At 46.9% G+C, this 276,898-nt stretch overlaps 17 protein-coding genes and 1 pseudogene across 46 annotated transcripts; 8 read left to right on the forward strand and 10 right to left on the reverse strand.

The window, feature by feature from the left end:
* Window positions 1-4,956: 4,956 nt before the first annotated feature.
* CCDC107 (coiled-coil domain containing 107) lies at window positions 4,957-7,964 on the forward strand. Of its 7 annotated transcripts, none has more exons than XM_057498822.1 (6): window positions 4,957-5,121; window positions 5,203-5,354; window positions 7,181-7,238; window positions 7,328-7,418; window positions 7,512-7,624; window positions 7,706-7,964. In XM_057498822.1, the coding sequence occupies exons 1-6, from the start codon at window positions 5,016-5,018 to the stop codon at window positions 7,942-7,944; spliced, it is 759 nt and encodes a 252-aa protein (XP_057354805.1). In that variant the 5' UTR covers window positions 4,957-5,015; the 3' UTR covers window positions 7,945-7,964. The 7 variants fall into 7 exon arrangements, with proteins under 7 accessions (XP_057354805.1, XP_057354803.1, XP_057354804.1 ...); XM_057498821.1 differs by having other exon boundaries at window positions 4,959-5,121; window positions 7,178-7,238; XM_057498820.1 differs by having other exon boundaries at window positions 4,958-5,354; window positions 7,178-7,238.
* Window positions 7,965-8,203: 239 nt separating this feature from the next.
* ARHGEF39 (Rho guanine nucleotide exchange factor 39) lies at window positions 8,204-11,808 on the reverse strand. Of its 2 annotated transcripts, none has more exons than XM_036888563.2 (9): window positions 11,620-11,808; window positions 11,327-11,421; window positions 10,944-11,064; window positions 10,562-10,680; window positions 9,894-9,964; window positions 9,518-9,646; window positions 9,128-9,357; window positions 8,792-8,880; window positions 8,204-8,593 (listed from the first exon to the last, which is right to left on the reverse strand). In XM_036888563.2, exons 1-9 carry the CDS (start codon window positions 11,755-11,757, stop codon window positions 8,581-8,583), a joined length of 1,005 nt encoding a protein of 334 aa, XP_036744458.1. In that variant the 5' UTR covers window positions 11,758-11,808; the 3' UTR covers window positions 8,204-8,580. The 2 variants fall into 2 exon arrangements, with proteins under 2 accessions (XP_036744458.1, XP_036744457.1); XM_036888562.2 differs by having other exon boundaries at window positions 8,204-8,596.
* An 8,015-nt stretch (window positions 11,809-19,823) lies between these two features.
* Window positions 19,824-25,421, forward strand: CA9 (carbonic anhydrase 9). 5 transcript variants are annotated; one of them, XM_036888490.2, is made up of 11 exons: window positions 19,840-20,196; window positions 21,011-21,040; window positions 21,311-21,481; window positions 21,622-21,764; window positions 21,849-21,941; window positions 23,028-23,094; window positions 23,888-24,045; window positions 24,250-24,394; window positions 24,519-24,545; window positions 24,970-25,051; window positions 25,184-25,421. In XM_036888490.2, the coding sequence occupies exons 1-11, from the start codon at window positions 19,845-19,847 to the stop codon at window positions 25,248-25,250; spliced, it is 1,335 nt and encodes a 444-aa protein (XP_036744385.2). In that variant the 5' UTR covers window positions 19,840-19,844; the 3' UTR covers window positions 25,251-25,421. The 5 variants fall into 5 exon arrangements, with proteins under 5 accessions (XP_057354809.1, XP_057354811.1, XP_057354808.1 ...); XM_057498828.1 differs by having other exon boundaries at window positions 19,828-20,196; window positions 21,627-21,941; XM_057498825.1 differs by having other exon boundaries at window positions 19,829-20,196; window positions 21,622-21,941; window positions 23,888-24,024.
* A 967-nt stretch (window positions 25,422-26,388) lies between these two features.
* Window positions 26,389-33,810, reverse strand: TPM2 (tropomyosin 2). 5 transcript variants are annotated; one of them, XM_036888497.2, is made up of 9 exons: window positions 33,521-33,810; window positions 32,995-33,120; window positions 30,024-30,157; window positions 29,807-29,924; window positions 29,639-29,709; window positions 29,427-29,502; window positions 28,879-28,941; window positions 28,647-28,716; window positions 26,389-26,536 (listed from the first exon to the last, which is right to left on the reverse strand). In XM_036888497.2, exons 1-9 carry the CDS (start codon window positions 33,632-33,634, stop codon window positions 26,454-26,456), a joined length of 855 nt encoding a protein of 284 aa, XP_036744392.1. In that variant the 5' UTR covers window positions 33,635-33,810; the 3' UTR covers window positions 26,389-26,453. The 5 variants fall into 5 exon arrangements, with proteins under 5 accessions (XP_036744392.1, XP_036744395.1, XP_036744391.1 ...); XM_036888500.2 differs by lacking the exon at window positions 29,427-29,502 and adding an exon at window positions 29,122-29,197 and having other exon boundaries at window positions 33,521-33,806; XM_036888496.2 differs by lacking the exon at window positions 26,389-26,536 and adding an exon at window positions 27,303-27,630 and having other exon boundaries at window positions 33,521-33,806.
* A 142-nt stretch (window positions 33,811-33,952) lies between these two features.
* On the forward strand, window positions 33,953-83,471 carry CREB3 (cAMP responsive element binding protein 3). Of its 2 annotated transcripts, XM_057498831.1 has the most exons (11): window positions 33,953-34,331; window positions 68,414-68,536; window positions 79,838-79,972; window positions 80,083-80,230; window positions 80,304-80,371; window positions 80,486-80,581; window positions 81,629-81,735; window positions 81,842-81,910; window positions 82,540-82,624; window positions 82,722-82,806; window positions 82,884-83,471. In XM_057498831.1, exons 3-11 carry the CDS (start codon window positions 79,838-79,840, stop codon window positions 83,198-83,200), a joined length of 1,110 nt encoding a protein of 369 aa, XP_057354814.1. In that variant the 5' UTR covers window positions 33,953-34,331; window positions 68,414-68,536; the 3' UTR covers window positions 83,201-83,471. The 2 variants fall into 2 exon arrangements, with proteins under 2 accessions (XP_057354814.1, XP_036744390.1); XM_036888495.2 differs by lacking the exons at window positions 33,953-34,331; window positions 68,414-68,536 and adding an exon at window positions 79,588-79,738.
* On the reverse strand, window positions 48,565-79,269 carry TLN1 (talin 1). 2 transcript variants are annotated; one of them, XM_036888483.2, is made up of 58 exons: window positions 79,134-79,269; window positions 73,046-73,210; window positions 72,707-72,804; window positions 72,319-72,448; window positions 72,051-72,203; window positions 71,650-71,792; window positions 71,415-71,542; window positions 70,684-70,744; window positions 69,925-70,029; window positions 69,445-69,600; window positions 68,577-68,678; window positions 68,331-68,407; window positions 67,958-68,138; window positions 67,645-67,758; window positions 67,426-67,534; window positions 66,965-67,173; window positions 66,713-66,811; window positions 66,248-66,298; window positions 65,523-65,690; window positions 65,050-65,344; window positions 64,336-64,502; window positions 63,421-63,549; window positions 63,125-63,241; window positions 62,912-63,025; window positions 62,569-62,703; window positions 62,293-62,421; window positions 62,018-62,120; window positions 61,668-61,876; window positions 61,187-61,306; window positions 60,782-60,979; window positions 60,453-60,592; window positions 60,180-60,273; window positions 59,987-60,076; window positions 59,751-59,873; window positions 58,497-58,640; window positions 57,865-58,026; window positions 57,498-57,638; window positions 57,227-57,408; window positions 56,898-57,030; window positions 56,580-56,681; window positions 56,314-56,484; window positions 56,070-56,219; window positions 55,862-55,963; window positions 55,663-55,782; window positions 54,786-54,932; window positions 54,447-54,613; window positions 54,155-54,338; window positions 53,945-54,070; window positions 53,728-53,844; window positions 51,400-51,585; window positions 51,154-51,261; window positions 50,542-50,647; window positions 50,218-50,342; window positions 49,987-50,112; window positions 49,800-49,862; window positions 49,505-49,687; window positions 49,233-49,361; window positions 48,565-49,111 (listed from the first exon to the last, which is right to left on the reverse strand). In XM_036888483.2, exons 2-58 carry the CDS (start codon window positions 73,173-73,175, stop codon window positions 48,986-48,988), a joined length of 7,677 nt encoding a protein of 2,558 aa, XP_036744378.2. In that variant the 5' UTR covers window positions 73,176-73,210; window positions 79,134-79,269; the 3' UTR covers window positions 48,565-48,985. The 2 variants fall into 2 exon arrangements, with proteins under 2 accessions (XP_036744378.2, XP_036744380.2); XM_036888485.2 differs by lacking the exon at window positions 66,248-66,298.
* Window positions 83,334-94,381, reverse strand: GBA2 (glucosylceramidase beta 2). Its single transcript, XM_036888487.2, has 18 exons — window positions 93,531-94,381; window positions 90,460-90,551; window positions 90,061-90,176; window positions 87,868-88,086; window positions 87,320-87,559; window positions 86,994-87,096; window positions 86,682-86,835; window positions 86,465-86,590; window positions 86,102-86,274; window positions 85,764-85,868; window positions 85,452-85,559; window positions 85,218-85,369; window positions 84,989-85,095; window positions 84,710-84,852; window positions 84,517-84,632; window positions 84,222-84,413; window positions 83,652-83,932; window positions 83,334-83,566 (listed from the first exon to the last, which is right to left on the reverse strand). The coding sequence occupies exons 1-18, from the start codon at window positions 93,863-93,865 to the stop codon at window positions 83,497-83,499; spliced, it is 2,832 nt and encodes a 943-aa protein (XP_036744382.1). The 5' UTR covers window positions 93,866-94,381; the 3' UTR covers window positions 83,334-83,496.
* RGP1 (RGP1 homolog, RAB6A GEF complex partner 1) lies at window positions 93,000-100,115 on the forward strand. Of its 3 annotated transcripts, none has more exons than XM_057498829.1 (9): window positions 93,000-93,047; window positions 94,923-95,057; window positions 95,441-95,577; window positions 95,870-95,953; window positions 96,052-96,201; window positions 96,466-96,612; window positions 96,820-96,947; window positions 97,155-97,344; window positions 97,840-100,115. In XM_057498829.1, the coding sequence occupies exons 2-9, from the start codon at window positions 94,942-94,944 to the stop codon at window positions 98,061-98,063; spliced, it is 1,176 nt and encodes a 391-aa protein (XP_057354812.1). In that variant the 5' UTR covers window positions 93,000-93,047; window positions 94,923-94,941; the 3' UTR covers window positions 98,064-100,115. The 3 variants fall into 3 exon arrangements, with proteins under 3 accessions (XP_057354812.1, XP_057354813.1, XP_036744389.2); XM_057498830.1 differs by lacking the exon at window positions 93,000-93,047 and adding an exon at window positions 94,439-94,591 and having other exon boundaries at window positions 97,155-97,379; window positions 97,851-97,984; XM_036888494.2 differs by lacking the exon at window positions 93,000-93,047 and adding an exon at window positions 94,440-94,591.
* Window positions 98,288-135,031, reverse strand: MSMP (microseminoprotein, prostate associated). The gene is made up of 6 exons (XM_036888416.2): window positions 134,911-135,031; window positions 134,203-134,339; window positions 101,800-101,971; window positions 99,150-99,275; window positions 98,835-98,943; window positions 98,288-98,468 (listed from the first exon to the last, which is right to left on the reverse strand). Exons 1-6 carry the CDS (start codon window positions 135,029-135,031, stop codon window positions 98,288-98,290), a joined length of 846 nt encoding a protein of 281 aa, XP_036744311.2.
* NPR2 (natriuretic peptide receptor 2) lies at window positions 134,220-155,331 on the forward strand. 3 transcript variants are annotated; one of them, XM_036888464.2, is made up of 22 exons: window positions 134,220-135,696; window positions 136,525-136,730; window positions 146,202-146,315; window positions 146,610-146,745; window positions 146,956-147,050; window positions 147,280-147,412; window positions 147,615-147,699; window positions 148,186-148,315; window positions 148,468-148,542; window positions 148,753-148,830; window positions 149,060-149,164; window positions 149,280-149,351; window positions 151,079-151,238; window positions 151,418-151,573; window positions 151,652-151,820; window positions 151,978-152,124; window positions 152,592-152,715; window positions 152,892-152,960; window positions 154,182-154,356; window positions 154,427-154,525; window positions 154,776-154,867; window positions 154,990-155,331. In XM_036888464.2, exons 1-22 carry the CDS (start codon window positions 135,030-135,032, stop codon window positions 155,053-155,055), a joined length of 3,153 nt encoding a protein of 1,050 aa, XP_036744359.2. In that variant the 5' UTR covers window positions 134,220-135,029; the 3' UTR covers window positions 155,056-155,331. The 3 variants fall into 3 exon arrangements, with proteins under 3 accessions (XP_036744359.2, XP_036744361.2, XP_036744360.2); XM_036888466.2 differs by having other exon boundaries at window positions 151,472-151,573; XM_036888465.2 differs by having other exon boundaries at window positions 148,195-148,315.
* An 87-nt stretch (window positions 155,332-155,418) lies between these two features.
* Window positions 155,419-158,475, reverse strand: SPAG8 (sperm associated antigen 8). Of its 2 annotated transcripts, XM_036888469.2 has the most exons (7): window positions 157,747-158,475; window positions 156,772-157,645; window positions 156,473-156,647; window positions 156,226-156,271; window positions 156,027-156,141; window positions 155,842-155,904; window positions 155,419-155,730 (listed from the first exon to the last, which is right to left on the reverse strand). In XM_036888469.2, the coding sequence occupies exons 1-7, from the start codon at window positions 157,782-157,784 to the stop codon at window positions 155,548-155,550; spliced, it is 1,494 nt and encodes a 497-aa protein (XP_036744364.2). In that variant the 5' UTR covers window positions 157,785-158,475; the 3' UTR covers window positions 155,419-155,547. The 2 variants fall into 2 exon arrangements, with proteins under 2 accessions (XP_036744364.2, XP_036744363.2); XM_036888468.2 differs by having other exon boundaries at window positions 156,226-156,647.
* A 131-nt stretch (window positions 158,476-158,606) lies between these two features.
* Window positions 158,607-160,826, reverse strand: HINT2 (histidine triad nucleotide binding protein 2). The gene is made up of 5 exons (XM_036888376.2): window positions 160,588-160,826; window positions 159,287-159,427; window positions 159,085-159,189; window positions 158,911-158,983; window positions 158,607-158,790 (listed from the first exon to the last, which is right to left on the reverse strand). Exons 1-5 carry the CDS (start codon window positions 160,666-160,668, stop codon window positions 158,699-158,701), a joined length of 492 nt encoding a protein of 163 aa, XP_036744271.2. The 5' UTR covers window positions 160,669-160,826; the 3' UTR covers window positions 158,607-158,698.
* Window positions 160,827-161,151: 325 nt separating this feature from the next.
* Window positions 161,152-201,862, forward strand: TMEM8B (transmembrane protein 8B). 8 transcript variants are annotated; one of them, XM_036888367.2, is made up of 13 exons: window positions 161,152-161,294; window positions 163,071-163,238; window positions 179,870-180,059; window positions 186,630-186,763; window positions 187,085-187,353; window positions 187,984-188,309; window positions 190,663-190,756; window positions 190,946-191,069; window positions 191,149-191,291; window positions 191,543-191,721; window positions 199,996-200,142; window positions 200,274-200,390; window positions 200,628-201,862. In XM_036888367.2, the coding sequence occupies exons 3-13, from the start codon at window positions 179,988-179,990 to the stop codon at window positions 200,961-200,963; spliced, it is 1,941 nt and encodes a 646-aa protein (XP_036744262.2). In that variant the 5' UTR covers window positions 161,152-161,294; window positions 163,071-163,238; window positions 179,870-179,987; the 3' UTR covers window positions 200,964-201,862. The 8 variants fall into 8 exon arrangements, with proteins under 8 accessions (XP_036744262.2, XP_036744266.2, XP_036744268.1 ...); XM_036888373.2 differs by lacking the exon at window positions 161,152-161,294 and adding an exon at window positions 180,438-180,645 and having other exon boundaries at window positions 163,108-163,238; XM_036888368.2 differs by lacking the exons at window positions 161,152-161,294; window positions 163,071-163,238 and adding exons at window positions 174,100-174,177; window positions 176,610-176,790.
* On the reverse strand, window positions 163,267-173,895 carry FAM221B (family with sequence similarity 221 member B). Its single transcript, XM_057498835.1, is given in 6 exon segments — window positions 163,267-164,307; window positions 164,491-164,688; window positions 164,843-164,953; window positions 171,226-171,360; window positions 171,517-172,042; window positions 173,757-173,895. Coding segments are annotated over 5 exon segments (1,305 nt in total). The 5' UTR covers window positions 173,757-173,895; the 3' UTR covers window positions 163,267-163,972.
* A 2,384-nt stretch (window positions 201,863-204,246) lies between the features above and the next one.
* On the reverse strand, window positions 204,247-209,787 carry LOC118913960 (olfactory receptor 13D1-like; annotated as a pseudogene).
* Window positions 209,788-212,364: 2,577 nt separating this feature from the next.
* LOC118913982 (olfactory receptor 13J1) lies at window positions 212,365-213,714 on the reverse strand. The gene has a single exon (XM_036888418.2). The coding sequence runs from the start codon at window positions 213,349-213,351 to the stop codon at window positions 212,365-212,367; it is 987 nt and encodes a 328-aa protein (XP_036744313.2). The 5' UTR covers window positions 213,352-213,714.
* Window positions 213,715-255,934: 42,220 nt separating this feature from the next.
* Window positions 255,935-256,965, forward strand: HRCT1 (histidine rich carboxyl terminus 1). Its single transcript, XM_057498836.1, has 3 exons — window positions 255,935-256,362; window positions 256,463-256,581; window positions 256,776-256,965. Exons 1-3 carry the CDS (start codon window positions 256,192-256,194, stop codon window positions 256,789-256,791), a joined length of 306 nt encoding a protein of 101 aa, XP_057354819.1. The 5' UTR covers window positions 255,935-256,191; the 3' UTR covers window positions 256,792-256,965.
* Window positions 256,966-257,760: 795 nt separating this feature from the next.
* Window positions 257,761-272,090, forward strand: SPAAR (small regulatory polypeptide of amino acid response). Its single transcript, XM_057498837.1, has 4 exons — window positions 257,761-262,659; window positions 262,901-267,946; window positions 268,951-269,422; window positions 270,023-272,090. The coding sequence occupies exon 1, from the start codon at window positions 261,343-261,345 to the stop codon at window positions 261,589-261,591; it is 249 nt and encodes an 82-aa protein (XP_057354820.1). The 5' UTR covers window positions 257,761-261,342; the 3' UTR covers window positions 261,592-262,659; window positions 262,901-267,946; window positions 268,951-269,422; window positions 270,023-272,090.
* Window positions 272,091-276,898: the final 4,808 nt, after the last annotated feature.

Genomic DNA, 276,898 nt, shown 5'->3' on the forward strand with positions numbered 1-276,898 from the left:
ACAGAATCCACTCCAAAACTACTAGAACTAATATTGGATTTAAGCAAAGTTGCAGGATACAAAATTAATACACAGAAATCTGTTGCATTCCAATACACTAACAATGAACTAGCAGAGAGAGATGAGAAATCAGGAAAACAATTCCATTCAAAATTGCATCAAAAAGAATAAAATACCTAGGGAGAAACCTAACCAAGGAAGTGAAAGACCTTTACCATGAAAACTAAAAGACACTCTAAAGAGAAATTAAAGAGGACACTAATAAATGGAAATTCATCCCATGCTCTTGGCTAGGAAGAATTAATATTGTCAAAATGGCCATCCTGCCTAAAGCAATCTACAGATTCAGTGCAATCCCTATCAAAATACCAACAGCATTCTTCAACGAAGAGGAACAAATAGTTCTAAAATTCATATGGAACCACAAAAGACTCTGAATACCCAAAGCAATCAATCCTGAGAAGGAAGAATAAAGCAGGGGGGATCTCGCTTCCCAACTTCAAGCTCAGCTAAAAAGCCACAGTAATCAAGAAAATCTGACACAATTTGGCACAAGAACAGACCATAGTCCAGTGAAACAGAATAGAGAGTCCAGATATTAACCCAAACTTATATGGTCAATCAATATACAATAGGAGCCATGGATATACAGTGGGGAAATGACAGCCTCTTCAACAGCTGGTGTTGGCAGAACTGGACAGCTACATGTAAGAGAATGAAACTGGATTACTGTCTAACTCCATACACAAAAGTAAACTCAAAATGGATCAAAGACCTGAATGTAAGTCATGAAACCATAAAACTCTTAGAAGAAAACATAGGCAAAACTCTCTTGGACATAAACATGAGCAACTTCTTCATGAACATATCTCCATGGGCAAGGGAAACAAAATCAAAAATGAACAAGTGGGACTATATCAAACTAAAAAGCTTCTGTACAGCAAAGACACCATCAGTAGAACAAAAAGGCATCCGACAGTATGGGGAAATATATTCATAAATGACATATCTGATAAGAGGTTGACATCCAAAATATATAAAGAGCTCACACACCTCAACAAACAAACAGCAAATAATCCAATTAAAAAATGGACAGAGGATCTGAACAAACACTTCTCCAAAGAAGAAATTCAGATGGCCAACAGGCACATGAAAAGATGCTCCACATTGCTAATCATCAGAGAAATGCAAATTAAAACCACAATGAGATATCCAGTAAGGATGGCCACAATCCAAAAGACAAACAACAACAAATGTTGGCGAGGATGTGGAAAAAGGGGAACTGTGGATAAAATGAGAGTTCCTGCGGCCAGGATTCTCACCTGGCCCTGGTTGACTAGCTCAGTGCACACCTGTGGGCAATACATGGCTGTTGACTCTATATAAAGAGCTCCGCCCAGTGTTCTGGGCAACACAGTGGCATGGCTGCAGGAGAGCAGAGCAAAGGCTGGAGTGGTGGCAGCGCTGAGGACAGAGGCCCAGAGGACGGCTGTGCAGGACAACTGTGCAAAGAAGCCCAGAGGATGGCTGTACATTACGGCTGTGCAGGCAGAGAAGCCCAGAGGATGGCTGTGTGGGATGGCTGTGCAGGCAGAGAGGCCCAGAGGATGGCTGTGCAGGCAGAGGGACCCAGAGGCAGAGACCAGCTTGCAGCATGCAGACTCGCTCTGAGTGAAGGAGATTTTTGTGACTGACCTGCCACCTGGAAATAAAGTTGGGTATAACACTTTCACCCCAGGAACGTTTTGCTGTCAATTTTTTTGGTCACATTGACTCCATAGTGAACTGGCCCAGGACAGAAACCCATTGGCAAGACAGGAACCCTCCTACACTGCTGGTGGGAATGTAAATTAGTTCAACCATTGTAGAAAGCAGTATGGAGGTTCCTCAAAAAATTCAAAATAGAAATACCATTTGACCCAGGAATTCCGCTCCTAGGAGTTTACCCTAAGAATGCAGGAGCCCACTTTGAAAAAGACATATGCACCCCTATGTTTATCACAGCACTATTTACAATAGCCAAGAAATGGAAGCAACCTAAGTGTCCATCAGTAGATGAATGGATAAAGAAGAGGTGGTTCACATACACAATGGAATATTATTCAACCATGAGAAGAAAACAAATCCTACCATTTGCAACAACATAGATAGAGCTAGAGGGTATTATGCTCAGTGAAATAAGCCAGGTGGAGAAAGACAAGTATCAAATGATTTCACTCATCTGTGGAGCATAAGAACAAAGAAAAAACTGAAGGAGCAAAACAGCAGCAGACTCACAGAACCCAAGAATGGACTAACAGTTACCAAAGGAAAGGGACTGGGGAGAATGGGTGGGAAGGGAGGGAAGGAGAAAAAGGGGCATTATGATTAGCACACATAATGTAGGGGGGTGGGCACGGGGAAGGCAGTATAGCACAGAGAAGACAAATAGTGATTCTATAGCATTTTACTATGCTGATGGACAATGACTGTAATGGGGTATGTGGTGGGAACTTGATAATGGGGGGAATCTAGTAACCACAATGTTGCTTATGTAATTGTAGATTAACGATACCAAAAAAAAAAAGAAAAGAAAAATCTGAAGACCTGGCAATAGTGGGCTCAAATTCCCTAAAGGCAATAATCAGTTGGGGGCCATTTGTCCTATTATACCTGATCTGAACCACTTATTTACATTGATGATGCCAACTGGTTTAGAGTCAAGGTTTGGACTATACTGCTCTGCTGCCTCTGGTAGTCAGCTAGAGTATGACAATCCCCGTGGGTGCCTGTCTCTCTCTACCTGCATTGCCCTGCCCCTTCCCTTTCTGGAAAGACGAGAAGATACACCCATATTTCATTTATTCATTTAATACACATGTGCCAATTACTTATGTGCCAGCCTCTGGAGATAACAGCTGTGACTGGGATATGGTTTCTTAGTGAGCTTTTGGTCTAATTAGGAAGACTATCCTGTATGTCCCAGATGATTAAAAGACAGAGTGGAACATGGGGAGACTAGCCAAATCTGTCTGGAGAAGTAGTGGAAGGCAAGGAGGGGGATTGCTGGGGGTGGGGTGATGTGAGGCAGAACACAGGGAGACAGAAAAGGGTTGGAATCTGCCTTGCCTCTTACCTAATAAACCTACTTAACCTTCCTGAACCTGGCTTTCCTCATTTTTAAAAGAGCTTCATTGTATTTACCTGTTGAGTCATTCAACAAGGATTCATTGACAGCACCAGGTGCTGTACTAGGCTATAAGAATAAAGTGGTAAAGAAAAAGATATATGGCCCCTGCTCTCGTGGAATTTACAGTCTCGTGGTATTTTATTTTTATAATTACTTTTTAAGTTAATTGGTTTTAGTTGTTTTAATTAATTTAAATGAGCTTTCCAGCTTTATTGAGGTAGTTAACATGTAATAGTGGTTTGAAGAGAATACAGTAGCTGACTAATGAATAAAAGTTAAGGGTTCTGAATGAAGGAAACACACGTAAGCTGAGATCTGAAGGTTGTGTAAACGTTAACTGTGCGAAAAGAAACGGCAGCAGAACGTCCAGGAGAGAGTTAATTTCAAGAGCCTGGTTCATAGTAGCTACTCAAGTTAAAATCACTAACAGCTAGGCATGCATGGTTCTAAGTACTTTATTGCATTTAATCACCTTAACTCTGTGAGGTACATTTGTCCTCATCTCTATTTCTCAGAGTGGAAACAGCCACAGAGAGATTAAGTAAATTGCCCAAAGTCATTTAGCTCCAGGGTAAAGAAAACAAAGATTCTAGTTCCAGGCAATGAGATTCTAGCCCAGATGCTACACAACAAATGGTGGGTGCCTATTACAGGCATGTGGATAAAATAAAAGTTCCTGTGGCCAGGATTCTCACCTGGCCCTGGTTGGCTAGCTCACTACACACGTGTGGGCAATGCATCGTTATTGACTCTAAATAAAGAGCCGTGCCCAGTGCTCTGGGCGACATGGTGGCGCGGCTGCAAGAGAGTAGAGGAGGAGGCTGGAGTGGTGGCAGCGCCGAGGACGGAGGCCCAGAGGCAGAGACCTACGTGCTGCGTTCAGACTCGCTCTGAGTGAACGGGATTTTAGTGATTGACCCGCCACTGTGGAAATAAAGTTGGGCATAACCCTTTCACCCCACGAACGTTCTACTATCATTTCTTTGGTCACACTGAATCCATAGCGAACTTGCCCGGGGCTGAAACCCATTGGCAAGACGAGGCATTTGCCAGTTGGAGAGGGTGAGGAAGAGGAATCCTGTCTCAGGTAAAAAAAACCGCAGAAAGATGACACAGTAATGTGTTTGTTCATGTGAGGAACTGGAAGTGGTTCAGGGGTGCATTAGGCCTTTGTGGTGTTAGTTCCACGTTTGATAGGGCTTCCTAGACCCAGCCAAAAGATATTGTAAACCGTTAGTTTTCTGAAAAAGCACCGCGCTGAGAATGAGCCCCGTGTGGTTGGTGCGCCCAAACGCACTGCCTGCGTAACTAGAAGAACTGACGGATGACTGCCCCACCACAACGCCGCTCAGCTCCCCCACCAGGGGCGGGATCGCTTCTTAGCGGACTTAACTGTGAGAAGCAGGGAAGATCAACGTGCGTGCGCACGCGGCACTCTCTGCCAGAGGTCCGGGGACTTTCCCCTAGGCATAAATGAGGAACTAGTCCCCAGTGCGTAGCCTAGGAGACAGGCCTTCAGCACGAGCCGTTAAGGAATGCCTTGTCTCTCCGCTTTTATAGGTCCATGAAAAATTTATCTTTCAGTTAGGGTGAGAATGTTGGCGCCGTGAAAAATAAAAACTACTTTCTAATATAATCTGAGACGGTAGGCTTTTGGAGGCATTCTGACTAATAGAATACCTAAATAGTAAGAAATGGACTAATTTAGGAAAGCTTGTCCTACAGTCCTATGCAAATAATATCTGGCCCCGCCTTCACGCGGAGAGGGCGTGGCCTCCACGAAGCATGCGCGCTGGGGCACCCAGCCAACGCTGGCACCGCCCGGGCCGTCCCCATTGGACCTGCTATGGCGAGCTCTCCCACGCTCGCGGGCGTGCTGGGGTTGCTACTTGCGTCGACCCTACCCGGGGTCCTCGGAGACGGCCCCAACCCTGACCTCCGGGCACACTCAGGTACCAGAAAGGGCTGCTGGAGGGAGGCTGGGACCGCCCGCGGGTCCCAGGCCCCAGCTTTCCCACCTCTGCTCTCCTCAGGAGACCCGGCACAGATCGCCCCAGGGGCCGTGGAACCCCGGCGGCGGGCGCCACCCAAGGACCAGCGCGAACGAGCCGGGGCCCCGGCGCTGCCTTTGGGAGCGCTATACACCGCGGCTGTCGTGGCTTTTGTGCTGTACAAGTGTTTGCAGGTGTGGGACGACCAGGGGTGGGGACTCCCCGGGCCTGAATCTTCCTTGGGGACGCTATGGTACCAAGACCAAGACACATCTTCCTGTCAGTCTATAAAATGAAGACAGTAGTTCTTTACGGCTTTCCAATATTATGGGGCTATTTTGAGTATGCAGTGAAGTAATAATAGATGTGAAAGGTGCTTGGTAAATTAACAAATTATGACCAATCATATTCGATCCAATAAAGAGAGTAAAGGTCATCCGAGCTAGTAATTGGTGGAGCTGGGATTTCAACTCACAAATTATCGTACTATAAAAGTGCGGTTTCTGGTGAGTTTCCAAGGTTTTGGCACCAGCAGTTGATTGCTGTAGCTGCAGGGTTTTTAGAGTTCAGTGTACCAAGCAGTCTCATGTTCTTGAGGAGGCCCTGAAACGTGAACCAACAGTACATTTTGGTGGATTGAAACTGTTAAAATGGAAAATAGTGCCTCCCAAGACTATCTTCAGCCCTGGTCCTGTCACTCACTTGCATTGGGTAATAGAAGGCTGAAGCAATTTGGAGATATGAAACTAGAGGGGATAGCTAATAGGGATAGCTGATCATAATTCCAAGTAGACTTGACAGGCTAGGGTGAGGGACTGAATTCAATGATGAAATTAAACGAGAACAGATATATTCTATTATTGAACCCAAGTGCTGTCTGAAAGAAACATAACTTAGCAGTTTTTTAGTTGACTAATAAAGTTTAGTTGTGCAATGTGACATTACTAGAGAATTTTATTTTCTTCAGGGTGCCTCTTTAAGGGCACTGTGTGCTCAGCAGAGCAACCAGGTAAAACTGTATCAAATGAGCACGGAGAGAAATTGGCAATATTAAACCAGAGAAGACATGGTGTGGATAAAATAAGAGTTCCTGTGGCCAGAATTCTCACCTGGCCCTGGTTGACTAGCTCACTGCACACCTATGGGTAATACATGGCTGTTGACTCTATAAAAGAGCTCTGCCCAGTGGCATGGCTGCAAGGCTGCAGGAGAGCAGAGCAAAGGCTGGAGTGGTGGCAGCGCCAAGGACAGAGGCCCAGAGGATGGCTGTGTGGGACAACTGTGCAGAGAGGCCCAGATGATGGCTGTGCGGGATGGCTGTGCAGGGAGGGAGGCCTAGAGGAGGGCTGTGTGGGATGGCTGTGCAGGGAGAGAGGCCCAGAGGAGGGCTGTGCGGACAGAGGGGCCCAGAGACAGAGGCCTGCTTGCTGCATGCACTCGCTCTGAGTGAACAGGATTTTAGTGACTGACCTGCCACCTGGAAATAAAGTTGGGTATAACCCTTTCACCCCAGGAACGTTTTGCTGTCAATTTCTTTGGTCACATTGAATCCACAGCAAACTTGCCTGGGGCTGAAACCCATTGGCAAGACACATGGGAAAGGGGATGGAGGGGGAAGAACCATTGTCTTCAAATTCCTGAGGGGCTATCACGTTGGAAAGACATGATTTTAGAAGAAGGTAAATGAAGGACAGTTTTTGGCTTTGTATATAAACTATAACCAGAGCTTTATCAAACTGGAGAGCTGTTCGCTCCTGGAGGTGGTTTCAATAGACTGAATGATCGCATGTGGGGCATACTGACATGCATCACATCCTGGGTGAGGGAGATGGACTAGATGTGATTGTGATTCTCTGAGGTAAAAACCCAGTAGCGTTCTCTACTTCCAATTATCCTCCTACTCTTACTGGCTTTGGAAACTGAGTATCACCCTTTCCTCCTTTCCTTTTTTTATCCTCCTACTCTTACTGGCTTTGGAAACTGAGTATCACCCCTTCCTCCTTTCCTTTATCCACAGCAGGGGAAAGATGAGAGTGCTGTTCTCAAAGAGACAGGCAAGAAGGAATCATTGCAGTCAGGTGGGTTTTGCACAAGTTTGTGCTTGGTGGGGTATTAGGGAACAGAAGATGGTAAGTAACCATTGCTTTCCTTTTTTCTTTACCCTCAGAGCAACAGCTGGCCCTGTTGACAAAACAGCTGGCCCAGACAGAGCAACACCTAAACAATCTGGTGGCCCAGCTGGATCCCCTTTTTGAGCGGTAAGAACAATGCCCCTGTGGCCAGGGGAGTTTGTGGTGGGTGGGAAAAGTGGGAATACAGATTGGGCAGCCCCTGAGTGGACATTTCTATAGTGTGACTACCCTGGCTGGAGCCCAGCAGGAACTTCTGAACATGAAGCTTCAGACCATCCACCAGCTGCTACAAGAAAGCAAACCAAACAAGAGTGTGGAGGTTCAAGAACCAGGTAAAGGATCGGGAGGTGAGAGTCTGCTGGAGGCTGAGACAGTCTCTGGAACAGGAGCATGCCAGAATTTTCCCCTCACAGAAGCCAACATACCCTTCCCCAAGGACTTGTGTCTAGAAGAGGAGGAGGAGGAGGAGGCAGATGACAGTCAGACCTGGGAGGAGCCCCTAAACTGGAGCACAGAGACAAGGAACCTAGCTACTCCCTGCGAAGTGGAGCAGGGGTTAAGGAGAAGATGTAGCAAGGCTGCGGCGAAGGGACCCAGTCACAGCCCCCACTGGGAAGGAGGAACAACGACAGCTGAAGTTTTAGTAAAATAGAGTCTGTTCTTGTGATTGGATATTCCTGTATGCTTTTTGCATTCCAGCTGGTCATACACACACCCATACTAGGTGCCTAAGAACAACTGAGCCTTCTTGAAAAGCTTCCCTTATTAGGCTAAAGAGGCTGCTTTCCACTGTGAGAGCCAAGAAGACAGAGGGAGCTCCAGTTCTTTTCCTTGTATTCCTGAGGGCACCATCATGCCAGCCTTCAAGGCACAAAAAGCCCCTTTTTTATATTGCATAGCTGAGACAGAAAGACCTTTCCAAAAAAAAAACACCTTTATTCAAGTCCAGAGGGAAAATAAATTATAGAAACTACATACAACATAAAAATATCCATGTTTACGAAGTTGCAGCCTTGGTAAAGGACTGGCCATAGACACAGCACCGAGCTTATCAGTCCCAAATCCCCACATCCGTGTTGGAGGGGCTGGTTCAGCAGACGTTCCACTTGGTTTCCTGATTCTTAAAAGATTAAATGACCCAGTGTGACATCATCCCAGGCAAACCCAAAAAGACCCTTCTCAGACTGTGAAGGGTTCTGTGTTTTGTTTAGTATTGAAAATTTCTTTGTACTCCTTGACTCTGACCTATTCCTGAATTATCCTGGGTTCTGGAATTTGTAAGATTTCTCTAGTTCTTCTGGCTGCTGTGGAGAGAAGATTAGTTTAGGCTCTGGCATGAGCACTCTGCTCAGACAAAATCACCCACAGGGTGTGTCCCAGACAGACACACACAGGGGGAGTCCCAGACAGACAGAGGACATGAGATGGGATCGGAACTCCTTATTTTCCAGCTCATGGGCTCCATCTCAGCCCTCTTTCTGAGGCAGGACACATCTTACCTAATGGCCAGAGTCAGATTGTGGCACCAACGCAAAAACTCCTCCTGGTCTGTGGACATAAGCAGTAGCTTCTCATGGGGAAAGGACAGCTAACAAGAGACCACCTCTTAGTGTATGGCTCAGAAAGGTCCAGCCTAAAGCTGAAGGCCTTGCTGTTTCCATGGAGATAATTTAGGGCTGAGGAAAAAACTAGTTAAGAACCCCAAACCCCAGTTATCCTCTCAGTATAGTGCTCAGTTCCTAGGAAAGGGCCCCAGGCCAAGGAGGTAAACAGGTGCATAGGCATTTGAGGTATATTTTGGGCCTCTACTATCTAGGGCTCCCACTGTTACTTACGCTGAGCAGTCCACCACAAGGGCCTCCTGAGTGGCCAAAGACCCTGTGGAGTTCACACTGGGCCATGGGATAAAGGGCCTGGCAAGCAAAGGTGCCACTCTGCAACAGGTGCAGTGGGGGTCGAGGTTTGGTCATGAGGAGCACATCAGAGAAGAGGAAGAACATTCGTGGCCGAGGCACCCCATGGGGAGCCACCACCAACAGCCAGCCCTGGTATAGGAACCAGCGACCTGGGGGATGGGAGAGCTGTTATTCTGGTGCAGCTCCAGGACCATGATCCATGGAAACAGAAGGAAAGGGAGGCTGAGGAAATGGGGGGTATGGGCCAGCAATACAGTGAAAGATGGCTTAAGAAAGGGCAGTTTGAGGACTTGAAAGTAGGATGGCTACCTGAGGTAAGCCCCTTTGCCTGGCGTCCACTGAGCAGAGCCTGGACACGCTGGAGGTGCTGATCATTCTTGTGTTTCTGACCAATGGTGTGGACTCTCTGGGCAGTCTCACTTATCAGCCGGGCAGCCCCTGGAATAACAACCCCCACCCCACTCCCAGCATATCTTCCACTTTGGGTGACTGTTTGTGAAAGACATGCTATTCTGGAGGGGACCAGGGTCAGGATCTGACTTCTTGAAGAGTATGCAAGGCAACAGGGACATTGTGTGCACGTCAAAAGAAGATAGGGGTATACTAGACATTGTTGGAAGTCAGAACCAGAAAGGGATACAGGAGAGGCAGCCTCCTGCCTGAGTTGCAAGGCACAAAAACATACGTGTGAGCTGTTGGTGGTCAGGGCTGTTGGGACCTGTGTTTTCAGCCAAAGCAACGACAAGATTCTCATACCTGGAATCAAGACAGTTGGACATCTATGAGGGGAAGTAGAGCTGGGCAAAATTCGAACACATGTGTAGATCACCCCCTACAAATACTGCAGTTGACAACCAGGAAAGGTTTGCTTCTGTCTCTTGTATCCCCCTCTTTCATCCAGGACTCAAAACCTGCACTCACACCACATGGCCCTCTTCTCTTCTGTCCCACACTGAGTTGGGCAGACTGACCATAGTTCCGGAGGCTATATCCTAAGATGAAAGTTAATCAACCCAAGGAGGATTCTACACACAACTTAACTCATCCCCAGAAACAGAAATTCTAAGTTCGGCCGGCCTCTCATCTCAGCAAGCTTTTAGATACCCTGTTGCTAGCCCTCCTACAGGCTCCCTCACTTCAGTGTAGAATTCCACATTTCCAGCTAAGGTTCTGAGACTGCAGACCCCAGGTACTCCAGTGGGTTCATATTTACTCCTGCAAAAGGATTTTAGGAGCAATCTGTCCCAGGTGAGAGGCATTGGGACAGATCCCATGGAATCCCACATTGCTGAGAGCAGTAGTTGTACAGAATCTGAAAAGTGAAGTTGGCCGAGTCGTGGCATGTTCACTTACTGCTGGAGCCTCTGCAGAGGCAGAGGGAGCAGATCCTGAAGCTGAAGTCCCCCAAACTCAGGGCGGCTTTCCTGAAGCCGCACAAACCTCCGGAAACGTTTGTTTTTCTTTAGTTGCTCCTGGAGTGATGGGAAAGGATTAGTAGCAGGGAGAGAAGCCATTCCTTAAGTTCTATTTATCTGTGTATACACATTCCCAGCCTCACTAAGCTGTGTGCTCCTGAGAGAACCGGTTTCCCAACAGGGAACTTAGCAACAGATTTGGGCACCCAGAGGGCACTATAAATGCAGGAACAGTATGAATGAAGTTTGGGTCTCCAGATGAAAAAAATGAATGGGGCAAAAGAGGAAGACAGGAAGGACTTGAGTTCATCTTCAGTTACCTGCAGGGTGGTTCGGGACCTCTCTGCATTGGCAGCAAATTGGATGTAGAGCTCCAGGTGTGGGCAGAAGCCTTCCAGGCCCTGCCCCCAGTGCCCTCCTTCGAGGTAGGGAAGCAACCAACTGCGTGGGTGAGGACAAAAAAGGAGCAGCCCAACAACTACTCAAGCACCACCACATGTAATTATCATAACCCTGCCCCGGAGCTAGTGATATTATCCCCATTTTACAGATGAAGAATTTGGGCAAGGTATGGCACTGGGCCAAGACCACAGATGAGTAATCGGCAGACTCCAAATATGAACCCAGGACTGTCCGACTCAGCTCTGTGTACTGCCAGAGGCCAGGGCTCTCCATCCTCTCAACCCACGCCCCTCTTACTCACTGACTGGCACCATAAATGAGTTCCCAGGGCCCAAACAGAGCCTGGCGCTCTGGTGGTCGCAGAGTGCCCTTGGCTCTCAGGATCCCCACGAAGTACTGCGGAAAGAGGATAGGGTACATAGTCTGCAGGAAGAGGAGGCTAGGGCCAAGGCGCATCCATTAACTGTGGAAGTCTGAGCTCCCTACACTCGGACGGACAGTCCAAGACCCAGGACATTCGGGGTCACTGACCTCGCGCACACCCTCCCACACCCAAGTATCCCCGCCCATACAGAAGGGCTTGCAGACCCGCACCGTGGCCACAAGCCCCAGCTGTTCTTGGTAGCGCCGCTCGGTCTCCAGCAACTCTCGCGCCGTGCAAACGCGTTTCCGCTCCCATCGGGCACGCTGCAATTGTACCGGGCACGGTGCGCTGAAGCCCGGACCCTCCATGCCGGGCTGACGTGACGGGTGGACACTTCCGGCCACAGCCCGCCTGAGATTCAAATCCTAACCGTTCCGGGGGCGGGGCCTCGGCCTGGGAAGAGAGCGCGCCCTCTGGCGCCGGGAGGCTGCGTACAGGACGGAGCATGCGCGGCGGCCAGCAAAATTGGGTCGGGTCTCTTCCGGAACTGGATGGCTGTCCTCTATAAATGGTCCTAAGTTGCGGCAGCAGCCTGGACTTTGAGTCAGGAGACTCCGGGGTGCAGACATTGGCAGGGCCTCAGTGTCCATCTATAGAATTGAGATGGGGGCAATATTTACAGTACATATTCTGTCCCGTGTCTGTGTCAGACCCTGAGGTTCAGTCATCCCCAGTGCTTTCGCTACTAGGACCCCTCACGGGTCATAAGGTTTGAAACAGTTTGGTCCCGGGACAAAGTTTACAGGTTTTAAGTTTTAAGTTCTCCTTTCATACTGATCCAAAACTTGGCAGCCAATTAACTCCTGCTTAGCAAATGTCAATAACTAACGTGGTGATTCCAAATTTCTGTACTTCTGGCCAAAAGCAAAACCGTGGAGTTGACTGGTCTGTACTACCTAGTTAAAGATAAAAATATACTACCCTAAAGAATCCATTCCAAAACTACTAGAACTAATATCTGAATTCAGCAAAGTTGCAGGATACAAAATTAATACACAGAAATCGGTTGCATTCCTATACACTAACGATGAACTAGCAGAAAGAGGAATCAGGAGAACAGTTCCATTCACAGTTGCATCAAAAAGAATAAAATACCTAGGGATAAACCTAACCAAGGAAGTGAAAGACCTACACACTGAAAACTAAAAGACCCTCTAAAGAGAAATTAAAGAGGACAATAAATGGAAATTCATCCCATGCTCTTGGCTAGGAAGAATTACTATTGTCAAAATGGCCATCCATCCTGCCTAAAGCAATCTACAGATTCAATGCAACCTCTATCAAAATACCAACAGCATTCTTCAACGAAGAGGAACAAATAGTTCTAAAATTCATATGGAACCACAAAAGACTCTGAATACCCAAAGCAATCAATCCTGAGAAGGAAGAATAAAGCAGGGGGGATCTCGCTTCCCAACTTCAAGCTCTACTAAAGTAATCAAAGCCACAATAATCAAGACAATTTGGTACTGGCACAAGAACAGACCCACAGACCAGTGAAACAGAATAGAGAGTCCAGACATTAACCCAAGCATATATGGTCAATTAATATATGATAAAGGAGCCATGGATATACAATGGGGAAATGACAGCCTCTTCAACAGCTGGTGTTGGCAGAACTGGACAGCTATATGTAAGAGAATGAAACTGGATTGCTGTCTAACTCCATACACAAAAGTGAACTTGAAATGGATCAAAGACCTGAATGTAAGTCATGAAACCATAAAACTCTTAGAAGAAAACATAGGCAAAACTCTCTTGAATATAACCATGAACAACTTCTTCATGAACATATCTCCATGGGCAAGGGAAACAAAAGCAAAAATGAACAAGTGGGACTATATCAAACTAAAAAGCTTCTGTACAGCAAAGGACACCATCAGGAGAACAAAAAGGCATCTGACAATATAGGAGAATATATTCATAAATGACACATTCGATAAGGGGTTGACATCCAAAATATACAAGGAGCTCATGCACCTCAACAAACAAAAACAAAAAGCAAATAATCCAATTAAAAAACGGGCAGAGGCAGTTTGAAAAAGACATGCACCCCTATGTTTATCACAGCACTATTTACAATAGCCAAGAAATGGAAGCAACCTAAGTGTCCATCAGTAGATGAATGGATAAAGAGGTGGTGTATATACACAATAGAATATTATTCAATTATAAGAAGAAAACAAATTCTAACCATTTGTAACAACATGGATGGAGCTAGAGGGTATTATGCTCAATGAAATAAGCCAGGCAGGGAAAGACAAGTATGAAATTATTTCACTCATCTGTGGAGTATAAGAACAAAACAAAAACTGAAGGAACAAAACATCAGCAGACTCACAGAACCCAAGAATGGACTAACAGTTACCAAAGGGAAAGGGACTAGGGAGGATGGGTGGAAAGGGAGGGATAATGGGAAAATGGGATATTACAATTAGCACACATAACATGGGGGGGCGCATAGGGAAGACAGTATAGCACAGAGAAGACAAGTAGTGATTCTATAGCATCTTACTGCGCTGATGGACAGTGACTGTAATGAGGTATGTGGTGGGGACTTGATAGTGGGGGGAATCTAGTAACCACAATGTTGCTCATGTAAGTGTATATTAATTATACCAAAAAATAAATAAATAAAAATAAAATATTCTAGATTTTCCTTCCTTCCTTAGGTCTTTTGAAAATTTGGCAGTAGCCCTGGAGGGTAAATTGACAGTGTCATTTTGTCAGAATATGTAAGGAATCTTAAAATGTGACAGCTCTTATGAACTAGCAGTTCCACTTCTAGGAATACATCCTAAAGAAATAGATATGTGGATAAAAATATATGGACCATGATGGCTGGCACAATGTTGTTTATAACAACAGAAAACAACCATCTAAATGACCAGTGGTAGAGAATTGACTAGGAAAGTTATAGTACAGCCATTTGAAGGAATAATATGAAAGCACTAAAAATTATATTAAAAAATCTATCAATATGGGAAAATGCATATAGAATATTGCCAAGAGAAAAAAAGCAGGCCACAAAGTTGTTTGTATAATCCCATTTATGTATAACATATATGTGACTAGAAGGATAAACAAGCAAAAGCTAATTGGCTTTTTTATCTCTGGGTGATGGGATTGCAGATAATTCATTCAGCAAATATTTATTAAGTATCTAATTTGTGCCAGGCACTGAATCACTGTGATTAAAGGGATGAATAAAACAAATAGGGTGATTTTTAAAATTCCCTTATACTTTCTGCCTTACTCAAGTTTTCTGCTTGACCATGTATACATTCCTTTTTAATTAGAAAAAAAATGCTATTAAAAACCAAAATGTTAAATACAAACTTTAGAACTCATTTCTAACACTGAGGACACCTAGGAATCTGGGCTGCAAGCCAAGAAGCAGTGCATTGTCAGGGTTCTGAGGTTCCCTCTACCTCTCCAAAATTCTAAGAATTCTGAGGAAGGAGAAATTCTGGATTGAGATTAGAGAGAAGCAACTTGAAGTGCTTGATGGAGGAAAGAGTGAGTTTGGGTCAGGCTGTACCTTGTACTCTGATTGCAAGAAAGTTGGTGACACCATATAGGTGGAGGACTGTTTACACTGTCTCAAGTGAAGAGGGAGCAGTCCCCAGTAAGAGCTCAAAGGTACAAGGGGACAGATAATCCCATGGTGATCGGTAAGACCATGAGCCTAGGTGATGGAAACAGAACACAACACTGGGGTCACAGCTGGTGACAGGTGTGTTTGGGTGCTGTGTCAGAGTGTGCATAGTGGTGGGTAACAGCCTACTGTGGGGTCAGGTGAGGAATCATCCAACTCTGGAAGAAGAAGAGAGCATAACTGAGATGACACACTGGGGACACTTTTACTGATTCCATGGGGACCAAATCCCACAGAGCAAGTCAGGCACAGCATACGCCACCTGGAAAAGACTCGACCCCCAACTCTGTCCAAAGGAATGAGGGACCAGGGGAAAAGGATCAGCAACAACCTCTCCATCCTTTAATTACCCTCAACCTCTGCTTTTCAATTTACTGGATGCTAGAAAAGCCCTAGGGATGTTTTGAACAACAATCATCAGTCATTCCACAAAAATTAAAGGTTTCTCATGTGCCAGGTCCTGTGCTAGGCATGGAGATGAAGTGATGGTCAAGAGAAATAAGATTCCTGCCCTCTTGATGTTTTAACCCAGTATGGCAAGAAGTCACCATGAAGTGAGATAAATGTTACAAGGGAAGTATAGCCTTCTACACATGCAGGAATGAACTCACTCTAGGCTAGGAATTGGAAAGTTTCTCAGAAGTGACATGTGAACTGATACCTGAAGGATGAGCAAAACAAAACTTGGTTAGGCAGAGCTGGCAGAGGGGGAGATGTGAGAAACAAATAGCGTGGACAAAGGCTTGGAAATAAAACATACGCACACACATTGCATTCAAGAAACTGCGAGAAGTTTAGTAGGACTAGAGCATAGATTGCAAAGAGAATGATGAGAAAGGAGACTGGAGAGCCAGATAGAGGCCAAACCATGGAGGAAATTTTTATCAATAAGACTATATCACAAGTAATAGTAAATTCAGAGTGGCTAACCAGTAAGATAATTTATTGGCTCACAAGACTGAAAAAAAAGTCCAGATGCAAGCAGGCATAGGTTAACTTAATCCAGTAGCTCCATCAACTCACCACCATTCCATTCTGCCTTCCATGGTTTTGCCTCCATCTTAAGGCTGGTTTCCATTGTGGCTACAACAAGGCCGTCCACAGTTCCTGTGGCTGTGTGCTTCCTTATCCATGTGTGGACAAAGCGAAAGTGGGTTCCCTCAGCCATCAAATAGTGCAGACACAGAGCTTCACTTTGATTGGGCCCATGTAGGTGGGAGATAGCCCTGAGGAAACTTGGCTCTCATCAATGTATAGAAGCCATGGAGTGGGTGAAACTGCCCACAAAGGGTATGAAGAGGGACGTGGGGAGAAGGCCTGAGGGTTTCCAACACAAGCCCATTCCTTCTCACCCTGGGCATCCACTTCAGTTCCAAAATGACTGATGGCAAAGCAGACTAAATGGTGGCTCCCATGAAGATATGGCCATGTTCTCACACCTAGAACCTGTAAATGTGACCTTTTGGGAAAAGGGTCTTTGCAGATACAATTAAGTCAAGAATCTTGAAATAAGATCATCCTGGATTACTCTGGTGGGCCCTAAATGCAACGACAAATGTCTCTATAAGAGACATCCAGTAGAAAAACACAAGAACAAGAAGAGAAGGTCATGTGAAGTCAAGGCAGAGACTGGAGTGATGCAGCCTCAAGCCAAGGAGTGTGCCTGGAGCTGCCAGAAGCTAGAGGAGGCCCGGAGCCTTCAGGAGGAGCAGGGCCCTGACAGCACCTCGAGGTCAGACTTCCAGCCTCTCGAACCATGAGAGAGTACATTTCTGTTGTTTTAAGCCACCCAGTTTGTGGTAATTTGTTAGAGCAGTTCTAGGAAAGTAATATAGATGGTGAGGTAGGCCAGAACTTCAGGTCAGCCCCAAGGCCCCAGAAGGGCTTTGCTTCCAATCCATGGCTAGGGAGTAGGGGGCTTTTACTCTTCCGACCCTAACAGGGAATAGCTCCCTCCTCTGCAACCCTGGGAGCAGCAAAGACATAGTGCTCAGCGTTTTTGAAGACACAGATCCTAATGACCAAAAACTTGACTTTGAACAACCATAGAAAGGTTGTGTGCCAGGCAGGGGGTGCCCTAGTCAGTCCTGAGTACACTTTGTCCCAACCTGGTGAGGTTCAGGAAACAAGACTCTGAGAGCTCAAACCTGTTTTAGGGTTTGGCAGACTCCCAGCTGCAAAGGCACAATCCAGGGTCAGAGTCTACATTCCCCACCCAAATCAGAGACAGTCATAGACAGAGACAGACTGCACAAGAAAGAGACAGCACCATGAAGAATGGCATTTGGGAACTTAGGGAGCTGTAACAGAGAGAGATTTGACTTGGACACATCTGGACTCTGAAATACTTAGAAAAAAACAGGAGATGATAGAGACATGTGTGGCCATATAGAGTGCTACAGAAAAGTGTACAAAGAGATCCTGATAGAGACATAAAAAGGAGAAAGATAGAAACACTCAGGGCATTTAGAAAGAAGGAAAATGAAATAAAGCTGGGATTGGTATTGGAAAAAGATCTCTGGACATACAGACTCCAGTTAGCATGGTGCTTCTGAAATGGCAACCTAGATTTTTAAGCAGACTACCTCCTAAGATGACAGCTTGGAGGACAACTGTTGGTCAGCCATACAAATTTGGCAAACAGTATGACAATCACTCTGACAAGGCAGATAACTTGGGGTACCATAAAAATGTGATGTCATGTGCTGGACTAATTGTGGTTTGACACACACAGATCATTGACAGTGAGCTCCCTGAGGGCAGGGAAGGCATCTTAGTCAATTTGGCTTTTCTCAAGCCCTGTCAAGGTGATCTTCAGAGAAAACAATGCTCAGTAATGGTTACTGAATAAAAGACTTAGTCAAATACTGAACCCTGCCCTTATGGAACTCAAGGCTATTAGAGCAGATAAAACATCATAAATCACCTTAATATGAGTTGGATGGTGGGCAAGGTTATTAGTGAGGGCAGACAAAGAACTGCAGTGGTTCAAAGGCACCAGAAATCTCTTTCTGTGATGTAGATTGGTCCAGAAAGACTTCCTGGAGGAGGAGGCCCTTGATCTCAGTTTTGAATAGAAGGGATTCAGACAGGAGAGATAGTAAAATAACTTCTGGCTGTAAAACTGCAAGAGTGAAGCTGGCTGGGGCATTCATGTGGGGTCCTAGGGCCCCTGCTGTGTCAGGCATTACTTCTCTAGATAAGTGATCAGGAGAGTCCCCAGGCAGGAGCAGGGTAGCAGGAGCACCCTGCAGCTGGGAGCTAGTTACCAATAGGATTAGAAGTATCTCAATATATATAATTAACCTATACAGCCATACTGATGCATAACTACTGATGTTAGTCTCAGATATGAACCTTCTGAGATTGCTTTACTCTCTTTTGGTGTGTCAGAGCCATATGGGCCCTATTACAAAGTGAGCCTCTGAACAGTAGAGGTTGTTCTCTAGCTCAGTGCTGCATCCTACTAGGGCCTGCAACACTACCTGGAGGATTAGAGGAGGCTCAATAAATGTACATTCAATGAATAGGCAGACTGGGAACCCCAAGCCCATTCTTGGGGTCCTCTCACTCTTCACCTCCTTGCACCCACTATCCCCTCCAATCCATGCTCCCCACCAGCTCTCAACATGACCTAATAGAACTGGATTCTGTCATCTGCTCAAGATATCTCATGCCTCTCCTTTACCCAGAATACCATCCTCCCCATTGTTTTTACCAATTGAACTGTTACTTATTGACCTGATCAAATTTTGCCTACTTCTGTACTACTATTTGAGGCAGAATTAATCTCTCTCCCCTAGATATTATGATAGTGTTTGCCCTCACTCACTAGACAGCAAGATCCTCAGGACAGGGACTGTCTTACTAATTTCCATACCTCCACTCCATAGCCCAGTGCCTGACATATATAGTAGATGATAAATAAGTATTTGTTGAATATAGAGGTGAACAGCATTCCTTGCAGTGAGAACTAGATGAACAAAGGTGGTCAAAGGTTTGGGGGAAAAATGAATAGTTTGATTTGGCTGGAGTATGAAGGACAGTATTAAGACATAAGATGGCAAAGTCTCTTGGGTAAGGTTTTTGAAGGGATTTGGAAGTTGACTTGAGGGAGAACATGGGCAGATGGAAAATATTTTGGTAGGCAGTGCAAAGCCAATGATGATTTTTAAGTAGAGGTGTAATATGATGAAAAATAAGTTTAAACCCATAAGAGTCCCTCTCATATATATACTCAGTTTTCCATTCATACTCAGATTTGCTTGTCACCAACCTATCTACCCACCTACCCCAAGACTCCCCTAACAGTTTGCCCTACCCTTTTATCTGCTCCCTGGCTGGGCCAGGGATACATACATGGGCTGCTTCCCCTCTCAGTCAGAGGACTTAGGGGCCCTGGCTCCCTGTTTTTCTCCTTCCCTGCCTGGGGTTGGGAAGCCAGCCAGTTAGCAGAGTCTGGCTAGGGAGCAGCCAGGCAGTGCCAGGAAGAGCCTATATAGTGCCAGGTGGTGCCTTGGGTTCCAGGCTGAGCCCAGAGCCCTGATAACCTTCTGCCTTCACACACACCTGTCCCTCACTCCATCCCTCCACCCCTACCCAGGCTTTGGTATCAGGGAGGGGGCACAGGGCCAGAGAGACCTGCAGGACTTTGACTCCATTTCTACAAAAGGGCCCTCTGTGAGTCAGCCTGCTCCCCTCCAGGCTTGCTCCTCCCCAACCCAGCTCCTGTTTCCAATGCACGTACAGCCCGTACACACTGTCCTGGGACACCCCACAGCTAGCCACATGGCTCCCCTGTGCCCCAGCCCCTGGATCCCTGGATTGATCCCGGCCTCGGTCCCAGGCCCTGCTGTGCGATGGCTGCTGTTACTGCTGCTCCTGGTGCCTGGCCGTCCCCAGAGGCAGGGGGCCACCCCGATGGCAGGAGATTCATCTGGGGAAGATGACCGACTGGGTGATGAGGACCTGCCCAGTGAAGAGGACCTACCTGGAGAGGAGGACTCTCTGAAGTTAGAGGACCTACCTACTGCTGAGACTCCCAGGGACACTCAAGGCCCCCAAAATGATGCCCACAGGGACAGCAAAGGTGAGTGACCATCAGCCCTCCAGATCTAGACTCCGGGAGGTTAGTGCCTCACCTTACTAAACTACAGTCTAGGCAGGGATTATTCAGGGAAGGAGGGGAGCCTATTCTGACAGTGGCCTTTCCCACCCACTGGGGCTCCCATGTCACTAGACCCTTGCCCCATTTCAGAGCTAGAATGGGGATGGATGGGAAGACAAAAAAGGGGCACAGATGGAGAGAGGTGAGCAGAAAGAGATGGGAAAGAAGAGAGGGGGAGGTTGGAAAGGAAAAATCTGAGGAATGTGGGAAGAGAGAAAACAGGTGGAGAGAAAAGTATGAAGGAAGACAAAAAGAAAGATGGTGTTCAGAGGAAGAGCAGGGCTTGTAGGGGTCACCTCATCTTCAGTCTCCAGATGAGGAAACCCAGACCAGGAAGAGGTAAATAGCAGGTCCCACAACTTGGTATCTTGACTCACAAGCCAGGAACTTTGGGAAAGGAGTCGGAGACCAGAAAAGGAAAAGGGAGAAAGGAAGGTGGTCTACTGATTTAGGCCTGGAGACTGAACCCTCCACCCACTTTACAGACCCTAAGACCGCGGTTACAAACTGTTCTGTCCAGGGCTGGTAGGATCTTTGTGTGGCCCACCAAGCTGTGGTGTTATATATGGCTGCAGCCTATTGTGCTTTATATTTGTCCTGCTTCAGGTATTCGGTTACCTGCTATGCTCGTTTAGGGCATCTGAGTTTGTGAACCCCTGCTTGTGAGGGGGATTCACCTTCTGACCACTGGGAAGGGACGGGGCTCATAGATCAGCCTCTTCATCTTTTTTTACAGGGGATGATCACAGTCATTGGCGCTATGGAGGTGAGACACCCACTCCCTGCAGACCCAATCCAGTCACCCAGCTTTGCTTATCTGCCCCTCCAACCACCACAGACTCTGGTCCGGGGCGTCACACACACACCCACACACCAGCGTCCACATCTCCCAGTCCCGGATACTGCCAGCTGCCTGTCTCTGTCCATATCCCTGATTTCTATTTCCCGCCCCTAAGAGTCCACCTCCACTTTTTCTGCTTCCCTAAAAGTTTCCGATCTTGTCACCAGACTTCCTGTCCGCACTTTCCCACTCCAGGCAACCCGCCTTGGTCCCAGGTGTCCCCAGCCTGTGCAGGCCGCTTCCAGTCTCCGGTGGATATCCGCCCCGAGCTCACCGCATTTTGCCCCGCCCTGCGGTCCCTGGAACTATTTGGCTTTGAACTCCCGCTCCTCCCCGAACTGCGCCTGCGTAACAATGGCCACACAGGTGAGGGGGTGGTTCAGGACGGAGCCTCGGGGAAGATGACTGGACGCGGTCTAGGCCAGGGGAGCTGCCCGGGCGGTGCTCGGGAGTTAGGCCGGCTCCCGAACGGGGCAGAGCCAGCCCGCCTCCCTGTCCTCCCGCAGTGCAGCTGACTCTGCCTCCCGGGCTGGCGATGACCCTGGGTCCCGGGCGCGAGTACCGGGCCTTGCAGTTGCATCTGCACTGGGGGACTGCGCGTCGCCCGGGCTCGGAGCACACGGTTGGCGGCCACCGTTTCCCTGCTGAGGTGAGAGCGCAGCCTTCCGCGGAGGGACCAAGTGCGGCGCTGGGCCGGGAACCTTGCCCACTCCAATCCTCACGTTGTCTCCAGATCCACGTGGTTCACCTCAGCACTGCATTTGCCAAAGTTGACGAGGCCTTGGCGCGCCCAGGGGGCCTCGCAGTGTTGGCTGCCTTTCTTCAGGTACCAGCCCTGGACATCCCCCACTTCCTGCTTCTTCACGGGCTCAGTATATTTTGTTCCCAAAGACTCCATCCCAGCACACTCACCCTGGCACCTGGCTGTCATCCTCATTCACTCATTAGTTCATTAATTCAGTACCCACAGTGAGCCAGGCACTGCACCACAAAAATAATTAAGATTCACAAAGATTGTGGGTCCTTGTCTCTTAAGGATTCTAGAGCCAGTGGGGGAAGCTGACATGATAGACATATACACAGTACACAGAGGAAAATTGGTGGACAAGGAAGGCTTCACAGAGAAGGTGAAACTTTCAGCCTTACCTAGTGGGAAAGAAGTGGAGATACTCTATGCTGAGCCAACATTATGTGCAAAGACTAAGAATATAGCCCATTCAGGGAATGGCAGATGGAATAGACTGGATATCAAGAAGAGTGATCTCTCTAATACCCCTATTACTTATAACTTCCCCTTTATGAAAAGTGATGAGGTCTAGAGAAACATTTAATGATCTCTTTGGACCTGTAATGATAAGGCTACATACACAATGATTAGAGGATGCTGGTAAAATGGAAGGATGCTAAGACACCTGCTAGGCTTACTCACTCTCGGACGACTAAACACCAGCCTCACAGCACAAAGTTCAGAGATGTGCCTCAGAAATAGTGTGTTCTTGCTCCAAAAGTCAAACGTGAATCATTAAGGTTAATGTAGAAGTGACATGAGTAGAAAGGTTATGGTGGCTTTCTATGGGGGGACCATGGAGTGTGTTTGGAGGCAGTGATGAATGAGACTAGAAAAGATAGTAAGGCCCAGGTCATTGAGGGCCTTGTAGCCTATTAAATAAGGTGGCGCACCTTCCTGCTCCTCCAATTTGCCATTGAAAACCAGTCCACCAGGCTTGTTAGGTTAGTTTGCAAAGTGAGAGTAAATCAACTTTGAGTAGTAATACCTAGGGTTTTGTGTTCCCCCAGCCCTCTCACAGCTGAGGAATGGGGGAGGACTATGGCAACCCCACCTCACCTTCAGGCCTACAGCCATGGCTCTAGGTACATGCACTAGGTACATGTCTTGTACTGTCATCTCCAGGAGGGTCCAGAAGAAAACAGCGCCTATGAGCAGTTGCTGTCACATTTGGAAGAAATTGCTGAAGAAGGTCAGTTTATCGGTCTGGCCACTACGCTCTACTCTCAATCTCCTAATTCATAAGGAATCTCCCTTGGGGGGTCTCAGATGAGGATGGAGATGAGCTCCCTCCCACAGGAAGAGAGATAATGTGTGAACTGACTGCTCTTGATAACTATGAAGCTGAACAGTGGTAAACAAGCAAAGGCAAAATAAACAAAAACCAAGCTAAGACAAAAAATAAATAAGACCAAAAAAAGTGTTTGGAATGTCAGGGGTTGAGTCTGGAGAGCTAAAATTTTCTGAGAACTGTCAGTTTCTCCTTAATAAGCATCAGATATTTTAAATCTGTAAGGACTTTTGTTGGAAATCTTTCCCTTCTCAGTCACTCTGGGTCATTTTAAACTTCACTACTATACTAGACTTTATGTTTTCTAAACTAGCGGGAACTTTTTTGAGTTTTTTGTTTCTATAGTTATAAGTGTTTATATTCACTTTCAAATTATTCAGCTCATTTTCCCTTTAGATTCACTTTGGGCTTAAATCTGTGGCCCAGCATGTTATAGTAGTATGCAGAGTATGAGTGAATATTCAGAGGGAAGTTTTAAGGAGCAAGTCTCTCACTCTGTGAGGCCCCAAACTCTTTACCTTTCTTCTGAGTTATATCTTGTGCTCAGTAATGGGAAGGGATACACTTAGGGAAGAAGTGGTCTCAGGGAGTTCAGTCAGCTTGGCTTCTGGGAGGTGAAACTATCCCTTTACCCCAAAGCTTCGAGGGTTAGGGAGCAGTCTAGGGGGGACTCCAGCACAGGTCCTCTCCACAGACTCAGAGACTTTGGTCCCAGGACTGGACGTGTCTGCACTGCTGCCTTCTGACCTCAGCCGCTACTTCCGATATGAGGGGTCTCTGACCACACCCCCTTGTGCCCAGGGGGTCATCTGGACTGTGTTCAACCAGACAGTGAGGCTGAGTGCTAAGCAGGTGGGGCTGGGGCATGGTGGGGCTATAGGGGATATGAGGGAAAGGGGTATAGGATGAGATGGAGATGTATAAAGAGATGAAGGGGCCATGCGAGGTATAAGTGGCTTATGGAGAGAGGATGCTGAGGTGCTGGCTGTGAGTAGGACTGTGACCCTTTTGTTTCCTTGTCATGGGCCCACCGCTGCTGTCTACTGTCCTCCCCAGCTCCACACTCTCTCTGACGCCCTGTGGGGACCTGACCACTCTCCGCTACAGCTAAACTTTCGAGCAACACAGCCTTTGAATGGCCGAATCATTGAGGCCTCCTTCCCAGCTGGAGTGGACCGCAGCCCTAGAACTGTAGAGCCAGGTGCAGCTTTGTCTAGTGTCCCCCAGCCACAAGTCCCTCAGCCTCTCATGTGCCCTCATTTGTGCTTGTGTCTGTCACTGGTGGTCACAGCCTTCCCACACTAATATATCCTTTTTCTCTGCAGTCCACCTGAATTCCTGCTTTGCTGCTGGTGAGTTTGTGCCCCTCTTCTGGCTCCTGATGCTGTGGGACACCCCTCTCACTGTTTAGCCTCAGGAGCTAGTCAGGACCCCCTTGGCTGTTATTTTATGTAGGAGATCGCCAACCCCAATAGGACACAGCATCAGAGCAGGGGATCCCCTTTTCTCCCTAGGGCAAGAATTGGTTAGAATGAATCTAGCATCTTCCTTCCCAACCGACCTCTTGTACTAAGTTTTCACAGAGGAGCAAAGGTGCCTATCTTACCCCTTCTTGTGTTTCCACCCCCATCCCTTGGCTGGCTTCTAGATTCTGAGGCAGACACTGGGCACAGCTGGAGAACCTGGGGCTGGGATGAGGGGAACACTGCAGCAGGCTCTGGGGGAACCCTACGGACTCCCCTGCACATCCTGAGGCAGCCTCTCCTCTCCCTCCAGGTGACATCCTGGCCCTGGTTTTTGGCCTCCTCTTTGCTGTCACCAGCATTGCCTTCCTTGTGCAAATGATAAGGCAGAAAAGGTAACCCACTGACCCTGTCTCTCAGGGACAGCATCCACTCCATGGGGTCTGGAAGTTCCATGCAAATTGCATGCAAATGAGCTCATTTCAGGGCACCGGCCAATTTCCTGATTAGGCTTTCCTGTTGTGTAGACTCAGAAGTGGGACCAAAGGGAATGTCAGCTACCACCCAGCAGAGGTAACAGAGACTGTTGCCTAGAGGCCTGGAACTTGGAGAATGTGCAGAGACGCCACTGAGGAATCTGAGGGGGAACCGGAGACTTTGTTCTGTCCTACCCAGTACACTACTTCCTTTTTAACCTTCAGATATATATATTTTTAATGTTTCTAATAAAATATGTGAAAGGCAGCTTTGTTCCCCAAATTGGAAGGTTGATATGTTCATTTCCCTTTGCTGCCGTAACAAATTACTACAAACTTAATGGTAATTCAGATTTATTCTCTTGAGTTCTGGAGGTCAGATGTCCAAAATGAATCTTATGCTTTGAAGTCTGGGGTTGGAAGGAGCGGTTCCTTCTGGACACTTTGAGAGAAGAATGTTTCCTGTCCTTTTTAGCTTCTGGAAGCCAAGCATTCCGTACCTTGTGGCCCCTTCCTTACACTCCAGCCTCTTGCTTCTATCGTCACATCTCCTGCAACTGTCTGACCTTCCTGCCTCCCTCCCTCTTACAAGGACCCTTGTGATTACATGGGGCCTGTCCAGATAACCTAGGATAACCTCCCCATCTCAAAATCCTTAGCTTAATTAAAAGTCCCATTTCTCATATTAGGTAACATTTCACATGATTGGGGTGTGGACATCTTTGGTTGGGTGGGCCTCTTTCTGCCTATGACAGATATTATCAGGAAGGGATGAGAAATGACTAAGATCTTTGGAATGGCTGTGTGTATGTGCCCACACCAGTGTGTGTCGGGATAGAGCAGGCTCAGCCACTAGGCTTAAAATCACACTGAGGTTTTTTCCTGCTCCAGTTAAAATCTGTAAAGCTTTGTGCTTTGTCTTCAGGTTGTGTGGTCTGGCCCAGCCGCCTGCTGGAACGGGGCAGCACTGCCAACAGCAGCCCTTTCCCAGTAGGTAGTAAGGCCAGGGTGTCCCCCCAACCCTGCTGGGCCTCTCTGCTTCACACAGCCCTTTCACACCCCTCCCCAATAAGCCCAGCACCCCCACACCTTGGCTCCCACTGAAAATGAAGTCCTGCAGAGCCTGAACCCAGGCCTTGCTCACTTGGGTCCTTCCAGCAGCTCCACTCCCCTCAGGCATCCTCTAAGCTGTCTCCACTTTGGAAAACTACCACCATCATCACCAACACCAAAAAAAGGCTTAAAGAGCCCTGTAATGCAGGTAATGTTAGTTTTATTGGGTTGGGGGCAACTGTAGCCTGGCTGTGTGCAGGGCCAGCCCTCACAGGTTGTTGAGCTCCAGCAGGGTCTGGTCGAGGGTCTGGTGAATCTCCACGTTCTCCTCCTTGGCACTGGCCAAGGTCTCTGTGAGGGGAGGCAGCACGTGAGGAGGGGGAGGGGAGACACAAAGGGAGGCTTGGATGGGGTACATGACAGACAGACATGGAGTGGGTTGGAGGCACAGGAGGACACAAGCATTCAGGGACCTGAGGGCCCCACTGCTGGGGCAAATGGATGGACTGACCAGGACAGGCATGGATGCCTCACTCAAGGCTTCAGAGTCACGGGGGTGGGACAGGAAGTCCTGAGTCATAAACTAATTTACCTTCCTTCTTTAGAGGTTTAAGAGAGTTGGAAACAGAAGGAAAGACAAAGACCAGGAAAGGGTGGGCCAGACAGACAGACTGACTTGAGGCAGAAGACAGAACTGGAGTGAAAACCCCACCTTGCTGGCATCCAGTGTTTTTCCAAACTTCATCCTAGACCTCTCAGTCTTCTTGCCCCTCCCCTGCACCTCACCACCTCATTTCCCTTCCAGTCATTCCTTTATTTCCTGGAACCCCACTCGAGTGCTCCGAAGTTAGTGACAGGCCTAGATCTGCAGAAGGCTGTGTCAGAGGCACCAGAGGGCTCCTGGGGATTGATGGGGTCATACATAATCACATGCAGCAGTGAGTCAGGCAGACAGACCGGGAGTGCCGTGTGGAGGGGGTTTCACTGTGAGCCAGAGTGTTTTGTGGGTGAGCTCAGTGCAGGGGTCACAAGATTGGGGTATCTGTACGAGTCAGGGTCTCAGCAGTAAACCAGTGCTCTGTGATGGAAGTGTTCTCTGGAGGGGAGGAAAACATCATGGAGACCAGGTTGAATTTATTAAGCAGCAGAGAGGTAGAGGCTGGAGGGCAGAGAAGGGGAGTGATGGACAGGATGAAGCAAGTACCAGGGTGGGTGGCAGGTGTGACGGGGACTCTGCTAGGCAGCACCCAGCCTGGCTATGCAATGCTGACACTTTCTGCTCCTCCTGCCTGCCCCCCCCCCCACAGAGAGAATGGAAAAGAGAGGAGAGGAGGGGCTGAGGGGGCCACACTGGTGCGGGGCTCAGAGGGAAGTGATGTCGTTGAGTGCGTTGTCCAGCTCCTCACTGATGGCCTTGTATTTCATCTTCTGTGCGTAGACTTCATCTGGGGATCCAGGGAAGGGGAGCCAGGTGGGAGTATGGGGAGAGGGAATGGAGGGAAAGAGGAAAGGAAGGAGAGAGGGTAATGGAAAGAGAATAAGAATCAGAGACAGGTGAACAAAGATGGAGTGAGAAAGGCCAGAGAACAGGCTGGGCAGGGCTCCCTCCTCCCCTCTGTGTACTCCTGTCTCTTTTGTCCTTCTCTGGGCTCCCCACTGGTTCTTCCCCCTGGAGCCCTACTTCCTCCTACACTTCCCTGAGGGACCTGGAGGCACAGGGCTTTGGATAAGCAGGAGTGCTTCCCTCAAGGGGAGGGTGCTCGAGCCAGAAAGGTCTAAAGTGAAGTCCTGAAGTTGGACATAAAATCGAGGCTTGCCTGAGAAGGCTGGAAGTAAGAGGAGTAGGAACTACAAAAAGGAAAGGATTATTATAGAATAAAAAAGGGAAGACAGTTTTAGGCACAGCATTGCTAATGATAATGCAAAATACTAGCAAAAACAGACAAGCAATACCTGGATGTGTGTTTTCACCCTATCTAGCTTAAAAGAGTATTTTCCATTAACGTCATGAAAACTTAGGTACTAAACCAAACAGCTCTCTATGTAATAAAGAAGTCTTGTGATACAGCTCTACTGTGTTGCACTTAGAGACAGAATTGTCTAGATCAGTGCTACTCAAAGTGTGGTCTGAGGACAGCATTGCTAGGAAGCTTGTCAGACACAGAAATTCTCCAGCCCAAAGTAAGCAAGCACTTCAGAGTTGGACCCAGGAATCTGTGTTTTAAAAACTCCTGGGGGGCTTCTCAAGTTTGAGAAGCACTGCAGTTGGTGCAGTGTAGTAGTTACAACAGGAGGCACAGCCAGCTGGCGTCTGTGGAATCCTAGGTGGTCCAACCCTAACCTATCAGTGGCAAATATAACAGGAAGGGAAGATAAGACACTGCCAGGCATTAGAAGTGTGGACCAACTTTAAAAGGTTTGGGGTTTATGGGAGGCTGGGGGGCGGTTATATGCCTTTTACCTTCCAGGTCATCAATGGTTTTCTCCAACTTTGCCACAGACCTTTCGGCAAACTCTGCTCTGGTCTCAGCCTGGGAGTAAAGGTGAGATGGGGGACATGACAAAAATTAAGCCCTCCTAGACACTACCACTTAAGTTAACCTGTTCCCCCCGTCCCCAAATTCCCTTCCACAGGCAGTTTCTGGCAGGGATTGGAGGGATTGATGGGAAGGTAGGGACTGAAGGACTCTCACCTCCTTTAGCTTCTCCTCCAGCAATTTGATCTCCTCTTCATATTTATCTTCTTTGGTGGAATACTTTCAGGGACAGACACATGCCATGAGTAGTTCGCCTCCATAACTCTTTTATTTCTCCACTGAGCCCCATAGGCTACTCATGATCTTGTCTCCATGGGACACCCAGCCCCTCCCTGCCTGGGCCCACTGCCTCCCTCCGCTGCAGAACCCCATCCTCACTGCCCTTCTACCCTCCTCTACCTTGTCCGCTTGGGCTTCCAGGGATTTCAAGTTGTTGGTAACAATTTTCAGCTCCTCCTCTAGGTCCCCACATTTACTGCAGGGGGTGTGTGGCAGGGTGGGGTGTGAGGGCACAGTGCGGGGAGATGGTGGAGGTGGCACAGCGAGGGAGGGGTGGAGAGAAGAGAAGAGCGAAGTTGTGAGAGTGACAGCAGGCAGAGTCCGGAAGCCCCAGGCCCTTCCCAACCCCTAGCAGGTGAGAGAGCAGCTTGAGATGGAGGAGACGGTGAGCTGAGAGAAGGCACCACTGCCCAAGAGGTCACTACCTCCTCCTCTGAGGCCACCAGGGACTTGAGGGCCTGGTCCATGGTTCGAAGTTCCTCCTCCAGCTGCCTGGCACGGCTGAGGGCAGCAGGTTGGTGTCAGAGGAAAGGGCCTGTCCCTGGCCCAAGCCTGGGAAACTGCTTCCCCACTGCCTAGGGTGCCCTGCAGTCATGGCTCAGGCCAAGTTTCACTTGCCATTCCAGGGTATCCTTACCTCTCAGCCACCTCAGCTCTCTCTTCTGAGCGCTCCAGCTCTCCTTCAAGGATCACCAGCTTTCTAGCCACCTGGGGTTGGGGGAGAGAGCAGGAGCAGATCCATGGTGAATGATGGAGCGAGCGTCAGTGGTTTGGGAAGGAGAAGGAAGTAGGACAGTGCTGTCACCTCTTCATATTTGCGGTCTGAATCCTCAGCGATGTGCTTGGCCTCCTTCAGCTGCATCTCCTGCAGCTCCATCTTTTCCTCATCCTTCATGGCTCGGTTTTCGATGACCTTCATGCCTCTGAGAGGGCAGGAAGAGGAGTGGCAGTGGAGTCAGGACCAGCAGAGACAGGCCCCCAGCCCCCTCCTTGGCCCACCCCTGAGGGATCCCCTTGCCCACCTCTCACTCTCATCAGCTGCCTTCTCAGCCTCCTCCAGCTTCTGCAGGGCTGTAGCCAGACGCTCCTGCGCCCGGTCCAGCTCCTCTTCTACGAGCTGAATACGACGGTTCAGGGAGGCCACATCTGCCTCAGCCTGTGGGTCAAAGGTCATAGGTCAGAAAGGGCTTTGTCTGCCATGATGAGCATCAGACAGGCTCCAGAGGTTGGTAAGATTCTTGTGAAAGAATCTAGGTTTCCTGGCTTCCAGACTTTGAACCTAAAAAAAAATCTTTTCCCCCTAACCAACCATCTTTTGCTCAGACTGCTACAGCACAATACATGCATTCCTTAACAAGCTTCACTTCCTTGCTACAAGGCTTCTTCTGACATTGTTCAGAGTTAGTCTCCCGATAGTTACTTGCACACAGGTCCCTCTGTACCCCTGAGAGCACTCCAAGTGCTGGGACCCAGTCAGAGGCTGCCCTGACTCCTCTGTAGCAGAGCTTGGTCCAGGTGAGGGGGTGGGGAAGAATCAGGTCAACCAGACCTCACTGCTAAAAATAGCCAATCACAGAGTCAAGCTCCACGATGTCACTGGCTGCCAGGGAGACTCCCAGCGAAGGGCTCAGGAGGTAAGCCAGACCTATATGGGACATCCATGGTTGTAACCAGGGGCTTCCTGCCGAGGCCTGGAGGCAACTGAGGGCAGTGCAAGGGCAGTGTGAGACATAAACTCAGCCCCTGATCCTGCAATATAGAGGCAAAAGCATGGAGGTTTTGGAGAAGGTCCATGGAAAATGATACTTTGAGAAAAAAGAGAAGGCAGAGCAAGAGGGGCTCCAATAAAGGAAAATCTGAGAAGCAGTGCTATTTGGTGTTAAGAGCATTGGCTCTAAGACTGCTGTCTTTGAGCCATGATTCAACCACTAAACGCTTGTGTGACCTTGGGCCACTTACTTAGTCTTTCTAAGCCTCAGTTTCCTCGTTTATAAATAGCAGTTCCTCCTTCATAGGCTGTAACGAGATAATGCACTGCTTCCAATAATTAATCAACAGGAGCAGGTGGGAGGCTTATAAAACCAAACAAATTCTCTAGTTCCAAGTTATATCCACTGAACTGAGATCTCCAGAGCTGGACCTTGCATATCCTTTAATCTTTTCTTTTTCTTTCTTTCCTTTTTTTTTTTTTTTAAAGCTTTGCAAGCTTTTGGGAATGCAGAAAGCCTTTAAGCACATTGCGTGCAGAGCACACACTCCATAAATGTTTGGTTGTCCCTGTCTCCCTCTGAGACACACAGACTAGAGACCCTGAGATTTAAGATTGGGAAGGAGGAAGGACCAGTGAAGGGGAAGATGTGAATGAGAGGAAAGAGGTGGGTGGCAGCACTGCTGGCAGAGAAAGTAGCAGACAGGTCCTGGGTGGTACTGTAGGGCAGGGGAAATGCAGCATCATATACACAACTTAGTTGTAGCTTGTCCTCCAGGTGTTAAAGGCAACCTAAGATGACAAGGGCCCATCATGGGCACAGGGCCAGACGACTCAGTGTGGAAGGATTCTGGGGACAGCACTGGGGGTTGGGAAGAATGACGCTGGGGGACATTGTGGGGTCTAGAGAGATGAGACTCTGTAAAAGAAAGCTGTCTTCATGGTTGTGGGGTGGCAAATGACCCAGAAGTCTAGGAAGTCCTGGGGCCCTCATCGCAGGACTGACATTTACCATTTTCTGCTTCTCAAGCTCTTCCCTATTATGGATACTGCTCTCTAACCACAGGATAGGCACTACTGTCCCCACTGGACAAATGTGAAGCAAGAGAGAGGGAGAAACTGAGGCATTGTGTAAGTTAAATACTACATTCAAGGTCACACAGTAAGTTTGGGCAGTGTTGCCCTGCTTCCCCAGTCTGTCCCTGTCCTTCCCTCCAGCCCCCACACAGCTCCTTGGGTTTCCAGTCCTGCCTCCAGTTGCACTGGGCTTTGGTTATTTATAGAACACATCAGATGCCCAGGGTTGTCTTTACTAGCAGCTGCGGGTCAGTTCCCTCCCAAGTGCCAGGGCTGGTGGAGGACCAAAACCAAAGTCTGGAGGTCAGAAAAACCAACTTTGTGGGGGGTTGGGAACATGGATAGCGGTCAAAACAGTCATGTCATCTTGGACCTCAGATGTTCAGACCATGCTTATGCTAATCCTCCCATACTTCCAATGACAGCTTATCTTAGACTTTAAACAGTCCTGGGTGGAAGGCAAGTGGGGAAACAGACCGAGAATGGTGTATTATGTCCAAAGCCGTATGGGCCATTCTCCAGCTTCAAGTTGGCAGTTGGGGATGGCAGGAAGAGGAGAAGTCTGGTTAAGGGTGTGGAGTGGGCAGAGAGGTCTCAGAGTGAACAGGACATGCCAAAATGCCTGCCTTGGCATTTGTGGCCCTGTCCCTGTGCCCTGTGGCCTGGCATGGTCTTGAGGGTGACAGCTTAATGAGGGTAAATGAGGTACCGTTAGAACCTGAGTTGGTCCCTGTGCACATCAGGGCCACTGAAGCCGGAGGTGAAGGTCTAATGGTCCCCCAGGGGTATAACTCAAGTCCAAGCCCATCTTTGGATTCCTGTCCTCTGTCCAACAGCATGTACACCCACACCCCAAACCCCACAAATATAGTTGCAGTCTCCTCTTCATTTGTAGCTTGAGGAGTAATTGAGGTGGATGGTAAATTCTTGTGCCACCCACCCCCACGATGACTCACGGCTTGATCACTGTACATTCTGAGTTGGAACCAAATGGAATTACAAGGCTACGTCGTCTGGGGAAGTGGTGGGTGGTTTGATTTACCCACTGCCTTGGATTATTTGTGCAAGCTTGTCCTGGCCTGGGCTCCTACAGTGAAACCATTTCTATTCTGGTACCAGGGTTGCCTAGGTACCCTTTGCCCTTCATCACCTGTCTGGGACCCCTCCCAGTGCACTAACCCTCTCACAATCCCCAGGTCCACACTCACATCCGTGGCCTTCTTCTCAGCCTGCTCCAGTTTCTCCTGGGCATCCTTCACCGACTCAGAATACTTTTCCACCTCATCTTCTGTCCCTTTCAGCTTCTTCTGGAGTGCCTGCTGCTCCTCCTCCAGCTGGGGGAGAGAGGCCCAGGTTAGTTCAGCCCAGGAAGGAGGCAGGTGTATGTGTGAAGGGGTACCAAGAAATATTTCAAAGCTATCAGGGAGGAAGAGGGAAAGCAGAGGAGGTACAGTGCAGCCAGGAGTGTTACTGGGACCTGGTGGGGTAAAGAGAAAGCTTCCAGCCCCAACGAACTGGACCCATCACTGCTCTGCAAGGGCAGGAGTAGAAATTGGGGACTAGGGTTCCCCAGGCCATTGGTGGGTTAGATTAAGTGTGGCTCTGACTACTATGAAGGCCCAGCCCCTACAGGGAACGGGAGGGCACCTTGGATGGAGCCCAGAGGCTAGAGCACACAGGGCAGGGCCTACCCCACTTTCATTCCGGGGGGTTTGCTCTGGCCAGGGTCCCCACCTGCTTGCAGCGGTCCTCGGCTTGCTTTTTGTCGGCCTCGGCCTGTTCAGCGCGGTCAATGGCATTCTCCTTGTCCAGCTTTAACATCTGCATCTTCTTCTTGATGGCATCCATGACTGCGGTGGGGGACCGGCCGGCTGGCGGGAGGTGCGGTCCGAGTTAACTGGGCTGACTGCGCGAACTGGGCGCACCGGCGGCGGGAGAGGAGCACCAAGCTGGACTGGGACGTCCCAGCCCCGCGGGCGCCTAAAAGGATGGGTGGGACCGGGCGGAGCTGGGGGCCGGGACCCTCCCCCACAGCGGCCCAAACCTTGTAGGGGCAGAAGCAAGCCCCGCCGGGGAGGGGCGCGGCCGCCCCCTGCACCCACCCCTCGGAACCGCCCCCTCGGGGCCCCGCCCCTTCCCTCTCCACCCGCCCCCCGCCGTCGGAAGGGAAAGTAGCTCGGAAGGTGCTGGGAATACCCTAGCCCTGCTGAGGTGTGGGGAGCATTCGGGCTGGGGGCTCGGCGCTTTCTCTGAGTGACAGCCCGGCCCACTGACAGCTGCAGCTGGGGCCCCTGGGGCTATTTCGGGGCGTGAGCTCACGGCAGCTGCGCTGGCGCAGGGGCCGGCGTGCCCCCCTCAGCTGTAGCAGCCGCTGCCCTTAATTTAGAAGGTTCCTGTAAATCCTCCTGGATTAAATGTCTCTTGAGAGGCGGGGCTCTTCCGCGGCTTGAGTGCCTCAGTTTACCCTGAGTCCCAGACTCTGGGTTTGCGTCACCGAGGTGGTGGTGATAGCGGAGAGTCTCACCGAGGACTTGAGGAAACTGAGGTAGGAGTGCAGCCCAGAGCCCCATAGCAGTGCGGAGCGCGGCCCCCGAGGGCGGACCTGACCTCTCTTGCCCTCGTTCCCCTTCCAGCCCCTGCCCCTCCTCTGCGCTCGCCGGGCGGCTGGTACTCAGCTCGGCGTCCCGCCTGCCCCGCCCCCCACGTGCCCCGCATATTTTCCACGCGCTACAGTCCCGCTGGCCTTCGCGGGCTCTCCGCTCCCGCCCCCACCCCAACCCGGGAAGCGGCCCTTTTCAGTCCGCCCCTCGCCCTGCTCCAGGCCGTACTGGCCCGCCGCCCCTCCACTCACCCCTCCCCGCCCACGCCCACCCCTCTCCCTGGTTGCCCCTCGCGCCCTCCCTTCTCCAACCCTACCCCCCCCGGACTCGCCTCTCTTCCCTTGGGGACCAGCTTTACGCCGAAATTTCTTTTCTGCCCTTTTTTGGGATGTTTTCCCGTGGGGAGGCGGGGCCGGTCGGGGCGGAGGAGGCAGGGGCGAGGGGATGAGTTACTGAGCCGCGGGGCGTCGGGAGCGGGCGTGCGATACCTCCTCCAACTGAGGCCGCGAGAAGGACCTCCCGGGGCCGGGCCCTAGGGTCGTGGGGTGTCAGGCGCCGGGCGCGAGGCCGTTTGTTTAAAATTTTCCTTGGAGGGGGCTGTGGGGAGAGGAAGTGGAGAGCGTGCTGGGAGGAGGGAGAAGGGGAGAGCGGGCGGAGGAAACCTGGAGGAAGCGGTTCGCCTCGCTCCCCAGCGGCAGACGGGTGGGTGGCTGCATTTTGATGGTGGGAGTGGAACCGTGGGAACTGCTGGACCCGGCGCTGAAGGAGGCGGGGCGCGGAAATGTATTTAGATTTGCTTAGCTGCCTGCTTGCTACACTGGGAACAAACTTGACCTCGCAGTGTTCACACCAGCCCATCGCCCTGTTTTCCCCAAACTCAAGTTAAGACACTCCGTACACTCTGTAGCCAGTGCTAAGACCTTTGGGGGTTATCGGAGCTCTCCTGTCCCTCACTTCCCATATCCACTTCCACTTAATCCCGTAAATTCTGTTTCCTACGAACGAGGTTTCCCCTTGACGTCTCTGGGGTTCTTGGACAGCTCCTTGTATTTCCTCCTGCCTGGGTCTGTTGGGGTCTTACTCCTGCTTTTCTAACTCATTCATTCATTCAACCATTCCTTGACATTGTTACCAAAGATCTTTTTAAAAAAGTTGATGTGAGTTCCTAAATGCTCCAAAAACCCCTCCTTATTCCCCACCTCTTTTGAGGATAAAAAGCCACATTTCTTCATATGGTATATAAGGCCCTTTGTTTTGGCTCCTGTCATCTCTCTGCCTCATGTTTCATTCTCAACCCCCACCCCCAGTATCCAGACTTGTACTTCAAGCTGCATTCACACTGAACTACTGCAGGAGCTGGAAATAGCCGAGCTTTTCTTAAAGCTTCCACCTTTTATTACTCTGTACCCTATCCCTAAAATGCTGTTCCCTTAGCTGATTGATTGCTGGTGGCTTAAAAGACTCAGATCAAACGTCAGCTCTTCTGGGAAAACTTTCCCTGGCCACTTCCCCTTCCACCCGCTCCACCCAAGAGGTGCATGCGCTTGGTACAGGCGCCTGTCATTCTCATAGTCCCTGTTACAACTGTTCTTATACCTGTTTGTCTCCTCCACTGGTCTGTGAGTCCCCCAGAAGAGGGATTTTTTTTCAATTTTGAATCCCCAATGCCTAGTGTAGCATTAGGCATAAAGTTGGTTCTTGATAAAACGTTTGCCAGGTGAATTTTTTATGCACTCTTAAAAATTAAGAGCAGGATTTGAAGATTCAAAAAGCTTTTGTTGAAGTGGGTTATATCTATCAATACCATGTTAAAATGGAAACTGAGAATAATTTTGAATATTGATTCATTAAAAATAACAAAAATAAAACTATTTTTATAGTTTTATAAAAATAGTTTTATACAATTTTTATAGGTCATGGACACATTGACCATGTTAACATAAATGTTTTTAATGACAACTATATTCACCTCCCCAAATTAGTGAGAGGATGGCAGTTATTTTACATTTTTGAAAATCTCTAATATTTGGTTTAACAGAGGACAGCTGAATTCTCAAAATCTACTTGTGCTTTCTATCTGTTGCTATATATTGGTTTGTTTGAAGTAGTATATATGAACAAAGTCTAACAGACACATAATTTGAAGAGAGTAGTGTATTTATAGTATTTTCAAGTAATTGTGCATATTCTTTGATACTACACCAACACTTAACAAATGGTAGTTTCATTTCTTGATTTTATTTTTTATATTGAGGTTCATATGCTAAAATGCACAAGTCTTAGTGTACAGCTTGGTGAATTTTGACAATCACAAAGATCAAGGTATCAAACATTCTCATTAATTTTTCCCCCTTCATGTTTCACCCATCCCCACCTTCCTCTCCTGTGGCAGCCACCAGGCTGTTCTTTGTATCTATAAGTCTACTTCTGTTTTGTTTGTTCATGTGTTTTGTTTTTTAGATTCCACACAGAAGTCATGTGGTACTCCTCTTTCTCTGTCTTATTTCACTTAGCATGATACCTTCTAGGCCCATCCATGTTGTAACAAATGGCAAGATTTCATTCTTTTTTATGGCTGAGTAAATACTCCATTGTATCTGTGTACATCTTTTTACCCATTCATCTATTGATGGATATTTAGGTTGCTTCCATACTATGGCTATTGTACATAATGCAGCAATAAACACAGGAGAATGAGTATCTTTTCGGATTAGTGATTTTTTGGGGTGGTGGTATATATAAATTCCTAGAATTGCTGGGTTGTATGGTATTTCTATTTCTAATTTTTTAGAAACCTCCATCTGCTTTCCTGTACAGTGGCTGCACCAGTTAACAATCCCACCAGATATGTACAAGGCTTCCTCTTCTCCACATCCTCCCCAACAATGATTTGCATTTCCCTGATGATTAGTGATGCTGAAAATCTTTTCATGTGTCTTTTGGCCATCTGTATGTCTTCTTCGGAAAAATCTCTATTCAGGTCCTTTGCCCATATTTTAATTAGATTATTTGTAGTTTTTTTTGGTGTTGAGCTATATGAGTTCTTTACATATTTGGGTATTAACCCCTTATCAAATATATCATTTATAAATATATTCTCCCATTTAGTAGGTTGTATTTCAGTTTGTTGATGGTTTCCTTTGCTGTGCAGAAGCGTTTCAGTTTGATGTAGTCACACTTGTTTTTACTTTTGATTCCCTTGCCTCTGGGGACATCCAGAAACAGATTACTAACGCTAATGTTCAAGAGTTCACTGCGTGTGTTTTCTTCTAGGAGATTGTGGACTTGGTTTTTTTTTTTTTAATTTTGGTATCACTAATCTACAATTACATGAGGAACATTATGTTTACCAGACTCCCCCCATCATCATGTTCCCCCCACATACCCCATTACAGTCACTGTCCATCAGCATACTAAGATGGAATAGAATCACTACTTGTCTTCTCTGTGTTGTACAGCCCTCCCCGTGCCCCCCGCTACATTATGTCTGCTAATAGTAACACTCCCTTTTTTTTCCCCCTTATCGCTCCCTTCCCACCCATCCTCCCCAGTCCCTTTCCCTTTAGTAACTGTTAGTCCATTCTTGGGTTCTGTGAGTCTGCTGCTGTTTTGTTCCTTCAGTTTTTAAAAAATTTTATTTTGTTATCATTAATCTACAATTACATGAGGAACATTATGTTTACTAGACTCCCCCCATCACCAAGTCCCCCACACATGCCCCATCAGAGTCATTGTCCATCAGCGTAGTAAGATGCTGTAGAATCACTACTTGTCTTCTCTGTGTTGTACAGCCCTCCCTGAGCCCCACCTCCATTATACATGCTAATCATAATGCCCCCTTTCTTCTGCACCTCCTTATCCCTCCCTTCCCACTGATCCTCCCCAGTCCTTCCCTTTGGTAACTGTTAGTCCATTCTTGGGTTCTGTGAGTCTGCTGCTGTTTTGCTCCTTCAGTTTTTTTCTTTGTTCTTATACTCCAAAGATGAGTGAAATCATTTGATACTGGTCTTTCTCTGCCTGGCTTATTTCACTGAGCATAATACACTCTAGCTCCATCCATGTTGTTGCAAATGGTAGGATTTGTTTTCTTCTTATGGCTGACATATGTCTTTTTCAAACTGGGCTCCTACTTTCTTAGGGTAAATTCCTAGGAGTGGAATTTCTGGGTCAAATGGTACTTCTATTTTGAGTATTTTGAGGAACCTCCATACTGCTTTCCACAATGGTTGAACTAATTTATATTCCCACCAGCAGTGTAGGAGGATTCCCCATTCTCCACAACTTCTCCAACATTTGTTGTTGTTTGTCTTTTGGATGATAGTGATCCTTACTGATGTGAGGTGATATCTCACTGTGGTTTTGATTTGCATTTCTCTGATGATTAGCAATGTGGAGCATCTTTTCATGTGTCCATTGGCCATCTGAATTTCTTCTTTGGAGAAGTGTCTGTTCAGATCCTGTGCCTATTTTTTAATTGGATTATTTGCTTTTTGTTTGTTGAGGTGCGTGAGCTCTTTATATATTTTGGATGTCAACCCTTTATCGGGTATGTCATTTATGAATATATTCTCCCATACTGTAGGATGCCTTTTTGTTCTATTGATGGTATCCTTTGCTGTACCGAAGCTTTTAAGTTTGATATAGTCCCACTTGTTCATTTTGGCTTTTGTTTCCCTTGCCCGGAGAGATATGTTCATGAAGAAGTTGCTCATGTTTATAGCCAAGAGATTTTTGCCTATGTTTTTCTCTAAGAGCTTTATGGTTTCATGACTTACATTCAGGTCTTTGATCCATTTCAAATTTACTTTTGTGTATGGGGTTAGACAGTGATCCAGTTTCATTCTCTTACATGTAGCTGCCCAGTTTTGCCAACACCAGCTGTTGAAGAGGCTGTTATTCCCCATTGTATATCCATGGCTACTTTGTCATATATTAATTGACCATATATGTTTGGATTACTATCTGGACTCTATTCTGTTCCACTGGTCTGTGGGTTTGTTCTTGTGCCAGTACCAAATTGTCTTCATTACTGTGGCTTTGTAGTAGAGCTTGAAGTTGGGAAGCGAGATCCCCCCTGCTTTATTCTTCCTTCTCAGGATTGCTTTGGTTATTTGGGGTCTTTTGTGGTTCCATATGAATTTTAGAACTATGTTCCTGTTCATTGAAGAATGCTGTTGGTATTTTGATAGGGATTGCATTGAATCTGTAGATTGCTTTAGGCAGGATGGCCATTTTGACAATATTAATTCTTCCTAGCCAAGAGCATGGGATGAATTTCCATTTATTAGTGTCCTCTTTAATTTCTCTTAAGAGTGTCTTGTAGTTTTCAGGGTATAGATCTTTCACTTCCTTGGTTAGGTTTATTCCTAGGTATTTTATTCTTTTTGATGCTATTGTGAATGGAATTGTTTTCCTGATTTTTCTTTCTGCTAGCTCATTGTTAGTGTATAGGAAAGCCACAGATTTCTGTGTATTAATTTTGTATCCTGCAACTTTGCTTAAATCCAATATTAGTTCTAGTAGTTTTGGAGTGGATTCTGTAGGGTTTTTTATGTACAATATCATGTCATCTGCAAATAGTGACAGTTTGACTTCTTCTTTACAATCTGGATGCCTTGTATTTCTTTGTTTTGTCTGATTGCCATGGCTGGGACCTCCAGTACTATGTTGAATAACATTGGGGAGAGTGGGCATCCCTGTCTTGTTCCTGATCTTAGAGGAAAAGCTTTCAGCTTCTCACTGTTAAGTATGATGTTGGCTGTGGGTTTGTCATATATGGCATTTATTATGTTGAGGTACTTGCCCTCTATACCCATTTTGTTGAGAGTTTTTATCATGACTGGATGTTGAATTTTGTCAAATGCTTTTTCAGCATCTAGGGAGATGATCATGTGGTTTTATCCTTTTTGTTGATGTGGTGGATGATGCTGATGGACTTTCGAATGTTGTACCATCCTTGCATCCCTGAGATGAATCCCACTTGATCATGGTGTATGATCCTTGTGATGTATTTTTGAATTTGGTTTGCTAATATTTTGTTGAATATTTTTGCATCTATGTTCATCTGGGATATTGGTCTGTAATTTTCTTTTTTGGTGGGGTCTTTGCCTGGTTTTGGTATTAGAGTGATGCTGGCTTCATATTATGAGTTTGGAGGTATTCCCTCATCTTCTATTTTTTGGAAAACTTTAAGGAGAATGGGTATTATGTTTTCCCTATATGTCTGATAAAATTCAGTAGTGTGTCCATCTGGCCTGAGGGTTTTGTTCTTGGGTAGTTTTTTGATTACCAATTCAATTTCGTTGCTGGTAATTGGTCTGTTTAGATTTTGTGTTTCTTCCTTGGTCAGTCTTGGTAGGTTGTATTTTTCTAGGAAGTTGTCCATTTCTTCTAGGTTTTCCAGCTTGTTAGCATATAGATTTTCATAGTATTCTCTAATAATTCTTTGTATTTTGTGGGGTCTCTCATGATTTTTCCTTTCTCATTTCTGATTCTGTTTATGTGTGTAGACTCTCTTTTTCTCTTAGTAAGTCTGGCTAGGGGTTTATCTATTTTGTTTATTTTCTCAAAGAACCAGCTCTTGGTTTCATTGATTTTTTCTATTGTTTTTTTCTTCTCAATTTTATTTATTCCTTCTCTGATCTATATAAAGTCCCTCCTTCTGGTGCCTTTAGGCCTCATTTGTTCTTCTTTTTCCACTTTCAATAATTGTGACTTTAGACTATTCATTTGGGATTGTTCTTCCTTCTTTAAATAGGCCTGGATTGCTGTATACTTTCTTCTTAGAATTGCCTTCACTGAGTCCCACAGAAGTTGGGGCTTTGTGCTGTTGTTGTCATTTGTCTCCATATATTGCTTGATCTCTGTTTTAATTTGGTCATTGCTCCATTGATTATTTAGGAGCATGTTGTTAAGCCTCCATGTGTTTGTAAGCCGTTTTGCTTTCTTTGTACAATTTATGTCTCATTTTATACCTTTGTGGTCTGAGAAGTTGGTTGGTAGAATTTCAATCTTTTTTAATTTATTGAGGCTATTTTTGTGGCCTAGTATGTGGTCTATTCTGGAGAATGTTCCATGTGTACTTAAGAAGAATGTGTACCCTGCTGCTTTTGGTTGTAGAGTTCTGTAGATGTCTGTTAGGTCCATCTGTTCTAGTGTGTTGTTCAGTGCCTCTGTGTCCTTACATATTTTGTGTCTGGTGGATCTGTCCTTTGTAGTGAGTGGTGTGTTGAAGTCTCCTAGAATGAATGCATTACAATTACTTGAACAACATTATGGTTACTAGACTCCCCCTATTATCAAGTCCCCCCCACATACCCCATTACAGTCACTGTTCATCAGCGTAGTAAGATGCCCGAGAATCATTACTTGTCTTCTCTGTATATACTGCCTTTCCCTTGTCCCCCTCCCCACTACATTATGTGTGCTAATTGTAATACCCTGTTTTCCCCCTTATCCCTCCCTTCCTACCCATCCTCCCCAGTCCCTTTCCCTTTGGTAACTGTTTTTCCATTCTTGGGATCTGTGATTCTGCTGCTGTTTTGTTCCTTCAGTTTTTTCTTGTTGTTATACTCCACATATGAGTGAAATCATTTGGTACTTGTCTTTTTCCGCCTGGCTTATTTCACTGAGCATAATATCTTCTAGCCCCATCCATGTTGTTGCAAATGGTAGGATTTGTTTTCTTCTTATGGCTGAATAATATTCCATTGTGTATATGTACCACACCTTCTTTATCCATTCATCTACTGATGGACACTTAGGTTGCTTCCATTTCTTGGCTATTGTAAATAGTGCTGCGATAAACATAGGGGTGCATATGTTTTTTTCAAAGTGGGTTCCTGCTTTCTTAGGGTAAATTCCTAGGAGTGGAATTCCTGGGTCAAATGGTATTTCTATTTTGAGTTTTTTGAGGAACCTCCATACTGCTTTCCACAATGGTTGAACTAGTTTACATTGCAACCGGGAGTGTAGGGAGGTTCCCCTTTCTCCACATCTTTGCCAACATTTGTCGTTGTTTGTCTTTTGTCCATCCCTTCACTTTTAATCTGTGCATGTCTTTGGGTTTGAGGTGAGTGTCTTGTAAGGAGCATATAGATGGGTCTTGCTTTTTTATCCATTGTATTACTCTGTGTCTTTTGATTGGTGCATTCAGTCCATTTACATTTAGGGTGGTTATCGAAAGATATGTACTTATTGCCATTGCAGGCTTTGGATTCATGATTACTAAAGGTTCCAGGGTAGCTTCTTTAGTATCTAACTGTCTAATTTAAGTCTCTTATTAAGCTATTATAAACACAGCATGATGATTCTTTATTTCTCTCCCTTCTTATTCTTCCTCTTCCATTCTTTGTATGTTAGGTGTTTTATTCTGTACTCTTTTGTGTTTCCTTTGACTGCTTTTGTAAATAGTTGATTTTATTTTTTGCCTTTAGTTAGTATTTGGTTGGTCTGCTTTCTTTGCTGTGATTTTGTTTTCTCTGGTGATATTTAGTTAGCCTTAGGAGTGCTTCCATCTAAAGCAGTCCCTTAAAAATATCCTGTAGAGGTGGTTTGTGGGAGGCAAATTCCCTCAACTTTTGCTTGTCTGGGAATTATTTAATTCCTCCTTCATATTTAAATGATAATTGTGCTGGATACACTATTCTTGGTTCAAGGCCCTTCTGTTTCATTACATTAAATATATCATGCCATTCTCTTCTGGCCTGTAAGGTTTCTGTTGAGAAGTCTGATGATAGCCTGATGGGTTTTTCTTTGTAAGTGATCTTTTTTCTCTCTGTGGCTTCCTTTAGTACTCTGTCCTTGTCTTTGATCTTTGCCATTTTAATTATTATGTGTCTTGGTGTTGTCCTCCTTGGGTCGCTTGTGTTGGGAGATCTGTGGGCTTCCATGGTCTGAGAGAGTATTTCCTCCCCCAGTTTGGGGAAATTTTCACCAATTATTTCTTCAAAGACACTTTCTATGCCTTTCTCTCTTTTTTTTCTGGTACCCCTATAATGCACATATTGTTCCATTTCGATTGGTCACACAGTTCTCTTAATATTCTTTCCTTCATGGAGATCCTTTTATCTCTCTCTGCCTTAGCTTCTCTGTATTCCTGATTTCTATTCCATTAACAGTGTCTTGCACCTCATCGAGTCTGCTCTTAAGACCTTCTATTGATTGTTTCATTTCTGTAATCTCCCTCCTGACTTCATCCCTTACCTCTTGCATATTTCTCTGCAGGTCCATCAGGATGGTTATGACCTTTATTTTGAATTCTTTTTCTGGAAGATTGGTTATATCTATCTCCCCAGGCCCTCTCTCTGGGGTTGTCTGGGTGATGATTCTTGACTGGACCAGATTCTTCTGCCTTTTCATGGCGATAGAGGTGGACGTAGGCAGGTCGCGCATGTTTCAGCTGGGAGAACCAAGTCCCTTCCTGCTTGCTGGTTGCCTTGCCCTTCTGTGCTGCCTGTGTTGGTTATGTACACACCAGGAGCAGCCTCCGGATAATTCCCTGAGCTGCTGTGGGTGGGGCAGCCCTCGGGGTAGCCCAGAGCCCTGAGGGGAGTGGCAGGTGCACTGGATGTGGTCTCTGTGAGAACGGTGTCCCTTCGCGCCTTGCCCCGGCTTCCTCTATCTGTGCAGGGCAGCGCGGGTGGCAGCCTTTGGGTCTGGCCTGGGTTGCTGCACCCTGGGAGGAGACTCTGGGCAGCTGCTGTGGGTGGGGCCGCTCTCCAGTTGCTCCACTGCTGTGGTGGGGCAGCGCCGGCCGGGGGGAATGAATGGCAGGCTGCTTATCACCCTTAAGCCTCTGTAACTTTGAGACTTTCAAAAAGCACCTGCTTTTCTTTTGTCCCAGGGGAGCCGGCTGTGGGGACCCACTCACAGTCTCTGTCTAGGATTTTACTTTTCTGTTCCTCTAATATCCAGTACACCATGCAATGTGTGTCTGTGCTCCCAGGGCAGATTACTACGGCTGGTTATTTAGCAGTCGTGTGCTTCCACTCCCTCCCCATTCTGACTCCTTTCCTCCTGCCTGTGAGCTGGGGTGGGGGGAGTGCTCAGGTCCCACTGGGTCATGGCTTCGTATCTTACCCCCTTCGTGAGATGCTGAGTTCTCGCAGTTGTAGATGTATTCTGGCTGTTGTACTGTATCTTCTGGTCTTTCTGTTAGGCACAGTTGTATTTGTTGTATTTTCAAAAATATATATGGTTTTGGGAGGAGATTTCCACCACCCTACACACATCAGCATCTTGAGCCTCCTCAGATTGGCTGGATTCGGCTTTTATACTTAGGTATTCAATCCATTTTGAGTTTATTTTTGTGTATGGTGTAAGACAGTGGTCCAGGTTCATTCTTTTATAGCAGTCCAGGTTTCCTAACACCCATTTATTGAAGAGATGGTCTTTTCCCCATTGTATATTCTTGCTTCTTTTTGTCATACATTAATAGACCATACAGGTGTGGGTTTATTTCTGGGCTGTCTATTCTGTTCCATTGGTCTATGTGATCTATTCCTCTGCCAGTACCATACTGTTTTGATTACTGTAGTTTGCTGTATAGTTTGAAATAGAGTGTGATACCCCCAGCCTTGTTTTTCTTTCTCAAGATTGCCTTGGTTATGTGGGGTCTTTTGTGGTTCCATACAAATTTTAGGATTATTTGCTCTAGTTTCATGAAATATTCCATTAATATTTTGATAGGGATTGCATTGAATATGTATGCAAATGACTGGGCAGGATGGCCATTTTAACGATATTAATTCTTCCTATCCAAGAGCATAGAATAGCTTTCCATTTATTTGTGTCTTCTTCATTTTCTTTCATCAATGTCTTATAGTCTTCAGTATACAGATCTTTTCCCCTTTTGTTTAAATTTATTCCTAGGTACTTTATTCCTTTTGATGTAATTCTAAGTTAGATTGATTTCTTAATTTCTCTTTCTGTTCATTATTTGTATGTAGAAACACAACATATTTCTGTATACTGATTTTGTATCCTGTGACTTTACTGAATTCACTTATTAATTCTAATACTTTTTGGTGGAGTATTTGGGATTTTCTATATATATAGCATCATGTCATCTGTAAATAGTAACAATTTTACTTCTTCCAATTTGGATGCCTTTTATTTCTTTTTCTTGTCTGATTTCTGTGGCTAGGACTTCCAGTATTATGTTAAACAGAAGTGGTGACAGTGGGGACCCTTGCTTTGTTCCTCATCTTAGAGGAAAAACTTTCAGCTTTTCACCACTTAGTTGATGTTAGCTGTGGGTTTGTCATATATACAGCCTTTATTATGTTGAGATATGTTCTCTTTATACCCATTTTGTTGAGTTTTTATCATGAATGGATGCTCAATTTTGTCAAATGCTTCTTCAGCATCTATTGAAATGACCAAATGATAGTTTAAGGGCTAGTTGCAGTGTGGAAACTGAAACCATATTAATAACTTTCTCATACTATGTTACATTAAAATCCATTGGCCTGTGTTGCACTTTGGTTGGATCTTTTACTCAAGGATAATTTTGTAACATCATGCACTGGTCATCTGCAAAATATTAGTTCACTGAGCTTTGCAGGTCTTCCAAATGGTGACACATTTCATTATGCTTTATTTAAAAAATCACATTCCTTAATATCATGATTGGTTTCAACAGAAAAGTCTAAGTTTTAAGTTTTGTGAGGCTGTAAAGCTCATGGTGGCAGATTCAAGCTTTCCAAAATTCCAGATACAGGCTTTCAAAAATTGAAAGCTTGAATTTTTTCATGAGCATCACAAGTTCTGTCAGGATTTTCCCTGAAGTAATAGACTCACATTATTCCTTTTCTGAGAAAACGTCCACCAGATGCCCAAGTCTGATAACCATGTTTGTCTGTCAGTTGTTCGTTCAGGTATACGCAGTGTTCCATGAAAAGAGCAGCTAGTTCAGTTCAGCTCACAACTGAAAGAATTGTCTAAGTACTTTCCTTGAGACACCATCATACTTTGGTGTGCAGAAGTACTCTCTGTTCATCACATAGAATACTGAAAAGACGTCCTCAAAGATTAAGATTTAATAAAATTAGAAATTTTTTGTTGCCACTTCATCAAGGATATTCTTAAGTGAAGCTAGCATGTTTTTCTTAAGTTGCTAGTGCATGATGGTGAAGAATATGACTCAGTACAGTTTGGGTCACTGACTTGACTTGCACTAAGGCAGTTTTACCCACCAATGCTTTTGCACTATCAGTGCAGATACTGACGTGGAAAAAGACTGTCTGAACTAAGTTGGGCCTGTTAGCCCATGCGCATTGGAAAACCAATTATCAAGGAGCCACTTTTGCAGAAACAAAGTTTTATTGTCATGTGGCTGAACAAGGTGACAAGAGGCAGGCTAAAATCTGTCTCCCCAACCTCAAATGGGGTACACAATTATACAGGAGGCTTATGCATATTTAGCAGGGACTGGTGAAATGAATAGAGTTGGGAAGGACTATTCTGCTCCTGCTTAGCATGTTAACATGTTACATACATTGTGTGTTCAAAAATGGTGGCTAAGCCTGGCCTACAGGCAGATACTTTAATATGGTTATGAAGAAGAGGTAACTTTAGGTCATCTGGAACTATTTCTGTGCAAGTTTAGGTGAGTGTCAATGGGCTCGGTGAGCTTGGATTGGTCTGCTCTGAGTGAAGCAGGCTCCAAAGTCCTGCAAAGCAACTTCTGACATTTTAGAAGGGACAGCACAGAAAGAGGTAATGAACTTTAACAATGAGGAGAGTAATCAGAAGGAAGTGACTTTTGGCTTTTTAATTAAAAGGCTATGATTTCATTAGTATTATAATAAAATAATCTTGACCTTATGATCCCCTGAAAGGGTCTTGAGAACCCTTAGCAGTCTAAGGACCAGTTTTAAGAACTACTGGTCTAATGGGTATTCCAGCCTCTCCCTAAAAGGCTTCCCAGGGCAGCACTACTGAGAGGCATGTGATTGGTCTCTGTTCTGAGGACATGGCAAGGAAGTGGTAGCAGGAGTAAGCTGCTGTCCTGGGTTCATAGCTGGAGGAATTCAGTGTGGACCACTACCTGTTGGGGAGGTTATAGAAGGGATTTGATTTCTAAGGTCTTCCTTGACTCATGGTGCTAGGACATTGAATCTGGGCTGGGGGACATAGCGGTTATGTACTGAAGTTGCCAGTTCATTGTGTCAGAGGTGGTAATACATTTGTTTTCCAGTGCTTATAGGCATGGCTTAGCAAATATTGAATGAATTAATCACAGGTAACAGGAGTGATGGTAGGAAGTTGACACCTTCCCTAATGGGCTGCCCTGGGGAGGATGAAGCAATTCTGTCTACTTTAAACTTACTCTGTGGGGTGGAAAGTAGATTTCATGACTTCAAGGGGGTGAAAGGTGCCCAGAGTAGCAGCGAATGGGTGGTAGTATGTTCTGCTTGGAGGGTGAAACAAGGAAATAACATACTGGGCCACAGGGTTAAAGAATCATGCATGAACACTGGCAGACCTGAGCACATGAAGTGTGGGTGAACGTGGAAGGAAGTGGGAACACAGCACCCATCCCACTCACTGCACAACCAGATTAGCAGGGCATCTGCCTGGCCACTAGGGGCACTCTGCCCCCCTAACTAACTACAGTCTCAAACGGGGTCAAGCTTTTTCAGTGCCAGAGCTGTTTCAGGCAGGAGCAGTGACAAGGTGCTCCCACCCAGTCACCAGTAGAATCTACCCAAGGCAGCCTCCCACTGGAATTTTGGGTTCAGCTTCCTCAACCAAATCAGTGGCCATAGTTCTCTTAGGTTCAGGAACTTGTAGAAGTTTATTACTTTTAGCAAAACTGTTTTTGAAGATTTGAGTTTGGCCAGGGACTAGATTTGTTCACTTCCTCTGAGCAGTTAAGAACAGGTTATCCCTGGTAGCCACAAAGAGCAGTGGTCGCTGCTGTCCCAGCAACAGAAAAATGACACTTGGGGAGGCGTAGGTGCTGGCTGTGAGCGGGAACATCAGGAGTATGACAGCATTCCAGTTTTAGGGATCTGCAGTGGGGCCTAGGGAGGACACAGGGGCCTCGGGGTAGACTAGTAGTCAGCTCCCTTTGCCAGTTCTCAGCCAGGTGAAGCTGCTGACAACTCTGTCCCCTTCTCTCAGCGCTGCCCCGGGGGAGTCTCCCATCTCCTTAAGAAGCCAGGCAGAGGCTGGAGGCAGAATCACCTTTATTGGAGCTTGACCTGGTTGGGGCTTACAACCCATGGCTCCCTGCCCGCTCCCCCACCAGACAGGTGGGGGTTGGGGGTAGATAGTATCAAAAACGTTGTAGAGCTGAGGCTGTGGGACTGGCTGGAAGCTGCTGGCAGAGTGGAGTGGGCTGGGGCCCTGGCAGGTTCAAACTGAGGTACAGTAGCGTTAATAATACTCTTGGAGCGTTATACTCTAGGGAGGGGCAGGCACTTGGGGGCCCTAGGGCATGAAGGCACTTGGAGTCAGGGAGAGGCAGATGTGCGGGCGGGACTGGGCAGGCCAGGCCCGTTTGGCAGGCACTTCACTTAGGGGAGTCAGGGGTTGGGTGGGGCTTTGGTAGAGGCTCAGTCCCCGCTGGGTCTGTGCCAGAAGCATTGCCCTAGGGCTCGTCTCGGAGCTCTGAAGGCAGGAACTTGTACTGCTGCTGCCGGATCTGGGCCAGCTTCTTTCGGGCCTCTTCCAGCTCCCGCTCCTTCCGAAGCATCTCTTCCTGTGCGGCGATGATCTGAGGAGGGGAGATCGGGCCTCAGCCTGGTGCTTCTGTGCACTGGCATTTAGGGTAGGTGGGGCTGGCACAGGCTACCTGACTGCCCTACTGGTGTGTCCCTCAGAGCGCCAGAGCTCACCTGGGCAATGCCCCCAACCATCTTCTCCTTTACCACCACCGTTTCGTTCTCTTGGTCTTCAAAGGCGGCAGCCTTCTGTGCAGCTTTCACCAGGTTATCTGAGGCTCGCTTCACTGCATTGCCCGCAGCCTGGGCAGAGGGAAGGAAGGTATAGCAGGAAGTTGGGAACTCAGGTGGGGTCCCGCGTGAGATAATGCTCAACTCTCTCACACAGGGTGACAGTTTAAAGCAGTGCAGCCCAAAGTACGATGGGATGGGTCAGGGTTCCTCACCTGAAGCCGCTTCATTGCCTCAGAGTCCTGGTCAGCCTTGACCTTGCAGGCCACAAGGAGCTGGGCTGTGGAAGCCGCTACCTGCTTGGCTGATGAGATGAGCTTCTCCTGGCTGGCATGGCCTTGTACGGCTGCGTTGGCCGCCTCACACAGGTTGTTGGTGGCTGCAGCCACCATCCGGGCCTGAAGTGGAGGGAGGTTCGATTAAAATACGCCTTTTGCCATAGTCCTTCCCCTCTACAGCCTTTTCCCACTTTTTCGGCTCAGAGGGACCTAGTAAGTGTTGTATACTCACAGCCGAGATAAGGCCCTGGGACCACTGCCCATCATCCAGTGCATTGGCTGGAATGGCGCCCACCTGTGGAGGAGGGCAGAGGGCCTGCTCAGACCTGTCTTCTTCCTACCCACAGCCTCCATGTGCAGTGTGGGCATGGACAGCAAAGCTGTGCTGTCCCTGTACCTCTGGGCATCTAAGTACTTACCTTCCCTTGGGCCACCAGTTCCCTCTGGGCAGCAGATGCAGCCTTTACCAGGGCACTGGTGGCTGCTGCAATGGACTTGGCAGCTTCCAGTATCTGCTCCTCAAAGTTGAGGGACTCGTCTGCCTCCTGCAATGAAGAGACCAAGGTTGCAGAGAGAGGTGCCCAGAAAGGGGGCTGAAGGCGGGGACCTGCTACCATTAGGAGGGTAAAGAGGGAGGAAGCAGGACTGACCTTGGGTTTAGCCCGGGGCTTCAGCTGCTCCAGCTTTTTGGCTGCGGCCTCAATGGCAGCTGCAGCTCCCAGGAGCTCATTCTCAGCAATGACGGTGGGGTCCTCTGGGTCCACCCATTCTGTTCCTGGTGGGATGAGGTGGGAAGGAAAGGGCTAAGGCAGAGCACTGAGGAGGTGAGATCAGGAGCATGGGCAACATGGTTAGGACTACCAGGCCGCTGCCCTGGGGGAACGATGGACAGGGGCTAGCTCAGCACAGTCCACCCAGGAAGCGGATGGAGCTCTCCCCTTACAAAGGTTTCCCTTCCTTCCCTGCCACCTCACCCTTCATGGCCTCAGCGGCCTGGATGAGCTCAGTGACTGAACCAGCCACACGCTTTGAGTGTCCCGTCAGTTGCTGCTTCAATTCTGGACTTGGCTTCTGAAGGGTCTGGGGAAAAGGGGGGCATGGAGCAGCGAGCATCAGACCTTATCTTCCCTGGCCCAAGAAACAGGGCAGAACACGCCCCCGGGTCCCCTCCCGAGCCCACTCTACCCCACCACCCTCAACACTCAACACTGCACCACCCTCCAAGTGCACTCAGGCCTCATGTGGCACACATGTGAAGACAGTGGGCTGTACGTCACTCACCGGCTGACATGGAGCATGGAGAATGGTGGAAGGAGAATAAAGACATGATGAAGGTAGAGAAGAGGGAGTCAGGTGGGAAGAGAGGAGATAAAAAGATGAAGAGAAGAGGTGAGTAGAAGAACCAAAGATGCTGAGAATGGCGGGGCCCCAGTGGAAGGGAGGCTTGGAAACAAGAATACATTTGGGAAATAGATGGTGGGCTGGGAGACCTGAACGAAATATTTGTGAGCTGGCTTTGAGGCATGCGGGAAGAGGACCATGTATCTAGGGATGCCGGTGTGAGCAGCAGACAACTCCGGCCTTACCAGTAGCACATGGTCCAGCAGTTCCAGGTAGCCATTGGCACATTCGCGGCCATAGTGCAGCGCTCGGAGCCGCACATCAGGGGCCACCTCTGGGTGGTAGGCTGCTTCCTATCCCACAGAGTACTGTTAGTGTTCGGATCCCAAAGAGCTCAGGCCCCCCAAGCCCCTGCACTTTCTCCCCTACCCTGTTTTGCCCTAAAGCTGCCTCACTGCCTCAAACCTCTGCCTCATAACTGGGATTTCTACCTTGCAAGCCCGAAGCATATCTGCAATAGCACGGCGACTCAGATTAGCTGTGGCGATGACGTCCTCCTGGCGACAGGAGTTTCCAGCAGCGACAGCCTTGGCTGTTGCCATGGTGATGCCCTTGGTCATTCGAATGAAATCTTCTGGGGTAGAGGTCTTGGCAGGTGGCTCTGGAGAACAGAAGACCTGTTGGGGTAGAAGAAGAAGAAAAGTTTTACAGTGGGTGAGATTGTAAGCCAATGTAGCTCTCATAGGATTTGGCTCATTCACCCACGTGTTCACCAACAAGCATTCAGTGAGTGCTTATTGTGGTCAAGTCCTTGGGGGAAGTTCCCACATTCACAGCTCATAAAAGGCAGCTGGTTATCATTTCTGACTGAAGTGGTAGGGAGAGTACACTTGAAATTAAGGAAGTACCTTTGAGCTGGGTTTTCATTCCTAAACTATAGAGAAGCCTTGAGGGGTGAGTGGCAGAGGTGGGTCCTAAGAAATACAGCTAATAGGAGGGCATTTTAGGTAAATGGTAGAGCATGAATAACCAGAATGTCAAGTGGGAGAGTATCAAGAAATATTCTAGAATATAGATATGGTGAAGAAAAGACTGTTGGGGCTTTGAATATCAGACCAAGAAACTTAGAATTTTACAGAATAGGTAAAAGTTATAAACATATTTTGATGTATGTGCTCATCCAAAGTTATGAAACATCAGCTAGGTGGTAGATTCTGTGGGAGGTGCTAGGGATGCAGAGCAATAAGGTAGACAAAATCCTTGTTCTCATGAGCTTACATTCTAGTTTGGGTACAGACAAATAAGTAAACAAGTAGAAAAATTAGACTGTGATCTGGGCTGTGAAGGAAATAAAGAGCGTGCTGTGATGAGAAATAAAAACAAGGTCCTTTTTCAGACAGGTGGTCAGGGAAAGCTTCTCTGGGGAGACGACCGAAGCCTGAAGGATTGGAGGGAGCCAAAGGTTAAAAAAGCTGGAGCAAAATAAGTGCAAGGGCCAGCAGCAGGCAAGGACTGATGGTGTGGGGTGGGATGGGGCAGAGAGAAAAAGCAGGCTAAGATGAGAAGGGAAGCTGGCAGAGGCCACGGGGCCTGGAAGGTGACGGTGAGGACTGGAGGTTTTACCACAGATGCCAGGGCAGTCACAAAAAGGTTTTAAGCCGTGAAGTGGCATAGTCTAATTTATATTTTTAAAGATTATTCTGGCTACTGTGTAGAGAGAGTGGATTGGAGGGAGTGAATGTGGAAGAAGCAGGGAGATCACTTAGAGGCTGTTGCATATATACAGCTAAGGACTGATGATGGTTTGGATGAGGTCATGGTGGCAAAGAACATGAGATCTAGCTGGCCGGACCACTAACAAGGCTTGCTGACGGGCTTAGATGTGGGGAATGAGAGAAAGATGTTAAACCTGAGTTTCTGGCTTTAGAAACTAAGTCACTAAAAGACGCCATTTCCTGAGATGGGAAAGATACGGGAATAATCAGGTTTGGGAGACAGAAAGTTAAAGAGTTTCAGTTTGGACATCTCTAAGGAGAGGTGAAAACAGAGTATCAGAAAGGTGAATTTAGGAATTCGAAAGAGGAGGTGACAGATTATGGCAGGGAGATCAGGCAGAAAGCTAGCACAGCTGAGTCACAGTGAGGGGCGAAGGGAGAGGATGAGGAGGGCAGTTGGAAGGACCTAGCCACAGCCAGGATGTGGTTTCCATCATGAATGGGAAGGAGCTTATCAGGAAGAACAGCTGGTGGGAGGCACTGCACCTCGGTGGCAATGCCAGACAGGCAGTGGAAAATAACTAGACTCAGAACTGGAAGTCAACTTGTTAGAGACCAGTAACAAAAGTATTTCAACTTGCTGAAGAGAAGAACAGAGGAAAGGCAATTTGTACCACTCTGGGAAGACCCTTACATTTACGAGGTTGAAGGTGATTCAGTGAGAACTACAGAAAAGATGTTGAGAAGTGAGAGAAAAGCCAGGGTCAGGAAGGCCAAAGGAAGAAAGAATTTCAAAGAGAGTCTTGTTCGGAAGGGTCAAATGACTTGGAAATGTTTGAAAAAGATGAAAGCCAAGAAGCGGCCACTGACTGTGGTGACTGAAAGGCCACTGATGACCGCAGGAGAGGGTGACAGAAAGTAGTTGCCAAGTGCTAAGGAGTAAACCAGGGAGGAAGGGAGGGACACCAGTGTAGCTCACCTGAGAAGTCTGGCAATGAGCAAGAATGGGTGTGACTGTGCCATTTCTGTGAATCTATCTGAGGTACAGGTTCACCACCTCTCATGAGCTCTGTGACCAAGTCCCCGATGCCAACTCATGCTTACCGCCAGTTCCTGCCGTATGTGTTCTGTGGTTGCCTCCAGGGCCCGTGTGCCTTTGGTGGCCTCGTCTTCCACAGCTTTCACAGTCTTGAGTAATGATGTCACATTGGTCACCATCACCTGGGAACATCAGAGGAGTTAGGGAGGGGATCACTTTAAGGGACAGGAGGAAAGGCAGTGGTCTGCTCCCTCTCCTGATGTTGTTCTCATTTCCTCCAACCTTGGCAGAGTTCTTGAGCTGCCACACAGCAGGGTCATCCCCAACTTTGCCAGCTGCAGCCTTTGTTGCACTGATGAGGTCTCCCAAGGCCTTGGCCACATCTTTCACTGCATTGATCAGCACCACCTGTGTGGGAGAGCAGAGGCTCTGATCTGTGGGAGGAAAAGGGGGAACCAGTTCTGGCCAGAACTAGGGGTGCCAGGTGGATACCTGGGTCTCAGGGTCTTCGGCTCCCAGGCTGGCTGCCCCCAGCTTGACCACATCAGCGAGGCGGGTGATGGTTGCCACAGAGGACTGGGCAGCATGGGCCAGCTTCTCCTGGCTCCCAGCTGCATTCTGCACCAGGACCTTGGTGTCCTCCACCAGCACCTTTGCAGTTTTCAGAATGCCCTCCCTGGGGGTGCCCAGTCTGGTTAGCTCCCCACAGGCTTCCCCCAACTCCTCCAGACTGCTTTTTTGGTCCCAGCCCACCCTACCTCTGTGAGGCCCATTCCCTCCTCACCGGTGGTCAGCGAAAGTGTCAGCACCCTCGCGATTGAGCGTGCCGGCAGTAGCGAACATGATGGTGGTGTCAAGGTCAGCAATGATGCCAGACACGGCACTGGCTGCTGTGATGCAGGCCTGCGTGCCACGATTCCCTGCCTGCAGTGCAGCCAGCACGTGGGAGACCTGGGGGAGGAGGGTCACCTGGTGACTGTGGTAGGTGCCTCGTGAAAAGGAGAGGCCCCCACTGCCTGGGAGGAGGGACAGAGGACAGGGCTGGGAAGGTAGGAGGAGGTGGGGAAAGGCTGCAGGGCTGGGGGAGGCCAGTGCCCCAGTCCGCAGGGATAAGCACAGTCACCTTCTCAGATACTCTCCGGGCACACTCAAGGAGCTCCTTCTTGGTGTAGGCATCGCTGGGGCTGCACTGCAGGGCACCTGCTTTGGTGACCAGAGCAGCACAGCCATGGCCCAGCTCCTGTACCCGGTGCTTGATGTGGGCACCTATCTGTGAGCAAGTGGAAGAGGGAGATGGGTTTCACAAGAGGCACTCAGGGTTCCGCCACTATGCTTGGAGGAGTCATTAAGGACCTAAAAAAACATGTACCACAGACTAGAGGGGTTGTGAGAAAAATGCCCAGTGGGTAGACTTTTCTGTTCTCTTCTTCAGGCAGGAGGTCAAGGTCACCTCCTACACATGGAAAATAGTAGCACGTAGGCATCAACTGGTGATGATTCTGTTCAGCATAGTGAGGGAGGCGGGCAGCACTCTATGCTGGGGCATGGGAACCAGAAGGCCACGGAGTACCACTTGGCCTGTATGTAGCAGTACAGGGGTTTGGGATTAATATGCCCAAGATCCAGTATTTGCTTTCTTGGAAAACCAGGAGCTTAGGGAAGGCGAACTTCATGGGTCTGTGACCAGGAGAAAGTAAGAAGGGAATACAGACTTGCAGGATAGCAGACAAGCAGCCACAGGCCCGGCGGAGGACGGGTGGCAGAGCCGACAGTGACAGATGGGAAATCCTGGGCTGTCTCCTTCAGCCCTGTGACTGGAGGCTTTGATCCCGTCTCCACAGAACCCTGAGCACTCTTCAATGGAGTGGCCCTGAGGGTGTTTCCCTTCCCATGAGAGACTGTCGGGTGGAGCAGCCCAGAGGCTGACACAGTGGGGACTAGAGACAGAGCACGGACTATCTGCGAGGGGCAGGGGAGACCACAGCTGCCTCTGAGCTTACCTCTTCATTCTCAGCAGCCACAGCTGCAGGCTTGGCCTGCAAGGCCAGACGGCCATACTCACTGGTCAGCTGGTTAGCGAGAGGGCCCAGCTCCTCAGGGCTGGTGTTTGACTTGGTTACCTGGTGACAATGGAAGAAGTAAAGTTATATCCAAACTCAGCACTCCAAGGGCAGTCCTGTTACACTTTCCCAAACTCACCATCTCCTGAACAGTGACAGCAATGGCCTTGGCTGTCCGCACCATAGTTGTCTGGTAATCCACAAAAGAACCTTCTGGCTCACCCATTGGCCCTTCATCTAACTGAGGGGAGAAGATGGGAGCATGGAAAGAGCGTCAAGGTCTGACACTGTGCTCAGGGACCCCAGTCCAGGGTGGCGTCTGTCCACAGGCACCCCCCAACTCTGACCTGGTTGATGGCCTGGGTGATGGAGTCCACCATGCCACCAACGACCCCAGCAGCACTGGCTGCCTCATTGAGGGTTGTTGTTAGGTCCTCTACAGCCTCTGTCATCATTTGCATGGCCTCCTCCAGGGCTTCCTGGGTGTGAGCTGCTTGCTGTGGGGCAAGAATGAGTGAGTGGAGGAGGTCCTATCATTCTGGCTTCTCCAACCCTCTTATGAGTAGCAGCCCCTCAGCTGTGCCCTCATGCCTTGGGGTTACCACCAGCCTCCTTGGCTGTGTATAGCAATTGCAGGGCTGACTCTGCCAAGGTTTTCGTCTGGTCCAGGAGCGCCATCTGCTGAGGGTGGCTCAGGGTCTTAGAGGCAGCACCCACTGCAGCCAGGGTGAGTGGCTCAAAGTACTGGGCCATCTGGGATACCTAAGGCAGGGGGTTGGAATGGGGGTCAGATGGGCCAGGTGCTCTTGTGCACCCTACCCTGGGACCCCACCCTCCCCACTTGTTTCTCCAGTGACCTTATGTCCCAGTTGGGAGGCTTCAGCTCGGGCAGCACTGGCCAGTGGCTCAATGAGATGAGAGATCTCTTGCACTGCGGTGAGCATCTGAGTATGCAAAGCCTGGGGAGGAAGTGCATTTTAGCCCTGACTGTGAACTGGAATAGCACTTTTGCCTACACAGGACCCCACTCTAAGCTTCCACATGGACCTAACAAGCCCCCTTGGCATGTTCCATACCCCCGATTCTGTGAAGATCCCTCCCAGATCCTCCATCTTCCTCAGTTTGCCATCTCTTTTCTCAAACACAAACTTCCACATAACCTTCTTCCCCCTTACCTCTTGAGAGATTCCCTCACGGGGAGCAAGTTGCTGGCTGACTGCAGCAAGGGAGGCCTGGTCTAGGTCCCGCAGACAGCTGTTCAGAGCTGCAATGGCTGCCTCACACTCCAGCTGCCCAGGAGCCTTATCCCTGCAGACACATCACAGGCTCCAACACAAGAACGTCGCTTTAAAACAAGGCCAGCACATCTTTCCTCACATCCCCCAAATCTTGGACAGCATCCGTCCTCCAACACTATTCCATTTAATTGTGCCTTAGAGCCCAGTCCTCCATTCTGCTCCAGTGGGTGTCCCCCAGTCATACTGGTTCTCCACCCCCTCAATACCTCATGCTTGTAATAAGCTTCTTGATGGAATCCGAGACAGTCCGTGAGTGGCCAGCCAGCACTGACCAGCGTGGGGGGTCCCGGGGATTGACAGCCAGGGCCCGTGCGGTCTGGATTAGTCCTCCAGCGCTCTCCAACATTGTCTTGGCAGAGATGACAATGGGCTCCATGGTAGCCCGGCCCTGGGAGAGGGGAGGCAGAGAGGTGAGTCTCAAGAATCCTGAGAAGATGAGGCAGCTGGCCCATCAGGTGTCCGTTCACTTTGCCTCACCTCAGGGCTTATCTGGGCAGGAACACTGGAGAACTCAGGGTTGGATGCAAAGGCACTTAGATTGTCCACAGCCTCTAGCAGAGGGGCCGTTGCGGCTCGGCACTGGGCACGGTTCTCCTCCGTGAAGGCCCCATCTAGCGCCTGCAAGTGGGAGTAACACAGAGGCCATCAGGATGGTCTGTAGGCAAAGGAGGTAAAGCTCCAGTCCCCCTCCTGGGCTGAGAGGGCATGGGGAGAGGCTGGTGTTGGCCATTATGTTAAGTAAAGGACTCTGGCAGATTTGATTTGGCAGGAGGCCTCAGGGACTGATGAGGCTGGGGAGAGAAGATTGGACAGGTCAAAGAGGTTGGGGTTCAAACACTGGAACCTTTATGGTCTTGACAAGGTTGGCTGTGCTGTTGGCCACTTCCTTGGCTGACTGTACAAACTGGCGTTTGGCAGTAGGATTGGCGGTCCGAGCAGAAGCCAGGCGGCAGCTGTTACACAGGGCAGAGGTGTGTTTGGCCACAATGGTGGCTGCAGAGAGCACCTGAGGGGACGGACACATGGCAGAGCCATGATGAGGACAGGATGGAAGTGTACACACCCAGGGAGAAGGAGCCCTGTAGACTGGGGGATGGAGGATGATACCTTTGAGGTCTAATTAGGAAATAGTCACCTGAAAAGTCAGTATTCGGCCAAAAGAGATAAGCCAGAGATGAACAGGGTGGGAAGTGGGAGATGAAAGACAGACCCACGACTGGAGAAATCATAATGGGGGGCACTGGAGAATAAGCTTAAGTATCTATAGAAAAGTTGTGAACTTAACAGAAAATCAAAGGGTGAGAAATGTGGCAGGAGCAGACAGTTACCCAAAGAGAAGCTGTGTGTGGAGGGTCAGAGATGGGTCCCTGCCCTGTCCTTCCCACATCCTGCCTCTCCCCTTCCCCACTGGGCCAGGCCATCCTGGCTCAGTGTCCTTTCCCAGACTTGCCCCTGGTACCTGTTTCCTTGAGTTACCTGGGCCTGGGTACAGCCAGGTTCCCCCAAGCTCTGACAGGCCATCTGAATTGCCTGATTTGCACGGGCAAACTGTGTGGGCTCCACCAGCCCTTGCTGTCCAGCTTGGCTGTTGGGATCAGAGACGCCCACCAGATATGCAGCCTGGAGAGAGAGGAGGTGGGGAGGGTGAGGAATAAAGAATATTCCTCAGGTGGGTCTTGACAGTGACAGTGGGGAAAAAGGGTAATAGGGGTTAAGTTTCAGGTGAGCATCCTATGTGAGTGGAGGTATATTAAACTATAGTCACACTAAAAAAAAGAAAAAACCTCTGTTTTGTTAAATGTGTTCAAACATTTCAGAAGATTAAAAAAGTAAAACAAGGAAAACCACAGAGTAAGGGTTTCATCAACCTCTATCTGTGTATGTGTATGCTGAGTCTTAAGGTAAAAAGTATTGCTCACTGTAAGTAGCAATAAAAAAACATTTAAAAGATACACGTGCATGTGCACACACGCACACACAAGCCTCTTTTAAATCATAGTTTTAAAACTATGGAGGTTGTTAGGCTAATTCACATTGACAAGAACCTCTAAGCTCATTTGGAAAGTGGGAAGGGATGGGCATAATGGTTGCTAAAATTTTTTTTTATATTAGGAAAGAGCATAACGTCTGACTCTTACTTCAGTCAACACATGGTGGCTTTGTTTTTTCTTCTTTATGCTTTTCCAGAATGTCAAGTCAAGCCATATAGTAGAGCAGGCATCAGAACAGGGCAAAAGTAGGGGAGATTGAGGGAGCAGGATGGTAGGCTTTCAGGGAAATAGTCTGAGATGATGAATTCTCAAGCCAGTTTGTTTTAAGGATTTATACACTAAAGCAAAATGCTCTCAGAGCTAATAGGTTGTTTATACTTCATAATATAGAAAAGGCAAAGTTAAGTGGTGACTCAAGTAACTGGAAATTTAGTAACTGGTACTATTTTAACGAAGTAGTAATTCCGTAAAAAACTATTTGCATATGCTAATTAGCACACACCAGGAAAGCCAGAGCTGGGAAAGGCCCAATGGTTGGACATCTGATCGTGATGACCCAAAGCACCAGAATTCAGGGGTGACAGTGATCAGAACTGTTGTTCTGATTCCTGACAAATATCTCCACTTTAGGAGGGGATGAAAAACCGAGTTTTCATAGAGTTGGCTTTGTAACACAACTTGATCTACATAACCATCAGACTGGGAGGAGGTGGGGTAGGGACCACCTCAGGAGAATAACCTGCGCAGCTGCCTCGGTGAAGCCACAGAGGGCCTTAGAGGCTGTGGCGATAGCCTCCCCAAACTCCAGCAGGTTTCCGTTCTTGGCATTTTGGGAGATGCCAGTCATGGCCTCCCCCAGCACCTGAGGAACAGAGAGGATCAGAGAAGTCAGATCCTGTCCTCAGAGGGGTAAAGCAGCACCTGGTTAGTTCCACCTTCCTGCCCTCCGCCCTCCTGGTGACTGGCTACTCTTACCTTTGAGTTCTCCATCACACTGTCCAGGCAGCCAAAGTAGGACATGTCATTGATGGGCTGGACTGGGTTCTCTAGGAGTTCCCGGACTGTCTATGTAGGGGGACAGTGAAGGAGGATCTAAGACACCTCCCTTACGCCCAGGCCCAGAACACCTTCCTCATCCTAAGCCCCATTTAGCCTGCCAAGTGCCCACCTCTAGTTCCCGCAGGGCATTGTCACACTCCTTCTGGCCTGGTGCCTGCTGGGTGCACATGGTGATGAGCTGGTTGATGCTGTCGGTCACTGCCCTGGGAGAATAGAAAGTGAGTGAATGGATGCCCACCTCATCACTCCAGGGTCCTATATACATAGGAAGGCTCTAGCTGTTTCTATTTTGTCTGTAGCCACTCCTAAGCCAGAGACTTCTCAGGAAATGCCTCCTCCCCCGTCTCAACATTCTAGGGCTGGCTTCTCTGCTCTTACTTACCGGGCAGCTGCAGCCAGCTGACTCTTGAGGTTGGGGGCAGCAGGGTCTGTGGACAGGGCCTTGGCTGCCAGAAGGAGTTTGCTTGAAGACATAGAGATGCCCTTCAAGTTGGATACAACCTGGGCCCGGTCCTCCTGGCTCTGTTTAAAGTAAGAAGGTCAACACATTGTCTAGTACTTTGTTATCTTTCTCTAAAGGGGATCTTCTGTTCCAGACATTCAAGTACTGCGAGAGACTTGAGGGGAGGCAGCCAGGAACAGGTCAGGACTCTGTGGCCACAGGGGTGACTCCTACGTAACCCTTGAACCAGACCCTGTGCCTCTTTATACCGGAGCCTGTCCTGCCATCTCCACGCCAGCTTCCAGAAAGGTGCTGAAGTCCTGTCCGAATCGACCCGAGGCTCGAGCCAGGTCTTGAGGGGTTCCCCGAGAGGCCTGCACCAGTTCTGTGGCGGCCTGATTCAGTCCAGCAGCAGCTTCATTCAACCGGCTCTGAGCTTCTTGAAATGTCCCAGTGCTGGGGGGAAGCTGCAGGGTCGGAGAGAAAGTCAGATGCAGGACGGGGGAAGCACATGAGGGGAAGTTTTGTAAAGGAGCGCTGGGAGGTGGGCATGGAGCCTGGGAGTGACCAAAGGGGACAGATCTGGGCAGTCAGGGTCGAGGAGAGGTCTCAAGGTGGAAGGAGCAGCTCGGAGTTCTTGGGCTCCTATGTACCCCACACCCCCATCTGCCTACCGAGTCACTCAGAAGCCGTTTGCTGGCATCTCCCACTGCTCGCAGGGCATTATCCACATCTCGCTGGCCAGGCAGGCAGCTGACACAGCGGTTCAGTGTCTGGGTCACTGCTTTAGCCACCTGGGGTGGGAAAGGAGATGAAGGTTGCCACAATGAAGCAATGTGGGAGATCCCCTCCTCCACACTCGGGACATGGAGACAACTCTAGAGCCTCTGAAAGTGAAAGAGGAAGGGGGGGGCACTGTCACTGAAGAGGCTGAAGTTAGGCTATCAAGTGACAGTGATCAAACTTCCCCAGACTTGGCCTTTACCCAGGCCCCTGCCTTAGTCTACCTGAAACACTCCTATTAAGACTGAGAGAGAAAGGGTGGGATCCGAAAGGAGCCCTTCAGAGCAGACCTGAGATGTCTGTTGGTGTGGATGAGACACTGCCCAGTCAGGGTGGGTCTCGGGATGAGGCAGCCCCTTCCCAGTACCTGACCTGGGCAAGCCGCTGCTGGCTCTCAGGGTCCCCTGGATGGCCAGCTGCCTTTTTCGCCTCCTCGATGAGGCTGCTGGCCTTGTCCAGAACATCACTGGCCGTGTCGAGCACAATGGCCTGCACCGCAGGATCTGATGTCAGGGCAGCCACACCCCTGGCAGCCTGGGCTAGTGACCGCAGCCCACCTGCCACATCCCGGGCTGCAATACCTGGGGAAACAGGAGAGGAAGGGAAAAGGCACCTTCACTGCCAGGCCCTATCCCAGTGGTTTCCTGTCAGCTCCATCCCTCATCCAGCTCCTAGTCCCCCACTCCTCCCCATATGGCCCATTCCCAGCTCTTCCCACACACCTGCATAATTCTCATTGCCCTGGGCCACCTCTCCCAGCAGCTGGGCAATGGCGGAGCTCACTGCTTTGGTGCTGTTGCCCAGGTCCTGGGCGCATTTCTCCATCTAGGGGTGAGGGGGAGGCTTGGGCTCAGGTGCACGAGGAATGGGGAAGAGGGAACTTGAGAAGCTACTTGTGAACAGCTGGCAGTTTAAATGAAGGTTTGGGCAGCTCTGGGCACAGGTGGGAAGGGAGACTTCAGGGTTTGAGTAAGAATGAGGTTTTACAAATACTTACTGTCTCCCCAGGTAAGGGTTTAAGCTTGCCCTCTCGAGCTGCTGCCTTCACTTCCTGCAGGTCTCTCTCTAGATTCTGTACCACACTCAGTGCAGAATCCATCTCCAAAGGCCCACAAGCTTCCTGAGCCTGCAACAATAAGGGGGTTTGGGTATAGGAGGGCCTGCTGTGTCCTCTGATGCCTTAGGTTACATGGTCCTGTTTTAAGTTATTCCACAGATTCCCCATCATCTCAACTCCACCCTCACCTTCTACAACGAGAGCCAGCTCCCATACCTTCTGGGCAGCAGTACGGAGTTCGGCCAATGCGGTGCCCAGGTTTTTAGCACATTGACTGAGTTGCATGGCTGAAGCCTGGTCCTGAATTGTTGGCACTGAGGCCTTCGCAGCTGCCACCATCTTCCCACCTGGCTGTTGGGGAACAGACGGCAGATGAAGTGCACCATCTTCCTTCTAGCCTTGGCACAGACACTGATGATGGTCAGGGCGTGATGTTGGCGAACACTGTGGCTCAGTACTGGGCAAGAGGCTGCTGACAGAAACTTAAATTGTGGGAGATTTAGGTGAGTTACAAGGGAGGGAAGGGCCTTGTCTGAGAGTGGGGGAGAAGGTGCCTTGCCTGTAGGAAGCTCTGGCTCGCAGCAATGAGGGCTAGCTGAGCACTGGGACTGTCAGGCTGCGCTTGGCTCCCTCGGACACCCTGCACCAGCAGTGGAATCTGTTCTGCCACAGCCTGTAGGTGAAAATGTCGTGAGAGCCACCTCCCACAGACTAGGTAGGTCTCCCTCCTCCTGCACCTTTTCCTGACCCCACATGCTTCCTAGAGTCTCACCTTACAGCTCTGCACCAGCAGGGGCTGGGGGCCAGCTGAGGCCTTGGGGGCGGAGGCTGCATGTTGGGCTGCAGCGATGGTCTGCGTAGCAGAGGCTGCAGCCTGCTTGGCTGCATGCTGTGAGGACAGAGTAGTCATGACAAGCCCCAGGCATTCCCCTACCCAGTCCCTGGCCTACCTTGCCTCTGCAATCCCACGAGGAAATCTTAACTGAACTTCTTTCCATGTCCCTCCCAGTTTCATTCCTCCCACTGCACCCTCGCTCTTGCTTGTTCCTGGCTTATCTGCACCCTCACCTCCAGGCGCTGCACCAGCTTTTTCTTGATGGCATTCTGTGCAGCCGCATTGGTCGCCATGCGCAGACCCTCCGCGGCCTCCCGCAGCCGCTGCTGCTGCTCCTCACTGTCAGGGTGGGCTGCTGCTCCCTGAGAGAAGTGCAGAGGTAGATAGGCACCACCCAGCACCACTCTGCTGACCCCTCCAGACTCAAGACTTATTTTCCTACAGTCACTTCTAACTATACCACTGAAAGGTAATCTCAGTTGAGATGAGCTGCCTCAGGCAGGCAAATGGGAAGCCTCAGGGAGGCCCTGGATTCCCTTTGGGATGCTGAAATCCCTTCTGTGGGTGAACTGCTTTTCTCCTCTTTGGTGGGGGCATATTTCTTCTTCCATTGCTCACAAAATACCACTAGCAAATGGGGGTGAGCAGGGCTCCCTGGGAGGAGGATGCAGTTTAGAGCAGGGATCCCAGGAATACCAAAGCAGGAAACTGGATTTCTCCTATAAACCAAGAGCCCAGTGGGCCTAGGAATCTTTTGGCTTCTTCCTGATGGTCTTTTGCACCCTTGTGTCCTGCTACCTTGGCCTTCTCTCTACCACTAGCAGCAGAGCACCTTGGGACTGAATGCCCACATGCATTCACAGCATAGACCAGGAAGCAGGCAGGTAGTGGGAGCAAAGCAGAGAAAGAAGTAACAGCAGGCCTTTGACTGAAAGGAAGGAAAACGGTATGCTGGGTCACACTGGCTGGCAGCCGAGGCGTCCAGCCAGCTGTGCGCAGGGGTGCATTTACTTTCTGACTGTTCCTGTATTTGTTCTCTTGCATCTTCTGCTTTTTCTGGGTCTCTCTTGTCTAAGAACGTTGACTATCTGGACCTTTCTCCTTCCTTTTGGGGCTCAATCTGGGGATCTGCACATCAGGCTCCATACCTTGGCAGCCTCCACCATCTTGGCTGTGGCATCAGCCAGGATCTTGGCGGCACTTAACAGCTTGCGTGAATTCTCCAGATCACTCTCCCCCTCAGCATCAGCCTTGATGGCATTGACCAGGTCAGAGGTGGCTTGGGCTAGGATGCGAGCCTGTCGCACCATCTCACCTGAGAGGACAGAGCACATCAGGTAGGAAGCCAGAGACACTGGGGGGGAGGGGGAAAGGCATGGATAAGGTACATAGGGCTTTTTGGGGACCTTAAAGAGATGCAAGAGTTCTCAAAGTGATTTCCCTAGAGTTACTGTTTTCTGGGTTTAGGATTTAGGAGAGGAACAGATTTCCCAATGGGCTTTGGTGGGAGGGAAGACAGTCTCCAATGGGTATTTTTCAGCAAACAGTCCTGAAAGGATGAGACTCTTTATGAAGGGTTGTGGGAGTGAGGGGTTGAGAGGAGTGGGGAAGGCTAGCTCTTAATAATGTCATTTTCCACCTATTTTTGCGTATACTTTGGCATATTCTTGAAATGCACCCAGGAAGGCAGAGCAGGGATCATGTTCCTGCTTTATATATGTGAAGCCAAGGTTTCAGAGAGAGTAAACACCTCGTCTACTGTGCCGAGTCCTTAGTGGGAGGTGGCACCTCTGCAAGGGAATATCCAAGGGAGCTTGGGAAACCTCACAGGGTTCTTTGTCTACCTGGGGTGGTGTCCTTACCAGCATCACCCATAGAGCTGAAGATGTTCTCGGTGACAGTGAGGATGGTGTCAGTGGCCTGGTCATAACGGCCAGCAGGCCCAGCCCCTGTGGCATGGGCCCTCACGTGCTGCAGCAGCTCGTTCAGGGCCTGGGTGACAGCGGTGGCTGCTGCTCCTACTCCCCGCAACAGCTGCCCATCCTCTGTGGCTGCCTGGGAGGCAGACACACAACCCTCCACGGCTTTGGCCACCAGTCGTCCGGCCTCCACCAGCTGCTCCTGGCAGACAGGTGAGCTGATTGTAGGGGCCACCACCTGTAGGGAAACTGAGTGTCAGAGACGTGGGCATTGTAAAGGAGTCGTAAGGTGGGTTGTTTGTGGTGTTCACAATAGTTACTGGGATGGGTAATGAGGCCTTGGGAGCCAAAGAGGTAAAATTAGAGGCTCTTATGTGTGTGTCTCAGCATGGGCTAGTGTAACCTTTGGGGCTCACCTTGGTACAGGCCACCAGCTGGGAGGTGGACAGGGCACACTGTGTTGCTGCAGCAATAACCTGGGTCTGAAGCCCCGAGTCCTCTGTTCGTTGGGCCACACTCTTGGCCTTAAGGACCAAGGCGGCTGCAGCGCTGGCCACTGCCTTGGCGAGCTGCATTAGCATGTCCTGTAAGGGAAGAGTGGTCAGCATGGCCTGAGGTTGGCCTGGGGATCCATGGACCCTTCTCAGAGGCATAAGCTGTTTCATTACTCCCCCTGACTCCAATCACAGCACAGTGTATGCAAGAGCGACCCAGAACCTATCCCAAGCCTCTGCCTTGAGCACCCAGTAGGACAGAACCCCCACCGAGGAACAACCCCCACCGAGAGAAACAGAGCCTGCACCAGAGGGAGAAGTGCTGAGTCGGATACACTCGACTGGCAATGGGGAGGTGGGGCGGTGCCATTACAATGGGCTGGAGAGAGGCGGCACCTCTTGGGGTCCCCCTCACCAGCTGCTTCTCCATTTCTTCTCAATCTTGGTTGGAAGCCATCACTCTGGAGGCTTGCAATCAAGCCCCTATTCTATCCTCCTGACCCCACCTTCCTAGGCCCTGCCTGTGCCATGCCTCCCCATCTGCCATCGTGTTCTGCTCTCCCTGGAGGCTGGGAGAGAGGTGCAAAAGCGAGTGTATGCGGCTCAGAGAGGACAAAGCTGGGAAGGCCCAGGCCAGAGGCTGTTACCGTGGGGTTATCGGGGCGAGATCGAACCCCAGCCCCTCGGGGTGCACATATCTGCATGGGAAATCCAGGATGACAAGTCAGCAGAGAGAAGTGGCATGGGGTGGGGCAGAGGGAGCTGGAGGGGCAGTGTCATCAGGGTGGTATGGTTTAAAGGAGTGGAGGGGGCTCAATATGTCTTCAAGCTGGGCTAAGGACTATACAAGGAAGACACAGGAAAAAGACAACAGGCAGCTGAAAATATAATCAGTACAGGCCAAGGAGGAGCTAGGAGGGTAAGTTTGGATTCAGGGGTTCTGAATTCTCACCCCCTAAAAAGGGATTTGAGGTTCTCAGTGTTATACTCTGGGAACAGAGGTTCAGACTGGCTCTGAGGGGTCAATTCATAGTAATAGGACTAGGAGGTGGATTTGGATCAGAAGTTACCTCCTAGAGGTTGGGGTTCTGGGGGTTGGGTAAGTCACTAACCTGGAAATGGGGGTCAGTATCACTTTCCCCGATTTGCTGCAATAGCTCCCCACTGGCCTGGCCCACGTTCCCAGCTGCTTGTAGCAGGTTCTGACGGGGCTGTGGAGAGTGAACACCAGTCAGAAGCTGCCCAACCCCTGCCCACATGCCCATGGGTCCTCCATGCTGATGGGCCCCACACTTCCTGCAATCTGGAGTGCCCACTTTTCCTTGGGCTTCAATCCGCCTTGTGCCAACCCCACGGGCCCTGACCTCAGCACTGGCCGGCTGGGCACTGCGTAGCAGTTCTGACACTGCGCCTGCAAGGCCCTTGGCCGCCTGCAGCAGAGGCCGGCCACTGCTGCCTTCGTCCTCCAGCAGGGCCGCCAGCAGCTTCACGCCACGGGACATCTCCGTCAGGTTGGAGGAGATGGTGGTGACCGCACAGCCCACTGCAGTATAGTCTGTCTCTGCAGGGTCCCCTGAGGGGAGGAGGGGCAAGAGAAGTGGGTGAGACACACGGCAGGCTAGCTGATGGGCTGGGGAAGACAGTCATAGGCAGTTAGTCACACATACATCCTGAGAGAGACGTACACACACAGTCCCTTCTGTGAGTCAAGGTACAGTCATACCCAGAGCCCAGTCACACTCATGATTGCACACACTGCCCCCATGGCCCTGTCCCCCCACCCCCCGACTGCCCCCTGCCCCAAAGAGCTTGGCAACCAGCTTACCTGCTGTCAGGTTCACCACAGATGCAGTACCGGCTGTGATGGCATCTACCTGGGAGTGGATCTCATGCTTTGATTCATCCATCTTGTTCTTACGCCAGGCCTTAGAGGCCTGAGAGAAAGAAAAACAAACTTCAGGATCTGCTCTGGTTTGGCTAACCCAACCCTGTTCCTTGGAGTCCCAGCTGCAGAGCCTTGGCCTCTCCTCCAGCCCATACTCACAGCATCCTGGCCCAGAGGGGGCAGAGTGTCGAAGTCATCCAGTGTGGCCTGGGCCGCCTGCACGGCCTGCATGCTGGAGTTGATGGTTCCAGTGAGTGCCTGCTGGGCCGAAGTCTGTAAGACACCAAGAGGAGTAATAGGGAACACTTAGAGGAAGGGGAAGGTAAAAGAGAATCGAAGCTAAGTAAAGGACCGTGCACAGGGACAGAGGAAAAGTCTGTGTGACTCCTGGAGGGCCCAGGAGAGTTGGGGGAGAAAGGCCTGGGACCCTGGTGGCAGGGTGGGGGTGGGAGAGCAGACACGACACTCTTACCAAAGGAGGCATGTGTCCTCGGTGCATCTGGCCACTGGTAATCTGCTGCTGGGCAGGTGGCATGCTGCCCACCTGGAAATTCTCAGGACCAGAGGCTCCAGAGCGCATGATGGCAGGCAGGGCGACGGAACCATGCTCCACTTTGCCCATTCGGTTATACTGCTGCTGAAGGACTGTTGACCTAGAGGGGATATACTGGGAAGCACTCAGAGGACTTCCTCTCATCCCCTGCCACCCAAGTCCTCTGAAGTACCACCACAGCCTGTGACGAATTAAAGAACCATCCTCAGGATTCCCCACCCCCAACAGTCCTTGGGGTCAAGCCTGCCTTTCCTGCTTCTGAGGGATGGGATCAGCCCAGCTCCCTTCGTACTTTTTGGGGGACACTGAGTCCTCCAGCATGGTAGACTCCTCATCTCCCTCCAGCCCAAAGTGATCCTTGCTTTTTTTCTGTAGGAAGGAAAAAGGAACAAGAGTTAAAGAAGAGGGATATCTGGAAAAGGCAGCCTCTTCTTTCCAATAGTCAGCCATTTTCCAGAACCTGGGACCCCATTTCTAGAGGACTGGCTTGGAGAGAAGGTAAGGGAATATAAGAAGGCTAGGGACAGGCAGTGTTCACCTTCTTAAGGATGATGTCAATGTAGCCAGCAATGAGCTGTGCAATCTGCTCCCCCTCAGTCGTCTGTACCGAGTAGTAGCCATCTTGGTAGTCCCCGAAATCCTAGGGTGACAAGGTGAAGGCTCAGTGAGAAAGCTTGCATCTGCCCAGGATGGCAAAGGGTAGGATGGAAGCCCTGAGGTCAGGCTGCGAAGGCTGCCTTCCCGTGCCAACAGCCATCTAGGAAGAAGCCTGCCTTTCTTCAGTCTCCTATTTTTTTTTGTTTTCTTCCTTGAAGAGACATAATTTTATTTCTGAAGAGTATTTGTGCTACATAGTTTCAAATACATGCCATTTAGGAAATCTCTTTTCTCTCACTCTGATACCAAGATCAGGAATCCACAAACATTTATCATTCAATGACAGTAATTGAGGGTTAGCACTAGTATCTAAAATGGATAAATAGCCTTTACGAATCTCTCTTGCTCTCATTAGAGCACTTCATCAAAGTGGGTTGTTTTTAATTCGTAACAGCAAACTGTAAAGCCGGAGGGGAAAACTATGTCTGTAGTTACTGCTGAAAGAAGGGAGGTTTATATTTCTATCATCTTGTTCTCTCCACTCCCCAGGTGTCCTGGGATTGGTGAAGTATTGTTCTGGGTTATAGTCCTGTTCTGCTGATTTTAAAAGGTGTTTCATTTAAGCATCACTCACTCTCCAGGAGAGAGTTTCTCCTCCACTCTAACCTCCACATTTCTGCAACAGTTCCAAAGTTCTCCTTTTCTCTGGAGTCACATTCAGTGCACCTACCTTGAGGAAGAGGAAAGACCTTTGCCACTGCCCCCTCTCTGAAAATTCCAGAGCTCTTTCTCCTGAGCCCCAGGCTCACCAGGGTGAAGCTCTTGGGAGAGGCAGCCCAGCGTTTGATGTTGGTGAGGTTCCACTCCTGGATCACCTCTTTGGTCTTCTCATCCACTCTCATCACACACTCCTTAGTGATGCCCAGAAGCCTGGGCACCAGCTTGTTCTTCCCTTTCATCTTTTCCTGTGAGGCAGAGGTGGTCACTGGTGTTACAGGTCAGGGGTCGAGTGAGAAATTGATGTCAGATTGATCTAGACCATGGTGGGTGCTGAAGTGGGCAGGAGAGCCAGGACGAGGCTCCTTTAGGGAAAGGGAAAGGGAAAGGGAAAGGGAGGGAAGTGGAGGAGGACTAACAACCCAGCAGGTTTTCACAAGTCAGAGTGAGGTAGAGAATGGGACTCCTAGAGAATGGTGGGAAATGTGATGAGGGCAGCAGGGTCGGAGACTTTCAGAGAGGAAAGGGTAATAATGGAAACATGAAGGCAGTGAAAAGGGCCTGTAACCCACCTTAACCAGGAAGAAGGAGACGCCATATGTCTTGAGGGAACGGGCTAGCTTCACGTAGCGTACCTTGGCCTCAATCTCACTCATCTGCCCGCAATTCTTGTGTGCCTTTGAGTATGAAATAGGGAAAGATTTAGCAAAATCTGGGAGGACATCACCACAAGACAAGGTGACAGTTGGGATGCTAACTGTAATGGGAGTATACAATGGGGACATAGGAGGGGTTTTAGGGAGTGCAGGACAGGAGGAATAAGAGGGCAATGAACGGGCTAGGGCTGATGAAGGATATGCAGAAGTGACAATTCAAGGGTCATAGTCGAGGAACTTGCAGACACTTTGGAGACATGAATTAACCATTAGGAAGTGGCAGGTCAAATGGAAGGCCTTGTGGGCTCAGTGTTCAAAGAGCAGGGATAACACCTTACATTTGTGCAGAGATATACTTTTTCAGAGTAATTTCAGCTAAACTATTTCATTTGATTCTCTTATCAATCCTATGTAGGGCAGATGCTGTTATCCCATGTCAGAGGCAAAAAAAAAAAAAAAAAAAAACAAGAATATTGCATTCCATAGCAAATGCAGTAATGGAGCTGAGACTAAAAGCCCAGGCCTTCGGCTTTCTTGCCATAGAGGTGAGAGAACAGCTTGGTGGCTGGAAGTGGGATGGGAGGAGACAGGGGTGGTGTGGGTGTTCATTTAGTCAGTAAGATTGAGCAGTGATGCTCCCAGGTCATCCCAAACAGCCTCCCCATCCCCATTCACCTGGAAGATCTTACGCTCTCCCTTCTGCTTCACATACTCCTTGGGCAGGAAGTCCTTCAGGCTATACCAGAAAAGGGAGGGTCAGCACGGAGTGGACAGCATCAGGGATATGTGGGCCAACGGGTAAGGGATATGTCTAGGACAGCGTTATCTTTGGGGAGAAGGAAGACTGAGGGAACAGAGTCTGGACTGTCCCTGAAATTGAGGTGAGTTAGCATTAGCTCTTGAATGCAGCCTGTGTCTTTCCCTACAGGAAAAGGGACTGAGGGAACTTGAGCTGGAGGCTCAGTCCCCCAGAGAAAGAGGGCCTAGAGCACTGTTTCAGGGAACCAAGAGCAGAAGGTGCTCACTAGGATGACCACGCATGTAGGAAGCAGTATATTCTGAAAAACTCCAGTGGATGAGACTAATCTAATATTCCCTGTGAGAAAAAATGTACCCTGCTTCCCTCTGGCTACTGCAGTAAAATTCTTCAGAGGGTCTCAGGAAAGTTACATGATTGCTAGCGAGGTAGGGTGCAGGGGCAGAGATTCTGGACTATACTCACATTCCACCTGGGGCTGGTGAGGACAAAAGTAGCCAATAAAAGCTAGAAAGGAACCCATGTGGGTCAAACCCTGATACCTCAGGAGGAGACAAGGGGGAGAAGGCCTGGGATGCAGACAGGCCCTTAGAGTCAAGATGGCAGGAGGCCTGGGCCCTGATAAGTGTATGGGATGTGGGTCACTCACTCAAGGAAGCCGGCCTTGTGCTTCTGCTCATTGTGGGGCCCAAACTGGATCTGGCATTGGAAGCCAGCAAACTCACAGGCCTTGTCAAAGGAGACGGGATGGGAGCCATTCAGGATGTCATCTCGTGCCTGGGGAGCACAGGGCAGGAGGCAAATGTTGTGCATGGGCACAGGGGTCCCCTCACTGTGCTTCTGCCCCTCCCCGCCTCCCTGCCCCAGGTAAATCTTCTCCATGCCTGCACATAAAGAAGGTTCAGCTGGACGGGGTCCCGGGAGTCCACGTTCTGGTCTGAGTAGAAGAACTTCCTCCGCAGCAGAAGGGTCTCTTGCTCCTCCACTCCCTGTTCCCTCAGTGTGCGGCCATGGTCCAGCCAGTTCACTGGGACAGAGGCTGCCCTCAGCGCCAAGCCATGTGGCCCCTGGGCTGTCTGATCTCTGGCTTTTTGTTTACTTCTTCATTCCCTACCTTCTCTCATTAATAGGTGAAATTCCCCAAGTGTATGGCTTTGTCTTATTAATAATGCACCCCGTGTCTAAAATAGTACCTTGCAAAAGCACATGTCTGCTAAATAATGAAAAAACAGCTGCGCCTGCCACCCCAGCCACTTCCAGTGCTTGTTTTTCCATTTCTGCTTACACTCATCATCTGTGTGCAGTTTCTGCTTTAGTTTCTCCATCTTCTTTTCATCACGCAGCAACGTCTTGTCCTTTCGTAAGGTCCCTGTCACCTCCTCCTTCTTCTCTTCCATCAGCTCTCGGACCAGTGAGTATTCGTCGTGGTTGGTGATGCCTGGCCGAGGGGGTGGGTCAATAGCACCCCAGGCACTATGTCCATGTCCCTTGGCAGAGTTTGAACCCCCTGACCCCCACCCCACCAAGCCTGCAGCCCTGCGGAGAGCCCTTACCTATGCGCGCACAGATGGTCATAAGCATGTCGGTGACGGTCTTAGAGTCATCCACCATGATAGTCTTCACAGTTCCATCCAGCATGCGGATCTTCAGGGGTCTCTGTTTCTTCCTGTACTCCATGGTGTCCTGTTGGAGATGGAACAGGAGGCAGGGGCCCATGTTAAGTTGAAGGTATTCCTTCCTTTTTACATGGCCAGAGGAGAGAAGTGTAGATTACTGAAAGGAAGACAACAGTGGCTCACTTGAAAACAGGGTATTGTGATTGCCTATAAGAGACAGTGTGGGGAGGGGTCAGACAACAGATGTGGGTGCTGAAAAGAGGAGGTGGAACGGGGTAAGCTGATGGAAGAGAATGTTGATGGTCCTAGATGAAGCAATACTCACCCCATTTCGGAGCATGTAGTAATCCAGAGCTTTCCCAGCCTCCAGCCATATACCCTTTTTGGGGTCATCATCTGACAGAAACAGCCCAAAGTCGCTGGCTAAAAGAGAAGATGGGTCACCTCATACTTAGGGAGACCCCAATGTGACTGAATGGCTACACTGTCACCCCTGACTGTTCCCCCAGTGACCTGGGCCTAAAGGGAGAGAGGGAGCCACGGCGCAGAGACCTGAGGAATGAGTAGCCTTGGGCGACAATAGGGTCATCCCTCAAGGCCAGTAGCCTGGGAATGAAAAGGGACCAAGGACTCCCACCCCAGCCACCTGGTTAGTCAGACTCACGAGGGCCAGCCAGGGCCTCTGGAATACGCTCACGGATGATGCGACAGGCGTCATACACCATGGTAGACGGCTCGAACTGCATCGTCTTTACCACATTCCCAATGCTGATCTTCAGCGAAAGTGCAACCATGGTGGCAGCTTCTCTCCAGCTTGGCTATACCTGGCCTGCGGCATCAGCGGATTAGAACACACCCTCACTGGCAAGGAGGAGGTCCCCCAGATGGAGTCCCAGGGAGGGATGTTTTTGAAAGGGACTCACCAAAGCAGATGGTAATGAGGTTGCTTTTATTTCTTAATAATTTTAAAGAGTGAAAGACTATTTACATCAAAAGGACCAGGCCTAACCAAAGACATCTGAAGAAAGGCTGGTCTGCAAGGTACAAAACAGGTCTGAATACACTGCTACCTGTGGACACTGCCCTGTCCCCAGCACTGGAATCCGTGCCTCCCTTCTTTCCTCTGAGTGTCTCTCTCTCGCCCCTTGTCCCTGCTCCTTTCTCAGGCCTTGTTTGCATCTTTTCCTGGTTCGTCTTTTTCTCTCCTCTCCCACTACGTTCCTGCTGGCTTTGTCCTGTCTGTGATTTTCAGAGCTCTGCCCTGACTCATCATGTGACCTTCCCTCTCACAGCTTTAGCCTCCTTTTCTGCAAAATGAAGACGTTATAGTAGATAATTCCCAAGGGCTCTTGAAGCCTGCAAACACTGACTCTAGCTACTCTGGCAGGGAGACCAAACACTGGCTATTCAAACTGCCCAGGCCCACTCTTGCCCCAGCTTCCCTCCAGCCTGAGATAGTGGAGGCCTTCCCAAGGAGCTTGTCTCCATATTTGGCTTCCCTGGCAGTCAAGCTAGAATTATGACTTTAATCCAATGGATCTCAGAAATTATCTAGTCAACTTTTCAACTTTGTAGAAGGGGAATCTGACTCAGGGGTAGGAGTTTCTAGACAGGTCAAAGAAAGCCCAGTTCTTCTAACTCAGTCCTTGACTGTTCTAAGTCCCCATGCCACCACCCAGTCGTCACTCCTCCTCCTATTATGCTCTCTCTTCAGTATGAGGAACTCTGCCCTCCATCTCAGCTGAGACCCCTAGCAGTAGTTTCAGTGCAGCTCTGACTACCAGCCCCACCGGGCCCTCTCCCGTCCTCCTGGCACCACCTTTCAGGGGACTGGCAGAGCCACTGGAGGTGGCAGGTGGCGCACAGTATACAAGATGGCAAGTCTGCTTGGCAGCTGATGTGACCCAGCTTAGTACAAGGAATTGGTGTCTCTTAACCAAGAGAATGAGCAAATCCAGGCCACCCATTCGTCTCCTGGCAAACTGCTAGCCCCAAGGGGGAAAAGCAGGATTAGGGAGAAAGTTGGAAGCAGGGGTGGGGGTGGTGGGATCCAGAAGGAAGCTGAGAACCACGGAAGCTGGGAAGGGGTATGTTATTGGGAGGTGGAGAGATTAGGAAGGGGGGATTGAAAATCTAGGTAGAAACAGGAGACAGATGGAGGAAAGGTCTGGATCGGGCATCTGGCAGACCATTTCTGATTTCAGAAATAGTCCAACTCCCAAAAGAGAAGGAACTACAGTTTGCTCTCTACTTTTACTCCCAAATAAGAGAGGACTCCCCCCCCCCCCAGTCTCCCCAGTTCTAGCTCTCTGCCCATGTCCCTATTCCTCAGGCACCTCTTCCGGTAGCTAGACAGACCTGGCTGTGGGGTTGCTGGAGGGCTGGAGGGTCAGCGAAGCTGGAGGAGTCAGAGGAGGTGAGGGTAGGACTGCAAGGACCCTCCACCCTAAGCTGAAATTGTAAGTCTCCCCCCACTGCCCCCGTTTCCTCCGGACATATGGACACCCCCTTCTTCCTCAGGCACGGAAACCTCTGTTGAGACCCCGATAAGGGAGTTGAGTCATGCCTACCCTTATTCCCAGGCTAGGCTGGTCCTGAGTGGACAGCCACATAGCTCCAAGAGGGTGAGGGAGGAGGAATTGAGGAGTGAACTGGGGGTGATGAGAGCACAGAATGAGGCCCTGGAAGTATGGGAAGAAGCTATCAAGTTCCTGCTTCCCCTTCCATCATGTTTTATGGAACAGCAACAATGCCCCCCCACCATGTCCCCCTCCCAGAGAACTCCTCCTCCCTCAAGACATTCCTGAGATGCATTCCAGAGCAGTTGGGCAATCGGTGGTGGGGGTGTGTGTGTGGAGGACAGGTCAAATCCCAGCAAGGAATGGAATGTAAGTGTACTGTGGATGAGGAATTTGGGGTACATGGAGAATATAGTCAGAGCAGATATCCAGAAAGGGAGCTGCAGAAAGACAGAGTCACAGGAAGGGACAAAGGGAGAGAGAACGCTGAAGACAGAGTCAGAATGTAAGAGGGTTGGGGGAGTGACACTCGGTCTGTTACCAAATTTGGCCTCTGAGTCCGCAACCGCGCGGGGAGAAGGGAGGGGGGTTGTGGGCGAGATTGACATATCCGGCCTCCGCCGCTGGAGGCTCATTTAGGGCTGGACGGGGCAGCTGAAAGCCTAGACCTGACCTTCCCCAACACAGCCCCCCACCTATACTCCTAACCATGCATATTCATTCTTCTCAGATGCACCCAGCCTATGCACAGAGCTCTTCCCTGCAAAGCTACTTACAATGTTTCTAGGGACCTGTAATCTCAAACACGCAGCACCTACCCAGATCCCATCAGGACATTATCTTCCTGTAAAGACCCCGTCCCTTGCACACACTTCCCCACAAACACATATCTATCAGCAAGCACACAACTTGCCCCAACAACTGTCCTCCCACTATATAGACATTCTCCCTTCATTCATCTAGCAAGCATTTCTGAGGGTCTGTTGTAGGGAAGGCCCTTGGCCAAACACTGAGTGGCTGAGAACCAAGATGAGTGAGCCCTAGCCTTTGCCTTCAAGGGGCTCACAGTCAGCTACATGCACAAGCTAAATAAAGAATTATAACAGAGGGCAGGATGTGGTAACAGCCAAGAGGAGTGTGCTCAGGGGAGCGATCTCTTTAGGTTAGGGAAGGGGAACCAGAATTTTTCCATTAAGTCATTTGAAGTTAGGATTTTAAAAAATAAAGATTAAAAAATAATAATCTTTTATTGACTATATGTCAATTGCTTTGTATACATAATTTCATTTAATCCTTACAACAACCCTGCAAGGTAGGTTTCATTATTTCCATTTTTACAGAGTAGGAGACTGAGGCTCAAAGAAGTTAAACATTTGTTCAAGGTACTCATCCAAAGTCACACAGCTAGAAAGTTGTGAAGCCAGGATCCAAACCCAGGTCTCTGACTCCAAGGCCCAAGCTCTCTCCACTATGCCAGCCGGAGATGAGTCAGGGGCAGCATTCCAGGCAGAGAATAGCATAAGCAAAGGTGGAGAAGCAGGAAATCGTGGAGGAGCACTCAGGGAATTGAGCAGGCAGTCTGGCTGAAGCACAAGGAACCTGCAAGGGGGCAGTGATGGGGAAGGCAGGGTTAGGATGGAAAGCCAGGGTAGGACTAGAGAGAAATACAAGGAATTTTACCTACTGGAAGCTAGCAGGAGGCCAAGGCAGGCTTTGAGTGGATAGGGCACATAACCAGGCTGGATTTTAGGAAAATAACTCAGGCAGTTACGTTGAAGATTGGTTAGAAAAACAATGGCATTGGCACATGTGAGAGGTAATGAAGCCAGAGTTAGAATGGTGGCGAGGAGAATGTCACTTATTAGCAATTTTAAGAGGTAGAACTGACAGGAGCTGATGACAGCTTGTCTTGTCAACTCCCCTGGCCCAGGGCCCAAAGTCAGGCTGGGATCCCCTAGCTTCCTGTCATCAGTAGCCACTTGGGGCTGGGCAGCTTGAGTTTAGGTAAAGAACTAGGAAGTGGGGAAAAGAAAGGATCAGGGCTTGCTGGGAATGTGAAGATGAGACAGTGTTAGGGGATGTGGTTAGGCTGTAGGGAAAGGGGGTGGGGATGTGCTTAGTGCCAGGTAGGGGCAGAAGGGATGAGAGCAGTGACTGTATTGGGCTGGAAATGGGGAAGACAAGGTGTAGAGAAAGGGGAAAATGGTGGTAGGAAAAGTACATATATAATCAGTGGATCAAGCTGGGAGAAGGGGAAAATAATTATGAGGACGGTGGCTAAATCAGAATAATGCAGTGAGGTCTGGGCTGGGTCAGGCTACAGGAGGCTGAGAAGAAATGGGCTATGGCCAGTGGCTAAATTAGGCTGGGCTGGGAGGGAGAGTGAAGGAGCACTGGCAGTGTTTAAAGCTAGAGCTGGGGGTGGAGGAAGAGGGTATAGCCAGTGGCTGGGTCTGGCGGGGTCAGCCTGGATAGGGGATAGTGCTGAGGTCAGTGGCAGGGTCAGGCTAGGAGTGAAATGGGGGTGTGGTCAATGGCAGGGTGTGGGATCAGCAAGACCCAGTTTCCTCTTTGGGTCTCATTTCCTCTTTTCTGTTTGGGGAGTGGGGGAAGGGGATCTAAAACTGGACCAATAATTTAAGGAGGCTTAGAATTAGGGGATGGCACCTACCAGGGGCCAGGGTACTTGGCAGTTGTGTTAGGCTGGGTTGGGGTGTAGGAGGATGAGTGGGTGAATTGGTGAGAGGGTGCTTTAAGATGATGGGAAAGCTCAAATTTGGGCAAGGTAAATTAAGGCAGGATGTGCAGGTTAAGGAGTTGGAAGGGAGGCAGAACTGTAACTGGGAACGGAAGGTTAGATGAACACCATGGGAAAGTTAAGGCAAGGGCAATAGTCTGTAAGGGGGTGTGCAGGAAGGCTGTGAAATGGAGAGCCAGGGACCAGAGCAGAGAGGAGGGCTTAATATACAGAGAACTGGGAGAAAGGGAGAGGAGCTTAACTTTCAGAGGATTCAGCCATCCCTTTATTCCATGTCAACAGTGTTTCCTTGGTCTGCTTCCCCTTTGGTCATCAGTCCCCTCTTCCCTAGGCAGCCCCTCACTTATGACTAGGCCTTGTACATCTCCTGGATTCCTGTTCTTTTCCCACCTCCTATCTTGTAAACAACACAGTCCAGGAATCCCTGCCCAGCAACTGTGGTGGTCATGGGCTTAAAAGAGTAGAATAAAGAAGCTGGAATCCTAGATGCCTGAAATTCTAGCTGAAGCCTAGAATCCTAGTCTGAAATTAGTTTGTCATTTTTCTGGAACAAAAAAGCCCCTGCAACTACAGGGAAATAAGAAACCTCCTCACGAAACAAGGGCATCTACCTACTAGCAATTTCAACAGCGATCTCTGTCCATGATCAATTACCGTGACCTCCACCACAACCTCTACAACTGCTCTAATTCCTAACATTAACTCTGACCCTAATTTGTTTCCTGCTTCCCAGTAATGGCTTTCACATTCATCCCTTTTCTAGCAGATACCTGTATTATCCAATCCCTGGTCCCTAATATTGACCTAATTTTTACCTTTAGCACCAAATCCTGACCTTGACCCTAAATGTTGATCCCTAAAATTTAAAGTTCATTTGTCATTTGATTCCTGACCCACCCCTTCACTGTTTACCCCTCATACTGACTATGCCAATATTCGCTAATCCCTAAAACTGGACTTCTAAACCAAATCATGTTGTTGACCTTTAACCCGACCCTGAACTCTGACTTATGTTGGGCATCCTGGAAAAAAAATGACTTTAATCCAAACTTTACTTACACAAAACGGATCTCACACTAACAACTCTAAGTTTTAACTCCCGCTTTATAACTCCTGAAGCTAACCTGGATTCCTAAACCCAACTCCATCTAATCCCCAACTCACCCAAAGCTTTCGTACCCACATACCCGCTATCAGCTAACCTCAAAGCCGATTCCCGCCCTGCGCCTCCCTGCTACTCCCACCTCTTCCCCTCCCCCAAAGTCCCAGTCAGAGGACTGCTCCCAGGAAGGGCCTGGCTCCCGAAAAACGGCCTACTTAGCTCCGAGACCAAGCCGAGACACGCTGGACGCAGGGTTCTCCAACAGGACCCCAAACGGGGACGCAGTAGAGTCGGGGGCCCCACCCGCCAGCCTGCCTCCGAGCCTGGCCTCGCGGCCCCACCCTGAGACTCCTGCTAGCCCGATCCGGCCTACCTGCGCTGCCCGGCTGGAGCCCCGCCCGCCGGCCCGCTAACCCGCTCGTTCTCCCGGGCGGCTCTCGGGCTCCGGCCTCGCCCTCCCTTCGACACTCACTCGGCCACTTCCGTCCGGGAACGTCCCCCACCCGCGGGCGGCGCCCTGGGCCGGCGCTCTATGGTTCCAGGAACTGCAGGAAGCTGTTCTGGCCCCAGCTCTCGATGCTCAGGAGCCCGCGGATGACCGGCAGGTCCTCCCCAGCAGGAAGCAAGGGTGCGATGCAATCCAGAGAAAACGCCGAACTGTGCCTGAGTTCCCTTTAGTTTCTAATCCTTCCTTCTTTTAGTCTGGGGAGAAGGCGGAGACGAATCCCCAGAATGCCCGCCCTCAGGGTGTGGAGGCCAAGGGCCGTACCCTTTATTTGCATAGCTCCCGGGACGTGGCGCGGCACTTAGAGCACTTCCGCATTGGGGGGGGACTCCAAGTCCCGGAATGCCCCGAGGGTATTGCGTCGCTTCCGCTCTGTTGGAAGGTGGGATGCTCCAGTCGGCCAGGCGAGGCTGGTTTGAGAACCGCTGCTATCCGCAAGGGGAAAGCGTCGCCGAACTGGGACTAGCGGACAGGTGGGGCCGCACACCATCAGTGGGGGGTCGCGCGTGGTGTTCGCGGTTGAGGACAGGTGGAGGGGTGAACTCCTGTGTTTCTGCCCATTCTTTCTTTAGATGTCCCGTATGGAGCTGGCGTTGGATCCGGGTGACCAGGATCCGCTGGGCTTCCTGGTAGAGGAAAGCGGCAATTTGGGGGCGGAGCACAAGGCCTCGGACCTTACTCCGGACTGGGAACAGCCGCTTTCTGAAGTGTGTGGGGGGCACTGAATCCCGGAGGCGCGGGGCGGGGGTGGGTGGAGATGTCCATGAAGGGAGAGGGTGGTGAGAAGTCAAGGCCTGTTACTCGGAACCCTTTGCAGGCCCTGAGCGATTGGGATGTAGAGGATTTCCTGATTTCCCTGCTGAGTCCCCCAGCATCGTTGAACGTTCGCAGCTCCTCTAACTCCTGTATTGTCCACCATGATCACACTTACTCTCTCCCACACGAACATGACTCCATAGATATAGGTGAGTCTAAAATAAGGGATGTTTTGGAGGAAAAATTAATGGGCCTGGCTATTCATACTAGCTCCTTTTGCAGGTAGTGGAAGCTGTGGAGAAGAGAAGACCCAGATGATTCCACTGCATGTGGAGGAGCTGGCAGAGCAGGTATTTGACTTGATTTATTGGAAGTATTATTCCCAAGTTGCAGGGATCGGGGCAGAATTCCCCATTCTTCTCTGACATTCCCTTGCAACCCTGCTGCCCACTCACTCCCTGCAGCCCCAGGAGATTGATCGGCTTATATTGACAGATGAGGAGAAGAGGCTGTTGGAGAAGGAGGGGCTTACTCTGCCTGAGACTCTTCCTCTCACCAAGGTAAGATTCCCATCCATGGAAGGGAGCCCCAGATAGGCCAATTCTGTTAATTTTTTATCAGTGACTTAAAAACAGAGGTGAGAAATTTAGCAAATTTGTTGCTTAGAGGAAGCTGGATCATGTAGTTAATGTGCTGGATGCAGGGGCTGATCCTGGTTTTGTGGGATTTGTACAAATCTTGGTGTTTTCTTTAAGAAAGAAAAATTAAAAATGACAAGTGCAACATTATAGTATAGGGACTTGGAAATGACTGTGCAAGTATGACACTTAGATTTCACAGACTCCATGGTAATCCACCTGTAGTTGAATGGTAGAATTGAGTTCATCAAGGCTAGACTAAGTGGCATACCAAGGAAAAATGTAAAATCCTGAGTTTTAAGTTTCAATGAGTGGCAGCTTTACAAGCACAGTATTTGTAGTACTGTGATGAAATCAATGCTCACTGACAGATTAAGGGAATTTTAATTTCTTAAAAATACAGTATCAGTAGCAGTGTGATATGGGGTTTGGAGGCTGTATCAATGAAGGAGTTGCCTCTGTAAGGGCAACTATCTTGCTTTTTTATGCTGGCCAGACACATCTTTGTGTCCAGTTATGAGCCCAGAGCTTTGACAGATATTACAAGGATGCAGTCCATCCTGAGGAGAGGAGATAAGCTGATGAGTTAAAAATTTTGTCCAGATTTTTTTTTAAACTGGAGAAATATCAAATATCATAAAATAGCTTAGGACTATTTGTTTTATATGGCTCCAGAGATTAGGTACTAGGTAAGTCCAATGAAAGGAAATTATAGTGGCAGATGGTGGCTCAGTATAAGGAAAAAACTTTTTTTTTTTAATTAATATTAATAATTTGTTACAAATGGTCTGGCTCTGAGGACATTAACACCTCGTTCTCAGAGACATTCAAACAGAAACTGAGGGCCAGTTGGTTAGGGAAGCTGTAGAAGGAATTCCTGCATTGGGAAGAAGATTCAACTCGGCTGCATTCCAACTCTTTGGTCCACTGTTCCTCTGATGAGTCCCCTTTTCCCCATTTTTTTCTCAGATGGAGGAACAAGTTCTGAAACGAGTGCGGAGGAAGATTAGAAACAAAAAGTCTGCTCAGGAGAGCCGGAGGAAGAAGAGGGTGTATGTGGGAGGTTTAGAGAGCAGGTATGAAAGAGAGAGGGACCAGGGGTAGGGAGACAAAGGTGGTTGGAAGTGATAGGTTTTTGAAGGAGGATACAGGCCGTATTCCCACATCATGTTATTCTCACAGGGTCTTAAAATATACAGCCCAGAATCTGGAGCTACAGAACAAAGTCCAGGTCCTGGAGGAACAGAATCTGTAAGCAGCTCTGCAACATCAGTCCCTTCTCCTCCCTCCTATTTAATGCTGTCTTGCTCTTTCTTCTACTCCACACTTGATTTCTGACTGGGTAGCTGCCACATGGACGGTCTGGTGCTTGATCTTTAAGGGGTCTCCAATTCCAAGTAGTTCACAGTAATGAGGAATAAAGTTGACAAGTAACTAAGGAAAGTTAAGTATCAAGAAAGAGAAAGAAGGGATAAGAAAGATATTACGGGGCTGATAGCATTTGATAGTGTGTAGGATTTTGGGGTGGGTAGGGGAGGGAGTACACAGCATAGTCCAGTCGGCCAGGAACCCTTAGCATAGGTGAGTTGGGTCAGAAGGTAAAGAACATAGAATGCCTGGTGAGGATTATGTGCAGAGCTGACTAGGCAGTTTAGGACCACTGAAGGTATCTGGAAAAGAGGTTAACTCAGGGCAGGGCAGAGTGGTTGTTTGTTTGCTTTAATGAGAAATTTTGGGCATTCTGTTTGAAAGAGGAAAAAGTCCTTTGCAAAAAATAGGATAAAATGCAAGAGAGGGTCCAGTGTACAGAGGGAGGTGGCCTTAACAGGAGGGTTTCACAGGATCTCAGGGGCTACTCTCTGTCCCCTCTCCTCCTCTAGGTCTCTTCTAGATCAGCTGAGGAGACTCCAGGCCATGGTGATTCAGATATCAAACAAAACCACCAGCAGCAGCACTTGTGTCTTGGTGAGGATAGTGATGGAAGGAGAGATCCTTTTCTCAGGCAGCAGGGATAGGGGTGCAATCCAGAGCCCTTCTTCATCTCCTTTTTCCTGTGATCCAGGTTCTACTGTTCTCCTTCTGCCTCCTTCTCGTTCCTGCTCTGTACTCCTCTGACACAAGAGGGAGCCTGCCTACTGAGCAAGGAGGTGAGAAGCTTGAGTATACTGTTGGGGAAGGGTCAGGGGAGGCCTGGCTTGCCCCTGAAGAGTCTTTGTCTCCTCAGTGTTGTCCCGCCAGCTTCGTGCCCTCCCCGGTGAGGACCCTCACCAGCTGGAGCTGCCTGCTCTGCAGTCAGAGGTACTAAAGGACAGCTCAGACCATGAGCTCCAGGCTCCTGGCAACTTTTGCTGCCTGTTCTGCCACATGCTTCAGGCTCCCGGTGCAGAGCCTCCCCTGAAGTTGCCACTCTCTGACGTCTTCTCAAAGTCCCCCTGCCCAGGTCCCATCCTCTTCCTGCATGCAAATAACACCAGGAAGGAGGGATGGCTCCCTAACCACAGCCTCTCACCTGTTACTTTGCAGGGTGGCTACTCAGGCTAGATGTGAGGATGGGGAGGTTCCCTGACCTAGAGCCTGGGGCCCTCCAGTCTGTGTCCAAATGAATAGGAAAGGGCTAGCCTCAGCTCCTGTGCCCTGTCAGGAAGCCTGCGGGCTCAAACACACCACACTTAACCGGCTTTCTGGGTCTTTTATTTCTACCTGTGTATGTTTCTTTACCCATGAATCAACCTAGGGAATTAACTGACCTCCTTGAGCATTTCATGCATTGAGAAGGAATGGGGTGAGCAAAGAAATAAATAAGTAATTTTGATGCTTGGGTCACCCTCAACCCCTCTTTACTGGTGCAGTTGAGTGGTGAGAAGGGAAGGGGTGTGATTGTCCTGGTGGCTCAGGGTTGCAGGAGACCTGGTGAAGAGGCCAAAGGAGAAAGACTGGGCTAGGCTGGAGGCTGGGCTATTAGCACCTCCCTTCCCCAGTTCAGGGGGCTCACTCTGGGCTCAGGTTTGCTATGGTTTCCTTTGGTCCACATTCAGGCCTGGTGCTTCGTCCTGTGCCCCATTTGGCAGTTGGCCTGGAGGCCTTTTTCTGCTGCTGCTGCTGCTGCTGCAGGGCCAGCTGCATGGACCAGATGCTCAGTGGCCGCATGTAGGCCAGCGAGCGGAATACCCGCTGCTGGCAGTATGCCTCGGGGGTCTGAAAGGCCAGGCCCAGGCGCTCCCACACAGTACGGTAGCAGCCCTCAGCTGTCTGGAAGCCCTGCCAGGTGAGGCCCTGTAGGGAAAGATGGCAGTCATGTTACTTGACAACTACTTGAGCTGGATAGATGGAGACAATAGGGTCTGTGCCCTCAGGGAGTTCCCAGCTAGGAGGTGGGGGGGAAATAAATGTGACCCCCAGACAGAAGCCTGAGGCAGGAGATGGAATGTGTGACAGGGAAAAGGGGGAAGTTTTCTGGGCTAGGTTAAATGGCATCCAGATAGGCCATAACAGAAGTTTGATGCCTGCGGAATGCCGGGCCAAGGTACAGATAGTGGATCGAGAGGGGAAGGGCATGCGTTACCTCCTGGATCATGGTGGCTGCCAGCCCGTAGACCACACCCACCCAGACTTCATCAGACTGTACACTAGATCTATCGGGGACACCATGGGGCTGCATCCCATTCACAGCCCCCATGGCTCCTCCTGCAAAGGCCTGGACATTGAACTCGAAGATGGTTTGGAGAGCACAGACCACATGTGGGGTAGGGAATACCTAGAGGGGCAAAGGTAGAAACATGGTTTCTTAAACTTGCTTCCTAGCTCCAAGAAAAACTCCTTTCTATCTGTTTCCTCTATCTAGTCCTAGTTTCTCTCACCTCCGTGTCTCCTTCTCCTAGGCCACTGGCCCTTAGGAACCACTGGCCAGCACACTGGTCAGACATGATGCTACAGGCCTGAGGCAGAGGGCTGCAGTCATAGTTGTAATAGCGGCCTAAAGTAGAGGAAGACAAAGTAGGTTTCCTTGCATTCCCACAGCTGCCTGAGAATTCCTTAGGATCCCCAACTCACCATTCCATAGCAGTCTCTCGTAGGCTTCTTGGCCCCGGCTAAGGATGGAAGAAAACTTATCCTGGATGTCCTGTACTCCACATAGAGCAGCCATCTGGACCATCACAGCCACAGCTGCCAGCCACAGTCCTCCACAGTAAGCACTGACCAGGGACATGGGTTTGGGGGTCAGACTGGCAGCTCCAGACACTCCCATGCACTGTAACTCTTCCCTGAGCCCACAATCCCCTGATGCCCAGTTCTCCACCTCAGGATCCCTGGGAATCCCTACCCCCCAACCTGGGGCCCGTGGTGACCCATCCATCATAGGTCTGGTCTGCATAGCCTCCATTCTCAATGAGTCCATCTTGGTCCTTGTCAAACTTCATTTCATACTCCATCACCGCCTAGAGAGGGACCAAGATACTGAAGACCTAGATACTAAGGAAAGACGACAGTAGCCAGCTAGGCTCTCCCCAAACACCAGCCATGCCCTTGGCACACTGGCCACTGCACATGTATCCCTTACCAGACACACAGGCCACATGTCTCTGAGGAAGACCTGATCACCAGTGAGGTAATAGTCCCGATAAACCTGCAGCACAAACTTCAGGTTCAGGTCCTTCCAGTCAGCAGTATCGTGGACCACATATGCATTGACCCGGAGCCATGGCTCATCATCTGTGGGAGGGGAACCTCATTTGCACCGGGTTGGGTAGAGGGTGCAGCAGAGGGAAGGACCTTGAGGTAGAGGGACTTGAACCTGGGTCTCCAATATCATGGGGGATGACGTTCCTCCTTTTCACAGGTGCCACTACCCCACTCATCAGGTACCGTCGCCGGGTCAGGTCCTCACTGAGAGTGGCCAGAGCTGGGGAGCAGACATACGAGGTGGGTGGGGTCAGGAGTGGACAGGCTTGGGGTGGGGCACAACTATGTGTGTGACTCCAGAGAGGAACCGGTAAGCAGGATGCAGGTACGTTTGTGGAGAAAAGGGGACAAGACAATGTGAGGGATCACAGAGGTTCGGGGTGTGGGGTGCTGAGGGTAGAAGAGGCACAAAAGAGATCCTCACCCATGTCATACTGCAGACTGAGCTCGAGTTTGGGCCAGAGCATGACGAGGGCGAAGGAAGCATAGAAGTGAACATCGTACGTGTTGTACATGCGATATTCCTGGCCTGGAGGAAGGAGGGAGACACTGTTAGAATCCCTGCTGCCCTTCCTAATTGCCTCCCTAGCTTGTCCTCTAGGGTTAGGGGTGGGAGACTGTCACCCTCCACATCTGTCACTTACTCCCCCATCCCAACCAATACCCCAGGGTTGGCAAAACCCATCAGCCTGCCTGATGGTAAGGCACTGACTGGCCTCATGGATGTGGCCTGCCATACCATGGCCCACCAGCAGCCCGCACCTTCAAGGTAGCCAAATCGGCCATACTCTCGTAGGATGGGGCGGAGCTGACACATGCTCTCCACCAGCTCCTCTGGCAAGGAGTCCTCAGGAACTTCTAGCCAGACTGTGCCTCCATCAGCCAGGAAGTATAGTTCATTGAACAGTGCAGATTTGTACCAGGCAGGCAAGGATCTGGGGAGGCAGGAGGAGGGAATGGTGTAATGACTGTGGACCTCCCAGAAAAGGAAGGATTCTGGGGTTTAGCAGAATAGGGGCACCAAATAACACCTAGCCCGACTTTTTGGTGGGTGGAGAGTGAATCAAAGTCCCTGCTGGAGTTTGAGTGCCTGGGAAAAAGACAAGAGGTAGGCTCCATTGGCACCTGTCATCCAGTACCGGGCTCTGCCAAGCCGAGATCTTCTCTTCCCAGTCTGCGTATTGGCACAGTGCATAGTGGCTAAGGGCTGGGGCAGCATCACCATCTGGGCCAAAAAACCTTGTGTACCGCCTGGGGTGGAAAGAGAGGGAAGGGATGAGAGCACAGGGACCAGATCAGAGCTCCATCCCTTTGGATCCCTGTAGTCCCTTGGTCCCCTCACCTGTAATAGACTTGGCTCTTAGCTCCAAACATGATTCTGGGCATGTCCCAAGCCAGTGAGAACTCCAGTTGGCACCGGCCTCGAGGCGGCAGCTTGCCCATGACACACACAGCCCCAGCGATGCCTACTCCCTTCTGTGAGGGGGTGCTTTGCCCTGAGAGAAGCACAAGAGGAATCAGCACAGGCACCCACTTCAGCCCCAGGGCTCCCTAACAGGGAACAAAACCAATGCATTACTAGGCCTCCCACCCCTGCTCTAAAGACAGGGCAACCTCTCCTGCTACCACCTCCCTGTCAGACCATCCCCATCACCAGCAGGGGAGTCCAGCTGTCCATCCTGGAGTAGATCTTGCCACACCTGCTGCCCAGTGCCATCAGGGTCAAAGGCTGTGACATGAGTTACCGTGGTCTCTGCCTGTTAAGGGGCCAAAGAATGTGAGGGAAAGTTCCACAAGTGTGCTGGCTTCTGACTGATGACAGCTCCTGTTACATATTCCCACCTTCAAAGGCTTTCAGGCTTGGGTGAGGGTGGGTCTCAGGAATTGAGGAAATGAAGAGGCCATGGTGGGATGGGGGTGGGCCCAGGGGCCAGGCTAAGGGTAGGGCTGCGGGGCCTAAGGTATAGAGCAGGCTCCTACTGTGAGTCGTGCAGCCACAGCCATGGTGTAGGGATTTGGAAGGGCTGGATGATGCAGCAGCAGTCCCTGAACAGTCTCCCCATCACGCTCCAGACAGAAGGGCTCGTTCCACAAGCCCCCTGAGGCATCATCTCCATCCCCAAGTCCATTCCGCATGGAGAACATGATGGACACTTCCAGGGCTTCGTCCCCTTCATTTTCCACATCCCACACAAAAACTCCTACAGGAAGGCTGCTGTCCTAAGAGCAAAAGATCAGACTCAGGTGGTCTCAGGGTGACCCCTCCTGGCCACACTCCCCAGGATCAGTTCTTGAACCAAGGATCTGACTCAAATACTTGACAATAGACTTGTCTTCCCCTTGCATCACCCTGTATTCCCAGGCACTCTGTCTGCAAGGAGACAGAAGACCAGTTGGGTGGTGGTTCTGGGAAATCAGCATGATGTTCATGCTCCAACCCCCTCTTTTATAGATTTCACATGGAATTTCCAGTAGAGAGAGATCTCAAGAAGGGGAGGACAATGGAAGAAACAGAGCAGGGGCCTCACCTGGTAGTCATGGGGCAAGATGGGTGTGATCTGGCGGCAGGTGAGGGTGACATTCTGGCCAGGAAGCTGATAGACAGTCCAGGCTCGGGGATAGAGGGCGTGGTAGAATGCAAAGTAGCCACACAGACCCCAGTTCCAGCTGCGCAGGACACTTGGGCGCTCCACAGACAGGACTTGCTGGTACACTGTCTGCCCTTTCCGGCGCAAGCACACTGTGAACTAAAGAAGGCAGGCAGACTGGAATGTCTAACCCACAGGCACTTCAAACTGGTCTCTATCCTCTCAAAGCAGTGCCTCGTCTTCTGAGCCTGCAGTGCTTAGCACTGCACTGAGGCTTCCCTCACCCCTGGGCTCAGTCAGTTACCACCAGGCCCTGCCTCCCCCCTCCATTACTCTGGTCTCAGTGCCCTAACGTAGGCCCTTGCCATCTCTGCTTTTATTCTGGGTATCAGAGTGATCTTTTTAACAGACAAATCAAGATGTCAGTCTGTGCTTCGAATGTTTTAGTGATTCCCCATGGCACTCAGGCTAAAGGCAACTCTTCTGCCTGGCTTTCAAGGCCCTTCTTGATCTGGCCTCTTCCTGCCATCAGACTCATGACCTATACAAGCACCTATATCTGGTCACATCAAATACTGTTCCTTGAACATATTCCTCTTCCATGCCTTTTCTCATGCTCATTCTCCATCTGGTGAAACCCCTCCTCCTAGGTCTGGGTTAGATGCCATCTCCTCTCCTTAAGCAGTGAGTCAGTCTGTGTGTTCCCCTACCTGCCTGGTCTAGTATGTTATTAGGTGTTTATGTACAGTCTGACACTCTGACTACCCCGTGTGTTCTTTGAGAGCAGGAACCCTCTATAGTCTGCTGAGGGCCCTTTTGCACCTGTGACTCCCCACCAGGGTCAGCAGTGGGCAGGGGCAGGGGCAGTGGGCAAAGTCTGCACCAGTGGGACTATTTGCTCAGTGTCCTAGCCATCCCTCTCATTTTGACACTGATGTGGGCTCGTAGTCTCCATTTTCTCAGTCCTGTTCCCTGAATCCAAATTTAAGCTTCTGGAGAGTAGGGTTGTTGAGTGGTTCAAAGTACTGATAATTTTAATGTATATTTAAAAGAATTTTTTATGTTATTGGAATAATAGGTAATAGTTAAGACCACAGACTTGTGACCACAGAGAAACCATTTACCAGCCGTGACTGAGCACATTACTAAACCTCTTTGGATCTTAAGATTCCTACTTCTGTAAAAAGGGCATAATAATGGTACTTACTTACAGTCTTTAAATATTATACAAAAAGTCTAGCATAGTACCTAGCATGGGTTAAGCATGCGGCAATTACTTTTAACTGTAGAGTCACGATTCTGTAAGGCACTCCCCTCAGGATATCTAAGGGATGAGCCAGAGAGGAAACTTGGGGCATTGGGCAGGGCTGGTAAACCTGAACTAGGAAGGGCTTTGTCACTAATTGGACTCAGGTCTGCTAGTCATTTCTTTGAAGAAGAGCTGAAAGCTGGAAGCATTGCTCTGACAGGAAATAGGAAGTTGGTAGACAACTTCAACAGGACCTCACTAGAGAGAGATGATACGTAGACTACATGCCTCTGGCAATTGAAGGCCCAGGTGTGATGAAGGAAGAGAGGGAAAAGGAGCAAAGCTTCAGAAAAGGGAGGAAGGCTAGAGATCTATGCCTGGGAAAGGCAGGGCCTCCTAGGCCCTCAGCCAGCCAGACTCCAGAGAGTGATTACTGACCTCTGGCAGAAGGCTGGCAAACGGTGAACAGTGGGCCCTCTATGCAGCCTTTTTTCCCATGCATTTGTAGACATTTGGTTTTGTTTTCCCTTCTAGTCCTGCCCCATGTTCTGTGAACCAGGTTAAGTGATCCTGGAATTCTCTGTGCTTTGTGTAGCTGGGTGCTGGCTCAGCTAGTGGAGCTGGGGCGGTAAAGTAGTAGGCCTTTACTAGGGAAATGAAGGGCACAGGGATGCTGGCGTTTACTCTTTCAAGGAACATGGGCTCTGTATCTCATTTGTGTAGTACATCGTAGCACAGGGCTGGACACATGGAAAGCATCCTGAAAGACCTTAATGGACTGGATCATGTACACATCTAACTGCCACGGCCTCCACTAGCCAGAAGGCCCTTCCTGGTTTGGGCAGGTACTGTCCTGGACCTTTCCTTCAACTCCTGGCTCTTACTTGGTCAGCGATGACTGTCTGGTGCTGGTACATTCCAGGATTAAGCTGCCAACGACAGAACTGGCCTCTCCAGCCTCGGGTGATAGTGCCTCCCCCAATGCCACCCAAGGGACAACCTAGACAGAGAATCAGGATGGTTAATGGGACATAGGAGAGGAAAACAAACCAATTTCTCATTCTAGACTATATAGTTTCCCTAAAAGTCATGGGGATGTTAAATCAACATGTTGTACACTTTAAACTTACACTATTATATTTCAATTATATCTCAATAAAGCTCGGGGGGGAAGGTACCCCTGGAGGATGGGGCAGTGCAACTTGTATAAGCTGGAAGCCTTTGCCTAGCTCTGGTAGGCCTGGAGGCTGGCAGGGCCCTCTCAGAGCCTGGGTGAGGCTCACCATAGATCTGTCTCAGGGGTACAGAATTGATGAGGTCGATGAAAGGTGTCTTCTTCTCCACCTGGGTCTTCCGGTACCACCACTGCAAGTACCTGAGAAGCAAGAGGCAGTATGAGGCAGTCAGCAGCGCCCGTGGGCTACAGTCATCTGCCTCTCTCTCTGCACACCCAGCTGTGACTTCCCATTAAATGTCCTGAGGACTGATCACCCTTCACTTCCAAACCTCCCCTCCCCTCAGCTTACCTAGCTCAAGGTTCCCTCATCTTCCCAGTCGCCCCTGCTCACGAGACTGTCTTTACTTCTCTCTATTCCCCTCAGAAGGAGCTTTCTAATGGGCCCTCATCTCTAACTACACTGCCACTGCTTTAGTTTATCCCAGGAGCTTCTGAGGTGTTGAAAAGGCCACCTAATGGTTGCCCGACCTACAACCCCTTGACTGTTTTTCTTCCTGATTATGACAGGTGAAAATTCGAATACACCAAGTGTTAGGAGAAAAAAAATTCCCATCATCACAGATAACCACTAGTTTACATTTTGGGACATTTCCTTTTAAGTTTTTTTTTTAAGTTCACCATTTAAACTGCAAGCTTTCTGATTTATTCTCTCATAATATCCAAGTAAAGCCTTCTAAAACCCCCAAATTTTCCTCTTCTGTCATAGCTGTATATCCAATAGACAAATGATTCTGATTCTCTTAGGGATTCAAGGCTGACATGTGTCCCAGCCTCTCGTTCTAATCTTATATCTTACAAATTCCCATCCGGGGTGGGTGCTCACTGCCCTGCTCTGTCAAACTCCCCGACATTTCCACTCTCCTCCCTACCCAACCATTTTTTATATCCATTTTTCAGACATACCACTTGTAACCATGTAATTTGGTAAGTAACCCTCAGCCTCATTTTCCTCATCTATGAATGGAGCGAAACCTTCTGCCCTACCTACCTCATGAAATGTTTGAAAGAGCAAATGACATATCAGTAGGAAAGCCACAGAGTAGAGTATCTGGGGCAGGTATGATCATTACTTGTACATAAGTTATCTCAATTCCCAATCAGGCTGTCTCATTTCAGTGTTCTTCATATGAGTCTTATGTGCTTTTAAGTTCTTTGGGGAAAGGGACAGTCGTGAAGACTAGTTGATTACTGCTGCTTCAAGCACAGGGCAGGGCACATGGTCTGCACTCGGTAAATATTTGCTGAATTTACAAACGAACCTACAAACAGTGGGACCTAGGAGAAATGGACAAGGACAGGAGCAAGGAGCAGAGGAATGTGATTAAAGGACAGTGCAGCTAATTCTGAGGGCTGGGGGAGAGAGAGGGAAGACAAAGGATGAGATGATGGGAAGGCAGAAGTTCCCCTCTGCCAGATTAGAGGAAATTGGACTTTGAAACCAGAGGCCAGAAAGGATTGGTGGAGGGGTGGAGGGGGCAGCAGGAGAAATGCAAGACAGAAGATAGGCAGAACAAAGCAGGATCTGGCATAGAATTAGCACTCTTACTGAGTGAGCAGACTCTGGTTGGAAGAGAGAGCAATCAAAATTGAGTTCTTATCACATCAAGGCCAAGAGAACTGTCTTGCTGGAACTCAAGATCAGAGTACTCCCAGTTCAGCTCCCTCTTAAGGTCCATCTTTCTCTCACTCTCTTACATTCCTGATCTATTTGGCTTTCTCCATAATTTCAACCCCAGCTTAACTATCATTCAGAGCTCTTCCAGCCTCACTCCTGCTTATTCCTCAATGTAGCACTTCATCCCTTTCCAAAAGCCCTGTGTCAGTGACCCCTCCTCCAGTCCTGGTTTGGGAGCCAAGGTCCAGGTGGCTGAGCGCAGCTGAAGACTTCCATGACTCAGTTCATACTTAGGGACTGAGGAGCTAGGATGCATGCCTGTTCTTAACCTCTGTCTCCCTACCACATGCACCCTGGTGTGCTGCTCTCAGTACCCTAGCTCTAGATCATATTTTGACCCAAAGGCTTTTGGGGTCAAAGTTTGGGCTGGCTCAGTTTCAGAAGCTGCCTGGAGGGGTGATTGTTCTCCGGTAGGGCCACTCACAGGAACTAGCAGAGAAGCCGGATAACCAGGCTGTGCCAGGCCCTTCTTCCACTGCCTAGGGCTGGGATTAGGTAATGGGCTCCACACCCCAGCCCCACAGCACTGACTGAGAAGGGGAAGGATCCCCTACTTTAGAGGCTGTCAGGGCTGGATTTCCCAACCTTTATGCCTTCCTCCGCAGCTCTGTTTACTGTGTGGACTGATTCAGGATGACCTCAGGGTGATGCTTTCTGTCCTCACATCCACCTGTTCCTGTTAATAGGTCTCAGCTCCTTATCACTAGTTTTTGAACTCAGTGGGGATCTGGAGGGATGTAGAAGAGTTGTATAGCCCAGGGTAAGCTCTTGGAGTGTCTGCAGCCATTGGGTGGGTGGGGGACCAGGGAAGGCTCTAGATGACTTTTACTAAGAACTCTGGGGACACCTATGGCAGTGCCTCTCTGATCAGAGGTCTTTACTTTTTAGTATTATGGGCTGTCTATCCCAGAATAGAGTGAACAGCACCTCTCTCACCCTCTCCTTAGGGTTGAGAGCAGGTAAGTTCTCACCTATTCCCTAAAGCTAGAGCTTAAGGATAGAAACTAATAGGTGTTGGGACTGTAACATGGTGGCTTGAATGAGGCAGAGAATGCCCAAGCTGCTCAGGGGAATCTTGGGTTTAGAGCCTCCCTCTCCCAAATAAAACAACACTGTGTCAGTATGTTAACAGCCAGACTATCCTACCTTGCCACAAAGTATAGCTAATTACAAAGATAAGTATTTGGAAAAGAAGGGATATGTGAAAGGGGACTGCAGGACTAGATGTTCCTGTTCTTTTCTGCTAAAAAGACAAGTTACTGGGAGGAAGGCGGTTGCAAAGAGATGTGACCTATTCTTATCATCCAAACCATAGGCTTAGACCATATTGGGGAAAGGGTCCATTTGACTGGGACAAAGCACCCACCTGCTTTCTCTTTCCCACCTCTGCTGGAAATCTTGTGCTGGAACTTAAGGTACTCTAGGCAATGGGATCTACTCACCGAAGGCCCATGCCCAGATGCTTTATCAGGTTGCTTAGGGAGATGTTGTTGGCATTAAAGGGTTTCCTCTTCTCTGCAAACTCATGAGCCAAGCAGATGCGCCAGCCAAAGGGAGGCACTTTGTAGCCCTTAGCTTTACCCTCATAGGAAGCCATCAGCTGTCCAGAGTCGTCCTGATTGTGGTTGCCCCGGTCATTTTGTGGTCGACTGACCTCAGGGCTTTTGCTGTCTGTAACTTGTACGGCCTCAGTGCTTCCAGTATCTCCAGGGCAATAAACCTGTGGATCCCCTTTGGCACAGCTGGTCTGCTCCGAGGCAGGGACTCCAGTTCCCATGTTCCCTAGTTCCTGCGTCCCAGCGACCTCGGTGGTCCTGGGTCCTGAGCCTTCGGATACAAAGTATCTCACCAGCGAAGTCCAGATGCGGGCGCCCGTTGTTAGGTGCCGTCTCGGAGGGCCAGGCGCTGGGGAAAGCCGAGGTGGACTGGTGTCTGGGGAGCTGGGGAGCTGTTGCTGCAGCGGCCACAGCAGTGAAACCGCCTCGGGCTCCCCCTCGGTTGTCTCTCTGGGTCCTGGGCGGGAAAGGTCGGGCCTGTCGTCATTGGGCCGCGGTGATTAACTTGCCTGGCCAAAAGGCGACTGAGCCCGCAGAGAGGGGAGGAGCCCCGGGGGCCAGCGCGCAAAGCACCGCCCCCGGGACCGGCCAGGGGGCTCGCGGAGGCCTCAGCCCTGCCCCTCGGCCGTGGCACCTGGCCCCCCCGACAGGGCTGGGCGCGGGGTCTCTCCGGTCGGTGTCGAAAAGCACCTGCGCGCCGGTGCCAGCCCGTGAGAAGGTGACCCAGGGCGGCGGGACGGCTCGAACCCCTTCCGGTTCTGCCAGCCGGGTGCTTCCTACCGGAAGGGGCGCCGTTGGGGGAGGGTGGCGGGCTGAAGGGAAGTCCCGCCTCTGCTGCAGACGCCGCCGAGCACTTGGCCGGGTCCCGGAGAGCCTGGCAGGTGAGGGTCTCGGGGTGCCGAGACCCCAGTTCCCACCGAGCGAGGTGTGCCGGCCAGGGGCGCGAGGTGAGGGGCAGCCGTGGCTTTGGGCCGGGATGTGGAACCTTGAGGGAAGGGTGGGCGCAGGCCGGTTTTAGGGTGCTGGGGGTTAGGGGGACTAACCCAGCGCTAAGAGGGTCTGGGGGTCTGGGACCCAGAGCGAAACCCTTCCCCTAGGTAGTACTGAGAAGGCTGCCACCCGTACCTTCCTTTCCTCTCCCCGCAACCCAAATCCAGGTGTTTACCTCTGACACTGTGAGGCTGACCGCCTGCCTCCTCGGTCCTATTCTCCAGGCTCACCTCAGACACCCGTCCCTGTCATGGTACTAACCTCTAACCTGACCTTGTTTCCTTCTAGATCCGATTCCGGAGCTGCCATGATTGAAGTGGTAGCAGAGCTGAGCCGAGGTCCCGTGTTTCTGGCGGGGGAGGCACTGGAGTGTGTGGTGACAGTCACCAACCCCCTGCCCCCTACAGCCACCTCTGCATCCAGGTGGGGATGCTGGTACTGAAGAAAGTGGCCCTTCTAGGAGGAAGCCTTGTATCTATAGTGCTAAAAAACAGAGCTCAGGTTATGCTGTAGTTACATCATCACCTTGTGCATTGTGCTCTCCCATTGTAGGAAAGGGCTGTTTAGCAGAAGATGTGATTGACATAGCCTTCCACTCCCTTCTCCTCCCTATTCCCCTTTTCCCACGTTTACTCATGGTATACCTCTCTTTGCTTAATGATTTCTCTTTGGGGTTCTGGACTCCCTGATCCCTAGGACAGCCACCTTACCATGTTGGTCTCCTCAAGCAGGGTGGTAGGGCGTTTGAGACACCATTTGTGAAGGCAGGAACTCCCCTCTGATGCTGCCTTTTCCTCCTACCATAGTGAGGCTCTGGCCTGGGCCAGTGCCCAAATCCACTGCCAGTTCCATGCCAGTGAGAGTCGAGTAGCACTGCCTCCCCCTGACTCCAGCCAGCCAGATGTCCAGCCTGAGAGCCAGACTGTCTTTCTACCACACCGAGGTTAGAGATGGGACATTTGCCTATGGAGGGGGATGCAGTCATTGTCACCCAAGGGCGAAGTTGTTAAATTGTTTTGGTGGGTCATTATAGTCTTGTCACACTGAGGATGTGGGGGAATGCAGTTGTTGCTTTGGGGGTGTAAGACTGCTCCTATGTCACAACAAAAAAAGAGAGCTTAGTTTGCACTGCCCTTTGTTGGCAGTCCTTACGACCCCCACTTGCAGTGCTAGCCTATCCAGTACTGGACAGTGGGGTCATTAAATTGTAGTCTTTTTTTAAAAATCGTTTTTAGGTGAGAGGGGTCAGTGTATCCTTTCTACTCCACCAAAAATCCTATTCTGTGATCTGAGGCTAGACCCTGGAGAGTCCAAATCATGTGAGTCACTGCCTCCTACCTCCCACCCCTTGGAAGGCTCCTGGAGGGAGGACTTCTCTGGCTGCCTCTGACTACCCTGACTACTACTTCCCAACCAGACTCCTACAGTGAAGTGCTGCCCATAGAGGGGCCACCCTCCTTTCGGGGCCAGTCAGTCAAGTATGTCTACAAACTGACCATTGGCTGCCAGCGTGTCAACTCACCCATCACTTTACTCAGAGTCCCTCTGAGGGTTCTTGTATTAACTGGTAAGTAAGGGTTCCTGGAGGGAAGCACAGGGAAGAGTCTCACTAAAGCAGAAATGATTTTTAGAGGGCTTGTGAGGCTGGAGGGAAGCTTCCTGGTCTTTGTGAAGATGCAAGGGAGTTGGGGAGGGAATAGGGTGAGATGTGTACCTCAGCCTTGTCTCCCTTTACCTTCAGTCCTCTCAGGTTGGAGTCTAAAATCCTAACCTTCCATTCATTCATCTCTGTTCCCTCCCAGCACTCTTTCTCCACTCACTGTCTCTCTAGGCCTTCAAGATGTCCGGTTTCCCCAGGATGAGGCTGTGGCCCCATCTAGTCCTTTCTTGGAGGAGGATGAAGGTGGGAAGAAGGATTCATGGCTAGCGGAGTTGGCTGGGGAGCGCCTCATGGCTGCCACATCCTGCCGCAGCCTCCGTGAGAACCCTTTCAGAGTTGTTCCCCACCTCCCATCCATAGTATTCCTGTCTCAGACAAATTCACCCAACTGCCATGTGCTTCTGAGGATCCACTGATAGCTCACCCCATAGTATAAAGAAAAGCCCCCACCTTTTGCACTCTGGCCCCTAACCCTAAATATTCCTGCCTGTGGACTCCAGGCTCACAGTGTTTCATTCTCCCCAGATCTATACAATATCAGTGATGGCCGAGGAAAAGTTGGGACATTTGGCATCTTCAAATCTGTATACAGACTCGGCGAGGACGTGGTGGGGACCTTGAACTTAGGTGAAGGAACTGTAGCTTGTTTGCAGGTGAGAAGGAGAGAGGCTTTGGGGGCGCTGAGACTGAAGGGCTCAGGAGGAAGGATAATGGCTGCTGCATAAATGGGTGGAATGTAGCAGTGGATAGCAGGGTCACCCAGGGTCCCACTGGTAAAACAGCTTGAGGTTGGGCTGCCCTGTCACCTAGCATCAGCCTTCTCAATGCCTGCTAGCATGTACTTCTCTTCTTGCTCCCAGTTTTCAGTAAGCTTACAGACCGAGGAGCGTGTACAGCCTGAGTTCCAGCGGCGCCGGGGGACAGGGGGTGCCCCCTCTGTATCCCATGTGACTCATGCCCGACACCAGGAGTCCTGCCTACATACAACCAGAACCAACTTCTCCCTCCCCATCCCTCTCAGCTCCACCCCAGGCTTCTGCACAGCCATTGGTGAGACCCTGACCATTATGGGAGGGGGGTAGAAAGTAAAATGTCATGTGGATCTTCCCAGCACACTCCCAGACATGCCCATGCCCAGCCTCTGACACTAAACATTTTCTCAGACCTTCACCCCATTTCCTAGGTGCACTGACCCCCTAAACTTAAACAGCCTTGGAGATCTCCTTCTTTACCCCCACCCACTGGGAGCCTGTGATGGATGCAGCAATTCCTGATCCCCCAGTGCATTTAGTTTAGCTGCCAAGACTTGACTGTCCCACACTTGGTGTTATTAGTTATTAGGACACTGCTATCCTTGTTACGCATCTGGTTAATGCACTAGATTTCTTTAGAGAAACCCTTAATCCTAGCTCTCTGCCCTTTGACTTCTCCCTTTTCCTGAATACTGTTTTGCATTTTTCTTTTTTCTTATTTGCTAACCACATTCTGTCATTGGCTTTTACTCCTGGCTTCTAATGCCTCTGCCTTTATCTTTTTCTTCCACAGTGGCCCTGAAGTGGCGATTGCATTTTGAATTTGTAACATCCCAAGAACCAGGTCTGCTGCTCCTTCCTCCCACAGAACAGCCCGAACCTGTCACCTGGACAGGGCCTGAGCAAGTGCCAGTAGACACCTTCAGCTGGGACCTCCCCATCAAGGTGCTGCCTACGAGCCCTATGTTGGCCTCATATGCAGCCCCAGGCCCCAGCACCAGCACCATAACCATCTGAGACTGGCTCACTGCAGCACTGCTTTCTTCAGGATACTGAGAACTCACCACCTGGACTCTAGTAGGGCTTGTTTTTTCCACCTGGGGGCCAATGGTATGGACAACGAGAGAGCCAGGCTTTCAGCTATAGCATTAATTTATTGACTGAGAATAAATGGGCAGCTGCTAGTGGTTTCCCTGGAAGTGGCAGCAGTGGGCAGTCAGCAGAAGGGTGATCAGTTGAGTTTAGCTGGAGTGGGGAGCAGGAGCCCCAGGAACAGGGGTGTTAGCCGAGCCCCACTCTAGGTCGGGCCCTCTCCCTTTGCAGGGCAGCCGAGGGTCAGATTTTTGTACCAGAGAGAATTGGCAGGTTCCTGCCTCCTGATGTACCTCACACCCAGCGGGGAAGTCGATGGGATGCTGGGACCTGGGGAACCAAAGGATGAGGAACGATTAGTATGGTGAAGGGCCACCTTTTCCCTGCCCCACATTCCCTTTCTCCCAGCATTCCTCTCATTATCTTCCTTTAGTGGCCCCCTGGTCCCCCTAACTGAGCTCTTGTCTACCATATTTGGATTTTTTTGTTTCATAGCAGAAATATTTCCCTCCAGATCACCCTTACCTCCTTTTGTCACCTGAAACCTTATCTCTCACCCTTTTGTTGATACTTTCAGGTTCAGCCAGCCTCCTGCTGCTCTTCCGTTCATTCTCATATCACAGCAATCTAATCATACCCTTGCTGTCCCTCACCCACATAAAAGCCAATCTCCTCTGGCCATCTTTAGTCACTTACGTATCACAGCAGCCCACACCGACGGGATGCAGACAAGTGCAATGGAAACAGTCCTTGCGGAGCCAAGATTCACCCAGGGTGAAATATTTCCCTTCATAGTGGCAGGGGGCTAGGGAAGAACAGGAAATGTTAGTGTGGGGGAGTGGTGATGGCAGACAGAATTGCTGTGGTCTGCAGTGGGAGAGGGTAAGTACACACTACTGCTGTTCCTGAGCTGGAGGGAGTCTGGATATCCTGACACAGGATCATCTCTAAGCCCCACTCCTCCCAATACCCTCTGTCCTCATCCTTTTCTAATACCTCACCCAGCTTTACCTTGAGCTTGGAAGTAGCACTTGCTGTGGACTCCGGGGTGCTGGAGCAGCAGAGATACCACCAAGTAGGTGATCCCCCATCCTCCCAAGATCCCTGTAGCCTGTCTCGCCCAGAGCATCCTTACAGCTGTTCCTGAAGCACAGCTCTTAGTCCCTTCTTGGCACCTTTTGAGACTACTTTGGTCTTGCCTCCTTGGCTTTTCTTTGTTTTTCTCCTTCAGTCTTAGTTTCTATCTGTCTTCCCTGGGCTCCTGTCTCACACCATCTCTGTGCCCTCTGCTCTCGCAGGCTTGGGGATGTTTATAAAGTGAGGACCCTGGCCCCCTGCTGAGTAGAGCTGGAAAAGCTGTAACTGTTTCCTGAGGTGAGGGCATGAAAACAAGAGTCTAGCTTTAACAAGCTGTGAGAGCTGATTCATAGCCAGCGGGAGGGAGGTGACCATGGAAGGGGCACTGGACCAGGCACTTCCCCAGCAAGGAGGTGGGAGGGGTGAGGGCCCCCTGGTGGTCCCCAGATCTCTTCCCTGACCTGGAGAGAAGGAAGCATTCCGCCATCTCCCCCCATCCCTTCCGCAGCACACACACGCACTCCAGGGGTGTGTATGCTGGGATCCCTGCCTGGACCGGAGGGAGGCGTTTCCTGGGGATGGCTAATCCTGTGCCCCGGCCAAACCAAGGAGCTGCAGTGGGGTGCGACGGCCAGAGGCTCCAGGAGAGTGAACAGGCACCTGGAGTAGAGAATGTTTCTCTTAGACCCTAGGGTAGTGTCTCCCTGAAGTATCCTAGAGACATGGCTGCCCCTCAGATTGGGGGTAGGGGTGTCTTCCACAAGTATCCCAGAGATTAATTATCCATTGTTCAGTACCTCCAAACATGCAGCAGATACAGGTTCTCCCCTGATCTGGCAGTGGTTCTTCCAAAGAGAACCATCTGTAAATGCCCTAATAATATAAGTCACTCCGGTTTGACAGAGGTTCCTCTCTTACCTCCTACATTATGGAACGAGGATTTAGGAATTTATCCTCTGATATGGTCTTTTGGGTTTCCTGCAGGTTCTGGACACCCCAAATAGGTGATGAAGAGCATAGATTGTAGAGTCAGACTTGGGTTCAGATGCTGACTTCACTTAGGAGCTATGTGGCCTTGGGCAAGTTACTTCACCTCTCTAAAGCTGTTTCCTTATCTAGAAATGGGGATGGTAATACTAATTAATTGGGTTAAAGGCTTAAATGAGGTAGTGCATGTGATGCTGTCCCTGGCACATAGGCCTGAGAAAATACTAGCTACTGAGGTTGTGTTAGAGCTCAGAGACAAAATCCTTTGACACTGAGCAGCTCTGTGCACAGCTGAGGACTTCTATCTCCTAGTATGGACTTCTGCTCCTTTCACATGCGTGCTCCATGTCATCCTTACCACCTCCTTCTGAAGTTGTCTCTGGAGCATTTGGGTTTGGTCCTTGTATTCTTGAAATTATAAATGCCTGGTTGCTGGTATACCTACTTTCACTAGGCCAGTACCTTTCTCATCATCTTTCCTGCTAACTTTAGGACTCCTGCTTTTTCTCATTAGGATTCGAATCCATTTCTTCCCATCCACACTCATGTGAACTTTTAAGTTCTCCTTTCTGACTGCTGTAATGCTGGCCATCTCTTTAGTATTAATGGCTCCTTCCTTCACTTCCTTTCACTTTTCCACACTCCAAAGATCCTTGTTCTAGCTATTCCTTTCTACCCACAGGGCCAGTTAATTTGGCAATTACTCTATTTTTCCTTCCAAGTTCCAGTCCCATTTACTCCAAGACTGCCACTTCCTGTCACCAAGTGGATCAGATACAACTATTTCCAGCTGGCTTTTTGGGAGGGCTACCCTGCCTCTCACCTCTTCATTCAAAAACAACTTCATCAGTACCTCAAACTCCCTATCTGTCCTCTAAGAAGGCAGCGCAAGTGGATGGAGATGCAGACTACCACATGTTCATCCTCGCTGAGTTGTTACCCTTTCTCTTGCAGAGGAGTGCTAAGAGAAAAGAAAACTCAGTGGGAGCAGGTTACCGATTAGGCTGGCTTGGGAGAGGCATGGCCTGGGGCTGTTCTCTTGGCTGGGGCAGTTGGATTAGAAGCCTGTCTAGTATAAGCGTCCAGAAGTGGTCAGTAGCTTGGCTTCTGCCTTTCTGAGGGGCCCTAGCTGAAGTCTGGACCATAGACTGCTCCTGCAATCTGGAGCCAACCCAGCAGGGGGCGGGCAGGAATGGGGAGCAGAGGAGCAAGCATGAAGTTGGTGGTGAGGCTGGAAGGCAAAGGGGACCTAGTGGGAATTGTGTGTGTGAGGTAATGGGGACAGAAAGAGTTACTGTCGGTAATGAAGGTGAGGTAGGCATATAGGGGTAGGAGTCAGGGGGCTTCTGGAAAGTAAGGCAAGGGTTGAGCCAGTATTCCTTGCCCAGAAGTTAGTAGGCATTGGGCTGCTGTTTGTTGAACCTGCTTGCGTGTCTGGTGGTGTGAGCGCTCATGTGTGCATCTGTGTAGCTTCTTGAGGCCACAGGCCACGCTTGTGGTAGGGGTGTGTGGTGTGTGTGGGGGTATCAGTGATTAGGCCACAACTCGTTGGGGATGCCAGTCATGGGGGACGAGGCGGTTGGCGCGCGCTGCCCACGCGGGGACAAAAAAAACATCCGCCGGAGGCCCGGCCGGGCGGCGTTCCAGTAGCGCCGGGCAGGTGCGCGCGGTGAGGAAGTGAGCACCTTCCGGACCTCGGCCGCCCGGCCCTCCGGTGAGTCACCGCCGACCCCCGCCCGGATAGGAGACACCAGCAGCAGCGGGGAGACCTGGGGGGCCGGAGGCGCGGCTGGGTGGGGCGGCCCCCGGGAGGGTTGAGGGAGCCCCGACAGAGTAACGGAACTTCTAGGAGTCAGGCCCAGGTTTTGCCTTAGGCACAAAACGCCTAACTGGAGCCCAATGAGGAGGCTGTGACAGAAGGGAGACAGACGGGGAGGGAGCCCCGGGGAGCTGGCAAGGGCAGGGAAGGGCGAGTCAGCGAGGTGGGGGGCGCCGAAAGAAGGGGGACTGCAGAGCCCGGGTTGTTCGCTGGAGCGCGAGCCAGAGCCTGTGGGTGGAAATGGCCAGCTCGGGCCGGGGCCGACGTCTGCCCGGAGGCCTGTGCGCTCCCACAGTGAAGGGTAGGCTTAGGCAACAGCGGAGTTAGGCTCGTTTGGGTGCAGTTGTGGCTAGGTCATTAAAGGCTCTGAATGCCGGGATTCGGATTTGGCCCGGCAGGCCGAATGGATGGTCTCTGGGCATGAAGAGTAGTGTGAGCTTAAACACAAGATTTACTGTGTCTAGCTTTACTGCCTGCCAAAGAGTTAGGCATTGCACTAATGATTTTTATAGTCATTTAAAGTTGCATGACTATCAAACGATGTAATTTTGTTGAATTTTTTAAAATAGCAAAGTTGTAAAATTGGATTCAGTGTTTGATTTAAAACCCAAAGGCCATCAGCACTAGTTATATAGTGTTGTCCTTTCCTTTGTCTTGCTTTTGTGTCATTTTTCCCTCACTGACTTGACTTGAGTACTATTGTTAATGCCTCAGTTCTTCTCTATCAGTAGCATAGCACTTCTAGTTTTCCTCTTACTCATCTTGTGGTCTTTGTTTTTAACTTAATTTTTCTCTGAGCAGCCCTTCCACTTGCCCTATGTATCCCGAACCAGGTGAAACATTTCTGGGGTGGGGGCCTTGGGCTACAGTATACAAAGACAAGTAACTCAGTTTTACCACATATGTTAGGTTACTTATCTTCTGCGATATATACGTAACTATAAAGCTACCACATTTACCCTGTGGCTGATAAAAGGAGAAAGCTAAAGCAATTATTTTCACAATAAGATTTCTATAACACAGTAATTTATTAGGCTGATTTCTCTTCTAAAAGCAATTGTACAATGGTATTTTGTACTTTCTCAGAAACTGACACTAATTCTGTCATGGTCTTTAAAATTTATATATCTTAGGCCAAAGGCAGTTGCAAGGATTAGGATCTTTATAATTTATTTTAATGATCCTTAAATCCTGTAGTTGCTTTTGGCCCCAAACAAGAAAATCTGGGTCAGTTAATTTATGAAAAAAAAAAGGAAAGAAAATAATTGCCTACTTTGGGCCCTGTTGCTTTCTCCTGCACTGTTTCAGCTCTAGCCCTACCTTATTCCCAGTGGTCTTTGCCTTCATCCTTTCTTTGCTCTGCTGGGCATCTTTAGAGGAAAACTTCACACCAACTTCCTCTACCATAAATTCTCTCCCTTCCCTCAACTTTACACTTCTCTTTGCCAACATATACCACTACTTCTTCATTAATTTTTTTTTTTTTAAACCTACATCCCTGTCTGGCTCTTTTCCATCTTTAACACGCTCACGCTCTTGTTGAAATCTTTTTCCTCCTTTCTTTTTGGCTAAGACCTCAGATTTTTTAAAGGCAAGGCTTTATTTATTCTGCATGATCCACTTCTGTCTTCCTTCCTCTTCTGTCACCTTTTTCTTACTCTGGACTATTTGTAAACTCTATTATGCTTGCTTTCACCAAGGGTTCAAACTTCTCCTGTGATTAAGCATTTTTCCTCTAGATACAGCAAAAGATGTTTATGTTTTCACCATTTTTTCTACCAGAAAAAGAGTTTTCAAATTGACATCTATTTCAGTCTCTTCTTCCAACATCTTGTATCCAGAAGCATGTTATTGTAAAGTCTACTGAGTGACCACATAAGTTTGGTGTTGTGCCATATAGTGAATTTCATAATCCTGGTGCCAGATTCCTAAATGCTTACCAACAATAGAGAGATGTTAACACATCTATTGTTGAACAATCTTATGCACACTAATATGCAGAAATAATAGAACCATCAGTTAAATATATGATATGAATATATATTCAGTATATTACACTATAATCAAGCCAAATCATTTTGGGATGGAAGATGAGGATGGGTAAATTCATTGGATAGAAGATTAAGAGGCAACATCCTTTGGCATCTGTATTCAGATGAGATGGGTGAGAGAACAGTCATTCCTGTAAAGATGAAGAGACTTCATGAAGGAGGCTGAGTTTCAGGAGTTGAGAGAGTTGTAAGGATGGCATGGAGGGGCCAGAGTCCCAAGAATATAGGATTGCTATACAAACAACCCAGTATTCTCTCTGGCAGAGAACATAAAAGACTCTGGTTGTAGTGCTGATTTCAACTGTGATCAAGTTTCCATTAATAACTCATATTAAAGTTTTCCTACCTCATCTCTGTACCTCTGGAACCATTCTTACCAAATTTTTCTTTATTATTATTTTTCTGTTCACAAATTGTTACATTCATGATAGTCCCCTGCCCCCACCAATAGTTAACTCCCAGCTAACCACCATTAAATATGAATAAATGCCCTATTTACTTATTTACTTTAATTTTACCTGCCTGCTCCACAATCTACTTGTGGTAGTAGTGACTTTCAAAATTCCGTTTATAACTTTCATTTTGATCTCGTTTATAGGTTATTATTTTCTTAAAATTATAGACTCAAACCTAGATACTTAGAAGGCATCTAGTCAGTTGTTCATTATCTCTGAAAGATGATCAAATAGGTCTTTGACTGACTATCTTTACTGAGTGGAATGGCTTACCCCCTCCTGTGTCAGAGGCTGCCCATTCTGCTGTTATATAGCTTTAGTTACTAGAGGGATAAGCTAAAATCTGCGTTGATATAGCATCTCATTTTTACTCTTAGTTCTGTTCTTTGAAACAGTTTGGAAGAAATCTTGTTTTTCAATGTGGCAGCTCTTTGTATAGATTTGAAAATAATTTGTTTTTTGCCTACGCTTTTTTCTTTAGTACTGTCCAATAAAACTTTCTGCAGTGATGGAAATGTTCTCTACCTGTCCTGTCTAATCAGTGGCCACTAGCCACATGTGTTATTGAGCACTTGATATATTGACAGTGTGACTAAGGAATGGAATTTTAAATTTTATTTAATTTTAGCTAATTTAAATTTAATACCCAAATGAGGTGAGTGACTCTTGTGTTAGTGCAGCTCTAAACTCTGAGAGCGGTGCATTGTCATGTTGCTGTCTCTCAGCCCCTCCAGAAGTCTTACAGTCACCTCCCACATGGGAAAAACATGTATCTGGGTCCCTAATTTGTCTGGAGGCCAGCCTTATATCCGTGTCACAACTGAGAGAAAAATACAAACCCAACCCCCAGAACCCTGATGAGTAATATCACTTTTTATGGAAGGTTTCTTAGAGGGGGCAGGAGATGAAGGTTATATCTCATCTCCCTTATCTCAAAAGCAAATGGAAAAAATATTCCTCATTTAATTTCTCTTTCCCTAAGAGAAAGAGTCCCTCAAGCTCTGTCCCTGTAGTGGCTACCAAATCTCTCCCTTCTCTTCCCCTTCTTTCTCAAACACACCTTTCCTCCTCTTTGAGCCTCCCTCCTCTGTTGTCTTCCAGAGTTTTTAGGTGTGGTCCTTCTTCTCCATCTTCCCTTCCCTTCCATTGTCTCTGCTCAGCAGAATCAGGGAACTCTTTCTGGACCCATCTTTCTTGGGGATGATTAGGGATAGAAGGTCATAAATAGTTTTGGTTTCCTTCCTCACATAATTCCTGACCTTCTTCTAGGAGTTCTCTCATTTTCTTATCATTGCTGGAGAGACTCTTTCAAGATTCTTTTGTAGGCAGTAGAAGAATTTCTACTGTCTCACTCCAGATCTAAGCCTGACAAATCCTAAAGCTACCTCTTTTCCATTCCTTTACCCATTTTTCTTTCACTTACACTTTTTCATTTATGTTGCTGCTGTTATTTTTAGTAGGCTTATCTTCTCTTTGTTAGTCTCCTACCTATGGATAGGCTGCAGCCACCGAGGAGGCAGCATTCATTTCCTCCTGATCACCCAGTGCCTTGTCCTCCCCTGATTCCCTCTTTGGCTCACTGTCATTGTCCATACCTCCCTCCCTTTATTGTCTGTTGTTCTTATCTCTTCCTTAACCATATCTTTAATAACTTTCATTATTTAAAAAAAAAATCATTTGGGGGATCTCAAATTTTTTCCAGGAGACCTCGCATAAATCTCTGTAATGTGATGTTAAACTGTTGTATGTAGCGTTGATTTCTGTGGTTTGGCGGTGATGGGGTTGGAGGGCAGAATACCCTCTCAACCATGGCACAATGTTTTGGGCTGGAGCATCATTTGTGGAGGGAGCTGTCCTATCCTGTGCACTGGAGGGTGTTTAGCAGCATCCCTGGCTTCTAGCCACTAAATGTTAGAGGTACCCTTTCAATTGTGACAACCAAAAATGTTTCCAGACCTTGCCACATGTCCTCTGGAGGGCAGATTCCACCCCCTACCCCACCCTCCACCCCTGCACTGAGAACTACTACTGTGCTATAAAGAATATCCACTTTCTGAAATTGATAGATGGTTATACTTTTTCTCTCCAACTGCTGATTTGTTTGCTTAGCCTGGGTTTTCAAAAGTGTGGTCTTCTGTAAGAGGGAGCCTCTTAAATTGCAGTTTCCTGAACTCATCCTAGACTTATTGAATCAGGAATGTTGGAAGTAAAATTTGGAAATCTGATTTTTACAAGATACTATAAATCCCCCATCCCTGTCCCAAACCAGGTAATTCTTATGCCCTATGCTTGACCCTCCTGTGGCATAACTGCTGCATTACTTACATTTTTTCCCTGCAAGTCTTCCTAATACTCCAGCTTTGCTTCCACTCTTGGTCCCATGATGCCAACACAAATAGGGAGGCCTCAGGTTACCAGGACAACCAGTGCACAGGAAACTGGAAAGGCTCAGCGCTCCCACCAGCCTCACAGACGGGCTATGCTGGCTCACTTTCTCCTTAGGGACTCAGTCATGCATCCTCCCCCCCATCCCCAGGCTACCCAGACTGGCAGATACCCAGGCTCAAGCCACAGACCTGACTTTACAGACCTGGTAGTGGAATATAGAATGGGTGGGATGAGGAATGATTAATGAAACTTTCTTACATTGACATTACATGTCACCTTGGTGATACTTGAATTTTGTACTGGCAAGAATTACATTCACCTGAGAGTTGATGAGATTACAGGCTTCAGACTCAGGATGCTTCCATTTATTTATATTACTTATTTATACTTGCTTCATTAGACCTTGAGTCTTGGATCCTTTTGGACCCCTGGCTAGATATTTTTTCACTATTTGCTTTAGGTCAAAAGATTCAGCAATATACTTTGATACATTGGGAGTAGCTAATGTTTAGCAAGAAAAGAATAATTACCAAATAATGAACTTGGGTTTTTTTTTACACTTCATTATAAAGCTAGTTATCTGGAAGATGTGACAATCATCAGGTCTGAGTAAGTCTTTAAAGCCACAAATAAGGGAAAATCTACTTTGAGATGTTTAGAAAGTATTGAATTGATCTGAAACCACCTCCATGGAACAAGCCACCTCCATGGAACATTCATGATGAACTAGAGCAAGTGAGACTAAAGGGTGATAAGGTAGACATGATAGCACTTTTCAAATAGTTGAAGGACTGTCCTGTGGAGGAGGGGTTAGATTTTACTTGATTTAGCTCCAGAAGGTGGAATATACAGACCTTTACTTCAGATGACAGTGATAGACAGATTTTGACTTAATAAGGAAGAACATTTGAACAGTTAGAGGATGTCAAATTGGAATGGGCTGGAAAGTTAGGCAGTGAATTATTTGTTACTGTATTGTTTATATAGAGGTTAGATTACCATTAGATTTGGATGAGATTTTGGACACTAAATTGGGCTTGACCTGTAAGGAGAAGCAGGCAAATTTATCAGAAATCAATTCACCCTTTCTATTATATGATTCTGTGGCAATTATTAAAGTCATCACTATTTTCCTGGCCACCTCTGTCAAGTTTACCCCTTTGAATCATTGAATAATAGAGCTGGTGGTAGAGTTGCTAGAGATTTCTCAAATGTTCCTAGTCCTCTGGAGATTCCTCAAGAATGCCTCAGAGGAGGCTGAGAGAGGTGAAATAAAGGGTGGAGCTCTGAGCTCTTTACTTATATTCAATTTGAACAACTTTTTTTTTCTAGAAAGAAAAAGGTTCTTCTAGAAAAAACTTAAGGATCCTAATATTCCAAGTTCTCCCTTTTATTGACAGGGAAATTGAGATATGGAGGAGGGAAGAGTCTTATTAATGGTCACATAGCTAATAAATTTCACAGTTGGTATTCAAATCTAGCTCTTCTAATTCCAGTCCTTTGTTTCTTCTGCTTTGCTAGTCTACTTTATAATTCAGTGAAGTTTCTCTTAATTTCTCTGGTCACCACTATAATCCAGAATTTTATTTCTTCAGTTTACTATTCTCTATTAGCCACTGAACTAGTCTCTCTGCTGTCCAGTGTTATTCTTTCTACAGGAAACAGTGTCTTCATCATGAGATTTCCCTGTTCAAGAACCTTCTCCATGTCGCCTGTAAGAATTTTGCATCCTGGTGCATTGTTAGTACCCTTTAGGATCCTCATCATTCAGCTAGCCCATATCCATCCTGTTATGGATAATTAATGGACTCTGTAATAGTGAGAATGACTGAGTCCCATCCTACCCCTAGACTCCAGCTTTGGCAGGATTTCTATGTTTACAGTTTTAGTCAGAGATGATGAGAAGATATAAAAGAAGTGGAAAACCACAGCTTTTAAAAAGCAAGTTGCTTAACAATGTGTACTGTATAATCCAATTTATACAGGCATTTTTAAAAACAAAATAAGATGTATAAAAATTACCTGGAAGAAAACACACCAAACATAACAGACATTACATCTGGTGAGGGGATTGAGGAAGGATGGGGGATAGCAAAGGGGGACTTAAATTATCCCTCTCCACAGGGAGCCTCGCAGGATGGAGGGGAAACTTAAGGAACCAAGCTTGGAACTGACGGGAGAAGGAACTGCTCGACTGTCTTGCCACACAAACCATTTCTTTGCTTCTTATAGCACTCTGCTGAAAAGTAAAGTCCCAGGAGATTATTTGATCAGTCAGACTTAAGTCAGTCCTCTATGGCCCTGTCAGGATAGAGAAAGAAAGGATCTGGGGGAAGGAGCCCCTAGGAAAACAGAGTTTTGGCAGAAGGAGGCAACCATTTAATTTTATTCTCCCAACAAGACTGTACCCAGAGCCAGAGAGCTAATTGGCTGAATGCCCTTCAGAGGACCTTAGGAAAGAGGCATGGCTGTGGGAACTAGAAGTGACAATGTCCACTGAATTTATCGCTTTCCCCCACCTCTTATCTACACCTTGATTGTAAGCCTTTCTTTACTTTTGGCTCAGCCCAAGCCCTCTGGTGTGGTTTTAACATGTACTAGGGATTGAGGGTCAATGAGTTAGGGGATGAAGGAGAGAAATGGGAAGTAGGGCAGGTAGAGGGGCCAGTTAGCAGGTTTCACTTTGCTCCCTCCCCTTCCTATACTTACATAAAAAACCTTTTCAGTGCCTGACAGTATACAAAGTGATCATAGTAAACATTTATAAATTGGTTACAAATAAAAATCTTAACCCATTTCCCTAACAACCTGGTCCTCTGATGGTGGAGCCATTCTTCCCCTACCCCATAGGGAGTATGGCCAGGGAAGCATCTTTACCCGCGTGTGTGTGTGTATGTGTGTGTGTGTGTGTGTGTGTGTGTGTGTGTGTGTGTGCCTCCCAGTACACATTCCGGATGGTTCTCTGCCCGAAAGGTCCAGACCCCAATCAGAGTAGGTACCAGAAGTGTTTTGTTTTCTCATAGTGGGGATTCTTCACTTTTGAAGTATTATCGTTCTGATAAGAAACAACTTTCTTCAACTCCTGTCATAGCTTAGGCCTGAATTTTTAAAAATTAACTTGGGTTAATCATAAGGTGTGCAAATTCACACTCAAACTTCTGTGACTTGGAAAACAAATTCCCTAATCTATTCCAGTTCCACTGGACAGATAATCCATTCCTCTGGCTTTTTTCAGAAGGCTGATGGGTCAAAGATAATCTACTACCAATGGATTGAATAGCCTCTGTAATGATTTGGTGACCAGCCACTACTGATAACAAGACTTTAAAATAACTTCTTACCTATGTTAAACAGGTTTGGGGACTTCTGAAGGATGTGGTATCAGCACCTGTGAAGATGTACATGATCTGCATGAATAGAGTGTGCCCGTCACACTGGCACCACCACCTCTGATGAGGTAAAGCAGGACTGAGAGTGTGGAATGATGCAGGCCTCTGTAACTATTTCCGAGAGGGGCTGAGTGGACCCATCTGAGGTAGGTTAGGCTAGATGCCAGAGGCATGTGGCCTCAATGAGCAGGTAGCTCAGCACACGCAGCTGTAGGGGGACTTCTTGCCTCAGTACCAGCAGTGTCCCAGCACTGGCTGTACTCATTGCCAAGGAAGAACCATGTGGTTGAAACATGTCCATTCTGCCTGGCCCTGTCAAACCCATAAGGACAGATTCTTATGGTCTGCTGTGTCCATCATCATCCACCTTACATCTCTCCTCACCCTGATTTTTTAAATTATATCTCTCCTCACCATTTTTGGAGGAACCATCCAAATTACCTGGATTCTGTCATTTACCTATTTTTTCCCATTCATTTTTATATTAATTGAGTCTGTTGTGCCATACACTGTCCTTGGTACTGAGGATATAGCACTTTGTAAAGAGAAAGGAATAGCACAGATAAATATAATGGCATTTAAACAAAATTAAGTTTGAAAAATATTACTGAGAAAGTACAGAATGTTGGAATGCACATTCTGAGGCGAGGGGATCCTCATCTATAAAAAAAGTAGAGATATTTATACTGTGACCAATGATTTTGAGGTGATCAGGTGAAAGATGGAGAAGGTTTCAGGCAGAGGAAACAGTGTGTGCAAAGGTGAGAGATATGAAAGGGATGAAAGAAGTTCTGTGTATCTGGAGTACAGAGGGGGAGGGATGTGATGTGAAATGAGACTGAGGAGCTGGACGAGGGTCAAATCATGGAGCACCTTGGAGTCCTTGAGAAAGTGTTTGTAGTTATTCCTACAAAGGAAAGCCATTCAAGGGTTTTACCCCAAAGAGTGACTTCTCCAGCACAGCATTTTTTGTGTTTTATAGATAGCAGATTAGAGAGGATCTATACTAGATCCTGGGAGACAAATTAAGGGGCTGTTACGTTGGTCCAGGTGAAAGATGATGGTTGTTCAGACTAGGCCAGAGGCTATGGAGAAGTATATGGATTTGAGGGCATATTTTGGAGGTATATTCAGCAAGATTTGGATGTGGAGAGTGAGGGAGATGGAGAATTCAAGGACAACTGAGATTTTAGGCTTAAGGTGGTTGGTGGTGTCACTAAGTAAGAGAACATTGAGGTGGGAAGATATTTTTGGGCAAATTGTGTTTGGTTTTGGATATTAAGTTTGATGTGCTTGCAAGGCCATCAAATGAAGAGATCCTGTGGGCAAGTGGCTACATTAATTTAGAGCTGACAGATGGACTGGAGATTCATTCTTACCATACCATATAGAAATGGTTATTGAAGTTATGTATAGGTATAGATATAATTGTAGAAAGAGAGATGATGTAGAAAAAAGAAAGTCTAGAATAGAACCTCAAGGAGCACCAGTCAACCCAAGGGTCAGGCAGAGAAGGAAGAGTCAGTACGAGACTGTGAGGGAGCTGCCAAGTGGCTGGAGGAAGCCTGCAGTGTAGCATCCCAGAAGGGTGCCACTGTAGTCTGCTGCAGCAGTGTGTCAGGGTTTGCCTGGATTCGGATTCCTGGTAGTGCTGAATTTACCTATAATATTTGCTGGGGTGGGCGGGCTACAGAGAGTCAGAGGAGCACACTTGGAACTCCCAGCCTACCTTAAGTATCTCCCTAATAACCAATAGCCTTCTGCCTATCAGATGTGAAGCAACCTGGACTCCAGGAGGAAGCAGGGGCTCCGAGGAAGGAGAAGTTGCCCACATAGATGCATCCCTCATTACCTTCAAGGATTTGCCTTTAGCCTGGTGAGGTTCAGTAGGATCAGAGTGAATCCAGCCTCTGGATCTGAATCATCACACAAATTTTGTTGCATTCTTATCACTTCCTAGAAGCTGATCCACACCCTTTTTCTCTCTTAGCCGCTCTGATTCTAATACCCAATTTGTTCCCCTTGGGTCTTGATCATTGGTTTAGTTTGACTAGCACTTCCTTTTGGAGGAGTAACTTTTGTATATACATACTTGCAATAACCCCTCTACTTGGCTGGCAAGCCCCAAAAGCTGCCTCCTTATGTACCATCCTAATAAGCAGTCACCACAGAGTGCGGCCCAGCTTTATAGTCCTAGCTATGTGTAGATGCTTCCTGTAACCCTTTTAGAGGTATTAGTGGCTCCGAGCCTTGGAAGTTCTTTTCTTCTCCTCAGCCATCTCTTCTTCTCTTTTGCTGTCTGAAGCATTTACTGGGTAGATGTTAAGGCTGGTTCTACTCTTCATTGAAACTTAGCTTTTATATCTTATTCTGGGCTAGTGTCTGGTCCTAGTCTGGCTCATAGCCTTATGGCCTTTGATGACCTTTCCTATGGAGTAATATTCTGTGGAGCTTCCTACCAAGTGCTTTCTTTTTGCAAGGATTAGTCAAAAATTAGCCAAAAATTGCTATCTTTAGATTCCAAAAGTCTGTAACCTCTGTGTTCCATATATTGGGTCTGAGGGATGCCTGTAGATGTTAGCTTATATCAGGGCCTATGATTAACATACCCTGAGTCTAGATATAATGAATTTTCAAGTCCAGTGGTGGCTTCTAATTTCTATATGGGACAAGTTTAAGGACAGAAATTAGATTGGAAGGGGAGGGAGATGATTTAGAAGATTTATCTTGAAGCTGAGTCCACAAGAAGAATGTAATCAGCTGACTGGACTGATTACTAGAAAAATAAAAAGCAAAGATGTGATTAGTAAAAATATGTACTTTGTTCATTTAAGTGAATTTTATAAGTACAGAATCTAAAGCTTTACAAAGAAAACTGTTGGCCAATTATTTTCATTTATTTAGTTTCTTCCTTCTCCATACCAGGTATGATACTATTAACCTGAAAATCTTAAACACATGCTTTGCTGACTTTTTTCTATTCATATATTTTTATTTGGTTTACTTTATGAGGAGAGGGAAGCAGTTCACTACCATTGATGCCAGCACCTCTTCCTCAGATCCTCCAAGCAGTCTTTTCTTTGGTGAGTTGTACTGTAAAATTCTAATCATTGCTGTTGTGCAATATTAAAATACCTTATTTATGTAGCAGCAACAGCATGCATACCCACGCCCAGTGAAACAAGGTCATGTTCCACCTAAAATTATCTCCACTGAGGCAATAGGTGATGCCATAATTGTCAGTGAACTCACCACGGAAATGAATATGGAAAGAAGAATGCAGAAGGCTGAAGACCAGGGCATGGGAGAAAAGCCCAAAAGAGGAGGAAGATCTTCACCACAGTGAGAGATGAGTGGACACTGAGATGAAAGGATGACTAGAAGAATGAGTTGTGGTAGAAGCCAGGGTAAGTTTAAGAAGTTGGTGATGGTCAACAGTGTCAAATGTGATTGAGGTCTAAAACAGGAACTCACCAGCATCTGAGACTGAGGACCTTCAGTTTTCTTCCTCATCAAGGTCACTTGTAAAAATGTTTGCATGAGGCTATTCAGTTCTATTTAACAAGTGTTGAGCTGCACACTAACCGTGGTGGGGTTGTATAAAAGAGGTGTAGAGGCTTTAAAATAATATGTATTTATACTAACAAATATACCAGTAATTTATTCATAAAATTTCCACTGATTTGGACTGGTGTGTTTGTTAAACAGACAATATCTATTTCAGTAACATTTAAAAGAATATTTTGGTCTCCTCTCATTCCTATGATATCTTTTTAAAGAAACCCCTCATATAATTTTTTATTATGAAAGTAATACATAATTATTGAAAATACAGTTATATATAAAATTATAACCCATACTATCCCTGAGAGAGCTATTCTCAACATTTTGATTTTTACTGTTCCAGGTTTCTACTATGTGTATTTTTGTTTGTGTGTATTTTTAATGAAACTGGGCTCTCACCATACATTTTTTCAACTCTCTGTTTTCACTTAATGATGTATGGTGGACAGTCTTTGATGCCATATATCTCTGAAGCAATGTTTAATGTGCTGCTTGGATTTTTTAAAAAGATTTATTCCTAGATACTCTTTATGCAGTTGCTAATGGGATTTTCTTAATTTCTGTTTCTGCTGTTCATTATTTGTGTATAGTAATACAACAGGTTTCTATATGTTGACTTTGTGTCCTCTGACTTAATTGAATTTATTAATTGTAATAGTTTTTAGTGGGGTCTCAGGGTCTTCTATATATAGTATCATCTCATCTGCACATAGTGATACTTCTTTACCAATTTTGATGCCTTTTATTTCTTTTTCTTGTCTGTTATGGCTAGGACTTGAAATTCTGTGTTGAATAAAAGTGGTGAGAGTGGACATCCTTGTTTTGTTCCTGGTCATGGAGAAAAGCTTTCATATTTTCAGCATTGTGTATGATGTTAGATGTGGGTCTGCTTGGATTTTAATGTATCAGTGCAACATAATTTAACTATACAATGTCCTATTATTAGAAATTCAGATCTTTCCTAATTTTTCAGTATGAACAATGCTGCGTTAAGTATCTTTGAGGCTAACTCTAAGATTGTTTCCTTTAGCAAGTTCTTGAAGTGGAATTGATAAGTTAATGGTAAATATATTTTTAAGGCTTTTGATGGAGAGTGCCAAGTTGCCCAGTAAAGTTGTATCAGACTAGTAGTGTATGGGAATATCACTTTCCTATACATTTGCTAGCATTAGGTATTATTTATAAAAATATTTTTTATAGGTGAAAAAGTACTGTTTCAATTTTACAAGGTTCTTTAAAAAATCTGAGTATATTTACTGGTGGCAAATACTTGCTGTCTGAAGATACATTTTTTTAAAACAGCTAAAAAGTATTCTGAAGTGGCTAAAGAGATGAATAATCAGTCTGGGTAATACTGTTTTTGACTGACTGCAGCTATGACTCTGAAGTGGTCATATCCCAGTTCTGTCACGTACTGATGGGGTAGTCTCTGGCAACTGGTTAATGTTGTTAGGCCTCTGTGTCTTTACCAAATGGGGTCTATAACCTATCTTAGAGGGTAGTTGGGCAGATTAAATGAGATATTAGATGCAAAATGCATGGCACAGTAATTGACATATGGCACAAAGTAAGTATTAGCAATAATTATTAGTGCAACTGATTTTCTTGTGTGACTCAAACTGATTGAAAGCAACATCTAAAGTGGAATTCCAGGAACAGTTTTTTAAATGCATCATTTTGGGATTAATCTCTATACTCTGAAGGATGGTGTTCTTTCCATCAATAAATACTGTAGGTGCTAAGGGGATCCAAAGATGAATGAATAAAACATGTCTTCTTTTTCCGGTAGCTTACTGCCTAGTAAGAGGAATGAGATGTACCCATATTACTCTTACACGAGGCAGAAAGTGAAAGCCTCCACAAAAGAGATACAGATAAAATACTGTGAAGGTTCAAGTGAAAGCTGATTCTTGAATAGAAGGCAGCATTTGAACCAGACCTTGAAGAATGGTTAAGGTTCAAATATGTAAAATATGGGATGGGAATGGGGAGGGCATCTTGGCAGAAGGAATCATCTGATTGTGAAGGCAAGTACAACTGGAGAAAGAAATCAGGCATTATCCACCTCCAGCACTTGCTAAAATCATAAAAGTGAAGAAATATGTAATTGCTACAGAGAGAAGTCACTTAGAAGTGCAGCTTTTGTTTTTAGAACTGACATTTCCCCCCAACTGATAGAGGATACCTTTCAGGTGTACTTGGTCCAATCCAGTGATGTGTATGTGTGAGTGAAAACTAAGATTCATAACTCCGAATCCAATTCAAAACTCCACATCTGAGCATTCTGCCTGTTCCCAACCTGTTTGGTTCTATTTTTTAGCATTTGTACACAGCTAGGTGCTTGTAGGGGAAGCATACATACTTGTTACGGGTCTCATCTTGGTCACTTCTTCTCTCTGCAGCAGCTTGTCATGCTCTCCCCTTCCCCACAGTTGACTCTAAGAAGATAAATAATGGCCAGTGATAGTTTTTCATGGATGTTGGTTTTGATGGATGGTGCATTAGCTTTTTCCACAATGGGTTACCCCTTGGAAATGCATCCACTGTATACCTCACCACCAGCAGGGGAGCTCTACTCATCCTCTTGCTCTTTCAGAGACTTAGGGTTGGCACTTCTTACTTCTCTTCTAAAGCCACAGAACCCTCTGAGCCCATGTGAATTTAAGATTCCCTTCTCTCTACTCCTGGGTCCTCAGGAGACAGCCTTCAACACCCTGTACCACCATAGAAGCACATGTACCACCCCTGAGAGGGTATCCACTGGAGCTCTGGACAAGGCAGGCTGCACAGACCATTGCTGGATGACCCAATGGGCAAACTAAGTATGTGCATAAGGTACCAGCAAAGTAGGGACACTAAATCAATTTAGAGGAAAATATTTTGATATATTTTTTAAAATGTGAAAGTAGTTACTATGGAAAAAAATCAGAATTTATTGTACTTACATTGTAAGTGTAAAGGGTTAATTATATTTTTATTTATTTTTGGGGGGGTGTACATAATCTTTATGTGTTTTGGGTCTCTAAAGGTCTTTATCTGGCCCTGTTTAGGTTCCTTCTCTTTGACTCATCCCAAATTTTAAGGGGAATTTCAATCGTATCCTTGTAAGTAGCCTCTTCCCCATATTATCCTGAGGACAGGGAGGTAGGAAGTTCATAATGCTTCTCTCTATCTTTCCCCCAAAGTCTTTTTCTCTTCTGTGTCCTTTTGGGAGAAGAGGAAAATCAGTTCCATCTCTGCACTCCTCTGTATAATTCATCTGGACTCACACCTGTAACAGTGAACTTTGAAGTTAGTAATTTTGCAATCAGGGTCTTTGCTCTCAAAGCAGTCATTTCATTTTTGGTTTAGCTGTCACATTTAGGGTCCATCCAGGAAAACAGAAATCACTCTAAGTATTTAAACTAGAGGGAATTTCACCCAGAGAATGAGGTATAAAAGTGAAGGAAGAGCTGAGAAAGCCATTCAAGGGAAGACCAGGCAATCTAGAGATAAGCAACAGCAGAAATTTTCCATTATTCCTAGGCTGAAGGAACAAGGAGAGGAAGCCCAAGGGCCAGGATTAAGTTAGAAGCTGGAACTGCGGAGGATCAATCTTAGGGCAGCTGGAGCTAAAGGGGACATACAGCTTCTGTAGGAGATGCTGGCCAAGGCAGAGGGAAAAGGGGAAGAAATACTGTAGCTTCTGGCTTCCTTCTGACTTAGTCTTCTGCCAGTACCTCTTGTTGGCTGGAGGGAGCTGAAACTCAGTCTGTAAGTATCAGCCTCACTGGAGACAGAGAAGAGTGGATCTGATTAGGAACAAGACAAGGACTGACCTGGTAGGTAGGGCCAGCCAGCAGCAGCGGAAAGGAGCACATCCATTTACTACTTCACGCAGTCACGTGATCACTCCATCACATAAGCTGGCCTTTGTCTCTCCTATTAGTACACTTCTTAAGGGCGGGCAGGACAGGGAACTTTATTCTGGTTTATCTTGGTATTCATGAAAGCCCCTCCATAGATATTTGTTAAATTGAACTGAATTTAACAGTTTCTAAACTCTTTTGGTCATGTATCACTTACTGGCTCCTCTTCCCAGACTTTTCAATGAAGAAATGAAAAATTTAAAAACCTTTGCACAGTGTTATAAAAAGCAAACTCATTCTTTTAAAACATCTCACCTTTCCAGAAGATGACCTCAGACTGCCAATGGTGGGGTCGAATTCATTTTTGGGTAGGAAATATCCCTAATATTATTCGTAACATTTATATAGTGCTTTCCAACTTAGAAAGTCCTTTTACATTTATTTTCACCGTAAGTAGGTTTTAATTTGGGGAATTTAATCCTGGAATCTGTTTATTTGATCTCTTGTCAGATTAGTATAAAGCTTAGATCTGAAAGAAACAGCATTAGAGTTTTCTTGTTTCATTCTGAACTGTAAATGACAGGCAACCTTCTCTGCCCTTTTTGTTAGTTTAGTTATTCTCAGTAGTTGATGGGAGATGTTCTCAGCTGTCATTTGGTGGGAGATGCTGGCATCACATTACCACTCCATTTTTCTCTTTTAGGGACCTAGCAGGTGTTTGAGGACAATGACTGATTCATCTACTCACTTGGAATCTTGCAGTCATATATATTACATTGGATGTATCTATGTACATATGTATGTATCTATGTAATTTAATAACCAGCCTCAGTCCTCAAGGAAGAGTCTAATTCAGCATTACAATTCATCTTGTCTGGTGTTTGGTAAAGATTTACTATGTGGAATATCAAAGTGATGGCTTCCATGACTTTATTCTTCAGCTAGAGATATCCCAACCAATCTTAGCTTTGTTTTTATGACATTATACATGAAATTGTCTAAATCATGTTTGAGAAACTTTTTTAGGTACCAGTTTCTTATAAAATGTTCTTATCCTAGCTCTTCTTTTAATCTACTCATCTTGGATTACACTTTTTATAATACTTATTCTTTTTTTGTTCCAAGTTGCTGGCTTTCAGAAAAAAACCTCTTAGTTCTTGTCTTAGTTCATTTCAGTTGCTATAACAAACTACCTACCATAGACTGGGTGGCTTATAAACAACAGAAATTTAGTTTTCATAGTTCTGGAAGCTGGGAAGTTCAAGATTAATGTGCCAGTAGATTCTGTGTCTGGTAAGGACCTGTTTCCTCATAGACAAAGGTCTTTTTGCTGTTTCTTCACATGGTGGAAGGGTCAAGGGTGCTCGCTGGGTTCTCTTTTATAAGGGCTCTAATCCCACTCATGAGGGCTCACCCTTATGACCTAATCACCTCTCAAAGGCCCCACCTCCAGATACCATCACCTTGGAGGTTTTCAGTATACGCAGGTCTGATGTCACCATTCTGCCCTCTGATATTTTAAATATTCCTAATGTATATGAGGGATTCATCATGTGGGTTTATCTTTTTAAGGAAATCCCATCTTTCTCATTGCTGACCTTCCTTTACAACATTCAAAATATCGAGTACCTGTGTTGATATTACATATTTTAATACTTTTTTGTGATTAATACTGATTTTTAATTAAAAATTTTGAACAAGTGATACTTGCACACATGTTACAAAATTAAATACAAAATTGTATATAATGAAAAAAATGTCCTTCCCATCTTGTCCCCTAGATATCTACTTCGTTACCCTGTAGGGAGGCAATCAATGTTACCAATTTCTAGTCCAACATCTGCATTTTAAGGCATAATCAGATTTCTGGTAAATGTCTAACCTTCCAGCATAAATATCACTCCTTTCTCCTACATAGACAAACAATGAACTGTACTTTGCTGCTTACTTTCCCTTAGCCTAAAAGTTGTTAAGCTGGGGTTCCTTTGGCCCCTTCAAAGGTTTCAGGAGATTCTGGATCCATGTGCCCCTGAAATGATATGCAAAATTTTGCATGTAATACATATATGTACCTTTTTTTATAATTGGGGAGAAAGCATCCATGGCTTTCATCTGATGTTCTATCCCCACTCTGCCTCTGTCTTCTTTCTTTATTCTGCCTACATCTTCAACTCCTGGCTCTCTCATTCAGAAGGTGGCCATGCCCCTTCATTTCATATAATCTTTCATGTGAGCTCTTTATTCCATATAATCTTTCCTTCACTTCAGCATACTGTAGAAGATTTTGAATTGAATTCTCACCTTTGCTTTGTAATTGGTGAGTAGGATCCAAAGGTGGAGACGAAGAAATACTAAGTATGACACATTCTAGGGAGAATTGCTAATAACTGGGTACCCTCTCAAGGGCTTACAAAGAAGTAGGAAAACTGGCCCTGGTACCTCCAAATCACTCACCCTGCCCATCTCTCATCACTCCACCTCATTCTCCATCTATGTAAAATAAAAGATGACTCAAGGGAGGGAGTCATGAGCCTAGCAGCGAGTATTTCGCCTACTTTTGCCCCTAAACAAAGCAAGAAGGCATCAGAGAGACTCTATCTACATGAAGGAGAGACATATTTCTCATCCCCTAGTTAACTATCTGTTTGGATAGTAGGCTTGTTCAGCGTTGCATTTAGCAGAGAAGGAAGGCAATTAGAAGTGAAGGACAGAGATGAGGGAACAGTTAGCAGTGGAACAGCCTGTATTCCTTGTTGTCTTAGCAAGGGTATGAGAGTTTCTTGTGGTCAAAGGGATACTGAGGAAAATAGCTGGGCTTGGAGCCATCTTGCTGGTAGCCCATCCAGGAGGCCACCTGCTGGACAGAAGTTAGGAAGGTTAAAGGAGATGACTTAGAGCAGGATTGTCTATATTAGGGTACAACACATGAAAAGGGTTCACGGGCCTTTCTAAAGAACTCACACAAGTGCCCCATAGGAGAGATGGCATTTTGATAACTGCCAAACAACAGGCTGGAATGGTCTGTCATCCACGGCCAGCAGTGGTTTGCAACAACTACCGTGTTAGGTGAAGAGACCACTTTTCTTTTCTTTCTGCTCTCCTCCTGGTTCCCAGCCCCTGAAGAGCTAGAACTCTACTAGAGAAGCTTCTAGAGAACTACAAGAGGAGGAGGAAAAACCACATAGGGGCCATAATCTCTTCCCCACTTCAGGTTCGTTAAGCCATGGCTCAAGCTCACGCAGAAGAGGGGAGCAGATGAGTTCTGCATCGGACCTGATACTGGAGTTTAAGCCAGATGGGACTGTGTTTTTACATAACTGAAAGGGAACAGAGAATTATGGAATCTATCTTTGCTGTTGTGAAAAGTATGAAGGAGACATTTGTCCTGGCACAGATGAACACTGTGATAGGGTGGAGGTTATGTCTATACCCAGCTAAGTTCAAAGCTCAACAGAGAAGTTAAATTTATTACTAAATTAACCCTTGAAGCCATTGTCCCATTTTCCCTGCAGTCTCAGAGGAAATTTTTTTCCTTGTAAAGTGAATCCCTTCATCTATACTCTTGTTTATTCATTGAGAAAACATTTATTTGACATCTAAAACATTGTCAGTGTTGAGGCATAAAGGTTAAACATGATAGAATTCTTTCTCTCATGGAATATGCAATCTAGTGAGGTAGGTAGAAAATAACTACCTACTTAAAAAATATGTATTAAGGGTTATAGAAAATGGCCTGGAAGTCCTCAAAGAAGAGTAGTTAGTCAGAAGGCAAGGGAAGAGAAGGCATTTCAGGCTGATGGAAAAACCATGGGCATGGACTAATGTAACCCATAGGGATGTATGCTCAGAAGGCACAAGTGGCACCTGAGGAGGCTGGAGAGGAAGATCCTGATGGGCTAATGTGCTTCATCTCCATCCTGTCAGCCAGTGAATCTTAACAGCTATGGTATTGTCCCTGGAGGGGAATTTTGGATATCTGTGGGGCATTTTTCACTGCTGCAGTGATGGAAGGTGGCTGCTACTGGCATTTTAGTAGGGGTCATGGATGTTGGACTCTGCAATGAGAGAACAGCTCCACATAATTAAGAATGTATTGTTTTTAAGTAGGCATTTACTTTTCTGCCTACTACGTCTGCTCCACTAAGTCATATATTCCATGGGAGAGGGAACTTTATCTTCTTAATCTTTATACTTCAACACTGGCAATACATTTGGGATGTCAAATGTCCTGAATATTGCATGATTTCGATATCCTGAGTTCAGCATTATTTTCAGATGTTCCACAAAACATTTTTGAAGGATGTCATATATAACTATATAACTAATTCTAGTTTATTACTTATGCTAACACTGGTGTTTAATCTAGTATTTTTTTTTAGTGAAATGGTTTCTGATCTTACTTCTTTTATATCCTAACTTACCTATTCTTTATGATTAGGTGCAAGCATCTGAGTGCTTCCTTAAGTCTTCTATAATAGTCATGTCCAATCATCTATGTATTGAAATTCCCATTGTTTGATTCTAAGTTATCGTCTTTTATTCCTCTCTTATATGACAGTTAAGACATTTTATTGGTGTTTGAAATTATGTGTATACATAGCTCGTATTATCTGTGAATTTCATTTTAGTTTAGTAAAGGTGCTGTTAAATATTTGACATATTTATTAGAAGAAGGTAGATTTAGGTTTAATAAATAGGATCAGAAGTCACTGTGTAGCTGTTGCTTTTCAAATATTGTTCTAGCTATAAAGCTCAAACTTTTGTGCTTATGAACTCCCTAAAATAATAATAACCCCCTTACACAGTTTTAATTTGAAATCTCACATTATCCAAGTTTATATTTGTATATTATTAATAGGAGATAGAAAATTTAATCATCTTATAAGTTGAAATAAATGGGCTTGACTGTAATCATATAAATATTTCATGATGATTTGATAGATTTTAACTATCTTATTGAATAAAGCACACTAAATACTAAATAAATTACTTTTTAATCCATGGATTTTATTCAGTGTGTCTGAAATTTTTGGCAACCTGCCAAACTTTTCAGTTATATTTTTATTTGTTTATTATAAGTCAGGCTATTAAGGTATAACTTACGTACAGAAATTTAAACTACTTTTACTTTTTAATTACTTTTGAAATAAAATATTACTTTTGAAAGAAGATATTTCACTAACATAGTCTCCTTTGGCTGGGACTATAGAGAATCCCAGCATGGGCTAAACACCCCATTTCTAATGCCAGGTTTTACCTTTAATAGAAATACATATGTGGTAACTAAAGGCAGGAAGCCCCATAGTTTAAGGCACCTTGATTATCTTTTAAAGTTTCCCTAGATCAATATGTTAATTTATACATCCCTTTGCTTGGTGCTCCAGCAGTTCTTACACCCTAGAGCAATCCATCATAATTAGATTTGACATGGGCACAGGACTTTCTTTTGTAAAGTAGGAGGACTGTGTGAGCACGAGCTCATTCTTGGATAGATCAGTTTTGGGAAAGAGTCCATGTGAAAGACAAGGATCTGAAAATGGATTCCCTTGAAACCACTTGTATATACCTACCCCTTGGAAACTCTTTCTGTGCTTCTCTTACTTGAAGGGTCCTGCCCAGAGGTTCAGGGGCTCAGGGGGTTCTGTCTGAGAAGGCACTAAGCTCAGGGGGGTTCACCATTGCTACTTCATCTAGAGCAGCAGTGCTGCTTTTCTGTTTTACATTTAAACTTTTGTTTGAAGGAAGAATTTTGCTGCTAAAAATACCAGTTTGAAAAACAGCCTCCATGGGGAACCATTTAAGGATTTTAAGCGGGGAAGTGACATAATTAGGTTTTTGTTTGAAAAGGTCACTTTGGCCTCTGAGCACATGTGGTGGATGGAGTGGAGGGAGGTGAAATTGGAGGCCCAGAGACTTGTCACAGAGGGGTTGAAATAATTCAAGGGAAAAATTGTAACTACTGTGAACTCTAGGCTCCATTCCAAGGTGGTGGCATCCACTTTAGATGGAGCAGGGTCCCCATGGTTTGCAAATTCTCACCCAGCTGCTTCTCACATTTACATATTCTGCCTGGCCTTTGCCTCTGTGACTCCAGCTTTAGAGTAACCTTTGACTCTTTCTTCTTCATCCTGTAGATATAGTCAGCTACCAAGTCCTGTTGTTTCTTCCTTCAAATTATCTCCTATTTGTTTTTCTCCATTACTATTCTGTCCTCCTAGACCAGATATTTAGCATTTCATGCTTGGATTTCTTCAGGAGCCTCTTAACTGGTCTTCCTGCTTTCAGTCTGTCAACCAATCCTACATTTGCACTGCTAGCCACCCCTTTTGTTTTTCATGATGTATTGCAGCCATGCAAAAAGTACATTTTTGTCAAATCCTGCTTCAGATTTTCTTCTTCCCAATCTTTGTCTTTTCTAGGAAATTCTAAGAAGAGCAGAGGATTGAAAAAATATTAAGACAGTTTCCATTTTCTAAAGCTGTTGTGATCGTGTTTCTTTTGCCTCTCTTTATGTGAGATATTTCTAACTTCAGCAGGATTTAAAAGGTGAGGGAACACATGCCACTTTTTCTCGGTGAAAGATTTTGTGAAGGAAATAGAATTTTAGGTGGAGTGGAGATGGAAGTATAACAGAGAATATTATATTTGAGACTTTATGCTATCAGATGTACCCAGGGGGTAGTAAGTAATTAGTGTTGTGGGTAATAATGGTGAAAGGTGGTAACAGGAACATAGGGAAGCAGTATATGTACCTGGGAAGACAGGCCAAGTGTGGAGGACTAATGGAAACCACAGGGGATCGGGGGGCACTTTCTGGGCCCTCACAGCAGGGCTGGCCCAGGCTTTGATGGAGCAGATGAGTGAAAATGGTTTCCCTTGGAGAGGGAATCATCATGCAGATAGGTGGGTAGGACTGCTTCTCCTCACATTTCTTACATTCTTTCCTAGGGATACATGGAAAAACTACTCATCTAGACTGTCTTTTCATAAAACCAATATTTCTAGTCCTCAGAGTATGATACCAGTTCAACTTTTAGAATACATATCTAAACAGGTACGTTAGAGGCTGGGATCTGATTTGAAAATATTAGATTTAAAAACTTTTTAACTTCTAGGGAGTCATGTGTGGAGAAGACAAGGGGACAACCTCTCGTGTTGCCATAGTCACAGGTGCAGAGACCAGCACTGGGACTGCAGGATTAAAGATGGCAGAATAGGAAGGCAAGATGGAAACCTCCCAAAAGCACATAAAAGAGCAAAATATGAGGCAGCAAACCCAAGGTCAAGCGGGATCCAAGCTCTCCCCCGACCCCAGCCTACAGGCAGGAGAATGAGAAACAGAGTGGGGAGCGGGTAGGAGCCCAGGAGCACCTCACACATGGCCCTGGAGATCTGCTCTGGGAGCACGAGCCCACATTCAGTTTGAAAGCCGTGCCAGCAGTGGGAGGGGTACCAAAGAGGATGAGGGTTGGACGGAGCTCTCTCCTCAGGAGAAAGAGCAGGTGGAGGAAACTTCCCCAGTTCTTTCTTCAGCCCAACAGATCAGACTCTTGAGAACCTCAGACACTCTATCCCCCTTGCTGGCAATGCAGCCTGGAGGCTCCTCCCTGCGCGTGCTGCTTGCTTGGCTCCATTTCAGCCCAACCAGAAAGGTGCCCAGAAGACCCATCCACAAGAGCTCCTTCCTCCCTGTGGGTGTCCAAGCCTGGTGCTCTGTGTCCAGCTGGGGCACATCAGTCTGCCCACCCCATTAACCATGCAGCCCCACCATTACTGCAGGCCAGGCAGAGGGTGGCCCAGCCTACAGTGAGCTCAACAGAGATTCCTAAGCTGATCACAAAGGCAGCAGCTCAATCAACTTTGCACCCAGACTTAGACCACTCCAGAAGCCAGACAGAAAGGCGGCCCTGCCCACAACATGCCAGCAGCTGGACACCCACAAAAAATAACCAGTCACTATAGAGTAAATAATCTTTATCTTATGGGCACCATAGCACACCTTCATCATAAAGCTATTACTTTTTAGATCAAAAATCATAGCAGAAATATCTAATACAAAGGAAGAAACACAGAATCCCTGAAAAAATGAGCAGTCAGAGGAATTTGATCCAAACAAAACTACAAGACAGAGCCCCAGCAAGAAGGCTAAATGAAACAGAGATCACCAATCTTGATAAAGATTTCAAAATAAAAGTCATAAACATGCTCATGGATTTACAGAAAATAATTCAAGATCACAGGGAGAACTTCCACAGAGATAGAGAACCTGAAAAAGAGCCACTCAGAGCAGAAGAATATACTATCTGAAATGAAACATACAATGGAAGGACTTAAAAGTAGATTAGGTCATGGAGGAGACAGTAAGTGAAATAGAAATTAGCAGGAAAACAAAGAGGCTGAGGAACAGACAGAAAAAAGGATTTCTAGGAATGAATGAATGATAAGAGAGCTATGTGACCAATCCAAATGAAACAATATTTGCATAATAGGGATACCAGCAGGAGAAGAAAAAGACAAAGGGATAGAAAGTCTCTTTAAGGAAATAATTGTTGAAAACTTCCCCAATCTGGGAATAGACACTCAGGCCATTGAAGCACAGAGATCCCCTAACAAAAGGAACCCCAGGAAGACAACAGCAAGACATATAATAATTAAAACGGCAAACATCAAGGATAAGGATGTTGGAAGCAGCCAGAGAGAGAAAAAAGATTAGTTATAAAGGAAATCCCATCAGGCTATCAGCAGTCTTCTCAACAGAAACTCTACAGGCCAGTGGGAGTGGCATGATATATTTATTGTACTGAAACAGAAGGACCTCCAACCAAGAATCCTCTACCTGGCAAGATGATCATTTAAATTTAAAGCAGGTATTAAACAATTTCCAGGTAAACAAAAGTTGAAGGAATTTGCCACTACTAAGCCAGTCTTACATGATATGTTAAAGAGATTGCTGTAGATGGAAATGACCCTAAGGCCAAATAGCTTTCACCAGTGAAAATAAGCCCACAGTAAGGTAGTAGACCAACTAATTACCAAGCAAGTATAAAATTAAAATGAAATGAAATAAGCAAAATCAACTATACATAAAATGAGTCAAGGGATACACAAAAAGTGCAGATTATAACATCAAATACAAAAAATGTGGAGGAAGAAGAAGCAGAAGGAAAAAAATATCTTTAGATTGTGTTTTAAACAGAGTAATCAGCAATTTAAGATACACTATTATATAGTAAAGAAGCTATCCTTGAACCTTTGGTAACCATAAAACTAAAGCCTACAATAAATAAATGCACACAAAAATAAATAAATTTAAAAAAGAGAAATCCAAATACAACACTAAATAAAACCATCAGTAACAAGAGAAGAGTGTAAAAGAGGAAGAAAGGAACAGAGAGGATATAAAAAACAGCCAGAAAATAACATAATGTCAGTAAGTACATATCTATCAATAATCACCTTAAGTGTAAGTGGACTGAATGCACCAATCAAGAGACAGAGTGGCAGAATGGATAAGGAAACAAGACCCATCTATATGCTGCCTACAAGAGACTCACTTCAGACCCAAAGACATACACAGACTAAAAATGAAGGGATGAAGAAAGATATTACATGCAAATAATAGGGAGAAAAAAGGAGTAGCAGTACTTATATCAGACAAAATTTATTTCAAAGCAAAGAAAGTAACAAGAGACAAAGAAGGACATTATATAATAATAAAGGGATCAGTCCAACAAGAGGATATAACCATTATAAATATTCACCCAACATACATACAACATAGGGGCATCTAAATATGTAAAACAAATACTAACAGAATTAAAGGAACTAGATTGCAACACATTCATTTTAGGAGATGTTAACATACCACATAACAGTAGATCAGACAGGAGACAAATAAGGAAACAGATGAACTTAACAGATATCTAAGGAAAAAATAGACTTAACAGATATCTACAGAACTCCATCCAAAAGCAGCAGGATACACGTTTTTTTCTCCAAGTGTACATGGAACACTCTCCAGAATAGATCACTTACTAGACCATAAGAAGAGCCTCAATAAATTAAAAAAGATTGAAATCTAGCTTCTCAGACCACAATGGTATGAAACTAGAAATAAATTGTACGAAACCAGAAGACTTACAAACAGATGGAAGCTAAGCATGTTTCTAAATAATCAATGGCTCAATGAACAAATTAAAACAAATCAAGCAATACATGGAGACAAATGGAAACAAAAACACAACAGCACAAAATCTTTGGGATGCAGCAAAGACAGTTCTAAGAGGAAAGTACATAGCAATACAGGCTTACCTCAAGAAACAAGAACAATCCCAAATAAACAGTCTAAAATCACAATAAAAGAAACTAGAAAAAGAAGAACAAATGAAACCCAAAGTCAGTAGAAGGAGGGGCCTAATAAAGATAAGAGCAGAAATAAATAAAACAGAGAAGAATAAAACAATAGGAAAAAAAAATGAATGAAACCAGGAGCTGGTTCTTTGAGAAAACAAACAAAATAGATAAGCCCCTAGTCAGACGTATCAAGAAAAACAGGGAGTGTACACACATAAACAGAATACAATGGGTACTGCAGAAATACAGGAATTATTAGAGAATGCTATGAAAAATTGTATGTCAGTAAATTGGACAACTTAGAAGAAATGGACAACTCCCTAGAAAAATGCAACCTTCCAAGACTAACCAAGGAAGAAACAGAAAATTGGAACAGACCAATTACCAGCAATGAAATATAATTGGTCATAAAAAACTCCCCGAAAACAAAACTCCAAGTCCAGATGGCTTCACAGCTGACCTCTACCAAACATTTAAAGAAGAGCTAATATCCATTCTTAAAGTATTCCAATAAGTAGAAGAGGAAGGAATACTTCCAAACTTATTCCATGAGACCAGCATCACTCTAATTCTAAAACCAGACAAAGATACCACAAAAAAAGAAAATTATAGACCAATACCCTGAAGAACACAGATGCAAAAATCCTTAACAAAATATTAGCAAACCAAATCCAAAAATAAATAAAAAAGATCATCATGACCACATGGAATTTTTTTCAGGGATGCAAGGATGGTACAGTATTCGTAAATATCATACACCACATTAACAAAAAGGATAAAAACCACATGATCACCTCAATAGATGGTGAAGAAGCACTTGACAAAATTCAACATCCATTCATGATAAGAATTCTCAACAAAATGAGTATGGAGGGTATGTGCCTTAACATAATAAAGGCCATATACAACAAACCCACAGCCAACATCATACTTAATAGTGAAAAGTTGAAAACCTTTCCTTTAAGATCAGGAACAAGACAAGAATGCCCACTCTTCCCACTTTTATTCAACATAGTACTGGAGGTCCTAGCCACAGCAATCAGACAACACAGAGATAAAAGGCATCCAAATTGGTAAGGAAGAAGTTAAACTCTTACTATTTGCAGATGACATGATATTATACATAGAAAGCCCTAAAAAAATATACCAAAAAAACCCCTACTAGAACTAATAACTGAATTCAGCAAAGTTACAGGATACCAAATTTATACACAGAAATATGTTGCATTCCTATGTACTAACAACGAACTAGCAGAAAGAAAAATCAGGAAAGCAACTTATTTGCAATTGCATCAAAAAGAATAACATACCTAGGAATAAACCTAAGCAAGAAGGTGAAAGATCTTTATTCTGAAAACTACAAGACACTCAGAGAAATTAAAGACACCAAAAAATGGAAATCTATCTTGTGTTCATGGATAGGAAGAATTAATGTCAAAACATCCTGCCTGAAGTAATTTACAGATTCAATACAATTGCTATCAAAATACCAACAGCTTTCTTCAATGAACTAGAACAAATCGTTCTAAAATTCATATGGACCCACAAAAGACCCAGAATAGCCAAAGCAATCCTGAGAAAGAATAACAAAGCTGGGGGGATTATACTCCCTGACTTCAAGCTCTACTACAAAGCTACAGTAACTAAAACAATTTGGTACTGGCGCAAGAACAGACCCATAGATCAATGGAATGGAATAGAGAGCCCAGATATAATATATGATTAAGGAGCCATGAGTATACAATGGGGAAAAGACAGCCTCTTCAACAGCTGGTGTTGGCAAAACTGGACAGCTACATGCAAGAGAATGAAACTGGACTATTGTCTAACTCCATAAGCAAAAGTAAACTCAAAATGGATTAAAGACCTGAATGTAAGTCATGGAACCATAAAACTCTTAGAAGAAAACATAGGCAAATCTCTTGAATATAAGCACAAGCAATTTTTTTCCTGGACACATCTCCTCAGGCAAGGGAAACAAAATAAAAAATGAACAGGTGGGACCACATCAAATTAAAAAGCTTCTGTACAGCAAAGGATAACATCAGCATAACAAAAAGGCATCCTACAGTCTCGGAGACTATATTTGTAAATGACTTACCTGATAAGGGGCTACCATCCAAAATATATAAAGAACTCACACACCTCAACACCCAAAAAACAAATAACCCAATGAAAAGTGGGTGGAGGACCTGAACAGACACTTCTCCAAAGAAGAAATACAAATGGCCAACAGGCACATGAAAAGATGCTCCACATCAATAATCTTCAGGGAAATGCAAATTAAAACCACAATGAGATATCACCTCATACCAGTTAGAATGGCCAACATCCAAAAGACAAAAAATAAATGCTGGCGAGGATGTGGAGAAATAGGAATCCTCCTACACTGTTGATGTGACTGCAAATTGGTGCAATCACTGTGGAAAGCAATATGGAGGTTCCTCAAAAAACTAAAAATAGAAATACCATTCAACCAGGGAATTCCACTCCTAGGAATTTACCCAAAGAAAACAAAATCCCTGATTCAAAAATATACATGCACTCCTATGTTTATCACCTCACTGTTTGCAATAACCAAGATATGGAAGCAACCAAAGTGTCCATCAATACAAGACTGAATAAAAAAGATGTGGTACATATACACAACAGAGTATTATTCAGCTATAAAAGGAAAAATCCTGCCATTTGCAACAACATGGATGGAACTAGAGGGTATTATGCTCAGTGAAATAAGCCAGGTGGAGAAAGACAAATACCATATGATTTCACTTATTTTTGGAATATAAAAACAAAGCAAAACAGAAGGAACAAAACAGCCTTAGACTCATAGACATTGAGAAGTGACTAGTGGTTACCAAGGGGGAGGGGAGTGAGTGTGGGGGGTACTGTTGACCACTGTGATGTACATTTAGTAATAATAATAAAAAACCTTTTTAACTTCTAAAAGAAAGCAAAGTGTGAATTCATAGTAAAAACCATTGACCATTGCTACAATAGTAGCGGCTGTTTGAGGATATTGAATATTATGAGAAAGTGAACTGGACCTGAGGTCTAGAATCATTTTTTGCACTGCTGTATGGAGTGGGAGGGAAAGAGGGAGGTGGAGGGTATGGGCCACATGAGCAATAATGGGGGTTGACCTGTTTGCAGGATTCTGTCTCTCACTGAGGGTAAAAAATGCAGAATTTTTAAACAAAGTATTTTTTTGCCTTCAAATTGTTTCACTGCATTTCTCTTTTTACACAGCCTCCTCCTCTTATTGAAATGTATTTGAAATGAATCTTTTCTGTCTTATTTAATTTCCATGGCTGTTCTCTGCCCTCTGTTGGCAGGTTCTTTTGGACCCATGTGTCTTGTGTGCAGGAGAAAATCATGTATCAAAGTCCTTTTCTGCAGGTCAGGTTGGTCAAGCAGAGAGAAGACTGGAAGATGGTTTCTTTTGCTAGAATCCTATAGGACTGGAGGCATGACATAGTGTAGCGCAAACCTGAGGGTCCAGAGTTAGCTGTGAAATCAGATAAGTTATAAAACTGTTCATTGCTAAACTGAGAGTCAGTTTAGGGCAACAGAGCCTGCCATGGAGAAGATTAGTGTGAGCCCAAATACCATGGCAGTCCCAGAACTTAGCAAGAGTCTTGAGACACCTTTGGCCTGAGTGTAACTGGGGTTAGGATTTCTTTCTATTAAGGAACAGGGCAGCTTGGAAACCACAGCAGCTTCTAACAGCTAGTGATTAGTTTTGGATCAGAAATGAGCTGTCCCAGAAGAAGTTAGGTGGTGTCTGCAAAGTAGTCGGAGGCTGTACCAACCTTACAGAGGGAAACAGGGATCCTAACTGGGTTCTGCTCAGGCCAGCAGTGTCTTTAGATTTCCCAGGTTTTGTATGAATTGCAGTGGGGTCACCAACTTCTGCCAAAATCTTTTTGTCCCTATCAATGAGAACAGTGGTCACTTGGATCATGGGAGTATGGAGATAACAATCTCATTTATCTAACATTTTCTACCTCTCCCCCAAAATGAAAAAACAAAACAAAAACCTTTCACTGGATGTTAATAAGAAAATAACATTTCCTTGCTCTTTCCCACTTTCCAGTATTAGTGGCCGGTTGGAAGGAAGTGGGAAGGGCCAAGATGCTTGGCAGTTTAATCCCTAATATAGTTTAGAGTTGTCCTTAATATGCAGAATAAAGACATATCATGTACTTGAACATGTCTTTGAGTTTGGGCAACAGTGGCAGATGGTCCTCACTGGGGTCTGCAGATGTTCCAAAGAGACTTCTTGGGGTTTTTGGTGGTCATTAGTTGGTAAGTATGGCTTCATCTGGTAAGTTCCATGAGTCAGAAGAATATTTGTACAAAGCCTCACCTTAGAGACCAGAAAACCTGGACCCTAGTCTCCTCTCTGCTACTTCAAAAGCCACGTAGGGCTGGGGGAGAGGAGAGGGGAAGGAAGCTATGTGACTTCCCTCTCTGGGACTCAGTTTTCAGTTAGCTTTGAGATGAACAGTGTGATTTACTTCTAGCCCTGAAATTCTGTGATTCAGGCAGAGTTTGGATCATTTTGGATTTGCTTCTCTTTAGTCTGTGTGTAGTTGCTTAAAAAGTATTATTTGTTTGACTCTAAAGTTAGACTCTAAAGTCTTTTGCAGCTTATCTTGTTACCCTTGTGACTACTCTTTTTTTTCCTTGCTCAGATAGGATGAAATTCCTTTGTGCTAACGGTATCAGGAGCTGGAACTGGGGTTACCATCTCTCCCTGTTAAAAGAAGTTGTCCTAAGGTTTCCATTTCTACTGGACTTGGTACAAGAGACATTGTTGGCCTCTGCGCCCCAGGGATTCCAATTGTATGCTCCTCAAAGGTAAGGGCTATATCATTTGGCGTATTTACCCCTGCAGCTTGTGCAAGACAGCCCATGTTCAATAAAGGAACATCAGACCGAAGAATAAAATGGCATTGTCTTCAATTCCCCCCAAAGCCACTAGGTGTCGCCTTCATCTCAGCGAAACTAACGGCATCTCTCTTCTAGCACGCCCGTCCTCCTCCCTGTGCTTTAGGAGCTCTCTCAGCTTCTTGGCATTGCTTTCTGGAGAAGTGGCTTGAAGGGGGAGACAGACTGTAGCTCCCCACAGGGGGAGGAGAATGGGTTTCTGTGGATCTCCTTTATGACAATTTGAGAAAAACTCCCTAAGGTCCCATAGCAGTCCCTCCCGGCAGTCATGATCTCATCCCTCGCAAGCTGTTCCTCAGGAGCAGAGCAGCACTCCAGATATGGGGTCTCCGGGGCGAGCCTTCTAGGTTGGAAGCTTGGGAGCAGGGTGGAACCCAAGGGGATAGAATGCGTTTCCATTGCTCGGGGAGTGTTTTGCTTAGTCAGTCCTTGAGCTTTTGTCAGGTGCAAGCCTGGGTTGCACTGGGAAACAAAAGGGAGCCCTTGCCCCTGAGCCGGTGGTGTGGTGGAAGTGCAGCGGCTATGCTGGGCCTCTGACGACTTGGCAGGGAACAGAGGGTCAGGGGGCTGGAAGAGGGGATTGGAGGGTTGAGTCCTAAGGAAGGAGACTCATGGACCTTGTAAGGACTCAGGAAAAGCTGGTCATGGGAGCCCCTTGGTGCTGGAGGATCCAGCCTCCTAGCAGGCATCTCTTCCTAGTGAAGGAGTGAGAGGTTCCTGGTAATGAGAAGGGTGGTAGGTGAAAGGTAGGTGGAAGGGTTTACTAGGTGGAGGACTAGTGAGGTTACTAAATATTTGGGGATTCCTGACCGCTTCTTGAAGACCGGAATGTTTGAGGGACTCGGGAATTAAAAGAGGGGACCCAAAGAACAGGGGGAGATACGCCGGGAGGGAGAAGGGAGACCCTGGGCTCGTGGGAATGCGTGAGAGGGAGAGCGGGCGGCACGGTGGCCCAGGGCCTTGGGGGACGGGTAGGCCCTTCAAGTGAGGGGCGCCTGGGAACCTCGCCGGCCCCAGGGGACCTTGTGAAGAGCCCTGAGTTGTCAGTGGGTGGGTGTGAGACCTGGGAGGACCCTGGGCGAGGGGTGGGGGGACAGTAGGCACCGGAGGGTGGGGCCGGGAGGGGGAGGAGGAGGGGCCGCGGGGAGGGGGCGGGGAAGGCGGGGGCGGGGGCGGGCACCCTGCCCGGGGAGTCACACTCGGCCGCCGCCGCCGGCGCAGCGAGCGGAGACGGCCCGGCCGCGGCGACCTGACCTAGACGAGCGGCGCGCCCGGGGGCCCAGGCGGGGGGCGGGAGGAAGCGCCGGGCAGCGCCGGCTGCCGGGCCCAGGAGGAGCGGAGCAGAGAGGAGCTGGGACACGGGCGGGGCCGCCGCAGCTCCGGATGGGACCAGCGCCCTGGGCCCGTTAGTCCAAGCAGGAGCTTCAGGAGAAGCCTTCACAGGGAGATTTACCCCTGCCTTTCCAGGCCCTCTGGCCCAGGCCTCGCTTCGCTCCCCGCCCGCCCATGGTCCCAGTCCTTCCGCGGCGCGGGCCCGCTCCCACCTTACCCCGGTGGTCCTCCTTCCCGCAGCTCCCTGTCCTCCCAGCCCCTTCAACTGTGAGGTCCCCCCAGGCCTTGTCTTTGTACCAGCTTGCCCCCAACCCCCACCCCATCCCAGTCTTGGGCCCCCTTTTCTTTCTCAGCTTTAGATTCATCAGGCTGGTTCACCTCTTACTGTCCCCACACCAACTGCGGGCCCCCTTGGCCCCTCCCTCCTCCTGCCTCCCTTCTCGTAGTCCTCAGTCTTTTCCCTAGGCTGCTAGACCCATTCCTTGCCCACGCCCTGGGGTTTCCTCCCATCTCCTCCTCCTCTCCCATTCCTACCATTTTTTCTATCCCAGCCTACCTAGCTTATCCTCACTCCTCTTCCCGGCCGCCTTCCCCAGGTTCCAGCCTGGGTGGTGCCTCTCCAGCAGGCCGGAGTGGCCCACGTTCTGGGGGTGGTTGGGTTGCTGCTTTCTCCCCATGGCACTGCCATCCCTCCTGCTGTTGGTGGCAGCGCTGGCAGGTGGGGTGCGTCCTCCCGGAGCGCGGAACCTGACACTGGCAGTGGTGCTGCCAGAACACAATCTAAGCTATGCCTGGGCCTGGCCACGGGTGGGTCCTGCTGTGGCACTAGCTGTGGAAGCGCTGGGCCGGGCACTGCCCGTGGACCTGCGGTTCGTCAGCTCTGAACTAGATGGCGCTTGCTCTGAGTACCTGGCACCACTACGCGCTGTGGACCTCAAGCTGTACCATGACCCCGACCTTCTGTTGGGCCCTGGTTGCGTGTACCCTGCTGCCTCTGTGGCCCGCTTTGCCTCGCATTGGCGACTTCCCCTGCTGACCGCGGGTGCTGTGGCCTCTGGTTTTGCAGCTAAGAATGAGCATTATCGTACCCTGGTGCGCACTGGCCCCTCTGCTCCCAAGCTGGGTGAGTTTGTAGTGACATTACATGGGCACTTCAACTGGACTGCCCGTGCTGCCTTGCTGTATCTGGATGCTCGCACAGATGACCGGCCTCACTACTTCACCATCGAGGGCGTCTTTGAGGCCCTGCAGGGCAGCAACCTCAGTGTGCAGCACCAGGTGTATGCCCGTGAACCAGGGGGCCCTGAGCAGGCCACCCACTTCATCCGGGCCAACGGGCGCAGTGAGTGTGGCCCGGGCTGTTTTAGGGTCAGGGGAGGAGGGTTGTGTATCTCTGGAGCTCAGCACTGGGAAACTGTAGATGGAGATGGACACTGAGGAGCTGTATTTGGTGGTTGGGATCAAGCAGCACATGTGGACGGAGCTCCTGTGAGAGGGCTGAGTCATTAGAGTGGGGAAGGTTGTGGATGTCATAGGCAGAAGCAAGCAAGGAGTAAGACAGCATAAGGGGTGAAGCTTGTGTCTGGAGAATGTGGGATTGTGGGGAAACTAAATTTGGGACGCAATGTGAGAGCCCTGAAGTAGTGAAAAGTGACTGGTGGCCACTCCACAATGTGTGCCTGGCTGTGAGCTGAGACTTCTCAGACGGGGGCACCAAGACCCCTCGGGGCATAAAAATAGAAAGGACTCCATAAATGAGCTTTGCAGTTCAGCAGATCTGGTCAGAAAAGACAGGTAATGCTCACACTGAGAAATTCTGAGCAGTCAGTGCCTTTGAGCCTAGGGCAAGGTAGGGCTTAATGGGGGAGAGAGGAGGGCCGGGTGGGGAGCAGCAGGCAGGGCCCTGGAAAGAGGAGGGGCTTGAGGCCGATAGCAACCTTACTCTGGGGTCTGGAATCAGGCTCTAACATCTGCCAGATGGTCCATATGGCCCCAGGGTACTTATAACATAAACTCCAAAGGGGAGGAATGGGGAGCATATGCTGGGTGGTTGATAGGTTAGGGCACTCTCTTCCTTGCTAAATATGGAAATGCAAATGTTCAGAGAGTAGGCTGTTTGGGGACCTGGATACATTCTCAGGGTGCCCCTCTGTCATGTATCTGTTCCCAGTTGTGTATATCTGTGGCCCTCTGGAGATGTTGCATGAAATCCTGCTTCAGGCTCAGAGGGAGAACCTGACCAATGGAGATTATGTCTTCTTTTACCTGGATGTCTTTGGGGAGAGTCTCCGCGCAGGCCCTACACGCTCCACAGGCCGGCCCTGGCAGGACAATCGTACCCGGGAACAGGCCCAGGCCCTCAGAGAGGCCTTCCAGGTATCATTTGAGCCAAACTTGAAGGAGGAGGAGGAGGAGGAGGAAGAGGAAGAGGAACTTTCTTTGGAGATTCTCTGTCTCTCACAAGAGCCACAGAAACCCCAGCAACAGAGCAGGAATTGTGAGCTATAGGAGTGAAATGAACAGATGCTTTCTGAGTCTAATATCTCTTACTTGTCCATTTTTGTGACTCTTCTCAGTGTGTCTGCCAAGGCTACCTCCAAGATCCTTTAACACTGACTTACCTAAGTGCCCGTAGTAGACTATACTGTGGGGGAGAAAAGGTCAGAAAAAGATTTGGTCTCAGCCCCTGGGAGGGCTTCCACCTTTTTTGGACAGGTGAGGCATGATTGTAGTATAGTTAGATACAAGTATGAAAAAGGATATGATTATGTGTCCTGGAACAGACACTAAGCTGTTCAGTGGTTCAGAGGAGGCAGAGTCAATGTGGGCTGTGCTTAGGGAAGGCTCTTTTTGCTTTTTCTTTGACTTCAAAAAAAAAATTTATCAAATGTACATCACAGTGGTTCAACAATCCCCTTCGCCCTTGGTAACACAGTGTCTATGAGTCTAAGGCTGTTTTATTCCTTCTGTTTTGCTTTGTTTTTATATTCCAAAAATAAGTGAAATCATATGGTATTTTGTCTTTCTCCACCTGGCTTATTTCACTGAGCCTACTACCCTCTAGATCCATCCATGTTGTTGCAAATGGCAGGATTTCTTTTTCTTTTTAGCCTGAATAATATTCCATTGTGTATATGTACCACATCTTTATCCATTCACCTATTGATGGACACTTTGGTTGCCTCCATATCTTGGCTATTGCAAATAGTGCAGTGATAAACATAGGGGTGCATATGTCTTTTCGAATCAGGGATTTTGTTTTCTTTGGGTAAATTCCTAGGAGTGGAATTACTGGGTCAGGAAGGTTCTTATAAAGGAGTGAGACTACTGTGATTTTAAAAACAGATGTCATATTCATAGTCAGAGTGGGAGACAGGATCCAGGCAACCTGAGTCAAGAAAAAAAGCTGGGAATGGGCTTGTTTGGGGGACCAAAAAGATACTGATAAGAAAGAAAGAAAGGTTTGCTTGACCCTGATACAGGAAATATGTTGCAAAGGTATAATCATATTAAGGAGGGGTCTGAACCTAAGATTAAGGCATTGAATATGAGGTCCTTGAGATTTTTTTTTTCTTTTTATTGAGATTTTTTTTGTGAAGAGAAATAAAGTGACAATTCAAGTTGAATTAGGAAAGGAAGAGACTAGAGGCCAGGAGACCACCTGTAGAAAGTCAGAATGGAGTGAGGTGATATGGGCTTGAACTATGGTGATGAGAGCAGGAATGGAAGGGGATTTAAGAAACAATTTGTAGGGAAAATTGACATGACTGTTCACTTCACTCCTCTGCTCCAAACTTCCAATGACTTATTTTAGGATGAAGTAGTGACTCTTTATCACAATATCTAAGATCTTCTACAGTCTGTTCTCAACCCACTTTTTCAGTCTTACCTCATAGTGCCCGTCATGACAAGTACTACAGCTGACTAGATCCCTCTCAGAACCTCCGGCCCCTATGCCTCCCTGCCCCCTGCCTTTGTGCTCTCTGCTCCTTCTGTCTGCAGTATTCTCCCTTCCCTGACCCAAAATCTCTGCCTCCCAAAATCATACCCATGAATTGTTCCCTGTTTCTTCCACCACTTTTTCACTAACTTTTTGTACATAGTGCTTTTTATTTATTCATATTCCACCTTTTCCTAAAAAGGATTTGAGGAGGCGTATGGACGAACCTTAACTTCCTTTCAACCCTGAGATTCTTTGACCCTTAAGTTGATGTGTTTAAGGGCTGACTTGGGTGGCCATCTTCTCCAATGAGTAAGATTGTATGTGGCTGTGATTATATATTTGGCTGTGTCTGACTGTGAATGGCATATCTGTTTGCATACCTGAGTATCAGTCTGTGACTGTCACACTTGAGCATAGGCGGTGGCAGGACAGGTTTGTTTACACCATAACTTTTGCTTAAAACAACCGTCTTACCTTTGTCTCTCTGGATAGTCCTGGTGTATTCTTTAAAACTCATATCAGTTATTTTCCCTTTCAGGAAACAATCCCTAAACCCCCAGGTTTGACTGAATTTCCTACTCTTATGCTTAACTCTGTTTCCTGTAGAACTTACACATTTTCCAGTCAGTGTTTGATTCCTTTGAAGACTGACTCATTCTATTAGTGTTTATTGAGCACTTACTATGTTCCTGTCACTGTGGTAAGGTACTACAAACAATGGAAAACATAACAAATGTAGTCCTTGCCTTTTTGGAGCTTACCTTTAGTAGGATAGACATACATTAAACAAATAAGCAAATAAACACAAACATAGAACAACTTGTGGTAAGTATTACTAAAACAAAAACAAAAACAAGAATAGAGTAGTATGAGGAAGGAATAACAAGGGGTTATACTTTTGCTAGTCAAGGAGCATCTGTGACCGTCCCAGATGGAAGAACTCCATAGCCATCTGGGCTGTATTCTTTCTTTGGCAGGAACATCTCTCTTTCTTGTAGGAGAATTCCTACTAGCCAATGGGCTCCAGCATTTAAAGTAGGGGGAAGTGGAATCTAGTCAGTCTAACAATCACTTATGTACATTAAATCTCAGTTTTCCCACTCACTATGAGCATTATGCAGACAGAAAAACAAAGGGAGATTTTTCTAGGATACAAGAGAAGGAGAAATAGGTAATCAAGAATATGCTGAGGGGAAAATCAAGACTTCAGGTGGGGTGGGAAGCAGGTAAGAGGAGGATGACATGTCCTCTGGCAAAGCTCTCATCTTTTTTCCAATGCTGAAGCAAGGTGGGGGTGAGGGAAGTTGGGCGACCAGCTCTAGTCAAGGATGAAAGGGCAAAGAGCCCTTACCCCAGAGATACCTGGCCCACTGGGGTCCCAGACCAGGTCAGCCTGGGACAGGTGGCAGTAAAGGTGAGGAGTCCTTGATACAGATGCCCAGAGTTTTTCTAGGTGGTGTATCATGCCCAAGGAAAAGAACCTAGCTCATGTTTGATATTAGCTACTGGGAGAGAGGGCTCTGAAATTAAGTATGTTGGTATGATATATATGTATATATTTTTGGGATCATTAATCTACAATTACATGAGCAACATTATGGTTACTAGACTCACCCTGTTATCAAGTCCCCACCACATACCCCATTACAGTCACTGTCCATCAGCGTAGTAAGATGCTATAGAATCACTACTTGTCTTCTCTGTGTTGTACAGACTTCCCCGTGCCCCGCCCCCCACATTATGTCTGCTCATTGTAATGCCCCTTTTTCCCCCTTGTCCCTCCCTTCCCACACATCCTCCCCAGTCCTTTCCCCTTTGATAGCTGCTAGTCCATTCTTGCGTTCTCTGAGTCTGCTGCTGTTTTGTTCCTTCAGTTTTTTTCTTTGTTTTTATACTCCATAGATGAGTGAAATCATTTGATACTTGTCTTTTCCCCCCTGGCTTATTTCACTGAGTGTAATACCCTCTAGCTTCATCCATGTTGTTGCAAATGGTACGATTTGTTTTATTCTTGTGGCTGAATAATATTCCATTGTGTATATGTACCACATCTTCTTTTTTCATTCATCTACTGATGGACACTTAGGTTGCTTCCATTTCTTGGCTATTGTAAATAGTGCTGCAATAAACATAGGGGTGCATCTGTTTTTCTCCAACTGGGCTCCTGCATTCTTAGGGTAAATTCCTAGAAGTGGAATTCCTGAGTCAAATGGTATTTCTATTTTGAGGTTTTTGAGGAACCTCCATACTGCTTTTCACAATGGTTGAACTAATTTACATTCCCACCAGCAGTGTAGGAGGGTTCCCCTTTCTCCACAACCTCACCAACATTTGTTGTTTGTCTTTTGGATGGTAGCCATCCTTACTGGTGTGAGGTAATATCTCATTGTCATTTTAATTTGCATTTCTCTGATGATAAGCGATGTGGAGCATCTTTTCTTGTGCCTGTTGGCCATCTGAATTACTTCTTTGGAGAAGTGTCTGTTCAGATCCTCTGCCCGTTTTTTAATTGGATTATTTGCTTTTTGTTTGTTGAGGTGCATGAGCTCTTTATATAATTTGGCTGTCAACCCTTTATTGGATATGTCATTTATAAATATATTCTCCCATATTGTAGGATGTCTTTTTGTTCTATTGATGGTGTCCTTTGCTATACAGAAGCTTTTCAGTTTGATATAGTCCTACTTGTTCATTTTTGCTTTTGTTCCCCTTGCCCGTGGAGATATGTTCATGAAGAAGTTGCTCATGTTTATGTCCAAGAGATTTTTGCCTATGTTTTTTTCTAAGAGTTTTATGGTTTCATGACTTATATTTGGGTCTTTGATCCATTTCAAATTTACTTTTGTGTATGGGGTTAGACAATGATCCAGTTTCATTCTCTTACATGTAGCTGTCTAGTTTTGCCAACACCAGCTGTTGAAGAGGCTGTCATTTCCCCATTGTATATCCATGGCTCCTTTATTGTATACTAATTGACCGTATATGTTTGGGTTAATATCTGGACTCTCCATTCTGTTCCACTGGTCTGTGGGTCTGTTTTTGTGCCAGTACCAAATTGTCTTGATTACTGTGGCTTTGTAGTAGAGCTTAAAGTTGGGAAGCAAGATCCCCCTGCTTTATTCTTCCTTCTCAGGATTGCTTTGGCTATTCGGGGTCTTTTGTGGTTCCATATTAATTTTAGAACTTGTTGTTCCAGTTTGTTGAAGAATGCTGTTGGTATTTTGATAGGGATTGCATTGAATCTGTAGATTGCTTTAGGCAGGACGGCCATTTTGACAATATTATTTGTTCCTAGCCAAGAGCATGGGATGAGTTTCCATTAATTAGTGACCTCTTTAATTTCTCTTAAGAGTGTCTTGTAGTTTTCAGGGTATAGGTCTTTCACTTCCTTGGTTAGGTTTATTCCTAGGTATTTTATTCTTTTTGATGCAGTTGTAAATGGAATTGTTTTCCTAATTTCTATTTCTGCTAGCTCATTGTTAGTGTATAGGAAGGCAACAGAGTTCTATGTATTAATTCTGTATCCTGCAACTTTGCTGAATTCTGATATTAGTTCTAGTAGTTTTGGAGTGGAGTCTTTAGTGTTGGTATAATTTCTCTCTCTCTTTAAGCCCATAGCTGCTTGAGGGCAGGGATTATGCTCATCCTTGTATTCCTTGTGCCTTGCACATATTTGTTGAATTCAATTAAGTTGTGTGTGTTGGGAAGTGGGGGATAGGGCCAGGAATTTGTCTAGACAGGAGTAAAGTTTGCAGGTACTGTAAACCAAGATGATCAACCAGGATAGGGAAGGAAAAGCAGACACAGTGAGACTAAATAGGCAAATGACCTGGCTCTAAGGATGGGCATGAATCCCAGACTGGGCATACGAAGACCATAGGGTCAGAAACCTAGGCAGAAGTCACAGCCTGGGTGACCAGCATGAAAATGGGTTACAGATGGGGGACATCAGCAGCTAGAAGAGAAGCAATCACTAGCCCAAGGGCAGTGGAAGGCAGACCCTCTTCTGGAGACCATTCTGTTTAGGCCACTGTTGACAGCGCCTCCTGCTGTGGCCTCCGGGTGGGTGGGCCTGCAGGCAGAGGCAGGCATCTGCTGTCCCTCCCTGCATGTTTCCTAGGTGCACGCCTTGCTTCCACTGCTGAGCCCATTTTTGGCAGCCTTTGCTTGTTGTTTTGTTTTCACCTAGGGTCCACTGTTTAATGAGACACAACCGCTTACCTTTACCTTCTTCTCTCTAGCCCCTGAGGAAGCACAGAAATTCTCTGGAGGTTCTTTTTTTTATTTTTAAGCAGCTACTGACCACAGGAAAACAGCCTAGCATAGCAGTTTTCAAAGTGTGGTCTTGGGATCATGGGGGTCCCTGAAATCCTTTTCGGGCGACCGTGAGGTCAAAGCAATTAAAAAAAATAATACTAAGATGTTGCTAGCCTCTGTCACTCTCATTCTTCCATGATTGTACAGTGGAGTTTTCCAGAGGCTACATGATGTGTGAGGTCATCTGACAGTTATGGAAGGTGTACTTGTGTATTCTGTATTTAAAAATTTTGTCAGTTTAATTTCTAATATGGTAAATATTGATAGATACAATCCAAATAAACAGAAGTTATTTGGGGTCCTCAAAATATATAATAGTGTAAAAAGATCGTGAGACCAAAGAGTTTGAGAACTCCTAGCCTAGCAAACAAACCAACCTAGGGAATTGCTAAGTGTTCAAAAAGCATTAACAACCTATGATCAGGCTTTATATTGAAATATAAACTGTGTTAAGCCTGATCTTTTGGAGCTCTTTTACTGTGTTTTACATTGTTTGTCAAAAACACCCTACTGCTCTATTGCTCTTTTATTCTTTTTTTTTTTTGTTATCATTAATCTACAATTACATGAGGAACATTATGTTCACTAGGATCCCCCCTTCACTAAATCCCCCCCACAAACCCCATTACAGTCACTGTCCATCAGCATAGTAAGATGTTGTAGAATCACTACTTGTCTTCTCTGTGTTGCACAGCCCTCCCCATTCCCCACCCCCCACATTATACATGCTAATCATAATACCCCCTTTCTTCTTCCCCACCGTTATCCCTCCCTTCCCTCCCATTCTCCCCAGTCCCTTTCCCTTTGGTAACTGTTAGTCCATTCTTGGGTTCTGTGATGCTGCTGCTGTTTTGTTCCTTCAGTTTTTCTTTGTTCTTATACTCCACATATGAGTGAAATCATTTGGTATTTGTCTTTCTCCGCTTGGCTTATTTCACTGAGCATAATACCCTCTAGCTCCATCCATGTTGTTGCAAATGGTAGGATTTGTTTTCTTCTTCTGGCTGAATAATGTTCCATTGTGTGTATGTACCACATCTTCTTTATCCATTCATCTACTGATGGACACTTAGGTTGCTTCCATTTCTTGGCTATTGTAAGTAGTGCTGCGATAAACATAGGGGTGCATCTGTCTTTTTCAAACTGGGCTGCTGCATTCTTAGGGTAAATTCCTAGAAGTGGAATTCCTGGGTCAAATGGTATGTCTATTTTGAGCATTTTGAGGAACCTCCATACTGCTTTCCACAATGGTTGAACTAATTTGAATTAAGTTCCCACCAGCAGTGTAGGAGGGTTCCCCTTTCTCCACAATCTCGCCAACATTTGTTGTTGTTTGTCTTTTGGATGGTAGCCATTCTTACTGGTGTGAGGTGATACCTCATTGTCATTTTAATTTGCATTTCTCTGATAACTAGCAATGCGGAGCATCTTTTCATGTGTCTGTTGGCCATCTGAATTTCTTCTTTGGAGAACTGTCTGTTCAGCTCCTCTGCCCATTTTTTAATTGGATTATTTGCTTTTTGTTTGTTGAGGTGCATGAGCTCTTTATATATTTGGGATGTCAAGTCTTTATCAGATCTGTCATTTATGAATATATTCCCATATACTGTAGGGTACCTTTTTGTTCTATTGATGGTGTCCTTTGCTCTACAGACACTTTTCAGCTTGATGTAGTCCCACTTGTTCATTTTTGCTTTTGTTTTCCTTGCCTGGGGAGATATGTTTATGAAGAGGTCGCTCATGTTTATGTCCAAGAGATTTTTGCCTATGTTTTTTTCTAAGAGTTTTATGGTTTCATGACTTACATTCAGGTCTTTGATCCATTTCGAATTTACTTTTGTATATGGGGTTAGACAGTGATCCAGTTTCATTCTCTTACATGTAGCTGTCCAGTTTTGCCAGCACCAACTGTTGAAGAGACTGTCATTTCCCCATTGTATGTCCATGGCTCCTTTATCATATATTAATTGACCATATATGTCTGGGTTAATGTCTGGATTCTCTAGTCTGTTCCATTGGTCTGTGGTTCTGTTCTTGTGCCAGTACCAAATTGTCTTGATTACTATGGCTTTGTAGTAGAGCTTGAAGTTGGTGAGTGAGATCCCCCCACTTTATTCTGCTTTCTCAGGATTGCTTTGGCTATTCGGGGTGTTTGGTGTTTCCATATGAATTTTTGAACTATTTGTTCCAGTTAATTGAAGAATGTTGTTGGTAATTTGATAGGGATTGCATCAAATCTGTATATTGCTTTGGGCAGGATGGCCATTTTGCTCTTTTATTCTTGCAACAGATATTACTGAATAAACCCTTCCAGGCCATCCTCAGTTGCCCTCTCCTTTTTAATATTGCCTGAGATGGGAGAGGATTAGAAGTGTGTGACTAAGCAGCCAAATGCTCTAGTAAGAATAATTACATCATGACGTGAACTCCAGTCTGATATGATAAATCTCTATCAGAAGCTGACTTCATTACTTCCTACCTGGAATGAATTGGTCTATAATAGGTCATATGTGACATATCTAGTATCTCTGTGGTCTACATGTACTTTCTATGACAGGAATTAACAAAACTTGTAGAAATGACTAGATTTTAATCTGTCATTTCATAAAATCAGATTTCACAAAATACACTGACCTGAAGTCTTTCCCTGCAGTGGTGATGCCAATTCCTGTCCAAGGCAGAGGCTGGTCTCAGTGAGTGTGGAGGCCTGAGGTGGAGGTGGAGGCCACTATGTCCATCAGCTAAGAAAGGGAAAATGTGTGAGGCCAGTGGAGCTGGGCAGGTACCCCAGTGAGAGACAGACATGCTGAATTGTGGCCAGTGAGATGTGAGCATGGCTGAGGCCATGTGTACTTTGCTTACCTATGAAATGTGTGTGTGTGTGTGTGTGTGTGTGTGTGTGTGTGACTATGTTTTCCCTATGACATGTCTGTTACTTAGTGAGTGTAGGACCATGACAGTATGCAAGACAATCCTGCTTATGGTCGGTGTTCCACACACATTAAATGAAGGGGCTCACAGCTTTTCACAGATGGAATTACTGGCTCAGAAGTATTTCTCCCAGTTGTCACAGGACCTGACATCCCTTTAATTCACTGGGTGGATGCACTTTGTTCAAGTGACCCAAATGAAAATGTAAACATTTTACTGACAACATTAAAGCTAATTGATGCCTCAGAGAGGAGCTGTTAGGCAGTGTTGTCCTTGATAGTGAACAGGCACGAGAAAGGATGGAAGAGGAGTTGTGAGTGCTGTGGCAACCTGGCAGGGAGGACTAGGGGCTTCCGGAAGGTGAGGGGATGAGTTTGGGGGATAGACTTACATCTATTTCCTAGTCTCTGCCTTCCCAGACCATCCTACATACCTTTCTTGGATTAGTGCCACTCTCTCTTTCCAGATGTATTAAACATATACAATATCATATGCACATACACAGAGTTTAGTATCCTTTCAGCCTTCAGACTCACCCATGTATATTTTATATCATGTATATAAAATGTATAACCAAGTTTCCTGTCCTGCTTTCTTGCTTCCCCTAATGCCCATCTTGAGTCCTGTTCACTCTCCCCCATGTGCTGTTGGTACAGACAGTATTGGTGATCACATACCGAGAACCCCCAAATCCTGAGTATCAGGAATTCCAGAATCGTCTGTTGATAAGAGCCCGGGAGGATTTTGGTGTGGAGCTGGCCCCATCCCTGGTAAGTACATCTCTTTCCCTGAGAGTCTGGCCAGGCTTTAAGGAAAAGCTCTTCTCCCTAATTCCATCAAATCTCAGCCATGGAACCGGCCCTACTTTAGGGGCTGTTTGCTTCCATCCAGGATTTTTCCTTCTGTCCTAGTGTCCAGTGAGGTAGGGATGGCACCTTAGGTGTGAGAGGAGGGAAGAAGCAAACCAAGAAAGAGAAGAGGCAGGAGACCCCAGAGATGGGAAGGGGCTGGGAAAAGGGGCCTGGCAGGTATGTGGAGAGCACTGCTGAAGTTACCACCTGCAGATGAACCTCATCGCTGGCTGCTTCTATGATGGGATCCTGCTGTATGCTGAAGTCCTGAACGAGACAATACAGGAGGGAGGCACCCGGGAAGATGGGCTACGCATTGTGGAGAAGATGCAGGGACGAAGATACCACGGTACTGAAGAGGGTCCAATGGAGGCCAGAGGGCTGTTGTCAAGCTCGGGAGTGGAGTGGGCAGGAGGGAGAGTCAGGGGTCAGAGAACATGGCAGAGGTAGACATATATTAGGAATGGGGGCAGGGATGGGCTCTGAGGTAATTGGGATTGGGGCAGAGGAGAGGGGTCAGGGTAGATGTCAAAGTAAGGAGTAATTTTTTCTATCTTAGGTGTAACTGGACTGGTTGTTATGGACAAGAACAATGACCGGGAGACTGATTTTGTCCTGTGGGCCATGGGAGACCTGGATTCTGGGCACTTTCAGGTGATGGGGGAAGAGGCAGGGAGGAGAGAGTGTGGGCCCTGAAAACCCAGCAGTCAAGGGTTCAACAGGGGCAGAATTAAAGGTACTAGAGGCAGGGACTTATTTTCTCTTCTGGAGCTGCATCCAGGGTGCATGGTAGGCTGGGGAGAAAAGCAGCTGAATAGTGGGGATCTGAGGGAAGAGGCTGCTAGGAGCAGGCCTGTGGGCCCAGTTTTCTCCTTCTTCACAGCCTGCAGCCCACTACTCAGGAGCTGAGAAGCAGATTTGGTGGACGGGACGGCCTATCCCCTGGGTGAAGGGGGCCCCCCCCTTGGACAACCCGCCCTGTGCCTTTGACTTGGACGACCCATCCTGTGATAAAAGTGGGTGTGTGCAGGGGCTGGGAGCAGTTGTTCCTCTCCTACCTTCCATTCTCCTGCCTCCCCTCCCTAGCTTCCTACCCTCACCTCTACTTTTACCTCTGCTTCATATGTTCCCCTCAAGAAATCTGCCCCCTGAGCATTCCCCACCCCCATTCTTAAAACTCACACACAGTTTTTCTCAGGGTTCCCCTCTCCCCTTCAGCTCCACTTTCCACTCTGGCAATCGTGGCACTGGGCACAGGAATCACCTTCATCATGTTTGGTGTTTCTAGCTTCCTCATTTTCCGGTGAGTTCTGGGCTTTCTGCTGACTGACCGCTTCCCTCCCACTGCCACATAGCCTTCTGGCTGAGGCCAAGTGGTCCCTACGATGTGGGCTAGGATCAGCGGGTCTGTTAATCTCATGGCTGTCTCTTAGATCTAACAGCTTCCTCTCTAGCCTTTGCTGTTAGTTATCTTCTAGCCTAAGTGTTGTTCTTCCCACTTTTGGTTCTAGACTGGATGGACTAATTAGTTTTTGAGTGGGATCTTACAAGAGCAAAGGTGTATTTTCCATGGGTGCTACCATTTTATGAAAGAACTTTAACCTTCAGCCTCTGTTTCTGAATGAGTACAGGGCATGTGTCAGGTAAGCAGAGAATGCATTGTCCTCTCTCAGTCCTATCTCTAGGATATAACAGTTGCAGCTTCAGGAGCTATAGGGGAGCTCCTGCAACCCCACTGTTGGCTTATGGGGGGGTAGGATTGGGCTTGCCAGTCAACTGAGGTGTGTAGTCCTTACAGAAAACTGATGCTGGAGAAGGAGCTGGCTAGCATGTTGTGGCGCATTCGCTGGGAAGAACTGCAATTTGGCAATTCAGAGCGATATCATAAAGGTGCAGGCAGTCGCCTCACACTGTCGCTGGTGAGCCCTTGTCTCAGCTGTCCCTCTGCGTTCCTGTCCTTTCTTACCCTGGACCTTTCCCAGCACACTGGCCTGTAATGATAGCCCCTGCCCTACCACCATCATCTAATGTTCCTTTCATCCTTCCACCTCCATGTTGTCCTTGGCCCCAGCGGGGATCCAGTTACGGCTCGCTCATGACAGCCCATGGGAAATACCAGATCTTTGCCAACACCGGTCACTTCAAGGTGAACAGTCATCCGCTTGTTCTGGTCCCCACCATTTCATCCTGTCTCATCCCCATCTGTCATCTCTTCCCATGACCCGCTGCCCCTCATGCCCCTCCTCTCCGTGTCCAGCTGAGCTCCTGGATGCTCCCACAGTTCTCCAGTATTTCCTAGCACCCAGAAATAACTTCTGACATTAATTTTCCTTTTCCCATTTTACTCTTACATCAGGGAAATGTTGTTGCCATCAAACACGTAAATAAGAAGCGCATTGAGCTGACCCGGCAGGTTCTGTTTGAACTCAAACATGTATGTAATTGAATATGGGTTGAGGGCAAGGGATAAATAGGTGGGGAAGAGGGAGGGTGAAGACTATGGAATAGTGAAATTGGCTAGGAGGGCAAGGGGTTTATTTATATATGATTTGTAGTTGTAGGTACAATTAAGAGAAAGAGCCTCTCATGCAGTGGTAGGTAGGTTTCTGTATCCAGTTTTTAAGCTCTTTCAGTTATCCTTTCCTTCCCTTTTTTTTTGCTAGATGAGAGACGTTCAGTTCAACCATCTCACTCGCTTCATTGGTGCCTGCATAGACCCTCCTAACATTTGCATCGTCACTGAATATTGTCCTCGTGGGAGTTTGCAGGTAAGGTATAGGTGGAGATTATAAGGGTGGGGGAGACAAGCCCAGGGGAGACTCTATGTAGTTGATTGATAGTGGAACTAGGACATCACATAATCGATTCCATGTCACTTACCAGGATATTCTGGAAAATGACAGCATCAACTTGGACTGGATGTTTCGTTATTCCCTCATTAATGACCTTGTTAAGGTGAGTCTTCCCCATTCCTCCTTAAGAGTTCATCTGCTTTAAAATGCCTCCATCTTTATATTTTTGCTTATAATATCTCCTCCTAGTTTGCTAAAAATATTGTTCTCTCCATTCCTCCTATTCCTATGGTTGGGAAATAACAGGTAAATAGGGAGTCTGGAGTTTTTCACTGGAGGGTGGTGGGGAGATGAGCCTTCTCTGCCACAAGGAGTCCTGTACTTGTAGGGAATTTTTGTCTTCCTGCCCTAATCAGGTATCCCTGATCTCTCTCCATCATTTTTTTTAACCCCCAAGAGCTTATATTGAAATCCTTTAGCAGGAAAAAGATGAATGGGGTCTTCAAACATATTTATCTCCTGTTTTTCCTCATCATTTACTCTCTGAACAATATTTTGTATGTCTGCTTTTGTTCAGAAAAACTGAAATTTAAAAAAGAACACTTACTAGTAAAACTAAGAGAAACCAAGGATATTATATATACTAAATTTCTGGGATCTGCTGATATACTTTCAAGTGAGCCAGAGGTTCATGGATTTGCAGAGGTATAAATTTGAATCTTGCATAGGGTTGGACAAGTTGAGAAGTCCCAGAGCCAGTGAGTTAGTGTAATGGATCACCTGTACTACACCTGAAGCTGGCTTTGATTTTTCTGCTTGATTCTCATGAGGTTATTAAGAAAATGTTTGCATGTGAAAGTCTGCCATCAAATGAGAAAGAAAATATTAGGTAAAACTGATGTGGTGCTCAACTAGAGGTGTGACAATAAGTATAAGAAAAACATGACTCTTGAGAGAACTAGGATTTGATGGAAAAGTGATTTATAACAAAGCTAGAAGCCTAATCATTTCTATGTTTACAAATATGGAGATTCTCAAAGGTTTTGTTGATATCAAAAGAATAAAAAGGAAGAGTTTACAGAGACTAGAATTATGCATTGTTTAGGTCCAGAGCTAAAACTTAGAGTAACTGTGTGGTTATAATATAAAACACTGCATCCTTTTTCCCTTCCACCTGAACTGACTTGGGTGAGCTCCCAGGGTTTCATTTTGGAAATACCATTCTGCCCTCTTAGTACCCTCTTTGCCTCATAGGCAAACTGCCTCTCTCCTCCCTGGCCCCATGCAGCAGAAGTTTCAGGCTTCTGCATTGGGTTGGTGGCTGCTTCCTGCTTTTGTCCATTTTCCAGGTTTTTGTAATTTACTATTTTCTCCACTCTCTGGCCCAGCAACCACTCCAGTAGATTGTTTTTGTCCTCCATCCTGACTTGCCTGCTTACACATGATTATACATTAAAGTTTACAATTGGTTAGTTTTCCTTGGTGCATATAGACACTCTTGATACCTGGGTCTCCAGCCATGTCCTCCTAAGTAGTGTCCATGCATTTGAGGCCACCACGGGTGTCATATTGTTCTTGAGAGTTCACCCTCAATAGTTCTCTTCCCTACACTACTCAGAAGACTGACTGTCCTTTCCAGGATAATAACTGAAAACTCCCCTCACCCCTCCCCTTAAACATTTCTCCTATCCTGGGTGCCAATACGATACCAAGAAGGGTTGACTATCCTATTCTTCCTGCTTGCTTGGGTGGAAACTGTGCTAAGGATGCCTTCTAAAATTAGCTTTTTGTTTTTACAGTCCCAAGATCTTTAGACAACTAGCTAATCATGGAGAGGGGTATCCTAAGCCAGATGTGATCCAATCCCATGACTTGGTCTGTATTCTGCAGGGAATGGCCTTTCTCCATAACAGCATTATTGCATCCCATGGGAGTCTCAAGTCCTCCAACTGTGTGGTGGATAGTCGTTTTGTACTCAAAATCACAGACTATGGCCTGGCCAGCTTCCGATCAACTGCTGAACCTGATGACAGCCACGCCCTCTATGCCAGTGAGGCCTTCCCCTACAACCTACTTTGTATTGCTCTCCCAGCCCTGATCATTTCTACCTAGGGAGGATGGGACAGGGAGAGGAAGTGATAGTACTATGGGGAGCATCATGGGAATGAGTCCAGCTGGGCTTGGAGATACCTTTTTTGAGGGCCTGGCCAGTCTGTTCCCACTTTTCAGAGAAGCTGTGGACTGCCCCAGAACTGCTCAGTGGGAACCCCTTGCCAACCACAGGCATGCAGAAGGCTGATGTCTATAGCTTTGGGATCATCCTACAGGAGATAGCACTCCGCAGTGGTCCTTTCTACTTGGAGGGCCTGGATCTCAGCCCCAAAGGTGAGAGTCAATCTACTACTCACAGCTTCCTCTACCTGGGGGGCCCTGTTCTTCATCCAAACCCTTTATCACCCTCAGAGATTGTCCAGAAGGTCCGAAATGGGCAGCGACCATATTTCCGGCCAAGCATTGACCGGACCCAACTGAATGAAGAGCTAGTTTTACTGATGGAGCGATGTTGGGCCCAGGACCCAGCTGAGCGGCCAGACTTTGGACAGATTAAGGGCTTCATTCACCGTTTTAACAAGTGAGAAGGCACCAAGTGGCAGGGGCTCCCCAGGGATATAAGCCTCATCAGTCTTAGTGGATGAGGTTGGCTGGTGGGGACAAGAGGGTGGGTTGGGTAGGAAGCCCTAGAAATCTTGAGAATCTTGGAGCAGTTACCATATCATACCTCCCTGCAGGGAGGGCGGCACCAGCATATTGGACAACCTCCTGTTGCGCATGGAGCAATATGCTAATAACCTGGAGAAGCTGGTGGAAGAGCGCACACAAGCCTATCTGGAGGAGAAGCGCAAGGCTGAGGCTCTTCTCTATCAGATTCTACCCCAGTGAGACTTTGGTCCTCCTTCCCAGATTTTCCCTTGGCATTCTGCTGTCGGATTCTGCCTCATCAAGCTCCTGAAAATTCACTTCCCAACTCTGTTACATCTTGTCACAGTGAGCCTTTCTGGCCTTAGACTGTGTTTTCCATTCCTCAGATGAGCTGTGGTACCTTCTTCCTGGCTTCCCATGCCTTCTTCTTTACTGCTCTATCATACCTGTGCTCCAGCAAGTATATGTAGAACAGTCCCAGTTGGAGACATTTAGCTCCCATCCCCAGGATCCCCTTCCAACCCCCACCACTTGTACATCTTACCTTTCTCTAGACTGTAATGTGTTCCCAGACTCCTTCCTTCTCCACCAGGCTCAGCTTGCATGCTAAATTCATCTTTACTCCAGCCATACACTCCTCCCCTCCTTCCCTCTCCCACCCTCTATCTCTGAGTTTGGCTCAGATTTCACCCTTGCTTCCTAGTTCAGTGGCAGAGCAGTTAAAACGAGGAGAGACGGTGCAGGCTGAGGCCTTTGACAGTGTTACCATCTATTTCAGTGACATCGTTGGTTTCACAGCTTTGTCAGCAGAGAGTACCCCCATGCAGGTGAGACCAAGGGGACTGGATGGAGGCCTGGCAAGCTACAGTGGGACATAGGGGTCCATTGAGAATAGGGAAGATTAGTTTGTTCTGGAGTTCTTATATATTGTTATGGCTTGTGAGTTAAGAAGTCTTAGAAAGTTGTACACAAGTCTCAGAGCTTCTATTTTCCCATCTGTTAGGTGGTGACACTTCTTAATGACCTGTATACCTGTTTTGATGCCATAATTGATAATTTTGACGTCTACAAGGTGAGAGCTGGGGCCACCCTCCTACTGAGACCCCTTTAAGATCCAGTCTCCCTGAACCCCACATACCATACCTGCTCCATGGTCAGTTTTGGCTCTTGGGTCTCCAGCATCCTAGTGCTGTGTGCCCTTTGTAGACAAATGAGGCTGTGGCACTCTAATTGTACATTCCGGTCTAAAATTTCTTGTGACTCCTTAGGCATCCCTAATCAGAACCATCACCAGATTTAGCCTCTATCTGCCACTTTTTGCCCCGCGGGTATAAATACAGCCTACCTATCTTTTCACTTCTCTGCACCCCTCCAGACATGGAGAAATCATAGAGGATGTTGGTGCAGAATGATTTATTGAGGTGAGAAACAAGCTATGTTGTAAGAGCTTTTTTTGAAGTCAATTGAGTTGGCAGAGGATAGGCTTTACTGTGCTTGGGAGTAAAAATGGTCTGGAGTTGAATATTGGGTTTGTGGCTGTGTGGCCTTGGGCAAGGGACAGAAGCTCCCTGAGCCTCAGATGTTTTATTTGTAAGGTGGGAATAATAGTTATTGTGGAAAGTGCCTAGCATTGCGCAGATATTAAATATCCATTCCTGTCCTTGGGGGCTTACTCTACCACTTTGCTGTAATAAAGAACTCCCATAAACTCCTTACCCTGATTCACCCTGATTGTTTATATTTTCCCACATTTGCTTTGTTAAAAAAAATCTGTATATATTTTCTGAACCATTTGAGATTAAGTGTCAGACACAGTGCCCTTTATCCCTAAATAGTTTGGTGTCTAGCTCCTAAAACCAAAGGCATTTTCACTATAATTAAGAAAGCCAAGTGCCTCTTTCTTACCTTTGACAGTTTAGGCTGTGTGAGCCCATTTTGTTGGGCCTGCTTGACCTCTTCACCAGCCTCTGTGCTCTGCAGGTCAGCCCTGTTTCTTGCTTCCCATTTCCTGACAGCAGAGCCTAATTGTCCATGTCCTGTTGCAACAGGGTGTCCATTCATTCAGCAAGTGTACATGGAGTGTTCTCTAGGTGCTGGGGTGGGACAGGAGGATTTAAAGATTCCCTTGACTTCCTCTTCAACCCAGGTGATCGGGACCATGGCACTTATTTTCTAGTCAGTGTTCTGGCCTTCCAGGCTGTTAGGATGACACGTAGTGGTGTCCAGCTTGTCTCCTTCTACTCCTCCCCATTCCCTCTGATAAGGAGGTGACCTTTTACTCCCCGTCAATCAGGTAGAGACGATTGGAGATGCCTACATGGTGGTATCTGGTCTCCCAGGCCGAAATGGTCAGCGCCATGCCCCGGAAATTGCTCGAATGGCCCTAGCATTGCTGGATGCAGTTTCTTCTTTCCGCATCCGCCACCGACCTCATGACCAGCTGAGGCTACGCATAGGAGTCCACACAGGTAAGGCTGACTTTCACTCCAGCCTTCGTACCTACTTTCTCCAGGCTCTCCAACCTGTTTCTTCTCATAGGGCCTGTCTGCGCTGGGGTTGTTGGCCTCAAGATGCCCCGCTATTGTCTCTTTGGAGACACAGTGAACACTGCTTCCCGAATGGAGTCTAATGGTCAAGGTGAGATATTAGCCCTCAACCCCAGCTTCATTCTCAATCTGTATTGCCCTTTTCTTCTTTTCAGAATTCCTCCAAGTCTCTCAATCTGAGAGACCACACTTACTTACTGCCTCATCCTCAACATATTTTGGTTCTAGTACGTGTGCCCTGGGAAGACTGAAAGCCTCCTGAGGGGTGTTGGCTGGGTAAAGCTGTCTCTGATGCTGCCAGTTCTTTTCTTTAATTTGTCTTTCTACCACCCCACCCCCAGCCCTGAAGATCCATGTCTCTTCTACCACCAAAGATGCCCTTGATGAGCTAGGATGCTTCCAGCTAGAGCTTCGGGGGGATGTGGAGATGAAGGTGATGGCAGGCCATGGGGAGGGGGTCATGGAAAGGGAGGATGGCAGTGATTACTGGGGAAGGGAGGAGATAAAGGGAATAACATAGAAGAATCTGAATTACCTCAACTCCCCGGCTTCCAGGGAAAAGGAAAGATGCGAACTTACTGGCTCCTAGGAGAGCAGAAAGGACCTGCTGGACTCCTGTAAGCCCCACTTCTTTTCAACTCAGACAATTTCCTGCTGCTGGTACCTGAGTGGGCAATGGCCACCATCTCTCCACACACCAGAAATAGACATTGTCACAGGAGATGGAAACCAACGTGCACAAAATCCTAGCCTATGTGGAAGTTGTTGCCCTTTGCAGCTCAGCCCTGTACATAGACCTGCCCCTCTCTGGCCTAGTCTCCTTCTTCCCTACTATCTGTAAATATCTGTATCTAAACCAGAATATTTTGGCCAAATATAACACAACAGGAAATGTCATGGTGTCATAGTTCTGGTTAGGGGCAACTCCAAGGGAAAGTTATGGGTGTGGACACAGTAACTCACAGAATCACTGAATTAGTAGTCTCAGGATGAGAAAGAACCCTTTATGTAAGGACATTTCTTCAAATACATACAGAATTCACTTCCTCCCCACCTCTCCAGTATAGATAGAAATAGATCCCATATTTCACATTCCACTTCCCTCCTCAATGCTTAGACAGGATTAAATCTACCCCCTCCACCACCTTGACAGGCAAGGGAAGAGATTTCTCCTAATTGTGGGGAATGAGTCTCAGGTTCATAGGACAAAGGCTGCCCCAGAGACAAAGGCACTGGTGTTGAGAAGCTGCAGTTTTTCCGGAATGGTGTATCCAGTGTCTTGATGTTACTGACACCCTGGAGGAGTGCCAGAATGAGGACAGATCCTGCTCTCTGCCAACCCAAGAGAGAACAGCCTCTTCCCCTCCTTTTCTCCCCCACTACCATCACCTAGTCATTCTCACACACCGGTAGCTGTGGTGCCCTCTGTATCCAGAAGGTTTCAGGCTGCTCCTGACAGTAGTCATGAGGCTGTGAAGGGGAGAGAGTGAGGAACTCTTGACCTTAGGGTCCCTTTCTCAACCTCTGGGCTCGCTTCTTTCCCACAGCTTGTCAGAGCTCAGCTGTGTAAGTGGGGTGGGATGGGTTCTCACCTTTGTTGGGGCAGGAGGTCCTGCTTGCACCAGCTCCTTTCGGTAGTCATGGTGTGTCACAGACTCAACCTCAAAGTGATTCCTTGTGGGTTCCTGCTCTGACCGCACCTCTTTACTGTGTAGTCCTGAAGGGTGTCAAGGCCATTCTTCCCTGGGTTTTGTCCTCCCCCTCCCCAATCCCATTCACCCAGCCTCTCACCAGATCTGGTGGTGCAGGAGCATCTCCAGCATGGCTTCACGCTTCCCTGTGGGAGGGCAGAGAGTGGAGAATGGAGGAGTCTGGTTAAGAAGCAGGCCCAGAAGAAACAAACTTGAGAAAAGGAAGGAAAATTGTGAGGGTTTGCCCTTATACCCATCAGACAATCCATAGTCCCACCAAAAATTCTTTCTTCTCTTTTTTGTCTGACTAATGGATTCATTCTGGCCCATTCTCTCATGCTTCACACCTCGAACTGGCTGATAATGCTTTCCTGGGGGCTGGTATGAATCTTTCTGGATGGTGCTAAAAGACATGGGTGACTGTAGGTGCATGGTCAGCAGTCCCCGGTGTCCATGGCGGAAGAAGAAACTCTCAGAGCCATCTTGCATGCTTGGAACTTGATCCAGGTGGTTGGTGGCTCTCTGTGGGCCCAAGCTGAGTGACCAGGATATCCTTCCTGATACCCACCCTCATCATACACTACTGCCTCCCCCAGGAAATTGGGGTCAGCCTTCAGGAAAAGGGAGCAGCTCATAACCTTAATACCTCTTCCTCCCAGTTGTAGAGAAGGCACTGGCCACGTGGCAATGTTTCACTGAGAATCTTACACTTCCCCTCAACCTTGTGGGGCTTCCATAGCCCCCGGGCACCAGGTTCTGAGACTTGTAAAAATTTCCAGGGTGGTTGTTTTTGAGGTTCCCAGTGACTGTAGTGACTCCAAGAGACACAATTAGGAATCATATCTGTCCTGGAGTTTCTGCAGCATGAAAGAGCATAGGGGCTGAGCTCAGGGTCATGTTCACAGCCTGGACTAGGCCTAGAGTCAGGGACAGGTCCAGGGCCAGAATCAGAGCCAGTGCCTTGACCAAAACCATGGTCAGGACCAGAGGCAGAATCAGGACCAGTGCCTCGACCATAACCATGGCCAGGACCAGAGCCACAGCCAGGGCCAGAGCCAGAATCAGAACCGGTGCCTTGACCATAACCATGGTCAGGACCAGAGCCACGGCCAGGGCCAGAGCCAGAATCAGAACAGGTGTCTCGACCATAACCATGGCCAGGGCCAGAGCTGGAGCTAATGTCATGTGTAGTACAGGGATCCCGAGCAAGACAGGAAACATAGACAGGCTCAAAGCCAAGTCTCCCATGGCCTATCCTGTGGGTAAGGCTGGGTCTGGTGCAGGGATCCCCAAAAAGTGTGTTAGAGGAGGGCGCCGTGAGGAGGCTTGGCTCAGCGTAGACAGCTGGGGTCTTTGTAGCTAATGCAGCTGCTTTGGCGGTGGTGGTGGTTGCAGAGGCTGCAGCAGCTGCGGCAGCTGCTCTAGTTGCGGCTCTCAGAGCTGATCTAGGGCCACTGTCAGAAGTAAACGGTTCTGAAGTGAACCCTAGTCCATCGGAGTTGGGCTGTACATCTAAAGATCTGAAAGAAAGCGAATGCGTCAAAGTTGTCAAAAGTGCAGCAGAGGAATTCCGCTGACTTTCCTGTCCCCTTACGCCTGCATTCAGAGCTGCGACTCTCACCGCGACTGCGATTCCTCCGTGGACTCGGTGGTCTCCATCCTCAGACAGCGGCTACAGGGTTGCCATAGAGACGGCAAATAATTCCTGGAGCATGCGCATAACTAGAGCTTGGGCGGATGTAGGGTGTGGGGGCGGGGACAAATTCTAAGCAGGGCGGAAGTCTTAAACCGGTCGCCGATCTGTATTCGCTTTCCGTCCGGACTCCATTCCGCCTCAGCCCGGCTTTTAAGGTTCCGCTGACTGAAGGCCGCGCCCTCCATACCCAAGTGTGAGTCTTCTGAGACTTTCTAACGTGGTTCTTTGTATTGGAAACAGGCACATGGCTCAGAAAAAACTCTTACTTGGTGTGTTTATGTAGGAGCAACAGTAGCTTTCTCTTACTTCATTCTCAAAAAACTGGGGGGAGGGCCCTCCAAAAATTTTAAGGATGAACACATCAGACAACAGCTTAAAAGCAAAATGGTGAGACGAATTAGTCAAAAGGTAGCTTTTTCTGGTGTGATTACTTCGCCAATAAAAGGCCCTCACACTGACCCTTTTCAGCCCCCTTTAAACTTGGGTTGGTATGTGAGTAAAGGCCAGGATTGAACAAGTCTCACTCCTGAGTTTCTCTCCTACTCATTCAGGCTTTTCCCTACTACTAATTTTCTGGAAGTTTGGTCCAGGTGGACCACTAGTCATGAGGTCTCAGAGTTCTATAGGCAAATACTTTAACAACAACTTGGGTCTCCTTAGTGTCTCTCACTCAGACCATAGTGAAGGGGATCACAGACCATAGTGAAGGGGGATCACAACCTTGAATCTGTTTTCTTTCCTATTTGTGGCATAAAACTTCATATATTTGAGACCAGGATCCAAAATTGAGGGAAAACAAGTTTATTAGCATCACAGGGTCCCTTTCTCCCCACCCATCCAAGCATCCAGGTCTGGGGTCCTTGGTCAGTTGATAGGTTCAACCTGGAGGCCACTGGAGCTGTCGGCCCCCAAGTACATGAATGTGCAGGTGATACACAGATTGTGCACCCAATTTCCCATCGTTGATCACTGAAATAAAGGATGAGGTTTGGGAGTCAGGATCATGGGAAAGGTGAAGGAATAAAGACTATATTGAAGGGTAGGTATGAAAATTTGACTTCAGGGGTTCAAGGGCCAAATGTCACCTACCAAGTCGGTATCCATCTCCCAACCCCTCAGCCTTTGCTGTCTTCTTGGCCACAAGGAGAAGGTGTCCTAGAAGCTATAGGGAAAGGAGAGGAAGACAGGTGCTTTCATTCACAAGTTGCAAAACCTCTGAGTCCAGGGTTCCCCCCAGCCAAACCCTGGCCTTGTTCTTCCCACCTGCTGGTCGTCTTCTTCAGCCTGACTAATCCGAGGAATGGGCTTCTTAGGAATTACCAAGAAGTGCACAGGAGCTTGAGGGGCCACATCACGGAATACGAGACACTGGGAGCAGTGACAGGCCAGAGGCCACCATGTTACTTCTAAAGGCTGGATGGTATCCATGAAATTCCTGAGGGAATGGATCCTAAGGGCACCCCACCTGCTGGTCTTCATAAAGAATGTCAGCTGGGAGGCTCCGATCCAGGATCCGAGAGAAGACAGTTGGTGCTGCTCCCCCAGGAGCTGCCTGCTGGGCCTTGGACACTTCATTCCCATCAGTCACACCTGCAGCTCCTCGGACCTGAAGGTGGGTCATATACCCGAGGGAGGGAGTTGGCAATACCTCTCTCATGTATTCAACTGGGGCTGGCAGAAGTTGGGCTCTGGTAGTTAATTTTACCCTCCTAAGAACCTTAGTGGTTCCCACCCAAAAGAGAAGTTCCTCAATTTCAGAGCATCAGCAGCAGAGTAGGGTGATAGTGCTGAGCCTGGCTAGATATAGGCAGTATTACAATGCAGGATTCAGCAGGGCAACTGACTCCTGTTCCTAAATTATCTAGGAAATCTAGCAGTGTTCAGAGGAAAAGGATTCAGAATGAGAACTTGGAGACTTAGGTTGCAGTTATGATCTTACCAGTGAATTACCTTAGATAAATCCCTGCTCTTGGCTTCAAATATAAAATAAAGGGAATGGTTTGCATCACTTAAGACCACAGAGCTCTTTCCATTTACTCAAATTTTGTCAGTTAAGTTTCCACTTATTTCATTTTCTGATCTTTAAACTGTGTTACCTGTTTCATTCAGGTTTGAATACAACTGCCCTGTTTGACAAAGGGGACAAACAGTGGAGGGAAGAATTAAGTGAACTCAGCAACTCTGGCCCCGGGGGACTGAAGGTAGGAAAGTCCCAGTTTCCCAGAGGCTCGGAGAAGACAGAAGACAGGGCTGCCACACTGTGGGAGAATGGGACGGGATGAATCTGACCCCTGGAGTGGCTCTGGCAAGTGGGAAAGATGAGAGGTTAATACTAGTGCTCAGTAGAAAGCCAGCGTCCTGATGGGGGCAGAAGATTGACTCGGATAAGAGAAAGCTCAACTTCCTGCAGGGGGGTCTGGGGAAGCTGCCTCGAGCAGGCGTTCGGTCAGCTGGGCTTTCAGGCAGGTTTGGAAAGCACCGCTGAACTGACTCTGTCCCGGCCTCAGCGCCGGGGCCTGTGCAGGGCGTCGGTCTCAGGCAGTTCGCCTCTCCCTTAGCGAGGCTTTCGGAGGGGCTGCCGCTACCACTAGTTAGACCTCACCACACAGCCCGGGAGGGGCAACGATGCCCGTTTGGCGCTCGGGCTTCCTCCCCACGAGTCTGCACGGCTGCGCACGCCTGCGGAAGCCGGGAGGAACGCGGCCTTCCTCCCCGGAGGGTGTCAGACACCGCGGGACCCCCTCTTTGCCCCCACCCACTTCTCACCTGCGCCCCCCGCAGCCCCGCGACTGTTACAGCCCTGCACGCCAAGCGCAGTCCACCGGCCAGCAGCACGGCCGCCGCCATCTGCCCCACAGCCTAGGGAACCTCTCACCGCAGCCAGCACTGTGTCTCCGCGGTCAGTCAGAGGTGGGGCTGCCGGGGAGGGCGAGCGGCGGCCATTGGCTCTGCCGGTGGCCGAGAGAAAGCCCTGTCACCCCATTGGGTCGCGCTTCTGGGCGGTGCATACCACCCTTGACGCAGAGGAAGGTACAATTCGCTCCACTGGCTCCGTCGCCATTATAGAGGCGGAGTCTTCTCATCCCATTGGCTTCTTCTGACAACTGGTTTCTCACTCCATTGGAAGGGTTGAGAGACCTAGGTGGGATTTTCCTTCAATTGGCTCTGGTTGCACGTTGCCCTCCACCCCTTCTTAGGTTGCGGCTTCCGAGTGGGTGGGGCTTCTACCTTACCGGCTCCTCCTATACAAGTCGGCCACTACTGGTTGGCTGGGAAGAAGAGGCCGGTGCTCCGTCACCGGCTGCACGAGGGCACCTGGGCCGTAGGCCCTTTAACCGCGTTGGCCAAGAGGAGGGCGGGTTTTGAGGGCGCTCAGTGCCTATTGGCTCCAGGAACTACTTGGAGTTTAAGGTGTTAAGAGTCTTGGAAGCAAGAGGCGGGTGGAGGACGCCAGGCGGGTAGCGCGGCTGAAGGTGAATTGCGACGGGCTCTTTTTTTTAACTGCCGTGATAGATACCTAGCATTTTCCCCACAAGGGCAGTTTCAGCCCGTTGAGCATTTCGGAGATTTTAATTCATCCCAGGGCAGTTCCTCCTTACTTTATGTTCTTTTTACCAAGATTAGAGATTCTGCAGTTTGTATACAAGGCGGTTTTTGTATTTTTCTTTTTTATAACGGGTAGGGGCGGGAGTGTCCTATCTACCGCATGACTAATAAGCAAAGGAGTATGTATCCAATGTTCTTTAACTGGAAAGGTGTGTGATACGGTTAGCTCTGCGCTGGCATTTTCAGTGAGTCGGGTTTGAACGACAAGGGAAATGCTTTATGGCTAGGTCAGAATATTTCGTTCTGTTGAAACATATAATTTGACGTAAGAAACATGGGGTCCCAAAATATACTTACATCAGGTAAGTTTTAGTCTGACGCTTAACACATAGGACAAAAGTCGCCACTGTAGCTTTTTTTAGCACACCTGACACATAGGTGCTTAATAATTATTTGTGTAGCAATGACATTGTGTTTCCTTTCATAATATAATATATATATATATTGCATATATATTCTTATTCTTCCATTTAAAATTTTCAGTATTATAGTCTCTGTTAATATACTTTGTAATGGCTGCCTAATATTTAATTGAACGAGTTTATCATAGTAACCATTCCTCTACTGTTGACTGTTAGTTTCAGTGAATGGTCATCATGGTGCTAATTGCACATAACCATAAATGAGGAACTCTACTTCTGGAGATAGTATGGATACCTTTTGTATAGCCTTTCACCTCCAAAGGACAAACATTTGACCCTGTGTCCCACCCCCGCACTCCCATCCCTTCGGAGTTCTAGCACTCCAGGTTGCTTTCCTTCTCTTGGAAGGATAGATGGTCTGTCCAAATGTGAGGAAATGTAGACTGGCCTTTTCTTGGTGCCCTAGAGGCTTAACTTTTCTGTGGTGCCTCTGGGATACAGCAGCCCCTACAGCTGCTCTGGAGAAGGGCAAGAGATAAGGGGAGCTGGGATCTAGGAAAAGGAAGGAACCCAGCCAGGAGAGGTAAGTGAGTGAGTACAAAGCACTTTGAAAATGGTTATTTCCTTGGGTTCTCATAGAAAGCAGGTAGCACAGAACTTATTCCTGTTTAGCAGATCCCAGAAACAGGTCCAGAGAGGGAAAATGACTTGCCTAGGTCACAGAGCCCATTAGTTAAGTGTCAGAATCTCCTACTCCCCACAAGAATGATCTGTGGCCTTCCTAGTCCCTCCCCGGCAATGTTGTACCCGAAACTTTAGTAACGACACTCAGCTGCTCTCATCTGAAAGCTGCAGCGCTCTCTGGTTCTGACCACTGTCTCCTCTGCTTCCATTCCTGCCACTGCATCTGCTGTTGGACCTCATTAGAGACTCCTATTCTTTGACTGTTCTTTTTTCTCAATCTGTTGATTGCTTTCCGGGCTTTACTTTCCCTATTTGTATGATCAGCTTTCCACATCCTCAAGCCTTCTTTTGCCTATTTTCCTAATCATCCTTCCCAACACCTTCCTTGCACCACACTCATTAAGCTAAATAGTTTGCTTCTCTTCTTTAAGTAGGTTCTTGCTTCCCACTGTACCTGAATTCTCACCACCCATGGATCTGGTTTTTCTCTAGTTCCCCACATTAGCCTTCCCAAACTTTCCTCTCTTCCTGTCTCCTACTCTTGCTGTTACCCTATCCTCCCACCACCAGCAACTGACCTTGTCTCCTACTTCACAGGGGAACTTCCACAAGATCATGCTCCCTGAAGCATAGTGAAGTCCCCAGCCTTTCCTTCTTTCTTCCTCTTGGTCCTAGGAAGTGGTGTTTCTCCTGTTCAGAGTGAACCTCTTCACATCTGCTGTGACCTCATCCCCGCCCTCCATCTCTGGGATCTTGTCTCACCAGGTATCTCTCTTTCTCTTCTACATCCATCAAGGTGTTTTTCTCTACTGGCCTTTTCCCTTTATCCCTCCTAAAAAGTGCTTCCTTGACTCCACATCTCCCTCTGGATATAGTCTGGACTTCTCTCCTCCTCTTTTCAGCCAAGCTTCTTAAAGAAACCTTCCAGCTCACTGCTGTTTGGTTTCTGCCTCCGCTACAACACTGAAACTACACTCTTAAAAGTCCCCAAAGACCTTCTAACTGCAAAACCAATGGACGCTTTTCAGTCTTTTTCTTACTAGAGCCCCCAGTTGCATCTAACGTCACTGCTCACTCTAACCCTCTTGAAACCCCTTTCCTTGGCTTCCTTGACGCCACGTCCTTCTCCTCATGCCAGAGCTGGCAGCTTGAATGTGGGTTGGTGGAGGCAGAGAGCTGGATCCAGACTCTCTCCTGTGGTGCTCTCTCACCCCTCATAGGTCCAACTCCAAGGTCCAGGGTGTCTATCCCTGGGCCAAACTCTATCTGTGCCATACAGAGCCAGGTCAGAGTCTGGTGGATTCCCTTTTATTGCTGATCTGGGCCAGGCTCACTGAGGCCTGTGCCAGGTGGTGTCAATGTCTGTCCCTGAAGGAGAGAAGAGCAGAGGTGACAAGGTCAGATAGGTGGTCAGATGTAGGGCCAGGTTGGGGAGTGTGTGGGCCAGGGAGCCCAGGGGGATTAGGATGGGATCTGCAATGACCAGAGGACCCCTGCTTCTATAGGGACTCAAAGTTAGCTGCTGCCCCTGGCTTTTTGAACAGTAGACATCTCTGCAAAAGGCCCACAGTCTGCTCCTGGAGGTGGATATCAGTGCAGGTGTGGGTGTGGGGGGGTGAGGTAGTGCTGGATTGGACGGTTGGGTGTGGAGTACTTTCCTGCCTGGCCTGACTACAGAGCCTGGAATGGCCCCCTGTTCCAGGTACCCCCTCACTGTGAGGCTTCCCTCCTTGTTGCCAGGTCTCCTCAGTCTCAAAGAAAGTCTCATGTTCTTCCCAGCACTGGTCACAGGCTGCACACAGGAAATTAGACTCAAAGCAGTTGCAGCAACAGCCTAGGGCAGGGGCCAGCCAAGAAAAGTATATGGAACTGGGGCTTCCCCATGGGCTGACTACATTCTCATTTCTTTCTCACCAACCACTAACCCACGTCTCTCCTACTAGTTCCCCCATCCTCATCTTCAAACTATTTGTATCCATTCTCTGCCCTGCCTCCCCCACCTTGCCCTAGAAGTTACCTTTGACCCTGCAGGGATGGGACCCGGTAGCTGCATGGTCTTCGTGGCTATGTTTGCAGCAACACTGGGCCCTCCAGGCCTTGGGGTCAAAGGTGGCCCGTCTCTTGAGCCAGAACTCACCCACCTCCTCTAGGCATGATGGGATAAAGCAGAACACAAGGCATCAGCAGTGGCCCACATTGCAGGGCACCGATATGTGTATGGGAAGGGATTGGGGTTTGGTGGGAGGATTAGACCAGCACCTTTCCATGCCAGCCCCCTCCCCCATATCAACACACTTTCTTTCATACATCCCCACACATGGCAGTACAGTTGTCCCTCCCCACTGACAGGGCTGGTCAGTTCTCCCTACCTGAGATAATCTGGTGCTCTCTCAGCAAGTGTCCACAAAAGCACTTGGACTCACCCCCAATCTGGAAACAGTCCCATAGATAATGGGGGCAGCGCCAGCCAATGTAGAGACCTGGGTGTGGAGTAATGAGGACTAGCAGGAAGGAAAGGGTAGCCTAAGTGCACCGTAGGTGTTCTTAGCTCTCCCCTCCCTCCAGGTATATTCATCTGTGCCCATGAGTCCTCACCCCTACTCCTTTAGACTCTTCTCCTCAAGGTTTTCTCATTGCCCCGGATTGTTTTTGTTCTCCTTCCTAACCTAGGACCCACTCCGTCTCTGTTGGCCTGCCAGGGATGAATGAGACAGTCTTCAGTTTCTGAGCAGAGAGATCATAAATGCAGTTTTGTTTGAAGGTGAACATGAATTTCACTGAGTTCTGTGATGGTGGGGATTCTTGTCTCCTCTCCTCCCCAAATTAGGGCCCGACTTTGCTTTGTTTCCTTGAACTGTCTAAGGTTAGCGAAAGGGAAGATGACTGACCAGGGGTAGAATAGGTGGTGGGGATTGTCTCTTAAGGAGCCTGGTTGTTGTTAAAAGGACCTGAAGAGGAAGCCGGGTAGGAGGGCTTCCCCCACCTCTCCAGGTTGGCACCTTCCCACCTCTCTTCTGTGTTCCTGGAGTTACTAAACTAATACCCTCTTATGAATTTGAGAAGGGCCGCTTATTGCTTTCTAAGGGTCAGAAGAAAGGGGTGAACTCAAAGTCATGAGTGAAGACCCAAATATACAAGCTTATGAAGCTAAGAAAGGTGGCCTGGAAAGGAAGGGGAGGCTAGGAAGTATCCCTGATGGCAGGCACCCTCAAGAGGCCACAGCCCTTGAAAGCCTGGTGGTAGTACTGGGATCTGAAAATGGTCACTCTCACCACAAGGCAAGGGTGGTGCTGTGTAAATGTGGGAGGAGAACCAGAGAGCACTTCCCACTCAGATTTTCTCATCCTCCATGATTGCTGAGAGTACCCCAACTTCTACCCAAGAATCCTGTATGAGTCCCCATGGAGCGGGACCTTCACTTGTAGACTCTTATTCCCATTTAAAGGCTGCAATGAAGAGTCACTACCAAAAAGTTGTTCTGATTTTCCCTGTGTGTCTAGGGGTCCCTCCTCTTGCCTCTCAAGGCTCCTTGTGAACTCTTATCACAGTATAATGCATTAAATGGGCTACTCACTTGCATTCTCATTACACTGGGGGTTCCTCCAAGGAAGGGTCTGTCTTTTTATCTGTCTCTAGCTCTAGTACAGGGCCTGGCACAAAACAGGAGCTCAGAGAACATAGACTGCTTGGCTGATTAAGTGAATGAGCAAATTCCTTCAGGAGGGAAGAGAGACCCAGTGTTCCAGGCAAAACCCTGAGGTTCTAGGGATGATAAGAGTTGGTGTCCTCATCTCTGACTGTGGCCAGGGCCATACCTCACAGTTTTGTGCCTAATTGTCAGACTAGGTTTTCCTGTCTTACCCATGGTCTCTGAGAGTCTAAAGCCTGGCGGGTGTGGCTTTTGGCTTCGCTCTTTGTCTTGATACTGACAGCCCAGTGCACCATACACCAGGGAGGCTTGACTAAATGGATAGGGTACAGGCAGAGTCACAGTGGAGTGAGTGGGGGCCAGGATTCCATTAAGGCACTCTCAACCCTGTCCAGAGTAGCAGGATATACTGGCTGAGCAGGTGAGGTGTGGAGGTGAAAAAGAGTGGTACCCACAGATCAAGGTCTGGCCTGAGGCCCTGGGAGACTCAACTCCAAGCGCTGATACGGGAGTCAGGGCCCACCTTTCAGAGAAGAAGCCTGGGGTTTGATCAGGGAGCCTGGCAACTATACCTCAGACTCTGTTCCAGGTGTCAGTGCCCTTAAAGTGGGACAATGAACATCTGGCTGTGTATTCCACAATGGGGCCCTCTCTGCTGATTCCAAACCCTCTTCCTGTTTTGACTGGATAAAGACTGGCAGGGAGAGGAGACATTATCTGGGATGCCATTTTGAGTCTGTACATGGTTCTAGGTAGTTTTGCCATAAACATCTTTCCATAAGCATTTTCATAAGCACTCAATGGCAAAATTGTCTATGGCCAATTAGTTATGTGGCAAAAATGCCTGTGACAAAGATGTCTATGGCAGAGATGTTATGGTGAAAATACACGGTATAACAAAGTCAGTTCCACAATCGCATAGTCACATTTCCATGATAACATATCTTTGTGCTTAAAACGTCTCCATACAACATGTATCTGTCTTCAGTGGGGGCCGTCTGCAGCCCACACCTCTCTCCCAAGCTTCAGTCCCACAGAGCCAGCCTTTTCACCAGCATGCTCCACAAGCACTTCAAATGTGTTATATCCCATTACTCCTTCTAAACCCGGCCCTCATTTTCTGTCCTGTTCATCCAACACATACTTATCAAGCCTCTACTCTCTTTCAGGCTTTCAGTTAATGGCATCATCATCCAATCAGTTAATTAAGCCAAAAACCTAGATGTCATGCCAGGCATGTCCCTCCTTCTCATTCAATACATCCAAAGATCCACAGGTCAGTTTTACCTTCTTAGGATTTCCTGAATGTACTTCTCCATCTGTCTACTTCTTACCTGGATTATTACCATACCCCACAGTGTAGCCTTTCTATCTCCAGTCTTTCTTCAGACTAACCTACTGCCAGAGTGGTCTTTCAAAAACGCTACTCTGTTCCCATTAGTATCCCACTTCATTGAAGTGACTGTCAGGTGCCCTTAGGGTGTAATCCTAACTCTTGAACATGGCACAGAAATGCCTGTGTAGTTCTGCCCTTCCAGAGCTGAGTGGGCTGCTCTGCCCAACACTACACAGTGGGCACACTGCATTGTTTAGTTCTCTGTGGCGCCTTCCCTGTCATGTCTCACCTGACCCTGCTCCTTACCTGGCCATCTCTTCTTTCTCATCTTACAGATTTCAGCCGAGAAGTCATCCTTTCCAAGGCATATCCCCTGAGCCTTCAAGGTGGGTGTCCTTTTTCTCTTTTCATGCAGCACTCTGGGCTGACCTCAGTCATAGCAGTTGTTAGAATGAATTAGTTGACCTTTTGCTTACTGGTTTCTCTCATTAAAGCACAAATTATTTGAGGGATTTTGTCTGACACCATACTAGCACCATCATCTCCACAGCTAGCTCAATGCCTGGCATGTAGCTGGTGCTCAATCAATGTTGAATGGATAAAAGAAAAACTTACACTTGATATATCTCTGCACAGCACATGTACTGACTCTCCAGGGATTCAACACCCCCAATATTAGAAGGAAACCCCAAATACCTTTGTTCAGGTTGATTGAATGAGACTTAAATTTCTGAATAAAACTGCCTATTTAAACAGGAAAATGAAGATATTCAACTTGAAGCAGCATGATGGCTTTGAAGAGTAGGAAGTAGGAGGTTCTGAGAAGGAGAGTGTGGGGACAGAACAGACTGCATTCGCAAGAACACAAGTACGAGTGACAGATGTGAAAATAAGCAAACAAAACTGTTTCAATGCCTGGATTGAGACTGAGAATTAAAATCACTATGACTTTCTTGTCCAGGCAATGGGGTGGAGAGGGTCCCTGCATGGGAATGAGGAAACTAAATTACATGGAGGAGGGATAAGGACACAGAATTAACTGGTTGTATCTTAGGCCCATGTAGTTTTTTGTGTTTGTTTTTTGCTTTAAAAATTTTTTTTTTTTTGAGAGGGCATATCTTATATTTATTGATCAAATGGTTGTTAACAACAATAAAATTCTGTATAGGGGACTCAATGCACAATCATTAATCAACCCCAAGCCTAATTCTCAACAGTCTCCAATCTTCTGAAGTATAACGAACAAGTTCTTACATGGTGAACAAATTCTTACATAGTGAATAAGTTCTTACATTGTGAACAGTGCAAGGGCAGTCATCACAGAAACTTTCGGTTTTGATCATGCATTATGAACTATAAACAATCAGGTCAAATATGAATATTCATTTGATTTTTATACTTTATATGTGGATCCCACATTTTTCCCTTTATTATTATTATTATTATTTTTAATAAAATGCTAAAGTGGTAGGTAGATGTAAGATAAAGGTAGAAAACTTAGTGTTGTAAGAGAGTAAATGTAGATGATCAGGTGTGTGCCTGTAGACTATGTGTTAATCCAAGCTGTACAAGGGCAAGAAAACATCCACGGATGCAGAAGATTTCTCTCAAAATGGGGGGAGAGGTTCTAAGCCTCACCTCGGTTGATCCCCAATTTCTCACCTGATGGCCCCTCTGCGACTGTGCCTGTCTTAGGTTGTTCCTCCCTTGAGGAATCTTACCCGTCTCTGGCTAACCAGTCATCTTCCGGGGCCATACAGGGAGAGGTAAAGTTGGTAAGTGAGAGAGAAGCCATATTGTTTGAAAAGGTTAGCTTTTTACTTCTTTGCAGATTTATGCCCTGTGGCTTCTATGCCCAGCATTTGTCTTGAGGTATCTTTAGCACTTGGAGGAATTATGATACTCAGTAAATTTGATATGAGACATGAATTCTATTTAAGGGTTGTAATTAGGAAGGAAGAAGAAAAGCTATAGAGGTAGCAGATGGAAGAAAACATGGGAAGATTGATTATTTCTTTGACATATCTTCTTGTAGAGTAATTTAAGCATGTATAGGTTTTAAACTACTAATTAAATTGCACACACACATTAACATAATAGGAATACAGTTACATAACCAAAGCAGATCTATAATTACCAGCCATCTCCAGTGAGGCCAAGAAAACCAGTTAGGTACCCTAGGCATTTGTGAAAATTTGTCTATGATATGATGGATATTGTCCAACTGTACCTGAACAGTCTGAGAGAAATCAGACAAATTAAAACAGCCCATTCCTGGGAACTGTTCACATCCCATATGTTCTTTTAACAGTAGATAGTCTGTAGTTGTAAGATTTTGGAGCGCTACAACTTGCACTTCTCCTAATTCTTGGTTGAGTTCCAACAGTGTAGATCCAGTCAAATTTGTTGTTTTACTGTATGCACAGGCCAGCTTAGATATCTCCTTCTTCATTCCCATGGCAAGTCCAGGAACCGGTGGAATGAATGCAGCTACAACTGCAGCATCGCCTGGATCTTTGTTGAGGTTTTTTGATGATCATCTTCTGGTATGACTCTTCCAGAGAGTGCTGATGTTGGAAGTTCTTCTTCATGTCGTATCTTAGTTCATTTTCTGGGTAGCCAAATTAGGCTTTGATCCTCTGTATAAACACAAACAGACCCTTTGCCCACACTTTGATCTGCCCTTTATACCATTGTGTAGAACTCATTGGAGGTCACCACACAGGAACTGCTTTTTTTTTTTTTTTTTAAGAGAAAGGAATATTATCAGAAAAGTGTACCTCCATAGCCAATCATCTGACACCCTTTAAGTGATCAAAATTAAGGATATTTAAAGCATGCATTAATCGTTGATTTACAGTTAGTTTTATCTTATCATGGAGTAATCCCCCTTTTCTTTCTTTCTTAGACCCATGTAGTTTTAACACAACTCTGTGCCTATCATATCATAAGGGGAAAGGAAGTAATGGAAGACCAAAATAAATCAGTGCCATCTATTGAATTCAGTCTAGAAACTCCAGAATGCTCATGGCAGGTTAAGGTGGTGAAGTGTGAAAAGACAAGTGTTGCTCTTTAACAACTTTAGTTCAGCCACCTGTCCCTGTCTATAGGGTAATCCCCGTAGATATGAAGTTCAGGAACACAGGTGCACATGCTCACACACAGGACAGCATGTGTTTGCACTGTACACCTGCACATCCTTTATATACAGACAGAGATTAGCACAGCATCCCACTGACAGGACTATCAAGAGTACGCCATTCTAGACCGAGACTTGGGATCAACAGGGCTAGAAGATATGACTCTTCTTTGGTGAGGAGACTCACAGCTTTTGGGTACCCAGGTGATCATGCGTCTGGCACACAGGGGGTGACAGTCTTTTAATGGAGTTCCATCAAGCGGGCCAGGACCTTTTGCCATGTCAGAGCAACAAATCTCCTAGGGCCTGTCCAGCGTCCTGGGCCTTCTCTGTCGCAGGGTCTGTTTGGTGCAGCTTATTTGAGCCCTAGATCAGGGGTTGGCCTGTGGCCCTTCTGGTTTTAACAACTTTAGTTCAGCCTCCTGTCCCTATCTGGACTTTATGTGAATATCCTCACTTTTTCCCTGCATCCATGCATCCACCTTGGCCCACTTGCTAGCTCCCCAGGTTTCAGGCAGGAGGTATTGCCATGTCCACAGGGCAACTACCCTTGAGTAGTAAGGTTCCCAGATCCTGTTGGAGGATGGCCAAGGGCCTGTCACAGGCTCTGAAAAGCTGCTGGGCTCACCTGTCTGGATGGCACTCAGAGCTGCATTCTTCTCCCACTGAAAAAGATGATTCACCTGAGCACCAGACTTCTCTCTGTGCATTGCCTTGGCCACTTCCGCCAGCTCTTCCTGCTTAGCAGGGACCACTGTGTGGACTTCGTAACCTGGGAAGTAGCAGGGGCAAGTAACCAAGGGGAAGTGAAGAGGGCCTAAAATGAAGAAGGGGACAGGTCAAAGAGTAATTGAACCCCCTCCTCATGCAGCAGGTGAAAGACAGGGATGAGAATGGGGAACAGAGCAGGAGCAATTACAGCTAACTCCTTTCTTCCCCTTCTTGTCCGGTTGAACTGTGTAAGCGGTGCTGTCACTGGCATCCACCCCCTCGTCCTCTCCTTCTTCCCTCTCTTTTGCAAATGTGTCCAGGTGGGCCTGGGCTGAAGGGCCTGAAAGGGAGTGCTTCTGAAAGGTCTCAGGTTCAGAGACTTGCATGGACCTCTTTGTCCATGAGACCTCACTGGAGGAAGACTCAGAGTAGGGGTCTTCCTTTAGAGCCTGAGAGGGAGACACAGAGACATGGCCTGGTGGTGAAGTGTGAAAAGACAAGTGTTGCTCTGAGATCTTAGGAATGTGAGTCTCCAGTGGGCTTTCCGGGATAGGGGTCTCCAAAGGGATCTTAGAGACTGAGTGTCCTAAAGGGGTCTCAGAGATGGAGGGCTCCAAGGGGGTTTCAGAGACGGAGTGCTCCTGTAAGTCCTCAGCAGAAGGATCCTTTGAAGAAGGGTGCTCCTCTGCATCCATGGTGGTAGGAGGCTCTTCTGTGACCTGGTCTGCTTCCATCTAGTGGTAGAATAGGGTACAGGTTTCATTAGGTTGGAATCGGAGGTTCTCCAAGTCACGGTTCACTGGGGGTTATGGAATTAGGAAAGGTTCTCAGTGCACCTGAGATACAAGGGGGAAGCAAGATGATTAACATGACAAAAACTTGGACCAATATCAACCCTAAGCCAAAACTCATCATTAACCTGAAGCTTTTATTAACCATAGCCACCATATCAATCCTAGTTGGAGGATGAGGCAGACAATCAAACCCAATTACAAAAATTTCTTTGGGTTAGGGTATGGTGCCAGGAGGTTCATCCATGTGGCTAGATCCCATGTGGCATGCTGCTATATGAGTTGTGAGGAGCTGGAACTTACAGAGGGGAAGGCTGAAGCAGTCAGAATTCCATCAGTAGATGGTAGCAAAGAACCATGTCCCAGGAGGAAGTCTAAGCACAGCAACTTTGCAAGTTCAAGAGCAGGGTCCTGGTTATACCTCAGGATGGTAGAGGTCAGGCTCTGGAGTTCTAGAGACTGGGAAGATCAAGCCAAAGCAGGGCTTTGCTCCTAAGAGTGCAGGGAGCTGCCATGACCCTTAGGCAGGGCCCTGGCCACAGTCTAGTTCTATCTAGGGAACACACACATCCTCTCTTGATGTCATTCGTGTTCAAGTCTTCAACTTCTTCCAGCTCTATGCTGATGATTCCTAAATCTATATTCCCACTTCAGACCTCTTTAAACCCCTGTACTTCACACTCATGCCCAGCTGCCTGCTGAATATTGCTAAGTGGATGTCCCACAGGGCATCAAAACTGAACTCCGGGAATTACCCTAATCTTCGTTCCCCTCACCCTAATCTTCAAAGTGCCACCAAGGATTGTATTTCCTATCTTCTAAATATCCCTCAACCCCATCCTCTCCTTTTCCTCCAATTTTGTTCAAGTTCTAATAATTTTCAATGTGGATTATGTAATAACTTTGCCCCTCTGCCACATTCCCCAGCATATTAACCCTCTCACCATTCTTTCATTTATGTAATTTACACTTTTTCCTAAAAAGCCTAATCTTACATTCTTACCCAGGCACTATGCTAAGCACTGAAGTCAGTGGAAAGAATCTGGGAAGGAGACAGTTAACCAAAATGACAATACAAATAAGTTGGTGGTGTGTTGGAGTAAGCTCAGAATGCTGGGGGGAGTGGGCTGTGCCTAATTTATCTGGGAAGGATGTCCAAAAGAAGTCAGTCCTCCTTAATGACCCAATAAAGATTTTTCTTAAATGCAAACCTAACTGGCATTCCCTGCTTAAAAAACACTCAGTGACTCAGCCTAAGGATTAAGTCCAAATTTCTTGGCCCAGACATTCAGAGCTTGTCATCATTTGCAACATTACCTATGGATTCTCACCTTACCTTTCTAAGCCCCCTAGTTTTCCTCTATGCTCCAGAATACTAAATCCAAAACAAAACTAGTCAGACCCTGTCCTGGGACAGGAAGTGGGGGGAGAGTTAGAATGATGGGAAGGAAGATGACCAGGCGTCCCATAAGAGGAGAAAGGGACTTGAGGGTGGAGACCCAGAGAGGTAAGGGAAAATGAAGGGGGTGAGGGAACTGGGCAGAGGCACGTGGCTGAGGGGGAGGGGAAGGGTGAAAAGTAGAGAATGGGCGGGGGTTGGACTGAGGTGGGGAATGGAATGAGGTTTGGAGGAGGGGCCGTTGGAGAAGCCACGTACCTCTGGGCTTTGGTTTGGCCGTTAGAAGTCCTTAGGTCAGGATCTTGTCTGAAGCTGGGAAGAAGTGTTAGCTGAGAGGGAGGGAGGCTCTAGGATGTGAATGAAACCCGGCTACAGGCGCTGTGTGGTGAGAGGGCTTGCTTCCAAGTCTGTGACTTGGGGAGGGGACTTGGGGACACTTGCAGAAATTCGCAAAGGATATCTGGCCAGATCTGGGGAAGGGGAAGGGCTACGGGGTCTGGGGCGGAGGAGGGAGGGGCTTGACAGAAAACTCTGGAACTCGGGCGAGAGAGGAGGGATCCGTCACCAGGGCAACCGGAACGCCCAGTAGTCTCCGTGCAAACAGCAGTCTGGTCACCAATCCGGTGAGTGAGGTTTCCTGAGGGAGCTGCATTGGACCCGGAGTGGACGAACCCAGAAGGTTCACTTCTTTTAAGGGGATTTGCAGGATCTCTGTGAGAGTCTTTGGGTAGATATGGGTCTGCAGATATGTGTTAGTCTCTGGGGTCTCTGCAAAGGAGATGTCTGTGGGGATCTCAGTGGAGGCTGTGAGGATCTGGTGGGCCTTGGCTAGGGTGAGAAAGGCAGGCGCCCCAGTGGGGCTTGGGGCGGAGCCTGTCCTTGGAGCCCAGCAGGACCAAGTTAGACACCAGTAGATTAGGACAGGGGGCGGGCTTTACAGAGAAGACCCAATCGAACTGACTGGGGGGCGGAGCGTTACGCTGACGTCAGGCGAGGCCGCCGCCGCCGGGCCTGGTGTCGCTGGTCCAGCGCAGCCGGGAGTCGCCCAGGCCTGAACTCCTACCCTGGTCCCCGGCCCGGGCCCAGCCAGCCCGACCCCGGCCCCGGCCCTTGAGGACACTGGAGGCCACCCCCCAGGGGTGGGGAGCGGAGCCGCGGGTCAGCCCTGCGCCCCCCGCGCTGGCCTGTCCGGCCCCGCCCCCGCCCCGGGCCATGGCCCAGCCCTTGTCCCGGCCCCTCGTCCTATCCCAATCCAAGCCTTGGACCCCGGCCCCGCCCTCGCCCCGCTTCCCAAATTGGTCCCAGCCGCGGCCTGGGGCCCGGCGAATGCCCAGATCCAGGTTCCAACCCAGTGCCCCCCTCCAGTCCCAGTCGCATTCCCAGGCCTGGCCCCCATCCGGGCCTCTGCCCCTGTACCACCTTCTGTCACAAATTCCAGCCCAGCCCCTGTCCCAACCCCATTCTCGGTGTTGGCTTAAGCCCCGGGCCCAACCGCCGCCCTTGCTCCAGTCCTCATCCGACTGCCTGTCCTGGCTCGCGCCCCAGTGCCCAGCCCAGCCCAACCCGTTAATTCAGCCTTTACCCTCATCTCTGTGTTTCCCCAAGTCTCTCCCACTACCCACCCCTCTCTCTCATACACTGCCCCTCTCCCAGCCTCGACTCAGGTCTGGGCTCCAGCTGCCACCAGCGCTATTGCTGCTGTTGCTGTTTTCTGTCCTTGGCCCAGGGGCTGGTGAGTGCAGAAGCAGGAAGAACCGAGGCAGGGATGGGTTTCTGGTAGGGAGGGGTGGCCTGGAGGGATTCAGGACAGCTGAGACCTGAGCAACTAGATCATTGGGGAGAAACGGAGGAGAGAGGTCTTACACAGCTGAGAAGAACCGGGAGGGTCAAAAGAGAGGTATATGTGGGTTTCAGACTCAGCAGGTGGCTGATAGTCCCTAGGACAGACACTTCAAGATTTTCTTTCTTGGTGTCTATCTTGACCCCACTTTGACTGTAGCTTTTCCAAGGAAATCTTGCACCTGCTTGCAAAGTTTAATGAGGGAGACATCATAGTCTCACACTAGAGAGCCTCTAGTCCAGTGTGGGAAGATCTGACCTGAATCCTCGAGATACTGGACATGCATTAACATAGGGTTAAGAAAGCAGTTTTGAAAATAACATGTAGCAAACAGATGGACATGAGTTAGTCGGCATTATAATAAGTTTTCTTCTTGTAATTAGGCTTATTCCAAATAAGCTTGATTTGCCTAGGAATAATTCCTGACACTTAGAGTTGAAACTCAGAGGCCATTTTACAGATGGAGAAACTGAGACTCAGTAGGGGAGCAATTTGCCCAAGGTCAAACAGCTTGTAAATGGCAGTACTGGGGCCAGAAAGAGTGTCCTAATTCCTATCCCATACTAATGTTTTTTTCCACTGCAATAATACCTAGTAGTAAAACAAACCCAACTGGGAAAGACTCAAAGCAGAATCTGTCCTCTCTGGCATCTGCCCACAGGGGGGCTTCATCCACAAACTTCCTCATTTGCCAGTTGTCAGCCTTGAGGAGGTGATTCTGATTACAAAGACAGAGGTCCAACTTCTTAATGTGGAGTTTGGGAAGAGGAGGGGGTCCTGGCTATAAGTGTGCCATAACCATGGCCCTATCATGAAGAGATGACTATGGCCTTCAAGACCCCAGCCCCTAGCTACCTCTGGTGGGTGGCACAGTAGGATGGAGATGTGCCTGAGGGAGTCTTTGCCAGTAACAATAAACTGGGCAGCTGGGGGTGGGGGCTGGGTTCAGTGAGGGGGGATTGGGTTGGGGGAGGGGGTTCAGTTTGTAAGCTTGAGATCAGTACATGCCAAAGGTCATTACTCTCTGCAGAGATGTCCTTGCTTTGTGTGTATGCTCCCTGGTATCTGGCACTGATGTGTTTGTGTGTACCTGAGGGATCTGTGGGAAAGTTGGGCAGTGTTTGTACATGCCTGTGTGTTGGCGAGTATAGACACGTGTATGTTGTGTGGGGTACATGTGAACTTGAGCCTAAGTTATTGTGTGAGGGGGAGGGTACGTGTTGTGACCCAGCCGTATTCCTGTTCAGCTCTCCCTCTTCCTCCTGAGACAGATCACTGAAGTATCACCTTCCAAGTGGATAGTTTCTTGGTTGGAGGCAGTGCTGGGTGTGTCCCACAACATACATAAATAATCTACGTGCCCCCAGCCCGACTCATTGAAGGAAGAACCTTCAAGCTGCTCAGTGATGATTGCTACTGGCAAATTGGGCACCCAGCAGAGGCAGTAGCCAGGTCAGTTTTTCAGTTTGGGTGAGGGGGCATGCATACTGTTGAGCCTAACTCATAGTCCCTGCCGTCACAGCTTCTTTGTTCATGAGCCCACGGAGTAAGCTGACTAGGGGAGATGGGTGACTAATAGCCATAGAACTTTAGAAAGCTGAAAGATGTGGATAAAACACCATTGTCCAGAAGCAAGCTCAGGTGCTTGGGGAGAACTGTAATGAAATTAGAAAAGAGCACTGAATAGCCCTATTGTGGGCAGGGCTGCCCTTGGTGCTGTTAATAATCACTGCCTTGGCAAGTGGCCTGGCCTTCATGGGTGCTCTGTGACCTAGTGATGGCAATAGGTGTCACCTGAGGGGAGGCTGGCAGTGTCATAGGCAGTGTCATCATAGCATAGTCAATCTCATGCTTTTATATACTGTTGGCTTCAATCTCATTTCAGGAATAGAAGGTGCCTCCTGGGTCTCCTGGTTCTACCCCAATCCTTAAATCTTTTCCTTGGGCTCAGCTGACTGCAGTTGCATAACCTAGGCATATCTTGTCATTTCAGGAAGAGATCTTTTGTTTTGACTAGTGCTGTCACTAGCAGGGCCAACTTCAGCCTGTGTGTGTTTGTATGTTTGTATACACATGTGCATGTTTATTTCAGGTGGTGGTAAATCACCCTAGAATCATCTGAAAGTATGGGGCATGCAGGACAGGTTCATGAGCATGGCTCGGGCCTTACTCAGGCTTCTGGGACTGAGCTCTGTAGCCCCTGGTGAAAACTCCCAGTCAAAGCTTGGAGTAAAGGGGGCTATGGACACTTTCTCAAGCATCTGCCCTCAGAACTTATAGGTTCATACCACCACGTCCAGCTTCTGCTCACTCCCTTTCCTCACCAGCCTATACTGTGACCTCTGTAGCCTCTGGCCACTTTTGGGGTGACTTAACTAGTTCCACAATTCTCCAGGCCATGCTGTGTTCCTTTGAATCCTTTGTGCTTATCTACCTATTCTTTTACCAAATCATTAGCTGCTTTTCACCACCAGGTCTCTGAGGGTCTGCACTGGGGGCCTGGGCAACATTTCTTTCTTATAGTAGCAATGGCCCATCTGATGACCCATCCCTGGTACCAGCTTTGGGGAGGAGAAGCCTCCCCTGACCCCAGCAGAGGGTGCTCCAGAGCTCTGCTTTCCTGTAACGACAGTATCTAGGCTATTCAGTGCTTGGCTTTCTGCCTCCCAGTTGTCTCAGCCTAGGACAGAGCCTCGGTTTCCTAGGGGCTTCTAGGAAACCCATCTTCCCCATCAGTTGGTTCATTTCCCCTTATCTGCCTCAGATGCATAGCCACTGCTCTCTGAATGTTGCTCTGTGAGCCTCTCTGGTTCCTGGGCAGCACTCAGCTTGCAAGGTGGCAGGTCTTCCTTGCTGACAGTTGAGATCTATCATGTAGTCTGAACTGGACGTACTGGTACTTGGGTGTAACCGTGGCCTTTGAAGATGAACATGGGTCAGTCCAGGGCCAATGTCCTCCACCTGTTTAGGGCAGTTCTCTGCAGAGTGACTCTTGAGTTTGCTGCAGGTCAGTGGGGCCAACCTTAACCCATGTTCCTTCCTTCAGCAGCTTCTCTTTCTCAGATGCCTCTTGCTCTGTTATTTCGAGTACCTCATTTTGGGAGTTATTTCTTCTATTTCCAGAGAGGGAAATTGTCAGACTAGGTGAGCCATGTGGGTATTTCTGCTTGGCTGAAAACTGCTCAAGGTTCCTCCCTACACCACCCCCTCCCTACTGTGTCCCGAAGCTGCTTGAGTTCCAGACCTTCTCACCTGTCCTGAGGGCATCCTGGGCTTCTCTGGGGCTAGTCTTAAGTCCCAGAGCAGTCAGATTCCCCAGAACTTTGCCTGCCATTTGGGACTGCCTTCTATTCAGCTGAGCTACTGGGTTATTTTCACTGTTACAGAAGTCCTAGTCCCCATCTGTTTACCTGGTTAACTCCTGACACTAGACTTCTCTGTTCACCTTCACTCTGCTCCTAACAACTGGGATCAGGTATCTTGTATCTTAGTTTCAGTTAGAGATGACCACACTTCCCACCAAATTTGAATATTTCCAAGTGGTTTGAGATTCCAGTGGGTCGCCAACTGATTGCCTCTTTAGCCCTTCTTCCTGGGAAATGCCCCCTGGCTGCTCATTCTGAATCCTTGAGGGCCTGATGACTCTCCTTTCCTCCTCCCCTGCAGGCTCTCGCTGTGGCCTGCCAGCTCCTGTCCTTGCCTCTGCCACCCAAGCAGGCCCCCTTGAACCCTCACCACACCTTTTCCTTCCCCCTCCTGCCCTGAGCTAGTATACAGACAGCTTTTGTGAAGCATCTGAGGGTTTTTACTGCTCCTGACCACAGGGGAACAGAAAGGGGAAGAAAATAAACAAGTTACACAGTTCCATGCTGACTGCCAAGCCCCACAGGTGGAGTTCCAGCCTGCTCAGTGGACTAAAAGCCCGTGCCAACACACACACACACACACACACACACACACACACACACACACACATGCCAGGTTTTGTTACACACACACACACACACACACACACACACACACACACACACACACACACACACACACACACACACACACACACACACACACACACACACACACACACACACACACACACACACACACACACACACACACACACACACACACACACACACGCCAGCCAGCCAGCCAGCCAGCCAGCCAGCCAGCCAGCCAGCCAGCCAGCCACACTTTGTTTTGGTAAGAGGAGAACAACAGCTCCTAAGTGAGGGACAGCTGTGGGGTCATATAAAGGGTCCTGATTTTGGATTTAGACAGATCTAGGTTTGAATCCTCTGTTTGGTCTAGGTTTGAGCCTCAGTTTCTTTATCTGTAAAAACAGGTCATTTTTTCCAAGGTGGTTGTAAGGATTAAAGCAGATGATGGCTAGGGCAGCCTGAGACCCAGTTCCCAGCTCAGAAGAGCAGCTGTTGAGTTGGTGCTATTGATGAGGAAGACTGGTTGCCTGCTGCTTAATGGAAATGCCCTCTGTCCAACCCTGTTCCTCTCTCTTTCGCCTGCTTCCCAGGAGGCCTCTTCCTGACTGATTACTCCACCTGCTCACCCCGAAAGCTGAGTCCTTTCCGCTCCTTCGCCAGCACTGAGCTCTTCCACTTCCATGTTCCCGAGGACACATTTCTGGCTGTATGGAACCTCATCATCTTCAAGGAGCAGGGGGGAACCTTTGGGGACCACTGTCCAGACCAAAGTGTGACTGTGTGAGTGTCCCAAGTCCAGCTCCTGATTCCCACTTCCAGCCCCACACCACTTTCGAACTGAAGTGTGACTTTTTGAGTGTCTAAACTGACCTTTTGACTGACCCTGACCCTTATACAGACTGAAATGTGACAGTGTGACTGAGTGAGAGCCAAGACCTCTGTCTCCTGACCACTTCCTGACTTCTGTCCTTTGAGTGCCTGAACTGATCTTTTACCCGCTATGTCCTAATCTCTGACCTGCAACCACTTTGTTGTATGTGTCAGTACAGGGAATCCACTCGTTTTACTGGTAATGAGTGACAACTCTCCTTCTTTTCCCCCTGTCCCATCCCCCACCCTATTGCCTTCTCTCCTCTTCTCCTCATTCTGGTCCCCCAGGTATTTCCGGTCCGGGGCACCCCCTGTCATCAACCCCCTGAACACACACTTCCCAGGGGACACGGCTGTGCCTGGGGTTTTCTCACTGACCCTCAGCTGGACACTGCCCAACCGCACCTCAGGCATCTTTAACGTCAGCAGCCCCTTACCAGGGGACTGGTTCTTGGCTGCCCACCTTCCCCAGGCCCATGGCCACATCTCTGTCAAGGTGGGTTGATGCTGCCTGGCAAGGAGGGGCCAGAGCTGCCTCTACATGTCTACTGGATTCTCCCCACAGGCTGCCTGGCACATCAGCTGGTGGGCAGTGAGGGTGACTGGGGTAAGGCATAGCTACAGGCCAGCAGGTGGGCCAGAGACCATGATCTGTCGGGGGAAATGTAGGAGCCTTGGGAGGACATAGTGGGTCCAAGCAAGCTGAAGGGAAAGTCCAGAGTCGGGGGTATCAGTCAGAGGCCCTAGCACTGCACAGTAGTGTTCCTTCATATTCAAGTTGCAGGGGTTATCAAAGTGGTCAGAAGCCAGCCAGGGACTTGTCAAATGCTGCTGAACAAACCTAGGACTGGTCTTGTTCTATGTCTTGATCAGTGATAGCTCTTCAGACTCTTGTAGGCTACAGCCTAGTCATTAGTTCATGTGGGATAATACATTCCTCTTCTACCATGATTGAGCTCTCTACACCCTATGGAAGACCATATGAGAACACTCAGGAAGGGAAGCCCTTTCCTGGTAAAAGGAGGCTTTTGGCAGTTGGTGTCTATACTATCCTGGCTCTTGCTTCCCTTCCCTCCAAATATCTGCACTGATTTCATACAGCATAGGTTGTTAAAGTCTTAAGTGTAGGTGCAAAGGTCAGAATGTTTCTCTGTTCTGGTTTGTAGGGGAAAGAAATGCCACAAAGTCCCTGCCACTCCCAGGTGTTGGGTAGGCCAGACTGCCTCCTGGAAGTGAGAGAATCTGTAGGTTTCTTATTCCTGCTCTTTGGTGGGAAGAGAGAGCATGATGAGCTGACCATTGTCTCTGTGGTATGGCCATGTGTGTGGGGCCAGTAGTAAGGGTGAAGGACTGAGCATGAGCAGGGCAAGGATTTAAAGGACAGGATGCTGAAGCATGTGAAAGCTAGTGGGGTTTGGCCATTGACAATTGAGAGGGGCAGAAATTCCCAGTTAAGTGTGGACTTGATTCAGATACATCTCTCCAGGCTGAGCTCCTTGAGGGCAGGGGCTCTGTGGCAGTGTCAGACTCACATTTCCTCATGCTGTAGCCCAGCCTTCAAAGGTTGATATGTTATGTAAAGCCTTCAAAGTTATGATACTTTGGAATGAGCTGAGAATTGCATGGGGACAAGTATGCAGGCTCCGCTATTGTCAAGAGGTGGAAACTAGGGCCGAGGTTGCACCTCGAGGCCTCAATGATAGGCCTGCTTTTCTTGTAAGTAATGTACAAGAGAACTTGCTGTCTGGATGAGAGCCCTCTGGATGAGAGCTTGTTGGTAGCTTACCTGGGTGTGACTCTGGGTTCGCGATAGGCCTTGACTCCCATCAGAACTAAGGGTTATTCTACTCAGAGGAGTGTCTTAGGTCTTTGGCCAAATCCCAAAGAGCCCAGGCCTGATTCTAACTGTGATCCTTGACCCTCTTTGTGAGAACTGACAGAAAATCCTTCTGAAGACCTGCACTAATTAACTAAAAATGTTTCTGGGTGAGCAGAAGGAAGTTGGGGTCTAGTCCTGGGCTGGGATTATGGGAGCTGAAGCCTGGTCTGGAGCAATCAGATCTGGTCTTGATGTACCCATTTGCATTTAGATACAGCAAATGGGGCCTGAGGGACTTGGCAGAGCAAGCTGGAGCCCTAGCCAGCAGAGATCGCAGGGTGAGACTGGAGAAGAGGGCGCGTTGTTACACCTTGACCATGAATGACAACAGACATAGACACCCCGAGAGATGTAGCTCTTTAGTCAAACTTGTTCTATGGCTGGGGGCACAAGGATCTTCTTTATGGTCCCTCTAAGAATTTGTGGCCTTTTAGAAACTTACATAAATCTCTAAGGATTCTTAAGTTCTCTGGTTAATTCCCTAGACTCAAGCCGGTGGATGGATTGTCCAGAGCATCCCTCCAGGGCTTTATCTTTTCAGCTTGCTTTCTCCTTATGCCATGGTCCTGACTTTCTGTGAGGCTTGGCCAACATAGGAAGTTACATGGGTTCAGGGAATCCTTGGGTGGTGACTGAAGAATCCCAGCATTAAGAAGGCAGTGCTATTTCTAGAGCCTTCCTTTGGGCTTTGGAGGTGAGCCCAGACCTCCCTTTAGACTTAGTCCTTGGATACCTGCTTTGTCCAGGCCTTGAATTGGATGCTAGGTACACAAATAAGATGCATATTGGTGATATATAGGAGATGTTTTAAGAGGACAAAGGAAAGATGTCTAACTCAGCTTTGTGCTGAGCTAGAGGTGATTTTAGGAAACTGTCACAAAGTAAGGCCTGGTATTGAGAAGGCAAGGAAAGGCATACCATGTAGTGGGAGTAGCATGGGCTAAAGCTTAGAAGGGAGAATTGAAGTGGTTCAGTGTGGGGCGGCTGTTGGGGTGGATGAGGGTGCTGCAGGGGTGAGTAAAGGCCAGATCATGGAAGGCCTAGAAGTTTGAATTTTATCCTGAATGATAGTGAGCCTTAAGAGGTTGTAAAAGGGAAGTGACTTATCTGGTCCAGGCCATTCTCCTGAGCTCTGGTCCCACACTTCTGCTAGCCCCTGCATCTGTGTTATTCACGACTGTATCCCCAGCATCCAGCACAGAGCCTGGCACATAGTGGGAGCATGGCAAAGTTTGTCATCCTTCTGCCATCTTCTCAAACTCATAGTGTCCAAAACTGATCTCACTTCTCTCCCTTTCCTTTTCCCCTCCTTCCATCTTGACCCATGCCCTCCATCTCCTTGCCTTTTCTGTCTTGGAGCATGTGTTCCTCATGTGGTGCCATTGCCAGTCTGCCCTGAGGGCCTGGCCTTTGGGTGGTGGGGAGCACCAGGCACCCAAATGGTTCATTAGGGGAAACTTCTCCAGTTGTCTAGGGTACAGTTTTCCTTGGATGCATCCTCCTCTCAGCTCCAAGATTTGAAAGTAAATAAAAGCAGATAAAAGAATGAAAACAACAATAAGGAATGCAAAGCAGCAGATTGTACAGAAGAAAGGATTTGGCTGAATCTACCAACTAGGACCAAGTATGGCTCAGTATCTCAACTGAAGAGGTTAAAATCTGCTAACAGTGCTCCTTCTGCTCTTCCTCCTCCTCTTAAATGATTTTATTTGTGTTTCGAATAGGTAATATATGCACCTGGTACAGCATTCGAAAGGTACAAAAGGCAGACAGTGAAAAGTAAGTCTTCCTCATCCCTTGTCTCCTTCCAGTGCCCACGTCCCCTCTCCAGAGTTAATGAGTAATTGTTAGCTAGTTCCTTATATTACTCTTTCCTTCTTGAAACACTCTTTCCTCTTGGCCTTGGTATTTTCAGAACTGTCCTTGTTTTTCCCCTGCCCACTACCCATTCTTTCTCAATCTCCTCCCCTGTTTGATCTGTACATGTTGTGGTGACCTGATGCTTGGTCATGGGACAGCTCCATTTTCATTTCTGCATTGTCTTTCTAGGTGTTTCCAGCACAGTAGTTTTAAATACCACCTATAAGTTAATGCCTTCCAAGCATTTTCAGCAAATCCTACTAATTTCTCTGACTCTCCAATATATCCAGCTGCTTACTTGATAAGTCTGAATGGATGTTTGAGAACATCCAATCTCAAACTTAGCATGTACAAATTAAAACAAACCCAACGTAAAATCTCTTCGATTCCCATTTTACTTTTCCCAGTCCAGGTCTCTTCTTTCTCTAGTCTTCTCAGTGAGTGGCACTGCCATTCACCAACAGCACAAGGCCCACACTGAGGTGTCAGAATTGATTCTTCTTTCTCCCTTATTTCCCTACAGTCATCCATAAAGAAAAAGTCTTGATGGTTCTACTTCTAAAACATGCCCTGAAAGCGTCCACCTCTCCCTGTTTCTACTCTTAGCATACCTTTCCTCAGCTTTCTCCTGGGCCACCACAGAAATCTCCCAAGTCTTCTCCCTGCTTCTGCTCTTGCCTCTGCAGGCTGCCCAGTGCTCATTTTCTTCTGTGTCAGTTGGTGCTGACTGACTGTGGGCCTGGGGCTGTGCTGGGTTCTGGGAGGCTCCCACGAGGAGAGCCAGGAGGGCTTGGCATCTTCAGGCACTGGTCACCCTGCCCAGGCCTTTCTAAAGGACCCAGCCCACCCATGCTGGGTTAGGCTAGGAGTCAGTCTGAGGCCTTCCATTTCAGCTTCTTTCAGACTGTTTCCCATGCCATCTCTCCCTTTTGGCCCTCCAGGTTTCTCAAGTTTCCTAGCTTTGGCTCTGTTCCTTCCATGACTGCTGATGTTGACTCAGTTTGGACTCTCTTGGCTTCTGCCTTGGCAGCTCTTGAGGACCTGAATTCTGGGGTCCTGTCTCTAGTCCCTTCACAGGTTGAAGGTTCCTGCCTCTCTGCTCCTTCCCCAGTGTCCACTAACTGAACACTGCCCTCCGCAGTAGGGAAGGGCATTGCATGTGCACAGTATACAGCCTAAGGAAGGAGCCCATTTTAATCACTGATCCTTCAGCTAAGCCAATAGCAAGCAAAATCTGGAGCAAAGTGTTTCTTCCCCCTGGACTTTCCAGTAAGGAAATAGGTCACCTCCTGAGCAGCAGTCCCCACCCTTGTGGGCTCACTCACCTTAAGATTACTGTAATGGTGGTTGACGAAATGACCTGTGATAGTATTTCTGGGGTTGGACACTAAAGATGAGGGAAGTCTGCTTTGGGTATCAGAGATGGAGGTCTCTCGGCAATGAGGTGGGTGTAGGAGCTCTCTGAAGAGACCTTTTTTTTGACACCCATTCTTTAACTCAACAGATATTTTTTAGCACCTAATATTTGCCAGGTGGTGTGCTGGGCATTGGGGATGCAATGCAAAAGGCACAGGAAAACTCTAGGCAGAGAGGGTAGTGAGAGCTTCAGCCTGGCATCCATCAAGGCCTCCTTCCAGCCTGCGGGTCCTTGCTGGAAGTCAGCGCCTTGGCTGACTTTTCCCAAGGCATGGAACTCAGTGGGATGTCAGAGCCTGGAACTTTTGTCCCAGAACAAGGTTTACAGGTATGTCTTGTCAGAATAACCACATAAGTGAACAGTGGCCCCTAATTTATTGGGCCAGCATAAGGCCATTTGTTCAGAAGATCAGAGAAGCCTGATCAGGAGCCCCTTTCTCCCCTGATCTGCTAGGATTGGAGGGCTTGGTTAGTTAGCTGCGCATGCTGCAGAGAGGGAGCCCGAGCCAATGACTGTGCTCCATGAAGAGAGCTGAGGCTGTGTGTGCCGGGGTGGTGTAACTGAGTAGACACAGTTCAGGGATTTTACCCAGAAGTGCAATGCAGGGACCTGTGGCTGTTCTTGTTACAGAAGAAGCCCAGCCTGAGGCACCAGGCGCAGATGTATCTGAGGGTCCTCTAGCTTTGCCTTCATAAAGATCAGAGCTGCCCTGAGCTGGGTTAATTCATTTATTCATTCACTTATCAATAAATATTCATCTCTGAGGTGTACACTTTACATTAGGCTCTGTATCTGGGGGAATAAAAGTAAAACAAGAAGTTCCTGTTCTTAAGTTGCTTATAGTCTGGAGGTTGCCTGGGAGGTAAAGAGTGGCCCTTCCCTGTGGGTGTTGAAGCAGAGGCTGGACATGCACTTTGGAGGGGCAGGTTGGGGAGTAAAGGAAATTAAAGATTCAGAGTGGCTGGGGTGGGCTTTGGACTGGAGGCCTTAAGGAGCTTTCCAACCCCCAAAAGAGAGCCAGTGTTCCAAGTTCCTGAGGGCTTAATGGGGGAATGGGGCAGCCTGAAATTACCTTGAGTGGCTGTCCAGGCATGCTTAGGAGGAAGGGGTAGATTGGAGGAGGGGTTAGGCAGGGCTGATTGTCAGGAGTGCCTGGGTTTGAGTCCAGGGAGGACTCAGAGCTTAGAGAGACCTCAGTCATAGCCCCGGGATCATGGGGTCAGACGAGGTTTGCACCCCGCCTCAACAGGTTCTGTTTGTCTTGTTTAGTGGCACTCTTGCTGTTTTTTCCCTTCTACCCCCATCCCCGCTGCTTTTGTCTCAGGGTCTCCAGGATGAGTGTCAGTACCTCCTTCAGCCGCAGCTGATTGTCCGGCGTTTGCTGGATGTAGCCGTGCTGGTGCCGGGCCGGCCCTCAGAGCAAACGCTCTCTCCCCGCAATCTCTCCGCCCTGTACAAGTAAGTGGACACCCCACACCCAAACCTGGCCCTTTCCCTTTTCCTTCCCTGGCCTCAGACAGGGAGCAGGGCTCTCTTGGCTTCTAAGCCTCCCTGCCTGTTCCTGCTCTCACTGCGGCCCGCCTGGACTACTGCGCCACCTGGAGGCCCCAGGGTGGGTCAGCCCTCTGCCTCCATAGCAGGGAGGACCCAAAAAGGCCTGTTTTCCCGTGTCTCTTACCCCTCCATGCCACCCTCTGCCTGGTGTGTCCCTCATTCTTGTGTCCTTCTCATCTCTCTGTACCTTGTCTTTTCTTAACCCCAACCTCCCCCTCTGCCCAGGGTCTTTGTACCCAGTTTCACTTACAGGGTTTCAGCACAGCTGGTGTGTGTAGGGGGCCGCGGGACATCAGCCTGCCCACTGACCCTGCGCCTACGTCCCAAGGCCCCACCCCTGCACAACTCAAGCTCTGTGGCCTGTGGAGTCACCTCGGTATGCCAGCTGGAGCTGGCACTACCCCCCTGGGGTCATTGGGTCTACGTGCGTGTGGAGATACCATCCTGGGGCCCTGGCAGGACCATCCGCTTCCAGCTGTGTGTGCGGCTACAAGGTCAGGAGCCCCACATCTGCCCTAGCCACCCAGCCTGTGCTGAGATCTGTGCTTGTGCTGATATCTGTGCTTGAACAGGGCAGGCATGGCGCCTGTGTTCATTGACCCTCTGATACATCTTACTGTGTCTCTCACCTGACCCAGGGTCCTTCACATGCCCTGAAGCCCTCACATTTGGATTTTCAAGTGACTGGGAAACCTTCAGATAATTTTTTGCACCTGATTGGGAGCTAACTAAGGGGCCATATTACTCTTCGTGATTTAATCTCCCTTTCAGTTTCCTGGGCTATGCAGGGACATCTAGGCCCTCTGGGATACTGTGCTTGCCAAAGCTCATACAGGGCACTGGGACAGCCCCTCGTCTGTTTCAAAAGTGTCTTCACTGTCCTTGGGGAGGGAGAGATGACCTTGATTCCCCCAACATGGCATTCCATTAACTGTGACCACCAGGAACCTCCTGGGCCCTCTCTTGTGACCTTGGATGCCCCATACTTTGAAGTGACATTTAAATCTAGTTCTCACCCCTCCCTACCCTTTGCTAAATCCTTTCTGGCTCAGATCTGGTTTGTGGAAGGACTGAAGGGCTTGTGAGGGCAGCAGGCCCCAGCTCTGATTTCCTCTGCTCCACAGAGTGCCCGCAGCCCAGCCTGTCCCGTGCTCTGGTCCCCGGAGCTGCCATGAACATGCCCCAGTCACTGGGCAACCAGCCACTGCCTGCAGAGCCGCCATCTCTCAGGGCTTCTGCAGAGGGGCCTGGGGCCACATCACCACCTGAGCACTGCTGGCCAGTGCGCCCAACACTGCGCAATGAGCTGGACACCTTCTCTGTCCACTTCTACATCTTCTTTGGCCCCAGCGTGGCCCTCCCCCCTGAGCGCCCTGCCGTGTTTGCCCTGAGGCTGCTGCCAGTGTTGGACAGCGGAGGTGTCCTCAGCCTGGAGCTCCAGCTCAACGTGGTACTCTTTGTGGAGGGTGGGAGGTCACCCTATGGGGGAACTCGAAGGAGAACATGTTAGGGGGGGGTGGAGCCCTTTCCTCCTCCCAGAAGCCCATCTCAGCTGCTTTTGGCCAACTTTATGATTAGGGACCATGTTTTAGCCCAATTCTGGTCAAAACAAGTGTGTCCTGAGTATTGACTCTACTTATGAATCAGCTGGATCAGCCAGGGTAACTCAGAGTAGCCTGGGTTATCCCAGTTTTGTAGGCTAACCTCGTACTTACTAAGGGCCTCTTTCTATGGCAGGTGTCCACTCTTCTTGCATATCTCCTGGGACAGGAAGTTTACCACCTCTTGAGGCCATGCAGTCCATATTTACATAGCTCTGATTGCTAATGGTTTGCTGACATGCCATCAAAATTTGCCTCCATGGATTTTTACCCATTGATCTTTGTTTTGCCCCAGAAGCTGTATCCAACAAATCTATCCCTGTCCTTTAAAAAAAAAAAAATTTAATAGGGTTCATATTTCAGAGCAATTTTAGGCCTAAGAAAAATTGAACAGGAAGTGTGGAGGGTTTTCATATCCCCCGTTTCTTCAGTTTTCCTGATTATTCATATCTTGCATTAGTGTGGTACATTTGTGACATCCCTATGCTGTTTTAACAGCCATTTAGATGCCCCTCAACCTCTCCAAAGCTGGACAAGCTCAGCATCTTAGACCTCTTCTCATCCTCTGCTGTCTCCTCCAGTCATAACCTCTACTGGTTATTGTGTCTCTGAAATAAGTAATCCAAGATGGTCTGATCAGGGTGGCAGGCAGCCTTTGTGCAACCTGAGTTGTTACCTCTTTCAGCTGCTGCATCACACTGTGGGGTCCACTGGGGCTTGTGGTGAATTAAGATCTCTGGATCTTCTTCATTTCCTTCTTTGTTAATTTCTTCAAAACAGTTGTGTACAGTTTTTTATTATAAAAGTAATAGGATCACATGTAAAAGCTTTGGAAAATAGAAGAAAACATAAAGCTGTGTGTCCTATCAGTCCTTTTTCACATTAACTGCCTATGTTTATCTAGTTGTAACCAAGGGCATATACAGTTTTCGTGCCCTAGGCCAGTTCTTGTGAACTGCTGCCAATTCTCACCTAATATTTTTGCAATGAACTTTTTAACCTGGATGGAAGAATTTATGTCTATCTTAGAGGCATTGCCTAATACTGGTTTGGGTCTGGGCCTTCTCTGCTTTGTGTAATTCACACACTTGTAAAGCCAGCCTTCTACCCTTCTTAGTATTTTCATCATTAAATAAGACTGAGCCAAGAGCAGAGCCCTGGGTCAAGCCATTAGTGACTGTTTTAGGTTGTCATTGATCCAGCAATTCATGTACTGCTCTCCCAACCAGGGATCCTTTTAACTACTATTCCCCATCTCTGGGGGTAGGCACTGTCTTCCTATTCAGCTGACCTGAGAGTTGGTCTGTGGCTTGAGGTGGTCTTTTATGGGACATGGGTCAGAACTTTCTAGTGGTTCTGCTGGTCAGGACAGAGCTGATTCTTCAATCCAAAGTGTTCCTTATTTTCATACTCAGATTCTCTCTCTGTTCTGGCTATGACTGTGTGTATTTTGTTTTCTTTTTGCCATACCTTTGGGCAGTGACAGGTTTGGATTTGACTGAAACTACTGAGCTCAGTTCAGAGACCAGCCCCACCCATACTCGTTCTTCCTCAGTATCCTCAGAGTAGATGTCCAACCCCTTGGCAGCCCCTCTCTACATTCTTGTCCATTTACTCTTAGAGCATCTGCTAGCATTACACCCATCTGCATGCTGTGACACTTGCTACACACCTGAGACAGCCTGTTATATTTCTTCTGAAGGATATATTGGCACATCTGGTCTGATCTTTCCCTCCAGGTATTTTGATTTATTCCACTTGGATCAAGAACTGGATGTTTGAATCAGAGAACTGCATAACTAGAAGACATTTTTTTTCTTTGCTCTCTAGAATTACTTATACTAAATAATGCTTTGGCCTATTGCCCTGGGCTTGCATCGAGAGAAAGTTGTATGAAATTTACTCTCATGGTGGAAGGCAGGATGCACAACGGCATTCAGTGCTTCTTTGATGGGAATTTACCTGAGAACCACCCCTTTGGATGCTGTCCTTTTCCCAAGATACTGATTAACTTTTATTTTGTGAACTCATAAATCTGGTAACTCATCACATTTCTTTCTTTGGTTGCTTGTAAGCAACCAAAGTTGGGATGTGCAGTGGGGGCTAGGAAGAGTTTCTGGGGGCAGGGTTACACTGTCTGGGGGTGTTGATGGTAGCACCTGGAGGGTGCAATAGCATCATCTTCACACCTGTCCTCCCTAGAGCTCCCTGCACCAGGAAAACGTGACAGTGTTTGGATGCCTGACTCATGAGGTGCCCTTGAGCCTTGGGGATGCTGCAGTGACCTGTTCCAAAGGTGGGGTGAGGAATGGGGAAAGCACAGGAGACTGGAAGTCAGGGGATGGGGTGGTGGGGGATGGTATGGAGCAAGGATGGGCCAAGGTCTCCGGGAATAGGGGGCAGGTGGTGAGGATTCTTATGTCCTGAACCCACACTGACTCTTCCTCTCTCCCACGGACCCCATTTTCCCCCGTCTCCCCTTCAGAGTCCCTGGCTGGCTTCCTCCTCTCTGTCAGTGCCACCTCCAGAGTGGCGAGGCTGCGAATCCCCTTCCCGCAGACTGGGACCTGGTTCCTCACTCTCCGCTCCCTGTGCGGGGCGGGGCCTCGGTGAGCGGGGCGGGGCCTCGGTGGGCGGAGCGGGGTCTCGGTGGGCGGGGAGGCCCCACGAGACCTGGTGTGTACGCAGGTTCGTGCGGTGCCGGAACGCGACGGCCGAGGTGCGACTGCGCACCTTCCTTTCTCCGTGCGTGGACGACTGTGGGCCTTACGGCCAGTGCAAGCTGCTGCGCACGCACAACTACCTGTACGCCGCCTGCGAGTGCAAGGCCGGTGAGCGGGCTGGGCTGGCGAACGGAACCGCCGGTGGGTTTCTTGGGCTCTAAGGACCGTCTGTAGCGGGGCGGCAGCCTGAATTGAGGATGGGTTTGGAGAGACTGGGAGGGGAGCCAGGAGAGACCACCCTTCCTTGGCGGTGGTGTAGGGAGGGCTTGGCCAGGGGCCTCCAGCAGAAGTGTTGGCTGAACCCATGGCTGCCTTCTGCCGGCTTCCAGGCTTCCACCTCGTTCCCTCCTTACCTGCAGGGTGGCGAGGCTGGGGCTGCACCGACAGTGCAGATGCGCTCACCTATGGATTCCAGCTGCTGTCCACACTGCTGCTGTGCCTGAGCAACCTCATGTTTTTGCCACCCGTGGTCTTGGCCATTCGGAGCCGGTATGTGCTGGAAGCTGCCGTCTACACCTTCACCATGTTCTTCTCTACGGTATGCAGTGGCACCTGTGTCTTCACTGAGTTCTTATCCCTTGTGGTGGATGAAGGCCTACATTTCCACCATGTTCTCCACGGCTTTGGGGATGTCTGCACCTTCATAATAAGAGGATGTCTCCTCACTGTGTCTTCCATGGCAGTGCTTCCCAACCTTTTCATCTCATGGTGTGCAGAGAACATGGCAGTTTCTATAAGGCACATTGAACAAGGCTGGTCCTAACTTAAGATAACCAGTAGCTGCTGGAAACAGTGTGAGGTCTCCAACTGTCTCATGCCCTACCTGTCCACCCTGAGGGCAAAAAGACTTTACCTCCACACACTGGTGGAGAAACTGCCTTACGGGGCAGTACTGTGCTTACACCTTCATTTTCTCCTCTGCGTGGGGCCAGGAAATCGGCACTTTAACTCATGTCTCTACAAGGCGAGTCTTCACTTCCATTCTTTCATGATGTGAGAGTCAGCTATACGGTGCTCATGTTCTCCACTGTACTGACATTTTCTATAACTTTAGTATATTCTTTCTTATGGTATGAAAAAGTATCTCCCCATTCATTCACCATGGCCTCCTTGATTTCTCATGGGACTTTTGGAAGTTTGAGGGGATCATTATAATTGGGTAATTTATAGAACAGTCTGGATCTCAGAATTCTAAGAAACTTTACGGCCCGACTATGTCCTGAGACAACATGGGAAGTGGCAGTGCCGTATTAAAACCCCAGCCCAAAGGAGCATATTTTGATGATGGTTAAGGTGGTTTGAATCCTTCCCCTCCTATTATATAATCTCTACAATCTTTTCTCTTTGTTTTCCCACTCCTCTGTAATTAGAGAAATTCAAGAAACACTTACCATATTTCAATCACAGATATGATAGGGAAAGAAAGGGGAGTAAGCCTGCCAACAGGACTTCCCTCTCAAGTAGACCTCTCCCCCTGAGATGCTGCATCTAAAGATCTTTTCATCTTATCTCTGGGCTCTTGGCATCCCGTGACAGAAAGTGCCTGCAGCCATCTTAGATGGATTCAGACTTTATGTCTTGGCAACAAAGACTTTGCAAAAACCAACATGCACCTTCTTTTGTTCAGCATTAATAAATCAGACATATGTCCAAATTACAAAAATCCTACTTATCATTTAGGAGAAAGTGGAGGGCAGATGTCCTGAAATGGAGGGTCATGTCATAGGGTCCTCCTTCCTCCTGTACATTCATCCACAGAGGATGAAGAGTAGGCTGGAACCATGCCATGTAGAGAGACCTTGGCCTCTTAGACTGGGTGAGACGAGCACACTTCATTGTGCTTGATGGGCCCCCCTTTTAGACCTACTCTAAGAATCGTGTCTCATTCTATTTTTATATTAGACATTGTTTTTTATTGCCACAAGCCCTTTATACTGTTGCTCACCAAATCCTCTAACAACAGCTGTTCCTCCAGCCCACTCTTGGCTGTTTGCAGATCTAATGTGACTCACAATTAATAAGAGTATATGTAAGTGTATCAGGAGCAGGGAGCATGTGGGGAGAGTGTATCCATTCTCCTGCACTACGCACAAGCCTTCTGGGCATTGGCTCCAGAGTGTTTAGTCCCATATTACTCCCCTTTTTCTGGATTTAGTGGCACATCAACCTGAAAAGACAAGACCTTTCCCCCAGTAGGAACACTGGGGGAGCCTAAAATTCCTGGCCCCACACCAACACACACAGCTTAACTTTCTTTGTTTTTTTATTTATTTTTATTTTAAAAATTTTGCTATCATTAATGTACAATTACATGAACAATATAATGGTTACTAGACTCCCCCTATTATCAAGTCCCCACCACATAGCCCATTACAGTCACTGTCCATCAGCGTAGTGAGATGCTATAGAATCACTACTTGTCTTCTCTGTATTATACTGCCTTCCCTGGGTCCCCCCCTACATTTTATGTGCTAATCGTAATGAGCCTTTTCCCCCTTATCCCTCCCTTCCCACCCATCCTCCCCAATCCCTTTCCCTTTGGTAACTGTAAGTTCCTTCTTGGAGTCTGAGAGTCTGCTGCTGTTTTGTTCCTTCAGTTTTGCTTTGTTGTTATACTCCACAAATGAGGAAAATCATTTGGTATTTGTCTTTCTCTGCCTGGCTTATTTCACTGAGCATAATACCCTCTAGCTCCATCCATGTTGTTGCAAATGGTAAGATTTTTTTTCTTCTTGTGGCTGAGTAATATTCCATTGTGTATATGTACCACATCTTCTTTATCCATTCATCTCCTGATGGACACTTAGGTTGTTTCCATTTCTTGGCTGTTGTAAATAGTGCTGCAATAAACATAGGGGTGCATATGGCTTTTTCAAACAGGGCTCCTGCATGCTTAGGGTAAATTCCTAGGAGTGGAATTCCTCGGTCAAATGGTATTTCTATTTTGAGTTTTTTGAGGAGCCTCCATATTGCTTTCCACCATGGTTGAACTAATTTACATTCCCACCAGCAGTATAGGAGGGTCCCTTTTCTCTGCATTCTTGCCATCATTTGTTGTTCCTCGTCTTTTTGATGTTGGCCATCCTTACTGGTGTGAGGTGATACCTCATTGTGGTTTTAATTTGCACTTCCCTGATAATTAGCGATGTGGAGCATCTTTTCATGTGCCTGTTGGCCATCTGAATTTCTTCTTTGGAGAAGTGTCTGTTCAGATCCTCTGTCCATTTTTTAATCAGGATACTTGCTTTTTGGGTGTTGAGGTGTGTGAGTTCTTTATATATTTTGGATGTTAACCTCTTGTCAGATATATCATTTACAAATATATTCTCCCATACTGTAGGATGCCTTTTTGGAAGCTTTTCAGCTTGATATAGTCTCATTTGTTCATTTTTGCTTTTGTTTCCCTTGCCCGAGGAGATGCATTCAGGAAAAAGTTGCTCATGTTTATAGTTAAGAGATTTTTGTCTGTGCTTTCTTCTAAGAGTTTTATGGTTTCATAAATGGTCTTTGATCCATTTTGAGTTTACTCTTGTGTATGGAGTTAGACAATAATCCAGTTTCATTCTCTTAAATGTAGCTGTCCAGTTTTGCCAACACCAGCTGTTGAAGAAGCTATCATTTCCCCATTGTATATCCATGGCTCCTTTATCATATATTAATTGACCATATATGCCTGAGTTTATGTCTGGGCTCTCTATTCTGTTCCATTGGTCTATGGATCTGTTCTTGTGCCAGTACCAAATTGCCTTGATTATTGTGGTTTGTAGTAGAGCTTGAAGTCAGGGAGCGTAATCTCCCCAGCTTTAGTCTTCCTTCTCAGGATTGCTTTGGCTATTCGGGGTCTTCTGTGGTTCCATATGAATTTTAGAACTATTTGTTCCAGTTCATTGAAGAATGCTGTTGGTATTTTGATAGAGATTGCATTGAATCTGTAGATTGCTTTAGGCAGGATGGCCATTTTAACAATATTAATTCTTCCTATCCATGAGCATGGGATGTATTTCCATTTATTGGTATCTTCTTTAATTTCTCTTAAGAATGTCTTATAGTTTTCAAGGTATAAGTCTTTTACTTCCTTGGTTAGGTTTATTCCTAGGTATTTTATTCCTTTTGATGTAATTGTGAATGGAATTGTTTTCTTGATTTGTCTTTCTGCTAGTTCATCATTAGTATATAGGAATCCAACAGATTTCTGTGTATTGATTTTATATCCTGCAACTTTGCTGAATTCAGTTATTAGTCCTGGTAGTTTTGGTGTGGATTCTTTAGGGTTTTCTATGTACAGTATCATGGTATCTGCAAACAGTGACAGTTTAACTTCTTCTTTCCCCATCTGGATGCCTTTTATTTCTTTATGTTGTCTGATTGTCTGCCATGGCTAGGACCTCCAGTACTATGTTGAATAAAAGTGGTGAATGTAGGCATCCTTGTCTTGTTCCCGGTTCTCAAATTCTTAAAAGATAAGAAGAGCCTATCAAAAGATCAGAAAATATAACCAAACCAAAGGTAAGAAATCATCAAGGAAAATATATCAGACAGCAGTGGTGCACAGTGTGACCTACACTGTCTAAGCCACACATCCTTCATGGTGCTGCCTGAGTCATCAGAAACGGGGTCCTAAAAGACTCAGACAGAGTTGACATCCTGACTGCAAGCCCACCTTCTTATTGCCTCACCCCTCACAAATAATTCTCAGTGGCCCTTGTCAAAATCCCATGACTATTTCCAAGAGGAAATGGAACAGTAAGAGAACAGCAGTAATTTCTGTTATATCCTGAATGCAAATATTCCAATCTTTACATTGATTGAATATATTTGCATTTCCAATTTTACATTCTGTGGTATCTGAGTTCTGTTTTGAAGCATTAGATAAACTATATAGTTATGTTATAAAAATGTAAAATCACACAGAAAAAGCAGTTTAGGATAGTTTTCCAAAATTACTTTGTAAGTAAAGAAATGTGCAAAACTGAGGAAGATGTTAAGTGAGATTGGAATGATACTAATACACACCAGTTTTTAATGTAAATTTCTTAAATTCCCCAATCTTTCTGTGTCATTTCTACCTCTCCTTTTTATTGTTGTTGACAAAAGGAATATCAATCTAAAGGTTAGCCCACAGTTTTCATAGGGCAATACTGCAATATTATTTTTTGCATGGGGAATGGTTTATTAGTATGGGGATATTCTCCCATGAATATACATGGCATAAAGTATAAGATGACTAAAACTTAGCACATACTGTTGTGCATGAAACATATAGGTGAGTATTCCAGACTTTTAGGGCAGAGTCTCCCAGGTGGCACCATAACACAGCCTTCAGTAGGCCATTCCGATGTTCTGTCCAGTCATTTGTTTCTAGGTGATAGGTAATGTGGTTACACCAGGGAATTCTATGTTGGCAAGCAATTTGCTTTACCTTACTTACTCTTAAGTTTGCCTCCTGGTTAGGTGATGAATAGGGGCCATGGTAATGGATATTGGATTCTGCTGCATGAATAATAAAGCAGGTGAAGCGCTGCAGGTAGAAGGGACAAATATATATCCAGAATATATGGTGACAAGATACTATATTCTCCACTTCTCCAGTCTGAGGAGTTTTAGTGAAGGAAGCTGCTGTAGGTTTTTGGCTGGTTTCCTTTGTGTATTGCGTCCTATGAAGGAGGCAGTAATGGACTTTACTGATGGCATTTTTAGACAGCAGTGATAGCAGTCAGATTAGGAGTGATGGAAGGTAGATTGTGTTGCTCACTTCACACTGCAATTTTAACTCTATCCCTATGGGTTTTCTACAACCTTAATTTCCTTGGCTTTTTAGTATACTTGGAGAATAACCAGTCATAGATAAATGAAATGATTTTCCCCAAAACCTCTTCACTCCAGAGACATCTCTCTATTATCAATTATACTCTTTTTTCAGTGTATAAGGGAAAATAAGCCTTCAAGTAATTATTCCCTTAGATGGGTGCTCAGTATTAGGTGATTCAGCTTTGCTTTTCTCTTCTGCTACATATCCTCTCTTATCTGAGATTGAAGGATTTATTACAAGTCCCTCTTCCAGAAATGTTGAGGTATTTCCTTCTATGTACTTGAAAGTCAGGCATATGCAACAAGTGCTTGGTGAAGTCTGAAATGTAAAATTAATCCTTAAAATACAAGCCATACAACAGTATTGGGTAATTTAGTGAGCTCCAGTACTTATATCTGGTCTTGGAGGTGCAGAATAGTCAATGTCCTACAGCTAAAATAGAAAACGACCAGACTATTGTTTTGTTTAGGAACCAAACTCCCAGTTAATTAGCACATATAAAAGAAATAATTGAAAAAAAAGTATTTCAGGCATATCGAAACACTAATTCTAATGCTGACGCAGCTTCAGGTTCCCAAGAACTCATTTTCTCAATTTAATAATATATAAGAGGGAACCATGTCCCCAAACTTTCAAAAGTCTTAAAACACCATCATTCCAAAGCAGTCTCTTCCTGAAGGGACAATATGCTTAACCTCCAAAGTGAAGGAAAAGAAAGAAGATAGGAACACATGGCCTGCAGCTTAAAGTATGCAGGAATCAAACCCAAAGTTTCCCGATGCCAGTTAATATCTCTAAAGTTTTCTTAATCATTTTTTTCTTTTTCCGAACTACTAGCTTCTCCTGACCCTTATATTTTCATTCAGTCTGCTTTATCTGTTGAAGTTATAAATTTTGTAATTTAAATGACTGGATGAAATCTTAACCAGGTTCAAAAGAAACATTAGCAATTTCCTTCTCATCTTTTGTTTCTAGACACTGAACTTTCAGAGTCTGTTTTCCCATTCTGTTGGTGGCAACTCTGCATCTGGGCTGAATTGTGTCACTTTTCACAGCAGACCTGCTTCAGTTTCCCATCTGCTTTTTCCTAAGGGGAATGCTGTTAAGGTTGGGGTGATCTGTGAGATGTATTTGGGATATAACACACTTTTCTGAACTCTCCTTCCTGGCCTGACCTCCATCTTCTCATTCTCAACCCTAACTCATTCAAACAGGAGAGTAGGTTCTCCCATATACATTCTTCTCAGAAGTTACAGATACTTCACTGCTGCCGGTGAGTGAATGACTTGTGAGGCTGCTCAGCTGTCCCTTTTCTTAGCTGTGGACTGGATATGCCTGTCTTCTACCCACAGCCAAGGACATGGCTCTAGAGGGCCTGGATACCTGTCTCGCTGAGGTCTATAAATCCATCTCTCTTTTGGGCTCAGGGCCCTTGTGACTTAGGGTTGCCTTTTAATAGAGTATTGAAGAAACTGACTTGGGCTGAAAGTAGTGCCTGAAGGACCACTTCAGTTAATGATCAAGATGCTTCAAAGGCTACCTTTGGATGGTACAACACCTAGCCTTCCTGCCCCAGCTTCAGTTCAGCCTGATGTTTTTTTACTCCAACCCTGGCAACTGCACCAATGTGTTTCTCCTACCAAGAAATGCCCTCAGTAGCCATGCCTCCCTGAGGACCTGGGTTAACATGCAGGGGACAGAGATCAAGCAGATTGATTTACAGAACCTTAAGAAAGATTTTTGATTCCCTAAAATCTGCTTGTATTTCTCAAGCTCAGCTCCAGTGAGTAGATTTTGATCAAGTTTATACAGGTCAAAACTTTTCTCTCCCATGATAACTTTAAAATTTTCTTCTTAACCCTGCTTGCATCACCATAACAACCCATTATTCCTGCAGGGATGGTGTCAGGAGATGGGTGGAGTGAGCCACTGTGAGGTCAGTCCTCAGAGGTCCTAGCCATTATCTTTTGTCAGGGTAAGCTCATAAAGCATATGACACACAAAGATGGCATGTTCCTGTCGTCTTTGCATCAAAGGTATTAAAACCATACATATTCTTAGTGTTTGGTATCAATAAGTACTCAAATCACATAAATTCTACACTGAAGTTTAGAGAAAGGTGACAGCAAATGCTCTAAGACAATGAGAACTCGGATCCCCGGGGATGACCCTTTTCATAAATAAGGGAATGCAGGATGCTAGATGCCATGGTAGCGTCATCCAGGGAGGTGCAAGGGTTGGGCCCAAAGACCAAGGCAGGCTGCTGGCAGATCTTGGCTTCCTTTATTGTGGTGCCCAGGAGAGCTTGATCCAGTTCCACTTGTGTCCTCTGTCCTCTGAAGCTCCTGAATGCCTTACTTTTTACTTTGTTCCCCACAGCATAGGATAGGTGGGCACTGCCCCTTCCCTAAATTCCTGCCCAGGGCATGGAGTGCCATGCTCTTCTCCTTGGCTTTGGGAGACTGCCTTTTATCTTACTGTGACTTCACATTGGGTGGGTGAAGAGGCCAGTTAGTGCAAAGTCTGAAGGTGAAGCCTAAGTTAGAGACTGAGCTATCAGGAGAACATGAGACATGCAGGGAGGCTTGGGGTCTGGGTGGGCCGAGAAACCAGAGGCCAGCCCCAGACCTTGGACCAGGGGCGAGGATTATAGGTGGGGACTCATGGTGAGCATGAGGAGTTAGGGAAGGATTGGCCTCAGCTTGAGAGACCTGGGCCCCTCTGGCCTGGTGCTCTCCACAACACATTTCAGAAGCAGGAGGATTAGGATGGTGAGGGTGAGGGTCCAGACAGCCAGATATATACAACTTAGGAGGCAGGGCAGGCGTTCCCACCACAGTCTTCTCAGGAGTGGGGAGTTGGGCGTTTCCCATTTCTGCTTAGTCTGTGACCTCTGACCTCTACTTTTCTGACAGCAGCCACCACCCTTGTAGCCTCATCCTCCAGTTTTGTAGACGTGGACCTCTGCCCCAAGTTCTCTCAATGCCTGTCATTTCTTTCCAGTTCTATCATGCCTGTGACCAGCCAGGTATTGTGGTTTTCTGCATCATGGACTATGATGTGCTGCAGTTCTGTGATTTCCTGGGCTCCTTGATGTCTGTGTGGGTCACTGTCATTGCCATGGCTCGTTTACAGCCTGTGGTCAAGCAGGTCAGTCCCGAGTGGGCCCTGGGGGACACACTTAGCCAAAATATACTTGGACTCCACCCCAGCCTCTCCCTGGGGGCACTGCCAAGTGCCTCTTGCCACCCTGCCCAGCCGCTGGTGTCCTCTTTCTCTAGGTGCTGTATCTGCTGGGGGCTATGCTGCTGTCCATGGCACTGCAGCTTGACCGGCATGGGCTCTGGAACCTCCTTGGACCCAGTCTCTTTGCCCTGGGAATCTTGGCCACAGCCTGGGTAAAGTTGGGAGGGCTGGCGGGGGGTGTGGGTCCCACCGAGACTTGGGTGCAGGGCCCTGGGTACCCGGTCCCCAGCTGCAGGTGGGCCTGGACCCTGTCATCATCACTGTGCTGCCCAGTCTTGGCAGGTGCCTCCAGGTCATGACCAAGGCTCAGGGGAAGCCTGAGAGTGACTGGCTCTGGCTTGGGTTCCAAGGCCCCACATTCCTGAGCCCCACTTCTCTGCTTCCCCCAGACGGTCCGCAGCGTCCGCCGCCGGCACTGCTACCCACCTACGTGGCGCCGCTGGCTTTTCTACCTGTGCCCGGGCAGCCTCATTGCAGGGAGTGCCGTCTTGCTCTATGCTTTTGTGGAGACCCGAGACAACTACTTCTACATCCACAGCATTTGGCATATGCTCATTGCTGGCAGTGTGGGCTTCCTGCTGCCCCCTCGTGCCAAGACTGACCACCGGGTCCCATCTGGAGCCCGGGCCCGGGGCTGTGGTTACCAGCTGTGCATCAATGAGCAGGAGGAGCTGGGCCTTGTGGGCGCAGGAGGGACCACTGTGAGCAGCATCTGTGCCAGCTGAGAAGGGCTTTGGGCCCAGGCCTTGGGGAGCATGAACCCTTCCCAGGGGCAGAGAGCCATTCCTCCGTGTTTCCTGGGAGCATGGAGCCCTCCCAGGGATAAGAGACAAGTTGTATGTCTTGAGGACATGGAGCTCTTCCAGGGACCTGGCATACTTCCTGAAGGCCTGGAGTCCTTCTGCATCCATGGAGACCTTAAGGACTGGAGCCTGTGCAGGGCCACAGAGCCCCACCAGGACCCAGGAGTCCCTCCTAGGGGACGGAGCCCTTCCCAGGGATGTGGAGTCCTTCTGAGGACATGGATTCCTTCTCAGGGAGGTGAAGCCCTCTCAGGACATGGCGTCATTCCTGAGGAAATGGAGTCCATCTTTGGGAAACTGAGTCTCTAGATCTTCCAGCAGCTCAGCAACTCTGGCCTCAGTTCTTCCTGCCCAGAGGCAGCTTCTGTGCTGGGCTGTGCTGGGAGGGGGGATTGCAGGACGGATGGGGCAGGGCCTGGGGATGGAGTGGCTGGCATCCCGACTTGATGCAGGTGGAGTCTGCTGTGTCTCCAATGAAGTCTTTGCTGGTTCTGCATTGCCTTTTGTCCTGGGGCCAAGAGTGGGGAGGGAGAGGAAAAGAGGGACCCTGAATAAATTAGGGATGATGGGAACCCTGGGATGAACTGCTGGAGCTACTGTTGGAGGCTTTTGCCCCATCCTGTCAGGCTGCAGCATCTGGAAGTAGAGAGCTGTGAGTTGGGTGTGTGTGAGTGTGTGCGTGCACGTGCACGTGCGCTGAGGTGACTCAGACAGACCTCCCCTGTGGTGGCCTCACTCATCAGGAAAGGAAGCTGAGGTCTCAGGAAACTGGATTCGCAGGTACAAATCTCAGATGTGCAAGAACTATCACAAGAATGTAACTTCTGTTTTTTGCCCTGATTTTGCCTGAGTGCCAGAAACAATCTTTCGTCAATTTGGGATTTCTCCTCCTTCCACAAGGGTCCCAACTGAGTCCCGAGCGTACATAACACGAACATGTGGGAGCATTCTGTCTGATCACCAGGGTCTGTACTGTCCCAGGCCCCTGAGATGGCCACCCTTCCACCCAGGCCCCAGTCAGCGTGCACACAGGCCATTCCAGAGCAGCGTCTTGTTCCCGCCCACATAGCCCTTCTCAGGTCAGAGGTGCTCTCTGCCTCTTCGGCACCACCTGCAAATACCTGTGATGCCTTGGCTACATGGACACACCTGGAAGCCATTTCTGCTCTTGGGCTCTGTTCTGGGTTTTACATGACCAACGAGGCATGAGTTGTTCCAGCTTTGAGATCCTGCAGACCTGTCCATGGGCTTGGTCTGGGGAGTAGGGCTCAGGGAACTTTCTGTGCCCTGCTCTATGTCCCCTCCTTCGCTCTCTCCTTCCTAGTTTAGGACATCATTTATTAATCTAGCTGTGGGAAGCCTGCCTTTTATTTATGTTCTCTCCCAAATCTTGTATGTATGCCTCAAGTGTTTTCTGTTCCCTTTAGAACTTAGGCTTTTGAAGTTCAAAAACCAGGAAAGCATCCCTTTGTTATCCACTTTGTGCAATCACCTCTCTTCTTTGGGGCACTGAGCAGTGTGATGTGGCCAATGATGAGGGAGAGTAAGAGGTGTGGGCTTGGCATCTGTTCCTGTGTCAGAAACATTATCCTACCACATTAGGATGTATGGAGTCAGGTCACTAGGATTCATGAACCCAAATAGCTAGGGTCCAGAAGAGAGCCAGCAGAGTACAGAAGAGGGAGACAGAGCTGGGACAGACCCCACCCAGCTAGGAGGGGTCAGAAGGGGCTTTCTGAAAGAGGTGGGTAGTTTGAGGTTGGAATTGAGTTTCTAGAAGGTCCAGAAGTTGGGAGTGTTCTCTCTGGTCACCAGTGTCCATTCTGCATTCCTCCCCTGAGATTTGTATCATTCCATTTGCCTCCCAGCTAGGAAAGCACTTAGAATACAGCACAGCATGTAGCCTGGCATGCAGTAAGTGTCCAGTGTATGTTAGCTAAAGGTCAAGAAGTGTTTGGACGTGAGAGAGGAGACACAGAGGCGGGAAAGATGGATGTTATTAGGGAACTGGGAATAGTTAGTGGGCCTGGGCCTGGAGAGAGCATGTGGGTGGAGGCAAGGAGCCAGTGATAAGGTTGGGTGGATAGTTGGGGGTCTACGGGAAATGAGCCATTGGAGGGATTTAAGCAGGAGAGCAGCATGATCAGATTGGTGTATTATTTGTTTTTTTTTTTCCAGGTTGGTTTGATGGCTAGTACAGAGGATGGATTTTGGAGAGAGTTTAGAGGGCGATGGTTCAGACAGCTGTTGCAGTATTTGAGAGAGATGGTGACAACTTCTTAAGGCAGTGTCAGTGGGAAGGAGGACATCAGTTTAAGAGGTATTAAGAGGTAGATTCTGTAGGACTTAGTGACCAATTGGATGTATGGGGTGATAAGGCCATGTGCCTTGCAGTGGCCAATGATGTAGAGGTGGAAGTGATGTGCCCTTCTGAGCGACTGTGAAGACTGCCATGTTTCTGGCTTGGAGACTTGGGGAATGATGATGCCATTTCCTGAGATGGTACCACAACTTTGGGGGTCAGAATGACGAGTTCCGTTTCAGACAGTTTGAGTCTGAGGAGGCTGTGGGGTCCTGGGGGGAGCTGGAAGACTGCTAGGCAGAGTAGCTGAAGCAGGTCGGGAACCATGGTCCCCTGGCTCCCCAGATGGGGGTCTGTTGTTGTCTCCTGATGTGTCTCAGTGGGGCAGAATGGGAAACCCAAGATGCAAACAACCCCTGCCTTCCTGGGGTACAGGCTGTGGCCGGAGTGCTGCTGCTCGTGTCTGTCCACACGACCGGACTAAGTTCCCCGACTGCCTGCGACTTCTTGGGACATTCAGCAGCACAGGGCTCGATTCCCAGATGCCCAGAACTGCATCTGAGTGACAACTCAGTTCAGTAAATGTAAAAGGAAAGCACTGTGGGAGCTGTAGAGATGAGCCAGACCTGGTGAGCTCTGCCCTCAAGGAGGTCACATTGTGGTGAAATTCCATGAACACTCAGAAGAATGGGATGCCAAATGAAAGGTTCACCCATGTGCCGTAGGATGTCAAGGAAACAGAGCACTTTCAAAGTACATCAGGAAAGATGCATGAAAGAGATGGTGTCTAAACTGGCTTTGAGAACCAGTCCCAGGTCTTACCAGAGAACAGCATGAGTAAGACAGAGGTGCGGGCAGTACAGGTAAGACAGATAGGGAGCTAGTAAGACAGGTAAGCCATGTGAAGGGGGTTAGTGGTTTCTGGAGGGCCTGAAGACTTAGCTGAAGAATCTGGATTTAATGCTGTGGTAATGGGGAACCATCAAAGGTTTTGGTCAGAAGAGTGATCAGTCAGGGTGTGACCAAAGTGACAAGAATATCATAGCGAGTGAGTGATATAAGAGATTTGTTATAGAGAATAAATGTATGCAGTTGTGGAAGCAGTTGGGGAAGTGCATGCAAAGCTTTACCTGTGCATCTGGTGTTGGGCCTGGAGCCACCGTGTCCGCTGGGCTGGCTGGCACTAGGTGCGGGAAGGTAAGGACAAACGTGTCCAGGAGGACAAGCTGGAACCTGTGTCTGGATCTCACTGCCTTTAGTCTCCATGACACTGGTGACCTGCAGAAGAAGCTGGCACTCTGCTGTGGAGCTGCACTGGGTACAGAACTCAGAACAGCTGCAGGAGGCCAGCCACATGGTGGGAGCTGGAGGGGCCGTGCTATGTCCAAGGTGAGCCTGCGGGTCAGCGACAGCATGGGACACTCCCGCAGTGTCTGGCACGGCTTCGCTGTTGCCTTCCAAATTCCAGGCCCTTTCCCTTGTGGTCAATCCTAACCCAGAACCACACAGGCCAGGAGATTCTGCATGGCACGCTTCTGACCCAGTTCGCTTGACCCAGTACAGAGCCGCCACAAGTGAGCTCACATGGCTTTCCCAGGATGGTGAATCTGGCCGCAGCCAGTGAAAGGGGGATGGTCAGAAAAGGAAGGCATGTGTGCTAGCTCTCAGGCTGACCGTGGGGTGATCGGCAGCCATGAGGCTCTTCACAGGTTCGCAGTCCTGCCCCTGCTTGCAGACACGTGGCAGGTGTGCTTCCTCTGCCCCTTGATGGGAGCACCTCGGCGCTCTGAGTGAGCTCCCTGGCACAGTCACTGCGGAGCTGCCCGCAGAGCGCAAGCAACCATCTCTAGGAGCAGAATGTTAGTGGAAGGAGTGTGAGTGGAAGCTGGAGAGGCAGTGCAGGCTTTGTCATGTTCTTCCTTTTGCTATGGTGACCAGCAGTGCTCTGGATGGTAGCCACTTTATCACCCTGAGTTCCAGAGGGATGATGATGATGCAGAGAAGACCCCCTCGCATCCTCTGGTGGCCCTGCAGCATGAGCACGAGACAAACCTTTGTGGTTTTAAGCCACTGGAGCTTGGAGTCCTCGCCACAGTGTAGCCTAGTTTATGCTGCTGGCTGGAGGTGGAGAGCCATGGGAAAGGCGGGACACTTCCTGGAGAGCAGATCTCCCCTCAGCAGAGCTTTGGCGGCAGCTGTCACCCCTGTGCTCCTCAGGCTGTAGACAAGGGGATTCAGTGAGGGTGTTATGCCCCCACAGGACAACATAATTGATCATCTTTTCCAAGTCAGGGCCCTTGGCCTTGGGCTTTAAGTACATGAAGGAGATAGTCCCAAAGAAAACCACCACCACTGTGAGGTGGGCCGAGCAGGTGGAAAAGACTCTGTGGCAGCTTGCAGCAGGGGCTCCCTAAGGATGGCAGCAATGATGGAAATGTAAGATAGGCAGATGAGCAGGAGTGGGGCCAGTGACAGGACAGCTATGGCCACAATTAATAACACATTGAGAGAAATGTCCCGGTAGGCCAGTTCCAGCACCGCCAAGACCTCACAGGAGTGATTGAAGATGATATGGCCACAGAAGGGGAGGCTCCAGGTGAGAATAGACTGCAGCAGGGCATTGGCAAAGGCCGTCTTCCAGCTCAGCACTCCATCCATTCGTGTCTGCCCACTCAGGAGCTCTGGGTACCTAATTGGCTGGCAGATGGCCACGTAATGGTCATATGCCATCACAACCAGGAGCAGGCACTCTGTGCCCAGTGCCATGGTCAGGTACATCTGCAGGGTGCAGCCAGGGAAGGAGACGGTCCTTTGGGCTTCCTGGAGGTTGACCAGCATGAGAGGCACGATGGAGGATGTGCCCCAGATGTCCATGAGGGATAGGTTGCTGAGGAAGAGGTACATGGAGCTGTGCAGGCGGGGATCTAACATGTTCAGCACGATGAGGAGGGAGTTCCCCAGCACACTCACAGAGTAGCTGCCCAGGCAGAGTGCAAACGGCCATCTCTAGGTTATGGTGCCCCTGTACCCTGAGCAGGACATACTCTGTCACAGCCATCTGGTTTGCCCATCCATCTCATTCTCCCTCTTCTGCCATCTGGACCACATGAGTGTCAGAAAAAGCTCTGGCTGGCCAAGGAGCCAAACAGTCTGGATGTGGGATGTAGGGCAGATCAGGCCCGCCTCTTGAATAAAGTTTCACCATCTGTGCAATGAGAGAGCTGTACTTTGGGTCTGCAAGCTGTCACTCTAGGCTCTGCAGTCCTGCCGTCGCTTAGGGGAGAGGAAGCACATTCTCATACCCTAGGCCCTTCACTTTTCTGCTCCCCAGGGTGCGGTCAAGAGAGGCAATAGAGTAGGATTCATGTCTCACATGCTCCTTTGGAATCGAAAGACTTACTGTGAAAAGGAAGCATCTTTTCTAGGTTATGACTTCCTGTGGCTGAATTATGCCCATAATATTTCAGATGCATTCATTTGCTCAGTGTTTTTTGAATGCCTACTCTGTGCTAGGTATTGTTTAGGGGCTGGGGCTAGGGCAGTAAAAATTGGTAGATGGAAAGACGCCACAGCTATTGCAAGGGCTGCACATCTTCCTTGTGTCTGGTGAAGTGAGCTCTGGAAGGCAGGCAGGCAGTAGATGAGGCTTGCCTACTGTTCTTTTGGCCACAAAGGCCAAATGTTTCCATTGTACGGATGTGTAAGCCTGGTTTTGGGTATCTCTCCTTAAGGAATCATAAAACATATGATTTTTAAAAACATGTAAGAGCATGATATCCCAGTAGAGCCACTGGTCACAGGGTTTAACTCTGGTCATGAAAGCCAGGTGACTCACTTCCTGGCCTCGGTAGTGCTCTTCAGGATAAATGAAAGTAGCAATGATGTCACAGGAGGAGGGAAAGCCAGGTTCTAATCTGGCATCTTTTCTGGGTTGTGACTCCATGTGGCTAGATTACGCTAATAGTATTTCAGATTCAAGTATAAAGGCTTGGGTTTTGTTGGGTGTGTTGCTACAGAAAGACCTATGTTAACCTCAAATTCTGACACGACAGGTGTTGGGGTGTCTTACTTTGAGATCACCTCCCCACTGATACAGCACACCAGCAGAGCAATGTCGTCATAATAGCTTGGGGAACCTTAGGGGTGCCAGTCTTCTACCTGCCACCACAGCAGCTCCTTCCAGAGAGCTAAATCAAGAGAATAGTGGGTTTCCTCACAATTTGAAAGTCTGATCGTAACACATTCATGGCGATTAGAACCAGCCCAAGAGCCCACAGGCTTATGGCCCCACAGGAGTAAGTCTGTGTTTAGAAAATACCGTGTTGCCAGGTTACAGCTTTGGCTAATGTGGGACAAGATGGGACATGGGGCGCAGCTGCTGTTCCCGTGGTGTGTCAGTTAAGATGAGCTTGGTCTGCTGCAGTGACACACAGCCTCTTAATTTTAGTGGCTTACCATGACAACGGTTTCTTTCTCATGCTGCATGTCCGCTGTAGATTTTCAGGGGGCTCTGTTCCATGTTTTCCTCCTCAGAAACCCTGGCTGATGGAGGCTTCACCATCTGGGACATCACCACTTGTTATGGCTGGAGAAGAACACATTAGAACATGCACATCCGAAATTAAATGCTCCCACCCAGAAGTGAGTTGTGTCACATCTGCCCACAACCCCTGGCCCTGTGTCATCCTACCAAATGTCCAGAAGGAGGAGAACCAGAAACATTGCTAAATGTTTAGGTATGTTGATTTTCCACAATACACTGAGAAAACCACTCTAGCATCTGTCTGCTAATGTCTCACCCTCTATCGTGTTATGCAAAAAGGTTCACAGAGAGAGGGGAATTGAGTGTCTCTGAGAATAATTGTCTTAATTCCACTGCCCAGTTTGACACCTCCTGAGAAGCAGGGTGATGCCATGAACCAGGACTGGGAGTCCTGAGCTGGGAATGACGGACTGGGGTTTGATTCTTGCCCTTGTTCTGATTCTGCTGTGTGAGCTGGGTCAACTTTCTCCTTCTGGTACTCTGTAACCCCGAAACATTTCCTCACATCTTTCCTGCCACTTCCAACCCTGAAGTATGACAGACCCAGGGTTACTTTGCAAGGTATACATCATATCAATTCCATTGGCTGGTAAATCTACTTTGAACCATTTAACACTAATTTTAGGCCTCACAAAATATTTTCAAAGAATGGTGAGGGGCATAACAAAATGAAAGCTTCTGTTAAATTTCTCTGACATGCCTGGAGCTAGGATTCCTGCTTCACTGCTTCCTTACTATTTAGCACAGCAGGGGAGTGTGGGCTTTGCAGACTGACTGGCCCCAGTCCCAGAACTGCCACCTGCTAACAATTTCTCAGCCTCACCTTCCTTACCTGTAACATGAAGATAAGAGTAGTCCTTCCTTGTGGGGTCATTTTGAGGATCTAATGAGATGATGCAGGCAAAGCTCTTAGCACAGAGCCTGGCACATGGTAAGTAATCTCTCAGTGGTAGCTTATTGTCAGCTGATATTTTTAGTATTATTATGTCCTCTTCCCCAAGCAAATAGTCTGGTTTTTCTATATGTTTAAGAAAAGATTTCATGAGAATAGTCAACTTGCTAGAGGGAGTCCCCTCACCTCTTACTTACTGGCCCAGTGGCCTTAGCGCATACAGGTAGCAGGTGCCAGCTGCCGGGTGGGCTGCCCTCGGGCTTGGGCAGGCAGAGCTGGGAAGGGCTGAGTTAGTTACCAGCAGTCACACGGTGCTGAGATGGGCCATGGCCGAGGCCTGGAGGACCAGCCTCCCGGTCCCCCGGCACGCAGACAGCTCCCCTGCTCCCTGTCCTTGGGGATCTCACAGTTCCTGCCCAATTTAAAGTTCAAACTCTGCAACTACACAAGTGTGCAGATTTTGCAGCTATGGGGCTTCAGAGACCCTGGGTTTCTTGTGATGTCCCAGGAGGGCCTGGCTGGGGTAAGATGGGTGCAGAAGAGACACTGGACAGAGAATCTGAAACCTGGGTCTCGTTACAGTCCTGCCCCTTAGACTGAGGTCTGGCCGCCATGGCTCCCCTGTCCTAGGCCTGGGTATCCTGGGCTGGGAAATGGGGTGTCTTTTTTCAGGATTGTCATGAGGACCTGGATTCATGAAAGTTTAAGGAAAGCGAAGGGCTAGATAGGGTATGAGCCCTGCACTCCTGTGAGGGATGTTCAGTCAGGGACTGAGTCAGGTGCGTGAGTTTCTACAGGTGTCCTTTTCCCTTTCCCTTCCCATCTCCCTCTTCCCTTCCTTTCCTTTAATTTCCCTTCACCTGTCCAATAAAGATTAACTTGACACAGTTTAGGGACTTAAAAACAGCCTTTAGTAAAGCAGCAGCTGCTGCACATTTTCCCACTACTGTACTATGAGTTGTCTTGTGGAATTTTATTACAAACATAGGCAAAGTAAAATAGCGGAAAATTGTTACCACTTATTTTCTGGTTGCTTATAGATCAGTGCCTTTGGAGAACCTGGTGGAAACCAGAACTCCAGCGGACAGACTCATCACCATGCCCTTCTCTCACCTTCCCCATCTCTGTTGCAGTGGTAGCAGGGCTGTCACCCAAATAAGCCAGAAATCCAGGCATCCACCCCCAGTCCTCTCTTCTCATCTGCCTCTGCATCGTATGTATACCCCAGATGCTTCCTGGCTCCCCACTCTCTGCTTGACTGCCCCCCAACCCCCACCCCCAGTGCCTGGGTCCAGGCACTAGCTTCCTCACTTCCTGCCCTCAAGCTGGAGGCCTCCTCGGCTGCCCTCTGCTCGGGAGCCCAGGCTGATCTTCCATTTCTTAAAATGAGTAACGTTATTTCTTAAGTTCAAGTCACATTCATTTTAGAAATATTGGATAATATTGGAATTAAGAAAACAATACCTATAACCCTAGTCACCCAAAGGAAATAACTGTTAGTTAATATTTTATCATAGTTTTCAGAATTTCTACATACATACTTATTCATTATCCATAAGAAAAATACTTTTAAAAAACTGGGATCATACTGAATACAGAGTTATGTGTTCTTTTTGTTTCTATTAATTACATTAGATTGCATTACATTACATTGTAATTAACTATGTTAATTACATTGTGAGCATTTCCCACCATCAAATATTCTTCAGAAATTCATTAGAAATCTTATGGCTGCATCACCTTCTGTCATTGGACTCCACCAAGGATCTGTTTAAATATTCTATGGTTTGACTTTAAGATTCTTACAATATTTTGTACTGTAAATTATGCTGTATGTAATATCCTTATACATAAATCTTTGTGCCTATAATTATTTTCTCAGACTAATTCCTAAAAGTACAGATGTCAGGTCAAAAGTCTGAAAGTCTTTAAGTGTCTTGAGTCTTACTTCCAACTTACTTTGCAGGAAATGCATATTAATTTATCCCCATCCCCACTGGCAGTGTATGCTGTTACCTGTGTCACTGCACTGTAGTTAAGGATAGAGTTAAAAACAATTCTTTGTCAGTTTCATGGGTGAAGAAGGGTATCTAGTAAGTGACCATTCTGAAAGGAGATGTGACCATAAACCCCCCCAGTGCCCACAAGATAAAGCCTAAACTCCTGTTGTGGCATCAAAGGCCCTGCAAACATCCTGGCAGGAGCCTTCCCTCTGGCTTGGTCCCAGAGGGTTGAGCTGTGAGGGGGAGGCTGAGTTGCTTTCCTCTCTTCTGACTCAGATGAGAAGCAGAAAGGGACTGGATCCCAGGGAAGGGACTGTGGGCTCAGGCAAGGGCTGTGATCCCTACAGGCAGAGGGCGGGAGAGCTGGGCTGCTGCTGGGTGGCCAAGCCCAGCTCTCCGATCATGCAGACAGTGCCGCTGAGGCGGGGGGAAGGAGATGCTCTGTGAATTTGGGTCCATTTCCACTGTGTGTCCACTGAGCTCTCAGAAAGGAAAGCTGGGAAGAGGCTCAGCACCAGGAAGAGGCACCTGTGGCAGAATCCAGGGGATGGGGTGAGGAGTGGCAGGGCAAGTCCCCCAAGCCAGGTAAGGCCTGGATGCTGTGCAGGGAGGCCCCAGAAACTGCCACTGCCTCTGACAGGAGATGGGGACCCAGGCGATGGTCTGCTCAGGGCGATCAGTGTCCTGGTGGCTGGACAGGTCCAGAAATCTTTTTTTTCTTTTTAACTGAAGTACAGTTGACTTGGTCCAGGAATCTTGGACTTGGCCTCTTCACTGCTCCTACTGTCGCCTCATAGGGGCACTAGGCCCCACCTGTCATCTGTGAACTCCTCAGCTCTATGCAGATTTGGGAGGGACCCCAGGTCCTTCCTTTATCACCCCTGATTGATGTGATTATTTATTTGTATAAGAAATCTGTGTGGAGCCTGGGGTTGGGACAGAGTGGAACCCCGCATTCCCTGCTCTTTCAGTAGCACTGAGAACACCGCAGGAGAAGCACAGTGAGGGGAGCTGAGTGGGGAGGCTTCCAGGTGGAGGAGGCATTCAAGCCGAGCCTTGAGGATCAGACCGTCCTTTTACACCTGGAGTTTTGTGCTGGTTGGGGGCTGCCTTGTGGGAAGAACCAAGAAGAGCCCAGAGCCGGGCAGTGCTGGGCAATACCCAGGCTCACACTTGGCTGGTGTGTGGGGCTGCTTGGGGGGAGAATGTGGGGCAGAAAGCTGGGGTGTGAGGACCGTCAGGGCCAGCTTGTGAGGCCTCCAGTGCCCCACCGAGGAGCTTACACCTTGCCCTGAGAGCAGTGGGGAGCCGCTTAGGGGTTTCAAGCAGAATGATGTGATCATGTATGCTTAAAGAAGATACCTCTGGATGCCCCTTGGAGGATAGATTGGAAGGAAAAATAAGACTGATGGCTTGAGACCAGCCAAGAAACGGGTGTAAAGTTGCAGGAGTGGTGCCAAGGGCAGTGCTGGGAGAAGGAGCAGGCGGTGGGCTGTGGGCCATTCTGTGGCAGGACAGCGGGACTTGGAACAGGTCTCCTGGGATGAGGATTCCAGACCTACACCCTGCACCCCGCCCCATCCTCACTGTAGGCATGGGGAGGCTTCTGACCTGCAGAGCCCCTGCCTCCCCTGCTTGGAGGTCTGTCTCCTGCCCCACACCTTCCTGGCAGCCTCCTTCACCTCCTTGTTCCTCAGGCTGTAGATGAGAGGGTTCAGCATGGGCGTGACCACGGCGTAGAGGACTGTGAAGACCTCATCAGAGATGTGGGCCTCTTTGCTCTTGGGCTTCATGTACATGAAGATAATGGTGCCGTAGAAAAGCAGCACCACAGCCAGGTGCGCCGAGCAGGTGGAGAAGGCTTTGTGGTGCCCAGCAGCTGAGGGCACCCTCAGGATGGTGGCCAGGATAAGTGTATAGGACAGGCAGATGAAAGCCAGGGGCACGGGCAGCAGCAGAATGGCCCACGCCAGCAGGAGGACCTCACTGACTGATGTGTCTCCACACGCCAGCTTCAGCACGGCCAGGATCTCACAGGTGAAGTGACTGACCACATGGTGGCCACAGAAGGGCAGCCTCATGGTGATGACTGTCTCCGTCACTGACTTGAGGAGACAGAGGACCCACGCGGCTCCTGCCAGCAGCAAGCAGAGCTGGTGGCTCATGAGCACAGAGTACCTGAGTGGCCGGCAAATGGCCAGGTAGCGATCGTAGGCCATGATGGCAAGCAGCACGCACTCTGTAGAGCCTGTGGACAGGCTCAGGCACATCTGAATTGCACAGCCAATGAAGGAGATGGTCTTCCGGACCGATAGGAGGTGGACCAGCATCAGGGGTACAAAGGTGGACGTGTAGCAGATGTCCAGGACAGAGAGGTTGCCCAGGAAGAAGTACATGGGCGTGTGCAGGCGGGCATCCAGCACACTCACTGCCACAATGGCTGTGTTTCCCAGCAGGGTTACCAGGTACATGACTGAACACAGAGGGAAGAGCAGGTGCTCCAGGGCTGGGTAGCCAGAAAACCCTTTCAGAAAGAACTCAGAGACCTCTGTCCTGTTAACTGGCTCCATACTGCAGGGCTCTGGAGAAACACACAGCTGGGATGGCAGGTAAGAGGGTGCAGGGTGGTGTGGAGCCCACAGAACCTCTTTTGGAATGAGTCATATTGCTACAGTCTTTTCCAACTCTGTGTGTGGGTTAACCTCCTCTGTGACCCATACCTCTAGGATGCAGTTTATCTGTGTGCAAAATGAGGATTGGTTTAGGTCACATTTCCCTACAAGAGTGTTAATGAAATGCTAGCAGGCAGTCTGAAAAATCAATTTGAGGCAACAGTTATCAAAAGGAAATAAAGCTCTTTACTGCAGGACTTTCTCAGAGCGTTTAATATGCCAATGAGGTCTGTGGCTTTCCAGAAGCAACATGGAGCATGTAATTCCCAAACTTACTTGACCATGGATTTTCCTCTTACAGAGTGCCCATGAATCTACTGCAGATAAGTATTCTGCCAACATAGTTTGGGAAACAATGGGCTGGATCAGAGGCCCTCATATCTTATCATGTACCAGCATCACCTGGAAAATTTGTTAAAACAGATCGCCAGGCTCCATCCTGAGAGTTTCTGACTCAGTAGGTCTGGGTGATCCTGCGTGTGCTAGCCAGCGTGCCACACTTTGAGCACCACTGAGCCAGATGGTCTCTAAGGTCCTTTTGGCTTTAAGGAAGCCTCTGAGCTACTTACATTATTCCCACTGTTGGGACTGCCCTTTTCCTTTGTCTCCATGCGTGAAGCATACATTGTGCCTCAAATTGGAGGGGCTGCTGGCCTCTGAGCCTATCAGTGGGCTCATCCACATGTCCATGACAGGGCCTATTTCATCAGCGACTATGTGTGGATTGACCATAAGCATCTGATTTCATTGCAGGCATTTGAGCTAAAATTTGATGGACCTCTTAGCCCAGCCCCAACCTCCTATTTTCCCTGGGCCTGAGCTAGGGCTGCTTTGATTTCATGAATTTCTAGCACATCAGCATCAAAGTGCCCTGAGAGGTCAACTCATTGGATCTCCCATTGTGCAGGTAGGGAAACTGAGGTCACACAGTGAGTCCCTGGCAAAGTGAGTCTAGAATCCAGTCTTCCCAACAATGTAACACTCGTACCATTCTCAGGGCTGGTGTTGCCTCTGTCAAGCCCTAGATGTTGGTTCTCTTCTCACACTAGATGCATGTCTTTCCCCACGTCCTCCCCACCTCTACTCACCAGGGAAGGAGTGTGACTCAGCCTTTCCGGAGTGTCTGGGCACTTGGCCTGGTGTCAGTAAACCCATGGAATGCGCTCCCCAAGCCTGGGTCTGAGATGAGTACTGATTCCTGATAATGCCTCTCTCATATGGTTGGTTTCCTTTTTTTAGTCCTGCATATTTTCTTTCCAGAATCAAGAAGTGATTGAGTTCCTACCACAGGAACTCATGCTAGGCATTGAGGAAAAATTTAGGCCATATGTGCTCCCAGACCACCAAGTCCAAACCACTCCCAGGCAGAAATCCTCACCAGTCTCTGTGCCTAGCCGCATTCTGCTCCTGTCTGCATGCCTCTCGTGAAGGAAGTGCATTACTCCCATAGACACGGTTTTCTTTTTTTCTTTTTGTTGTCTGGCCACTCTACGGGTCACAAAATCCTTCCCAATATGGAGTCTTGCAGGGTCTCTCTGGGCCTCCACCACCTAGCAAGGTCCAGGCTGGTTGGCCCCTGTGGACACTCTTTTCTGTCACACACAGTAAACATAAGGTCCAGAGCAATGTCCTACTCAGGGGATGAAGGGTCACTTCTGCCTGCCCTTGTGCTTGGACCTCAGATGGAAGGGCTTGCCTCAGTGAGACTGTGTCTAGAGACATTGTGGGGTCAGGGGAGTGTGAGCCGCCAGCTCCCTCCAAGATTCAGCTGGGAAACCAGAGACTGGGTTCCCGGAGGGCACCCTCATTTGACAGAGTGTCAGTAGCCACGGGCGCTGTGCCAGGCTGTGGTCAGGTGCAAGGTGACATTGTGCTTCTCTACAGTCCCAGGGGCTAGGTCAGGCCAGAGCCTCCTCTCTGCATGGTTCCACATACTACAGTTTATCCCCTACAATCTCTAGCAAGCCTGTGCAGCCATTGGCTAGCTATTGGGATATATTACACCCACACAGAGATACCACATGTGCACACACCTGCCTGTGTATGCACAAACCCAATTGACACCCAGATACACACATATATTCCAGTGGGAATGCACACCACACCTAGGCTGATTCATGTGTGCACATGTACGGCTGTGCACATGAGTGTGCCCATGTGTGGTAGCCACTCACATGCTTGCTCTGTCTTACGCACACATGCGCACACACGTGCACACACCCAGGATGGGTAGTGCAGACCCTTGGACCTGTGGCCAGGGCTTCAGAGGACCAGGCAGGACTATTTCTCCTTGGAAGAGATGTGTGGAGACCAGGCAGGGGCCATGGAAGTGTCACTAGAGAAGGGATGGCCCTGAGTGTGGGGAGAAAACTCTGCCCGGGATGAGCCAGGAGGGTAAAGAAACAGCAGAGCAGGACAAGGTTTTACAAAACCTTACCTGCTCCCCAGCCTGAGTGCTGAGGATCTGAGTCCATCTGCTCCGCCTTCTCTCCTCCAGCTGGGGCGTGGGGAGGCAGGATGAGGGGATGTGGCTGGGTGCTGTGGAACTCTGGTTCCCAAAGCAGAGTCAGGTTGTCTGCAGAGCCCACCATGTCTTTTCTGCCTTCACTTGTCTCTGGGCCAAATGCCACCCAAAAGCCAGTTCAAATGCTGCCTCTCCCAGGGAGCCGTCCTTTATTCTCTCCCAGGCCACCCTGAGCTCTTTCCCTCGTACGTCAAGCCCTGTGTTTGCGTCTCTGGGCTGGTGGTCACCTCTCTCACTTACTCCCTGCCTACTGCCTACTCCTGCCAGCCCACAGGGTACCATCTCCCTCTGTTCTCTCAGATTCTAAAGGCCAAGTTAAAGCCTGCAGGTTGGCCACAGCCAACTTTTTCTGGTCTTGCTATGACTTCCTGGGGCTCAGACAAATTGGGAATGAGCAGCTAGCTGCCAAATCCAAGCTGTTCCTAGCCGGATGACACCCTGGCAGGGCTGGAGGGGTCTTACAGATCAGTGAGACCACCCCCTTGTTGTATTTGGCAGGAAGGGGTTTGCCCCACATCACACAGTGAGTTAGAGGGAGAAGCCAAGGCTCAAGTAATTCCCTGGGGCTCCTGACTCCCAGCCTAGGTCCCTTTGTCTGCCCCCATATCCCCATGTTTTCACTTACTTTAAATTCTTCCAGGTCCATTTCTCTTGCTCTCTGGAAGATGTTTGGAGACCAAGGACCTTCTCTGGCTGGAGTTAGGGGGGAACACAGGTCAAAGACACAGGCCTGAGCCTCCTCTGCTCAGGGAACCCTAGCAGGTAGGACTCGGGGTTTCACACAGATTCAACTTTCCAAACTGAGAAAACATGCTTAGACTTTTGTAGAATTCAATGATGTGTTTGCAACTGGATAGAATTAAGTGGAGCTTTTAGAATTCTGTGGAATTAGAAGAAGTGCTTAGAATTCAGCAGGGGTCTTTGAAGTATGTCAGATTTGGTAGAATTAAGAAATTCTGGTGGCTCTAGGCTGAACCAAGTGCTCAATAGTTTGCTGTGGGCAGCCAGGGACTACCTGACCTGGGCAGCTCCCAGGTCCATCCTGGCTGACAGGCTCTTGGGGAGCAGGCAGGCCAAATGGAGGAGGCACCTTTCAAAGCTCCCCGTACACCAGGGGACTGTGCAATCCTCAAGGCAATTTAGAGGGAGAGAGAGAAATATGCCCAACTTAGAAACTTTGGGGTGCTTCAGGGATGATGTCCCAAAGACCCAATTATACAGTCTACTTAGAAATCTTAATTGGCATGAAAAAGTTGGAGAAAGTAGCTCAGTGCCAGGGACCCACCTTCCCAGATCAGTCCCCAGCCAGTGCTGGCCCGTGGTTATGGAATGAATAAATGGACGAATGGATGAACAATTAAATGCATGCATGAGCAATTCTCAGTAAAAAAATGAATGAGTGAGTGAACAAACATTAGGCAGAGTTGCTTTCTAGAAGAGTTAGAGGTCTTGGCACAACTGTCATAGGGATCTTAAGAAAACGCAAAATCTGGAAGTGATGGGGAGGAAACAGGATGAAGAGAGACAAACAGGATTATAGAGTATCACAGCAGGAGGGTCCTTATAGGCCCACCTGAGCAGTCCTCAATGTACCAGCAGGAAAACTGCCCTAGAGAGGTGGAGGAGTTGGCTCAGGGTCCCCAGTGAGCCAGAAGCACAGGCCTGGGTTTGATCTATGGCACTGACTTGTCTGCTACTGATCTGTAGCTCCCTCAGTCAGTGGGAAGCAGGGCATCCTATGCCAGTTAGGGACTGCGAGCCTCTGTTCTCCACCCGGGCCCCCTTCCCCCTCAAAACAGTCATCGCGACGGTTCCTCCTCGAGGCTCCTGGATCTCAGAGGCTGTGCATGTCGGCAGGCTTAAATGTCTCTTTATCAGCTAGGATTGTTTGTTTTGGAACTGGGTATTCTTATTGTTGGATTTGTATTTAATTGGCTTAAAATTAAAAGTAATTTTACTAGCTTTCTATTTTTTTATGCAAGTTATACATACAGCACATTCTTGTAAAAAATATAAAGAATACAGAAGTCTACGATATAAAAGTAACACTCCTTTTCACACCCCCTCCCTTCTATTGAGATCTGCTAGGTAGAATTCCCTCTTACTAGCCTTTTAAAATAATATCCTGGCTATCCTTTTCTTTTCCAGGAAAATTTTGCAATCAGCTTGTCAAATTTCATAAAAATTCTTCTGGGATTTTGCCTTAATTTTATTGACTGATTTGGGGGCAGAATTGACATCTTTAGAAATCAAGTTTTCTCATCCAGGAACATCTTTTGTCTCTTCATTAGCTTAGGTCTTTTACTATGTCTGATCAAATAGCTCTTTTCCTTCTAATATGTTAATGAAGTGACTTCCTTCAATATATATATATTTTTCCCAATGTTGAGCTGTCCTTGTATTTCTGGAATAAACCCATCTTCCTTGTGAAGTTTTTTACTCTTGTTATAGGTACACGATTGAGTTGGGATGAGCTGATGGACGGTAGCTCCTCTACTCCACCTGGTGGGCATTAGCCATTCTTCACCACCTCGGGAACGGGGTGTTGGAATAGCTGTGAAGCCCTGAATCCCAGGGCTTGGGCCCATGCTGCAAGATGATCTCGAAATCTGGGAGACATAAAATCTGTGTGTCCCAGTCATGTGGTTGTCTATCCTGCCATCTCCGGCATTACTCATTTCTGTTAGGAGACTCTGAGGAAGAGACCAAATCTGTGTTAAAAAAATCTATTCTCTTAGAATTCAGCAGTCTATTCACTGACATGTCCTTTCTCTAAGCTTTATAGTAATCTTTCTGTTATTTTCAATGAGGATAAACCCTCAAATATACTCTCACTTTAATGAATCTGGATGGCTTTTCATATCAATGAACTGTCAATTCAGAAAACTATATCCTGACTTTGGTCCAGAAAATAGGCTCTTGAGTCCTTGCACCAGCTCAGTTTGGAGGCTCAACAGTTGCTTGGAAACTTTCCTGAGAGGCTGTAGAAGATAGAACTCGTATATATTTAAATGAAAATAAATTCTTATCAGTGAAAAATCAGAGAGAGTACTGCTAGCAGACCAGAAGTATGAGGAATTCTTGAAAAATGGCAAGCAAAAGAGATTGGATTATTAGAGGAAACCACAGCCAAAGTAAGGAGGGGATTACTGCAGTAATGTTTTGGGGCAGTGTCAGCTCAGAGGCAACGATTACAAGGAGCAGGAGGAAGGTCATGAGGCAGCCAGCAGGGTGACTGGTTCAGGACTCCAATTAGCAGCAAGTGAGCAGGTCCAGGGAGTGGGCACCAGAGATACTGCCGTCACACTGAGTAATTACCAATGCTTGAACCAGAGACTCAGAGAAATCCCTGGTGGAATGGGGAGCTGCCAAGCCAGATGATATCTTCTCAGTAAAACCTCCAGTCCCTCCATCATAATTCCTGGAAGACAGTAAATGGAAACAGGATCCACAGATGGGCCTGTAGGGAATGTTAAGATAAGCCTTCCATGTGGAATCATATGGTATTTGTCTTTTTGTGACTGGCTTATTTCATTTAGCATAATGCCCTCAAAGTTCATCCATGTTGTAGTGTATGTAAGAATTTGCTTCCTTTTTAAGGTTGAGTAATATTCCATTGTATATATATACTACATTTTGCTTATCCATTCATCTGTTGATGGACACTTGGGTTGCTTCTGTGTCGTGAACAGTGCTGCTAGAAACATGAGTGTACAAGTATCTCTTTGAGACCTTGCTTTCAGTTTTGGGGGGTTACACCCAGAAGTGGAATTGCTGATCATATGGTAATTCTTTTTAACATTTCCTGAGGAAACTCCATACAGTTTCCCACAGTGGCTGTACCATTTTACATTCCCACCATCAGTGCACAAGTGTTCCAATTTCTCTGTATCCTTGTCAACACTTGTTAATTTATATATTTTTAATAGTAGCCACACTAATGGGTGTGAGGTGGTATCTCACATTGTAGTTTTGATTTAGATTTCCCTAATGTTTAGTGATATTGAGCATCTTTTTGTGTGCTTATTGGCCATTCATATATTGTCTTTGGAGATATGTGTTTTCAAGTCTTCTGCCCACTTTTGAATTGGATTGGTTTTTTTGTTGTTGTTGAGTTTTAGTTCACTATGGATTCTAGATAATAATCCCTTATCAGACATGTGATGTACAAATATTTTCTCCCATTCTGTGTGTTGCCTTTTTACTCTGTGGACAGTGTCTTTTGATGCACAAATTTTTAAACTTCTCACAAAGTCCAATTAGTCCATTTTTTCTTTTGTTATCTGTGCCTTGGTGTCCTATCTAAGAAATGATTGCCAAGTCCAGTGTTGTGAACCTTTTGTCCTGTGTTTTCTTCTAAGGGTTTTATTGTTTTAGGACTTATATTTAGGTCTTTGATCCATTTTGAGTTAATTTTTGCATATGGTGTTAGGTAAGGGTCCAACTTCATTCCTGTGCATGTGAATAACCAGTTTTCCCAGCACCATTTATTGAAAAGACTGTCCTTTTCCCATTGAATGGTCTTACACCCTTGTCAAAATCATTTGACTGTATATGTGGGGTTATACCCTTGTCAAAAATTATTTGACTGTATATGTGGGGTTGTATTTCTGGGCTCTCTGTTCTATTCCTTTGATCCAAAGATCTGTCTTTATGTCAGTACCACACTATTTTGATTACTATAACTTTGTAGTAAGTTTTGAAATCAGGAAATGTGAGGATTCTGGTTTTGTTCTTTTCCAAGATTATTTGGCTATTCCATATGAAATTTAGGATGAGTTTTTCTATTTCTGTGAAAAATGTCATTGGGATTCTTATAGGATTTGCATCAAATCTGTAGCTCATTTTGGGTAGTATGAATATTTAAACTACATTGTCTTCCATGGAACATGGGAAATGTTTCCATTTATTTATGTCTTCTTTAATTTCTTTCAGCAGTATTTTGTAGTTTTTATTGTACAAGTCTTTCATCTCTTTGGTTAATTCCTAAGTGTTTTATTCTTGTTGGTGCTGTTGTAAATGGACTTGTTTTTGTAATTTCTTTTTCAGATCGTTCATTGTTTAGGTATAGAAATGCAACTGATTTTTGTGTGTTGACTTTGCATCCTGCTACTTTGCTGAGGTTATTAGTTCTGATTTTTTTTTTTGTGGAATCTCTAGAGTTTTCTACATATAAGATCATATTATGTGCAAACAGAGCTAATTTTAGTTTTTCTTTGCAATTTTTTCTTGCCTAATTTCTCTGGCTTGAACTTCCAAGACTGTGTTAAATAAAAGTGGTGGAAGTGGGCATCCTTGCCTTGTTCTTGATTTTAGAGGGAACGCTTTCAGTCTTTTACCATTGAGTATGATGTGTGCTGTGGGTTTTTCATATGTGATTTTTATTATGTTGAGGTAGTTTCATTCTATTCCTATTCTGTTGAGTGTTTTTATTGTGAAAGGATGTTGAATTTTGTCAAATGCTTTTTTTGCATCGGTTGGGATGACTGGTTTTTGTCCTTCATTTTGTTGATGCAGTGTATTACATTGGCTTCTTCTTCTCCTTAATTCTCCTCATCAAATTAGTCCAAAAGTCCTCTTAATTCCATCTCAAAGATACATTTTAAGCCTGTTGCACCTGCTCCTCTGCCTAAAACTGCCATGGTGAGGCACCCATTTTCTCTTTGCTGGACCTCTGCACTTTCTTCTAGGAATGGGTTTCTGATTCTTTCACAAGCTGGCAGTGATATTCCTCTCCCTCTGAGTCCTTATACGTTTACCTATTCCTCAACTAAAGCCTTCTGGGATCTGTGGAGTTTTGGGACCTCTGTGTCCTTCAACCTGAATTATGTGGGTCACCCACCCACTCTCGCCAGCTCCCATAGTAGCAGCAGCTGAGATCAGACCACAGGCAGACTCACTTTGACTGGACACCGCACTCAGAAATGCTCTGTCCCTGCAGTATTTTAGGGCCTGATGCTGGAGGGTGGTGCCCTGGGCTCTGGGGACAGCCTCCCAGAAGACTAATTAGGCTAAGCTAATTGAAAACTGCCATTGGCAGTCTTCTTAATCAGGCAGGTTTCCTGCCAGAGGCCAAACCCTTGGGTATCCCTGACTGTCCCAGGGTGTTTTTCCTGCCCTTAAGGAGATGTGGAATTGGATTATGGGATTCAGTATCCCAGGAAGCTCCTTGTTCTCACCTCCATAGAAATAATGGTGCTGCCCTTGTGTGAGTTGGAGAGCAAGCCTCAGAGTCCTTTTCCAGAGGGCAGACATGGGTGTGTCATCCTTCCTCTAACCCTGGGTTTCTCAACAGGTACATTACTGGTGGTGGGGATGGGACAATTCTTCCTCATGCGTGACTGTCCCGCTCACTGTGGGAAGTTTGCCAGTGCTGGATCTGCACATGAAACGCTGACCCTGCCTCCCCAGTCATCCTGACCCCTCAAACTCCCTACATATTTCCAAATGTTCTCTAGGAAAGTTCTGCCCCAAGTCTAACCCAAAAGGCATCAAGTGGACATCCACAAGCAAGGAAATCACTGAGATTCCCAAGATGCTGAAACCATCTGATGTTTCCAAGTGTGTCTTGCTTGTCCCCAGGACCTAGATCTTCAGCTCTCTGAGGCTGGGACTGTGTTTGACTCATCTTCTCCCCGCTTCCCAGCACAGGGCTTGGTTCAGAGCAGGTGTGAGTGAGCAAAGGAATATGACCAGTGGTGACTGGATGCTCTAGAGGGCACTGTCCAGTAGCAATATGAGGCAAGGTGTGTACGTAAACTAAATGTATAGCCACATTAAAAAAGCAAAAAGAAAGAGGTGAAATTAATTTCAATAATGTACTTTATGTAACCCAGTACATAAAAAAAATTATCATTTAAATATGTAAGCAAGATAAAAATTATTAATGTGATATTTTCCATTCTTCTGTGTACTAAGTTTTTGAAATCTGGATTACACATACAGAACCTTTCAACATTTCATGAGCTCAGTAGCCATGTGGCTAGCAGCTACCATGTGGAACAGCTCTGGAAAACTGTTCTCCCACTTCCTCTGCCCCAGCTATTGCTTACTTCCCTCAGCCTCAACATTTTTTTTTTTTTTGCTATAAACGTTTTAAAACATATTAGAAAGGCTGAAAAAAAATGAAGAGTGACTAGCCATATACTTAAAATCTAGTTTTGACAGTTGATGTGGTGTATTACATTGGCTTCTTCTTCTCCTTAATTCTCCTCATCAAATTAGTCCAAAAGTCCTCTTTGAACCTACATTTGCTTTATCACATAACATCCATCTATCCAACCATCTTGTAATTTTGATTATTGACTACTTTTTTTTTTTTTTTTTTTAGATAATTATTTTTTATTGAAGGGTAGTTGATGCACAGTATTACATTACATTAGTTTCAAGTGTACAACACAGTGATTCAACATTTATATACATAATTCTAGGTTCCAGCTATCACCCTACCAAGCTGTTACAATATCTTGACTATATTCCTTATGCTATACATTACATCCCGGTTACTTATTTATTTTACCATTGGAAGTGTGTCCTTTTTTTTTTTTTTTTTTTTTGTGAGGGTATCTCTCATATTTATTGATCAACTGGTTGTTAACAACAATACAATTCTGTATAGGGGAGTCAATGCTCAATGCACAATCATTAATCTACCCCAAGCCTAATTTTCATCAGTCTCCAATCTTCTGAGGCATAACGAACAAGTTCTTACATGGAGAACAAATTCTTACATAATGAATAGGTTACATAGTGAACAGTACAAGGGCAGTCATCACAGAAACTTTTGGTTTTGCTCATGCATTATGAACTATAAACAGTTCAAATATGAATACTCATTTGATTTTTATACTTGACTTATATGTGGATACCACATTTCTCTCTTTATTATTATTCTTTTTAATAAAATGCTGAAGTGGTAGGTAGATACAAGATAAAGGTAGAAAACATAGTTTAGTGTTGTAAGAGAGCAAATGTAGATGATCAGGTGTGTGCCTGTAGACTATGTGTTAATCCAAGCTAGACAAGGGCAATAAAACATCCACGTATGCAGAAGATTTCTCTCAGAATGGGGGGGTAAGGTTCTAAGCCTCACCTCTGTTGATCCCCAACTTCTCACCTGATGAACCCCCTGCGACTGTGCCTGTCTTAGGTTGTTCCTCCCTTGAGGAATCTTACCCGTCTCTGGCTAACCAGTCATCTTCCGGGGCCATACAGGGAAATGTAAAGTTGATAAGTGAGAGAGAAGCCTTATTGTTTGAAATGGTTAGCTTTTTATTTCTTTGCATATTTATGCCCTGTAGCTTCTATGCCCAGCATTTGTCTTGAGGTATCTTTACCACTTGGAAGAATTATGATACTCGGCAAATTTGATATAAGGCATGAATTCTATTTAAGGGTTGTAATTAGGAAGGAAGAAGAAAAGTTATAGAAGTAGCAGGCGGAAGAAAACATGGGAAGATTGATTATTTCTTTGACATATCTTCTTGTAGAGTAACTTCAGCATGTATAGGTTTTAAGCTACTACTTAAATTGCGCACACACATTAACATAATAGGAGTATAGTTACATAACCAAAGCATACCTGTAATTACCAGCCATCTCCAGTGAAACCAAGAAAACCAGCTAGGCACCTTAGGCATTTGTGAAAACTTATGTATGATATGGTGGATATTGTCCAACTGAACTTGAACAGTCTGAGAGAAATCAGACAAATTAAAACAACCCATTCCTGGGGACTGTTCACATCCCTTATGTTCTTTTTTTTTTTTTTTTTTAAATAATTATTTTTTATTGAAGGGTAGTTGACACACAGTATTACATTACATGAGTTTCAAGTGTACAACACAGTGGTAGAACATTTATATACATAATTCTAGGTTCCAGCTATCACCCTACCAGGCTGTTACAATATCTTTTTTTTTTTTTTTTTTTTTTTAATAATTATTTTTTATTGAAGGGTAGTTGACACACACTATTACATTACATGAGTTTCAAGTGTACAACACAGTGGTAGAACATTTATATACATAATTCTAGGTTCCAGCTATCACCCTACCAGGCTGTTACAATATCTTGACTATATTCCTTATGCTATACCTTACATCCCGGTTACTAATGTATTTTACCATTGGAAGTCTGTCCTTTTTTTTTTTTTTTTTTTTTGTGAGGGCATCTCTCATATTTATTGATCAAATAGTTGTTAACGACAATAAAATTCTGTATAGGGGAGTCAATGCTCAATACACAATCATTATTCCACCCCAAGCCTAATTTTTGTCAGTCTCCAATCTTCTGAGGCATAACAAACAAGTTTTTACATGTAGAACAAATTCTTACATAATGAATAAGTTACATAGTGAACAGTACAAGGGCAGTCATCACAGAAACTTTCGGTTTTGCTCATGCATTATGAACTATAAACAGTCAGTTCAAATATGAATACTCATTTGGTTTTTATACTTGATTTATATGTGGATACCACATTTCTCTCTTTATTATTATTATTTTTAATAAAATGCTGAAGTGGTAGGTAGATACAAGATAAAGGTAGAAAACATAGTTTAGTGTTGTAAGAGAGCACATGTAGATGATCAGGTGTGTGCCTGTAGACTATGTGTTAATCCAAGCTAGACCAGGGCAATAAAACATCCACGGATGCAGAAGATTTCTCTCAGAACGGGGGGGGGTGAGGTTCTAAGCCTCACCTCTGTTGATCCCCAATTTCTCACCTGATGGCCCCCCTGCGACTGTGCCTGTCTTAGGTTGTTCCTCCCTTGAGGAATCTTACCCGTCTCTGGCTAACCAGTCATCTTCCGGGGCCATACAGGGAAATGTGAAGTTGGTAAGTGAGAGAGAAGCCTTATTGTTTGAAAAAGTTAGCTTTTTACTTCTTTGCATATTTATGCCCTGTGGCTTCTATGCCCAGCATTTGTCTTGAGGTATCTTTACCACTTGGAAGAATTATGATACTCGGTAAATTTGATATGAGGCACGAATTCTATTTAAGGGTTGTAATTAGGAAGGAAGAAGAAAAGCTATAGAAGTAGCAGGCGGAAGAAAACATGGGAAGATTGATTATTTCTTTGATATATCTTCTTGTAGAGTAACTTCAGCATGTATAGGTTTTAAGCTACTACTTAAATTGCACACACACATTAACATAATAGGAGTATAGTTACATAACCAAAGCATATCTGTAATTACCAGCCATCTCCAGTGAAACCAAGAAAACCAGTTAGGCACCTTAGGCATTTGTGAAAACTTATCTATGATATGGTGGATATTGTCCAAGTGAACTTGAACAGTCTGAGAGAAATCAGACAAATTAAAACAACCCATTCCTGGGGAATGTTCACATCCCTTATGTTCTTTTAACAGTAAATAGTCTGTAGTTGTAAGACTTTGGAGCGCTACAATTTGCACTTCTCCAAATTCTTGGTTGAGTTCCAACAGTATAGATCCAGTCCAATTTTGTTGATTTACTGTATGCACAGGCCAGCTTAGATGTCTCCTTCCTCATTCCAATGGCAAGTCCAGGAACTGGTGGGATGAGTGCATCTACAGCTGTAGCAGTGCGTGGATCTTTGTTGGGGTTTTTTGATGATCATCTTCTGGCATGAGTCTTCCAGAGAGTGCAGATGTTGGAAGTTCTTTTTCATATTGTATCTTAGTTCATTTTCGGGGTAGCCCAATTAGGCTTTGATCCTCTGTATAAACACAAACAGACCCTTTGCCTACACTTTTATATGCCCTTTATACCCTTGTGTAGAACTCGTTGGAGGTTACCACACAGGAACTGCCTTTTTTTTTTTTTTTTTTGCTATCACTAATCTGCACTTACATGATGAATATTATGTTTACTAGGCTCTCCCCTATACCAGGTCTCCCCTATAAACCCCTTTACAGTCACTGTCCATCAGCATAACAAAATGTTGTAGAATCACTACTTGCCTTCTCTGTGTTGTACAGCCCTCCCTTTTCTCCTACCCCCCCATGCATGTTAATCTTAATACCCCTCTACTTCTCACCCCTTATCCCTCCCTACCCACCCATCCTCCCCAGTCCCTTTCCCTTTGGTACCTGTTAGTCCATTCTTGAGTTCTGTGATTCTGCTGCTGTTTTGTTCCTTCAGTTTTTCCTTTGTTCTTATATTCCACAGATAAGTGAAATCATTTGGTATTTGTCTTTCTCCGCTTGGCTTGTTTCACTGAGCATAATACCCTCCAGCTCCATCCATGTTGCTGCAAATGATTGGATTTGCCCTTTTCTTATGGCTGAGTAGTATTCCATTGTGTATATGTACCACATCTTCTTTATCCATTCGTCTATTGATGGACATTTAGGTTGCTTCCAATTCTTGGCTATTGTAAATAGTGCTGCAATAAACATAGGGGTGCATCTGTCTTTCTCAAACTTGATTGCTGCGTTCTTAGGGTAAATTCCTAGGAGTGGAATTCCTGGGTCAAATGGTAAGTCTGTTTTGAGCATTTTGATGTACCTCCATACTGCTTTCCACAATGGTTGAACTAACTTACATTCCCACCAGCAGTGTAGGAGGGTTCCCCTTTCTCCACAGCCTCGCCAACATTTGTTGTTGTTTGTCTTTTGGATGGCAGCCATCCTTACTGGTGTGAGGTGATACCTCATTGTAGTTTTAATTTGCATTTCTCTGATAATTAGCGATGTGGAGCATCTTTTCGTGTGTCTGTTGGCCATCTGTATTTCTTTTTTGGAGAACTGTCTGTTCAGTTCCTCTGCCCATTTTTTAATTGGGTTATTTGTTTTTTGTTTGTTGAGGCGTGAGAGCTCCTTATATATTCTGGACGTCAAGCCTTTATCGGATGTGTCATTTTCAAATATATTCTCCCATACTGTAGGGATCCTTCTTGTTCTATTGATGGTGTCTTTTGCTGTACAGAAGCTTTTCAGCTTAATATAGTCCCACTTACTCATTTTTGCTGTTGTTTTCCTTGCCCGGGGAGATATGTTCAAGAAGAGGTCACTCATGTTTATGTCTAAGAGGTTTTTGCCTATGTTTTCTTCCAAGAGTTTAATGGTTTCATGGCTTACATTCAGGTCTTTGATCCATTTTGAGTTTACTTTTGTATATGGGGTTAGACAATGGTCCAGTTTCATTCTCCTACATGTAGCTGTCCAGTTTTGCCAGCACCACCTGTTGAAGAGACTGTCATTTCGCCATTGTATGTCCATGGCTCCTTTATCAAATATTAATTGACCATATATGTCTGGGTTAATGTCTGGATTCTCTAGTCTGTTCCATTGGTCTGTGGCTCTGCTCTTGTGCCAGTACCAAATTGTCTTGATTACTATGGCTTTATAGTAGAGCTTGAAGTTGGGGAGTGAGATCCCCCCTACTCTATTCTTCTTTCTCAGGATTGCTTTGGCTATTTGGGGTCTTTGGTGTTTCCATATGAATTTTTGAATTATTTGTTCCAGTTCATTGAAGAATGTTGCTGGTAGTTTCATAGGGATTGCATCAAATCTGTATATTGCTTTGGGCAGGATGGCCATTTTGACGATATTAATTCTTCCTAGCCACGAGCATGGGATGAGTTTCCATCTGTTAGTGTCCCCTTTAATTTCTCTTAAGAGTGACTTGTAGTTTTCAGAGTATAAGTCTTTCACTTCTTTGGTTAGGTTTATTCCTAGGTATTTTATTTTTTTTGATGCAATTGTGAATGGAGTTGTTTTCCTGATTTCTCTTTCTGTTGGTTCATTGTTAGTATATAGGAAAGCCACAGATTTCTGTGTGTTGATTTTGTATCCTGCAACTTTGCTGTATTCCGATATCAGTTCTAGTAGTTTTGGGGTGGAGTCTTTAGGGTTTTTTATGTACAGTATCATGTCATCTGCAAATAGTGACAGTTTAACTTCTTCTTTACCAATCTGGATTCCTTGTATTTCTTTATTTTGTCTGATTGCCGTGGCTAGGACCTCCAGTACTATGTTAAATAACAGTGGAGAGAGTGGGCATCCCTGTCTAGTTCCCGATCTCAGAGGAAATGCTTTCAGCTTCTCACTGTTCAATATAATGTTGGCTGTGGGTTTATCATAGATGGCCTTTATTATGTTGAGGTACTTGCCCTCTATTCCCAGTTTGCTGAGAGTTTTTAACATGAATGGATGTTGAACTTTGTCAAATGCTTTTTCAGCATCTATGGAGATGATCATGTGGTTTTTGTCTTTCTTTTTGTTGATGTGGTGGATGATGTTGATGGACTTTCGAATGTTGTACCATCCTTGCATCCCTGGGATGAATCCCACTTGGTCATGGTGTATGATCCTTTTGATGTATTTTTGAATTCGGTTTGCTAATATTTTGTTGAGTATTTTTGCATCTACGTTCATCAGGGATATTGGTGTGTAGTTTTCTTTTTTGGTGGGGTCTTTGCCTGGTTTTGGTATTAGGGTGATGTTAGCTTCATAGAATGAGTTTGGGAGTATCCCCTCCTCTTCGATTTTTTGGAAAACTTTAAAGAGAATGGGTATTATGTCTTCCCTGTATGTCTGATAAAATTCCGAGGTAAATCCTTCTGGCCCAGGGGTTTTGTTCTTTGGTAGTTTTTTGATTATCGCTTCAATTTTGTTGCTGGTAATTGGTCTGTTTAGATTTTCTGTTTCTTCCTGGGTCAATCTTGGAAGGTTATATTTTTCTAGGAAGTTGTCCATTTCTCCTAGGTTTCCCAGCTTGTTAGCATATAGGTTTTCATAGTATTCTCCAATAATTCTTTGCATTTCCGTGGGGTCCGTCGTGATTTCTCCTTTCTCGTTTCTGATACTGTTGATTTGTGTTGACTCTCTTTTCTTCTTAATAAGTCTGGCTAGAGGCTTATCTATTTTGTTTATTTTCTCAAAGAACCAGCTCTTGGTTTCATTGATTTTTGCTATTGTTTTATTCTTCTCAATTTTATTTATTTCTTCTCTGATCTTTATTATGTCCCTCCTTCTGCTGACCTTAGGCCTCATCTGTTCTTCTTTTTCCAATTTCGATAATTGTGACATTAGACCATTCATTTGGGATTGCTCTTCCTTTTTTAAATATGCTTGGATTGCTATATACTTTCCTCTTAAGACTGCTTTTGCTGTGTCCCACAGAAGTTGGGGCTTAGTGTTGTTGTTGTCATTTGTTTCCATATATTGCTGGATCTCCATTTTGATTTGGTCATTGATCCATTGATTATTTAGGAGCGTGTTGTTAAGCCTCCATGTGTTTGTGAGCCTCTTTGCTTTCTTTGTACAGTTTATTTCTAGTTTTATGCCTTTGTGGTCTGAAAAGTTGGTTGGTAGGATTTCAATCTTTTGGAATTTTCTGAGGCTCTTTTTGTGGCCTAGTATGTGGTCTATTCTGGAGAATGTTCCATGTGCACTTGAGAAGAATGTATATCCTGTTGCTTTTGGATGTAGAGTTCTATAGATGTCTATTAGGTCCATCTGCTCTACTGTGTTGTTCAGTGCTTCCGTGTCCTTACTTATTTTCTGCCCAGTGGATCTATCCTTTGGGGTGAGTGGTGTGTTGAAGTCTCCTAGAATGAATGCATTGCAGTCTATATCCCCCTTTAGTTCTGTTAGTATTTGTTTCACATATGCTGGTGCTCCTGTGTTGGGTGCATATATATTTAGAATGGTTATATCCTCTTGTTTGACTGAGCCCTTTATCATTATGTAGTGTCCTTCTTTATCTCTTGTTACTTTCTTTGTTTTGAAGTCTATTTTGTCTGATATTAGTACTGCAACCCCTGCTTTCTTCTCACTGTTGTTTGCTTGAAATATGTTTTTCCATCCCTTGACTTTTAGTCTGTACATGTCTTTGGGTTTGAGGTGAGTTTCTTGTAAGCAGCATATAGATGGGTCTTGCTTTTTTATCCATTCTGTTACTCTGTGTCTTTTGATTGGTGCATTCAACCCATTAACATTTAGGGTGACTATTGAAAGATATGTACTTATTGCCATTGCAGGCTTTAAATTCGTGGTTACCAAAGGTTCAAGGTTAGCCTCTTTAGTATCTTACTGCCTAACTTAGCTCGCTTATTGAGCTGTTATATACACTGTCTGGAGATTCTTTTCTTCTCTCCCTTCTTGTTCCTCCTCCTCGATTCTTCATATGTTGGGTGTTTTGTGCTGTGCTCCTTCTAGGAGTGCTCCCATCTAGAGCAGTCCCTGTAAGATGTTCTGTAGAGGTGGTTTGTGGAAAGCAAATTCCCTCAGCTTTTGTTTGTCTGGGAATTGTTTAATCCCACCGTCATATTTGAATGATAGTCGTGCTGGATACAGTATCCTTGGTTCAAGGCCCTTCTGTTTCATTGTATTAAATATATCATGCCATTCTCTTCTGGCCTGTAGGGTTTCTGTTGAGAAATCTGACGTTAGCCTGATGGGTTTCCCTTTATAGGTGTCCTTTTTCTCTCTAGCTGCCTTTAACACTCTTTCCTTGTCCTTGATCTTTGCCATTTTAATTATTATGTGTCTTGGTGTTGCCCTTCTTGGATCCTTTCTGTTGGGGGTTCTGTGTATTTCCGTGGTCTGTTCGATTACTTCCTCCCCCAGTGTGGGGAAGTTTTCAGCAATTATTTCTTCTAAGATACTTTCCATCTCTTTGCCTCTCTCTTCTTCTTCTGGGACCCCTATAATACGGATATTGTTCCTTTTAGATTGGTCACACAGTTCTCTTAATATTGTTTCATTCCTGGAGATCCTTTTGTCTCTCTCTATGTCAGCTTCCATGCATTCCTGTTCTCTGATTTCAATTCCATCAATGGCCTCTTGCATTCTATCCATTCTGCTTATAAACCCTTCCAGAGTTTGTTTCATTTCTGCGATCTCCTTTCTGGCATCTGTGATCTCTTTCCGGACTTCATCCCATTTTTCTTGCGTATTTCTCTGCATCTCTGTCAGCATGTTTATGATTCTTATTTTGAATTCTTTTTCAGGGAGACTGGTTAGGTCTGTCTCCTTCTCTGGTGTTGTCTCTGTGATCTTTGTCTGCCTGTAGCTTTGCCTTTTCATGGTGATAGGAATAGTCTGCAGAACTGGGACGAGTGACGGCTGGAAGGACTTCCTTTCTTGTTGGTTTGTGGCCCTCCTCTCCTGGGAGAACAGCGGCCTCTAGTGGCTTGTGCTGCGCAGCTGCGCGCAGACAGGGTTTCTGCTTCCTGCCCGGCTGCTATGGAGTTAATCTCCGCTGTTGCTGTGGGCGTGGCCTGGCTCGGGCAGCTACTCCAAAATGGTGGAGTCGCGTTGGAGCAGGAGCTGCTCGGAGGCTATTTATCTCCGTAAGGGGCCTCCCTGCTTCCTGCAGCCCAGGGGTTAGGGTGCCCAGAGATCCCGGATTCCCTACCTCTGGATTAAGTGACCCGCCCTGCCCCTTTAAGACTTCCAAAAAGCACCCGCCAAAACAAAACAACGACCACAAAAAAAAAAACAAGAAAAAAAATTTTTTTAATTAAAAAAAAAAAAAAAATTTTTAATTAAAAAAAAAAAGGTGGTCGTTCGTTTTTCTTTATTCTCCGGTGCCAGCCTCAGGCCTCTGCTCACCGGTCTTTCTGCCCTGTTTCTCTAGTATTGGGGTCCCTGTCCCTTTAAGACTTCCAAAAAGTGCCCGCCAAAACAAAGCAGCAAAAAAGCAAAAAAAAAAAAAAAATGGTCGCGCGCTTTTCTTATGCCCTCTGTCGCCCAGCCTCCAGTGCCTGCTCACTGTTCTTGCTGCCCTGTTTTCCTAGTATCGAGCGCCCTGCACTCTGGCCCGGATGGCTGGGGCTGGGTGTTCGGCAGTCCTGGGCTCCGTCTCCCTCCCGCTCTGCCTGCTCTTCTCCCGCCGGGAGCTGGGGGGAGGGGCGCTCGGCTCCCGCGGGGCCGGGGCTTGTATCTTACCCCCTTCGCGAGGCGCTGGGTTCTCTCAGGTGCGGATGTGGTCTGGATATTGTCCTGTGTCCTCTGGTTTCTATTCTAGGAAGGGTTGTCTTTGTTATATTTTCATAGATATATGTGGTTTTGGGAGGAGATTTCCGCTGCTCTACTCACGCCGCCATCTTCCGCCCCTCCCCTTCTATTGACTACTTTTTTTTTTTTTTTTTTTTTAGGAATGAAAATAATTTTTAATTTCAAATTATGTCAGGTATTTACTTATTTCACATCCTGATTTCATTAAGCATGCAGTTACAGAAGGAAAGAGAATTTTCTTTTTTTTTTTTTTTTTTTTTTTTTATAATAATTATTTTTTATTGAAGGGTAGTTGACACACAGTATTACATTACATGAGTTTCAAGTGTACAACACAGTGGTAGAACATTTATATACATAATTCTAGGTTCCAGCTATCACCCTACCAGGCTGTTACAATATCTTGACTATATTCCTTATGCTATACATTACATCCCGGTTACTAATTTATTTTACCATTGGAAGTCTGTCCTTTTTTTTTTTTTTTTTTTTTTTTTGTGAGGGCATCTCTCATATTTATTGATCAAATGGTTGTTAACGACAATAAAATTCTGTATAGGGGAGTCAATGCTCAATGCACAATCATTATTGCACCCCAAGCCTAATTTTTGTCAGTCTCCAATCTTCTGAGGCATAACAAACAAGTTTTTACATGTAGAACAAATTCTTACATAATGAATAAGTTACATAGTGAACAGTACAAGGGCAGTCATCACAGAAACTTTCGGTTTTGCTCATGCATTATGAACTATAAACAGTCAGTTCAAATATGAATACTCATTTGGTTTTTTTTTTTTTTTTTTTTTAATAATTATTTTTTATTGAAGGGTAGTTGACACACAGTATTACATTACATGAGTTTCAAGTGTACAACACAGTGGTAGAACATTTATATACATAATTCTAGGTTCCAGCTATCACCCTACCAGGCTGTTACAATATCTTGACTATATTCCTTATGCTATACATTACATCCCGGTTACTAATTTATTTTACCATTGGAAGTCTGTCCTTTTTTTTTTTTTTTTTTTTTTTTTGTGAGGGCATCTCTCATATTTATTGATCAAATGGTTGTTAACGACAATAAAATTCTGTATAGGGGAGTCAATGCTCAATGCACAATCATTATTCCACCCCAAGCCTAATTTTTGTCAGTCTCCAATCTTCTGAGGCATAACAAACAAGTTTTTACATGTAGAACAAATTCTTACATAATGAATAAGTTACATAGTGAACAGTGCAAGGGCAGTCATCACAGAAACTTTCGGTTTTGCTCATGCATTATGAACTATAAACAGTCAGTTCAAATATGAATACTCATTTGGTTTTTATACTTGATTTATATGTGGATACCACATTTCTCTCTTTATTATTATTATGTTTAATAAAATGCTGAAGTGGTAGGTAGATACAAGATAAAGGTAGAAAACATAGTTTAGTGTTGTAAGAGAGCACATGTAGATGATCAGGTGTGTGCCTGTAGACTATGTGTTAATCCAAGCTAGACCAGGGCAATAAAACATCCACATATGCAGAAGATTTCTCTCAGAATGGGGGGGTGAGGTTCTAAGCCTCACCTCTGTTGATCCCCAATTTCTCACCTGATGCCCCCCTGCGACTGTGCCTGTCTTAGGTTGTTCCTCCCTTGAGGAATCTTACCCGTCTCTGGCTAACCAGTCATCTTCCGGGGCCATACAGGGAAATGTGAAGTTGGTAAGTGAGAGAGAAGCCTTATTGTTTGAAAAAGTTAGCTTTTTACTTCTTTGCATATTTATGCCCTGTGGCTTCTATGCCCAGCATTTGTCTTGAGGTATCTTTACCACTTGGAAGAATTATGATACTCGGTAAATTTGATATGAGGCACAAATTCTATTTAAGGGTTGTAATTAGGAAGGAAGAAGAAAAGCTATAGAAGTAGCAGGCGGAAGAAAACATGGGAAGATTGATTATTTCTTTGATATATCTTCTTGTAGAGTAACTTCAGCATGTATAGGTTTTAAGCTACTACTTAAATTGCACACACACATTAACATAATAGGAGTATAGTTACATAACCAAAGCATATCTGTAATTACCAGCCCTCTGCGGTGAAACCAAGAAAACCAGTTAGGCACCTTAGGCATTTGTGAAAACTTATCTATGATATGGTGGATATTGTCCAAATGAACTTGAACAGTCTGAGAGAAATCAGACAAATTAAAATAACCCATTCCTGGGGACTGTTCACATGCCATATGTTCTTTTAACAGTAAATAGTTTGTAGTTGTAAGACTTTGGAGCGCTACAATTTGCACTTCTCCAAATTCTTGGTTGAGTTCCAACAGTATAGATCCAGTCCAATTTTGTTGTTTTACTGTATGCACAGGCCAGCTTAGATATCTCCTTCCTCATTCCCATGGCAGGTCCAGGAACTGGTGGGATGAGTGCATCTACAGCTGTAGCAGTGCGTGGATCTTTGTTGGGGTTTTTTGATGATCATCTTCTGGCATGAGTCTTCCAGAGGGTGCAGATGTTGGAAGTTCTTTTTCATATCGTGTCTTAGTTCATTTTCGGGGTAGCCCAATTAGGCTTTGATCCTCTGTATAAACACAAACAGACCCTTTGCCTACACTTTTATATGCCCTTTATACCCTTGTGTAGAACTCGTTGGAGGTTACCACACAGGAACTGCCCTTTTTTTTTTTTTTTTTTTTTTTTTTTGCTATCACTAATCTACACTTACATGACGAATATTATGTTTACTAGGCTCTCCCCTATACCAGGTCTCCCCTATAAACCCCTTTACAGTCACTGTCCATCAGCATAGCAAAATGTTGTAGAATCACTACTTGCCTTCTCTGTGTTGTACAGCCCTCCCTTTTCTCCTACCCCCCCATGCATGTTAATCTTAATAACCCCCTACTTCTCCCCCCCTTATCCCTCCCTACCCACCCATCCTCCCCAGTCCCTTTCCCTTTGGTACCTGTTAGTCCATTCTTGAGTTCTGTGATTCTGCTGCTGTTTTGTTCCTTCAGTTTTTCCTTTGTTCTTATATTCCACAGATAAGTGAAATCATTTGGTACTTCTCTTTCTCCGCTTGGCTTGTTTCACTGAGCATAATACCCTCCAGCTCCATCCATGTTGCTGCAAATGATTGGATTTGCCCTTTTCTTATAGCTGAGTAGTATTCCATTGTGTATATGTACCACATCTTCTTTATCCATTCATCTATTGATGGACATTTAGGTTGCTTCCAATTCTTGGCTATTGTAAATAGTGCTGCAATAAACATAGGGGTGCATCTGTCTTTCTCAAACTTGATTGCTGCATTCTTAGGGTAAATTCCTAGGAGTGCAATTCCTGGGTCAAATGGTAAGTCTGTTTTGAGCATTTTGATGTACCTCCATACTGCTTTCCACAATGGTTGAACTAACTTACATTCCCACCAGCAGTGTAGGAGGGTTCCCCTTTCTCCACAGCCTCGCCAACATTTGTTGTTGTTTGTCTTTTGGATGGCAGCCATCCTTACTGGTGTGAGGTGATACCTCATTGTAGTTTTAATTTGCATTTCTCTGATAATTAGCGATGTGGAGCATCTTTTCATGTGTCTGTTGGCCATCTGTATTTCTTTTTTGGAGAACTGTCTGTTCAGTTCCTCTGCCCATTTTTTAATTGGGTTATTTGTTTTTTGTTTGTTGAGGCGTGAGAGCTCCTTATATATTCTGGATGTCAAGCCTTTATCGGATGTGTCATTTTCAAATATATTCTCCCATACTGTAGGGATCCTTCTTGTTCTATTGATGGTGTCTTTTGCTGTACAGAAGCTTTTCAGCTTAATATAGTCCCACTTACTCATTTTTGCTGTTGTTTTCCTTGCCCGGGGAGATATGTTCAAGAAGAGGTCACTCATGTTTATGTCTAAGAGGTTTGTGCCTATGTTTTCTTCCAGGAGTTTAATGGTTTCATGGCTTACATTCAGGTCTTTGATCCATTTTGAGTTTACTTTTGTATATGGGGTTAGACAATGGTCCAGTTGCATTCTCCTACATGTAGCTGTCCAGTTTTGCCAGCACCACCTGTTGAAGAGACTGTCATTTCGCCATTGTATGTCCATGGCTCCTTTATCAAATATTAATTGACCATATATGTCTGGGTTAATGTCTGGATTCTCTAGTCTGTTCCATTGGTCTGTGGCTCTGCTCTTGTGCCAGTACCAAATTTTCTTGATTACTATGGCTTTATAGTAGAGCTTGAAGTTGGGGAGTGAGATCCCCCCTACTTTATTCTTCTTTCTCAGGATTGCTTTGGCTATTCGGGGTCTTTGGTGTTTCCATATGAATTTTTGAATTATTTGTTCCAGTTCATTGAAGAATGTTGCTGGTAGTTTCATAGGGATTGCATCAAATCTGTATATTGCTTTGGGCAGGATGGCCATTTTAACGATATTAATTCTTCCTAGCCACGAGCATGGGATGAGTTTCCATCTGTTAGTGTCCCCTTTAATTTCTCTTAAGAGTGACTTGTAGTTTTCAGAGTATAAGTCTTTCACTTCTTTGGTTAGGTTTATTCCTAGGTATTTTATTTTTTTTGATGCAATTGTGAATGGAGTTGTTTTCCTGATTTCTCTCTCTGTTGGTTCATTGTTAGTATATAGGAAAGCCACAGATTTCTGTGTGTTGATTTTGTATCCTGCAACTTTGCTGTATTCCGATATCAGTTCTAGTAGTTTTGGGGTGGAGTCTTTAGGGTTTTTTATGTACAGTATCATGTCATCTGCAAATAGTGACAGTTTAACTTCTTCTTTACCAATCTGGATTCCTTGTATTTCTTTATTTTGTCTGATTGCCGTGGCTAGGACCTCCAGTACTATGTTAAATAACAGTGGAGAGAGTGGGCATCCCTGTCTAGTTCCCGATCTCAGAGGAAATGCTTTCAGCTTCTCGCTGTTCAATATAATGTTGGCTGTGGGTTTATCATAGATGGCCTTTATTATGTTGAGGTACTTGCCCTCTATTCCCATTTTGCTGAGAGTTTTTAACATGAATGGATGTTGAACTTTGTCAAATGCTTTTTCAGCATCTATGGAGATGATCATGTGGTTTTTGTCTTTCTTTTTGTTGATGTGGTGGATGATGTTGATGGACTTTCGAATGTTGTACCATCCTTGCATCCCTGGGATGAATCCCACTTGGTCATGGTGTATGATCCTTTTGATGTATTTTTGAATTCGGTTTGCTAATATTTTGTTGAGTATTTTTGCATCTACGTTCATCAGGGATATTGGTCTGTAGTTTTCTTTTTTGGTGGGGTCTTTGCCTGGTTTTGGTATTAGGGTGATGTTAGCTTCATAGAATGAGTTTGGGAGTATCCCCTCCTCCTCTATTTTTTGGAAAACTTTAAGGAGAATGGGTATTATGTCTTCCCTGTATGTCTGATAAAATTCCGAGGTAAATCCATCTGGCCCGGGGGTTTTGTTCTTTGGTAGTTTTTTGATTACCTCTTCAATTTCGTTGCTGGTAATTGGTCTGTTTAGATTTTCTGTTTCTTCCTGGGTCAATCTTGGAAGGTTATATTTTTCTAGGAAGTTGTCCATTTCTCCTAGGTTTCCCAGCTTGTTAGCATATAGGTTTTCATAGTATTCTCCAATAATTCTTTGCATTTCCGTGGGGTCCGTCGTGATTTTTCCTTTCTCGTTTCTGATACTGTTGATTTGTGTTGACTCTCTTTTCTTCTTAATAAGTCTGGCTAGAGGCTTATCTATTTTGTTTATTTTCTCAAAGAACCAGCTCTTGGTTTCATTGATTTTTGCTATTGTTTTATTCTTCTCAATTTTATTTATTTCTTCTCTGATCTTTATTATGTCCCTCCTTCTGCTGACCTTAGGCCTCATCTGTTCTTCTTTTTCCAATTTTGATAATTGTGACATTAGACCATTCATTTGGAATTGCTCTTCCTTTTTTAAATATGCTTGGATTGCTATATACTTTCCTCTTAAGACTGCTTTTGCTGTGTCCCACAGAAGTTGGGGCTTAGTGTTGTTGTTGTCATTTGTTTCCATATATTGCTGAATCTCCATTTTGATTTGGTCATTGATCCATTGATTATTTAGGAGCGTGTTGTTAAGCCTCCATGTGTTCGTGAGCCTCTTTGCTTTCTTTGTACAGTTTATTTCTAGTTTTATGCCTTTGTGGTCTGAAAAGTTGGTTGGTAGGATTTCAATCTTTTGGAATTTTCTGAGGCTCTTTTTGTGGCCTAGTATGTGGTCTATTCTGGAGAATGTTCCATGTGCACTTGAGAAGAATGTATATCCCGCTGCTTTTGGATGTAGAGTTCTATAGATGTCTATTAGGTCCATCTGCTCTACTGTGTTGTTCAGTGCTTCCGTGTCCTTACTTATTTTCTGCCCAGTGGATCTATCCTTTGGGGTGAGTGGTGTGTTGAAGTCTCCTAGAATGAATGCATTGCAGTCTATATCCCCCTTTAGTTCTGTTAGTATTTGTTTCACATATGCTGGTGCTCCTGTGTTGGGTGCATATATATTTAGAATGGTTATATCCTCTTGTTTGACTGAGCCCTTTATCATTATGTAGTGTCCTTCTTTATCTCTTGTTACTTTCTTTGTTTTGAAGTCTATTTTGTCTGATATTAGTACTGCAACCCCTGCTTTCTTCTCACTGTTGTTTGCTTGAAATATGTTTTTCCATCCCTTGACTTTTAGTCTGTACATGTCTTTGGGTTTGAGGTGAGTTTCTTGTAAGCAGCATATAGATGGGTCTTGCTTTTTTATCCATTCTGTTACTCTGTGTCTTTTGATTGGTGCATTCAACCCATTAACATTTAGGGTGACTATTGAAAGATATGTACTTATTGCCATTGCAGGCTTTAAATTCGTGGTTACCAAAGGTTCAAGGTTAGCCTCTTTAGTATCTTACTGCCTAACTTAGCTCGCTTATTGAGCTGTTATATACACTGTCTGGAGATTCTTTTCTTCTCTCCCTTCTTGTTCCTCCTCCTCGATTCTTCATATGTTGGGTGTTTTGTGCTGTGCTCTTTCTAGGAGTGCTCCCATCTAGAGCAGTCCCTGTAAGATGTTCTGTAGAGGTGGTTTGTGGAAAGCAAATTCCCTCAGCTTTTGTTTGTCTGGGAATTGTTTAATCCCACCGTCATATTTGAATGATAGTCGTGCTGGATACAGTATCCTTGGTTCAAGGCCCTTCTGTTTCATTGTATTAAATATATCATGCCATTCTCTTCTGGCCTGTAGGGTTTCTGTTGAGAAATCTGACGTTAGCCTGATGAGTTTCCCTTTATAGGTGTCCTTTTTCTCTCTAGCTGCCTTTAACACTCTTTCCTTGTCCTTGATCTTTGCCATTTTAATTATTATGTGTCTTGGTGTTGCCCTTCTTGGATCCTTTCTGTTGGGGGTTCTGTGTATTTCCGTGGTCTGTTCGATTACTTCCTCCCCCAGTGTGGGGAAGTTTTCAGCAATTATTTCTTCTAAGATACTTTCCATCTCTTTGCCTCTCTCTTCTTCTTCTGGGACCCCTATAATACGGATATTGTTCCTTTTAGATTGGTCACACAGTTCTCTTAATATTGTTTCATTCCTGGAGATCCTTTTGTCTCTCTCTATGTCAGCTTCCATGCATTCCTGTTCTCTGATTTCAATTCCATCAATGGCCTCTTGCATTCTATCCATTCTGCTTATAAACCCTTCCAGAGTTTGTTTCATTTCTGCGATCTCCTTTCTGGCATCTGTGATCTCTTTCCGGACTTCATCCCATTTTTCTTGCGTATTTCTCTGCATCTCTGTCAGCATGTTTATGATTCTTATTTTGAATTCTTTGTCAGGAAGACTGGTTAGGTCTGTCTCCTTCTCTGGTGTTGTCTCTGTGATCTTTGTCTGCCTGTAGCTTTGCCTTTTCATGGTGATAGGAATAGTCTGCAGAACTGGGACGAGTGACGGCTGGAAGGACTTCCTTTCTTGTTGGTTTGTGGCCCTCCTCTCCTGGGAGAACAGCGGCCTCTAGTGGCTTGTGCTGCGCAGCTGCGCGTAGACAGGGTTTCTGCTTCCTGCCCGGCTGCTATGGAGTTAATCTCCGCTGTTGCTGTGGGCGTGGCCTGGCTTGGGCAGCTACTCCAAAATGGTGGAGTCGCGTTGGAGCAGGAGCTGCTGGGAGGCTATTTATCTCCGTAAGGGGCCTCCCTGCTTCCTGCAGCCCAGGGGTTAGGGTGCCCAGAGATCCCGGATTCCCTACCTCTGGATTAAGTGGCCCGCCCTGCCCCTTTAAGACTTCCAAAAAGCACCCGCGAAAACAAAACAACGACCACAAAAAAAAACAAGAAAAAAAATTTTTTTTAATTAAAAAAAAAAATTTTTAATTAAAAAAAAAAGGTGGTCGTTCGTTTTTCTTTATTCTCCGGTGCCAGCCTCAGGCCTCTGCTCACCGGTCTTTCTGCCCTGTTTCCCTAATATTGGGGTCCCTGTCCCGTTAAGTCTTCCAAAAAGCGCTCGCCAAAACAAAGCAGCAAAAAAGCAAAAAATAAAAATAAAAAAAATGGTCGCGCACTTTTCTTATGTCCTCTGTCGCCCAGCCTCCAGTGCCTGCTCACTGTTCTTGCTGCCCTGTTTTCCCAGTATCGAGGGCCCTGCACTCTGGCCCGGATGGCTGGGGCTGGGTGTTCCGCAGTCCTGGGCTCCGTCTCCCTCCCGCTCTGCCTGCTCTTCTCCCGCCGGGAGCTGGGGGGAGGGGCGCTCGGCTCCCGCGGGGCCGGGGCTTGTATCTTACCCCCTTCGCGAGGCACTGGGTTCTCTCAGGTGTGGATGTGGTCTGGATATTGTCCTGTGTCCTCTGGTCTTTATTCTAGGAAGGGTTGTCTTTGTTATATTTTCATAGATATATGTTGTTTTGGGAGGAGATTTCCGCTGCTCTACTCACGCCGCCATCTTCCGCCCCACCGGCCTATTGACTACTTTTAAGAAGACTTTTTTTTTTTTTTTTTTTGCAGAGCAAAGGTTGGAAAACCACTCAGGAAACTATTATCTCTCTGAACATTGTTCTACAAAAGTCTAATCAGGAGTTTTTCAAAATTTTAGAAGAAAAGTCCTTGAAAGGACTCTTTCCTTTCCCTTTCCATCCTCTCCTGTGGATTGCTTGTGTCCTCCTCCTCTCCTGTGGGTTCTCAAAGACACGGCTTCTCTTCCCAGGGAGACGTCATGCCTTGCTCAGCCCCATCTCTCAGTCTAGCCCAGGATCACCATGGGTTAGAGGCAGGCTCCGAGGTCAGGCCGGCCTGATTCTGGTTCTGCCCCTTCCTAGCTATGTCACCTGGAGAAGTGCTTTAACTCTGTAAGCTTTATATGTAGCATGAGGATGATCAAGTTGTTGGGTTTAAGCGACACAAGTTCGTAAAATGTAATTATTGAGCAATTATTAAAATAGTAGGTTGGGGTGGAAATGGAAAGAAGTTCATGACTTACCAATGACCCTCTCCTTTTTGCACTTTCCTGGGCCTTGGGAACTGTTAGGTCCCAGAATTAACCTGGTACATTATAATTGTTTGTATTTTTCTGTCTCCAATCCAAGGCAAAAAGCTCCTGAAGGGCAAGGACTGTGTCTTTCTTCTCCTTAGCCTCAGCACCAAACACAGGGCCTGGTTAAATAGATATTAGTTAATTAAATGAATATAATTCTAAATGTCACAATTATTATTACTTTTTTTTGTAGATAATTATTTTTTATTGAAGGGTAGTTGACACACAGTATTACATTACATTAGTTTCAGGTGTACAACACAGTGATTCAACATTTATATACATGATAATTCTAGGTACCAGCTATCACCATACCAAGTTGTTACAATGTTTTGACTATATTCCTTATGCTATACATTACATCCCGGTTACTTATTTATTTTACAATTGGAAGTGTGTACTTTTTTTGTTGTTGTTGTGAGGGCATCTCTCATATTTATTGATCAAATGGTTGTTAACAACAATAAAATTCTGTATAGGGGAGTCAATGCTCAATGCACAATCATTAATCCACCCCAAGCCTAATTTTCATCAGTCTCCAATCTTCTGAAGCATAACAAACAAGTTCTTACATGGAGAACAAATTCTTACATAGTGAATAAGTTACATGGTGAACAGTACAAGGACAGTCATCACAGAAACTTTTGGTTTTGCTCATGCATTATGAACTATAAACAGTCAGTTCAAATATGAATACTCATTTGGTTTTTATACTTGATTTATATGTGGATACCACATTTCTCTCTTTATTATTATTATTTTTAATAAAATGCTGAAGTGGTAGGTAGATACAAGATAAAGGTAGAAAACATAGTTCAGTGTTGTAAGAGAGCAAATGTAGATGATCAGGTGTGTGCCTGTAGACTATGTGTTAATCCAAGCTAGACAAGGGCAATAAAACATCCATATATGCAGAAGATTTCTCTCAGAACAGGGGGGGTGAGGTTCTAAGCCTCACCTCTGTTGATCCCCAATTTCTCACATGATGACCCCCCTGCGACTGTGCCTGTCTTAGGTTGTTCCTCCCTTGAGGAATCTTACCCGTCTCTGGCTAACCAGTCATCTTCCGGGGCGATACAGGGAAATGTAAAGTTGATAAGTGAGAGAGAAGCCTTATTGTTTGAAAAGGTTAGCTTTTTACTTCTTTGCATATTTATGCCCTGTAGCTTCTATGCCCAGCATTTGTCTTGAGGTATCTTTACCACTTGGAAGAATTATGATAATTGGTAAATTTGATATGAGACACGAATTCTATTTAAGGGTTGTAATTAGGAAGGAAGAAGAAAAGCTATAGAAGTAGCAGGCGGAAGAAAACATGGGAAGATTGATTATTTCTTTGACATATCTTCTTGTAGAGTAACTTGAGCATGTATAGGTTTTAAACTACTACTTAAATTGCGCACACACATTAACATAATAGGAGTATAGTTACATAACCAAAGCATACCTGTAATTACCAGCCATCTGCAGTGAAACCAAGAAAACCAGTTAGGCACCTTAGGCATTTGTGAAAACTTATCTATGATATGGTGGATATTGTCCAACTGAACTTGAACAGTCTGAGAGAAATCAGACAAATTAAAACAACCCATTCCTGGGGACTGTTCACATCCCATATGTTCTTTTAACAGTAAATAGTCTGTAGTTGTAAGATTTTCAAGCGCTACAATTTGCACTTCTCCTAATTCTTGGTTGAGTTCCAACAGTATAGATCCAGTCAAATTTGTTGTTTTACTGTATGCACAGGCCAGCTTAGATATCTCCTTCTTCATTCCCATGGCAAGTCCAGGAACTGGTGGGATGAGTGCATCTACAGCTGTAGCAGTGCGTGGATCTTTGTTGGGGTTTTTTGATGATCATCTTCTGGCATGAGTCTTCCAGAGAGTGCTGATGTTGGAAGTTCTTTTTCATATCGTATCTTAGTTCATTTTTGGGGTAGCCCAATTAGGCTTTGATCCTCTGTATAAACACAAACAGACCCTTTGCCTACACTTTTATATGCCCTTTATACCCTTGTGTAGAACTCATTGGAGGTCACCACACAGGAACTGCCTTTTTTTTTTTTTTTTGGTATCACTAATCTACACTTACATGATGAATATTATGTTTACTAGGCTCTCCCCTATACCAGGTCCCCCCTATAAACCCCTTTACAGTCACTGTCCATCAGCATAGCAAAATGTTGTAGAATCACTACTTGCCTTCTCTGTGTTGTACAGCTCTCCCCTTTCTCCCACCCCCCCATGCATGCTAATCTTAATACCCCCCTTCTTCTCCCCCCAATATCCCTCCCTACCCACCCATCCTTCCCAGTCCCTTTCCCTTTGGTACCTGTTAGTCCATTCTTGAGTTCTGTGATTCTGGTGCTGTTTTGTTCCTTCAGTTTTTCCTTTGTTCTTATACTCCACAGATGAGTGAGATCATTTGGTATTTCTCTTTCTCCACATGGCTTGTTTCACTGAGTATAATACCCTCCAGCTCCATCCATGTTGCTGCAAATGGTTGGATTTGCCCTTTTCTTATGGCTGAGTAGTATTCCATTGTGTATATGTACCACATCTTCTTTATCCATTCATCTATCGATGGACATTTAGGTTGCTTCCAATTCTTGGCTATTGTAAACAGTGCTGCAATAAACATAGGGGTGCATTGGTCTTTCTCATACTTGATTGCTGCATTCTTAGGGTAAATTCCTAGGAGTGCAATTCCTGGGTCAAATGGTAAGTCTGTTTTGAGCATTTTGATGTACCTCCATACTGCTTTCCACAATGGCTGAACTAATTTACATTCCCACCAGCAGTGTAGGAGGGTTCCCCTTTCTCCACAGCCTCGCCAACATTTGTTGTTTGTCTTTTGGATGGCAGCCATCCTTACTGGTGTGAGGTGATACCTCATTGTAGTTTTAATTTGCATTTCTCTGATAATTAGCGATGTGGAGCATCTTTTCATGTGTCTGTTGGCCATCTGTATTTCTTTTTTGGAGAACTGTCTGATCAGTTCCTCTGCCAATTTTTTAATTGGATTATTTGTTTTTTGTTTGTTGAGGCGTGTGAGCTCTTTATATATTCTGGACGTCAAGCCTTTATCGGATGTGTCATTTTCAAATATATTCTCCCATACTGTAGGGTTCCTTTTTGTTCTATTGATGGCGTCTTTTGCTGTACAGAAGCTTTTCAGCTTAATATAGTCCCACTTGTTCATTTTTGCTGTTGTTTTCCTTGCCCGGGGAGATATGTTCAAGAAGAGATCACTCATGTTTTTGTCTAAGAGGTTTTTGCCTATGTTTTCTTCCAAGAGTTTAATGGTTTCATGACTTACATTCAGGTCTTTGATCCATTTTGAGTTTACTTTTGTATATGGGGTTAGACAATGGTCCAGTTTCATTCTCCTACATGTAGCTGTCCAGTTTTCCAGCTCCATCTGTTGAAGAGACTGTCATTTCGCCATTGTATGTCCATGGCTCCTTTATCAAATATTAATTGACCATGTATGTCTGGGTTAATGTCTGGATTCTCTAGTCTGTTCCATTGGTCTGTGGCTCTGCTCTTGTGCCAGTACCAAATTGTCTTGATTACTATGGCTTTATAGTAGAGCTTGAAGTTGGGGAGTGAGATCCCCCCTACTTTATTCTTCTTTCTCAGGATTGCTTTGGCTATTCGGGGTCTTTGGTGTTTCCATATGAATTTTTGAATTATTTGTTCCAGTTCATTGAAGAATGTTGCTGGTAGTTTCATAGGGATTGCATCAAATCTGTATATTGCTTTGGGCAGGATGGCCATTTTGACGATATTAATTCTTCCTAGCCACGAGCATGGGATGAATTTCCATCTGTTAGTGTCCCCTTTAATTTCTCTTAAGAGTGACTTGTAGTTTTCAGAGTATAAGTCTTTCACTTCTTTGGTTAGGTTTATTCCTAGGTATTTTATTCTTTTTGATGCAATTGTGAATGGAGTTGTTTTCCTGATTTCTCTTTCTGTTGGTTCACTGTTAGTGTATAGGAAAGCCACAGATTTCTGTGTGTTGATTTTGTATCCTGCAACTTTGCTGTATTCCGATATCAGTTCTAGTAGTTTTGGGGTGGAGTCTTTAGGGTTTTTTATGTACAGTATCATGTCATCTGCAAATTGTGACAGTTTAACTTCTTCTTTACCAATCTGGATTCCTTGTATTTTTTTGTTTTGTCTCATTGCTGTGGCTAGGACCTCCAGTACTATGTTAAATAACAGTGGGGAGAGTGGGCATCCCTGTCTAGTTCCTGATCTCAGAGGAAATGCTTTCAGCTTCTCGCTGTTCAATATAATATTGGCTGTGGGTTTATCATAGATGGCCTTTATTATGTTGAGGTACTTGCCCTCTATTCCCACTTTGCTGAGAGTTTTTATCATGAATGGATGTTGAACTTTGTCAAATGCTTTTTCAGCATCTATGGAGATGATCATGTGGTTTTTGTCTTTCTTTTTGTTGATGTGGTGGATGTTGATGGACTTTCGAATGTTGTACCATCCTTGCATCCCTGGGATGAATCCCACTTGGTCATGGTGTATGATCCTTTTGATGTATTTTTGAATTCGGTTTGCTAATATTTTGTTGAGTATTTTTGCATCTACGTTCATCAGGGATATTGGTCTGTAGTTTTCTTTTTTGGTGGGGTCTTTGCCTGGTTTTGGTATTAGGGTGATGTTAGCTTCATAGAATGAGTTTGGGAGTGTCCCCTCCTCCTCTATTTTTTGGAAAACTTTAAGGAGAATGGGTATTATGTCTTCCCTTTATGTCTGATAAAATTCCGAGGTAAATCCATCTGGCATGGGGGTTTTGTTCTTTGGTAGTTTTTTGATTACCGCTTCAATTTCGTTGCTGGTAATTGGTCTGTTTAGATTTTCTGTTTCTTTCTGGGTCAGTCTTGGAAGGTTTTATTTTTCTAGGAAGTTGTCCATTTCTCCTAGGTTTCCCATCTTGTTAGCATATAGGTTTTCATAGTATTCTCTAATAATTCTTTGTATTTCTGTGGGGTCCCTCGTGATTTTTCCTTTCTCGTTTCTGATACTGTTGATTTGCGTTGACTCTCTTTTCTTCTTAATAAGTCTGGCTAGAGGCTTATCTATTTTGTTTATTTTCTTGAAGAACCAGCTCTTGGTTTCCTTGATTTTTGCTATTGTTTTATTCTTCTCAATTTTATCTATTTCTTCTCTGATCTTTATTATGTCCCTCCTTCTGCTGACCTTAGGCCTCATCTGTTCTTCTTTTTCCAATTTCGATAATTGTGACATTAGATCATTCATTTGGGATTGTTCTTCCTTTTTTAAATATGCTTGGATTGCTATATACTTTCCTCTTAAGACAGCTTTTGCTGCGTCCCACAGAAGTTGGGGCTTAGTGTTGTTGTTGTCAGTTGTTTCCATATATTGCTGGATCTCCATTTTGATTTGGTCATTGATCCATTGATTATTTAGGAGCGTGTTGTTAAGCCTCCATGTGTTTGTGAGCCTTTTTGCTTTCTTTGTACAGTTTATTTCTAGTTTTATGCCTTTGTGGTCTGAAAAGTTGGTTGGTAGGATTTCAATCTTTTGGAATTTTCTGAGGCTCTTTTTGTGGCCTAGTATGTGGTCCATTCTGGAGAATGTTCCATGTGCACTTGAAAGGAATGTATATCCTGTTGCTTTTGGATGTAGAGTTCTATAGATGTCTATTAGGTTCATCTGCTCTACTGTGTTGTTCAGTGCTTCCATGTCCTTACTTATTTTCTGCCTGGTGGATCTATCCTTTGGGGTGAGTGGTGTGTTGAAGTCTCCTAGAATGAATGCATTGCACTCTATTTCCCCCTTTAGTTCTGTTAGTATTTGTTTCACATATGCTGGTGCTCCTGTGTTGGGTGCATATATATTTAGAATGGTTATATCCCCTTGTTGGACTGAGCCCTTTATCATTATATAGTGTCCTTCTTTATCTCTTGTTACTTTCTTTGTTTTGAAGTCTATTTTGTCTGATATAAGTACTGCATCCCCTGCTTTCTTCTCGCTGTTGTTTGCTTGAAATATGTTTTTCCATCCCTTGACTTTTAGTCTGTACATGTCTTTGGGTTTGAGGTGAGTTTCTTGTAAGCAGCATATAGATGGGTCTTGCTTTTTTATCCATTCTGTTACTCTGTGTCTTTTGATTGGTGCATTCAGCCCATTAACATTTAGGGTGACTATTGAAAGATATGTACTTATTGCCATTGCAGGCTTTAAATTTGTGGTTACCAAAGGTTCAAGGTTAGCCTCTTATTATCTTACTGCCTAACTTAGCTTGCTTATTATTATATACACTGTCTGGTGATTCTTTCCTTCTATCCCTTCTTATTTCTCCTCCTCCATTCTTCATATGTTGGGTGTTTTTTTCTGTGCTCTTTCTAGGAGTGCTCCCATCTAGAGCAGTCCCTGTAAGATGTCCTGTAGAAGTGGTTTGTGGGAAGCAAATTCCCTCAGCTTTTGTTTGTCTGGGAATTGTTTAATCCCACCGTCATATTTGAATGATAGTCATGCTGGATACAGTATCCTTGGTTCAAGGACCTTCTGTTTCATTGCATTAAATATATCATGCCATTCTCTTCTGGCCTGTAGGGTTTCTGTTGAGAAGTCTGATGTTAGCCTGATGGGTTTTCCTTTATAGGTGACCTTTTTCTCTCTAGCTGCCTTTAAAACTCTTTCCTTGTCCTTGATCTTTGTCATTTTAATTATTATGTGTCTTGGTGTTGTCCTCCTTGCATCCTTTCTGTTGGGGGTTCTGTGTATTTCCGTGGTCTGTTCGATTACTTCCTCCCCCAGTGTGGGGAAATTTTCAGCAATTATTTCTTCCAAGATACTTTCCATCCCTTTTTCTCTCTCTTCTTCCTCTGGTACCCCTATAATACGGATATTGTTCCTTTTGGATCGGTCACACAGTTCTCTTAATATTGTTTCATTCCTGGAGATCCTTTTATCTCTCTCTATGTCAGCTTCTATGCGTTCCTGTTCTCTGGTTTCAATTCCATCAATGGCCTCTTGCATCCTATCCATTCTGCTTATAAACCCTTCCAGAGTTTGTTTCATTTCTGTAATCTCCTTTCTGGCATCTGTGATCTCCCTCCGGGCTTCATCCCATATCTCTTGCGTATTTCTCTGCATCTCTGTCAGCATGTTTATGATTCTTATTTTGAATTCTTTGTCAGGAAGACTGGTTAGGTCTGTCTCTTTCTCTGGTGTTGTCTCTGTGATCTTTGTCTGCCTGTAGCTTTGCCTTTTCATGGTGATAGGAATAGTTTGCAGAGCTGGGACGAGTGACAGCTGGAAGAACTTCCCTTCTTGTTGGTTTGTGGCCCTCCTCTCCAGGGAGAACAGCGACCTCTAGTGGCTTGTGCTGCGCAGCTGCACGCAGACAGGGCTTCTGCTTCCTGCCCGGCTGCTATGGAATTTATCTCAGCTGTTGCTGTGGGCGTGGCCTGGCTCGGGCCTCTGCTCCTAAGTGGTGGAGTCGCGTTGGAGGGGGAGCAGCTGGGAGGCTATTTATCTCCGTAAGAGGCCTCCCTGCTCCCTGCAGCCCAGGGGATTAGGGTGCCCAGAGATCCCCGGATTCCCTACCTCTGGATTAAGTGTCCCGCCCTGCCCCTTTAAGACTTCCAAAAAGTATCCGCCAAAACAAAACAACGACCACAAAAAAAAAAAAAAGAAATTTTTTAATTAAAAAAAATAAGTGGCTGCTCGTTTTTCTTTATTCTCCGGCGCCAGCCTCAGGCATCTGCTCACCGGTCTTGCTGCCCTGTTTCCCTAGTATTGGGGTCCCTATCCCTTTAAGACTTCCAAAAAGCGCTTGCCAAAAGAAAACAGAAAAAAAAAAATGGCCGCTCGCTTTTCTGGTGTCCTCCGGCGCCAGGCCTCCGGTGCCCGCTCACTGTTCTTGCTGCCCTGTTTTCCTAGTATCGAGCGCCCTGCACTCTGGCCCGGATGGCTGGGGCTGGGTGTTCGGCAGTCCTGGGCTCCGTCTCCCTCCCGCTCTGCCTGCTCTTCTCCCGCCGGGAGCTGGGGGGAGGGGCGCTCGGCTCCCGCGGGGCCGGGGCTTGTATCTTACCCCCTTCGCGAGGCGCTGGGTTCTCTCAGGTGCAGATGTGGTCTGGATATTGTCCTGTGTCCTCTGGTCTTTATTCTAGGAAGAGTTGTCTTTGTTATATTTTCATAGATATATGTGGTTTTGGGAGGAGATTTCTGCTACTCTACTCACGCTGCCATCTTGGCTCCCTGTCATGTCACAATTATTTTTAGGTGATGGTTTCGGAAAGTTACAGAGACTTGGAAAATCATAGAGGAAAAAAACCTTAGACTACCGGCTTCAATCTGCTTCCAGTCTTTCCCTCATTGTGCATAAAGGGAAACGGAGACTCAAGAAAATTTACCATGTTTACCGGCTTATGCACATCTAAAAGCCCATAAGCAAAGGGAAAAGCAGTCCCCTTGCATTAATCAGCTCCTGCGTACTCCTGAGGACAGCCAATCTAGTACACTGATACTTTTGGCATGTTTAAGCCGACACCAGTGGAGTTCATGATTCTGGAGTCTGACTGCTCTCATCTTCAGTGAATGAGGCGGGTTGCTCGGCTAGGACGCAGACCTAATCTGTTTGGGCATGGTTTCTGAACAGCTTTCTAAAGCTGCTATAACTGTTGCTTTCCTTATTATACAACATGTTTATTGTTAAATTTTTAAAATACAGATTGCCAAAATAAAAGTTAATTACTGTAACCCCACCATTCAGAGAGAAGCCCTGGTTATGACACATGGCAGCTCCCCAGACTCCGTCTGTGCCTGGTGACAGTTGTAACATGACCTTCCCAGCACTAACCGCCCTGTTGGCACAAATGACATCACATTTTCACAAATACCCAGATTTTGTAAACCATGCTTCCCATCCAAATGTCAGTGTCGCAGTTCACTCATCTCTCTCTTCACACTCCCTTTGTCTCTGGAGCTCCCAGGGGCTGCCTTACCTATTTCATGCTTCATTCCCCGTTCTTCCCCCTCCTTTCTCCTCTTCATCATCACTGGGGGCTAGGAGAGACCAGGCTTGCCAGGCCCTGGGTATCATGGCCTCCATCTGCCCTGGAGCCTCAGACCTCTGCTGCTCGGCGGGCACACGTGGAACGGGGTAGCTTTCTGCAGGTTGGGGGAGCTCCACGGGCTGGGTCCTCAGCTTGGTTCTTGATGCAGTATGTTGCAAGGGGGAGAAAAAAAGAATTTGGGAAACGCTCTCAGGAAAATGACTTGACTTACAAGGCACAAGCCTATTTTAAATGTCAAAGATTACATATTAGCCCTTCTCTTTGTATTCTTTCTGTCATAATCAACATCTCTTCCACACACATGCTGTAGACCAAGTAGGAAGAAGCTCATATGTTTCCAAAGGCAAAATAAGAGACAAAAAAAAGGCAAAAATGTTAATAATTTTCAAAATATTACCTCTATCACATGTAACTTATTCAACAGATACCTGGGCTTAGCCTAGACCTACAATATGGGCTCTTCCCATCAGACGTGTGGGTGGCAGTCAGTCATTCAAGGCTTGCTTCATGCCTCTCAGCAGAATGTTGTCTTTTTTTCCCCATTAGTAGTATTCTTGTTAAGCTTGTTCCTAGAAATTGTATATTTTTATTGCCAATTTCAATGATGCTTTTATCCTATTATGTTTTTTAATTAATCATTATCATTATGTAGGAAAGTCACTGCTTTCTGTATTTTTATTTTTTATGATCTCCTTTTCTAAACTCGTATTAGTGTGAATAGTTTTTCAGCATATTCTTTTTTAGATATGCATTTGCATAATCCAATAGTTCTACCTTTTCTTTGTGCTCTTATTTACTTATGCTAAGTTAAGTAAAAGTGGTAGGACATCTATGTTTCTTCTCTGTTAATCATGATGTTGGCTTCTGGTTTGAGATGTTTTTCTTTCTAATCATGTTATGAGATTATCCTTCTAGCGGCATACTTCTATTTTTTTGTCCATTTGTATATTTATCAAGAATGCATAGGGAATTTTATCAAATGCCTTCTTTCCATCTGTTGAGATGATTATATGGTTTTACTTTTTCTACCTATTTATATTAATTAGAACAATAGATTTCTGAAAATATCAAACCACCCTCACATTCCTAGAATAAACTTTACTTGTTTATAGAATATTAGTCTCTCAATATTCTGCTAGGAATATAAATGTTATTTATTTTTTAGAATTTTGAGATTTGTGTGTTTTTATACTATGCTTGTCAGAGTTGGTACCAGAGTTATGCTAGCATTATGAAGTCTATTATATAAATTAAGAAATAAAGGAAGGTTTCTTACTTTCTCTATTCTTTGAAACTCAAATTTGGGAATTTTACCATTTCTCCTTTTGTTAGATTCTAGTAACCCTGATGATAAGGATAAATAACATATCTTTTTTCATATGTCTACTAATTTTTCTCTATTTCTTCATTGTTTACAGAGGGATCTAGACCTATGTTTGTTTGGGATTAGAATTTGAAATGGTTCTACAAAAGATTATGTAGATTACTTTCAAGCATGTTGGTTCTAGGCAAAGGAGAAAGAGAACAAAAGCCTGATTATTTATGGTTTAGTTTTCTAGATTGGGGGGTCTAGTTGGCCATGATCCGAGCAAGGAGAAGAGAAGAGAAGTTTGCTGCTGTGCTGGGCAACTTTTTTTTAAGGACTTACTAGGCAGCCCAAGATTAGGCGAGGATTCTCTCTCTTCTTTCATTGGCGTGAGCACCCAGCTTCAGGACCTGCTTCTCTGTGTACACCAAAAGAAGGGTTGAGTCTTAGCTAACTGCTCTGCTAGCAGACACTTGTGCAGTTCCCAAGGTCGCTCAGCTTGTGTCCTGCCCTTGCCCATCTCACCCTTACCCTAGTCCTGGCTGTCTATCACAGGGCTTAGGGAGGCTCTGCTGGGCGTGGCCTTCATTCCTCCCAGAGGTGTCCTTCCTGGGTCAGTACATCCGTCAGTCTGGTTCCATCTGCACTATATCTTGTAGAAATTCCTTAAAGTTTCTGAAAGAGAACTTGGAACAGAGTGGAGTTAAGTGCATGGATTCAAACTGTGACCTATAAACAAATATCAGGAGACTATAAACTTGACAGATCAGAATATAAAACCAAGTTATTTATAATGTCACCACTAGGTGGAGCCACCAATTTATGAAAACAATGGCTGCTATCCTGAGACCACCAAGAACCACTTGCAGCTAATATAAGCACAAGTTTTGAGCTAGTATGGACTTGTGTGCACTTTTGCATATGTGCATGAGTGTGTGCACACACAGTTCTTGATGCATGAATTTTCCCACAGAGCAGTGTTGGTTTACAAGCATAGACATGCATAAGGCACATGTAGAAGTCTGTGTGCCCTGTAAGGTACAGGCATGAAACTAAATGATACAAACTCCAAAAGGTTGACCCATCTGTGTGGTCTGAAACTCTGCTCCTTCAGCTAGGAAGGCTGCTTCTGGAGTGTGCAGAAGATGCAACCCCATGAGAGAAATACAACATTTCAGGACAGCTTTTTTGAGGAAGGGAATCCCCAGGCACAGCCATATGTTCCTCTAAAGCCACCAGTCCTGTAAGCCCTTGTGTCCCGTCAGGCCTCCCAAGAAAGTCTCAGTCACTTCTGAAGTGTCGGAGGACTATGTTCTCAACACTTTCCCCACGAGTGTCCAGAGCATGTAATCAAATGCCCACCTTGGGATCCTATCTTCTGTCCAGATGGGGGTGACCCTGCACTTAAGAAAATGAATGTGCTATATAGGTATGTGTGAGAGGTCAGGGGTTCCCTCCAGTCCTGCCCCTCAGAGTCATCATCCACATGCCCCCATTCTCTTCCCCATCATCTCTGTGGAAGGTCCATAGCTGATTGGAGACCCTTACTCTGGACAGCCCTCCCTTCAGGAGCTGTGCTGTACAGAACGGCCTGAACAGCTGGGGAAGCTGAGGCAAGTCCCTTCCCTTCTCAGATCTCAGTTTCTCTAGCTCTCAGCGAGGGCTGGGGTGAGCTGATTCCAGGAAGCCCTTTGTGCTTACTAAATTCTGCAAGACTGCAGGTTGCAGGGCCCCCCTATGGCTGGTGTGGTGTGTGGTGTGGGTCTCCTGCGAGAAGCTCCGAAGGAGAAAGCTCAGTTTGCCTTCCCCCTCCTTCCAGCAGACTTCCCTTCTTAACAGGCCCTCAGGGAAGAAAGCTGGGCTCCCAGGGCCCCACAGGCCACACGAGGGAGATCTTACTCCAGCATCATTAAAAGTTCAAGTGGCTTTCACCCTGAGAGTGAGAGCCTCAGGACTCATTAGCCCTGCTGTCTCCTGAGCCCAATCTGGTTGAAGCGAGGGAATGTTTGGCCTTTTCGTCCAGAGAAAGTTTTCACCAAGGGTTTGAGACCTCCCTGAGAGAGCTCATCTCGGATTGAGGTCAGAGACGGAAGGTCCCCAGAGGTCAGCTCTTGACCCAGCACTCTTCCAGAGGAGGAAACAGGTTGGGTCAGGGAGGAGGCTGGTCAAAGGTCACAGGGAGGGTGGCTGTTGGCAATATCCTAGGAGTAGCAGAGAGATGAGCACACACAGGAAGGGGTGGGAGGAGGGGGAGGAGGACCCCTGGGCCCCAAGGTCTCTCGGAGACGGAGACGGAGAGCAGAGCTGTGGCTCTAGGGAGGCCCTGCTGCGGGTGAGGGAGAGGGGTGAGAACAGAGCCCAACAACCCGCAGTAGAAGGGGCTGCTCTGGGAGAGGGTGCGCGCCGCCGCTGAGGCGTTCGAGCGGGGTGGAGAAGTGCCTGTCTAGGATGAACAGAGGGAGTTCAGGACTAGGAGTGGGAGGGGAGTCCATGACTGCTCGGGCGGCCCACTCTGTAAATTCCCTGCCAGACTGGTAAACTGAGAGCCACACGGCTGGGACAGGAGCCCGGCCTCTCTGAGCTCGCTTGGTGGCTTCCTTCCTGCGTCCTGCAGCCATGGGCTAACACCCAAACCCTCCCGGCTCCCAGACCCAGTAGGACTGAGGACCTAGAGACGGCGTTTAGCTTCCCTGGGTGATGAAAATCTGCCCGGCGTAACCTCACTGAGCTCCTGCAGTGCCGGGCAGTTTGTTTGGCAGAAGCCGACTAGTCCCGGAGGTCCCTGTGGGCTGCAGGACCGGGAGTCACAGACTCTCAGATGATGAGATCTCCCAGGTCATCTAGTCCAAACTCCACCACAATGGTGTTGATGGCAAACGTGTCAGGAGCTAGTTTAAGTGCTTTATAAATCTCAACTCCTTGAATCCTCAGGGATTCCCTTAAGGAAACAGACACAGGTTAAGTAACTTGTGCACAGTCACAGAACAATTGAGCTGTGTGGTTCCAGAACCCATGTTCTTAGTCGCTGTGCTGTACTGTCTCTCAGAGAGGAGGGGGCTAAGCCAGGGAGGGGACGGGGCTGGCCGGTCACTAGACCAGGGGGCAGGGATGGGGCTACCGAGACCTCTTATCTCCAGGCTCGGGGCTTTCCGCTCCACACCCGGCCAGACAGCCCTCCCCTGTTCCCACCCAGCCTCCCTGCGGGCCGCCCCACAGTCAGCAGCAGCCTGGCCCTGGCCTTGGCAGCAGCTCCAGCCCAGAAAGGCTGCGCCCACACTTCCAGGCTGTTCTTCAGCCTGCAGGAGCTGAGACAACAAGGTCCAGGGGCCGCCAGAAGGGAGGAAGCAGCAGGGCACTGCCGAGCAGAGGAAATGCCCAGCTCCCGAACGCTGGGCCTCCTGGGGAGCCCTACCCTCGGGGGCCTGGTCGCCGGCGCTGCTGTGGCTTTTCTGCTGCTTGTGCTCCTGCTGGGCTCCTGCCTGTACCGCGGACAGCAGGACCCTGACGTGCAGCGGGGCCGTCCTGCCGCCAGGAGACGCCGTGTACGGTGGGCCCAGCCTCGGCTCTTCCCGGGCAGGGGCCACCCGGGGCACCTCCACCGTTTCCATCAGCCTGGCCATGTGTCTCATGTGCACCACGCAGGCCTCCAGCACCACCAGCGCCTGCACCAGGCCCACCGAGGCCACCACTGACGCCACCTGCCCTACCAGCTCCAGGACCAGCGCACCGGATGCTCCTGTGTGGAAGGGCGCCCCTCTCTGGTGAATGCCGGGTACTGTGCCCAGGGCCTGCTTGGGCGTTATTCACATACTATGCCCCAGGGTATTTTGGAGGAGAGACCCGAGGAGGAGCGAGGGTGACCCTGCTGCACTGGAGGGTGACGGAGGAGGGGGCAGGAGGAGAGCAAGGGTGGTCCTTTGGGGATGGACACCACCTTGGGACTCTTAACTCCCAGGGGACACAGGAAGTGATGGAGCAGCGCACGCTCATGCACAGCAGATGTTCTGGCTCTCTCGGAAGTGCTTTTCCTCTGACTTCTTCAGGCCTCTGGCCAGTGGGGTAGCCACTTGGAGAAGGCAGGATGAGGCTGCATGGTCTGTTCACTGGTGCCTTAGCACAACAAAATAAAACCACTAAGAAACTTTTGTGAAGAGGCTCTTGACACAACTCAGGTGGGAAGTGGGGAACTGCCAGGCCTGTGTCTATGTTTCCCTGCACCCCCACCCTCTGATGGGAAGCTTGTCCCTGGAGCAGGTGCCTGCTGCCTGCGGCCTGAGCGCTGGCTGTGCCGTGGGGGAAACTGGGTGGGCTCTGCAACACTGCATGGACAGTAGTTGAGAAAGGCCTGAGGCCTGAGCTCGAGGGAAGCTTTAGGGTTTGCAGGTAGCCTTCCCAAGAGGGCTCTCTGTGTCAGTGGGCTCTGGGCTTCTGTGGGGCAGTGGGGGTTTCCAAGACAGGAGACGTAAGGCTACCAGGCTGGCCCCCTAAGGCTCTACCTCCAGCATTCTTTCCAGCCTATCTCCAGGGCGCACTAAGCTCTGGGACCTGCAGAGCCCCGCTCTGTGAGCTGTGTTGGATTCAATATTTCTTTGGTAACTGGGTCTGGGCTTCTTATCCAAGCCTTGAGTCTGCAGCCAGCCTGTCCCACTGGTGCCTGTGTGCGGCAGGGGGTTGGGAGGGAGGGGCCAGGTTCTTCAAACTGGCAGGTATGGTGGTGGGTGGCTTTGGGAGAGTGCTGTCTCCTCGGGATCTCAGTTTCCTTTTCCCTAAAATGGGGTTCCTTCTTCCCAAATACCCCACCAATAGCTGGTGGAATTCCACTGCGAAGAGGGAAATCTTTGTTCTGAGGCCTTCAGCTTGTGTCTGTGGGCTTGGGTAGGAAGTGGAGAGGCATGGGGCAGGCGGGTGGGGGGAGGGGAGGGGCTTGAGCAGGCCAGAGAGTCAGGGGCCTGGTGACTCACTGGAACAGAATGTCCTGTTTCTTTTCTATTTCTATTTCCTGGGGATTCTCTGGGAAGACTGGGGGCAGGGGGCCGGGGAGAGGGAGGCAAATCCACACTATATTTCTGGAGTGGGAAACTGGACCATAGGCCACCACCCCTTGTGCATTGTATCTCAGCAATGTCCTTCAGATCCACTCCCCACCCCAGCCCCAGGTCCAGCTCCACCTCCGAAGTCCTGCCCTCTCTGAAGCATCTCCTCACTGGCGCCTGAAGGATCTGCTGAAACTCCTTATTACTTGGGGATAAACTCTTCGCCTCTTGGTGCCGTTTCAAGACCCCTGGTCCAGTTCCCCTCTATCCTCTCACTCCTTCGTCCTGTCCACACTGCTCTGGTCACTGGCCCGAGAAAACACCCTGCACCTTCCTCTCTCTATCTTTGTCTAAGAAGAATTTGTCTTATTATATTATATATGTATAAATATATATACATTTATATTTTTATTATTTATTAATATAAATTTATATTATTTATAGCAGGAATCAAGGGGTCCCTGCCCTCATAGACCTGAGATCTCTGTGAGGGCCCCCTGCCCCCCAGTGCAGAGCCAGCCCACACCACGATATCCAGGAAGGATTCTTGGAGCCTCATGCTCTCTGGAAAAGTAAATATGATTGGAATAGCTACTGCCAGAAGTTTGGAGCTTGAAAAACACCAAATACAGCAGTCGGGCCCTGTGATGATTAGGTCTCTGAGCTCTCGAGGCCTCGCTGAAGGAGCCTGGGCTCCTGTTCTGTCTCCCCAGTGCTGCGGGTCTGAGAATCAGGAACACTGGGCAGATGGTTGTCCTTACCTGCTGGCCTGGACCTCCCTCCCCTCATCCATGGAGCAGCCCTGGGAAAACAGGCATACTCCGTGTTTTTGGATGTCTGCTGTCATCTTTCCTCTGTTAACAGAAGTAGAAAATATGAGATGTGGTCCTTTTTCTGATCACTTGATGATAGATGCTGGGAGGACATGTACAAATCTAAGTGGTAGTTATCTCTGGGAGCCCCATTGCATCTGGGGTTCACAGGCAGGGGCTGTATATCACAGGATTAAAGAAGAGCAGATACCTGGAAAAAATCCCGTAGGACAACCATCTCTGAATTATGGGCAAAGGCTAATGGCTGTCATGCTGTTTACAACTCTCCTGATAATGCTGCTCTTACTTCTCACTGAGCAGGGCTGTTGAGGTTGGCTGGGGGAGAGGATGAGCTGGGCTGGGGGCACCGGGGCAAAGGTGTCTAACCTTTGTCCACCTTGGATCGAAGGTTGCTCTTTTTGCTCTGGGCTTGAGATGCCACGCTGCTTCCTCCATGTTACAGAGCGCACATGTGAAGTCCAGGAAACCCCCCAGAGACAGAGCAGACCGTACCCATCCTCACCATATAACCAGGGCCCTCGCATTGTGCCACACCACCATCATTCAAATATTGACTGGCTATTATGAGGATGGACCAGAAGGCGTATTTTACAGAGGAATCAAAGAGTCCCCAATCGCAGAACAGAAAAGGAAACCTATACAAGGTAGAAGAGAAGGCTGAACAATTGTCCTTTATTCTAGTTTAAAAATGCTGAACAGTGCATGCCTACCATAGGTGGCCTCCAACTACACGCCCTGTCAAGGAACAGGCAAATGAGGAGTCAAAGGGAAAGCAGCCCAGCTTGAAACCCAGTCCCCGGTGCCGTCCACCTCCTGCACCAGGCTGGCCCATCAGGCTTCCTTCTCTGCTTCTGGTTGCCCCCGCTAATGCGGACGATTCCAGGCATCCAGCTTGCTCCACGCTTGCTCTGCCCACACGCAGGAGCCCTGAGCTCAGGCTGTGTGATCATCTTCGAGAAGGGAAGAGGGAGAGTCTGACAGGTCTCATCTACTGTGAGTAGTCACTCTCCCACTCTGGGCATCCGCAGCTTCCTAAAACTGTAGCTAAAGAAAGTTCACCAGGGCCTTGGAGGAACTGAAAAAGACGCTGGCTGTGTGACCTTGGGCTAGCCCTTGGCCCTCTCTGGGCATTTGTACTCTGATAGTAACACTATACAGTGAGGCAATTGCTCTGTGGCCCCGGGTACCTGGGAAGAGCACTGAATTACGAGAGAAGTGCCTCCTCAGCCATTTGGAGTTCTTGTTGTCACTACCAATCAACAGTAGACCCCATGCAGGTTATCTAACCTCTGACTGTAGGCCTCTTTGTAAAATGGAGACAGTATAACTGCACAGAGCTGCTGGAACACTTAGATAACTCCTGGCTGTATCTGTACTGAAGGATCGTTTCTCACTACCCCAATTCTCAGATTTTGGGTGAAGTGGGGCTAGTAATCCAGTCTCCTTTCTGGATGGTGGCAGTCTGGGTGGTGTCGGCCATGTGGTAATGAGAGTCAGGGTAGAGCCCCGTCTGGCAAACTTACTCAGTAGCTTGGGCCTGACTTCACACCCCAGCCCTGACCCGGTTAAGTGGAGAAGAGGCTGGGCCAGAGTGGCCTGGGTTTGCAGAGGGGTGGGGTAAGTGTAGTCACCAAGGGGGGCAGGCAGTGTCCTGGGCCCACACTCACAATGGGAGGAAGGAATTGAGGAAGTGCTTGCAGTTACTCAGACATCTCGGAGCCTAGGCCCTAGCAGGACCAGGGCTGGACCCCCCAGGGATGAGTGTGCCATGGCCTGGCCGCCGGGGTAGCCCCCAAGTCTGGAGGCCACTGCACCATGGACAGCCAGAGCTGTTGCTGGGGGCGCCCAGGGTAAGTTTCCACAGCCTGAGTGTGAGCAGCAGGCATGATCGGGCAGCAAGGAGGGCTGTGGGAGGCCAGCATGGAAGGGGGCTTCTCCCGGCAACACAGGGCAATGGAGCCCCATGGTATGTCACTGATGGGGCTCAGATATCCTGGCTGGAGCATGCCCTGCCCTATCTGAACAGCGTTCTCCCAGCTCTTCAGAGAAGGAGGCCAAATGAAATGGGCCCTCACCCACAGCACCCACTGAGGTCTCCACGGCACTTGTGGTGACCTGGTGGCATCCCCCGACCTTGCCTGGAGCTGGCGTTGCCTTCCTCCCACCTGGGTCCCTGTCCCCAGCACAGGACCAGCAACAGGCAGCAGCAGATAGGCTGACTCAAGGCCTGGCCCAAGGTTCCTCCAGAGGAGGAGGCCGGGCTCATCCTCCATCCCCAGGCGGGGGAGTATTCTGTCCTTGAGCATACAAACTCTTGAAATCTGCAGCGTCACCACAGGGCCAGGTTGGCAAGGCTCCCTGTGGGCAAAGTCTGCTCCCTCCTTCCAGCCCCTCTGAGTGCAGGGAGACTTGACCTCACATCTTTCAGGATGGCACTTCTTCTAGAAGCTGCCAGTGGAGTTGACCGTGGCTCCTGGAATCCTGGCCAGAGGTTTAGAAAACTGTGACTGAGGCCACCTGAGGTCTGAGTAGGGCTAAACGGGGTGCATGGCAGCCTAGAGGGTCAAGCCCCAGGGCTTCGGAGCAGCCTCACAGAAGAAAGCAGGGACTGCGGCTGGAAGAACAGAGTACCTGCCACCCAGGAGTCCCATTTTGGATGGGGCTAAAGCTCCCAGACCCCACAGGCAGCTCAATGGACCAGCTGCCACGTGGGGCCATGGAAACGGCGGTGATTGGAGTGGTGGTGGTGTTGTTTGCGGTCACCGTGGCCATCACCTGCATCCTCTGCTGCTTCAGCTGTGACTCACGGGCCCAGGATCCTCAGGGGGGCCCTGGCCGCAGCTTCACGGTAGCCACGTTTCACCAGGAGGCTTCTCTCTTCACAGGGCCGGGTCATCATGCCTAGCCCATGGCGGGTGCCCAGGACTTCTGGATTTTCACGTGAGGCCTAACAGCCCCAGGATTTGCTCTTCTGGTGGATCAGACTCACCCACCCCGCAGCCAGCCTTCCCTGGTCCTATGGCTCTGAGTTTGTCCTTCACTGCCTGCGTCCAGCAAACTCTCTGTTCCGACCCATCCCAGCTTGTTGTGCCCTCCAGCCTGGGAGATCTGTGGTGGTGGGACCAGGTGGGAGTGCATTCTGACCCCTGAGAGCTCACAGGTCGGGGCTTCGGAGAGGTCTGAAGACAGGGTGACTGGGAAGTGTTGGATTGCGCAGTAGCCAGCCCTTCTGATCTACTCTGAACAGAAATATCACTGGGATTTATTGTAAACAGGGTGCCGGTTAACGCAAGTTACCCCAAGGATCCTTGGAATGGATTCTATTGCCACCGGAGGAAGCAGCCCCCCAACTGGACGTTTTTACGTCTTTATCTGCTCACTGAGTTGAATGTTTTCGCTGCTTGCATGTGCACCCCGCACAGAGCCCACCCCTAAGGCCTGCTGCTTGCGAGCTGCCTGAAGCTCTGAAATCAAAAGGCTGCTTCCTGGAAACAAGGGATTTATTCTGGTTTGAAAATATATATCCTTTTATGGGTCTCCCAAGAATCAGGGTTGGAAAACCACAGAAGGGAAAAAAAAAAAGAGTGCCAGCAAGTTCAAGATGTTTTATTAACAGGAAAGCCAGAAAGAAGACTTTGAAACATATTTTAAATGAGACTTTATTACTGTATTTGTATAGGTCACTTCTATTCATGGAGCATGTGAGTGACTTATACTCCTTAGGATGGTAGAAAAATCTTTGACTTGAAAGATAATTCCAAATAAGTTAAAATGTTGTGTTACATTGAGAGCATGTAACAAAGCTCTTGTTTTCACCACAAAGAGATGCTCCGTTTCTATTAATAGAAAATCTGTTTTCTGTACCCACAAACAAATGCTGTGTGGAATTTAGCATATGGTTCCAAGGGTGCAAAATTCTGAGTCTCCTGACTCATGTGTCTCCGTCCAGACCTGAAGGGACGGCTCTCCCAGGGTCTGCCTGCTGTGTGTGTGTGTGTGTGTTTGTGTGTGTGTGTGTGTGTCCCAGGGGTCTGCCTGCTGGGTATGTGTGTGTGTGTGTGTGTATGTCCCAGGGTCTGCCTGCTGTGTGTGTGTGTGTGTGTGTGTGTGTGTGTGTCTCCCAGGGGGGTCTGCCTGCTGGGTGTGTGTGTGTGTGTGTGTGTCCCAGGGTCTGCCTGCTGCTGGGTGTGTGTGTGTGTGTGTGTATGTCCCAGGGTCTGCCTGCTGGGTGTGTGTGTGTGTGTGTGTGTGTGTGTGTGTGTGTGTGGCAGGACTGGCCCGCCAGGAGCTGTGGCCTCTCAGGGTGCCTGGACTGGCTGCCAAGGAAGGACTCCCCGAAAGAGGCTTGGGGCTGCCGAGGAGCAGCGGGCTAGGGGCCAGGGAGAGAGGCAGGCTGTTGGAAAAGGATGGAGTGGGGGAGCATGCCAAGGGCAGAGGCACAGCCCTGGGGCAGAAGCTCCTGGGGACCACGTCCTGGTCACTCTGGATCCTGAGCCCCTGGGCAGGGCCTTCAGAGATGCAGTGGGAGGGACCTGGCTGTTGTGGGGGCCGGAGATGAGGGGGGTGCTCTTGTGGGTAGTGATTTCTGGAAGTGAGCACCGAGACAGGGTGTGGTGTGTGAGGTGTTGATAGGGACCGCCGCCATCTGTGACGAGGAGGCAGCAGGGCTGGAGAGAGCAAGACGACGCACCGCTGGCCCTGACGTGACCCCACCTTTGCTCCATCTCTGCGGGCTGGCCCCCCAGTGGGTTTGGCAGCAGGCAAAGTGGTGCTGCCACTGAAGCTGCCCCCGAAGGCCTGCCTGGGTCCTGGGCGGTCTCCCCAGCCTGTTCTCAGAGGGTGGGTGAGCACGTCCAGACACAAACAAGTATGTGGGCGTGGGCGCTCCTGGTGAGTGGAGGTGGTGGTACAGGGTCTAGGAGGGGAGGAGGAGTGGGCCTTGGCCTCTCTCTGCCCTCAAGCAAAGCCAGCTCTTCCATATCGGGCACCCTTCGGCTGGACCCAGGTATCAGAACCCCATGCCCAAGACCCTGTCCCCGTGCTGCGTGGTCACAGCCTCCCGGGGTCAATGGAAAGACAGGCAACAGACTGGAATCCTGCGGCTGAAATCAAAGTAGTGAGCAAAGCCTGGCCGCACCCCGCAGTCTGTCCAGGCCTGAGGGCTCCTCATCTGCTCACTTGCTCATCCACACACCCACCCACCCTGACCCCACTCCATCTACCCCATGTTTTCTCTCCTCACTTATTCACACATTAATTCACTTATTCCATCACTTGTTCTCTTATCCATGCATTCACTCTTCCATTCAGTAAGCAATGGCTGAACACTGGCTGTGTACCAGGCCCTGCCAAGGAACGTGTGAGTCAGCCAGACAGGGTCTTGGCACTCAAACTCCCGATTTAGTGACCTGGACAAGGCTGCCAATAACAGGGGAGGGAGAGCTGGGAGACCTGGGAGGAGTTGGCCCTTGAGCTGGGCTTGAAGAGAACATTTCAATAAGCAGAGTTTGGGGGAGGGCGTTCCAGCCAGAGGGAACGGCATGAGCAGAGGTTCAGAGGACGTGGGTGGGCAGGAAGTAAGCAGGGCAGCCTGGCCGGGCCTTTGGAGATGAGGCCGGACAAGAGCAGCTCCTTAGCGAAGCTCCCCTTACCACATCTGGTCACTGTGTTTCTGGGCAACAGATGATGAAGGCAACGAAGAGCAGCCTGGCTTGTTGGGCCGGCAGGTAGCCCTGCCCAGCGCACCCAGCAACCTTGCGTCCGCTGTCCCCGCGGAGGAGCTCTGGCCACTGCAGCAGAGCCAGGGAGAAGGTCCCTGGAGGTGCTGGGCGGGCCAGCCCTGGGTGGAGGTGGGCTCCAGGGGGTGGGAAAAGCCATCCCAGGAAAGAAGTTATGGTCAGCACCCTGGAGCAGGCTGAGCAAAGGGAGGGGCTGAGGAGGAGCAGCTAGAAAAGGGACAGGAAGGTGGGGAGCATGTGTGGCAGAGAAGCAGGGGGTAGAAGTGCCAGGTTTGGCAAAAAAGAACACAGGACATCCAGTTAATTTTAATTTCAGATAGGCAACAACTAATTTTTAGTACAAATATGTCCTGTGCAATATTAGGGACATGCTTATATTTAAACGTTATTTGTTGTCTATCCGAGATTCAGATTTAACTGGGTGTCCTGTGTTTTACCTTGCAACCCTTCGAGGGGAGAATGGTTCTCAGAGAGGGTGGCTCCGCTGGTGGAAAGAATCAGGGGGTTCGATGAAGGAGCGCACGGAGAAGAGACCTTGGATTCTGCAGCAGAGGGGTTGACAGTGACCTTGGTGGACAGAGTTGAGGGAGTGAAGGGAGCAGCTCTGCGGAGGCGTGGGCGCATGTCAGGTGCGTGTGCAGGGGCAGTGGAGTCAGGGGGGGCTCAGGAAGGGAGGTGGTAGCTGAAGATGGTGTGAGGGGAAGAAGAGGATGTGTGGTGGCCAGAGGGCAATGCCCTGAGGGACAGTTTGTAACTGCTGCTTTTAAGAAGGGGAGGAAGTTGAGCACGTGCGAGGCTGGGAAGGGGGATTGGACAGGGACTCACTGGCAGCACGCCCACAGCGAAGGGACCCTGGAGGATGTCCCTGGATGGGGTGGGCTGGGAAGCAGACAAACGCTGGGTGTGCACCAGTTGTGGGGAGAAGGGGAGAAGGGAGATACGTGCGTGAAGCGGGAATGTCTGCTCAGAGACAGGTATGCCAGGGCTGGAACGGTGACCCAGGGAAGGATGAGCAGTTCCCCCAGTCCTGCTTTTCTTAAGTGTGAGGAGTGTGTGGGTGCGATATGTGTGTGGGGCATGTGTTGTGTGAATGTGTATGTTGTCTGGTGTGGGAGTGTGTGGTGTGTGTATGTGTTCTGTGGTATGTATGTGTGTGTTGGCCCAAGGCTCTCCTGCCATTCTTCCCAGGGCAGCCCATTGTGTAAGGAGCTGGCAGGGCTGGGGGCTCTGGAACAGGTGGCCAGAAGCCCCTTGAGCCCCCAGGCCAGGAGGCAGCAGTGCAGGGACAGAGATGGGCTGGTGCAGGGTGCCAGCAAAGCCGAGTGTTTGTCTGGAGGCAGCAAGAGAAAGGCTGCTTAGGGTCACCCTGGAAATCTGGGGCTGAGCTGCACCTGAGCCCAGGCCTCCCAGTTCCCAAATCCAGGGTTTCCCTCTGTTTATTCTGCCACTATTAGTAGTTCCTACTCACTGGGCTGCTATGCTCCAGGAAGTGTGTTTTCTATATAACAATTCAGCAGGGCCTTCGGCCACACCATTGTGGATAGCCAGGATCCTCACCTGAATCTAAACTACTTGATGATGTAACTGGCCTGCTGCTAGGCTACTGCTTCCACACCCTAGGCAATGAGCTATTATTGACTGAGTCACTATATAAAGAGTCCTGCCCTGTGCTCTGGGAGGAGGTAGAAACGGAGGATTACGCATCTGCAGATGTGATTCTAGTGCTTGAGCTGTCACCGGGAGAACAAGCCAGGTAATAAACCCTTTCATCCCAGGAACGTTCTATTGTCATTCCTCCGTCTCACTGAATCCATAGTGAACTTGCCCAGGGCTGAAACCCATTGGCAAGATAACCATCCTCTCCACTCTACAGTGAGGGATCGGAGCTGGCCATGTGAGGGGCTCTGGACCAGTGCCTCAGTGCCATTGCAGCAGGAACCTGTCTGTTCTCCATACCTGGGGCCTGCCTCAAGCCATCTCTCAGCCATCCCTTCCCATCTCCTCAGGGTGGAGGGGAGGCAGAGTACCCAGGGGTCTAACTTGCCCTGGCTTTCTCTGGATGAAAGCCTTGCTCAGGAGGGCCCTGACCTGGATCTCTAACTTGGAAGAAGGGGTCTTTGCCATGTGCAGTTCTGGTGGGCAGCCCACAAAGCTTCACCCCAGATAAGCATCTGTCGGCCCTCACCAGCCCAGCAAGGCCTCCCTAAGGCTTCACTCCTGCAGAGGGACGGACTGCCTCTCCAGGCCCAGTCTGGCTTCCCTTCACCTCCATGGCCTTCCCTCCCAACTCCACCCCAGGACAAAGGGCTGGGAGAACCCCGCTGTGTTCCAGCCAGCTCCATCCAACCCTGCCCCCACCACTAACTGGCTGGGCCTCGGGTTCCCTGATTGTACAGAGGAGAGGACAACCCTTTCCCACCTTGTCTAGAGGATTTGTGAGAGTGGGAAGATCCTCGAAATCCAGCTGTGAGGATCGCTCAGCCCTGCCCTGCTCTTTCTCCACATTCCTGGTTCTGCAGGATAGTACTTCTCTCTGGGACCAGCTGGATTCTGGAGTCAGGAGGCCCTGAAATAACATGTTTTCCGGAAAAGTACCTTCCTTAAAGGAAACCACTTGTTCCCAGGAGTAGAAAAGGGTCATTGTGCCTCGCCAGGGCCCCAGTCCCCTCAGGACATGACACTTGAGAAGACAGACACAGCTAGACACACATACCCGGGTGTGCTCATCCAGTGTATTTGTAATAGTGAAAACTTAGAAGCAGCCCAAGCGCCAGTTGGGAGGGGGCTTGTCTGGCAAATCCTAGCACAGCAGAAACATTGAACATAGGCTTAAAAAATGAGGCAGATTTAAACTCATTAAGAGGACAGGGCATTTATCATATATCATTAAATAAGAAGTAAAGTAAATTGGAGAACTCTAAATGTGCCAGGTGGTAAAACGTATTTTGTTAAAATACACTAGATACATAGCCCAGGATGTGGAGAGCTGCCTGCCCGGGGGCTAGCTGGGGACTCTCTCAGGCTGGGTGGGGCTGCTGTGTGCTTCAGATGTTTGTCTGTATTTTCTATAATTAATGGTTTGCTTTTGAATAAGAAAAAGCAGAAAACTAATAAAGGAAAAGGAACAAAAGTTACTTTTCTTAAATTATAAAATAAACCAACTCCAATCTGAGATAGACACAGAAAAATACAGTCAAACACAGAGGCAGAAATGCTAACAGACAAGTTCAGGCCGTGTGCTAACTGGTGTGCAAAACACATCTCCAGCAATCCCTGTCTTATCCTATGGAAACACACAAGTGTGCAAACATATATGTCCAAGGGTGTTCTTACAGTATTATTTTTAATAGCAAAACATGATAAAGATCCAAGTATCCAACAGAAGGAAAATACATAAATTATGGTGCATATCCCCAAATGCAGTAACAGCCATTACAAAAATGTACTGACTTGGAAACTGCCCCCTGTAAGTAGAGAAATAACAGCAAATTACAGAATGGTCTCATAAAAAAAGGCGAGGAAGTAATGGCTCTTATCTCTCTACCCCTTGCCGCAGAGGCTGCAGTGGTAAACACCTTTTGATATGTAAATGAACTAAGGTTAGGCAGAAGATTTTGGAAATTCTGCAGTTTACCCCACATGGTGACTGACAGCTCTCAGCTGAAGCTTTGTTATGCTGATTTTGAGAACAGGCCCCAGTAAGCCTATTCTACACAGGTCTTCATTTCCACGGGTATCTAGCCTAAGACAGACATTGAACTGATGTTTCTGAAAGGTGTCAAGTGGAATTGACGATTTTTCCCTGTGAATGTCCGGTTGACTTAGTGCCACTAATTGAAGAGTTGGTTTTTCTCCCTCTATTCTGCAAAATAATCATAAACAAAGTGGCCATATTTGTCTGGATTCATAGCTGAGCTCTAAATTCTTTTCCACTGATACATGTCTATTCCTGGGTCAATATTACACTTCTTAAAAATGCAGTGCTCTAAGAAATCTTCTGCATCCGTGGATGTTTTGTTGCCCTTGTCTAGCTTGGATTAACACTTAGTCTACAGGCACACACCTGATCATCTACATTTGCTCTCTTACAGCACTAAACTATGTTTTCTACCTTTATCTTGCATCTACCTACCACTTCAGCATTTTATTAATAATAATAATAATAATAATAATAATAATGGAGAAATGTGGGATTCACATATAAATCAAGTATAAAAATCAAACGAATATTCATATTTGACCTGATTGTTTATAGTTCATAATGCGTGATCAAAACAGAAAGTTTCTGTGATGACTGCCCTTGTACTGTTCACCATGTAAGAACTTATTCACTATGTAAGAATTTGTTCACCATGTAAGAACTTGTTCGTTATGCTTCAGAAGATTGGAGACTGATGAGAATTAGGCTTGGGGTGGATTAATGATTGTGCATTGAGTCCCCTATACAGAATTTTATTGTTGTTAACAACCATTTGATCAATAAATATGAGAGATGCCCTCTCAAAAAAAAAAAAAAAGGCGAGGAGGAGCAAATAAACACCCCTTCTCCTTAAGAAAATAAAAAGAACAGAAACACTCCTAAATTGCACATATTTATGTGCATTTGTATGAACATAGAGAAAAGCCTAGAAAGATGTGATTACCACTGTGGATAGGCTTGCAGGGAGGAAGAAATTCACTTTTTACTTTATATACTATGCATTGTTTGAGATTACTTTAACAAGCATGTGTTGATTTTTATTATATGTAATAATACATTTTTTACAAGATGGTACAAAGGTTAAGAACAAACTTTACTATTACTGTTCAGAAAATAGTTGTTATTTGCAAAAAGAGCCCTCTGGGCTGATGAATGCTAGAGCTTCTCTTAGCAGGAACATTCCAGACACAGATGAACAAAATTGATTCCTATTTCTGTGTGAGCTCCACCAGGGAATGAGGCAGCAGGAATCCCCCAAGTGGAGAAGTGGCTGTGTGACATGTCCTGGCCTTTTCCAGGTGTGCCACCTGAAGTTCAGAGGAGTGACTAACATATTCCCCTATATTTTGTGGCAGTTTCAAAATACAATTTTCTGGCCTTCATTTCAGTGAACTTTGAACTCATAATTCACACTGCTGTTTATATAATTCAGAACATTACAAGGAGACCAGGCCATAAACCCTTCTGACCAGTGTGTGTTGGTAAACTGACTCCCTGGGGGGATAAAAGAGCCCTGATATGTAGTGTTAGCCAATTTTTGAGGGAGGTATAAATATCTCAAGCTACCAATGTGACATCACTGAGAGTGGGAGAGCGATGCGCACACTGGTTCTCTCCCCAGCCTCTGCGGGCCAGCCGGCACACCACCGGCCATGACGTGCCAACAGCTGCAGGCCAGCTGAGTAGGCCCTGATCTCGCCTCTCCAGGCGCTCCCATTTGTCAGGGATTGTAGACCTTAATTTTCCAAAGAACATTCCAGCGTTTTCTACTCTTGCTTTCAGTTTGCTGTCAGTGGATTCCTTTGAACTGGTGACATCTGTGTTGATTGTTGAGTTTTTAAATCTCATGGGAGAATATGGTTTCCAAGTTTCTAGACTTCTCAACTTATTTTTATTAGGACTTGGCCTTTGGAGAAACAGCATTTCTGAGAAATGCTGGGAAAGAACTCCTGCATGGGAACACTAATCCAGAAGATTTGAATTCAAACAACCCATTTGAATTAAACTTGAATGATCATGATTCTACTGAATACATTTTCAGTGGTCCCAGTTTTGCCTCCTGGTCATTGTCTTTGATCTTATTTTATGGGATTTTAGGTGTGGAGTTCTACACAATTCAGTGTTCAGTTTAGTGATTTACCAGAGAGGCTGACCTTCAGGGTTGGGTTAGCGATTGTCCTTCTGTCTGATCTTGTACACATTGGCACAAGCTAGTTGTCAACATAGCTAGTTGTCTTCCAACCTCAGTTTCCCCCTTCTTCCTTATTACAGCTACAACACAGCTGCCCTTGGAGCTAGTAATGGCCAGGAGAAGTAGTATGCAGCTTCCGGGAAATGCCCTTAGATAGGGAGGAAGCACTGTTCTTTGCCTTGCCTCCTTCCTTCAGGCCAGGACATAACGGCTGGAGCTACAGAAGTCACACTGGACCATCAAGTGGCATTGGGAGAGGAAACTATGCATGGTGGAACCAGCTAGAAGGAGCCTGGGTTCCTGCCATTGTGGGGACGCCCTCCCAGGCCCACTCTGCCTACTTCCAGGCTTTGACAGCACTGTTGATAATAAGGGTTTCTATCACTCACAGCTAAAGCCAATTAAACAGCACACTAACCCGTTCTTTTCCTATTGAAATCACAGACCACTCGCAAGAAACTCAGAAAGGTCAGTAACAGTGTGACCGATGGGAGACTGCAGCCACACTCGGCGCCTCGGGAGGTGTCTGGTAGGAGGCCTCACCCCACAGCACGGCTGATACTCCTTATTTTGTGAGAGACTGGCTCCCTGGGTGCTCGCAGCCTGTCTGCCAAGAAGGTCGGTGAATAAATAAACTTCTCTACTCATCTGAGTTGATTAGCCTGGGGAAATAAATTTTCAGACTTCTTTCAGATCACTCGCAGGGTCTTTTCACAAACGTCTATGAGCCTAACTTTGTAGCAACCAGGCCCTGGAAGCCACAGGATGTACTTCATTACTCCGCTGCTGAGGGAGTAAATCCTGGCTGAAGGAATTGGGGGGTTCAGCCGGGGAAGACATGATGGGAGGTGGAGCTGACAGCTACTTTCACACATCAAAATAGAAGAGGGGTCAGGCTTCATGGAGGCCCCAGGCCAACACCAGGACCCACTGGTGGAGGTGGCCAGTTCTACCCTTAGTTGAAGAGAAACCCCCCATCCCATGCGGCTGGCCGAGGCAGCTGAGGGGCACAGCTCTCCACGGCGCAGGGGTTGCGGAAAGGCGTCAACGGCTGAGCAGCAACCCCTAAATGCCAGTCTACACACTGTTACCTGTCTGTAAAGTTTTCCAGGTCTCCTTTTCCTACTGGGGAAAGAAGAGACAATGTGGTACATTTTCAAAAAGCTAAATATTTGCAAGTTGAAATACATTTCCTTTATTCTGAGGTTATAGTCTTTCTATCTGGGGAGGTGTTCTAAAATGTTTTGTTGTTGTTAGGTAGTAGGTGGTATTTGTTACTGTTTAGCATCCGAGCTTGACAAAATAAAATCTCAGCAACTCCACATAAGTCTCTATTTAAAAAAAAACCTTATGTGTCTGTGAAATCTAGAAATCTGGTAATCACGGGCAAGATGGACCATCTGACACGCAGGTTGTCTTTGTCTTATTTTTTTCTTTATTGACTATATTCCCTATGCTGTACTTTTCCTCTTTTTTCAATCGAAGTATAGTTGATATGCAATATTAGTTTCAGGACATTGTGATTTAACAATTATATACATTACAAAATGCTCACCATAATAGTTACCATCTATTACCATATGGTTATTACAACATTATTGACTTTATTACCTATGCTGTACTTTTCATCCCCATGGTTTATTTATTTTATAATTGGAAGTCTATACCTCTTAATCTCCTTTGCCTGTTTCCCTCATCCCCCACACCTCTCCATTCTGGCAACCACCAGCTTGCTCTGTTATTTATGAGCCTGCTTCTTCTTTTATTTATGCATTGGTTTTGTTTTTTAAGATTCCACATATAAATAACATTGTATGGTTTTGTCATTTTCTGTCTGACTTATTTCACTTAGCATAATACCCTCTAGATCCATCCATGTCATCACAAATGGTAAGACTTTAGATTTTCTTTTTTATGGCTGAATAATATTCCAAAGATGTATGTACCACATCTTTACCCATTTGTCTATCAATGGATACTTATGTTGCTTCCATATCTTAGCTATTATACATAATGCTGCAATAAACATAGGAGTACATATATCTTTTCAAATTAGTGTTTTTTTTTCCTTTGAGAAAATACTAAGGAGTATAATTACTGGATTGTATAGTATTTCTATTTTTAATTTTGTGAAGAAACTCCATACTGTTTTCCATAGTAACTGTATCAGTTTACAGTCCCACCAGTTGTGCAGGAGGGTTCTCTTTTCTCTAAACCCTCACCAACACTTGTTATTTCTTGTCTTGCTATTAACCATTCTGACAGGTGTAGGTCATATCTCATTGTGGTTTTGATTTCCATTTCCCTGATAATTAGTGTATGTGTCTGTTGGCCATCTGCAGGGAAAATGGGAGTTCCATGGCCAGGATTCTCACCTGACCCTGGTCAGCTTGTCCACTGCATAATGCAGTGCTCACAGGTGCGTGCTTGCACATGTGTGGGCAAAATGAGTTAGCACTGACTCTATATAAAGTGCTCTGCCCAGTGCTCTGGGGCTGCAAGGTGGTGGAGAGGCCCAGAGTCAGAGACCAGCTTGCTGTATGCAGACTTGCCCTAAGGTCAGTGCCCTGCCACCATGAGAATAAATTTGGGTATAAACCCTTTTACCCTCAATGCTCTGTTGTCATTTTTCAGTCTCACCAAATCCAGAGTGAACTTGCCCAGGGGAATCCCCCTCAGGTGAGACATCTGGTGTAGTCAGCAGGATTTGCTGCAGACAAAATAAAAAATGGAATAAGCTGCCCTCATGGGAGGTGTGCTTCAGCAGGCTGCCCCTGTGGATGGGGAGACACTCAGGTGTCCCACAGTGGGCATGTGGTCCGAGGTGACTTGCCGCTTAGAGGAGGGGACCTCCCCAGGACTGGAGATGGTGGAGGTGATGCCTGAGGCAGCAGAAGAGGCCCTCTGCAAAACAGGGAATTCCGTAAAGAGACAGTGCCTGTGAGGTGGCGGGCACTGTGGGTTGGCTTTTATTCTCACAGAGTTAAGAAAGGCCAAAAAGGAGAAAGACATACTCCTGCGAGAAGCACAAGAAGAAGCAGCATGAGATTCTGAGCCTTGAGGTACCCTAGAGGAGGTAAAAAATTTGTTGACTGAGATGGCATCACTACAAGGTGCTGTGAAGATGGTAAAGAATGTAATAGTAGCACAAGAACAACTCTTGCTGCGGAAGAGGCAAAAGCCAGGAAGGAGGAGGATGCACTCCTGTGAGAAGCATAAGAAAAGGCAGCACAAGAACGCCAGGTGCAAGGCATGGAGGTGGAAGTGAGAGCTGCCAGAGACTGAGATAACATTGCTGCAAGGCACTGTGGAGAAGGTAAAGGGTGTAGCAGAGGAGGCACTCGGCACGTGGGGAACAAAGCTGTCAACAGCCCCAGAAATGGAGAAGGAGCTGGGGAAGGACGAGGGGGGTGGTGGTGGAGGTGGTGCCCATGCAGAGGCACTAACCCCTCCTCTATTGAAAGCCCACCTGGTTGTAGTCAAGAAAATAAAGATGGGGCAACCACAGGTTCCTCCAGGAGAGGTGCAGCTCCCTCCCCAGGTCGTGGAGCACTCTATGGTGGATTTGGTTTCCAGGTTTCAGCAGAAGCCCTTGGAGTCAATATCAGCTTGCCTCCTGCATCTTTGGGATTTAGGGTTGAGTAGTATCATTCTGTCTGGATCAGTGATGGGAAAGCTGGCTTCCCTGAGAGTTCACCCTGCCTTGCAGCAGCAACTGCAAAATGTACATCAGACCCCAGAAAAATCACTCCCTCCTCTATTGGCTTATGTCCCTGTTTCACACTGGCCTAATTTGCCATCTTGCCCTGCTATGGCAGATGTATGCCAAGCTCCAACAGGTGTTACAGGAGTTAAGAATGAAAAATGCTATTTATAGTCCAGTGAGTTATGGCCAGATGAAGAGACTTTTACTGTAGGGATGAGGAATGTGGTGATTCAAATGGTTCCCCGGCTCCTTTTTGGGCCCCTAGTGGCCATTCTTGCCCCTCACTTAGGGCAGCCCATAGGTGAGATCACCCATATGGTAGCAGACTTGGGAGAGGTTGAAACAATGAGAGCATGGAAGAGAATACGGTCTGCTACACAGAGGAAGAGTTTAGAGGGAACTGTGAAGGTCATGAGAACCCATATGTAGGTTGATTTGATAAAGGCAGGAGCAGAGAGAACCTTGATGGAAAGTCAAATAAAACCTTACTGGAGCTGTGGCAACAATTGAAGCCAGAGCAATGGTTTAATCAGTCAGCTAAAGCGAGGACCAAGAAATGGAAGCCAGAGACAAAGCCACAAGCCCTGCCTGTGTGCCTGCAGGACTTCCTGCTGGAGAGTAACCTGACCCTGCCTGGAAGCTGGTCTTCCTCACAAGCAGACCATTAGGAGATATAATTTGACCGAGGGGAGGGTCAAGACACCTGCCTTGGGAGACTGGGTGGGGACCAGAGGACACATGTTGAAATATCAATTTGGCTCCCAGTGATTGTGAAACATGTCCTGGCTCTGTTGGACACAGGAGCTGAGTGCTTACTGATTTATGGCAACCCTGAGCAGTTTTCTGGGAGCCCCACTGTTATAGATGGGTATAGGGGTAAGGCTATCAGAGTGAAACAAGTCTGAATCCCATTGGGAATAGGGTGTCTACCCCAAAAGGAGCATGTTGTGTATACCTCTCCCATCCCCGAATATATTTTGGGTATAGATATCCTTCAGGAATATCTATATCTAACCCCCACAGAGAGAGGGGTAAAGGTATGGTATACTAGACCCAGATGGGACCCCCTTCTTGCCAAAGTCTAACTGATAGACAATATTTGCCTATGTTGGTGTTTCTAAAACATGTGTCTTATTGCCCTTGGTTAATCTTCTCTAATGTCTGTGTGGATCGGGCACACACCCTAGCAAAAGCTGCTGCTTGCTGGGTGTGCATGGAAAGTGAGAGTCATGGACTCATCTGAGTAGAACCGGTTTGAATATAGCTGGAATGACTACTTGGTAGCAATTGATCTCCTCAGTCTTGAGGATTCTCATAATTTCTGTTGTTATCTGAATCATAATTTTTGTTGTTATTTGTATATTGTTGTAGCCTCTATTGTTATTGTGGAATTTGGTTACAACGTTCCAGCTTTCTTGCATAGACCATTAGGGAAGATTGAGGGCATGTAGATTGTGAGGTGAGAATCCTAGAGGGGTGGAGTATAGGGAAAATAGAAGTTCCATGGCCAGAATTCTCATCCGCCCCTGCTCTGCTTGCTTACTATGCACGTGCAATGCTCACAGGTACATGCTTGCACACATGTGGTCCAAATGAGTTAGTAGTAACTCTATATAAAAAGCTCTGCCTGGTGCTCTGGGGCTATGAGATAGTGGAGAGGCTCAGAGGCAGAGACCAGCTTGCTGTATGCAGACTTGCCCTGAGGTGGATGGGATTCTAGAGCTTGACCTGCCACCACTATAATAAATCTGGGTATAATCCCTTTTACCCCCGGTGTTCTGTTGTCATTTTTCAATCTTACCAAATCCAGAGTGAACTTGCCTGGGGCAGTTCCCCTCAGGCGAGACACCATCTGTATATCTTCTTTGGAAAAATATTATTCAGGTCCCTAGCCCATTTTTAAAATTGGATTATTTGTTTCTATTTTTTTTTAGTATTGAATTGCATGACTTTATATATTTTGGATATCAGTCCCTTATCAGATGCATCATTTGCAAATATCTTCTCTCCTTCCTTTTTGTTTTATTTGTGGTTTCCTTTGCTGTGTGGAATCTTTTTAATTTGATGTACTCCCCACTTGTTTATTTTAGCTTTTGTTTCCCTTGCCTGGGGAGATGTATCTAGAAAAAAATTGCTAAGGCTGATGTTCAAGAGTTTATTGCCTTTTGATTTTTGGAGTTTTATTGTTACAGGTCTTATATTTAGGTCTTTAATTGATTTTGAGTTTTTATATATAGTATAAAACAATGGTCCAGGCTCATTCTTTTGCATTTAACTGTCCAGGTTTCCCAACACCATTTATTGAAGAGACTGTCTCTTCCCCATTGTATATTCTTGCTTCCTTTGTCATGTATTTTCCAAATAAGCATGGGTTTATTTCTGGGCTCTCTATTCTGTTTCATAGGTTGTCTCTCTGATTTGACCTTTCAAGGGTTGTAGTTCATTCAAGTAGCCACTAGGTGACCTTCTGGTAACATACAGCAGCTAAATAATTTCATGGTGGAAATAGAGAAACCAGGAATAGGATCCACTTGCTTTACAGTAAATTAAACTTTATTGACAGAATATTCATTTTTTCCAAATATAGCTACTTTTTGATAAACACTAATTTTTATTAGCATTTAAAGACAAAACTCATTTTCAAAAGTTCTATCCTTAAAATTGAAATGATTACTTTTCTTAAGGCTCTTTTTAAATATCTCCAATATTCTAAGAAATGACTTACAATAAGCTGTTTCTCTTGGTCAAGAGTCTTCTGTGAGCATCTCAACTGACTAATGTCTTTATTCATGTGAGCAGAGACTATGTCCTGTTCCTATTTACAGAGCATACAGCATTTAGCAGGATGCCATATTAACATAATGGAAGTATCAATGC

The sequence above is a fragment of the Manis pentadactyla genome, chromosome 3 (assembly GCF_030020395.1).
Source record: "Manis pentadactyla isolate mManPen7 chromosome 3, mManPen7.hap1, whole genome shotgun sequence".
Taxonomy (NCBI): Eukaryota; Metazoa; Chordata; class Mammalia; order Pholidota; family Manidae; genus Manis; species Manis pentadactyla.

Excerpts from the sequence above, each read along its gene's own strand:
- TMEM8B (XM_036888365.2), top strand. The coding sequence starts at position 174,711 with ATGGCCCAGCCCTTGTCCCGGCCCCTCGTCCTATCCCAATCCAAGCCT. Across the intron at positions 186,764-187,084 it reads AATCTCTCCGCCCTGTACAA|GGTCTTTGTACCCAGTTTCA; the intron begins GTAAGTGGACAC and ends CCCTCTGCCCAG. Across the intron at positions 200,143-200,273 it reads TACAGCCTGTGGTCAAGCAG|GTGCTGTATCTGCTGGGGGC; the intron begins GTCAGTCCCGAG and ends CTCTTTCTCTAG.
- LOC118913982 (XM_036888418.2), bottom strand. The coding sequence starts at position 213,351 with ATGGAGCCAGTTAACAGGACAGAGGTCTCTGAGTTCTTTCTGAAAGGG.
- SPAG8 (XM_036888468.2), bottom strand. The coding sequence starts at position 157,784 with ATGGAGACCACCGAGTCCACGGAGGAATCGCAGTCGCG. Across the intron at positions 156,648-156,771 it reads TCTACAACTGGGAGGAAGAG|AGAGCCACCAACCACCTGGA; the intron begins GTATTAAGGTTA and ends TTGGGCCCACAG. Across the intron at positions 156,142-156,225 it reads CTCCTGCACCACCAGATCTG|TAAAGAGGTGCGGTCAGAGC; the intron begins GTGAGAGGCTGG and ends AGGACTACACAG.
- MSMP (XM_036888416.2), bottom strand. The coding sequence starts at position 135,031 with ATGGGGAGAAAGCAGCAACCCAACCACCCCCAGAACGTGGGCCACTCC. Across the intron at positions 134,340-134,910 it reads GAGGAGTGAGGATAAGCTAG|CCGGCGCTGCCCGGCGCTTC; the intron begins GTAGGCTGGGAT and ends TGGGCCCGGCAG. Across the intron at positions 101,972-134,202 it reads AGTGTGACTCCCCGGGCAGG|GTCTCCCCGCTGCTGCTGGT; the intron begins GTGCCCGCCCCC and ends CCGGCCCCCCAG.
- CREB3 (XM_057498831.1), top strand. The coding sequence starts at position 79,838 with ATGTCCCGTATGGAGCTGGCGTTGGATCCGGGTGACCAGGATCCGCTG. Across the intron at positions 80,372-80,485 it reads TGGAGGAGCTGGCAGAGCAG|CCCCAGGAGATTGATCGGCT; the intron begins GTATTTGACTTG and ends CACTCCCTGCAG. Across the intron at positions 81,736-81,841 it reads GTGGGAGGTTTAGAGAGCAG|GGTCTTAAAATATACAGCCC; the intron begins GTATGAAAGAGA and ends TTATTCTCACAG.
- CA9 (XM_057498824.1), top strand. The coding sequence starts at position 19,845 with ATGCACGTACAGCCCGTACACACTGTCCTGGGACACCCCACAGCTAGC. Across the intron at positions 21,041-21,310 it reads CAGTCATTGGCGCTATGGAG|GCAACCCGCCTTGGTCCCAG; the intron begins GTGAGACACCCA and ends TTCCCACTCCAG. Across the intron at positions 24,395-24,518 it reads CCCTAGAACTGTAGAGCCAG|TCCACCTGAATTCCTGCTTT; the intron begins GTGCAGCTTTGT and ends TTTTCTCTGCAG.
- GBA2 (XM_036888487.2), bottom strand. The coding sequence starts at position 93,865 with ATGGGAACTGGAGTCCCTGCCTCGGAGCAGACCAGCTGTGCCAAAGGG. Across the intron at positions 84,853-84,988 it reads TGGGTCACCACGGGCCCCAG|TGCTTACTGTGGAGGACTGT; the intron begins GTTGGGGGGTAG and ends GTCCCTGGTCAG. Across the intron at positions 83,567-83,651 it reads ATAGCAAACCTGAGCCCAGA|GTCTCCTGCAACCCTGAGCC; the intron begins GTGAGCCCCCTG and ends CCTCTTCACCAG.
- ARHGEF39 (XM_036888562.2), bottom strand. The coding sequence starts at position 11,757 with ATGGAGGGTCCGGGCTTCAGCGCACCGTGCCCGGTACAATTGCAGCGT. Across the intron at positions 11,422-11,619 it reads AGCTGGGGCTTGTGGCCACG|TACTTCGTGGGGATCCTGAG; the intron begins GTGCGGGTCTGC and ends CTCTTTCCGCAG. Across the intron at positions 9,358-9,517 it reads GGCAAAGGGGCTTACCTCAG|GTCGCTGGTTCCTATACCAG; the intron begins GTAGCCATCCTA and ends CCCATCCCCCAG.
- RGP1 (XM_057498829.1), top strand. The coding sequence starts at position 94,942 with ATGATTGAAGTGGTAGCAGAGCTGAGCCGAGGTCCCGTGTTTCTGGCG. Across the intron at positions 95,058-95,440 it reads ACAGCCACCTCTGCATCCAG|TGAGGCTCTGGCCTGGGCCA; the intron begins GTGGGGATGCTG and ends CTCCTACCATAG. Across the intron at positions 95,578-95,869 it reads TGTCTTTCTACCACACCGAG|GTGAGAGGGGTCAGTGTATC; the intron begins GTTAGAGATGGG and ends AATCGTTTTTAG.
- TLN1 (XM_036888483.2), bottom strand. The coding sequence starts at position 73,175 with ATGGTTGCACTTTCGCTGAAGATCAGCATTGGGAATGTGGTAAAGACG. Across the intron at positions 70,745-71,414 it reads CACAAGGCCGGCTTCCTTGA|CCTGAAGGACTTCCTGCCCA; the intron begins GTGAGTGACCCA and ends TTTCTGGTATAG. Across the intron at positions 70,030-70,683 it reads GAGAGCGTAAGATCTTCCAG|GCACACAAGAATTGCGGGCA; the intron begins GTGAATGGGGAT and ends TCATACTCAAAG.
- NPR2 (XM_036888464.2), top strand. The coding sequence starts at position 135,030 with ATGGCACTGCCATCCCTCCTGCTGTTGGTGGCAGCGCTGGCAGGTGGG. Across the intron at positions 148,543-148,752 it reads CCAACACCGGTCACTTCAAG|GGAAATGTTGTTGCCATCAA; the intron begins GTGAACAGTCAT and ends CTCTTACATCAG. Across the intron at positions 151,239-151,417 it reads CAGCCACGCCCTCTATGCCA|AGAAGCTGTGGACTGCCCCA; the intron begins GTGAGGCCTTCC and ends CCCACTTTTCAG.
- SPAAR (XM_057498837.1), top strand. The coding sequence starts at position 261,343 with ATGGGGCTAAAGCTCCCAGACCCCACAGGCAGCTCAATGGACCAGCTG.
- HRCT1 (XM_057498836.1), top strand. The coding sequence starts at position 256,192 with ATGCCCAGCTCCCGAACGCTGGGCCTCCTGGGGAGCCCTACCCTCGGG. Across the intron at positions 256,363-256,462 it reads CTGCCGCCAGGAGACGCCGT|GCCTCCAGCACCACCAGCGC; the intron begins GTACGGTGGGCC and ends TGCACCACGCAG.
- TPM2 (XM_036888497.2), bottom strand. The coding sequence starts at position 33,634 with ATGGATGCCATCAAGAAGAAGATGCAGATGTTAAAGCTGGACAAGGAG. Across the intron at positions 28,717-28,878 it reads TGGAGGAGAAGCTAAAGGAG|GCTGAGACCAGAGCAGAGTT; the intron begins GTGAGAGTCCTT and ends CTTTACTCCCAG. Across the intron at positions 26,537-28,646 it reads AACCATTGATGACCTGGAAG|AGACCTTGGCCAGTGCCAAG; the intron begins GTAAAAGGCATA and ends CTCCCCTCACAG.
- CCDC107 (XM_036888564.2), top strand. The coding sequence starts at position 5,016 with ATGGCGAGCTCTCCCACGCTCGCGGGCGTGCTGGGGTTGCTACTTGCG. Across the intron at positions 5,355-7,177 it reads TGCTGTACAAGTGTTTGCAG|CAGGGGAAAGATGAGAGTGC; the intron begins GTGTGGGACGAC and ends CTTTATCCACAG. Across the intron at positions 7,239-7,327 it reads GAAGGAATCATTGCAGTCAG|AGCAACAGCTGGCCCTGTTG; the intron begins GTGGGTTTTGCA and ends CTTTACCCTCAG.
- HINT2 (XM_036888376.2), bottom strand. The coding sequence starts at position 160,668 with ATGGCGGCGGCCGTGCTGCTGGCCGGTGGACTGCGCTTGGCGTGCAGG. Across the intron at positions 159,190-159,286 it reads TTCTTTATGAAGACCAGCAG|TGTCTCGTATTCCGTGATGT; the intron begins GTGGGGTGCCCT and ends CACTGCTCCCAG. Across the intron at positions 158,984-159,084 it reads CTGAAGAAGACGACCAGCAG|CTTCTAGGACACCTTCTCCT; the intron begins GTGGGAAGAACA and ends CTTTCCCTATAG.